At 40.8% G+C, this 242,218-nt stretch overlaps 7 protein-coding genes and 1 long non-coding RNA gene across 21 annotated transcripts; 5 read left to right on the forward strand and 3 right to left on the reverse strand.

Annotated features, from left to right (window-relative positions):
- Window positions 1-1,997: 1,997 nt before the first annotated feature.
- On the forward strand, window positions 1,998-4,216 carry her8.2 (hairy-related 8.2). The gene is made up of 4 exons (XM_047392274.1): window positions 1,998-2,327; window positions 2,405-2,500; window positions 2,597-2,675; window positions 3,472-4,216. The coding sequence occupies exons 1-4, from the start codon at window positions 2,265-2,267 to the stop codon at window positions 3,831-3,833; spliced, it is 600 nt and encodes a 199-aa protein (XP_047248230.1). The 5' UTR covers window positions 1,998-2,264; the 3' UTR covers window positions 3,834-4,216.
- A 4,495-nt stretch (window positions 4,217-8,711) lies between these two features.
- On the forward strand, window positions 8,712-12,215 carry her13 (hairy-related 13). Its single transcript, XM_047390809.1, has 4 exons — window positions 8,712-9,135; window positions 9,218-9,304; window positions 9,408-9,489; window positions 10,945-12,215. The coding sequence occupies exons 1-4, from the start codon at window positions 9,052-9,054 to the stop codon at window positions 11,355-11,357; spliced, it is 666 nt and encodes a 221-aa protein (XP_047246765.1). The 5' UTR covers window positions 8,712-9,051; the 3' UTR covers window positions 11,358-12,215.
- A 10,517-nt stretch (window positions 12,216-22,732) lies between these two features.
- On the reverse strand, window positions 22,733-45,745 carry spef2 (sperm flagellar 2). Of its 7 annotated transcripts, none has more exons than XM_047390749.1 (40): window positions 45,545-45,583; window positions 45,153-45,255; window positions 44,907-45,042; window positions 40,583-40,826; window positions 40,225-40,395; window positions 39,959-40,081; window positions 39,774-39,841; window positions 39,444-39,663; window positions 39,052-39,240; window positions 38,701-38,888; window positions 36,028-36,199; window positions 35,683-35,905; window positions 35,480-35,553; window positions 35,277-35,340; window positions 33,373-33,413; window positions 33,043-33,149; window positions 32,620-32,867; window positions 32,455-32,527; window positions 32,221-32,375; window positions 31,912-32,016; window positions 31,681-31,814; window positions 30,116-30,243; window positions 29,624-29,762; window positions 29,370-29,507; window positions 29,105-29,250; window positions 28,356-28,421; window positions 28,179-28,242; window positions 28,045-28,104; window positions 27,789-27,924; window positions 27,601-27,702; window positions 27,269-27,407; window positions 26,350-26,422; window positions 26,094-26,250; window positions 25,891-25,997; window positions 25,562-25,744; window positions 25,336-25,428; window positions 24,369-24,539; window positions 24,002-24,217; window positions 23,027-23,149; window positions 22,733-22,832 (listed from the first exon to the last, which is right to left on the reverse strand). In XM_047390749.1, the coding sequence occupies exons 4-40, from the start codon at window positions 40,730-40,732 to the stop codon at window positions 22,800-22,802; spliced, it is 4,779 nt and encodes a 1,592-aa protein (XP_047246705.1). In that variant the 5' UTR covers window positions 40,733-40,826; window positions 44,907-45,042; window positions 45,153-45,255; window positions 45,545-45,583; the 3' UTR covers window positions 22,733-22,799. The 7 variants fall into 7 exon arrangements, with proteins under 7 accessions (XP_047246705.1, XP_047246704.1, XP_047246702.1 ...); XM_047390748.1 differs by having other exon boundaries at window positions 44,888-45,042; XM_047390746.1 differs by lacking the exon at window positions 44,907-45,042 and having other exon boundaries at window positions 31,702-31,814; window positions 45,545-45,745.
- Window positions 45,746-47,760: 2,015 nt separating this feature from the next.
- Window positions 47,761-66,939, forward strand: farsb (phenylalanyl-tRNA synthetase subunit beta). The gene is made up of 18 exons (XM_047392439.1): window positions 47,761-47,887; window positions 48,305-48,360; window positions 49,829-49,983; window positions 50,696-50,768; window positions 50,869-50,984; window positions 51,448-51,598; window positions 51,682-51,790; window positions 51,903-51,973; window positions 52,064-52,125; window positions 54,163-54,214; window positions 54,308-54,369; window positions 54,657-54,864; window positions 54,964-55,044; window positions 55,137-55,229; window positions 57,337-57,454; window positions 57,667-57,819; window positions 65,496-65,643; window positions 65,987-66,939. Exons 1-18 carry the CDS (start codon window positions 47,830-47,832, stop codon window positions 66,762-66,764), a joined length of 2,544 nt encoding a protein of 847 aa, XP_047248395.1. The 5' UTR covers window positions 47,761-47,829; the 3' UTR covers window positions 66,765-66,939.
- Window positions 66,940-69,802: 2,863 nt separating this feature from the next.
- sgpp2 (sphingosine-1-phosphate phosphatase 2) lies at window positions 69,803-86,962 on the reverse strand. 2 transcript variants are annotated; one of them, XM_047392417.1, is made up of 5 exons: window positions 86,673-86,962; window positions 84,435-84,596; window positions 76,264-76,443; window positions 73,520-73,609; window positions 69,803-70,480 (listed from the first exon to the last, which is right to left on the reverse strand). In XM_047392417.1, exons 1-5 carry the CDS (start codon window positions 86,898-86,900, stop codon window positions 69,935-69,937), a joined length of 1,206 nt encoding a protein of 401 aa, XP_047248373.1. In that variant the 5' UTR covers window positions 86,901-86,962; the 3' UTR covers window positions 69,803-69,934. The 2 variants fall into 2 exon arrangements, with proteins under 2 accessions (XP_047248373.1, XP_047248374.1); XM_047392418.1 differs by lacking the exon at window positions 84,435-84,596.
- Window positions 86,963-94,318: 7,356 nt separating this feature from the next.
- Window positions 94,319-98,995, forward strand: LOC124884653 (E3 ubiquitin-protein ligase rnf152-B). The gene has a single exon (XM_047392691.1). The coding sequence runs from the start codon at window positions 94,705-94,707 to the stop codon at window positions 95,473-95,475; it is 771 nt and encodes a 256-aa protein (XP_047248647.1). The 5' UTR covers window positions 94,319-94,704; the 3' UTR covers window positions 95,476-98,995.
- A 7,561-nt stretch (window positions 98,996-106,556) lies between these two features.
- On the forward strand, window positions 106,557-136,363 carry pax3b (paired box 3b). Of its 7 annotated transcripts, none has more exons than XM_047392520.1 (9): window positions 106,557-106,987; window positions 107,429-107,664; window positions 107,805-107,934; window positions 108,259-108,402; window positions 121,578-121,777; window positions 122,433-122,598; window positions 123,752-123,978; window positions 126,577-126,861; window positions 136,300-136,363. In XM_047392520.1, the coding sequence occupies exons 1-9, from the start codon at window positions 106,903-106,905 to the stop codon at window positions 136,348-136,350; spliced, it is 1,524 nt and encodes a 507-aa protein (XP_047248476.1). In that variant the 5' UTR covers window positions 106,557-106,902; the 3' UTR covers window positions 136,351-136,363. The 7 variants fall into 7 exon arrangements, with proteins under 7 accessions (XP_047248476.1, XP_047248480.1, XP_047248477.1 ...); XM_047392524.1 differs by lacking the exon at window positions 136,300-136,363 and adding an exon at window positions 130,886-133,522; XM_047392521.1 differs by lacking the exon at window positions 136,300-136,363 and adding an exon at window positions 130,886-133,522 and having other exon boundaries at window positions 126,577-126,856.
- Window positions 136,364-204,203: 67,840 nt separating this feature from the next.
- On the reverse strand, window positions 204,204-209,845 carry LOC124884516. Its single transcript, XR_007042454.1, has 3 exons — window positions 209,713-209,845; window positions 206,542-206,613; window positions 204,204-204,499 (listed from the first exon to the last, which is right to left on the reverse strand). It is a non-coding gene; the product is annotated as an uncharacterized LOC124884516 (long non-coding RNA).
- Window positions 209,846-242,218: the final 32,373 nt, after the last annotated feature.

The following is a 242,218-nucleotide window of genomic DNA, read 5'->3' on the forward strand; positions in this document are numbered from 1 at the left end:
GTGAATGGACATAAGAATGATGTAGATACTTTTGTAAAGGAGTCTCAGCTGAATATCTGGACATAGTGTGTGTCAGTCTCAGAGTTAGTCAGCTACAAGTGTGTTATTGTTGCTAAAGAGGCCAAGGGGACCCTAAGGCTTAAGAGGTTAAAGAATATGTTCACATTCAGAACAGTTTATGCTGTTCAATAAAGTTATGATCCTTTTCATACAGTATGTTTAAATGTGTGAATGATGATGGATGTGTAACCACCACACATAAGGACTCTGCTCTTCTGACTGGTCAGCAGCCAAACCTTCAACCTCCTCCTCCTCCTCCTCCTGGACTGTCCACCCACTCTGAAGGTCATTACTCTCTTCATGCTGACTAGGTTTAGCTGAATAGCGGCTTTTGTTTGGCCTTGTTTCCCACGACCGGGCGTTCGCCTGGCAGTCGCGTGGCTCTGAAACAGGGGCTCCAAGCTTTGAGGTGGGGTGAGGTTGTGAGGGAGTAGAGGAGCGGGGAGGGGAGAGGACATCTGGTCACTCTGACATCTGTTGGTAGTGAATGTTATTTGGAAATATTTTGTTACATTATATCCATAATTGGCAATGTATTTACAGTATGTGGTAGTTTATGATAGACCAAAAGAAAGTAGCATGTATTTGTAAAGTACAATGATACGTTGTATTTTTTGTCCAAATAAAAATCAAAAAAATGCAAGATGCATGTTTTTATCCTTCTGAGTTCTTAGTTTATAGAAGCATTTCTGAAATATTTGTTCTTTCTTCTTTGCAAAATACCTCAAGCTTGTTCAGCCTGGATGGAGACTTTCTGTGAACATCAGTTCCCACGTCTTGCCAGAAATTTTCAAATTTAGGTCTGGAGTTTGACTAGGCCATTTGAACACATGAGCATGATTTGATTTAAACCACTGACCTTGCAGCTCTGACTCTGTAGGGTTTATGTCCTGCTGTACATGTCAACCTCCACCAAAGTCTCAAAGCTTTTGCAGCCTCTAGCAGGGTTTCTTCCAGTATTGTCCTTTATGTAGCTCCATCCATCTTCACAACTACCATAACCATCTTCCCTCATTGTAATACATTCTATGTCTCTTAATTTAGAAACAAAAGTTCCAAAGTTGCCTTAAAACTATGAGTCAAATTTCAGATTTGCATGGTCTCAACTGTGACACGCTTAAAAACAGTCTGGCTAATTAACTAAGTTAAACATTGGAAAACATAAACCTATGTTCTGTGCAAAAAACTCATTATAACAAGTGAGGTTTAAGAGATTAAATAGGGGGATTTAACAAAGACAGGCTGTCACTTTTTACAGTGCTGTCACTGCTGAATAAAAATATCCCCAAAGCATGATGCTGCCACTATCCTGTTTCACCATACGAAGTGTGTGTTCAGGGTTATTTTCTGTCACAAATAGCTTGTTACTTGTCGGCAGTTTAGGTCTCATCTGACTGGAGCATCTTCCTCCACTTTCACATGTTGTGACACTTCAAGGCTAGTGGCAAACTGCAAACAGAACATTGTTTGGCTTCTTTAAACAAAGACTTTCTTCTTGCCACTCTTCCATAAACGTAGGATTTGCAGAGTGCATTAATTATGGTAGTCATGTCCCAAGACTCCATGAGCTGTGGATCTCTGTAGCTCGTCCGGAGTTACCTCTTGGCTGTTCCAGATTTTTATTTGTAACATAAAATTTAAACACTGTAAAAATGGAATTTGACACCATATGGTGTAAAGATATCACCAGGTTATAGTCAGATAGACGTGTTCAGGTGATTTGTCGCTCTGGTGTGTGGCTGTGAACCTTGAGGAAGCAGATTTTGGCTTTTCTCCATAGACCAGTGTAGTGTTGCTTTCCCCGTGTGAATGGGCCCGCGGCTCCCCGCGGCTCCCCGGGGTGAAGCACGGTAATTGCACCTTCTTGTTCAACGCAGAGAGAAAAGGGAAACTGCAGCTTTTTTCCGCTGTTGGGCGGAGGGAAGCAGTCCTTGGTTTCAGGCTGGACATCTGTCGCTGGTGAGTTTTTTTTTTTTTTTTTTTTTTTTTTCTAGGCTCTACAGGTCATTGAATGAAATCAGTGACCTGTCAGTCTTGACTGATGGGGACCCCATGTGTGGGAAAATCCAGCAGGCAAAGAACTGCTTCATTCACATGCTAATCGCGTCCTATAAATAAGAGGCTTGTGGCGCGCCGAGGACCCTAGAGACGCGCTAAGATCCGGGGAAGAAGGGACAGAAGCACAGAAACGCACCGGGTGAAACATGACTGCATCATCTGCGGCGCACAACGCGAAGAAACACCCCAGAGCCAAGGAGGAGAGAAAGGTATCATTCTGTTTACGCTATTAACGCGTTTTTCTTATCGGTGTGGTGCTTGGCTTCATGGGATGTTGTTGTTGCAGCTGAGGAAGCCGCTCATTGAGAGGAAACGACGCGAGAGGATAAACAACTGTCTGGATCAGCTGAAAGAAACTGTGATCGGAGCCTTTAGGCTGGATGTAAGTGCCACCGTCTCTCCCATCTCCTCTACAAAGAAACCAAAGCAGATCAAAGCAACGTCCTTCATAACTTCAGAATTTCTTTCTTTTCAACAGCAATCCAAACTGGAGAAAGCAGACATCCTGGAGATGACGGTGAAACATCTGCGGAACATCCAGAATAATAAACTTAATGGTTAGGGACTTTAGGGTTGTTTTTGACACATGGATAAATTTATTGTTATTCCTTTTATAGTAAATTTTCCGTTGCCCCTTTTAACTATATCTGCTGTCTAAATCTTTTGTTGTGATAGCTGATTAGAAGATGTCCGAATGAAGACAAGTTAGAGTCACACTACCAACATTAGGCAGCAGAGGGCAGCATCTGCACATTATGGATGAACCCCTTTTGGTACTTCAGGTTTAAACGAAATAAATAGATTTTTTAAAGGAACGATTAATGGGATGCTTTCAACAAAACCAACAACAACAAAAAATCACATTTTTGATATTACCTGGATTTCTTTTATTTTCTGCTGTCTTCCAAGGCCTATTTTCTATCTATCAAATTACATGTACAAAATATATAAACTCCATACAATAGGCATAAAAGTAAAATCATAATAAAAATATATTTTAATAAATCTGGCACTTGCGAGCTTTAGTGCATAGATCCTCCACCAGAGGGCAGAAAACAAGCACAGGATATGATGCAGCAGGGTACTGCGGAAAGTAAAAACTTAGTCAAAGAAGCTAGTGGTACATGAACTATGGCTCAAACTATATGTTTGGCGTTACAGGGTTGAAGCAATGGTTGTGTTGGATCTAAATGCTGTATGAATAACATAAGAAATATTCGTAAAAAGAAATTTGTTTTATTCGACCAATTGTGCCTTGATATAAATCAATAATTATAATAAAATTTCCCTCTCACCACCAGGAGTTCTTTGCAGCACTGACTCCATCTCTTATTTAATCTTTTTCTCATCCAGATCAAACTTTAGGCCTGGAGGCCCAGCAGAGATTCAGCACAGGCTATATCCAGTGCATGCACGAGGTCCACAACATGCTCCTCACCTGCGACTGGATGGACAAAACGCTTGGCTCCCGGCTCCTCAACCACCTCCTCAAGTCCCTTCCTAGGTCCAACAATGAGCTAAGCCGCCCCATACAGAAGCACGACGTGCCACTCTTGACCAGCAAAGGCATCCTCGCCTTACCCCTTCGCAGGGATCCTCTGATTGGGAGTCAGCACCAGAAGGAAGAGCCAGCTGACCAGGTTCCTGAACGTCAGGAGAATCCAACACTCCATAGCTCCCACCTGGGGATGCTGGAGATGTGGAGGCCCTGGTGAACTGGTGGATCAATGATCTAAGTTGTCCATTTTGTTAGACCATCCTCTGTTATGTATCTTATAGATATGTTGCTCAGAAGACAAAGAAGTGGGACGGTTTTGTTCCAGTGGTTTCTGTTTTTAGGTGTGCTATACTGACTCTATACAGACCTTCTCTCAGTACTTCCCTAAAGAAGTTGACTTCTTGTAGCCTGCATTATAGAAGGCCCTTATTAATATTTCCTTTATTTATTGTATTAACATCTATTTATTTCATAACATATGAAATGACTTTGCTTCTTTGACCCCTTGCTCAGTGTTGAATACATTTCTGTCTTCGTTTCTTTACTATTTAACCTAAACATTAATAACAATAAAGTATTACTTAATTATTAAAAGCTTAATGGACTGTTTTGTTCATCTAGAATTGTTCTTATAAGTTGTATGTTGACAATGTTTTTCAATAACACAGTGGATATATCATTGAAAGTGAAGTCTTTAGACAGTAAAATGTTTGATGTTTATAGGGTATACCTTTGCTAGCCGGTTCATTCACGTTCTATTATATTTTTGTGGCTATCTCTTTTAGAACTTAGCAAAATGGGTAATATCATAATTCAATTTATTTGACCAAATTTTAAATCGCAGAAGTGAAGAAACAAATCAACTGCAGAGACCCCTAACCATTGGCATTTCTTTTTTAGCCCCTTTGGCCTCACTGTTTCCAGTTAGAAAAACTCAAAGACATTAGCCAAAGTAGGTATCTAACAAGCCCTTTTTCTTCCACTGCACTTAGTAACGCTGGGTAGTGGAATAGAAACAAATGTTTTTTTGCTACAAGTTAATGTTTGTAGGGTTATCTTTAACAAAGGCTAAACAAAAACAGTAATATGATTTACTTTAAATTCATTAAAAAATCTGATGAAAAATTAAACAAACAGTGACACAAAACCGGTTCATTTTCTTTTTTTTAGCCTATTTGATCTCTTTATCCGCTAATAAAACTCTGCCAGACATCAGCTAACAAGCACATCTTTGTGCAACTAGCTGGTGCTGGACAGCTGGGCTTACTCTTTATTAAGCAGTTCTACTTTTTGAAGGGAAACAAATCTTTCTAAAGGTTTTATGGTACCCCGAGGTCCAACATGTGTCCTTAGAGGGAGCAAACATGCATTGTTACGTGGAGGACAGAAATGTACTCTTCCTGTATTCCCATTTTTTACAGTGCAGGTTTAAATAAGAAATTGCAAGAATTTGAAAATATGCTGTATAAAAATGTAAATGACCTCATTTCACACCAGGGAATGAAGTTGTTCACTTAAAATAAAATTAGCATCTTACCTGTAGTTAGCACAAGCACGTGCTGTGTTTAAAATTCTACACTTTGACCAAAGAACTGTTTATTAGGTCAATGTAAACAGGCAATATTTAATGTGGTGTTATATACCTAGTCTAGATTTTGTTGTCCAAATTCACTTGTTTTCCAGTAAATCTTATGAGACATTGAGAGGTTGTCTTTATTTTCCATCTTGCATTCTAGGCTACACTGTGGTGTAGTTGTTAGCACCGTTGCCTTGCAGCAGGATGGTCCAGGGTTAAAAACCCAGAGGGACCCTTTTCTCTGAGGCATTTGTATCTACATCCTGTGGATGTGTGGGTTATCAAGCTTCCTCCCAACATCATGAAACATGTATGTTGTTAGGTCACTCAATTGCTCTTAGAGTGGGTGCATGCTGGTCTGTCCTTTATGTCACTGTGTTTGACAGGTTACCAGTCCTGGGTTTACCCTTCCTGCCATCGCTCGAGAGTAAAGAGGCACAGAAAATGGACTGACCTTTTGTTTTAATCCAAGCATTATTGGTTTTGTTATGACTTGGGGGCGTTTGGTTTTTGATTTGGGTTTTTCTCTTATTCTGATTATGTTCTCCAAGTTGTTGTGTTTTTGATTCTGCTTCTGATCAATGTTTTCCAGGTGGTGCTTTATTTCGTTGCTTAGGTTTAGTTTCTCATGATTATTGTATTCTGTTCATAGTGCTTTCTAGTTTATTTCTGTAAGATTTTTCCATTGGTTAGATTGTGTCAAGCCCATATATACACCGTTATTCTGTTTACTCCGCGGATACTCCATCATAGTTCACGTCAAGCCTGTTTTGCCTACCTGTCCATGCCTGCTTCTGCCACCACCTGTGAGTGATATTGTGATAAATAAAGCCTTTTACTCACTGCCACTCAGCCAGTCCATCTGCATTCTGCACCACACACCACATTGTGACATGTTTAGTCATTTTAGTCATTTTTACCTGCACTTTTTTAGCCTTAGTCACTCTAACTGATTTTTTTGGATTGAAAACCTAACCGAATATGTTGAGTGAAATCCATAACCATACCCTGTTATGTTAAATCAACCCAGGTCAGGACAGGCCCGCATTTGACCCCAGACGGTGTTAGCAAAATACCCTAAACTGGAATGTATCAGAATGTGTAGTGTAGATTATCAGCAGAATGATGTTGTATCTTGCAGTTCCTGTTTCAGATCTTCCATGAATATTGTTTCCTATTTCTTAAAGTCGTCCCATTCTGTTCATATCTGATGGACAGCATTTTTAATTAAGGTCAAACACTTCTGCTTTCTTCATCTACTTGTTCATTTTATCTATAGAATTTACAGCTTTTGCCGATACCGTGTTCTGGCAAAAAGTTTGGAAAATGAGCCACTACAAGTCCTAATTTTATCTGCACTTTAAAATATGATCTTACAGATATCAGACGCTTATGTAATGGTTAATTTCTGCAAGGTCGTCTTAGTTTGGAAAACGGTAATATTAAATCTGTTTGTAATCTATCAGTGTTTTTGGTTTGTTTTTTAGAATATTGGCTGTGCATATGACCAGTCCATCCTCCTGTTGTTGTTAAAATTGTCCAACACATGCAGTCAGACGGATGGTCCAAAGTAAGAGGGAGGAAGGCAGAGAGGGGGACGTCTGGTCGCTCAGTGTAGTTCCCCAACAAAAGCAAGCAGAGACAGCTGCTCTCTCTCCCCTCTGCTCGCACCATTACTGCTCGAAAACAGTAATGTGAAGGTGGCGAGGTGCCAAAAAACACAACTCAAAGGTCTGCAGCGCTTCCTTGAGTTGTTTTCGTACATTTTGTGCAATCTGGGCAAATACTGTGCGCGTAAGAAAACGCAACTGAAAGATCCATCAGTGCATTTACCTGCACGACTGCACAGTTGCATGCTTTCTTTTTTCCGAACAGACGGATCTGCTCCATTATAAGGGCGATTAGCATGATAATAGTGTGTACCGAACACGTATAATAAGTAGGGCAGAGGGCTGTTAGACAGAAACAAATAGACACTGTGCGTGAGGACAATCCAGACGCAGACACACACACACATTTTATAATAACAACCATATGCTATAAATAATCTGCAGGATGCAAGGTGGTTAATCTTAACACGCCATCCTCATATTTGTCATGTTTCCACTGTGTGACACTGCAGAGTGGTGGTCAGCTCTGCAGGTTATCGATAAAAATCATCTCTCACACAGCGGGGGGGGGTGACTACGTGAGAAAGCCGCTGCGCACCAATAAGAAGACACCAAACAACAGAGAGAACAAATGAGGCGCAGGACAACACCTGTCGCTTTCTCTTTTTGGAGAAGGGCCCTTAATTCCCCAGGCTGATTCAGCTCAGACCGAGGGGCCGCCAGCAGCAGCTGCCAACTGAAGGCATCGCGTTACATCCGCCAAACAGCCCGATGGATCTGCTGAGGCTCGGGCAACAAGGGCCAGCAGAAACAGAGGCGGTAGGGCAGGGAAAATACTGCACACAAATACAGATTTACATGCTTGAAAAAAACTAAAATCTCAAGTGTGGCGTGCGTTTCTATAACCTTAAAACTAATTGCAACCAAATGCCATCAGAAATCATATTAAGCTTTAAACATCTCACTGAGCACTTTCAAACATTGATCCAAAAATGAATGGAGCTAACAACTAACCTACCAAGAGATGGTGGTCCCCCTAAGCTAGCAGCCAGGGCAAAAAGAACTTTATTCACCCTCCCCGTCTCCCACGAGCCATGTAACGGGCACAGCAAACATGTGGAAGAAGATGCTCTGATCAGATGAGACCTAACTTGAACCTTCTGGTTCATGCAAAACTCCATGTGCATCAGAAACCTAATAATTCACATTACCCTAAACACCATCCCCACTATGAAACATAGTGGTGGCAGCATCATGCTGTGGGGAAGAAGCTAATGTGAAGATGGTTGGAGCTACATACAGGACAATGCTACAAATAATCCTGCTGGAGGCTGTAAAAGCTTTGAGACTTTTGTGGAGGTTCATCTTCCAGCAGGACAACAACCCTAAACATGCAGCCTGCTGCAGTGGAATGGTTTAGATCAAAGTATATTAACGTGTTAGAACGACCCAATAAAGTCCTGACTTAAATCAAGTTGAGAAGCTATGGCAACATTTGAAAGGTTGTTCATCATCTCCATCTACAAAGTGTGAGCATATTGTTGTCTTAATGTGTGGAGTAGGTGGACCAAAGGGCAAACAGGAACTCAGGCGCCACATGGTGAGTAGAAGGTTTAAGAATAGGAATCATAAAACTTACAGGGAAAACTTGCGCATCCAAACATAAAATACCATTTAAATATTCGGAAAACAGTATAAGAGGTCTCACTGTAAGTTCAATAGGATCACATCAAACACTATTTAACATCCAGCATATAAAAAATAGCAATGGAATAACTGTTAAGAAATTAAAACGTCGGTCATTCTGCGAGCTGCATTTTGTGCAGCGGATTTGAAGTGCCTCCCAGCAGCTCATTATGGGGGAATAAGCGTGCGGCCGTTCCCTTAACCCAACATATTGTGTGGTTAAAGCCGGTCCAGCTCCTCGGGCAGCACACCGCGGCTGGCCGCAGACAAAGGACCTGAGCGCTCATTGGCTCCGGCCGTGTGCGCTCTGTTGGCCCCCAGCGCCTGCAGCTCCAGCCTCTATTCACATGTTAATAGGCCCCTATAAATACTAACAACAGCCAACCAGCGCCAGCAGCACGACACACAAGGGTGGCACAAGAAACACACGGCGCATCGCCTGCTTTTTTTTTCCTCTCGGTCTGCTTGTAACCGGTTCCGTTTTCCAGCTGCCCCCTTCAACTACGACACAGGAGGCGAAAAGCAGCAGTGAGACAAACCCCATACGCGGCGTTCCGACCAACATGGCCCCCGCTGCCCGGCCCGGTAACGCCGGACTTTACATGGAGGACGAGTCCTGCTACGGGGTTCAGAAGGCGGACAGGAAGGTCCGGTGATGATGATGTGGCGTACATTTATAAATGAGATGAAAGAGGGAGACTTTAATGATGTTTTTCTTTGTTACTTTAGATCAGGAAACCTCTGGTGGAGAAGAAGAGGAGAGCTCGCATCAATGAAAGTCTACAGGAGCTGCGGACTCTGCTGCCGGACACAGACGTGAGTTTACAGCAGCGCACATGCTGGACCGCAGGGTTTTACTGTGGACGTTCATTTGGACCAGTGTTTGTTTGGTGGAGCTGACCTTAACCGTTTTTCACAGATGCATTCCAAGATGGAGAACGCAGAGGTCCTGGAGATGACAGTAAAGAAGGTGGAGGACGTCCTGAAGAACCGGTCTCAAGGTCAGAACCGAATTGTGTTCCACTTTTAGTAGGGTCAGAGTTAGGATAACCCGTATCTTCATACTGACGTGGTGCTGAAAAATGAACTAATGCTTTTCACATGTGACAGATGCTCCTTATCTCATTATCAATATTTTAACCACCTTTTGGCTTTTCAACGATTATAAGGCAACACTGTGTGAGCACTGATGACAGATTTATTGGAAAAAAAAATCTTTATAAATGGTCTTAAGGAGTAAGCATGATATTCTAAATGAGATATGATAAACTTGAGTTATATGACAGTTTCCCTGTATCTGCTTAAAAAAAACCAGAATATTTTATAACGTCCTTTTTTGCTTTATATGGTGATTGGTATGTCAAATATTGGGAAAAAACCCCAGATCCTTTCCTTATTAAATGAATTCATCAACGAAGAACTTCCATTGTCTTTGTTCCATAAACACCCCAACCGCCAGTATTAAATTTGATGTACTGCTTTCGTTTAATATAAATCAGATTTGGTTCAGGGACATATGATTTGATGGATGTGTGGTATAGTCTTGCATTGCCTTCATATTCTGATGAATTCTAAACTACCACTTTTATAGAAACACCTGCAGCAGATTCTTTTCTCTTATGTTCTAGGTCTTAAAAAAGTAACAAGCGGCAGCCAGACCTCAAAGAAAACTGGAAATCAAAAAGTCTGATCGGTGCATCTTTCAAATAATGACATTCATTTATTGTTGTTTTACTTTTGATACACAGAGATAAACAAAAAACATAGAATAAATTCAGTCATAGTGTGAGTGACACAGGTATAAGAAGCTGATATTAGTTGAATAATTAATGTCTACTTTATGTAAATCTGTAACCATATAAAGAACAGGTACCCTAATAACAGTGATTGGTGGTTCCCCTTAATTGTTTTGATTGGAAACATTTTCAATCAGATGAAACTGTCTTTATTGTAAGCCAAGGACAATTGCAATCGTCTTCTTTCAGTCAGCTGACCAGCAGTGCACAGCAGCAGGTAGGGGAGGGGCAGCAGTAATACTTTATTTATCAACGACTGGAGAAAACTCCAGTCACTGGTAATTTTGCATATCTTTATTTCTGTAAATGGACTGAACTTATATAGCGCTGTTCCAGTCATGTAGACAACTTTACACTAGAGTCACATTCACCCAATCGCACTCACTAACTCTCACACATTCATACACTGATACGCAGATCGGTAGGCAACTTGAGGTTAAGTGCCTTGCCCAGGGGCACATCGACATATGGCAGGAGGAAGCTGGAATTGAACCCACAACCTTCTGATTGCAAGATGACTACTCTTCCTACTGAGCTACAGTCGCCTCAAATTATGTCATATATAGTGGTATGATGGAGTATGGGAATACCTTGATCAGTTTATTGCCTGCAGAGAGAGGGTGCAGCAGTTAATCATTTCCTTTGGCTTTCATCCCACAGAGTCCGACGCACTCAGCCGAGAAGCCAGCGAGAGGTTTGCAGCCGGCTACATCCAGTGCATGCACGAGGTCCACATGTTCGTGTCCAACTGCCCAGGCATAGACGCCACAGTGGCGGCCGAGCTCCTAAACCACCTGCTGGAGTGCATGCCCCTGAACGAGGACCACCTCCAGGACGTGCTGATGGACCTGATCACGGACACTCCGGGGACCAACGGTAGCACTTGGCTTGGGGCCACCGAGGGGCTCTGCTCGAACCCGGCCATCTCCACCTCATCTGCCGACGAATTGTGCTCAGACCCGGACGAGACAGACAGCGAGCACAACCGGAGCTCGACGGAAGGAGCGGAAAGCAGGGAGGCTCTGAGCATGCCCACCATCACATACGCTCAGTGTATGTGGAGACCTTGGTAGGAAGGTCTGCAGCTGCAGCAGGGATTGGCTGGAAACAAAGTGCGGGATTTCATTAATGTGAAACGCCAGTGCGTCTCCTTCAGAAAGAGAAAACTCCACCCTACCTCAGCACCATTAGCTGCTGAAGCCTTTCTGGACTTATTTAACCCATTCAAGAACTGCCAACTGACATGCACTGAAAGTCTTAAGAACTCATGATCGCCATGTGCTGATTTCCATTTCTGTTAAAGGGACCAAACCTAGTTTCTGAGGACCTGGATCTTCTATTTGCTCTTACTGAGGTGCAGCAGCTTTCTTCTGCATTCTGGGAAGTGTAGCAGTTCACTAAATAAATTACAAGTTCAAGCAGATGGAGCAACATTTGACCCATAAACACGCCCAGAGTTCTTTTGGATATCACAAAAAAACTTTATAAGTGCACTAAAGGGTGGAGTTTTTCCTTTCTTATCAACAGGGCCCCAACTCTTGTGGGCCTCTGCAGCTTGGGACCTCCTGAAAGGACTCCCCTCTTCCCTCCTCAGTGCTGACACCCTGGCTTTTGAGTACTCTCTTAAGACTTCTCTTCGCACCTGGAAGATAAAAGAACATCCCCTCTCAACACTTAGAACCCAACAAAGGACAGAAAAGGACCAGTTGAAGGTGCTCACACTTATTCTGTGTGTAACTGTGTATATGAAGTTTGGTTGAGGAGAAAAGCTCTTTTTAGCACCTGAGAGGTCTGGCAATGCCTCTGATTAATATAAATAATCTATGGTCTTTCGTGTATTGCTGTAGTTTATTAGACACAGAGCCTAATTATGTTGTAATGTTTAATAAAACGTCTGAATTTGCTGAATAAAATAAAGTAGATGAAATATGTCTGGCTGATGTGATTCAGTGTAGCATAATTTAAACTAAACCAACACACACTGCCTTGCAAAAGAATCTACATCCCAATAGCTTTTTCACATTTTGTCACATTACAAACAAAATTTGATGCATTTTATTGGTCATCACATTTTAAGTCATCACAAAGTAGTTCATTATTAAGAAAATGAAGTAAAATATATATTATTTAATGTTGGCAAATAAAAATCTGAAAGTGTAATTGTATTATTCAGCCCTCGTGAGTCAGCACTTTGTAGAGACATCCTTCAGTTACAGCGACAGTTCTCAGCAATGTCTCTATCACCATGTCGTATCTAGAGACTGAAATGTTTGCTTGGTACGTCTTTGCAAGCTGAGTCAGACTGAATGGACAGCATCTGCAAATATCTACGGTATATGGTCAGGATGTCCTGTTGGATGCTGAAATTCTGCTTCAGTCTCAAGTCTTTTGCAGCTTCTATCAAGTTTTTTTTTTTTCCAGGATAGCCCCATATTTAGATCCATCCATCCTCCCATCTCACCAGCTTCCATGTCCCTGTTGGACAAAAGTATCCCCATAGCATAGTGCTGCCTACACCTTGTTTTACCATGAAATTTTGTTCATCTTATTCTGCAAATAGATTTTTGCCACGTGTAGCATTGTGCATAGGCCAAAAAGAAACATTTTGACCTCATCAAACCAGAGCAACTTCTTCCTCATCTTTCTTTTATGTCCCTTGCATGACTTGTGGCAAACGTTCAACTGGACTTTCTACGGGTTTCTTTCAACACTGGCTGTTTTTGTAAAGTGTTTTATGAAAACCCAGATTTGTGGAGTACATTGGTAATAGTTGTACTGTCAACAGATGTCCCACCTGAGCTGTGGGTCTTTGCAGCTCCTCCAGAGATAGCATGGGCCTCTTGACTGCTTCTCTTATTAATGCTCTCATTGGCCTCTCAGTGTAGGAGCACACCCATGTCTTGGTCAGTTTGGAGTTGTGCCTATGACTTTTCAGATGGTGGACTGAACAGAGCTCTGTGGGATTTTTAAAGCTTTGGATTTTGTTTCATAACCTAACCCTACTTTAAATGTCTCCACAGGTTTTTTTCCTGACCTGCCTGCTGCCTTCCTTGGTCATCATGATCCTGTTTTCCACTAATGTTTTCTAACAAACCTCTGAGGCCTTCACAGAACAGCTGGATCCATCGATCCGTTCATTGTCCATTCTTGCTTGGGGAGCCTGGTGCCTCTCTCCAGCGGTCCTTCGGGGAGAGGCGGGGTAGACCTATACACTCTATAGCTGCAGAGCAGCTGGATTTAAACTGAACTTCAAATACACACAGCTGGACTCTGTTAACTGATTAGTGACACTTAAAGGCAACTGGTTGCATTGAGTTTTATTTAGCACTATCAGAATAAAAGGGGGTCATATAAATGTTTGAAAATCATGTATCTTTTCCCTTAAACTACCCCATTTTTGCACCAGTTTTGTGTTGGTCTATCACATAAAAACCCATTAACATACATTGAAGTTGGTGGTTGTAACGTCATCAAATGGGAACAGGTTCACTCAAATGATTGAAACGTTGCTTCTTTTTAACACATCAATACACTTTAGTTGTTAAATCAAAGTGCGCTCCCCAGCATGATGCATGCAGACACAGTCACACCTCCTCACACGTGTCATTAATCTCACCTCTGTTACATTGAATGTTAACAAATTCCTGTTAAATCCTGTCTGAACCAGTGGTGGTCCTGACAGCAGTGTGGCCCTTCACTCCTGATGTCCAAATAAGGGACAGTCCAGTAAATAACCAGCCAGGTTTCACTTCTTAAAAACTTTCAGGTTCCATTTATTTTACAATTTACTCATGATCATTATTAGGTGAGAATTGGACATCAGCCGCTTTGCTTAATATCTGATGGCCTTGTGAAGGGGACAGGCTAATTAGCAAACACTGAGAGGGTGGGGGCCGAGGTAGGAGGATCCGGGTGTGAAAGTGGAAGGAAACATTCATGATTGGGATCAAAGTCAGAGGTTATGTGTGACAGAATAGCTTCAAAGTCAGTGAAGGACAGTAAAACATTAGAGTTCCTCTTCAAAGGGATAAAGTTCTCTTCCTTTCTTTCTCACGCCTGTATACAAACCTTCCTTATGACCTTCATACTAAATAATTAGGCTAGTAAAAACATAAGAGGATAGATGAAGTAAAAGTGGACATGTAGAGGAAAGTTCCAGTGATGTAAGAAGGGTTTTCTTCTCAGAAGGTTGCATTTGTATTTGAAACACAAGTTTTGGGCCTGTTTATGATATGCTTTTTCTGTCAAAATGCAAGTCACAGTTAAATTCATTTACATGGAACCTGCAGTTTAGTAAACTACCTGGCTTGCGTTCATCCAAACTGCTAAAGCTACGATGGTGCATATATAATAACATAATCAGAAAACTACACAAAGACACCTGGATTGATGACTGTGGGAAACGTTGCTTCACCAAAACCCAGCGCATCACCACAATCTGCTGACCCCAAGTGACGGATGAATGAAAATCAGAGCGGTGGGGAGGACTCCTGATCCAAACCATCAGCTGTAAGTTTGTGAGTGAGCATCTGAAGGGTGAGGTTGAAGGTCAGCGCAGTGCAACAGTTGGTGGGAGGAGGGGTTCAACGGCAGAGGTGAGCATATGGTGCTGAAATAGATCCCTGGGGGCATCCAGCTATCCTTGGGTGCTTCTCAACTGCCTTTGAAAGAATAATCACCTCCTCCAGGGCCGCAGCACCGCAGCTTTAGACAGTTATCTGGCTTATCGATAGTTAAAAAAGAAAAAAAAAAAACGGTTGCTTTCTCTGCTTTGTATTTTCTACCAAGTCGTTGAACATGTCTTCTATGCACCAGTTCAACATTGTCTTCTTATTCTTTTGTAATAACTCTGTGTATGTACATATTTACTTTGAAGCAACATATTTATCATCAAATGTATATAGTTATATTTGAAATATAAGTAGATTGAGAGCAAAGTGGATCTGAAGTCAGATTTCTTGTTTGTGTGTATAAAACTGATTGTGATTCTGCTAGAGAATATTATAAGGAATACTTTTCTGTCACTTGTTATTGGGGATTGAGAAAAGCCACGAATCCTTGTTTTTAAATCAGAATGACAACGGAGAAACCAACCGACCCTGATCTGTATCTGTGATTCTGTTGAAACCAAGCGAAGGACAGGTAGGCTTACAAAAATGTATGCAAATAACTTCAGCTGACATACAGGACTCCCCAATGTGGCTTTCTAAAAATGCAAAATAATATCATATAATAATAAAACTTCTAGAAAAATGAGTGGCATGGTCAAGCCTTAACTATGCCAATGCCACACAACAGCTGGTGTGCAATCCATCAAAGAGCACAGAGACCATTCTCAAAACTTGAAACCAAATTTGGACTTTATAGGCACAACCATCAACATTACATTTAGAGAGGAGACAACAAGGCCTATGATTCCTACTGTGAAACACAAAGGTGGATCACTGATGGCTTGGGGATGTTGGAGCTACAAAGGTACAATTGCTAGAAAAATGAACGCAGCATGTTAAAGAGCCACTGAGATTTAAATTGTCATTTACAAGGATGACAGCACGGTGCACGATGGCGCAGTTGGTGGCACTGTTGCCTAGCAGCAAGAAGGTCCTTGGTTCAATTCTTTCTGCATGGAGTTTGCATGTTCTCCCCGTGCATGCGTGGGTTCTCTCCAGGTACTCTGGCTTCCTCCCACTGTCCAAAAACATGACTGTTACGTAAATTGGTCTCTCTAAATTGCCCTTAGGTGTGAATGAGTGTGTGCGTGGTTGTTTGTCCTGCATGTGTCTGTGTTGCCCTGCGATGGACTGGTGACCTGTCCAGGGTGTCCCCGACCTCTCGCCCGTAGACTGCTGGAGATAGGCACCAGCTTCCCCACAAACCACTATAAAAGAAGCGGTAGAAAACGACTGACTGATTGACATGGACAAGCACTAAACAGCACTAAAAGACATCATACATCAAATCTAACAAATTATGAAATATCAGTGATTCCCAAAATATAAATGAATAGAAAAAAAAGTCCAATAACATATTCAACAGTGTAGTGAAACAATTCCTTAGTCACTTGAAATCAGATCTTTAACAGTTTAAAAGCTTTTATTGAAAGCCACACAGAGAAACAAGTTCCTTCAAATGTAGCTCACACAGGAGCTGATTCCATGCTTAAGGGGCGAAATACTCAAAAGCTTTTTTCCCCAAATCAGTGCGAGCTCATGTCATCATCAATGGGAACAGATTTAGTGAATGACTGTAGGAAGATCCCACACTTTTCTGGATAATGTAAGATGTTAGATATAAGTTGAGAAGGCCTAGGATAGCGTTATAACGGAGGATATGTCAATAGTCTAATGTTCGCACCGACAATGCAGACAGTAGAGTACAATGATGAGTTAAACTGCTGAGGTTTGTGATGAATCTTAAGGCTTTGTGGCAGACGGTGTCAAGAGAATTTAAGCACTTTGACGAAGCATTCATATGAATTACAGCTCTGTAGTCAAGCAAAGACATAAATGTGGCACAAGTCTTTTCTTAGATTCAAAAGAAAGACATTTTCATGCAAGATGGATCAAGAAGTTAAAGGAACTGGTGGCTTTTTGTCAATAAGATCTGGCAGCTTTACGTTCTGAGAAAATCAAGTAAGATTTAAAAAGGGTAAACACAACTCTTTCATAATAACAAACAGCTTCACCCAACTACTACCAATAGTGGAATAAAAAGGTTTTTTGTTATGTTCACATTCACTGGAAAATGGCCAAAATAAACATCAATGCTGCCAGAGTGCTACACGGTGGTGCAGTTGGTAGCACTGTTGCCTTGCAGCAAGAAGGTCCTGGGTTCGATTCCTGGCCTGGGGTCTTTCTGCATGGAGTTTGCATGTTCTCCCTGTGCATGCGTGGGTTCTCACCGGGTACTCCGGCTTCCTCCCACAGTCCAAAGACATGTCTGTTAGGTTAATTGGTCACTCTAAATTTCCCTCAGGTGTGTGAATGAGTGTGTGCTTGGTTGTTTGTGTGTTGCCCTGTGATGGACTGGCGACCTGTCCAGGGTGTACCCCACCTCTCGCCCATAGACTGCTGGAGATAGGCACCAGCTCCCCCACGACCCACTATGGAATAAGTGGTAGAAAATGACTGACTGACTGCTGCCAGAGTATGGAAACTAATGATCCACAGTCTGCATGTTCTGCTGATTAATGGTAGAGATAGAATAAAAACTTCTAACCAGGTAAGGAGTTCAGTGCTACTTTAACAACTTGTTAGACAAAATGTTTCACTTTGTCTAGATGAAGCCTCTGTTAAAAAGATGTGCAATAAAACAAGGTCTAACAAAAAGATGTTTCTTAGGTAACCCAATAAGTAAATAGAGTCCACCTGTGTTGTAATCTCAGGAAAAATAACGTTTTTTTCTGAAGACCAAGGAACCCAGCAGACAGGTCAGGGAGAAAGTTGAGGAGAAGTTTAAAGCAGGGTTGGGTTAGAAAACAATATCCCAAGCTTCAACACATGGCTCTCCACCTAAACTGACAGGTTCAGCAAAGAAAGCACCAATCAATAAGTAGGAGTGGGAATCTGTTGAACAGCTATTAGATGTGCACTCCATATATCTGCTTTTTCTGGACAATAATTGTTTATAGAAAGTCACAAGAAGTTAAGCTTGTAGTTTGCAACAAGACACATGGGATGCAGCCAACATGTGAAAGAAGGTGCTGTGGTCAGAGGAGACATTCAAACTGTGTGTATTTTTTGTGACAAAATACCTAGATCTGCACATCTGGCTGAAAATGTCAGCCCATGGAGAAACATGATGGTGGCAGCATCATGCTGTGGAGGTGCTTGTCTTCAGCAGTGAGAGGGATGCCGGTCCAGGTTGATAGGAAGTTGACTGTTAAGTTAAATTCTGACGTGAGAAGTTGACATCTATGGCAATAACTTGAAAGCTGCTGTTCACTGATGCTTTAAATTTGGCTGAGCGGCTTGAGCTCTTTTGCAAAGAAGAATGAGGAAAACCTTCCATCTCTAGATGAGCAAAACTGGTGGAGATCAAGTTTATGATTGCTATATGGCAAAACGTGAAAAAGTTCATAGGGCATACATGCTTCTATAAAGCACTGTCAACGAGATAACAATGGGATCTGATGAGTCATGTCTCTTGTCTTGCTCCTATTTTTAAAATTTAATGTTAAAATTTCCAACCACTTGAAAGTTACGTTTGATAGACTTTAGATGACCGCGCTGGTAAAAGCAAATCGCTAAAACCCAATTAATGAGTTGTAACAACTTACACTTAAAACAATTTGTTTTTAGCTCTTTATAGGAATAGGATCTGTAGAAATGTCCATTAATAAAGGCCTTCTCAGCATCAAGTAAAGTGACGAGGATTGCAGGAGAAAAACATTTCTGTGTAACATATTTTTGGAACATTATTTCAGATTATGCTTTCATTGTTAGTAGCTGGCAGGTTGTGTCTGACCTTTATAATGTTTGGCTTTAGCTGCTTTATGTATTTGGAATGCTTCCTGTCACAAGTTCATTAAATGTTGGTCATGTGCTTTAACAATGTTATGAAAATGTAGCAGGTAAACAGAGTTGAAATGCATTTTCAAAAATGGTCTTCAATCTGTAAGATATGAAGCGCTTAGGCGCCACCTAGTGGAGATCTTAGTGTGAATTACAGTTCATCCATCCATCCTTCCAGAGTGAAGAGTTCTCTGCAAACGTAAAGGTAGAACTGATCCTCACCAAAAACTAACGAGTTCTCTTATGGAGATCTTATTTAAGTCAAACCTATATACGCATGCATACACGTCTATACACAGAGTCATTGTGTGGTAAGACTATACGTTTGCTGAAGGAGACAACTGTGACATTCACCTTTCACAAATGTATTCTAAATAAAAATACTGAAGTTAAAGACTGTTTTAGAATGGGTGCTACTGTCTGAATTCAATAGGTTCAGTCTCCAGAAAGTTTGAGTAAAGCGGCTACAACATCGGAGATTAAAGTTTTGAGTAGGATACATTTATTAGGAAGCGTTTCAGAGTTTATGGTCAAGTGATCATCACTGTTGTTATCAAAGAGCAGGAAGGGCTTAATGTTTCATGAACATTAATGACACTTTTAAAGGCCATGACTGTTGTCATTAAGTGTCATTTGGTTTTTGTAAAATCTGCATCCCAAACAGTTCCACCTTTTACCCTTTGTTTTTCCTTCTTCGTCATGAAATCAGACCAGTACATTTAAAATTCTATCCAAAAGTGGGGTGGTTTTTGATCCCTTCATCTGGAGAGGGGGAGCAGGGGTGCTGCCAGGTCTTGCCTCAGAGGCAGAACCCCAGAGCTCAGAGTGACAGCAGGAGAATGAGTTGGGAAAATAGCAATGGTGTGTTGTAGTCCATCTTTTTCATCTGTGCCAGGCTTTAAGCTCATTTTTACACATGTGATTTCTGAGCAGGATAGAACATGGTTTTACACTGAGCCTGTTTGCGTTGGCTCAGGTGTCTTTTCTTTTAAACAGAGTTTAAAGAAAGTTTTTTATTGACTGTGTTTACAATCAGTTTGCTGTTACGTATGCAAAATGCACCTTTCTTTAGATCAGAGTTTAAAATAACAAGTTAGTCAAAGAATTTAAGAATTTAATTTTTATGGCTAAATTGTTTAGCAATTTTGCTGTGTATAATTTTCCTTATGTATAATACCATAATAAATGTATACATTTATATGATTTACAAACAGCCTCTGTTTTACACAGTGCAGTGTGTTGCCTGTTGGGCTTGTTTTCATAGAGCTGGTTGCTTGTTTCTCTCGCGAGATCTGGCAACACTGATACGAAATAGAACAGAAGAACATGAAACTGAAACACCTGTCATTTTAGTGTGGGAGGTTTCATGGCTAAATTGGACCAGCCTGGTAGCCAGTCTTCATTGATTGCACATTGCACCAGTAAGAGCAGAGTGTGAAGGTTCAATTAGCAGGGTAAGAGCACAGTTTTGTTCAAAATATTGAAATGCACACAACATTATGGGTGACATACCATAGTTCAAAAGAAGACAAATTGTTGGTGCACGTCTTGCTGGCGCATCTGTGACCAAGACAGCAAGTCTTTGTGATGTATCAAGAGCCACGGTATCCAGGGTAATGTCAGCATACCACCAAGAAGGATGAACCACATCCAACAGGATTAACTGTGGACGCAAGAGGAAGCTGTCTGAAAGGGATGTTCGGGTGCTAACCTGGATTGTATCCAAAAAACATAAAACCACGGCTGCCCAAATCACGGCAGAATTAAATGTGCACCTCAACTCTCCTGTTTCCACCAGAACTGTCCGTCAGGAGCTCCACAGGGTCAATATACACGGCCGGGCTGCTATAGCCAAACCTTTGGTCACTCATACCAATGCCAAACGTCGGTTTTAATGGTGCAAGGAGCTCAAATCTTGGGCTGTGGACAATGTGAAACATGTATTGTTCTCTGATGAGTCCACCTTTAGTGTTTTCCCCACATCCGGGAGAGTTACGGTGTGGAGAAGCCCCAAAGAAGCGTACCACCCAGACTGTTGCATGCCCAGAGTGAAGCATGGGGGTGGATCAGTGATGGTTTGGGCTGCCATATCATGACATTCCCTTGGCCCAATACTTGTGCTAGATGGTCGCGTCACTGCCAAGGACTACCGAACCATTCTTGAGGACCATGTGCATCCAATGGTTCAAACATTGTATCCTGAAGGTGGTGCCGTGTATCAGGATGACAATGCACCAATACACACAGCAAGACTGGTGAAAGATTGGTTTGATGAACATGAAAGTGAAGTTGAACATCTCCCATGGCCTGCACAGTCACCAGATCTAAATATTATTGAGCCATTTTGGGGTGTTTTGGAGGAGCGAGACAGGAAACGTTTTCCTCCACCAGTATCACGTAGTGATCTGGCCACTATCCTGCAAGAAGAATGGCTTAAAATCCCTCTGACCACTGTGCAGGACTTGTATATGTCATTCCCAAGACGAATTGACGCTGTATTGGCCGCAAAAGGAGGCCCTACACCATACTAATAAATTATTGTGGTCTAAAACCAGGTGTTTCAGTTTCATTTTCCAACCTCTGTACATTTTCACAGCACTGTATGCAACAGCACACTGTGTGTCACAGCTTTTGCAGGCATATAAATGCTGTGAACCCATTAAAAGAGAACAGGAAAGAAAAACAAAGAGCGTGACGGATCCCGTACTGTTAAAGTTATAGTGAATGGTAAGAAATAAACAGAGACCAGCTGGTGTTTTGTGTCTGAAAGCATAAAGCTAAATAGATGTAATAAAATAGGGTGAAACATTAAACTCCATGTAAGGCATGCATTTCCTTTTAGACAATGGTGGCTATGGCAAAAGGGAAAATTACAAAAAACATTCTCAGCTGTTCACCAATGAAAGAACAGGATATTTCTGCTAAAGCACTGTACTTGCTTCCAATGTAGTCAATAAAACAAAACATTTAACTAGTAAGTAATAAGTTTTAATAAGACATATTTTGAGTTTCTGTTCTCAAATTAATATTATGAATTTTAAAACGCAACAGAAACCGCTTTACTCTTCTACTTACGTAGAAGTAAGGGCAAATGGAGGAGTCAATTTTATTGTGTTGTTGGACATTTCAAATTCCTGGAAAATTCTTATTTCTTTATGTAAAAAGAAAACATTCAGTGCCACAACTTGCACACAAAAAAAAATACAATTTTGTATTACTAAACTTTCTGATCTTTGTTCATTTTTATTGGTTTAACTAAAGAAATTGGAACAAGTGGTGGAACAACTTATTGGTGAACAAAATGGAAAAGATCAATTTAAAGGAGTTCTTTGCCATGTTCTCTGTTGATTTAACACAGGCTCATCACTTGGATTTTACTTTTTATGCTGGAATGACTGATCAATCAGATTAAAGAAATTTAATTACAAAAAGATATACTGCTCTAAAATGGCTCAAAATTGGACTCAAAATCAATGAAAAAGTTGCCAAAGTTTAAATAAACATGACAAAAATATTCTTTTCTACCTTCTTAAAAAGTCCAGGCCAGAGAAGGAAACAAGATTGAAAACTTCTTGAACAAGATTGAAGCATTTTCGTTTAATGCTGTACAGTATATGCAGTATATCTGTCATACTTTTCTAAAGCAGTAAAACACGGTGCAGAATGGACTCTGTTAGCGGCTGCATGTAGTCTGGTCGGTTGTGACTGGCAGATCAGCTTGACATGCAGGTTATCCTGGACAATGTTCTCATTGTGAGCCCTAATAAGGCTGTTTGTTTTAGGCAGGCAAGTCACTAAGAAAAACTGCAGGAGTGCGTGATGAAGAAAAAAGGCAAGTTAGGGAGGTCATTTCTCCCATTACTGATGTGTAACTGTTTCAAACATGATGTAACCCCAAATTTCAGTTCAGTTTAAATCACTTTACTCAGGCCAGGTATGTTTGCAATTTCTGTTTATTTAATAACAATGTAAAGACTAAACAAAAACTGTTAAGCTTCCTTTTCACCCTGATGGACCAGTAGCATTCAGGATGTTCTGAAGGACAAAGAGAAACAGACCGTTAACGTATTAATATTGATCATTTTGGTTAAAATAAGACAACAAATTTGCAAGGCAGGTGCGACAGGATTAATGCATGTGCTGCTGAACCATGTAACTAAATGTTGGGTAAGATGGTTCAGGAGAAGAACAGGAGAAATAAAAATACAGAAATATTCGCAGAAGCTTACAACAAGCTGGAAGTGTGTTGAAGTCTCCATCAGCATTTGGGTGTAAGGATGCTTGGAAAGAACAGAGAACGGGACTGATTCATCCGACTTATATCCCAGCTCACTGTACACGTTCTCAAGATTCTAGAGGGATGGCAAAGATGAAACATATTAGTAGGAGAGACAACTTCAACGATAAAGATAATAAACAATTCCTAGTGAGCATTTTTAGATTGAAAACTTGCCAGATTGACCTCTAAAAGCCACCAAATAAATCAGTAACTATTGCCTCAATAGAATCTTAATAGGAACCTATACACACTGTGTCTCCTCCTGTCCAAAGACTCAAGTCTACAGGATGAACATTTTACAGGACATGGAAAGAAACTTGGGGTATCCCTGAAATTGAACACTTTATCTCTGCTATTGGGACATGGAAGTCAGGACATTATTGCTGAAGCTAACCTGAACAGACACTATGACATCATCACACGTATTCCAGGGCAAAACATTTTTATGTTCTGGACAAACCTGCTTAAACAGCCAGGCACAAAATCCTGATGGAGCATTTGGACTTCACATCTCTGCTTCATTAACGCTTCAGTCTCCTCAGCACGCTCCCCCTCTTTATCCTCTAAATTGTGGCGAGGGTTTGTTTTATATGCATTCAACCACAATATTTATAGTCTGTGATAAAATCCCAACTGTTGCTCTCTGGTGTGTCTGCAGTATTTACAGAACTGTGATTTCTGCATGTTTTACATGCTGGTTTGTTCTGAAACCGCTCTGTAGAGTTTGGGTTAAATTTAGTCTTCAATCAAACTGGAGATGCTAAATGAGGTCTACCATTGCTCTCTGGGTAATTCCCAATACATTTGATTTAAATGAATGTAAAATGAATTGTGATAAAAAATGCTGCTGTGATTAAATACATTTTTTCTAGACTTAAATATTAGTAACTTGGTAAATGCACTTCTTAATTCCAAAAGGAAATACCTGTTTGTGTTCTTCCTGACTCAAGCAGCCTGGAGGAAGGGGGGTGCTGCCTTCCATCTTGCTGACTTTGTGGCAGACAACATTAAGGAGAGCAGAAATCGAAACTTCCTGATCCTTAAAAACATCGCTAGATGAAAACGGGGCTTCCTCTTCTGTGTAGTCTTCAGGAAACCTGAAGGATGTGAGCTCTGTGGCTTCTTCTATGCTAGGCAGAGACTATACACCATACATGTCAGTTTATGAAAATAGCTTGTTTTTAAAATTATTATGGCACATAGCAAATAATGTTTGAGAACAACAACGCACTATACAGAAACCAAGCACAACTGGGTTGGATTTTATTCACTTTTCTTTTTTATATGCTCACCTTTACGAGGAGGCTCTGTGAAGACTCCTGGAGATGTTGTCCCAACTCCACACTAAGTGCTCTGATAAAACCCTGTCTGGGGTCAGGATCGGCTGCAAAGTACTGGAGCATGGACACATAATCCAGCTGAGGAGGAGAGGAGGAAGGGTCTGCAAACAGCTGGAAGAAGAACTACAAGAGAAAAGAAAATATCAGTTATAATTGTTTCAGTCTTTAGGTCTTTTAGTCTGAAATTTAAACGTAAGACAAAAGTTCCACCAGGTTTGTGTAATAGGCAATAATAAATTAGTAAAACAAGTGTCGTTACTTTAAAAAAAGTAGGAGATAATTTCATACATTTAGGGAATGTACATTTCCACTTCCTGCAAATGTATTCACAACCTTTTCAATTCTCAGTCAGACTGGATGGAGAACACCAGTGAAAATCAATAAGTGTTGCCAGGACAGGGGAAAGTATCCCCACGTCATGATGCTGCTGCCGCCGCCATGTTTCACTATGAGGATGGTGATTTCAAGACATTTTCATGTTTCTGCCACACACTGTGTTTGACATGTAGGCTAAAAGTTTCCATTCTGGTCTCATCAGACCAGAGCACCTTCTCCCACGTTTTCTGTGTCCTTGACATGGATTGTAACAAACATCTCATGGCTTTCATTGAACAATGGCATCCTTCTTACCAATCTTTCATGAAGCTGCATTTATAGTGAGGTTAGGTTACACACAGGTGGAATAGATCTACTGACTGAGGGACTCCTGAGAGAAATTAGATTTTTCACACGCCACTTTTTTGACTGATTGATTGATTCTCATTTTTAAATTTAAATCATGCATCTTTTCTTTCCACTTCAAAATTCTATGTTGGTCTGTCACATAAAATCCCGATGAAAAAACAGTCAAGTTTTGTCTGTATGTAGTTTAAAGGTAACAAAATGTGAAGAAGTTCAAGGGTTTGAATATTTCTGTTACCTTCCGCAGGTTGGCTAGACGGTTGTAGGGCAGAGGCTCTGAGGGGTCCTCAGGAACATTCTGGACACTTTCACTAGAAAACCACAACTCTATCTGTCGTCAATGGAAAAGAAAAGGTGAGCAAACATATAAAACTCATTTGTGCAACAACTTTTAACTATATATCACGTTTTAAATCACACAAGGTTCTTGAAAAATAAAATCTAAATCCAGGATAGATCCTAACCTGTAGATACTGTCCTGCGTTTATATATCCTGTGTCATCAGCATCTGCCTCCTTAAACTGTTGCAACAAATCCAAAAGCTGTGTTAGAGAGGGAAGTGGCCACGGGAGCGCAGCACTGAGCAGAAAGCGGCGCCAGTCTACCAGCTCAAATTCATCAGTTAGCAAAGACACCACCTCTAACAGCTGAGGACAGAAGATAAGACATCCAATTTATTTCTTATTCAAAAGGAAATCTGCTCTATAGTCCCCGCTACACTTTGAAATGAAAAATCTAAATGAAACATAAAATAATCAAATATTATTTCAAATATCTTTAACCGGCTAAATACCCGCGTTTCATTCAGATCCATCCAGACCTCAGGCCCAATGTTTCTGCCCAGGCTGTTAGAAACCATATGTTCGAGAAAAACAAAGAAACCAGTACTGGACATGAGGCCTACAAGACAGAAAGAAGCAAAAAGGATTTATGAGTGGACTGATAAGAAGAATGAATTCAGTAACAGCTCAGTTTGTCTCTGGTGCACACATGCACCTGATGGAGCAATGTTAGACAGCTGACACTGGAGTGATTCCAACTGAGTGACTGTCAGTATGGACCGATTTGGTATCTCCACAGGAGGGGGACGGGGGGCAGGAGAAGCATCCGGAACCAGTTGACAGTCTCCATTCAAATAGAAGTCACAGTTATCCTGTAGTAAAGAAATGAAAACTCAAATATGACACAAACTCAAATGTTGCAGTGCAGCACCCGAGAATTTTAAACAGATTCCCTGAAAGGCTTTACTAACCAACACCAGCTCGTACTGCAGCTTAGCGCCAGCCTCTATGTGGTGGTGAGCCACTTCTGATAGCTGATCAATACTGAACAAAGAAAAGTCAAAACATGTAGAATCTCTTCTGTGCACAATGCATGTATAAAAAGTCTTATATCGCATTCATAACCCCTAAACGTTTTATTTTATTACAACCAGAAACCTCATTGCACTTTGATGAGATTTTATGGGATAGTCCAGGACAAAGTAGCGAATAATTGTATGGTGGAGGGAAAATGGGAAAGGTGTGGTGTACCTTTATGTTCAGTCCCCCTCTCTCAGTATTCTTGAACCGATTGTTGTTGCAGTTACAGCTGCAGGTCTTTTTAGCTATTTCACCAGCTCTGCACAGGTAGGGAGGGAAATGTTGGCCCATTCTTCACTGCACAATAGTTACGGCTGAGTCTGATTGGATGGAGAGCATCTGTGATATTTTTAATTGTATTTTGATCTGGTCTTTGACTGGACCTTTCCTGGACCAGGTTTTCTTACAGGATCACCCGGAATTTAGCTCCATCTTTGTATGGACAGAACATGTACGGTTTAGATAGTTATCATGAAACTAGTTATAAGACTGCAGTCCCTCCAGAGTTACCATGGGCATCTTGGCTGCTTCTCTGATTAATGCTCTCCTGTACAGTCTGCCTTTTAGGTCTGCAGCTGTGCAATTTTACTTTTATTTTCAGATAATGGATTGATCTGCTGCTTTTATTTTGGTATATCCAAATCCCCCCGAAATAAATTGGAGTTTGTGGTTGTAATCTAACAAAATAAGGATAATTTCAAGCAGTATAAATGCATTTGCAAGGCACTTGATCTAAAAGGCTGCAGTACATTTACACATATGGTCTAACTACACCACAGCATATAGGAACAGATATTTATATAATCATACCACTTCATTTTTGATAGATAACATGCTTGAAACTCCTTCCCCATGTTGGTAAAGGTCTCTTGCGCTCTGCTTTGCAGGGAGTTGACCATCATCAAACCGTGACCTTTCACGAGCTCAAGGCGAACCTTTGCTGAATTTTCTACATGAAAACAGGAAATTACCCAGCCAAACACCGACTAATAAAAACACACGATACAATGTTATCTTGGTGCATAAGAGCGACGGCACACATGAACAGATACGAAAACGTAAAGCTCACCACTTGACTATTTGTTAGTAGGACATGTAGAGTAGATGTGTTTTAGGATCAGTGTGTGTATTTATGTACATACCCTCATGAGTCAGAGCAGCTGTATATTCTACATGTATTTTCGGTTTAATTTTCTGATCATGAGTGTTCTCTGTAGGTTTCTGAGTCTTCTCTGAGGCGTTATCTGGTTGAGGGGGGAGAACAATATGGAAAGTTAAAGACCATCATACAGAAGGAAAAATACAATTAGACGGCTATTAAATATCATGCCTGCATGCTTTGTGGGTGGTTGATTTTCCTTCATAGCCTTTTTTGCACTTTCTGAGACCTTCTCTGTTGCTTTCTGTTTTTCTTGTAAACTCTCATTCTGCTGCTTTGTCTCCATCTGCTGGACCTCTGCTGACATCTACACAATTGAAAGGCCAGCAAAAGTCACCAATGAAAAAAAGATAGACACTGCATTGTATACAGAACATTTCTAAGACTCTTCAAGATAACTCTTACACCATCACAAAAAGATCATTACCATGTCTCTGATGGCTTGAAAAGCCTGTTCATAGTCAGCTAGAAGTTTATCCTGCGATGACTTGAAGAAACAACAAAAACAATCACTAACTACTGTGAACATGGGTCAGAATAAAGTGTAACAGTAAAACTGACCTTGGTAGGTTCTGACGGAGACTGGTCCACCGTCTTAGAGGTTGACTTTGTTGAGTCGGGATGCCTAAAAATGTAGAAAACAACTCAAGCGTACATCATGTTGTACTTCAGAGTATTTATCACAATATGTTTAGATTACTTCAGAGGACTCTTGGTGTCTTTGTGGGCCTTGCTTACTGTTTTCGTTCTTTGTCCTTTCTATCACTCATCTGGTCCTGCAACCCTCTGCTCAATGGATCCTTACTAACGAAACACATTTTTAATCAGTTTTCATAAACCTTTAATAAGAAATGAGGCTTGTCTTCATTTCTATAACTAGGTTAATATTAATGCAGTACAAAAGTATTGATATGATTTAAACCTTTTTAAGCTTTGTCTTGCTGCAGCTACGTTATTCAATGCATTTTCCCCAGCAGATATACCATGGACATCTTGAATGTTTCTCTGGTCAGTACTGTTGTTACTCAGCCTGTCATTATAGGCAAACAGCCATATTTAATTTTTTTTTACCATACTATGCATATGGATGGTGGACTTAACAGTGCTCTGTCAGATGTTCAAAGCTTGGGAGATTATTTCATAACCTAAGCCCTCTTTAAACTTCAACTACTATGCATGACCCCTCTGCTGGGTCCATTGGTCTTCCTGATGCTATTTGTTCACTAATAGTTGCACTGGATTTTATTTAGGGGTGTAAGTGTAAAGGGGGCTGAATACCAATGCATACCACACTTCTCCGATTTTTATTAAGCCATTTATCATTTTGCCTTCACTTGACAATTCTAAAAATACAATACCTTGTGCTGGTCTATCACATAAAATCCAAATAAAATACGGTGAAGTTTCTGGTAATAATTTGAGAAAATGTGGAAAGGTTCCAGAGGTATGAATACTTTTGCAAGGCGTTGCATTATCAAGGTTCTTACGCGTCTTCCTGATCTTCAGCTCCAGTTGTTTTCTGCAGAGAGATTTTAAAAGTTTTGGAGACTGACTCAAGCGGTCCTTGTCTGTGCATGCTCCAGTAGTAGACCCTCAGGGTACTGAGTGTTTCACGGAAACGGCTCAGCTCTACCTGTACGTGACAACCAAGCCAACGCTTAGTTTTTAACGCTTTGTAATGTCACACTGTAAACTATCAATGGGCAACAAAAATCACTCAGCCAAACATCGACACAGATTTTGGCTAGTTACCTGTATTATCATAGAGTGGTGGTTGATGAGCATAGCTGCCTGCTCCTCCAGCCATCCATCACACATGAGAGCTGTCCTCTCTTGCTCATCTTCCTCTCTACGCTTGTCGGTAATGCCCCACAGGCGTTCCTGCAATTCCTGAAAACACGTCAGAGCCACTCAGTCTTTTTATTTATTTTTTAAAGACAGAAACATAATACATTTTTTTTACTTTCATAGTATACATGGTACAGTGTACAACAAAGTACTCTTACATCCAGCCTCAGATGAAGCTCTGCTTTGGTCTCCTCATCTTCTCTCATATCGTCTGGTATGCTGTTGAAGGTCTTCTGCCACTGAGAAACTAACTCCTGCTTCAAGTCAGGGCGACCCAGATAATGGCCGAATCTTTCCCTGAACAGGTATCACAGTTTTACAATAAAATTATAGGAATTTATATTAACGGCAAATATTAATATACACTTCAACAATCCTTCTGTACCCCAGCATTAGAAAACAGATAATCTGTAACCCTATTCTGACATTAAACAAGCAGGAGATCAACTTTTATGTTCAATCTCAAAAGCAAATAACAAAATCTAGAAACAAGAGAGGTAAAAACGTGCCATAAGCTGCTCCTGGTGGGAAGTGTAGCCAAAGGTTTAACCGAACAATCTCTTTTTGTTAGCTTTCAACATTGAAAAAAACAGAGATGGGCACCTGGTGTTAGTGGTAAAACCTAGTAACCAAAAGGCTAAACTTAATACCTGATGTTGAAAAGGTGGCGATCAACAAGAGTGCGCTGAAAACGCATCTGTTGCATTACTTGCTTTATGTTGTTTACGTAAGACTGACAGATATTGTCCCAGTGTGAACACAGGTACTCTGGTACCTGCTGGAGAAAGATAAGAAGAGGAACAATGAACTGAAAAGTCAAGGGCAGGGAAAGACAAACTGGTACTAATAGCAAAATGGGGCAAAGATCAAAGTTAACTCTGACATAAAATACAGGTAGGAGACTCCAGCATTATTGTCTTTAAAAAATACTCACATCTGTCTTTTACATTTTGTCACATTAAAACTATGAACGTCAGTGTATTTTATTAGGGTTTTATGTGAATGGCATGTAACAAAAAAAGTTTTCAGTATTATTTTTGACAAATAAATACCATAAAATTGTGGTGTCTTGGTGCCTTCATTCTAATACCCCCCTGAATTAAATCCAGTGGAACCAAATACCTTCAGAAGTTACCTTATTCAAAACAAGCGTCCACCTGCATGTAAATTAATCTCAGAATAAATCAACTTGCCCTTTAGAAGCCTCAGAGGTTTGTTGGAGAACAAACAGAACCATGAAGACCAAGGAACACAGCAGACAGGTCATAGATAAAGTTGTGGACCAGTCCAAAGCAGGATTAGGTTATAAATAATGTCCAAAGCTTTAAAAATCTCACAAAGCTCTGTTTAATTAATTCATTGAAAATGAAAAGACTATGCCACCCCTGCAAACCTACCAACCTACGTGCCATGATGAAAGAAAGTTATAAGAAGTGTTACAGATGCAGGCAGATACAGGAAGCTGGACCTGTGTGGTGGCAAAATAACAATGTAGATCACCCTTTTGACAAAACACGATGGTGGCAGCATGATGCTGTGGGGATCTTTTCCTCAGCAGGCACAGCAATCTGGTCAAAGCTGATGTGAAGGCGGATAGAGCTAAATACAGGTCTGAAAGAAAACGTGTTATAGGCTGCAAGAGACCTGAGACTGGGGCAGAGGTCCACCTTCCAGCAGGACAATGTCCCTAAGCATACAGCCAGGGGTATAATGGAATTGTTTAGATCAAAGCATATTTATGTGTTAAAATGGCCCAGTCAAAGTCCAAACCTAAATGCAAATAGGTATCGGTAGCAAGACTTGAAAACTGATGCTCACAGACACTCTGAATCAAATCTGGCCAAGCTTGAACGTTTCCGTAAAAAGATAAGACAAAAAACTCAGTCTATAGATGAAGCGTAAAGTTGGTGAAGACATAGAATGAAAGACATGCAGCTAAAATCACAGCTTTCCCTCAACTTCAAAATTCAGCACAAGTTTGTGTGAGTCATCCCAACACAATACACAGACGTTTGTGGCTGTAACATGACAAAATGTAAAAGAAACTCTATAATTAGCTTTGCAAGGCACAGTAGATGTTACAAGTTAATTTAATAGTTGCCATTTATGCAAGAGACACAACTAAATCTTGTAGAGAAAACACAGTTTAAGAGGTGTTCTAAACCCTCATAAAACAAAGAAAACGTGAAAATATAGAAGAGGCACTCTGTCCTACTTGAGGCAGGGGTTTATTTACGTAGAGCTGACTGACTGAGCTTGAGCTTGAGAAAGCAGACTCAGGTAGGACCATGTTGCCTCCATTGGACCCCTCAACAGATATAGAGGAAGGTGACACATTTGCAGAATGTCCTATTCATCACACAAAACATTCACAAAGCAACTTTAAAACAGCTGATCAAATCGTGTCTTAATATTTGTGTTAAGATCAATAAAACTAAAATCTCACTTAGGTCTTTCCCCTTCTCATCGCTGTTGCAGGATTCTACAGAACTCATGTCCTGAGCATTTGAGCTGTCTAACGACACATCTTCAACAAGAGGATTGGCAGGAGCTAATGACAGAACGTATAGCAAAATTCAGAGTAAATACTGTTTCTTCTCAGTGAAACATGTTAGCAAATACAGACATACATATATATTTTTGTGCTTACACAGCCTAGCGAGGTTTTGTCGAATTAAATCCTTTTAATTGTTCTATTGTTATCAGGAAGTTTAACTGTTACACATGAATACTAAAAAGGCAAAAGAAAAGCCACCTTCATGCTTTTGTTGAATAACTTGCTGCAGGACAGACTCCACTGCGTTATAAAGCCTCTCCTCTTCCATATCAGCGTTGAGACGAACCAAAATGTTTTGCTTTTCACCAAACCACGTTTCTAGCTCTGGCCAAGAATCGTGAAAAGCTGCAATCCTTTAAGAAGAAATCAAGTAAAAACCTTGAGATTGCGGTCATGTAGGATCTGGATTCCTGCCTGATTACATTGTATTACCTGGGTGTAATCTGTCCAGAATACATGGTGTTGTCTGCATGTTGAGAGGCTGTAGCAGCAGCAGCAGCAGTATCTTTAGATGGTTTGGGAAGAAAATGACTACATGAGTACCAAAAAACAACTTTATTCTCCTCTTAATACAAAGCGTGAATCACAGCATCATACCCCCATGGCTGTATGCCCGTCTAACCACGCACTCATCGGGTATATCCAGCAGGAGAGCCAAGTCCAGCACAGGTGGAGGAGGTAGTGGACGAATGGGAAGATCTGGATCAGCAGCATGTTCTAACGTGTTGCTTACAAAGTCATTTCCTTCATCCACAGACCCACCCAAAGCTTTCTCCAGCATATGGGCCTGAGTGATGTTATATGGAAAGCCATCCAGGATCCAACCTGCCTGAGCTGGAACATGACTTGTGAGAAGAAATCAGCTGTTTCAGTGTTTTCAGTGTTTATGAGGCTGATGTTTATCTGTATCAGTAGGATTCTGCCATCTAGTTCAGTTCTATGTGAAACAATAAAAGGGCCAGATAACATATGGTACAATGAGGAAAGTTTAGTCAAATGGTATTTGCTATACACCATTACCTGATTGCTTCTACTAAAATGTCCACTATCATCTCATTTGGAACGACATTTCCTTTCCTCAACTCTTTTTCTGCTGCTGCTCCTAGCATTGCCCGTGTGGACAGCCGCTTAAACAAAAAACACAAAGTGAACATTACTATGTTTCAATACAAACAGATGTCAGGCTAGCAACAAATTTGTTTACAATTTATTTCTCAGAATCTTGGCAAAGTCTCTGTCATGTTATTAGTAAAAGAAAAATCCTCAGAATGCCAACGAGTTCAATACAAAGTGTCTCATGTATAAAGGAGCAGAATTACAAGTTTATTATCAGCACCCCTCAGTACTCACCTTGATAACACATTTGCTTTTTTCTTCTTGCTTGTTAAGATCTGAGAAAGAAATATCAACATAGAGTAAAATATGAAGGTAAATAGGCAGCTTCACTACCAAGAACACAATTTTTACTACAGTCCCAGGCAAAAGCATGTATACCCCCTGAATTATTTAACACGTCTCGAAAGAGAAAGTATGTTAGACAGGGGTCAGACCCACAGTGGTAGATGGTTGGAGACGGTGGAACTAAGGCTAAGCTGGAGGTGGCAGAGTTGAAGATACTGAGATTTTCATCAGGAGGGACCAGGATGGACAGGATTAGAAAAGAGCAGATCAGAGGATCAGCTGAGGTTGGGTGGTTTGGAGATAGAGTTGGAGAGGCAAGGTTGAGGGGGGTTGGACATGTTCTGACAAGAGATAGTGGATACATTGGAAAGAGGGTGTGGGAGATGGAGCTGCCGCGCGGGAGGAAAAAAGGAAGACCCCGGAGAAAAGTAATGGACATAGTGAAGGAGGACATGGAGATGGTTAGTGTAACATTTGGACAGAGTGAGATGGAGGCTGGAGATGCACTATGGTGACCCCTGAGGAGCAGCCGAAAGAAGAAGAACTTTAATAAATGTCACAGTGCAATCACAAAACGTCAATGTATTTTATTGGGATTTTATGAGAAAGCCAAACACAATGTAGTGTAATATTATGGAAGGCTCCTTATAGCATGATTCTGCCTCCACCATGTTTTACAGTAGGGATGGTGTGTTTTCAACCCCACAGAGTGTTTGATATGTCCAAAATGTTTTGTTTTAGCCTCACCTGACCAACAGACCTCCTTCCACATGTTTCCTATATCGCCTCTGGCAAATAATGATCAACAGTTGTTTTTCTCTAAGTACTCTAACAAACTTCTGAGGCCTTCACAGACTGCATTCACACAACATTAAATTGCACACAGGTGATTTCTGAAGAGATTTCTGATGGCAATTATGCCTGTTCACACGGTAGGATTTTAAAATGATCAGTTGACTCCGGCTTCCTCCCACAGTCCAAAGACATGCCTGTTAGGTTAAATGGTCACTCTAAATTGCCCTTAGGTGTATGAATGAGTGTGTGTGTGGTTGTCTGTGTGTTGCTCTGCGATGGACTGGCGACCTGTCCATGGTGTACCCCGCCTCTCGCCCATAGACTGCTGGAGATAGGCACCAGCTCCCCCGTGACTCAGTATGGAATAAGCGATAGAAAATGACTGACTGACATTCAGATGTTAGACGGGAAATCTCGCAAACCTTCTCGAGATGAAACATAAGAGTAATTCCCTTCTGAGTTTCCTTCACCTTGCTTTCTGACTGGCTACACATCACATTCAACAGGCTGTGTGCTTGTTTGACCTCTGGGAACACCCAACACGGTAGGATATCGGGCCAAGACAATCCAACATGTTGAATATCCCTGATTTGAGGCCGGAGCGGTCCCGACGTCCTTCCGAGCAGACTAGATAACTCTTAACACACCAAACACAGCAGGAATATCTCATAATAATATCTGTAGAGACGTTACAATGATCGGGGCATGTCGGAAGAGGAAGACTGGGTCGAAAATCGGTTTAAAAATCCTGTCGTGTGAACCAAGCATTAGTTGCACTGGATTTAATTTAGAGGAAATAGAATAAATGGGGGGTTGAAAACAGCGCAGACTACACTTTACAGATTTTTATTTGTAAAAATAAAACAGAAAACCTATTTTCCTTCCACTTTACAACTATACACTACATGTTGATCTCTCACATAAATGCCAATAAAATACATTTAAGTTTGTGGTTGTAACGTGACAAAATTGTGAAAACGTTCCAAGGGTAGGAAACCTTTGGCAAGGCACTGCACATAATAAAATAAAACTGAACCATGACAGCTTCAGTAAACCACCTGACTGCACAGATGTGGAGGATGCATGCAGCTGTACATTGTCCTCCTCCTGCTGATCTATAACCTATATTTTTGGTAAACAAACAAACAAACAAAAAAACTGTGTTTTAAGCTTTGAACTTGGATCAAGAAAGACATCTAGCGGTAAATCAGTTTCAGGTTAAAAAGACGTATGAGAGTAAAGTTCCAAAACTATAGTTTACCTGCTCTGCATCTTTAAAAGCCCTCAGGGCCTCGCCAACCAGTGTGTCAGTCAATAACACACAGACGCCGAGTGCTGAAGAACAAAAACAAGCATATGAAACATCAACTATATGTGTTTCAGTGATTTAAGTAAAGTAGAAATCAAAAAGGGCCATACACTTTTATTGCACAAACTTCTTTATTTATAACTCTGATTTTATACCTTCACCAATCTTGGACAGGCAGCTGGTCTTGCCTGAGCCAAACATACCCAGGACGCAGGCCTTGATACGAAATCGAGGAACTGAAGGTGCAGACGATTCCACAATGGATGGATGAGCCATTTTTCTAAGGCGTTGGACAACATATGCAAGAATGTCATTGGTGCTCGGTGGTAATTTTGTGTCCTCTGCATCCTCTGGCCACGCCCACTCACCAACCATATTCTGAAAAATAAAGCAGATTTGAAAAAAAGCTTTACATTGATAAAAAAACAAGCCGTGCACCACCTTCTGCAGAACACACACCGCCTGCGTTTAAAGCTAGTTCAGTAAAGTTTCAGACTCACAGTGTATTCATCATAGTCCAGGTTGTTGAGTATCTCCTGTTTCTGAAACTCTGAGGGGGTTAATGGAGTGAAGAATGCAGGCTCTGGCTGAAAGTTTCTTATTGGCTCATAAAGGGGAACACCTTTCAGGAACAATTCCTTCCATTCTTTATTCTTCTTCTCTGGAGCGAGACTGGAAACGACAGCATAACAAACTTCAAGAGGCACATTTATACTTTAAATTGTGAGTGAAATTAGATCATAGACTTGAAACAAAATTCATTAACTACAGAGCAACATCAAAACATGATTTCTATATTGTACAGTGCCTGGCGAAAGTACTCGGCCCCCTCTAACTGGTCAACATCTTGCCACATTTCAGGCTTCAAACATAAAGATATAAAATTCTAATTTTTTGTGAAGAATCAACAAGAAGAAGTTGGACACAATCGTGAAGTGGAATGAAATTTATTGGATGTGTCAAACTTACTTAACAAATAAAAAACTGAAAAGTGGGGCGTGCAATATTATTTGGCCCTCTTGTGTTAATACTTTGTAGCGCCACCCTTTGCTGCAATTACAGCTGCACGTCGCTTGGGGTTTGTCTCTATCAGTTTTGCACATTGAGAGACTGAAATTCTTGCCCATTCTTCCTTGCAAAACAGCTGGAGCTCAGTGAGGTTGGATGGAGAGCGTTCATGAACAGCAGTCTTCAGCTCTTTCCACAGATTCTTGATTGGATTCAGGTCTGGACTTTGACTAGGCCATTCCAACACTTGGATACGTTTATTTGTGAACCATTCCATTGTAGATTTGGCTTTATGTTTTGGATCATTGTCTTGTTGAAAGATAAATCTCCGTCCCAGTCTCAGTCCTCTTGCAGACTCCAACAGGTTTTCTTCCAGAATGGTCCTGTATTTGGCCCCATCCATCTTCCCATCAATTTTGACCATCTTACCTGTCCCTGCTGATGAAAAGCAGGCCCAAACCATGATGCTGCCACCACCATATTTGACGGGGATGGTGTGTTCAGGGTGATGAGCTGTGTTGCTATTACACCAAACATATCGTTTTGCATTGTGGCCAAACAGTTCGATTTTGGTTTCATCTGACCAGAGCAACTTCTTCCACATGTTTGGTGTCTCCCAGGTGGCTTGTGGCAAACTTTAAACGAGACTTTTTATGGATATCTTTGAGAAATGGCTTTCTTCTTGCCACTCTTCCATAAAGGCCAGATTTGTGCAGTGTAAGACTGATTGTTGTCCTATGGACAGACTCTCCCACCTCAGCTGTAGATCTCTGCAGTTCATCCAGAGTGATCATGGGCCTCTTGGCTGCATCTCTGATCAGTCTTCTCCTTGTTCGAGATGAAAGTTTAGAGGGACGGCCGAGTCTTGGTAGATTTGCAGTGGTCTGATACTCCTTCCATTTCAATATGATTGCTTGCACAGTGCTCCTTGGGATGTTTAAAGCTTGGGAAATCTTTTTGTATCCAAATCCAGCTTTAAACTTCTCCATAACAGTATCTCCTGCCTGGTGTGTTCCTTGATCTTCATGATGCTCTCTGTGCTTTGAACAGAACCCTGAGACTATCACAGAGCAGGTGCATTTATACGGAGACTTGATTACACACAGGTGGATTCTATTTATCATCATCAGTCATTTGGGACAACATTGGATCATTCAGAGATCCTCACTGAACTTCTGGAGTGAGTTTGCTGCACTGAAAGTAAAGGGGTTGAATAATATTGCACGCCCCACTTTTCAGTTTTTTATTTGTTAAAAAGGTTTGACACATCCAATAAATTTCATTCCACTTCACGATTGTGTCCCACTTGTTGATTCTTCACAAAAAATTTGAATTTTATATCTTTATGTTTGAAGCCTGAAATGTGGCAAGAGGTTGACCAGTTAGAGAGGGCCGAGTACTTTTGCAAGGCACTGTACCATCTGAATGGATTCCTTTATTATACAGGTTAAAAAGTCTAAAAACTTAATAATTAAGAGAAAAATGTATAATTAATAGAATTCTATTTGTTCATGTTTTAAAGAGGTGAACATCTAAGCTAGATAACAGCAGATAAATGTTGCATGCTGTAGACAAAGTGAATTTTGAGCTGGTCTGTGTGGTGCTGTGTAAGCATGGACTGCTATCAGATTCTCATAGTAAACTACACTCAAGTAAAACCACAGTGGTTTTACAGTATTATAGAATTTATATGGAAATTTAAAAGACAAATCATAAAATGGCAGTGCTGCATTACTCTATGCTTGATATAGCTGGAGAAAACTCTGTTCCTTCAGACACTTTCTCTGGCGACTCATTAAAAGGACGGTAGTAACTGGCCTATGCCTGGTGCAGTTTATGCTCATTTTCCAAACATCCTGTGTTTTATGAAACGAACAAACACCACCAAGGTCATCAACCTGCCTCACACTGAATTAGGAATTTGGGTGAGCATGACTAACAAGGATACATGTAAGATTTGAAATTGAGTGCAAAGTTAAGATCATAAATATTTATTCAACTTCAGGTCAGGTAAATTTGAAAATAGAATAGAATAGAACAGAACAAAATTGTCTTTATTGTCATTGTATTGTACTGGGGGTTACAAAGAAATTTGTAAAAAAATGTGTAGTCCACTGGCAATACTAGGTATCTTGTTCACTTCTAAAAGCGAGCCTGTTACGTACTTCCCTGTGAGCAGGCGATATTCTCCGACTTTGGTTGCCAAGTCCACTATCTGTCCCAAAACATCCAACCAGTTGTCAAAGTGCTCTCTGTGTCTGCTCTGAGCATGCTCTGCAGCTATCCTGTTGCATAATTCAAGCTCCTTTTTCATCTCTTCATCTCGGGCCAATTTAGCACGCTGAGCCAGAACCTGCGTCATGCAAAGGGAGAAGCAAGGATTTAGCAGAGAAAGCATGGCAAACTCTTCCTGCTGTTGCTGGGACTAATTTAGATGATAATGAGTTCTTACTTTAGTATTGTAATCTATAAATCCCAATGAAACCACCCATAGAATGACTAAATGCTGTTCTCACCGCCTCCCTGTCCAGGGCTTGCTGAAAGTCCCTTTCTGTCTGCTCCTGGTACTGCTGCTCTCTGAACAGGCGGTTCTCCAGAATCACCTCTTTCTGCCGACTTATCTGCATCAGCTGTTCAGCCAAACGCTGCTCTTGCTGTGTCTGACGCATCAGACGACGGACCATTTGGTCCTCGAGCTGCGCCTCCTGAAGAAGAGGGAGGAAATTACTTAACTGATCCAGGTTTAAAATCATAGACAGTATATGACAAGGTAAGTGAGGATATCAAAGTTTTGTTGAAACAAATTCACTATAAGACCAGATAGGAAGTTTGAAATTCTTACGACAAAGAAACAGACTTCATAGTAAGTATGTGTTCCTGTTAGGAACACAACTTGACAAAGATTTACCTGCTGAGCTTCAAGAGCTTTGACCTGCTCCATCAGAAATCTGTCTACTCTTCTTTGTCTCTCCTCCTGTGCCACAGCGTTCTCCTTCAGTCGCTGTCGGATGCCCTGTATATACTTACTATTGGACTGTAATATCAGCTTGTTTTGACTTCCAGGGACTCCACTACCTTTTTTGATGCCACCAAGAGAAGAATCTGCAGGGACGGGTTGATCCCTGGAGCTGAAAGCAATAAACATAAAAGTGTATAACTCTACAAACATAACTATTTAAATAAAATAACATCAAATAAATACAATATTGTTTTTGTGAAAAGTTCCATTTTCTCTTACCTTGACAAGGAAACCAAACAAGAAGAAGCAAGTTTATGCTCTTTCTCCTCAAATTTAGCTATTTCAGTCTGGACCATATGAACAAGCAAAGCAGTTGAATGCAGAACAATTATATCAGAAATCTATTCACATTCCTTTTGCAGAATAAAAACAACAATCATGGAAATGCTTGTATTTGATCAAACCTGCAGTTGTTTTTCTTTCAGTTCTTCCTGCCTCTTCTTTCTCCTGAGATTTAAACTGCAGGGAGGTTGCTTCAGCAGCTCCGTATGGTTACCAGTTGAGTCATCGTGCTTCTGACGACAGACCTGGATACATATTTCCCCACATGATTATGGCATTATCAAGCATCTAGGGTCTGTGTGCATTTTCTCCACAAATACTGGCATATTTGGGCTAAACTGAATAGAAGTGTGCTAATATTGTACTTTGTGTTCCATAGTTTTTGTACCTCCTCACACTTCTGCATTCTTTTCTCATCTCGGACTTTAAGTGTCTTCTTTTGCTGCATGGGTTGGGCCACCTCAGACAAATCCTTTAGTTGGTGGCCTTTATCTGCATAGTGCTGAGTCATTTTCCGAAAGTTCTGGTTTGCATTGGGTTTTACCAACTGAGGAAGGTGCTGTATAAAAGGAAGGATACTTTTAAAAGGTTTATTTCACAATTTTCATTGTCAGTCTTATTATTTTAAGTTGAAATGAAATATTAAAAGGCATACAAACAACAGACCTTTAAGCATATTAGCCACAGACACTAGCCTCTAACCACTGAAATTGCAAATAGTACACACATCTCTTTATTTTTCTTACATAGGAGTAGATTTCATGCTCCTTTTTGTGCAGCTTAGCCTTCACTGTGGGCTGCATCGCTGTGCGACTGGTTCCTGTATTGTTCTTCTCTTCAAGTGCAACATAGAGCTGGTGAAGAAGGCTTGTGGCAACACCATGCACCTCCCGCATCAGGTCTCCAGCTGTCTTCTTATCGAAGAAGATTCCTAGTAGATTAAGACTCGGCTCAAGCCGTGAAAGGTTGTTCTCTTTGGCGATGGACGAACTAAAACAAAAGATAAGTTAATCTTTACTAATTGCAGGACACTTGCTGGAAAACCTAAAATATATAGAATGGTCAGACTTGGGCTGAATAATTCTACAGGGCTTTCTTTTTTTTTTTAAACTAAGTTTTTGAGTTGTGCAGCCATCTTAGAAGAGATCCTACAAACACAAACTGTATTTTTGAAGAATCTTCAAGCAGGGAAAAATAATTTAGTCCAAGTCTGACATGACATTTTTTTCCAAGCTGGGCTCCAAGGTGTAAGTCATTAAAAAAAACAATAATGTCCAACTTTTTTTTACTTTTCACAAAGCTGTAACCTGTCTAAGGCATATTTTGTAATGAATTAAATATTTCAGATCACAGACTGTGTTCTAAAGACTTTCGAAATGGGTGGAACAATCTGCTGCTAGTTTGACCATTCTGGGTGTTTGCCATGCCAAGCCAACTTTATATATAAGCACTTTAAAAACAGCACATCTGACCAAAGTACTAAACAAATATGTACAGCATACATGATAAACACATAAAATAAGTTACAAGCAACTAGAGTAAAATACTATTTAAAACACGTAAATATCGTATAAGCAACTTGAGTAAAACATACTCAGGATGTTATAAGAAACTTGAATAAAATAAATAAAGTGAGCTCAGCCATGCTACGTCAAAAGCTAATGAGAAAAGGTGGGTTTTCAGAGCTAATTTAAAGATAGACAGTGGAGAGGCCTGTCTGATGTAATGGCAGCAAGTTCCAAAGCCTTGGAGCTGCCACAGGAAAAGCTCTGTCCCCTCTGAGTTTCCGCCGCATCCTTGGCACGTCCAGGAGATGCTGGTCCGCTGACCTGAGTGAGCGGGAGGGGAAATGTACTTGAAGAAGCTCAGAGAGGTAGGGCATGGCCAGACCATTTAAAGATTTAAAAACAGATAAAAGAATCTTAAAACAAGCCCTAAATTGAACAGGCAACCAATGCAATGAGGCTAAAACAGGAGTTATGTGTTCTCTCTTTCGTGTACCAGTTAAAAGGCGGGCAGCTGCATTCTGCACCAGCTGGTCTTTTTCACATTTCCTTTCAGCTTCATACACTCCAGCTGGCAGGACAGTTGCTGGTAGCCATCAGCTCCACATACAGGTCCTTCTCAAAATATTAGCATATTGTGATAAAGTTCATTATTTTCCATGATGTAATGATGAAAATTTAACATTCATATATTTTAGATTCATTGCACACTAACTGAAATATTTCAGGTCTTTTATTGTCTTAATACGGATGATTTTGGCATACAGCTCATGAAAACCCAAAATTCCTATCTCACAAAATTAGCATATTTCATCCGACCAATAAAAGAAAAGTGTTTTTAATACAAAAAACGTCAACCTTCAAATAATCATGTACAGTTATGCACTCAATACTTGGTCGGGAATCCTTTGGCAGAAATGACTGCTTCAATGCGGCGTGGCATGGAGGCAATCAGCCTGTGGCACTGCTGAGGTCTTATGGAGGCCCAGGATGCTTCGATAGCGGCCTTTAGCTCATCCAGAGTGTTGGGTCTTGAGTCTCTCAACGTTCTCTTCACAATATCCCACAGATTCTCTATGGGGTTCAGGTCAGGAGAGTTGGCAGGCCAATTGAGCACAGTGATACCATGGTCAGTAAACCATTTACCAGTGGTTTTGGCACTGTGAGCAGGTGCCAGGTTGTGCTGAAAAATGAAATCTTCATCTCCATAAAGCTTTTCAGCAGATGGAAGCATGAAGTGCTCCAAAATCTCCTGATAGCTAGCTGCATTGACCCTGCCCTTGATAAAACACAGTGGACCAACACCAGCAGCTGACACGGCACCCCAGACCATCACTGACTGTGGGTACTTGACACTGGACTTCTGGCATTTTGGCATTTCCTTCTCCCCAGTCTTCCTCCAGACTCTGGCACCTTGATTTCCAAATGACATGCAGAATTTGCTTTCATCTGAAAAACGTACTTTGGACCACTGAGCAACAGTCCAGTACTGCTTCTCTGTAGCCTAGGTCTGGGGAATGCGGCACCTGTAGCCCATTTCCTGCACACGCCTGTGCACGGTGGCTCTGGATGTTTCTACTCCAGACTCAGTCCACTGCTTCCGCAGGTCCCCCAAGGTCTGGAATCGGCCCTTCTCCACAATCTTCCTCAGGGTTCGGTCACCTCTTCTCGTTGTGCAGCGTTTTCTGCCACACTTTTTCCTTCCCACAGACGTCCCACTGAGGTGCCTTGATACAGCACTCTGGGAACAGCCTATTCGTTCAGAAATGTCTTTCTGTGTCTTACCCTCTTGCTTGAGGGTGTCAATAGTGGCCTTCTGGACAGCAGTCAGGTCGGCAGTCTTACCCATGATTGGGGTTTTCAGTGATGAACCAGGCTGGGAGTTTTAAAAGCCTCAGGAATCTTTTGCAGGTGTTTAGAGTTAACTCGTTGATTCAGATGATTAGGTTCATAGCTCGTTTAGAGACCCTTTTAATGATATGCTAATTTTGTGAGATAGGAATTTTGGGTTTTCATGAGCTGTATGCCAAAATCATCCGTATTAAGAAAATAAAAGACCTGAAATATTTCAGTTAGTGTGCAATGGATCTAACATATATGAATGTTAAATTTTCCTCATGACATTATGGAAAATAATGAACTTCATCACAATATGCTAATATTTTGAGAAGGACCTGTAGTATCCTCACTGCTGTGTGTTGTTACATAGGCTATCCCCAGAAAAACGAATAAAAAGTCAAATAATAAAAGCAGCGACATATTTGATAGTTTTAGTAGGTGTTAACATCTTCTATCTGTCTTGTCGGTCACAGCAGACTTCAGATAATCCTGGACAAGAGAATGCAGATAAAGTGACAGCATCTCAACAGACTGTTCCAGCAAAAAGGACTGGCTGCAAAGGATTACCTCTCACTGTGGTTAAGAAGAGGGTTTGGTTTTATTATGATGGCGACAGTAGATGAGAAGCTGAGCTTAACAAAGAAAACTAAAATAAACCGTCTAACTGATAATCTTGATGAAGCTGAAGTTCAAAACATGAGAAGGGCTGAATGCTTCATTCTTAGCTATTAATTATAAAGTGTGTGCATTATGCACTGGAATCCCTAAACCTTCTGTTTCTGCTACTCTGTGGCGGAAACATTTTGTAAGTGAACATTTCCCTAGGAATATTTTCCAGCAATACGGTACTCGCAGGACAATATGTCTTAAAAATACATTTATTGAACATGTAGAACAGGCTCAATGGCTATGTTGAATATGTAATTAAAAAAGCAGATCACTTTAGTTTAATAATTGAGTTTATTTAGCGTCTTGTTTAGGGTGTTTGTTTTTATTGTTGAAAATTTATTGAAAGAGCAAATCCAAATAAAGTTATCCAAAAAAACAAAAGTTAATCTACCAGTGCAAAATACAGCAATATCTCCATTCCACCCTAGAATAAATTATTTGTATGTATGTGTAAAGGAAGGATTTTCCTTTAAGATGTAAGAGGTCCTCAAAAAGCATTTCTCTGGGATATATTAGTTAATAATAAGTAAATTTAAAGTGAAAATAGTTGATTAAATGTAGTAAGATTGAGTCAACTTAACCTATGTGGATTACACAGCAAACAGGTGGAGGAAGGTACTCTGGTCAAATGAGTACTCAAACTGTACAAAGTGATCTATGAACAAAATGCGTGGTGAGGCAGAAAACGAACAGTGCACATCACCCTGAACACACCATACCCACGATGAAATATCTGGTGGCAGCATCATGCTGTAGGATGCTTCCATTCTATAGGGACAACAAGCTGGTCAGAGGTGATGGAAAAATGGATGGAGCTAAAGACAGGGCAATCTTGGGAGAACACCTGTTAGAAGCTGCAAGACATGAGACTAAGGCGGAGGTTCAGCTTCCAACTCGTCAATGACATGAAACGTACAGCCTGAGCTACAATGGCATATAATAGATTAAATCGTGTCTATGTGTATTGGCCCAGTCAAAGTCCAGAACTAACTCCAATTGAGAATCCTTGACAGGACTGAAATAAATATGTTCACAAACCCTTTCCAACTGATCTGACTTAGCTTGAGCAATTTGTGGAAAGGATGGAGAGAAATTCCAGCCTCTAGATGTGCCAAGCTGGTAGAGACAAACTTTATTGTACCGAGTCAGGGAGTCTGAACACAGCGAACAGGGAAGTGCTATTTCGTGTTGGTCTATCACAGAAAATTACAATAAAATAGATTAGTTTGTGGCTCTAATGTGATCAAATGTGAAAACATTCAAAGGACAAAGGCACTGTATAATCACATGTATCACAACTTACTCGTTTTTCAAAAACATATTAAAATCCTCCTGCATCTGATATTTATGAAGAATCTCTCCAAATAGGTAGCCATTAGAAAAATCCCTGGCAAAGTTCCTGGGGTCTGAGAATGTAGACCAGAAATCAGACATAAACGTTTTTAATGATGATAAATTTTGAGCACAGACATACCTATATAGATCAACTTAGCGTCAAACCTAATGACATTCAAACCAAAAATCAAGAGCAAACTCTTGATTTTTGAGCAAACTCTGTACAGTTGTTAATGTCACATTTTTTTTTAAACATAAAAAAGTATGACATGCTTTAACCCCACAACTTGTTTGAGGTAATCAAGTTAGCGTTAGCCTAATTAAGCTAGCTCGATGAGGAAGACTTGCAGTTCCACCTACCTACAGTTTCAGAGAGTCTGAGTTTGTGGTTCAGCCACCTGCACAAAATAGCCGACATGGTCTTTAACGAATAAATCTCACTTCAAAATGAATTAAGTGACAAGTATCTATTTGTTTTAGATGAATCGTCGGTGCAAAAAGGAGCAACGCCGAAGTAAACTTAGATTGTCCCTTGTTGCCATGGTGATGTACACAAGGCAACTCATCTACCTATAGATAATATTGTCGTTTTTTTGTTTTTTTTTGTAATACAGTTCAGGTTTGACCAGTTGCCATAAAGATATTCTTACGTTTGTGAAAATCTAGGTTGGTTTTAACAAAAAATAAATAAATAAAAATTCTCCCTGTTTTCACAGAATTAAGGAAACTGTATTTTATACATTCTCTGAGATAGAATAAGATATCCCTGTTCAGGCTTGGCCAGTCTAAAGACTTTACATTTTGAACTAGAAGCTATTAAATGCAGTGCAGCCAAAACACAGATGCCACAAATATATTTGTTAGTGTGTGTTTCTACACGGTGCATAGTCCTATTAGACAGTGGTAGGATGCTCACTCAGAAGCAATGTCTACACTGCTCACGTCATTAATAAAATAATCTGCAAAATACATTTTACCGAAAGTCCAGGGAAAACATATTTTTTACAGATTACATTTAAGTCATGTTATCATGCAAATGTGTTAGTTAGTGTTCAAAGCCAAAGACAACAAAAGTAAGAATTTTTAAGGCTTACAAAGCCACGGAAATTTACTTTACAGCCTTATCTGCACCATCTTACATAAAATGAGTGTGTCATGTTAGAAGGTCGAGTTATACAGTTTTTATTCTGTTTACTTGATTTTTGTTTTTTGAAAAACTTCTTACGTTTCATCATGCGAAACAAAATAAGAAAAATTGAACTCGAATACATATGAAACAATATAACATGTTACAAGAAAACAAAAATGTTGAGCAATTACTTGTATATAAACTGTGAAAAGAAATCAAAAGTCGCCATTTACATTAAATGAAATCTGGAACACCATCTTCAATGACTTTAAAGAACATCATTAGCCATTTTTAAACACTCATAACTATGTGCACTCTTCGCATCAGTTTTACAAGCCAAGAAAAAAAAAGGCAAGGCTTCTTAGTTATAAAAGAAAGCTGAGCTGATTGCCCATTAATGTTTGGCCACCTGTAATAAACATCCATTAATGGTATTTTTATGCCACAGTCATCTTTACTAAAGCTTGTTCGCTGGAGGTACTACTAATATACAACGATTTTAAAAGACGATTAATTGAGCAACGAATTTGAGTGTCAGCTAAACTTTCCATACAGATACTTTTGCAAGGCTTTCTTTTTTTACTTTTGCATTGGTGCATCTTGTATTGCTGCCTGTCTGTCAGGAAGTCTATGATCCACCTGCAGACGGAGTCAAGCACGCTCAACTAGGAGAGCTTGTCCTGCAGCGGAGCCCAGGATCATGGTATTGAAAGCAGAGCTGAAGTCCACAAACAGGATCCTGGCGTAGGTTCCTGGGCTGACCAGGTGCTGCAGGGTGTAGTGAAGGACCATGTTTATTGCATAATCCATAGACCTGTTGGCTCCATAGGCAAACTGCAGGGGATCCAGAAATGGGTCTGAGATGGATTTCAGATGGGTCAACACAAGGCGCTCAAAGGACTTCAGTGCCACAGAGGTCATGGTGATGGGTGTGAAGTCATTTAGTCCTGTGGTCTCTGGGTTTTTGGGGACAGGAATGATGGTGGATGATTTGAAGCAGGCCTGAACTTGTATTTCAGTTATTCCCTGCCTGCCCCTACTTCTCTTCTGTTAGAGATAATCAGTGACATTCACCTCTCACTCAGTGGTTATAATGTTATGCCTGATGAGAGTACGTGAGTGTTTTCTCGTATGTTAGTAATCTGCATTATGTTGAAGCTCCAATTAAAACATTTTGTTGTTTTTAAATATGAAAACATTTATTGCCGTTATTTTCAACAACTGATTTGATGTTTTATTAAGTTCTTGATACTTTTTACAGCAAAGTATCTCCATAATTTTATGTTTTTTTTACTATTTTGTCTCCTTTAAGAATGTGATATGTCAACATATTTTAAACAATTTAGAAAATTCTGAAACTTCCTTATTGTTTTGCCTCAATGTCTAAACCCGTCGATTTTTGCTGTTGTTTTTCCAACTTTTCCCTTCTTGGTTTTCCATCAGGCACTGTGGCAGACAGCTACACTCGACTTTCAGGGTCCTTTCTTCGCTGACCTGGTTGGGATTATCAACCAACATGCCGACTGTCGGAGTGAAACGAGACTTTCTCTTTAAAGCTTTGGGCAGAACATACAGTGAGTCATATCGGTTTCTTTTACAGTTAATCTACAAATATTCCCTCTTTGTTTCAACGTTTCATTTAGACTTTGAAAGAAAGAAGAAGTCGTAGCAGTGGCTGAACTTGCTCCCTGACCACTCATTGATTGTATGCTAACGGCTAATCACAGCTCACTATCAGGCTTTATTTCAGATCCTTAATCGCCTGTAAAAAGATACATCTACTTGAGGGCAGATTCATACTTATTTAAACATGAGTCAGTTTCTGCTGGTATTTGTGTTGGATTAATAAAATGAACGTCTGACATCCTTTCAGTTTATGTCGCGATGGTTGCATCATTTCCGCTGCCTCTAAATAGGCAGCTGTAGACGAATCATTTGATGATTGATGAGCTGAATATATATTATTACTCACCGTTTTTCTCTTTTTGTAGCTGATGAAGAGTTTGACGAATTGTGCTTCGAGTTTGGGCTGGAGCTGGATGAAATTGTAAGTTATTTACTTCTATTAACACCTAAATTAATGTTTATATTTGATAAGTGTAACTTTTCGGGTTACATTACTGTAACCTGTTACTGTTCAGACACCGATATTTATCAATATTTTTCTTGCAAGGAGTCAGAATTGTATTCTCTGTAATCTTTCAGTGGCATCTGAATGACCAGACTTTCTGAATATGTATGTGAACCAAAGAATTGTTTTCAAAAGAAACAATTAATTTCATTTGGAAAAGTATTAAAATTTCTTTCAAAAGACACCAAGATCATACGTTTAGCTTGAAAGGAGGATAGTTACAGCATTTGCAAGTAGCCACAGCCTCTTAAAGATCAATACACTTAAATTTTTAAGGGACATTTAACACTGGAAGACATTTTAAATATCCCAAATAAATAAAGAACAAGGAAATGCACCGGACTGAAACCTTTTGTCATCGAGTCTCTGTACTAGAGAGGGAAACACAAGGATAACAAACAAGAATTCAAGCAAAACTTATGGAGCTCATTTTAATTGATCATTTATTAAACTTTTTTTTTTCTTTTCCCATTTATCAAATCTAAGATTTTCATTGTATCTCAGTTACTTAAAACACGATCCCCATGGGAGTGAGCTTTAAGATACTGTTCTTAAAGAAGGCGTGCAATTCAAATAAACGGAGGTATTCCAAATACACAAGAGTTTGGCTGAAACTCAAAGGGAGCAGGTCTTGTTGACGGATTTATTTGCATCGTCTATCTAACAAGGACCCCTTGGGATAAAGACCTCTCTTTTCAGGGTAGACCTGGCCAAGACGGCACACCATTTCAAGTTACAAGCTTACTGTTTGATCTTGAAATCAAAATACCTGACCAAACTAATACAAGTGTATTTATCACAAGGTCCAAGCATTGTGCATGGTGTCTTGTTAACGATAAACTCTGATAATGTTTGCAAACCCCAAAATCTGACAATAAATATTAATATATTTGTATTTGAAATATTTGATTGAACGCATTTGATTATGTGCTACTTAATGTAAAAATGTCACAGCATAATGTGACGATTTTACTGAAGTTGCAGGTTATTTAATAGATAAGTGTTTATTTTTAAAACAGAGTTTGTTGGGCTGTGACTGTTTCTACTGATTTATATGTTGCCAAAAAGACATTATACAGCGTTAGCATTATACTACAAAATGCTGTGATAAATGTTAGGTCCGTCTTTAAGTTCACTCCGTAAAGATTAGGAACGGCCAAGAAAACTTTGAAATCCCCGTAAGGAACCAAGAGAGGTTGTCCATTCAAGTGTGTTTTCTTTCAGAACATAGTGAAAAAATTGAGTTAGAGACGGACTTGTGGACAGGAGCACATTTAGCAACCATAGAAAAATTGTAAAATATCACCAATCTGTTACTCCGATCTCTTATTCTTGAATATGATTAGTGAAATATGGAAATCTCTTTGCTCTGTCCCTATCCCAGACCTCAGAGAAGGAGATCATCAGCAGGGAACAGGGCGACTCCAAGGCTTCGGGAGCATCTGATGTTATTCTGTACAAGATTGACGTGCCTGCTAACCGCTACGACCTGCTGTGTCTGGAGGGGCTCGTCCGTGGTCTGCAGGTCTTCAAGAATAAGTGAGTCACGTCCTGCTTCATAGAACTGGGATTTTATTCCACATAATCCAAGCTGATCGATGTAAATATTTACACGATGTTTGTAGAAGAAACATGGAGGGGTTTCTGATTTAAATCAAACACCTCCAGGACCCTGAAGCGGGCAGGGAAGATTCTGGCTGATCCCTCCCACCCCGGTCACAGACTCTTTGAGACTCTCCCCTCTGGCAGGAGGCTGCGGTCCATCCGGACCAAAACCTCACGCCACAAGAACAGTTTTTTCCCATCTGCCACCAGCCTGGTTAACAAAGCCCAGAAACCACACTGACACTCTCCCTTTCACCCACACCCCCCTGTTTTTGCTGACAGGACACCTGTAACCTGTAACTCTATGCGTTACATTAACGCTCAGCTTGGACTCCTGCTTTACTTGCACTGCTTTACTTGCACAATGATCACCTGCACTGTTGTATTGCTCTTGCATCTTATACTGCTCTATATTTACTCTCACTCACTTAAAACTGTGCACATATATTTATATTATATTGTAGATATGTTTGTACTGTTTAATTTGTATTGTATTGCACCGACTATGCCAAAACAAATTCCTTGTATGTCCAAAAACGTACTTGGCAATAAAGCTTTTCTGATTCTGATTCTGATTCTGATTAAAACATATTTTTTTGTTCTGAAAGTGCCTGACTTTTGATCCAGATAAAATGTTGTGTTTCAGGCTCGAGCCTCCTCGATACAGACGTGTGAGCCCTGACAGTGGGGGGCCTCAGAGGTTGATCATCACTAAAGAGGTGTGTTTTGTAGCCCGGAGTTCCCATTTAAAAATTAAAACCTTTGTTTTTGCAAGAGAACAAAATGTTTTTGATGCGTTTTTATTAATTTTTTATGCAGACGGCAGCAGTGCGACCCCATGCCGTGGCAGCAGTGCTAAGGAACATCACTTTCACTCAGGAGCGCTATGATAGTTTCATCGAGCTGCAGGAGAAGCTACATCAGAACATCTGCAGGTCAGTGCAGAGGAATCGTAACCCCTGAGTACCTCCTGTGTTCCTCCTAGCAGGTCCACTCATTAGTGGGACTGTTGGACAACACTCAGGGTCTGCGTAAACACCTAGAAGCACTTAAGTTACAGTTAGAATTTTGGAGGGTTGTTTTGGTCCTGTGTTTTTATTGTTGTTTTTTTAATATTTAGAAGAACAGTTCTCATCTCATACTTTATACTAATAATAAAGAAAATGTTCAACACAATAACAGTTTAAGAAACAGGACTCTAAAACAAACAAAAATAAAAGAAATACTTTGTTGTAACGTTATATGAAAATTCCCTAAAAATGATTATTATTATAAGAATAATACTGATTGACAGAAACAGAAAAACATACAGCAGTCACATGTGATGTTTTAACAGCTAGATTATTGATTCCTTTTCATTTATTATAACTGAGTCGAGTATTAACTGTGTTCGTACAGGAAGAGGAGCCTGGTGGCCATCGGCACCCATGACCTGGACACCATCTCCGGCCCTTTCACCTACACAGCCAAAGCTCCTGGAGACATCTGCTTCAGACCGCTAAACCAGACCAAAGAGTACACTGCAACCCAGCTCATGAGCCTCTACAGGGTAAGCAGCTGATTTAGCTGCCTGAACCTTCTAAGCAGAGCTAACCCAATCTTGATGATGTTGGGATGGTTTTGTTCACACAGACAGACAGTCACTTGAGGCATTATCTTCCTATTATTGAAGACAAACCCGTGTATCCACTCATCCAAGACAGCAACGGTACTGTCCTGTCTATGCCTCCTATAATCAACGGTGAGTTCGTTTTCTGTTTTCTCTCTGTGGCCTTTGGTCACTTAAACTTGAAAATGAGCAGAACTGCCGAACTGTTCAGAGAACAGATTTATTGAGTTTCCTTTGGCTCCAGGGGACCATTCAAGAATCCGTTTACAGACGAAGAACATCTTTATCGAGTGCACGGCGACCGATCTTACTAAGGTACCACTGAGAGAAGACGAACATAAACCCGTCACCTCTTACTGTTGCCAGGACAACCTGGCTCCAACCTGACCATGTTCCTCCCTGCAGGCAAAGATCGTGTTGGACATTATTGTGACCACGTTCAGTGAGTACTGTGCACAGCCTTTCACGTAAGTCCCCTGTTCCTTCAGCCATCCCTGTCTACTGAAATGTTTTTGCTTTGCAGAAGTATTCATACCCTTGAATTTGTTTTAGATTTGGTCGCAGTGCAACCATACACTTTAATGCACTTTACTGAGGTTTCATGTGAATGAGACCAACAAAGCATAATGATGACATGGAAAGAAAAGGGTTGAAGATTTCATTTTGTCTTTTACAAATAAAAGCTTAAAAAGTCTTGATTTCTATTTAGGTCCTTTGGGTCAAAACCATCTTTGCTGCAATTACAGCAGCAACTCTTTCGGGGTGTGTTTCTATCAGCGATGCACATTCAAAGACTCAAACCTTTACCTGTTTTCTTATCAAAATAGTTTGAGCTCAGTCACACTTGATGACGAGCGTCTTTCAACATCAATTTTCAAGACTTGCTACAGATTCTCATTAACATTGGAATTTTTTTTCCTACCGTGTCCTGTCCGGCAGAGTATCAATCAGAATTGTTGTCCAAGTGCCAAGAAAAAGCCCAATAGATTTACTTTCACATTACAGCTAATGCTTTAGAGCTCTGCTTGATATTTATAAAAGAAACTTTATTAGAAACTGATTTCGGATTATTTCAATTGTTAGGGACATGGAGACAGAAATGAAAAAAAAAAGAAGAAGAACGTAAGAGAGAGATGTGGCAAGAAGGAAAAGGGGAGAGAAGGAGAAAAGAATGGAGGAAAGAAAGAAGGATGAAGAAAATACAAGATAACACCCTGCTTGCTTCTACACCTGCAGAAACGTTCATATTACCAGCTTTTTTACCAAAAAGTGCCCGGTACTTATGAATGCAAGATTTAGTGGAAATGCGGCTCATTATAGAACATTTGTGTATCTGTTAACACCTGAATCTAAACACCAGTGGGTATGAACGCACTTTTGTATACAAGGTTTCTCCATAAAAATGTCCAATGTCCAATAGCGTGTGAGGAGACACAGACCTGCCCCCCTGGACCCGGGCCCCGGTACCAATGATGTACCTGCACCCCAAGCCCTACATGAGTGGTAGTGTGATGGAGTGGGTGGAGGGAGGTGTCCCGGGGATGGGGAGGGAAGGACTGGGGGGCAAAATGCTTTCCCACGGAGCCAACTCACCAGCTGACCCCTATAGGCACCCCCGTTCGCCAAGTTCCAACAAAGGATGGAGACGTAGGCACATCCATCGGGCCAAAGGCTAGGGACAGGCACCAGGCCCCAAGAACCGACCGAAAACCAGGACCAACATTACAGGATCACCCTTCAGCATGATGCTGCCACCACCATGTTTTATCATGGGGAGTTAGTTTTCTGCCACACAGAATTTGGCTTGTAGACCAAAAAGTTAAAATTTGGTTTTCATATGACCAGAGAACATACATCCACATTCGCTGTGCTTCGTGGCTTGTGACAAATTGCAAATGGGACTTCTTATGGTTTCCTTTCAACAATGGATTTGTTCTTGCCAGATTTGAGAAGATCTTGATAGGTCCTGTTGTGCCTGTTTCCATTTTAAGATGATAAATTCATGAGTGTTCAGTGAGATGTCTCAAAGCGTGATCATTGTTTTATAATCTAGCCTTAAACGTCTCCACACCTTCCTCCCTGACCTGTCTGGGGTTTTCCTTGGTCTTCATGATGCTGTTTGTTCTCCGATGTTCTCTAACAAACCCAGCTGGAGTTATAATGGGATTAAACTAAACACAGGCAGACAATTTACTCCAAATAACTAGTTGCACAGAATTTTATTTATGGCTATCAGGGTAAAGGGGGCTGAATATAAAGGCACATTATACTTGTCTACCCTGAAAACCATGCATCGTTTGCCTTCCACTGCACAACTATTCACTACTTTGTGTTGGTTCATCACACAGATACCCAGTAAAGTCAAACACCCTACTTTATGTTGTATTTCCGCTTCCTTTGTTCTGCTACGTTATCGCTCGCTGGCATCACAACAAAGGCTCATTATTACACCAGTGTGTTCAACAAGTGTTGAATTTCTCTCATGGATTTTGTCTGTTCTGCAGGGTGGAGCAGGCTGAAGTGGTGTACCCGGATGGGAAGACCTGCATATATCCTGTAGTGATTGACCTCTAGTCTTCTTTTGAGCCATTTTCACTTTTCTTTCCATGGTTTTTAAATCTCTTTGTCATTTCCTGGTTTATGTTGCAGGAACTGGCTTACAGGAAGGAGAAGCTGTCTGCTGAGTTCATTAACAAAAAAGTTGGCATAAGGTAACTCCATTGGATCTGCTCAGTGTTTAAAATCTGCAAGAAAAATGCATCAAAACCAGATTTTATGCAGTTTTAACGTTTTTAAGTAAATGTTTAGCTGGACTCAGTTTTCAAACTAAATAGATGTTTGTTTCTGGAAAGGATTAAGGAGGGTCAGAACTCGCTCAATGTTTGTACAAAAATAATTATGCACCGTCTCCGATTGTTTCCACGGACATCCAAGGAGACATAATAGGTTTTTTTTTTTAATGAAGGCTGACCTTTTCCCTTTTTCCTCTTCCTGTCAGTGAGTCAACAGAGAGAATTGCTCAGCTCCTAACCCGAATGTGCCTCCTCTCCCAGCCAACCGGTGTCCGCGATGAGATCGAGGTGGAGATCCCACCCACCCGTCCTGATGTCATCCACGCCTGCGACATCATGGAGGACGCCGCCATCGCCTACGGTTTTAACAACATCACCCGCACAACGCCACCTACCTACACTGTAGCTAACCAGGTGCCATGCTTTGTCTCCCTTATAAGGCCTCGTCTTTGAAAGTACCTTTTAAATGTTACATCCCGTTAGACTTTGTTTCTTTTTTGTGTCTGTTCATAGTTCCCTCTCAATAAACTGACAGAGCTGCTGAGACAAGACATGGCAGCTGCTGGCTTCACGGAGGCTCTCAACTTTGCTTTGGTGAGAAAACCCAATATAACATAAATATGAACTTTGGCTTGCTGTTTCTGTTTCTGTACAAGCTATAACTTTCCTCGTTTCACTTGTCGTAGTGTTCTCAAGAAGATATAGCTGACAAGCTTGGCAAAAAGATCTCACAGACCCGTGCTATTCATATTTCCAACCCTAAGACTGCAGAGTTCCAGGTGAGCAAAGCATGTAGTAACTACACTCACCGGCCACTTTATTAGGTACACTTGTCCAACAGCTCGTTAACACAAATTTCTAATCAGTCAATCACATGGTAGCAACTCAGTGCATTTAGGCATGTAGACATGGTCAAGACGATCTGCTGCAGTTCAAACCGAGCATCAGAATGGTGAAGAAAGGTGATTTAAGTGACTTTGAACGTGGCGTGGTTGTTGGAGCCAGACGGGCTGCTCTGAGTATTTCAGAAACTGCTGATCTACTGGGATTTTCATTCATTACCATCTCTAGGATTTACAGAGGATAGTCCAAAGAAGAGAAAATATCCAGGTAGCGGCAGTTCAGTTTTGCACAAATGCCTTGTTGATGCCAGAGGTTAGAGGAGAATGGCCAGACTGGTTTGAGCTGGTAGAAAGGCAACAGTAACTCAAATAACCACTCGTTACAAACAAGGCATGCAGAAGAGCATCTCTGAACACACAACACGTCGAACCTTGAGGTGGATGGGCTACAGCAGCAGAAGACCACACCGGGTGCCACTCCTGTCTGCTAAGAACAGGAAACTGAGGCTACAATTCGCACAGGATCACCAAAATTGGACAATAGAAGATTGGAAAACGTTGCCTGGTCTGATGAGTCTCGATTTCTGCTGCAACATTCAGATGGTAGGGTCAGAATATGTCAACAACATGAAAGCACGGATCCATCCTGCCTTGTATCAACGGTTCAGGCTGGTGGTGGTGTAATGGTGTGGGGGATATTTTCTTGGCACACTTTGGGCCCCTTAGTACCAATTGAGCATCGTGTCAACGCCACAGCCTACCTGAATATTGTTGCTGACCATGTCCATCCCTTTATGACCACAGTGAACCCATCTTCTGATGGTTCCTTCCAGCAGGATAATGCGCCATGTCATAAAGCACCAATCATCTCAGACTGGTTTCTTGAATATGACAATGAGTTCACTGGACTCAAATGACCTCCACAGTCACCAGATCTCAATCCAATAGAGCAGCTTTGGAATGTGGTGGAACGGGAGATTCTCATCATGGATGCAGCCGACAAATCTGCAGCATCTGTATGATGCTATCATGTCAATATGGACCAAACTCTCTAAAAAATGTTTCCAGTACCTTATTGAATCTATGCCACGAAGGATTAAGGCCGTTCTGAAGGCAAAAGGGGGTCCAACCCGGTACCAGCAAGGTGTACCTAATAAAGTGGCCGGTGAGTGTAGATTACATACCTTGAACTGCCAACATGTTACTGTTGTCATCTTGTGCTGTTGCTAAGAGCCTATACTTCATATCTGACAACATACCACCTAGCATGGGTCTCTTAACAGTTAGCTGGTTAGTGGCTTAACGAAGATCAGTGAGGAGGTTTTTGTGTAAAACAAGTGCCTTTGGAGACGGGGTTGGTGCACGAGCTGTCATCGGGTCAGTCAAATATTTCACCCAGTTCAATTAGATGAAAAAATAACGAAACTCAAGTAGCTGTCAATTAGTACCTGGCGTTTTGTAATAATCTCTCATCTTCATTAAGCCAGAGTCGGCTGAAATCAGTTTCTCCAACTCTGTATGCACTGACTATTCATAGAGCCATGCAATTGTGCATAACCTCTGGAGCATTGTCTATAAATGTTTGCTGCTCCTTTGGGTTGCCTTTTCTTGGTTCTGTTGATCACGATTACTCATACGGCCAAGACATCGGGTTGTGGGGATAACAGGTCCAGGAGGGAAATCCATACATCCCTCACCATGGTGACACCCTGCTTATTCTGGGCAGTCCCAAGGTGTTCTCAGGCCAGAAAGGATATATAGTTCATCCAGTCTAGTTAGGGTTAGGCCAGGAGTCTCCTCCTGTAATTATACACCCAGCAATGCAATAACATACATGGATTCAAACAGAAATGTTAAAAAACATCTTTGCAGAGAATCCCTCCTTTTATCTGACACTATAACTGATCCCATACAGGACTAAACGACCATTACATTTCTAGTCAACCCAACTGCTACTGTTACTGTTCCACTAGGCGGTGCCCTTTTCCTCTTTAACAAACTGAAGCAGCGTTTCCAACTTGATGTTTTCTTTTCTGTCCACCAGGTGGCGCGCACCACTTTACTTCCTGGCCTGCTGAAAACTATAGCTGCCAACAGGAAGATGCCCCTTCCTCTCCAGCTGTTTGAAATATCTGATGTGGTGCTGAAGGATGAGAGCAAAGGTTGGAATCTGCATGTGATCTTAATGCCTGTTTCTGGATGCTGTTGCCTGAACAAAATCTTTAGGCATATATTTGTAATTAATTTATTTCGTGGACATTTGTTACGTTGTATTGAAACACCTTTTAGACACACAGATATACACAAGCAGCAAATGTGAGTTAATGTAAATTAATTTTGAACAGCTATTTTCTTCACACTTGCCTCCACCCAGATGTTGGGGCGAGAAACTGTCGCCGTTTCTGTGCCATTTATTACAACAAAACTCCCGGCTTCGAGGTGATCCACGGCCTGCTGGACCGAACCATGCAGCTGCTGGAGGTGAAGGCAGCCCGTGGAGAGGGGTACCACATCCAGGCTGCGGACGGTAAGACATCTGGACTCGACGACGGTAGAACTAATGAGGAGTGGGTTCTGTTGGTTCTGAGTTAATTTGAACAGAAAATCCCAGGAATAGGTGTTTAATAGCGTAACTCTAATGATTTTAAATGTGTTTAATGAGGGATTAAAGGCAGGTTTTGTTGAGATTATGTAAATCTCTAACCAGCATTGGTTGTTGGGAGAGTATGTTTGATCTTGCTGAGGAGAAACTGTTTCCATGGCAGATTTTAGAGCATAGTGTAGGTGAAATCTGATGGGATCTGATGTGCAAGAGAAAACTAATGAGGAGAGTTAACAGAGCATTGCTATGTTCTAAATATGGCCTAAACTCTGGAGTGTTACATAAATTACTAACGCAAGTCATAATGACTCATTTAGTTTGATTTTAGGTTACTTCCTGTCGACTACATTTCGTTTATCACATTCCTAAAAACAGTAGCAGTATGGGGACAGTAGCGTTATTTTGACCAAGCGATGTCATTTGATCGATTTAATCATTTAGGTACAAGAGCAGAGGTCATGACATTTTGTCTTCCAGCTAGTTAAAACCAATAGTAGCTCCAAAGGCGAAGCACCTGGTTTACCTCCTCCTAGGTCCAACACCATGTGGTCACAAAGTGTGGCTCAGGATTGACGAATCAAGATCCTGGATAGAAGGGGCTCAGATGAGTTCCCTGTGTAGGCCAGCAGGCCTGGGAACAGTCTCTGATCTCCCTGGAAGAGTTGAAGAGCGTTTCTAAAGAGAGGCATCACCGAGTTTTCCTCCAGGACCCGTTGCTTTCAGAATCATCTCAGATGAGTAGAAAACAACGGTGGATGGAGGTTTAACTGCTGGTCTTTACTGTAATCTGAGCTCAGCCACATTCAGGACGGAGCTTCCAAAGCTCTTTGTAAAGCTAGCAGGCCGATATGATCCATCACTGTTGCATTTTATTGTTTTTGGAGTTAGTGGCGTTCATTTAGTGACCTCAGCGGGCTCTAAGAGCTACAGAACATCACTTAGATTGAAAATGTTTTTGTGTGGACAGGGTGATTTAACGGCTTCAACCAAAATGTGGAGCTTCACATGGTCATTACACAGGATGGTAAACACAGGGTTCCCACATGGGAAATATTTTCCAGATTAGGATAAGTATGGAATAAAAACAGGCAAAATATCTGTATTTCCAGACTGTATTGTCAGTCTCGTTGTCAACATGGAAACGTTCCACCCAGCCAGCCATCCATGTCCACTTGTCCACCTGTCCATCTGCGTTTTTGTTCTATTCGTCCATCCGTCAATTCTCCTTTCCTTCAGTCCATACATACATTAGTCGGACCATCTGAAAAGACGGGTGTAGGTTTCATATTTAAAGCCTGAACAGTGGAAATATCTGTCCTTCATTGTGGCCTGTGGTATTTACGCATGAGCTAATTTATTAAAAACAGTGGAAAGTTGAGCCTGGAAACGGAGAGAATCTTGACTTGATTCTTGCTGTGATTGTTGTGACACGCCTGATAATTTAAACTGAACAAACCTTTTGGATGAATGTTAAAACATCTTTAAAAAACAAGACACGTCCAATTGTCTTCTGTTAAAGCAGTCAGGATTGTCATGTCTTCCATATCTAGGAACCCAGTAAATAAATGGACCGCGGTGGTGTTCTCATAAAAAAAAAAAAAACAATAATCTTGAGGTCTTATGAAATTCAGCACCTTTTCTGAAAGTATCAGGGATCTAGAGCTAGACGGTCTCATTTTGTTCCCGTCCGGCAGTTAGATCATAGTTCGTCAAATAAACTGGAACAAAACTGTTGAGTGTCCTTCGCAGCAGCGGGGAAATCGAACATTGTTGACTTTAAATATCTGTGCTATCATTTTACTCTAGAACATTCAGTCTTGTCACGTCAGCTTCAGTGTTGATGGGGTTGCGGGTCATAAAACAAACCCTTCACTCTATGATGAAATGTGTCTAAACTTTTCCAAGGACTCTCTGGCATGATAAGAGATGAAGTAGGAAATTCAGAACCACAAGGTTTATGATGACCTTTACTCTGAAGGCCGTTGTTTAGTTTAAACCACGGACCACACCTAGAATTTAGTCAACATGTTCTGTCATCATCCCTGTGAAGTAAAGGGTTGACTTCAGTGTCAGAAACATTTCTCAGATTAAGCTGTGTGCGTCTTGGCTTCTGTTCGCCCACAGAGACTTTCATCCATTTCAGTGCTGGATTTCTCACTCTTTTCCTCCTTCTCTTTGTCTCCACCCACCTCTTATTCCCTTCATCCTTTGGCATCCTGCCTCCAAGGTTAGATTTTTCCTGTCTCTGATGCCCCATTCAGACTAGAAATCAATGGGTTGAAGGGAATGAGTGCGGAGAGTAGTGAGGGAAGGCTGACTGGGAGGTGAGGGAGTATATGAGGGGAGACCAAAGAGCAAAAAAATAAAGAAAATGGAGTGCGCCGCAAGCTGTGTAACACCCGTAGTGTGCAGATTGGGCGTGGGAGTCACGTCAGCCGCTGCAGTGCTGCGCAGTGGGACAGATGTGCAGCACACTATTTTTCCACACACACTCTGCACCTTCAGCTCACCCCCCACATATGTCAGCGTGTCCTCAACCCCATTACTAGGTCATGACCCAGTCTGAAAGCTCACCGGACTCATGCGTCCTCAGGACATGTCCATCAGAAGGGCGAGGCAGAACCATTTCATGTCCTGGATAGCGTCCGTCTCCAAACATGGAAAAAGGGATGACGAGCCGGGGGACCCCGGTGGAGCCAGAATCACTTAGGAGACAGATGTCCGTGTTTCACTTAACAACCGTGTCCAATGCAAAGGCTCGGCCCTCTTCTCAGGGCAGGCACCTTGCATCTTGTGTAACTCGTATTTGTTCAGGTATTGATTTGATGCTGCCAGTCTGTTCGTATGATTTAAAATGTTGCTTACTGAATATTCTTCATAGAAAATCGATGAGCGAGATTGTTTGAAATATATCCGGACCATAGCGGATCTGCTTTTGAGCTCAATGAGAACTGAAGACTAGAGAACTAATTAAAACATACCAAAAGTGTTGCTTTTAAACTCACCAAAAAAACAAACACAAAACAGATCCTACGTGTACATCCGAGCCTAAGACATCTTCAGGTCCATGATTCTCAAGTGGTAAATGTACCACTGTTGGTACTTTGGCTGCTTTGAGTTGTTTACTTAGCAAATTAGCATTTATTTAGGGAACAAAACAGTGATTGGCTCCTAATGATCTGTTTCTCTCCTTGTTGAAGCAGAATCTGGATCGGGGAATGGCCTCAAACAGACTCATAAGAGTGTGTTTCGCTGCATTTCTTGCTTTCAAATGCTCGAGCAGCATGTTTACTAAAGTAAGTTGTATAGTAAAGATTTAACCAGACACAACTATACAAGTCATCGGATGTTTTTATGTATCCAAGGCAGCCATATTGGATTTGATGGGTGGGAAAGACTTTTTGAATCTGAATTTCAACTTCAGGTGAGTTTCCTGCTGCTCCAACTTTAATATCGGAAATTTTAACTTCCTTCATAAAAACCGGGAACCTTAGACCAGTATTACAATCCCAATGGAAAAGATTTTTGTTTGTTTTTATGATTTTTATGCAACAAACTGAGAACATTCTGCTTTGTGCTATCGTTTTAAAATGTCTATCATGATTATGGAACTAAAGGCCTTTTTTACCATAGTGGCTACAGTGTTTAACTGGTAGTGCTTACTAAGAACCAGGGCCCATATTGACAAAGGATCCTAAGACCAGAAAAAGAAAGAAATTAAAATGATGTCACATTTTCTTTTACTGCATTAAGATAAAAGTTGATCACAAAGCACCTGAGGCCTTAAGAGAGCCTTAAGTGAACAAATGTTAATGGAAAGGAAGGAGGACTTTTAGTGAGCCTGAGAGTGTGTTAAGCAGAGAAGGTGGAAAGACAGAGAGAAGAAGAGATATTCTCTGTACAATGAATAAAAGTTGATTGAGTTTATAAACGTCTATGACAATCATTAATATAGAGATAAGATAAATCTTATCATCCCCTAGGGGAAACTGTAATTGTTTTAGCAGCAGGAGAGGGTAAAGGTGAACCTCTAGTAATATTAGGATGAAATATTTTGTATTTAGTTAAATGAAACAACTAGATTTCAGAAAACATCTACTCAAGTTGACCTCTTACGTGTCCCAGATTCACAGTTTTCCTTCCTTGTTGCTGTGTGTTTATAGTACACATTCTCTCTGTTGGGCTGTTGGCCAGTTTTTCCATCTGAGGCATTTCATCAACAACTTGCGATTTTCGAGAACTGGTTGGTTTGCCTGGTTCAGTTTCTGGTTATAGCTCTGTTATAAGCTAACGTTAGGACGTCGTTTATCTTTTTTGTCTACTTGTTCATCTGAACAGTAACAATATAAAGCATTGAAACATCTTGAGGCACATTATGGTCCATATTCTGTTTATTTCTCTCTGTTTTCCTGAAAACGTTGTCTTTGAATGAGTCCAGGTTGTGACTGCTAGATGTTCACTATTTTCCCCTACATAGAAATTCTTGGCTGACTGCTACTGAAGAAATATTTCAAGTAATAACAAACACCTAATTAATACAAGTTACGTGTCTTCAGAATGAAGCGCTTGTTGTTCTAACCTCTAAAAAAGTAACAATATGATTTTTGTTTAATAGTCTCAAATCCAGCACCATCAGCCAGGAAATATTGGATCTGACTTCCTTTTCTGCTCTGCAGAAAGTTGGAGAAGAGTGGGTGGAACGTTTCCAGGCTCAAGTGGAGGATTTTCATTGACTGATTGGTTATTTAGGCTATACCCAGAGCTATTTATATAGTTGCCATGGCTTCCCGTTTATGGTGCAAGCCGATGACGCGTGAACCGACACAAACAACCTCACTGATTCGGTTGGACACGATTTGGACACGGTGCTACATTGAGAGGTAGAATTTCCCCGCCAGTGTCGTCCCCTCTCGCTCTGGTCCTGTTATTATTCCTCCTCGGTGATGAGTGAACGTCCAGGCTGTGTGCTCTGGAACCCATTAGCAAGACAGCGTGGGAAGAAGCAATGCATTATGGGAGCGTGCCACGACAGTGTATCTGTGTGTGTGGGAAGGGGGGATGGTTGCTGTAGTAACCACTGCTTCCTGTCATCTCTTGACAAGTCTGTCTGCCAGTCTGTTTGGGGAAAAAAGTGAGCGGTCAGATTGGAATATGACAAGTCTGAGGATTCACGGAGTATTCAGATTTCACCTGGGAGTTCTGTGGTGCACAGGAAGTGGTGCCTTGTTTTAGGCTTTGGATTTGTTTGGAAGAGCGGAAAAAGAAATGGGTTGCCCATAAGAAACGTGGGCAAACAAATGATCATTAAAAGACAGAACAAAGACCCAACAGTCTCACCCACGCTGTCCGATTTTCACAGTATCTGTGATGTGGAAAAGCATCTTAGGGAGACAAATGGCTGCAGTAAAAAGTGTCTGAACGCGGATAATGGAAACCACAGATGGAGGATTAGATAAGAAGTACACGGACACTCATCAGCAGCATGAAACGAATCAGGGTGACCTGATATCCTTCAGGCATTCTTATAAACACGATCTGATTGCACAAGTTGGAATTTATTGTGCATTTTCTCTAATCTCCAATGGGTCAGAATTATACAGGTCCTTCTCAAAATATTAGCATATTGTGATGAAGTTCATTATTTTCCATAATGTCATGATGAAAATTTAACATTCATATATTTTAGATTCATTGCACACTAACTGAAATATTTTAGGTCTTTTATTGTCTTAATACGGATGATTGTGGCATACAGCTCATGAAAACCCAAAATTCCTATCTCACAAAATTAGCATATCATTAAAAGGGTCTCTAAACGAGCTATGAACCTAATCATCTGAATCAACGAGTTAACTCTAAACACCTGCAAAAGATTCCTGAGGTCTTTAAAACTCCCAGCCTGGTTCATCACTCAAAACCCCAATCATGGGTAAGACTGCCGACCTGACTGCTGTCCAGAAGGCCACTATTGACACCCTCAAGCAAGAGGGTAAGACACAGAAAGACATTTCTGAACGAATAGGCTGTTCCCAGAGTGCTGTATCAAGGCACCTCAGTGGGAAGTCTGTGGGAAGGAAAAAGTGTGGCAGAAAACACTGCACAACAAGAAGAGGTGACCGAACCCTGAGGAAGATTGTGGAGAAGGGCCGATTCCAGACCTTGGGGGACCTGCGGAAGCAGTGGACTGAGTCTGGAGTAGAAACATCCAGAACCATCGTGCACAGGCGTGTGCAGGAAATGGGCTACAGGTGCCGCATTCCCCAGGTCAAGCCACTTTTGAACCAGAAACAGCGGCAGAAGCGCCTGACCTGGGCTACAGAGAAGCAGCGCTGGACTGTTGCTCAGTGGTCCAAAGTACTTTTTTCGGATGAAAGCAAATTCTGCATGTCATTCGGAAATCAAGGTACCAGAGTCTGGAGGAAGACTGGGGAGAAGGAAATGCCAAAATGCCAGAAGTCCAGTGTCAAGTACCCACAGTCAGTGATGGTCTGGGGTGCCGTGTCAGCTGCTGGTGTTGGTCCACTGTGTTTTATCAAGGGCAGGTCAATGCAGCTAGCTATCAGGAGATTTTGGAGCACTTCATGCTTCCATCTGCTGAAAAACTTTATGGAGATGAAGATTTCATTTTTCAGCACGACTTGGCACCTGCTCACAGTGCCAAAACCACTGGTAAATGGTTTACTGACCATGGTATCACTGTGCTCAATTGGCCTGCCAACTCTCCTGACCTGAACCCCATAGAGAATCTGTGGGATATTGTGAAGAGAACGTTGAGAGACTCAAGACCCAACACTCTGGATGAGCTAAAGGCCGCTATCGAAGCATCCTGGGCCTCCATAAGACCTCAGCAGTGCCACAGGCTGATTGCCTCCATGCCACGCCGCATTGAAGCAGTCATTTCTGCCAAAGGATTCCCGACCAAGTATTGAGTGCATAACTGTACATGATTATTTGAAGGTTGACGTTTTTTGTATTAAAAACATTTTTCTTTTATTGGTCGGATGAAATATGCTAATTTTTGTGAGATAGGAATTTTGGGTTTTCATGAGCTGTATGCCAAAATCATCCGTATTAAGACAATAAAAGACCTGAAATATTTCAGTTAGTGTGCAATGAATCTAAAATATATGAATGTTACATTTTCATCATGACATTATGGAAAATAATGAACTTCATCACAATATGCTAATATTTTGAGAAGGACCTGTACATACATGCATTGACTCCCACTAATATTTGGTTAAATGCCCCATAGTGAGTTGCAGTGGAACCACATGCTTTCTGCAGCCATCAGCTAGCTTCTAGAATAATTCTGGTAGGATAGTTGACTGTTCTTCTCGTCTAAATGAAGCCAGCTGACCGAGTTACTGGACTGGCTCTGACTCAGCCCTACTGAATGCTTGACGACTATGCTCAAAAGCAGGCACTGTGGCAGGAAACCAGCTAATTTTAATAAATTCCTCCAAGTCTGTCAGGAAGAGCAGATACCCCCAAATACCCAGCTGGGTTTATGAAAGAGGCTTGATGAGAGTTTCTAAAATAAAGCTTTGAAAGCTTTTGACTTTTTCCCCTGTTGTAATTTCTCCGAACTTCTCTTCCAGATTCAACCTTTTTCCCGGGTCGCTGTGCTGAGATCTTTGTCCGCGGGAAGAGCGTGGGACGCTTAGGAGTCCTTCACCCAGATGTCATCAACCGCTTCGAGCTGACCATGCCCTGCTCTGCCCTGGAGATGGACATCGAGCCATTCCTGTGATTTCCCCTTCCTAAACCTCTACCAAACCTTTCTAAGGACATGATTTGCTAAATGAATCAGACATGTAGTTTGGTTTTGTGTTTATGGGATGTCATGTAGACTGTCTGCATAGCTGGAGCATGAATCAACTGACCTGCCCGTGTTTACAGCTTCATTATGTTGATCCAGTGTTTTATATATAATGAGGCTGTTTGTACTAAATTAAAATTAAGAGCTTATTGTGTTTGTGAGTCTGTGTGGGTTTGTGCATGCATGCTTGTCATTCAGGTCTCTCATGCCTTGGTTAGTGCATGGTGGTGAAAGTCAGTGACTTATTATGTGTTGCTTTGATTCTTTCAGTGGCCACACTGCTGAAACCCTCCTGACACATGACGTTCCCATGCAGGAAACCATCAAGCACCAGTTTCCAGCACACAGCCAATCCCAGGCAGCTCTGCCATCCCGCACGCCCACAACTAAAACGGTGTTTGGCGACATGAGCTCGCAGGCTGGCCTCAAGGCGCTCAATGATTTCCTGGCCGACAGAAGCTATATAGAGGGTTTTGCGGCGACCCAAGCTGACGCCGCAGTGTTTGATGCCATCCCCTCTCCTCCCTCGCAGGCCTTCTGCCACGTCCGGCGCTGGTACAGCCACATCAAGTCCTTCCAGACGGAGAGAGTGCGTCTTCCATCAGCCAAGAGTCAGTTTGTTCTCCCACCCACTCCCCCCGCCTCCACAAACAACACCAGTGAAGACGACATCGACCTTTTCGCTTCTGATGACGAGGAGGAGAGCACAGAGGCAGCTAGAATCCGAGAGCAGCGCCTCGCCGAGTACGTCGCCAAGAAATCTAAGAAGCCAGCGCTCGTCGCCAAGTCCTCCATCCTGCTGGATGTCAAGCCTTGGGACGATGACACAGACATGGCCAAGCTGGAGGAGTGTGTCCGCAGCATCGCCATGGAGGGCCTGCTGTGGGGGCAGTCCAAGCTGGTGCCAGTGGGCTACGGGATCAAGAAGCTGCAGATAGGGTGCGTGGTGGAGGATGATAAAGTGGGCACGGATCTGCTGGAGGGAGCCATCACTGCCTTCGAGGAATATGTTCAATCTGTGGACGTGGCTGCCTTCAATAAGATCTGAATCATGACAGAATAAACCCGCTGAATGGTATTACGTAATGTAATCTGGTCTTGGCTGAAGTCAGCTCTCAACAGAAACTCAGGTGCTTCACTCAACAAAGACTCATTATTCTATGATAGAAACAAAAGATCCATTTTTTCAAACGGTAAATAAAACCTTTCTGATGTTTGGCTGAGCTTTCCTCTGAGTGCATCTTTTCATTCAGTCTAATTTAGCATTTCCACTGAATCTGTTCATGCATTATTGGCTGTTCAAAGGGAACCTCTTGAAGTCAGTGAAGCGTCATATTAAAGTAACCTGTGCAGAAAACAATTCATCTTGTAAATGAAGTCTGACGGGTGTGTCGGCATTCCTTCTAACTCTACTGTAGCAAAGCTTAAAACTCTGCGCCGAACATAGAGCTAAACAAATGCTCTGTTCCAACCTGCTGATGGATGAGTCTTTAAGTATTCATATAGTATTCACGCACCTTGAACCTTTTTGCATTTCTATCTTATTCTTTCTAAAATTGATGCTCCTTTTTTAGAGTTTTATCCTTTCACAGATGCCCATCTCATTTCCTATCAGATAAAAACTTCTTGGCTGAATGAAACTAATTTTAAATCTAATTCTTCAGAAGTATGAATAATTTTAGGCTTTACTAAGTGGATAACTAAAAGCCTCAGTGAAGTCATTTTTCGATTTTCTCTTCATGCCTTGCAGCGAGAAGGCTTTGGGTTCGAATCCCAGCCTGGGGTTTGCATGTTCTCCCAGTGCATGCGTGGTCCTCTCCAGGTACTCTGGCTTCCTCCCACTGTCCAAAAACTAGACTGTTAGGTTAACAGTTCTCTAACTTGCCCTTAGGTGTGAGCGTGTGCATGGTTGCTTGTCCTTTGTGTCTGTGTGTAGTCCTGTGACAGACTGGCGACCTGTCCAGGGTGTCCCCCAATGACCGCTTGAGAGGCACCAGCCCCCTACAACCCTGTAGGAAACAGTGGGTATAGAGGATGGATGGATTTTCTCTTTTTTTCTATTGCATTTTACATAATATCTGAAGGTAAATCATAGCCTTTCTAACATTTTACTTTGGATGCAGTTTAGCTAAATTACATTAGCAGGCGGTTTGTGTTGTCAGTGTGAGCTGTACTGGATTTTATTTAGTGGTGTTGTCGGAGTAAAAGTGCATCGTTTTTTTTTTTGTTTTTTTTTTTTCACATAAAGATACAATACTTTGTGTTGCTCTATTGAATTATAAAACACATTGAAATTTTGTGGGTAGGTGGCAAAATGTGACGAAGTTCAAGAGTACGAATACGTTTTTGAACATGAATAGATGCAGGGTTCCGCACACCTCCAGCCTCGGATTCAAACAATCAAACTTGGAACCTGTAAAAGCTTTATTTTGTTTTAGACACTTGTCATTTCCAGCTCAGCTCTAGGTCAGTCACAAGCTCTCTTATGTGAATCATTCCCACTGAGGAGTCTCACATTCAGTTCGTTTTCAGTGTAAAACAACCAATGTACATACAGGTCCTTCTCAAAATATTAGCATATTGTGATAAAGTTCATTATTTTCTATAATGTAATGATGAAAATTTAACATTCATATATTTTAGATTCATTGCACACTAACTGAAATATTTCAGGTCCTTTATTGTCTTAATACGGATGATTTTGGCATACAGCTCATGAAAACCCAAAATTCCTATCTCACAAAATTAGCATATTTCATCCGACCAATAAAAGAAAAGTGTTTTTAATACAAAAAACGTCAACCTTCAAATAATCATGTACAGTTATGCACTCAATACTTGGTAAGGGAATCCTTTTGCAGAAATGACTGCTTCAATGCGGCGTGGCATGGAGGCAATCAGCCTGTGGCACTGCTGAGGTCTTATGGAGGCCCAGGATGCTTCGATAGCGGCCTTTAGCTCATCCAGAGTGTTGGGTCTTGAGTCTCTCAACGTTCTCTTCACAATATCCCACAGATTCTCTATGGGGTTCAGGTCAGGAGAGTTGGCAGGCCAATTGAGCACAGTGATACCATGGTCAGTAAACCATTTACCAGTGGTTTTGGCACTGTGAGCAGGTGTCAGGTCCTGCTGAAAAATGAAATCTTCATCTCCATAAAGCTTTTCAGCAGATGGAAGCATGAAGTGCTCCAAAATCTCCTGATAGCTAGCTGCATTGACCCTGCCCTTGATAAAACACAGTGGACCAACACCAGCAGCTGACACGGCACCCCAGACCATCACTGACTGTGGGTACTTGACACTGGACTTCTGGCATTTTGGCATTTCCTTCTCCCCAGTCTTCCTCCAGACTCTGGCACCTTGATTTCCGAATGACATGCAGAATTTGCTTTCATCCGAAAAAAGTACTTTGGACCACTGAGCAACAGTCCAGTGCTGCTTCTCTGTAGCCCAGGTCAGGCGCTTCTGCCGCTGTTTCTGGTTCAGAAGTGACTTGACCTGGGGAATGCGGCACCTGTAGCCCATTTCCTGCACACGCCTGTGCACGGTGGCTCTGGATGTTTCTACTCCAGACTCAGTCCACTGCTTCCAGCAGGTCCCCCAAGGTCTGGAATCGGCCCTTCTCCACAATCTTCCTCAGGGTCCGGTCACCTCTTCTCGTTGTGCAGCGTTTTCTGCCACACTTTTTCCTTCCCACAGACTTCCCACTGAGGTGCCTTGATACAGCACTCTGGGAACAGCCTATTCGTTCAGAAATGTCTGTCTGACCCTCTTGCTTGAGGGTGTCAATAGTGGCCTTCTGGACAGCAGTCAGGTCGGCAGTCTTACCCATGATTGGGGTTTTGAGTGATGAACCAGGCTGGGAGTTTTAAAGGCCTCAGGAATCTTTTGCAGGTGTTTAGAGTTAACTCGTTGATTCAGATGATTAGGTTCATAGCTCGTTTAGAGACCCTTTTAATGATATGCTAATTATGTGAGATAGGAATTTTGGGTTTTCATGAGCTGTATGCCAAAATCATCCGTATTAAGACAATAAAAGACCTGAAATATTTCAGTTAGTGTGCAATGAATCTAAAATATATGAATGTTACATTTTCATCATGACATTATGGAAAATAATGAACTTTATCACAATATGCTAATGTTTTGAGAAGGACCTGTAAATATGAGGTTCATTGTTGAGATAGTTACACATCAGTCTCACTGGATGCCAAATGGTCATAGAAGCCCAAGTAGAACAAATAATCTGTTGACCAATATAGAGTTAACCAGTCCAACAGCTGTGTATGTGACAAACTTGGATGGTACTTCTATCTCCTTTCTCCTCCTGGCATTTGGATCTGTTTTCAGAACATTGTACCAAGAATATAACAGATCCAAACTCAGTTTTTTCACTATCTGCCGAGTCCCCACCAGGGTGGCAACTCCAACCAAGCTGCGTCCAGCACTTCTTGCCACAGACAGCGCTGTCAGTGTGGGCAGAGGAACAGGTAACAACCCCTGAGGCTCAAAGGTGTGGCCCAGCTGCGCGTTGACCCAGTATCCCACCGAGCAACCAGCGCACACCCCGAGAATGGTGGTGGTGTCTCCCCGTGTGGTGCTGTAGTAGTCCAGCTCTGGGTACGTGTAGCTTAGGAAGAGCAGCAGTGACAGTGCAATGATGGGGGACAGGGGGCTGGTCAGCTGGAAGCTGTCAAAGGATTCCCAGTAAGGGTAGGTGAGCAGAATCAGGACTGCAGTGATCAAAACACCACAAACCACATCCTGAAAGCACAACACAGAGCATTTAGTCAGTATGTGAGATGATGTGGTGTCATTGGTTAGATGCTTATTAATTAGAATCATTGGCTCTAACATTTCTGCAAACTCAAGACGTGCTGATGTGCACAATGCTTGTAATTTTAGCTATTTCAAAATCAAAGGTTACACGTGGATGCTCCCTTTTCACCTACAGTAGAAGACAGCTGAGTTACTGTTGGTAAAGATAAGGAAGAGTGGATCTATAAAAAGCCAGGACCTGTATTCTCAGAGAGCTCCTATCTTAGCCTAAGAATGCCTGACAAGGAGTCTTAGCTTAAGAGTGATTCGGTTCCCTGCTGAGAGTGATCCTGAGTGAGGAGACGACAGAAATTATGGTATGGTTGAACCTGTTGCTAGGTGTGACACTGTCTTCTAAGAGCTGTAATTGGCTGTTTCAAAAGACAAGAAACCTGTGCTCCTAGTAATCAGAGGAGAGAAATCAACCAATCATTGAATTTAGAAAGGATTAGGAAATGTGTAAGCCATGATTTTAAAGCTTATCAAAATGTTATCAATTGTCACACAGCATCAAAATGTTTGAACCTTATTTACATGCTCATCATTATTATGATTTGCTTATTATTTACTCGCCATGCTGGTTGTTTTCTCTCTTCATCTATTTAATATTAATGTGGACACTCACCTGTCAGCTTTTTACAGTGATTGGTTTTGTGTAAAAAGAGCTTTGATTTGGTCAAAAGACCAAAACAAAGTGTTGAAAGGTAGATTTGGCCCCAGGATCACAAAGAGGGAACCATGAGGCAGACTTGGGAGCGCATTGTCAAGCAGATTAATGCATTGTTCCCCCTGCTTACAGCACCAGCCTGGACTGTGAGCAGCTTTGGTACCTGCTGGTGCCTCCTGCGATCACAAGTTAGAGAGGAGATTGCAGCACACCAGCAAACTTCTCCCCAGACAGGTGTGTGAGACTGACCATTTAGGCTATGGCTGCTAACATCATTGTACAATACAGCAAATACAGGGGTTGGACAATGAAACTGAAACACCTGGTTTTAGACCACAATAATTTATTAGTATGGTGTAGGGCCTCCTTTTGCGGCCAATACAGCGTCAATTCGTCTTGGGACTGACATATACAAGTCCTGCACAGTGGTCAGAGGGATTTTAAGCCATTCTTCTTGCTGGATAGTGGCCGGGTCACTACGTGATACTGGTGGAGGAAAACGTTTACTGACTCGCTCCTCCAAAACACCCCAAAATGGCTCAATAATATTTAGATCTGGTGACTGTGCAGGCCATGGGAGATGTTCAACTTCACTTTCATGTTCATCAAACCAATCTTTCACCAGTCTTGCTGTGTGTATTGGTGCATTGTCATCCTGATACTCGGCACCGCCTTCAGGATACAATGTTTGAACCATTGGATGCACATGGTCCTCAAGAATGGTTCGGTAGTCCTTGGCAGTGATGTGCCCATCTAGCACAAGTATTGGGCCAAGGGAATGCCATGATATGGCAGCCCAAACCATCACTGATCCACCCCCATGCTTCACTCTGGGCATGCAACAGTCTGGGTGGTACGCTTCTTTGGGGCTTCTCCACACAGTAACTCTCTCGGATGTGGGAAAAACAGTAAAGGTGGACTCCTCAGAGAACAATACATGTTTCACATTGTCCACAGCCCAAGATTTGTGCTCCTTGCACCATTGAAACCGACGTTTGGCATTGGTATGAATGACCAAAGGTTTGGCTATATCAGCCCGGCCGTGTATATTGACCCTGTGGAGCTCCCAACGGACAGTTCTGGTGGAAACAGGAGAGTTGAGGTGCACATTTAATTCTGCCTTGATTTGGGCAGCCGTGGTTTTATGTTTTTTGGATACAATCCGGGTTAGCACCCGAACATCCCTTTCAGACAGCTTCCTCTTGCGTCCACAGTTAATCCTGTTGGATGTGGTTCGTCCTTCTTGGTGGTATGCTGACATTACCCTGGATACCGTGGCTCTTGATACATCACAAAGACTTGCTGTCTTGGTCACAGATGCGCCAGCAAGACGTGCACCAACAATTTGTCCTCTTTTGAACTCTGGTATGTCACCCATAATGTTGTGTGCATTTCAATATTTTGAGCAAAACTGTGCTCTTATCCTGCTAATTGAACCTTCACACTCTGCTCTTACTGGTGCAATGTGCAATCAATGAAGACTGGCTACCAGGCTGGTCCAATTTAGCCATGAAACCTCCCACACTAAAATGACAGGTGTTTGAGTTTCATTGTCCAACCCCTGTACTTCTATACCCCACATCTTCCTTCTGTGTGTTTGGTGTTTAGATTATTGTACTTTATCTTGTCTAAAGTGTGTATTTAGGTATGAATTTCTTTTTCAACATTTTTAAATTTATTTTTGTAAATAATATTTAAATAATTCTTTACTATATTTTTTGTACATTTTTACACTCTTTATTCATGGTTATTTTATTGTCTTACTAGAGATGGACCTTTATCCTCTCCTGCTGCTGTTAATATTTATCTTATCTCCATATAAATAATTGTATGATTGCTATAGAAGTTTATGTGCTGATTTACTCAACTATTTAGGGTGTGGATCCCTGCGCGATTGGGCTGGTAGCGTTTTATTAATTCACTGTTCATTGTACGGAGTATATCTCTCCTCTCCGCCTTCTTCTCTGCTTAAAACATTCTCAGGCTCACTAAAAGACCTCCTCACTACTCATAACATTTATTCACTTTAGGAGCTCTTTTAAGGCCTAAGGTGGTTTGTGAATAACTTTTATCTTACCAAGATAAAAGTCCAAGATTTTCCTTAAAATTACATCAATAGGAGCTACTTTTAGTCTTAGAATGTTTTGCCAATATGGGCCCAAGTTTTTGAGATGGAACACAATAGACCCTAGTTAATCTTTTGAAACTATTTTCCCTTTTAGCACATTTGTCCCTCGTGTGTGTTACTGTTACTGCCAGGTCCTCAAAATATGTAGTGAGACAAGTGTGTGTGTGTGTGTGTGTGGTGACTGGCTCACCAGAACTGAGTGCATGCCTGTATAGAGCCGGCTCAGAGACACCAAAGATGAAGTCGTCGCAGCAATCAGCAGGCCGATCTGGAAGCAGAACTGCAGCACAAAAACACACATTTACCCCTAACCATCCCCGTGACACAATCAGACATACTTATTTCTCAGGAAATAAACACCAATTTTTTCATTTAATTATGTTTTTATCAATCCTTTTCATTTTTGGCGTGTAACTCCTCTCCCTGCCAGTCTGGCTGCCTGACATCACCTCACTGCTCCGTTATCTCACTGCTGTCTCTTCGTCTTCTCCCCCTCCCACTTTTACCTATGGCAGTAGCTTTCATTCCCCCCTCCATTTAAATAACAGTGAGAAGAGAGGCGTTGTATATTCATCCACTTCGGCCGCCCTCGTCCTTCACCCCACTCCTCCTCCATGCCTTCTTTTTCTTGCCTTTTCCTGTCCTTTGCAGCTGGAAGTCTATTCAGTGATAGTTCATGAAGAGAGGTTTTTTTTTTTTTTTTCCTGAATGGCCACAAAGGATGCCAGGGACAGGGGGGGCCAGTCAGTGATTGACTGCCGTGACCTTTGACCTGCTACGAGAAAAGACTGAGTTGCCCTGAGGACTATTCAAGATCCTCTGTAGCAGCCTGCTTCTCATCTATATCTGTGTGTGCTCTTCTCTGTCAGGGGATTCCTGGAGGAATTTTGGGGCACAGTTAAGTGCTCTACAGTACTTTGATGTCTCAGTTGTTGATCCAATTTCTCTGACCCTCAGAACAGAGATCAAGTGGAAATGATCTGACCACAAATAAGTTTGACAGCTCCACAGCCCGCATAAACTTCCAACTGAAGCGATGTCTCATTCGTCCTGTTCTTCACAACATAGAGCTTGATTAAGACAGCTAATGATTGAGCCTTTGAGTGGTTTATTGACTTGGCCGATGAGTTGGAGACATAAAGAGAGGACGTGTGAAGAGGAGGAAGAGGGAGGGAGGCGGAGAAGTGGTCTGACAGTCATTGACTCATTGCAGTCTATCAGAGGATGAAGCAGCAGCTCAATGGGTGTGGCTGAAATGTGACTGATGGTGACTGCTGCTGCTGCCTTTCACAGCTTATTGTCCAACAGGCAGGACAGCACATGATGGACAGGAGGACTATAAGTGCCTCAAATCAAACGTCTGTCTGGGAAGATGCTGATTTAACACTATTCTCTGCCTTGCTAATTCTAGAAGGTAGTTCAGCTTAATCTCAGTAGCTCAAACTATTAGAAATAAGACAGCTTCAATAAAAGACGTGGACTCATCACTTGCATCATGTTAATTTGGGGCCTTTGAATTTATTTTCATTGTACTTTTTTTCTGTGTAGAGTAATTGAGGAACAAACAAGTTGCAACTCACCAAGCAACTTAATGCGCATGATGAGTGACATACAGAAGATGTTTCTAATTGGCACTTCTCAGTCATACAGACAGATCCAACCAATTATGTACATTCCAATTCAATTAGAGATATAAAACAGTTCAATCAGGCTCAAGTGTATTGTCTTCACTGGTAAAAACATTTTCTATCGAAGGAAACCCTGTGGGGTTGCATTGAAGATAAATGATAATAAAAACCTATGTAAAAGGAGAACCAATTTTTAAAAAATTATCTGTTTTGATTTACTGTTTTTAATGTCATTTTTAAATAATTTTTGCTCTTCTTAATAATAAATGAAAAAATCTTTATTGGCATTGCAGCAATCAATCCCATGCTGGTACTTTGGTGATGTGCTCCAAGTCCTTGGGGTTGGAAGGCCCTCATGCCATCACCCTAATCTCAAGTAAAATAAAGGTTTCGTTAAAATCAAACTGCGTTTAGAAGAGATCTTGGCTTAGTGTAGAACATCCGTGTTTAGGTTTGAGGAGAAGCTCAAATACATTTCAGGGCCATTCCAAAACTATGAAGCAGCCTTTTTAGCATCGCTAGCAGTTAGCCAGTCATGGTATACTGACAGAGTTCATAATGCAGCTACACCAATGATCAAAAGTTGGTGGGCGCTTCTTTAAAGGTTTTGTAACTGTGTGTTGTCAACCTGCTGGGCCATTAGTCAACCCCATTAACACAATGGCACAGCTTAAGAACTACTTCCTCTCTTACTTAAAAAAAACATTTATTTATTTTTGTTTTTTATATTTAAATTGAGTTTTTATCATATTTTATGGAATGTCTGGCTTTAACAGTCAATTATAAAAAGACAATCTGCTTTTACTGCTGAACATTGCAAGCACACACTGATATATCCACTTTATTCCTTCTTTTGCGGTACAAGTGAACCATGGGATTATTAGTGGATTTTTGACAGTTAACTACAAATAAATGAAACCAAACCCAAAATACTTGTTAGAAAATACTCAGCTTACCACAGTCTTTGCTTGCTGAAGAGAACATTGTCTTGAACATTGAAGATTGTCTGAACAACCAACTAAAATGCACCAAGCAGTTGTTCATGCATTTAATTTAAAGCCAAATATGTTTTAAAATATGAAACTGATTAGCATAAATCATTTACAGGTGATGAATGTTTAAACAGGTTTTAAAAGCATCCATCCAGTAGTCATAATAGGTGACACTTGGTATACTAGTATACAAACTGATATTGCTACCATGAAGGCATAAAAGTAGCTGTTTGTAAAAATGTAGCTCATACCAATCCAAGAGTGTTTCTAAGATGGTGCACACTGTTTCATCATAGAGAAACCCTCATGCTCACCTGTACTCTGGAGGGGGCGCTCAGTAAAAGTGTGAAGGAGATGGCAGTGGCGGCCATGGCGTGGGTGGATGGCAGTCCATACTCCGCGTCCACACGTGTCTCAAGCTTGACCACTGGCGGGGAGGGAGGGCGAGGAAGCTTCAGAAGGTCCTTCATCACCTGGCCAATGTACATCACTATCTGCAGCAGAGAGAGATTTTATTAACGTGTTTTATTAACGCTCAATGGCAGCAGTTCACATACTTTTAAGCTTTCAAGTCTCAAAAAAATGTTGGCAGACACTTGTGATCCCATCCATTTCTGGCTGAGGTACAAGCAATCCTAACAACACAAAGCTTCCAAAGCAATTACAGTTTTTATCCTTCTATGCTTACTGTTTACATCTTGTTATCACTTTTGCAATATATAGTTGAAGAAATGGCATTTTAAATGTTCTTTACAAATGTAATAAAAATGCAGTTTCTGGTGAGGAATAAATGAGGACACCCTGTCTTTTACTCCCACTTAATATGGCTAAAATCAAATGCATTATAAACAAAAATAAAAACAAAAACAAAACATCAATGGTTCATATTGCTGCTAAAATATTACATGTTTATTATTATAGTATTGATTATGTTTTCCCAAGAAACTTTTTTTGTTTTTTTGATTTCAATGCATAGACTACAGCATAATTATGGAATAAAAAAACACCACATTTTGCAGTAGTCTTTAAGTAAACATGCTCCCTCCACTGAATTTTACATCCAATCTTTTTGCCTTTCTACTCTTTATCTAGCAGCACTTGTGAGGATAGCTAGCTGATATATTAACTGACTAATACTCAAATCTCTCTGCTTGTGTCGGCCATGCTTCTTTAGTTTCCATGACCTTCAGTGTGGTTTGGACATGAAAATATTTCCAAACACACACTGTCTGTCTAGACCACCACTGCATAGCAAGAAGCAGGGGAGGGGCAGCACTTTGTCACTCTATGGTCAAGCACTTTCTTTGGCATCTCATAAAAAGCTCCTTAAACTGTAAGAACGGCAAGACAAAAACTTTTAAATGGTGTGAAACCATAAGTGTTTAAAACCTTGGTATAGTGTACTTTGATTTCACTTCTCAACCAGTCTCTATTTCACACAGTCCAAATTAGTCACCCAACTCCACATTATCTTACAGTGAAATACAGCTAATGGCCAGAAATGAGTAAAACAAAAGCAGAAAGTACAAATCAAGGAAGAAAAAATAAAAAAGAATTTAAAATCCTGATGATGTGCTTTAAAACTAACCTCAGGCTCTCATAAATTTCTAATCAACATACAGACTCAAGGAGAAAACTATAGCTGCACAAAAGTGCAGATCCCACAAAGTATAAAGTGCTGATGCTGCAAACTTGCAGTAACTAAATCTATTATAAGTAACAGTGTTAAAGACAGCAAGACATTGCTGACACACCATCTTCAGCATCTTTGGATGAGACTTGGCTCTTCACCTGACAAAAGCCAGAGCAAGGTGTATTCATGTGGGGGTGGTTGGCAGTGTCTAGCTCTGTATGTGTCCAGCCAAATCCGGTGCATATTTTCTTTCATGAGATCCCAGCAGAGTGCGGATAGGCCGACATGCTCTGGCTCCAGGTTTATTTAAAGCCAGGCCTTGTATATTTAATGAATGGCTGTCTGAGGAACAGGGAGGCAACGGGCACAGAGGGAGCTGGATACTAATGTAAGTGTTTAAGGAGAAGAGCAGAGAGGTTGTTATCAGGATCATAATTGACATGGCAATCAGCAAGACTTTGTTACCATGGCAAATGAGACATGAAAGTACCTCTACTGATTCACTGTTTCTGCTGTGAACCATAGAGACACAGTTGTAGAGACACACTAATCTTTTTAGGACTTTAGGCAGACACTATTAAACCAGGATGCAGAGATTGACTCTGTTTTAGCCACAAGGGCATTGCTGAGGGTAAGCGATGATGACAGGAAACAAGGCCTGAAAAATAACTCACTCTTCATCTCGGCTCCTCACATGAATACTAGATGGGACTGCAGACAGTTTTTTTCAGACTAATCTGCTTCTTTTATACCTATGAAAACCTTTTCATGCAGGGCCGGAGCTAGAAACTGAATTTTGCATTTTGACCATAGAAATTTACATCAACTAAAAAGTAAATTCTAAAAAAAAAAAAAATTTAACAAAGGAAAAACAACACGTGTTTTACAATTTCCATGAGTTGAACCTGTTTACTCAAACTGTTACCAGTTGGGTTGTCAAAACGTTTTTGTACAGAGATGTGTAAAAAAACATTTTGAAATAATAATGTTGATCTTAGCCAAGTGATGATCTAAATACAACAAACTAGAACTTGGTCCGGACTGGAAGACTGGAAGCAAAGTAAACCAACTACCTGGACTATCTTTGGAGATAAGAAACAGACCAGAGCTCATCTGAATAAGAAATAGCTAGCCTGTTTAATTTAATTAATTGAAATCAAGCACACATATGCTCTTCAGTGTGTGCTGATAGTTCACAAAGCTTTAAGTTGGGGGCTTTTCACTACATCCCATATTTGCACATTATTTACACTGCTGCTTCCCAGACTTTTCACCCTCTGACCTGCAAAATCTAGGCCAGTATAATTGTGGACTGGCTGAATATACAGGTACAGCTAAAAAAAAATTGAATATTGTGAAAAAGATACGTTTTTCTCATTTCATTAAGTTAAACTCATATAGATTCTCTGCACATAGAGTGAAATATCTCAAGCCTTTATTTCTTATAATTTGTCTTACAGATAATGAAACACCCAAAATTCAGTGTTTTAGAAAATTTGAATATTACTTCAGATCAATGAAAGTGATAGTTTTAACAGAAATGCCACTTTTATTTCTATGCACTCGATACTTAGTTGGGGCTCTTTTTGCATGAATTACTGCATCAATGCAGCGTGGAATGGAGGTGATCAGCCTGTAGTTCTGCTCAGGTGTAATCGAAGCCCAGGTTGCTTTGATAGCGGGCTTTAGGCCATCTGTATTGTTGGCTCTGGTGACTCTCATCTTCCTCTTGATAATACTCCATAGATTCTCTGTGAGGTTTAGGTCAGGCCAGTTTGCTGACCAATCAAGAACAGTAACACCATGGTCATTGAACCAGGTTTTGGTACCTTTGGCAGTGTGGGCTGGTACCAAGTCCTGCTGGGAAATGTATAACTACTAATAACTACTGTTAAAATGGCAATGGATGAAGGTTAGCACCTAGTCCATACAGTCATATTAAATAAATTAGAATATTATTGAAAAGTTCATTTATTTCAGCGACTCCATCACAAAGTAAAACACATTATACAGATGAATCATATGCAGATTGATGTTTTCAAGCCCTTACTTCAGTTAATTATGATTTTCTGCTTTCAGATAATGAAAACATGACATTTAATATTAGAATATTACATCTGACCAATAAAGACATTTGTAATTTAGACATTTTAAACATAATTTTTAAGAGATACTATTAATCTGACAAAAGAGCCTCATCAAAACATATATTCTAATTTACTGAATATGACTGTATATCGATAGCCTTCATACCTCATGAACTTTTTCACATTATATCATGTAACAACCACAAACTTGCTCCTTATTGGGGTATTTTGTGAAAGACCAACACACAGCAGTAAAAAAATGTGCAGTGGATGGAAATCAATACATATTTTTCAAAATCTTTACTGATAAACATCGATAAACTGTGGCGTGAACTTTTATTCGGTCCGCCTGAGTGAACGCTCTGTGGAACTACATCTGTTGCAATCAAAGCTGTCATTCTTTATTTCTGCAGCCTCTGTGACTCTGTTACCCCAAAAGATAAATCCACTGCAGAAGTCACCTAATTAGTACTTAAAGCCCATCCAAGTGTAATTTATTCTCAGCATAAATACCTGTTCAGTTAGGTTACTCTGTGAGGCTGAATGTGAAACAGCCAAGAGGGCCATGAAAACTCTGGAGGAGCTGCAGATATCCACAATCTGTTGACAGGGCAACTATTATGTAGTTGTGCAGTTTGGAAGAATGACAAGATGGATGGAGCTAAATATAGGGCAATCCTGGAGGAAAATATTCTGGAGGCTGCAAAAGACGAGACTGGAGCTGGAGGTTCAGCTTCCAGTAGGACAACACCCCACCCATACAGCCAGAGCTGAAGTAAAATGGTCCTGATGAAAGCTAATCTAAAAGTTAAAAACCATGGGTCATCTTTCTTTTAATTTACTGTTATGCACTACTTTGTGTTGGTCTGTCACATAAAATACTTTAAAGTTTGTGGTTGTATTATGACTAAATGTAAAAAGTCTAGAAATATTTAATGCGCGTGGGTGTGCCGTAGGTCCGTGCAGGGCCAGAGCACTCCAACAAATCCCAATCAAATATCAAAACACCTTTGGGGGGAATAGATGGCAGATAGGGTATTTTTTATTTTTAAATATTGATGAATGAAGAAAAGAATTGGGCCCCAGCCCTTTTCTAATCCAGGGCACTAGGGGTCTATCTGTGCCCTTGCCTGAATGTGTTCAAACTCTCCATGTTGACAGCCAGTAGCACACGCAAAATCCTCATTTAAACATGGATCTCCGCACCACCTTTGCACACACCATCAGTAAATCACCCACAAAACGGCCACAAATTGCATTTGCAATTTTATTTTCACAGAAGGTTGTACTTCCTTTCTCTCTCTGCTTCCAGTCTGTGCCACACACCATGTGTAGGATAGGTGTGTGTTGTGATAAATATGTCATGCAGTGCATGATTCAGGGTAATTATTCACAAGAATGTTCAGCCACAAAGGAAATGATGATAGCCATTGTTGCTAGAATCACCAATGTAAACCTCATTTCACTCTAGCTAACACCAACAAGCAAACTTTTTTGTGAAGCCATAACATTAAAGTCATTTTAAGAAAATACAATGACCTTAAGTTTCCAAGTGAAATGGCAACAATTGACAATCCAAACTAAAGGAAAAAAAAAAACAATGTTGCAGTTTTGTTTACTGCATCCTTGTTATGTACAGATGCAGTTTTCCGTGGCCCTTAGGTCATGTCTGAATATAAAATGTCCTATTACTATATTCATCTGTAGTTTACATGCATACATCCTAACAGAAAACATGCAAAAAACAAAGGACAAACAATGGTAAACCGATTCAGCACACGAACCGCCAATATGACTTCATACGATAATCCATACTGTGTGCATATCGTCTCCCACAACCCCACTCTCTGTCCTCACACACTGAATCTGCCAGCCAGCCAGCTCGAGAGCTTCAATGATATGAAACCCATCTTCTACACAAACATCGCATTGAGCTGCCTCATTGGTGGCTCTGTGACATTCACATCAAAAAGCTTGACCCACAGACAGTCTGCTCGCAGTGCAGGAAGAGTCAAATACCCTCCGAACTTGTGAATAAGTGTATTGATCGAGCCAAGAGCAGCTTCAGACTTTGATCATTCCATGCTTTGATAAGGCCATTGGTATGTGTATATTTAGAGAAGATGGACTACTAAACAGGTCATTGTTTGTAAGGCAGGAAGGGGTTTTGGTCCACAATGATATGATAAATAAATGGGGTTGTCAGTTTCTATGTGTTGAAGCATTGCAGCTCAGTAACAATAAATGAGTTTAAAAGTGTTGTGAAGCAAAAAGACTTGGTAAAATTTAAGAACTCTTTTAGTGAACTGAAGTTGACTGACAACATGACGATGGAAAATAACATATGATTATCAGATGAAACAGATTTTGAGTTAAGGCATAGTGCCCAAAGAACAGCAATGTTAGATCATATGATCTAGTTCTGGGTTGTGAATTGTCTACAGGTAGAAAAACATTCCTGCTCAAAATCGATTTGGTACTCACATGTCCTAGTGCATCATAGCTGGATTGTAGGTAGAACTTCCAAATGCAAAAAAGATAACAGACAAAACAAGAAGGGGAAGCACATAATCAAAAACAAAATTTAATCTCAAAGAGACTGTTCGTCAGCTGATCAAAAGTCTAAGACCATAGCCATAAAACTTAAAAATCAGCACATAAATCTGGGCTTCATGTCATTTTTTTTAAGCAACTCTATTTTATTGACCCCCTGATAGAAAAGGCAAAGAGGGTTTCTTTATCTGCCTCTGGCAGAATTGTTCAGCTGCACAAGCAAGGCCTCTCTCAAAGTACCACCTCTGCAGAAGTTGAATGCAGTAGGACAACAATTTAAAATCTATTAAGTTAATCCTGATGAGGTTGGGGCAATCGAGGGGTGACACCCACCCAAAAAAGAATTCACCTGCTCTCATCTGGGTTGGTCACCCATGAAGACACAGACAGGTTTGCGACCCAAATTAAGACCGTTACTAATGGTAAGTACAGCCTGTTAACCAACAATAAGATGTTGGTGGAAGAAGGTTTTAATTACCTATGGTGTTTCAAGTTCCCAGGGATATCAAACCACTGCTGTCTATGCTGAAATGTTGTAGCGGGGATCCCTCTTTACTTATGGTCCAGTTCACAACACCCATCTGACGAAATCCAAGAGAATGACACCCTTTGTGTGAACCATCCTGCCTGTCACCTGATCTAAATCAAATTCAAAACATTTAGGGATGGTTGAAAAGGCACTTTTACAGAAACCCAGGTCAGTTCCTGATCATGTATGCTCTTTATGAAGCAATCTTCACCAAATAGAGCAATGTTCCTACCAGCGACTGGAAACACTCGCATCAGGCATGTCTAAACCACAGGAACGTGGGAGCTATTGTCTCCTGGGTCCATTGTTGACCCTTTTAGTTAGGTTTTAGAAGTTTTGGGAGACTATGGGTTTTGATCAGCCTGTTTGGGTTACAATGTTTTTTTAAATACATTTTCAACTCTCTTTGTTTTATCTGCTGCTCCTGTTTCTTCTTGTTGCATGTTGAAGCTCAACACACAGACAGTTAAAACAATGTAATATCTGCAAAATCATATTTCTCATACCCCACAGATTTTCCTAACACAGTTTTTTTTAGTACACCAGAATCTTAATTAACTTAACATTTCTTAACATACTGGACCTTTAAGTATCCTCTGAAATATTCCACCTTACTGAGTAGGTTTATGATTTGGATTGCATCGTGCTTGAATATTACGACACTGTAATGTAATTCTTGACCCATGGGTTCATGATGACTATTGTTATTTAAGTCAACCAATGTCCACCTGTGATAAAAAGCAAGAAAAAAATGGGAAAGGCCACTAGTTTAGCACATGTGTATGTGTCTCTCTGTCACTCAGCTTTTACCATAGCTAACTCCAGCATCACAATGATTGGGGACAGTAAGAAATGAGAGGCGCAGGGTGATGTGCCCCGAGGTCAGACCGACCAAATGGTTGGTCAAGAGAGAGAAAGCTCAAACGCTGATGAGGCCAATAAAATGGTCTACAGAGTGAAGCTAGTCATGTCTAACTAGAGGGAGGGCAATGAGTGTGTTTAGCAGGCGAAACAGAGATTGCAAGAATGTGTGTTGGATTTTATGTGTTTGTTTCAAAGGAGTTCACACAGGGCCAGGGAGCACCCAGGATGCCAGAAGAATGGTATCTCGTCCCCCTGGGGGGCCTAACAAGGGGTTCAGACACAGGGCACCCACCAAGGGCTTCAGGCAGGGACATAAAGGGCACAAAAACACACACTGAGCGAGCACACTGCCCATCACACACACCGAGTTAGTGAGGGGACATGACTGCCTGTGTGTCACAAAAAATTTCATGTAGGCTGTTTCAGTAGTTGCATTCCACATGTTTTCAGGGTCTCCTGTCATGCAGGGCTCTGTCTGAATAAATATCTAAAAGATAGATCCAAGCAGTCTTTTGGCACTGATTTGTCTTTATATGTGGCCTCTTACTATGTCAGGGGCCCTGGCCAGGCTGGCCCCTGTGTCCTTGCCTATTGGCCTGGGGATATATGGTCCTGGTGGTGTCAGACACAGGTCACTGGAAGGCGGCTGAATGATAAAAGGAGGTCGAAAGGTGAAGAGAAGGAGACTGAGCAACAGCGAGAAGAAAGGCATCATTGTGAAGAAGGGGGACATAATCCTGAATGCTTGTATTTGAGCCCGCTGAGGTGAACGCACAGATACACGTGTTCAGAGGTGATCACTCTTTAGCTGAAACTTACAGTCCACATATTGACGAGGCGGCGGCAGAGGAACGGATCCAGATTCCAGTGTATCCAGGGCAGGCAGGTGATGTAAAACACTTCATGACCTAGACCAGCCGATAACAGGAAGAGGTAATGGAGCAGCCTGTTCCTTACCTCATACCGAGGCTTCCTGCAGTCCTACACAGAGCGAACACACATTAAGGTTTGGGTTGGTTGCCACTATTAACAGGTTATAACAAGCTTTTCAACTGTTGAGGTTTAGAAACCACTAACTACCAGTGGATAATGTCCAATGCTGTGAAAAAGCATTTGCCCCCTCACAAATGTAACATTTTTATGTTTCATATCATCAAAGAAATTTTTATATGAGACAAAGATAACCAGCGTAATCTTGCAAAATGTAGTTTTAAAATAACGATTTCATTTATTTCCATCCCTTTAGAGGACGTTTGGCTCAGACCTCTTTGGAGAATTGAATACCATAGCATCTCGATCAGAATTCCCTCCAGAATTTGAGGCTTGTTGCATAGCTTTTCCCAAATTTACCACTTAAAAACTGCTTTTTGTATTTCCTCTGGTTAATATTGTATAACTTGTTTGATGATTTAAAACATTTAAGTGTGACTGAAAAGCAAAATCTATATGGGGAAATACCTTTTCATATCGCTGTAGCTCTACTAATACTAATACTCCAAACTGCAGCATCGATTCATTTTAAGACTGCAGCAGAATTTAGTAGGCATGAGTTGCCTAATAAAAGCTGATTTTTACAGCATAAGATTCTTACACACCTTCAAAAATTGTAACATTGCTACATTTCTCAATCTCCAAAATCCCCTCCCACACGCAAATGATTCTTGTTGTGCACTGCCTGTCAGCTGGCTGAAATCAGTCAATCAAATTGTATTTGTATAGCATTTTACAACAGTCACTACTCAGCCAAAGTTCTTTCCATTCGTGTAAGAATAAAAAATACTAATTAGAATAGAGACAAATAAAAACAGGACTGCAAGTACATGCCTGTTAGGTTAATTGGTCTCTCTAAATTGCCCTTAGGTCTGAATGAGTGTGTGCATGGTTGTTTGTGTATTGCCCTGCGATGGACTGGCGACCTGTCCAGGGTGTACCCTGCCTCTCGCCTGTAGACTGCTGGAGATAGGCACCAGCTTCCCCGCGACTCAGTATGGAAGAAGCAGGTAAAGATAATAAATGGATGGATGGATGGACAACTACAAAATAATAATAATAATAATAATAATAATTATAATTTGGGGTGTCAAGGAATATTTCTGGAAATTGAAAACACAAAAAAGCTTACTTAAAATCTACAACTAACTGCAGCAGGGGTTTATTTTATGTTTAAGTTTAGGTTTATGTATCCATATTAAAACAGCCAACATCTACATATAAGTGCAGTAGTCAATGTGTTGTATAATTTTAGCATACGAAATAGACTATTGTTTTAAATTGTGTGATTCTTATTGTTGTCGTAGCACAAGAACCTCACACCGTTCCCTGCCTACACTGATTAACACAAAACATGACAGAACTCTGCACCTAAAGCCGGCAGACGGATCATGGGATCCGGTTAGATCCTTTAATCCAGTTTTAACACCAGCCCACTGGTGGCTACACCCTTGTCTTCTGTTTTACAGATTCTACACGTGTACCATAAAAATGACTGATGTAATGAAACAAACAGTGATGGCACTTGTTAGTGATGACTGCACTGCCATGAAGGACCCAGCAGAGTTATCAGAGGCCTGAAAGAAATGCAACAGATGAAAGACTTCTCTGCATACAACCACAAGCTAAAGTCATTGACCTGACAGTGCTCCTGCTGCAGCTATCTAAGCAACATAATTATTACTCTTTGTATTTATTTTTTTAATCTCAGAAATCCATTGATTTCCGATGTTCACTGTCATCTGAAAGAGCAACGAGAGAGGAAAATCCTGCACGCAGCTTGTCTTGCTGGATCTGACAAACACCTGACAAACAAGAAAAACCAGTCAAACTTTGGCTTGCAAAACCTCCGAATAAATCTGACGCTCAGTTTAAGTATGTTCTTCAATCTAGTTGGTGCCAAGCAAACTCTCTGTATGTAATGTAAGGGACAGACACTTTAGATTTATTGCCTTTTATTCTAATTGATCAGATGTAGGATTTACATGCATACAAACTCCTTACAAACCTCAATTCTCTTCTTTTCTAATAGATCAGTTGCATTTGCTGAGAAAATTAGAAACCTACCTCAACAGGAACTGAATCCTGCTTATATCTATAGTTGATGTTTCCGTCCTGATGGTCCCAGCTTCCATCCATGTGCCCAAGTGTTTTCTCCCCGGTGATCGGAGCTCCGTTCGCAGGTCGGGTCTTGTCATGGTCGCGGGTCAACCCTTCTGCCAGGTACAGCCCGCATCGTCTCTGGAACCGGGCCACCAGCTCCGGATCCTGGAGGAAGGCCAGTAGTTCCTGCATGTCAGGTAAGCGGGCCGACGCAGCAGGAAGTGTCGGTGGCGATGCGGATGATCTACAGTATGTAAAGGAGGTCATGGAAAATGAGAGCGTACTCTCTGCGCAAGCGGGGCCGCATCCCAGCCAGGTGAGCTCAGCGGGGCGGGGCTACAGCCAGGATCAGCCAGTGGTTGTGGGTCTGTAGTGGCAGGTCTTTATGCGACCTTTATACCAGGATGGTTGGTCCAGGTGCTGCCATAAAGTATTTATAGCAAATGAAAAGCATGCGTTATTTCCACAACTTTCTCCCTGACCTGTCTACTGTGTTCCTTGGTCTTTAAAATGTTGTTAGTTCTCTAACAATGAACGAATGAATTAATATTTTATTATTTTTGTGTCTTGCATACCTCAGTGTGCCCAGCCCTTAAGGGCTTATAAACACAAACATAAACATAAGGACCAGATACAGTGGGCACAACATACTCATAAATGATTTAAATAAACAAGCCCGCCGCCTCTTCCAGGCTTTACAAACAAAGGTTGCCAGTTTAAATACATTGAAATGAAACAGCATTTTCATCTTATCATCACTGAACCAGAACATTTCAGGCTTTTTAACAAATAAACACAATTCTCAAATCATTGTATAAAGGACAATACAACACAAAATGAATTTCATTTTCCACCTCTTCCAACTCACATAGACCACAAAGTCTGTCCGCTTCTGGAGTTTGAGTAAACCTTCCAATTTCTAGAGCCAGGGGAAGGATACCTGTGCGCAGCTGAGCAATGAGAGATCTTTGGTTCCTCGTCAGATTTGCCCTTGAGGTACTTAGAAAACAGTTGTATATATACTGAGGTTAAATTGGACCGAAATAGACTCTGTTTACTAATCAGGTGACTTCAGAAAGCAAATAAAAGAAAATTGTTATTTAAGGGAAAATAATAAATAAATAATAAATGAAAATTTTGCCAAGACTGCCATACCTCTTTCAATCACTTCCTACTCAATTACCCCAAAGGTTTTTTTTTTTTAATTCGTAATAAAAATATGAGACAATTTATTTGGAGCAATAAGATACCAAGAATATCTTTCGAAAGATTGACATGGTGCTATAAGTCAAGACTGATAACCCAATTTATTACATCTCATTAAACTTTCATATGACGTGCATAAAACCATCGGGGAGGAGATAGGTCTGACACCCAAATCACAGCAAACAACAAGACGTGGAAGCATGCATCATAATGGGATTCACAAGCTGGAGGACTGCTATGAAAATGGGATTTTCCTGACTTGTGAACAATTAAAAGAAAAATTGAGTTAAGCAGTACTTTCTTTTATCTTCACGTACGGATCATTAGAGACACTTTGAACAATACCATGGCCTTACCCAGACTCACTGAAATGGAACAATTGATATATGAGAGGTAGAGGTGGGCGGGTCGATCCAAACATACTGATAATACCGATGCCAAGTCGGGATCAGTTTCTGATCGATGCTGGCATAGTGAGATCAATACTTTAGTTTCAGATTACCCTCTATACAAGTATGTCCGCCAAATTTCTCGAGTTTCTTCACACAGTTCAGCCAAGTGCAGCTTCTCTTCATCTGTGCATACAGCACCTCTCTCTGCTGCTCACTGCCCCAGAGATCACTGATGGCAGCCCGTGATGGTGGAGAGAAAGAGAAGCACTTTGTTGACATTATTCACTGCAGCTGATAAGGACGCTGCACACATGTGATTAGTGCAGAAAGGTCATTACCCCCTGTGGGAACACCACCAGTTTACAGAAACATATAAAGCAGTTCACCCTCAAGATAACCCAAAGCTGCAAAACAGCTGAAGGAGGAGGAGGAGGGGGATCTCCAAACCAGACCCCTGACACAGAGACAGAGGTCTGGCACAGGCCTTTCTGGAAAAAATCGGAAATATCTAGGTAATCTCCAGCAGAAATACATATTTTCCACAGTGTTATTTGTGATCAGAGAAACAATTCTAGCACACTGTTATCAACTATCATATATTCAGTCAATTGGCAAAAAATCGTAATAGTTTTTTTAACTCATAAATGTACACTTATATAAACATATATACCTCAAACCTGAAATATAAATATGGCTGAATATAATAACCCCTATCTGTTACCTGTTGAAGCAAAAATAGTATTCCTATTTAGATTACATGCAGATTACTCTTACAGATTAAATTATTTTAATCAATTTGTTATATCACCAAGATGATTCACAGAGAACCATGGATAAAGGAATTATTTTTATACCGTTACATTCTTTTATTTTGTTGTAGTTAGTTTAGTGCCCAAAACCTTTGTCCCATGTTTCATAATAATATTAATCAACAAACTAAAGGCAAAATCACAAAATTATTATGATCAGAACATTTAAGGTAAAGTATCGTATTGGTATTGGTATTGGTATCGGAGATACTAGCCCTGTATTTACTTGGTATTGGATCAATACCAAAATTTCCTGTGTCGCCCACCTCTAATGAGAGGGGACCACCTAAGTTTATATCTGAATGTCCTAAACCAGCTCTATATGGATTTTAAGAAAGTTGGGAAACAGACTTAAACACGACGATTGAAGATCAACTCTGGTCAGAGTTATGTCAAGACAGTTTATCTGTCACTATCAATGCTTGGTATACAGTAGGCTTGTCTACTGTTATTTTGTTCATCAGCTATGTGACCCAGAGATAGGCACTTAGCCTATCAGATAAGTGCTTTCGATGCGCCGCAGAGGTGGGTTCTTTCCTATGCTGTTCTTGGTTGTGTGTGAAGGTGAGAGATTTCTGGACTGACCTTTGTGATGGTGTGACTAAGATCACTTAACCTGCATTACCTGTTGATCCACAACTTTGCTTGTCGGGGAACCTTATGAAAATTGACCAACCTCTTAACAAATTTCAGGTGAAGTTTTTTGGAAATATCCAGAGCCCAGAAAGTGCATTCCTACTGCATATAGGTTTGATTCTCCTCTATCAATAATTAAATGGTGCTGGATATGAACAAGGTACACAACCTTTGGAATAAGTAACATATAACCGTAGAAACCTTAGAAAGAGATTAACTTTCAATAAAGTCTGGCAACCTTTTTTAAATTATATGGATAATGTGACATTGAACTGTTACTGACTTCAAGACACTGAACATTTTCTTTAAATTAATGAAGCATCATCTTGGGAGGGGGGTCTGATGGTATGTGTTTGTTTATGTATAACATTTTAAATAAAATATATTTAAAAAATTGTCAGCGATCCTACCACAAAGACAAAAACTGGCTCCACAGGAAAGGAGCCATAGAATAAAACTCTGTTATATGGGGATGTGTTCCTTTAGTTCAAACTCTTCCATCACAGGTGAACTATAAAACAGCAGCCACCCTTCATAATATTGAGCTGTTGTAAAATAATAATTGTTTGGTTATTTTGGAATGATTATTAATTGTAATTATTAGCCACTGCGAATAAAAACAATTAATAATCATTCCAAAATCCTTGACAAAGAGTGAATATTTCATTTTAGCCAAACAACTTTTGGTCTGTCAGGTATTGTCTTGCGAATACAATCCCAATGCAGCGGTATTATAGAACAATCAGTGAAAGAGTGAATCCGAGCATTGTCGTTCTCAAACAGCAAGCAATGCACATATATACAGAATAAACACACAACAATGACTTTCCAAACGAACAATTTATTAACAAAATACATCATCTTCATATTAAATTACTTCATTAGCAAACTCCTTAACTAAGCTAGTAACATTCCCTAACGGTTAAGTAAAAATAAAATAATAAGGAAAAGTAACTATAGAAATGGGGAACAAAAGCATAAAACTTGGTTTGGTTAAAAATGTGCATTCTGGGAACTGAGTTACCTCACATTTCTCTTTGAGTGTGTGTAGTTCACTGGTTGTTCCACCCAATGGCTGTCCCAACAAAGCACTGGAATCCCTCTAGGTTGAGTGCTCAGTCCACTGCTGTTCACACTGTTAACACACAAGCGTGCTTTCACATATAAGGAAAACCTGATTGTTAAATCTGCATTTAAGACCGCAGTAGTGGGACTCTTTCATGTGAATGATGAATCAACGTACAGTAAGGAATTTAAACAGCTGGTGGTCTGGTGCAGAGACAACCACCTGGTAAGTAAGGACAAAACGAAGAAGATGATCATCAACTTCTGGAGGTCACACCCTCAAATGCAGCTACCATGCAGTACAGAGTGGAGGCTAGCATTAAATTCCTTGGAGGGCAGATCCCACCTAGTCAAACAACACTACTGGGATTCTGAAATGGGCCAAGCAAAGACAGCACCTTCTAAAGAAATCAAAATAAAACCCTCCATATCAGCATCCTCGCAGCATTCTACAGAGCTGTGGTTGGTAATGTGTTATTGTACTGCATCTCAGCAAGATGCTGCAGTATTTCAGGCAAGAAGACCCTGCAGAGAACATTGAGAGGAGCTGAAAAAGTCATTGGATTGTATCCACCCTCTGTCCAGAATCTGTTTCAGAGCTTCTATCTCTGAAACAGAGAAACAGACAGGGCTCTGAACATTATCAGAGACTCCTCACAGCCTCTCCATAAACTTTGTAAACTACGGCCGTCAACAGTACCGAGACATCAAAAGCAGATCCACCAGACTGCTGCACAGGTTTGTGCTTTAAGGAGCTCACCTGCAGAACCACTTTCAGAATTATGCACTTTTAATTGTTACACATTTTTAAATAAGTTTTGTGTTTTTTATTCATTTCCCAGACAAAAGCTTTCTTTTTGCATGCAATTAAATGCCACTAAATTAATTTGACCTGATATATTTTCATTATCACACATAGAGAATTGGAGAACCTTTCTTTTCCAGAACTGAAAACATACTTTGTGAGGTTGCTTTATTGTTTTAACAAGATGTCAAACCGCAAAATAATCCTCTTCAGCTTTTATATCAGCAAAGAATGTTAACTTCAGTGTGAAGCCTCTTATCAGTAAGTGAGAACTATTTATAACACAGTGTCTTGGCTGTACCCAATGATAGATGTCTAGTATGTACAGCTGGGTAAGCACATGTTATACACAACATTATTTTCGAGAAGGATAGTTTAATTATCGGATCAGACCACAACCTCAATCACTGCAGAATAATCAGCTTCTGTGGCTTCTGAAATGGCTGCAGTGTTCCTTTGAGTCAACATCCGTTTGTCCTTTCTGTTCTGTTTGGCTGTATTTCTCCTGTCCCTAAACAGATCAGGATTCATCTGGCTGCATCTGTGGTTTATCATAGCATCAGTTAACTCCAGGGGTCTAGCAATGTTGTAAGCCCCAGTGCTTCGCAAAAATATTCACACCTTTGAACTTTTACATGATTTTTCATGTTACAACCAAAAACTTCAGTGTATGTTATTGGGATATTATGAGATGGGTAAACATACAGTAAAACATAATGAAGTGGAAGGAAAAGAATAATCCATTTTCTGTTTTTTCAACAAATGAAAATCAGGAAGGTGTGCATATTTATCCAGGCCCTTTGAATCTGATGCCAACTTCATAATATATAGTGCAAACATTAGACAATACTAGTGAGCAAGCAGCATCATGAGGATTAAAGAACACAGCAGACAGGTCAGAGGTCCAGAGACCTGAGACTCTGGTGGAGGTTCAGCACAGGACAACAACCCTGAACAGTGTTACATGTGATAAATAGCCTAGACCAGGGGTCAGCAAGCATTTAAATGCAAAGAGACATATTTTCCCTCACTTCCAGTAAATACATTTCTTTAGAGCTGTAAAACCCTTCAACAAATGATCAAGTTTAATGCAGTCATATTCAATAAATTAGAATATTACTGAAAAGTTAACTTATTTCAGTGACTCAATTCACTGAGTAAAACACATTATATAGACTATTTACGCACAGACTGGTGTTTAAACGCCTGTATTTCGGTTAATTATGATGATTTCTCGCTTAAAGGTAATAAAAACAAGACCTTTAAGATTAGAATATTACATCAGACCAATAAAAAAAAACCTTTTTAATGCAGAAATGTGGACTTAATGAAAAGTAGGTATGATACATGCTTAAAGGCTGTTAGTTTAGAGAGGTAATTTTAATCTGAGAAACGAGCCTCATTGGAGCCTCATATTCGCATTTTTGAGTATGACTGTATATAATTACTATATAAAATGTATGTTTGACTGTTGAATTAGAGAGACAGTGTTATATTTTTATTTTGGGGTTTTAGAAAAATGAAAACTCAATTTTGAAAACAACAATAAGTAGATCCACCATATCTCTACAAAGCAGCTGCCTCAAGCTGTTACAGTGCTGAACTGCAGGAAACTTATTTTATTCTATTTTGTGTTTATGTTCACTTAAATCCAAGACTCAGTTGAAAGAGTGTGGCTTTTGTTGGTTTAGTTCAACATCAAAACTGCCAACCAATTGATTTGATGACTTGAAAATTCCACTTTGTGGGACATTAAGAAAGCCTAATGAAAAAAAATATTTCTTATACTATTAGTCTCATTCTGTTGGGGAGTTTCTGTGCAGATATTGAACTAAATAAAAAAACGGCAATATATCTGCTTTTATTAACATGTTTATGTATAAAAACAGTGTTCAGTTCTACATACATCTTTGACTAAAATTATTAAGAGCCACAGAGGAGGGTCCAAAGGGTCACATGTGGCTCCGGAGGTTGCAGACCCCTGGGCTAGACCTAAATGTAACTAAGAATCTCTGGCAATACCTAAAAATTACTCTTCACAGACGCTCTTCATCCAGTCTTACTGAGCTTGAGCCATTTTGCAAAGACAAATGGGCAAAAGTTTCAGTCTCATTCCTCAAAAGAACCAGACTTAGCTGGAATTTCAGTGAAATGTGGTTCAGCAGTGACTTAGCGGGAGATTATACATGTGCACCACGTTTTTCAGATTTGTATTGATAAAAAAAGAAAGCATTTGAAAACCATGTATTATTATGTGAAAATATTCAGAGATTATTAATATTTTACAAGCCACTGCATATTTTATTTAAGGTTTATGGGACGTTTAATGTATTCAGTGGTATAATTTGCTTTTGAATGGATTCATTCATTGTTTGAACAAAATAAATTAGATTTTGGTGTGACTGATTGTGATTTTCTGTTTCAGTTTGTATTTTTTCTACTCCAGTTTTGCATCAGACCTATACACCACAGTGTTGCGTGAGTTTTCCAAAAAAAAAAAAAAGAAGAAACTTTTGTACTAAACACCCAATTTAGGCCGAATATGAAATCAGCACCACGAGACGATGAAGTGAAGTTGTTTTGCCAACACATTAAATAGTGACACGCTGACTGTCAGAGGTCAAACAGAGTGACAACGTGTTGGAGAAACAGCTGGACCCATCTGACGTCCATGAGCCACACACGTTCTTTGTTCCGGGAAACAATGAAGTGACGCCCACGGTCGTCCAAATGAGCGCATCCCACTGTACGCAGCATCTACGTAATGTGTCTGCTGGAGCGCTGAGAACAACAACAGGCACTCGGGACTGAGGGATGCTGCTGGGACTCAGTGGATGATGCGCCCCACGCCCCACGCTCCGCAGGAATCACCGCCATTACATCAGCCCTACCCACAGAGCCGTTTAATCACCGTCTCTACCGGGGATCCCGGCCGTTTGGACCGAGCGGCGGGGATTATTAAAAAACACCGCGGGAATGATGGCGTTTCAATGAAAGCAGTGGAGGGGAGGGGGGGGAACGGAGACGTGCACCGTCATCAGCATCTGCCCGTCAGCTCCCTTTGTTTTCACCGGAGAACGTGAATGGCGAGAGATGACATGGCAGAGGCAGACGTGCCGTCAAACGGAGCGGAGCCCCCCGGTGAGGCCTCTCCGGCGTTCCCCTATGAGGAGTACGAATGCAAAATCTGTTACAATTACTTCGACCTTGACCGGCGGGCTCCGAAGATCCTGGAGTGTTTGCACACGTTCTGCGAGGAGTGCCTGAACACGCTTCACCTCCGGGAGGAGCGGCCATGGCGCATCAGCTGCCCCGTTTGTCGCCACCGGACGCCCGTCCCGGACTATCGGATCCAGAATCTGCCCAACAACACCAAGGTGACAGAGGATTTCCCTCTCTACATCGACTCAGACCCCCTTCCGCAGGACGCCCTGCCGCCATACCCCCCGCCGCTGCATCCGGCTCTTGTCGCGCTCCGCCGGGAGGAGGCGTCGGGCGCGTCCGGTGCCAGCCAGGCGACCCCTTCCACTACGGTGTCCACAGCCACGACCCTCTCTCAGGACTCCGTGCGCTACGACAGCTGTCAGAGCTGCAAGAGGGTGGCGCTGACCACCGGATGCGTGTGCGTGATTTTTTCGTTCCTGTCCATGCTGGTGCTGCTGTTTATGGGCCTGATCTTTGTGCACAGCCACAGCATCCCCCCATCTCCGGCCGGACCCATCTGCCTGTCGGTCGCCAGCATCCTGGCCATGTTCTCGGTGGTCGTCACGTGGCTCATCTGCTGGCTCAAATACAGACCTGACCACGAGACAGGCCGCGGGTCCGCCACCAGTAACTCCAGGAGGAACGCCTGATTGGCTGCTGGCTCTGATGCAGGGGGGCAGTGTGTGTTATCATGTACATAGAAGCCTCCTGGCAAGTCATTCTCCTGGTCCCTTTACTCGTTTTAGGGACAAATCTTGCCCAAAATGGCCTTTTACCAGTATAGCAACCACCCAAAGGCCTTCATGTTGTTTGGAGCAATATAGGCCAACTTGATCCTTGATAATCCGTTCCTAAACTTATGCACTTGACTTTAAGGTGGTAGCTGACTGGACGTGTTGATGAGTGAACTTCATACTTTGACTCCCTCATTGGGGTGTATTTGGTTGGATAAATGATTATGAAGTGCGTATATTTGGATTTGATATCCCTTTCCTTACTGTCCAGCTATATAATATGCATTTTCCCCACCATGCCACTCACTGTATGAAAACTGTCAACAATGATTCACTCATATCTCAAAAAAGCACCAATGTTAATTGTACAGATGTGTTCACTTTTGAGTTTTTGGATAAAAGGGTTTGGTTCTGATAGAGGATTGCTGTGTGTTTATGTGGTGGATCTTTAAATCGGATCTCAACCAAGCCACGCCCACACCGGAATCATGTAAATAGGTCACAAGTGTGGAGAACTGCTGTGGGATATTTGGTGTGATCAGCCTTTTTTAGAGACCTTCCTTTGTGCTTTACCTTTATCTTGCAGGATTACACTGTTTTTACTGCCCACCTCTTCCAAGCAAAGTTATACATAGAGACAGCTTGTGATTTTGAACCTGTGTTTTGCTACTTTTGTGCATGTGAGGTCATTCTGTTCCTTTCCTCACTTTCTAAAGAAAGAGACAAGTTTGTCTCATGACTTTTGTGCCTCACCGTATTTTTAAATTAAGTAACTTCACTGCTATCAGAATCAGAATCAGGCAGCATCAAACCTGGGTAACAAATGGGGATTCCCTCATCTGCCCTCACCATTTATTCACACTGAATAAAGGGTTTTCCAACGTATAGCACTTTTTTGTATGTAAGAATGATGTAAAAGCTTTTGCATGTTGCTTTGGAGAGGGAGAATGTTAAGCAGGTACAGTCCAGATTCCCACTTCAGCTGCTTCCAAGTTCACCTATTTTCTTCCTTCAAAGCCATAGTTAAGGATTCAATCACCTTAAAAGGCTCAGCTAGTAGGTTTTAAATGGGTTCATTCACTGTCAAACTGGCCCCTTTGAGCTCCTCATGAGTGATGACTTGGTCTGGAACCTAATTAATTAGCTATACTCATAAAGCAGACAGTTACAATAAAACTGGTGTAACAGCATTCATACACTTATTCAAGTACTATCAACATGAAGTGCTTAGATCTGGGTTTGATACCACTTCCCTTACAGTCCAGCTATAAAACAACTAGGTTAGTTAAATTTCAACAAATAATTAAAATCTATTTGATTTATGATTAAGGCAGTGAAACTTTACTGAAATGGAAATAAAGGTTTCAATATTAGAGGCAACCACAGCTAATATGATCAGCTCACAACTTTGACCTTAGCATTAGCGTAGTGACTAATGTAGTTAATCAAGTTCTCAACTTTTAATAAATCAATCTATTTATTCATAATACAAACCACAGAAGCTTATCTGCCTCTTTGTTCTCTACTGAAGACAACCTAATCACCTGCACTGATAAAACAGACTGTTTAACCAGTAACAATGGTTGCACAATTGGCAAATGATGTACCTTAGTAGATTTTAACCAACATTTCTGAAATCATGTGAGCTCAACATGCTAAAAAACATTCCATACATGTTTTAAAATGTACTTACTCTGCTAAATGAGTTAAATTATAACCATTAATCATTTAGATCTTTTTACTTTTCTGGATTAATAAGAATGTTTTTTTTTCCATTAAGGGATTAAATGTTTCCAAAATGGTAATAAACTTTTTTAATCCATTCTTACAAGGTGACATGTAAAACTTTCCCCTAATCCCTAAGGCTAAATTAATTTGTTTACTGGCACCAACAGCCTCAGATTTAAGAAAGCTGGCTTGCTAGTTGCTATATATGCTTGCTGCTAATTTTGATAAATCAGAAACTTCAATTTTTTTTCCAGCACAGAGTCCTTCCCATCCACATGTCTTCATTCATATTAATTTATAATACAACACATTTCAGCCTCACCGTTCTCTGCTTTCAAGAGCCTAGTTAGGGTCAGTGATAAAAAAAAAAAATTTAATTTAACCAATAAAACTTTCAGTAGATGTTAATTAACTAATTGAAAATGTAGATACTCAACTAAATTAATGAAATTCTGACTATTTATTTAAGATCATTTAGCTAATCTCTATTATTCTCCATGTTAAAAAGAAGCTAGCAAGCAAACATCCCAAAATTAATATAAGATTCAGGCAAAAATGATACTCAAACAGGGCCCCATGTAAATCTTTTCACTTTCAAGCACAGCTCATTGTGTCGCTCATTAGCAGCAACTCATTTAAGGCTAAGAAGCTCAGCTTTGCTAGCAAGCTTACCTTTAGCACTAGCGCTTCGGCTAAACTAGTTAAAGCTGAATACAAATTTTAATTCTTGCTCCAACACAAAAGCTTTCTTAACCAAGTGTCTTATAACAGCTCTTAACGTTTGCTAACATGATGTATTCATTAACAATACAACACTTATCTTCTAGATACCGCACCAGAGGAAGAAGAACACCAGTTACCTAAACCAACATCTTCTGTAAAATTCTGTTTAAAATTATCAGGTAGGATTTGTTACCAAAATAAAGTAGCTAATGTTGTTAGCATTTTACCATTACAGAACATTGCATTTACGAACTAATTTACTTGATTACATTTTAAATAATTCTAATGGCTAGTACCCTCCAAGATGATTTTTTTTGTGTATGTGGCTGACTTTATATAGATGCATTAGGATTATGGGTGTTGAAAGCTGGTGCTGTCCAGCAACTATACTGATACGCTGCAGATGTTGAAACGAGAATACTTCCACCTTAAATGCTATCTGGAATACACTTTAGGTCTGAGTGGAATACAACAAAACCAACAAAAATCAGGATCAGGATCAGATGGAAGTGGGCTAAACTGGAGGGTGTATTTTGTCAATGCATAATTCTGTCCCTGCAACCCTAAGTCTTTTGTAAAAGAAATGTCAGCACCTGTTCCGTGGTGACTTGTATTAGTCTCATACCTACAAAAGGTGAGACCAAATTGTTTTTCTCTAGGAAAGCCAGTTTACCAGGATTATTGATGGTTAATGAGCTTGAGCCCTGGCAATCTGATTGTGTGAATCATCCTGCTCGACGTTTTTCCCAACACGTACAATGCACTTTCACCCTCTTATTTGACACAAGTAATGGGGTAAACCTTTGACCAATGTAAGCGTAATGTATTTATTTCCGAGGACCTAAAAAAAGTTGTCGGTTTTTATGAGAATCTGTGGTTGTTGTTCCAAATGTACCAGATGTATTTGCACAGAGAAATGTTCTTTTTGTGCTGTTTTACATTCATAAACACATTTCAGTAATAAAGGAAACATGGATACCAGTCACACTGGTTTGATCTGTGTCTCTACAGGATGAAAACAACAGCTGATGGAGAGGCCTGCTATTTAGGCTGTTTCTTTCCTGGTGTTAGGTCTTACATAATATGGCTCACAATAAACTGAGTATGATCCAATTTGACACATTAAACTATGTGCAGTGCATCAAATGTGCCCCCTACTGGATATGCAAGGATATTACATGCTTGTATACAAAAATAAATAAATGAAATTAAATCCCTTCCCAGTGTCAGGCACCAGGGTGGTTGCATTTCTCACGTAGGCCTTGCAGAGTAAACCTCTGGTGGTACAAGCTTGATGAAAAGTAAATAGATTTTTTTTCTCAGAGCAAGCTAAATGCTGATGTTCTGTTAATGTCTCAGAGATTAGTCATGCCTGTCCATACAAGGCCTCCCTGTTGGCTGAAATAAAACAAGCTTTTCAGGAGCAGGACTGATAAAAGCCAGAGTGATCCATTCAGCAGCTAACTGCGGATGCATGCATGCGTCACATCACATGCTTAACCAAAAAGTTCCATAACCAACATGACGCATTTATTAAAGATGTCGCATAGCTCATAAGCTTTTAGGCCACACTGCCTTCATGATTTATCAACAGTTTATAAACAAGTCTGTATTTACTGGAACTGAGGGCTGTTGAATCCAGGTATGTTTCCTATAAAACAGCGTATGATCAGGTTCTCAAACTGTTTTCAGATATATGCAAAAGAAAATGTTGTTACAGGCTAATTGCCAGCAATACAGAAAACAAATTAGCAATTACTTGAAGTTAATATTCCAAATGACACAAAATGATCAGTAGTTATTTGCTACAGACAGACAGATAATAATAATAAGTCCAGTTAAGAACCAGACAAGAACTCCAAGCATTAACTAAAACAGACAGCAGTGAATTTAGAAAAAAAATGTGTGTTGCTACTTTTACTGCTTTCTGTTTACCGTTAAAGTTGAAACATGGATCTCAAGAAGCCATTAAACCCAACGTAATGTCCTGGTTATAAGTCAGAAAACCAGTGAGATTAACCAATTCTTCACAATGAACTGTTCAGCAATACAAGCCAATAATGGTGTACCTCTACACTCCTTACATTCAAATAGAAAAAGGGACAGATTCATAGAAGTTCTATATGCGTATACCGTCAGGTAAAACATTGTGGAGAACGTATTCATAGAACGATATATGTAGAGATTTACACTGTCGGAACTGCAAATAAACTGTGTTGCTGCACATCTTATATCTTTAAACTCACAGAAGCCACACTTGAGTTTAGGGTTGGTGAGAAACTGAGACTTGAAATTTTGTCTTTAAGGGACCTTCCTTTTCTGCTCAGACCAAATTTGAAAATATTTACTTTAAATATGAAGTGTAAATAGATACAATTGTTTATTTTCTTTTTACATAATGAAACAACTTGTTTTGTGGTACTGTTTTTGAATGACAGCATAGTGGTACTTAGTCATTTGTAAGGTGAAACTTGCTATAAAAAAGGACCCCTGTTTAATAATATAAACTACAACTAACTAGTCAAAAGACAAAAGAAAGAAAAAAAAGAAACCCAGGTTGGGATATTGTCAGACCTACCTCCAAGTTTTCAAATGTGGGACCACTTTGGTATATCCTGCGAGATATACCAAAGACAAAAGCCATAATGAACTCACTGGTCTCTTCCTGCTGGATCTAAATGCTACTTTTGGCAATGTCTATCTATCTATCTATCTATCTATCTATCTATCTATCTATCTATCTATCTATCTATCTATCTATCTATCTATCTATCTATCTATCTATCTATCTATCTATCTATCTATCTATCTATCTATCTATCTATCTATCTATCTATCTATCTATCTATCTATCTATCTATCTATCTATCTATCTATCTATCTATCTATCTATCTATCTATCTATCTATCTATCTATCTATCTATCTATCTATCTATCTATCTATCTATCTATCTATCTATCTATCTATCTATCTATCTATCTATCTATCTATCTATCTATCTATCTATCTATCTATCTATCTATCTATCTATCTATCTATCTATCTATCTATCTATCTATCTATCTATCTATCTATCTATCTATCTATCTATCTATCTATCTATCTATCTATCTATCTATCTATCTATCTATCTATCTATCTATCTATCTATCTATCTATCTATCTATCTATCTATCTATCTATCTATCTATCTATCTATCTATCTATCTATCTATCTATCTATCTATCTATCTATCTATCTATCTATCTATCTATCTATCTATCTATCTATCTATCTATCTGTTACAGATATGCTTAAAGACATCAACACATGAATAAGTAGTAGTTTATAAAGACAAAACTGAAAATGTTCTTAGAAATGAGATGCAAAAGAAAGATTCTGTAATGTATTAGGAAGAAAGTATAAGAAAATTGGTATAAATTTAAATGGTTCCTTTTAATTTTGCTCCAAGTCATTTATTGTTTAATTTATTAATAACAAATTAAACGATCTGTTTTCATGATATGTTGCTTAAATTTGTTAAAAAAAAACTTGGTGATACAACTCTTAGCAAGCAAAAGGCAAATTTATGACATTCGCTTAGCTGCGTCACACGCAACAAAACTTCACACAAAGTTGCGTTTCTTCACACAAAATGGTTGCAGCTGGTCCGTGTGTGTTTTCGTAGTTGGATATTCTTGTCTGACACAGTAATTAAAACAAAACAACAACAAAAAAACATTTTGAAAATAAAATATTAAATTGATATGTGAGCATTTGTTCTTTTTATTGGTCATACATGGATGAGCAGAATTTCTTTTAATAAAAAGCAATAAAAGTATAAAATCACTAGTATAAAAAAGTGCGTCCGTCTCTCCATATTCGCACACCTTCCACATCTTAACTTGAGCTACCAAACTATATGCTTCCGCATGTGACATCACAAGCCATATATGGTAGTGGTGAGGGTTTTTGACATTAAATGTCAAATGTGGCCATTTTTATAAAGCAAATATTTATTTTCTTCCAATCTCAACATTTCATATAAGTGTTTATTTTGTATGTTCTTGATCATCTGGTTTCTTTTGTGAGCCAAAAACACATTGGGAAACACCTTTGAGGTATATATAGGAAACAGCGCCTCCTACAGTCACAGTATGAGGTAGTTGCAGAATTAGGTGCCTGTAGGAATGCGAAAAATGGGCCAACTGTTTGTTATTCGTTGCCATTGTTTTTATGTTTTAATTATTTTTAAAAATAAAATGAAAATCAAACTAATTGGAATTTCTACGTATCTGTTTTTGATCCTACAAAAAAGGAAATCAAATAACCAATCAATTTTTGCTTTTCATGGGTTTCTGATGATTTAATTACCAAAACCTGAAAAGATTGTAAATAAAGCAGATGTTATTAATGCAGCTAAGTACTTTACACTAAGCGAGTAAGATTCACACTTAATGATAATAAAATATGAATAACATTACAACAATTATAATTCATCATTTTAAGGTTATAACGTTTTAGTATACTTCTATTACATGACTTGAACCAAATCTTATCCACTTTACAGCTGACTCATGCGTAGAAAATATATCAAATAATCCTACGCCTATACATATATCCTGTAGGATTAAAGTTGGTAAAAGGTGCTCTGCCATTGGTCCCACCGTGTATAAGCAATGGCAAGTCTCAAAGGTTCAAGCCTTTTAATACTCAGAATTATTTGAATGTCAATTTATTTCAATAATTACATTTTGTCATCAAAAACCAATAAAAACACATAAACAAACAAGTTATTAAAACTTGAAAAAAAGGTTAAAATACAAGTTGATTATTTGTTTTCTGGTCAAAAATGGATAAACAGCAATTCCAGTTTTGTTTGACTTTTTTTTTTATATTTAACAAATCTGTCCCCAAAAAGGAATAAAAAATTTGCCTTTTTCTTACACCCTCCAAATCTCACCTGGGCTATCAATGAATATGTAACTCATATACGTCACTGTCCATATATGGCAGGGGTGAGTGTTGTCAACATCTGGCTCACAATGCAACAAATAAACTCGATAGTTTCGTTAAACACTTACCTTTGTCAAAATCGTCACAATTATACATTTTTTTTTTTTTTTCACATGTTCTTTTTCAACTATTTTTATTTTGTGGTAGAACAAATGTGTGAAAACACGTGTAGGACGCACAGAAGAAACACCTAACGTTAAAGATTTGATCTAAATGCATCATGCATTTCAATATACCCTATGTGTTCTGCTTTGTTTGTTGATGCCAATATTTGGGCTTCTGTTTTGATGTCCTCGTTTGTTTGTTTTTTTACCTACAAAATAAAAGCCTTATGCATGGCCACTATTCACAGGCCATAGAATATTAAAAAAAGTCCACATGAACAGTTCACAAATATTGTGCTCAAAGAAAGAGGAAAATACTATTTTTAGCCAAATTGTGAGAAGTTATATTTTTACGTAAACGACATCCGTTTCCTGGCTTTTCTGATAATTGTTATTAGCATGAGTAAAAGAAATGAATTTATCCAATAAGCGCTCTTTGAATGTCCTCCTCCGCGCAGAGCATGTGATGCAACTCATTTATTTCTCATCAGGAGAGATTTCTGACTTTGAGTTTCGTCCCCCGGTAATGGATTCGACACGGGGATTCAGTGTCGCCTTTTAAAAGAAAAGGGGTCGAGGTTTGAGCATCAAGCCTCTTTCTCTGTTTTCTATTTGCCCCCTGTGTGTGTGCATGTTTGTGTGTTTCAGTTTGAATAATATCTAGTTTCACTAAGATCACTCTCAGATTGTCACGTTCGTCAGCCAGAGTCACGGTTCCCTCTTTTGTAACGTTATATAATATCGAAAAATTCTCTTTGATATTGTTTCAGAAATCCTTGTTAATATTTGAACTTCAATCGCGTTAAATCGTTTGTCTAAAAGCCTACAGTGAAATGCACTGGCGCCATAATATTTTCTTCTTAAATGTGAAATTAAAAACAAGCTCACACTCCTTGCATGATAATAAAAAGCACTGAGACCCTCTATTGCAGGTAAAAGGCCCCCGTTAGTCCGGCTTATCCCACCTTCAAATCATTATCAGCGCAGGTTTTTGACAGCGAACATATCATCTAAAGTTGCCCTCCATCCATCGCCAGTAACGAGGAGCCTGTGTGAACTGAAACCCTATGAACCTGTGGAGGATACCTTCCCTGGGTATCTAAATGATGGTGAATGGCAGAGGCCTTCCGCTTTCCTCCACACACCCCACAGGTGAGTGGAGACGCGATCAGGTGCCCGAGGTTCTGCTTTTGCAGAAAGTCACGATGCGCATGACTATTAAAGGAATATATTTCCACGCCAATACAAATCTACTGACTGATACAAAAGATCCTATAAAGATTTTTTTTTTCAGTCAGAATGCATAAAAAACCATCCTTTCTGCCACAAAAGTAGCTGATCTCTTGCTATCTAATTAGAACCGACTAAACGCATAAGCGAACCAAGCAGCTAGGGCCCCCAATGTAACAAGGAGCTCCCGCATTTTTACATAAGTTTACAAAAGGAATTTTCCTGTACAGGCATTAGCGACAATCATGCAAAATCAAAACTTGCCATCCTTCATTTGGATAATGATCAAATATTGCCTTTAAACTGGGTAAGGGCTATTTTCTATCAAATGCAATGACCCAAAGTTAAGCAGTGGCGTCACCAAGTGTGAAAGGAGAGGGGGCCAAGAGGTAATAGCCCCTCTGCACCCCTCTTAGCAAGAATGTCTTTGAGGTATAATATGAATTTAAGATAGAATAGTACATGTTTCATTGAATATTATTATTATTTTTTTTATTGCTCATTTATTTATTATTTTTTTATGTCCTTTTACATTACTAAGTTCTGGCTCTGGCCCAAACACTCCCTCTCCCAAGGTCCTGACAGAACTCCTGAAAATTGGATTCCAGCTCTTGGTTTTGCTGTGCGGCTCCACGTTTATCTGGAAATCCCTTCCAAAAATCAGAAAAATCCCAATATTGGCATTTCCTGAAAATATCAGCTTTAACACCCGAGCTATAGGTACAGACCCTAACAGAATTTTCAGAGGAATTCAATACGATATTACTTAGTTGTAAACTATATTAATACCTATGTTAGACGTATAATGTAGAAATGTCTGAATATTCATGGAATGAAGGAATATTCGTTGAACGTCGGCGCGGGGAAAGAGCTGGAATCCAATTCTGTTTAGGGTCAACCTTGGATCGGCTCTTCTAAACATTTAAAACAAGCTTTTTCGGCAAATTAGCTTCAAATTGTTTTATTTTTATTTTTTTATTAGTGTTCATAAACTTGCATTTTGTGATTTAAAGCGAGCCTTTGTGCTGATTCAGAGCTCAGGAGCGCACATCATTGCATTAGTATCAGATCCTGCGGGGGATGCAGGATGCTGTGACCCGTGACCCCACAAAAAGCAAGACAACTTCTTTGTTTGTGACGACAATGATTATTAGACATCTTTCAGTTGCAAGTTGGGAGGGTGTAAAAATAAATCCTCCATCCAAAGTGGCACTGCACCAGACTGGCTTTACGGCCGCCCTGGCGTCGTATCCTGCTGAGGCGCACGGCCCACATCAGACTGTTCTCGGCTGGCTGGTGCTGCACTCTGAAGAACCACAATAAATTCCTTGAAGTGCACACTCTTTATAGCCATTTGTGTCATATGTGAGGCCGCAGGGTGGAAACAAATTAGAGGCCGTGGGCAACAGCACGCGTTAAACACTTTGGAGATGATATTACGCACAGGTTGGCGCAGAGGATTCTGATCGGATTCTTACTTTTTATGGTGTTTGTAAATCACACCAGCGCAAAAAGCTGCATGGTGTTCAATAATAAAATCCTGCAACTGGCGCAAATGTAAAAGTAGGTTACACAACATATTGTGAAATAAGTTGCGCCAGTAATGGTTGGTCTAAATGTTAACTCTAGCAATTAAACATTCCTTTAAACATTGTTAACTTTGTTTTAAACTCTTTTTAGTAGCCTTAAATTCCTCACTTTGACCATATATAAAGTATCAATAGCTCGGAAGCAAAATATAAATATATATATATATTTGTAAAGGACCACGCTCTGTCAATGTTTGTTTATATATTTTACTACATTTAACCAGCATACAATAGAAATTCACAACAGCTAAACTGGATGGGAAATGACGCCAATGATATTTAAAAATATGATTTTCATTGAATATATTTACGTCAATCATTTCTGAATCTGTTCACCCAACATTTTACTTAATCCAAGCCTAACGTTTTTAGTGCTTTAATAAGTGAACTTTATTCAGTGGTTCCATCACAGATTTGTGCTCTGAGAATTTTCGCCCCTGTCCTGTTCAAGCGCAACTATGACTGCGTTTTTGACAGGACAAAAAAGTTTTAGACCTCAGCCAATCATCGCGTCCCACTGCCTATCGTTGGTACCCGCTCAGCCAATCACAGCTGTGAGCGCTGAAAAGGCAGGAGACAACCTCCGCTACTTTTGACTGTCCGCTCTCACTTCGAACCGGCGTCAGCAAACAACAACAAGATCCCCGCTGCCGGTACCTCGCCTTGATTATCGTGTTCTTTAAAAACACAAAGCGAAGCGCAAAGAAACATACGCCCTTCAAATCCCTTAAAACCCGTTTCCTCCTCTTTTTTGACGTCAGCTTTTGACTCACCAGGGTGCTGTGGATGTCCCGGGATACTCCAGTGCTTAGCTGTAGCCCGGAGCGCGGCTAAACCCTACCGAGGCTTACCGGTGCTATCTTTCTCACAAGGACGGAGACTTTTTTCCGTTTACCAACCAGGTCTTCGCCCCGGGTGGACCCTCTCCGGGAAAGGAGAAGGTTGGTGCTGTCGGTGGGGGTGGTGGAGGTATGACTGCGTTGGCGGGGCCAGTACCCAGGATGATGCGACCCACGCTGGCCCAGAACTACCCCCGCAGCGGCTTCCCACTGGAAGGTAAAGCACGTCAAAATGTCGGTTTTTGTCGTCTGAAGAAACTGGACTTTCAGAACTCTCTAGTGAAAAGTCACAGACCTGAACCTTGTGCCTAAGTGGTTACATAAAGACTAAAACAATGACTTCAATTCACAGAAACGTGTCTGTTTAAGTGGATTGTTTACTTCTTAGTTCATCCTTTTTTATTTGTTATAACTCTGGTAACCTTTTGTGTCCCGCACGCTGAAGCCTGTTTACCTTGTCTAACAGTTGGCTTTACTCAGGGCTTACATAACAGACATTTCTACAGGCTAGTGAAACATATTTATGGTTCTTACTGCAGGTGCTACATATGGAAGCAGTTTCCTATTCTAAATAAATGCCGTTTTATTAATGATCCCGTAGATCCAGACTCTTTGCTGATAGGTTTTCCCCCCATGTTTTTTGTACTAAAATCCACAGTGTCTACCCCGCTGGGTCAAGGCCGAGTCAATCAGCTCGGAGGGGTTTTCATCAACGGCAGACCTTTGCCCAACCACATCCGACACAAGATCGTGGAGATGGCCCACCACGGGGTCAGGCCATGCGTCATCTCCCGACAGCTCCGGGTCTCCCACGGCTGCGTGTCCAAAATCTTGTGCCGGTACCAGGAGACGGGCTCTATCAGACCCGGAGCCATCGGAGGCAGCAAACCCAAGGTAATTTGAATTTACATCCAATCCAACGAGGCCAAACCTGGCATGTTGTTATGCGTTCATGCATAATAATGACCTGTTGATTGAGTCCAACGGATTGCTTGTTCGATAAGTAAATAAAACAACTTTTCCTTTGTTAAAAGCAGGGAACAACGCCGGACGTCGAGAGGAGAATAGAGGAATACAAGCGGGAAAACCCGGGTATGTTTAGCTGGGAGATTCGGGATAAATTACTGAAGGATGGGATATGTGACCGCAACAACGTTCCTTCAGGTAAAAAAGGAAAGAAAGGATTTGACGTAATTTTTGGCAGATTTTTAAAAGTGATAGTTTACATTTTTTCTTTAGTTTTTTTTGAGTTTTTTTTTTTTTTTTTTTTTACAATTTGAAACTTTTTCCATTTGTTTCAAAACAATGACCAAAATAAAACAATATAAAATAAAATTATTTTATTTACATAAATATATTCACATTTAAGATAATCCTGCAGCAGAATAAATCATCTTGTCAGCACGATTATAAGCTTTTACATATTTTAGAATAATGTTTGTCTTCATGGTGACAGCATCCATTTGTTTGAACCCTCCACTTTCGCAGTGAGCTCCATCAGTCGCATCATGAGGACGAAGTTCGGGGGGAAAGGCGTGGAAGAGGAAGATGAAGATGAGATCGAGAAGAAGGAGCTGGAGGACAACGACAGAAGGGCCAAACACAGCATTGAGGGCATCTTAGGAGACAGATGTGAGTTTACTCCTTGAGTTTATATTTGCTGCAGGGTGGGACTTCAGCCTGCCTACGGTTGTGCTCAGTTGGGTTGTGATGATGTGAAAGTACATTTTAAAATGACAAACATTTGTTTACATTTGTTTTGCAATTTGATCTCTGGAGAGAAGTTTTTCTGCAAAATGTTAATGAATTTGTTTCATTCTTCTTTACAAGTTCACCACATTTAGCAGTAAGGTTAAAAGAGAAAACCTAACTAGTAAAAACTGTACTTTAACGCCGCTGGATGTTGGTGGAGAGTCTGGGTCGTCCTTTGTTGCGAATTCTTTATCGACCATTTTTCTCCGCTAATGTTTTTCCCATGAGGCCCTATACCGTAAATCAACCAGCAGGTGATGGCTCTGTGCGGGAAGGAGAAGAGTGTGTGTGACTGTCTCTGTCTATGTGTGTGTGTGTGAGAGAGTGTGTTGAGCAGTGGTTTAAAAGCAGTAAATGAATGGCCTTTACAGTAAGCCCGCATAGCCTTTCAGCCTGTGTTCTATAATATTCTAGTAAACCCATCAAACATTTAATTCCTTCATTCATTATTAAAACGCATCACACTGCTCTGGATTGCTGTGCTTATATAGTTTGAGCCGTATATTACAGTTCAAATCGATTTATATGAGGGCTGAAAACTGCTGCAAGTAGTGGAAAAAATCTTAAAGGCAGAACGTTTTGCACAACAGGACATTTTTGCTGGATTTTTAGCCAATCTAAGTTTTCATGAGGGGTAAAAATGAAAAAGGTAAGTCATCAGAGATTCTGCACACAGAACGTTTTGTTGAAAACTACCATAATTTCTCGATATCCATCAAATCTCACAGAGAGAATGGTCGTTACAGATGTGTTAGAGCTTATGATATTTTGGACTCACTTAAAGTTAGCTACATTAGGCCAAATTAGGCTGTTTGAAATGTCATCACCTTTTTCATGCTTGGAGTACTTGAGTGTAAATATGGGTTGCACGACGGCTCCTGCAACTTCCATATTATTTTACAGTCCTGCAAACATACATCTTTTACCATGTAGACCTGAGTGTGACTGGCAGGGGGAGGAACGCTGTTAGGGTAATGAGTCTGTCGTTGAAAGTAATTTAACTCGGTTTAACCCGCTGCAACTAATGTAACGTTCAGCCCTGCCAAATGTAAACGAAGTCGCGACAATATAAAATGACTTTGGAGGGTATCAACTATTAGCAATTATAATTATTGAAATAGTAATGTTCAATAATGGTTAAAGTTTGGTCATATAGTGTGTGCAGAACAGTCAAGCTGCTATGTTTATGTGGGTTTTGTTATGAATATATCCACTTAGTACAAGTTAACTATCATCAGTCTTGTTGTTGAAAACGTTTTTATGTTGCTAAATGCGCTAAAGTTAGCATGAAGTGCAAAGAATTATATTTTATAATCTATTTAAATAGTTTATTTTTTTTTTTACCGATAATTGTGTGTTTATTGCACAAACAATCGTCCGTTTTAAAAAAAACTAAATTATGCTAATTAATTAGAATTCAGTTAGTTTATTGTGTAACTAGATTTTGTAAATTTTCACTCAGAAATATTGCTGGAAATGTTTCCAAATAACATAAGTGCAATGATCTCACAAGTTTGTCGGTTAAAGAAAACATGATTGCTTATACAACAAACTTTTGACATTTAAGCTGAGAGGTTTCTGGCGCAGTTAGCCATCCCTGCCAACGACACGGTGTCTATCGTCCCCCAAAATATTGATCTGTTGGTGCATATTGATGTGTTCAAGGCGCCAAATGTCAACATTTAACCCGCTATTTCCCCGCGAGCCGCCGCCCGCTCCAGCGTCAGTAGGGGAGGAGAGATAAAGGTCCTCGGTTCGAAGAGACAAAATGTCCCCCAGATGAGTTGATCAAACATTTGTTCAACGGTCTCCATATCCCCACAAAGACACGCCTCGCGCGCACAACAGGACGCTCGCGGATGAACTTGGGAGACAAAGGCTCGCGAGTCCATTTGAGGCTCACGCTTGGGCTGCGCGCGGACAAAAGGCCAGCTTGGAAACAGCTTTGGCTAAAGAAGAAGAAGAAGGCGACCTGTTTAAAATTCAGCCAGAGGAATAGAAAGGGAAAAGAAGAGTTTCACAGAGAGAGAGAGAGAGGTGGAGGAAAAAAAAAAAAAAAAAACAACCGACGAAAGACATTATGAGGCCGGAATGAAGGATGAATTATTCAGGGAGCGCCCCGGCGGCCCCGCACGACTCGGAGGGCCTGATCACCGGCTATTTTCACTAACAAAATGTTTTTTTTCTTGGTTCGCTTCAAGAAGCCCAATGCCATTCAGTTAGACAGTCTTCTCAAAGTCACCTACTGCTTGAGGATGCGCGTTCACTCCCTAAAACAGGGCCGCGCATGAAAATCCCAGCTGGTGCCATTGGTCACAAAGCCTGGACAAGAATCAGGCTGTTCTGTCCAGCTGGCAAATAAACTAACTTTAAGTGTAGTTCATTCATTTTCTGACGTCAATAAAACCGTATGAAATAAAGTCATTGCAGTGCTATACAATTGAAAAAAACAATATTGCTCTGGCTTTTCATAAAGCCTGTAATTGCAGTTTTAGCCATTTTAAAACTTTAACTGGTCCTCCAGACAAAGAGGACTTCTCCGCCTTGAAAGAGCAGCCCGATGTAACTCGTGATCTATCATTGATCCTTTGATGATGCCCCGGCCGTGCCCTCTCAAACATTAATAATGTCCTCTAAATGATGTCGATATTGTGCCATGTCTCGTTTTAATGACGGGGAGGGGAGGGAGGGTAGGGGTATTACCGAGTGTTTTCGGTGAATAGGGACCAATGTTCTCCCGGGAAGAACCCCAGTCTGGCCCGCAGCGCAGTATCACAATGGGGGCCCCGGGCAGTCCGTCCTGCACTGCATGCGCACAGCTCCGAAAACTCAGCCATTTGCCCTCCCCTCTCCTCCCCACCGCTCATTTCGCCCTCCACCCCCACTTGCTCTCCTAAATCTCTTCAAGCAGATTAAATCAACGCTTTTATTTCATTGCACTTTCATCTGGAGAGCAACACCGCCTTTCTCCCTAAGTTTCCTACGCTCTCCGTGTGTCTCTCGCAGCCTGCGGCGCAAAGCTACGTCCTCCACGGCGCACAAAGCAAAGTCACTCTAGTTCGTAAAGCAAGCTTATTAGGGCGTGTATTGTCAATTTTGCGGGTTAATTATGCATATGTTTTGTTTCACTGGGCCTGATTTTACATCGGGAGCTGAAACTGTTTACTTTGGAACAAGTAGCCTATTATCTCCTCAGTTGATAACCACCATCTTCTCCGCTTAGGGCAATGGAAATACCAGCTGTCTGTATTTAAGGATACACAGTGGCCTAAATAGTCATAAGAATGTGTAAACATGACGTCTGAAAGTCACTTGTTGATTTTTTTTTTTAAATTATGAACAGTACTTTTCTGTACAAAGTTTTTGTTAATTAAATTCAAAAATGTCTAAATAATAAAAAAGTGCCAAACGTTTGCTTTTAAACTCAAATAATAAAAATGTATTCAATTTCAACGTCTTACAGATTTGTTTCCAAAGTCAAACAGAAAGACTTTAGTGCTCAAAAACCTGTACACTGCTTCATTTTTAGCTTTATTTGACAGCAATGTAGGCCCTTTTCTGGGCCCTGGCAAACTGCTACCATGGTAATTAACCCTAAAGACAAAGTTAATGATTAAAACAGACATGGTGTACTTGCCTCCACCCTCCTCCTGCCTCACATATTCACAGTGTGCTTTAAGAGTCCATACTTAGGTGAAATTAGCCAGATAATACAGAGGAGCCTTGTTGAGGGCCAATACATTTACATTTAGCCTGGGCATTTGTGCACACACACATGTCCACACATTCCACTCTGCAATGCAAACAGTCAAATGGATAACTTTATTTTGGTGAAAGAGGATCCTGGAAAGGGCTAATTGAATAAGCCAAGGATCTTTGAAAAACCTCTACCATGGTGAGCGCAGTCATCATGTCATAATTAGGTTTATTGAGGCGCATTCCTTCAATCTGCCTCCATTCTGCTGGGCTCATTGTATCCACAACCCCAGGCCAATAGCTCAGGGACAAAAGGGAACCATGCACAGACAATACATGAAAGAGCCATAAAGATTTAGCCAGCTTTGTCAAAGAAACAGAGCAAGACTTTGTTTGTGTAAATAATGCGACTGAATGAGGAACTTAGGTTCCTCTGCCACTTGGGGTGTGGGACCTTGAGCTGCAAGTGGTACAAGGGGGGCAAAGCCCACATTGGTGCCATAGCAGAGGGGATGAAATAATATGAAGAACCAGTGGATAAAGAGGAGGAAGGAGCGGACAAGGAAGCAAAAGGGTTTAGAGCCAAGTGAGGGGATTTAGTTTAGGGATGAAAAAGTTTGCAGTAGAAATTTATGCATCAACTCAGTCTGATGTTTATTATTTAAAATGTTGTTCTCAGAAGATCCAAATAGATTTTGTTATATATTGCAAATTAATTATATGCTTACTTTTTTTTAACATATATTGTGACACAGAAATTATCTAAGAAAAAGGGTTTTAGACCCAGCCACAGTGATCAAATTTGAACATAAGAACTGTTGCTAAGCGTTCAGGTGAATTGCTTATGGTTAACACTAACAGGTAAATAGCAAGACTGAAAACAAAATGCATTACATGATCTAACTTTTTATTTAAAATGATAAGGCAATATATTTTTACTGCTGCTGCTAAAATAATAGACCAAACTGAGTATTATAAGGGTATCTATAACATTTATTTATTTCTTACTTTGATTTTGATACAGAAACTAGAACAAATGTAGTACACCTGCTAAATTTTGCACAGAATGTTTTACCTTTTTTTCATTCTGCTCTGTTTAGCAGACATTCAACTCATAGCTTGCCAACCGTAGTCTTAAAACAGTGCTTTTCTTGACTGATGGGCGGCAGTTCTTTAGTTTTGCACATTGTTTTTTGCAAGCAGAAATATTTCTATGAATCTTTATGAATTTGTCATTCTGCTAAATGAAGAAAAGTTGTAGCAGCCTGTCAACAGCCATTTGAACGCCAGTACTCAGCAACAGGTGAAGGAGGGGCGGCATAGCATTACACATTGTTCCGTACAGCCACAGAAAACTGGACCCTCCAACCCCTTCTCTGTCATCTCATTAAAAAGGCTTTAATGGTAATTTTACATATAACTGTATGTAACCATTTGCAAAGAAAAATTTGTACCTTGGAGGTTTTTGGGGACTGAAAAATGTAGTAATGTGATACATTTTAAAGGTTTTTAGGAGTCATGTGGCCATGTTGGAGTTCAGAGAATGTAGTCCTTTTGTTTTTGAACATTTGTCCAGGGGTGCAGGTCAGTGTAGCTGTACTCCAAGTTCCTAAAAAAATTTACTATTTTAAAATGGAATTTGTCAATCAGTCTGCCAACATGTTTGCAATTTTCTGCCTTTAGCTTCTCTACTGTAAAGAATTTTCATTAACTCAAAGTTCATATGTTTGGATTTCAGATTTAAATACTGATGTTACACAAAGTTTATTTGACATTTTTAACCACTTTTCAGATCAAACATTTGTGTAATTGACACAGTTGTCATCCAACGAACTTATATTAAAAATAATGGCCCTGCTTTCTTCGGTGTTGCTGTTTTTGTCAATCAAACGTGACAAAGACAAAAAAATAAATAAGATCTTGATGGATCCTAGAATAGCTATTGACTATTACTGGTCTCAGCTAAATGTCTCGTGAAGAGGGCTCTGTCTGTCCATGGAGCAGATGAATGTGTCACTCAGTGAGTCCCTGGGCACAAGGGCAAAGGGGGGCATGGGGGCCAAGTGGCGAGCACCAAATCACTCTCCTCTACCCTGGGGCTTTCTCTGTCTCGCTGGCCCTCTGCACTCCTCCTTCTCTCGTGAGCTCTTTCTAATAAGGCCTTGCATGATGACTATCCAAGCATGAAAACATAGTTATCTGCAAATGAATGGCTGCTCTATGCTTCATTAAAGCCTCTTTTTGCTTTCACACTCTTATTGTGACCCTCAGATATCAATTCAAAGGGCAATTAATGAATGCACACCAACTTTGAAGTCGGGACGATTTTCTGAAAGGGCGGGGCCCATAGGTTGTGTGTGTGTGTGTGTGTGTAAGCGCGTGTGCGTCTGTAAGGGGGTATTTGAGGGTAAAATTCACAGTAGCGCCCCAGCCTTCACCCGTGATGGACTGATCCACATTGCGTGGCGAGCGAGCCCCAAAGATGGTTTGAAGGGAGCGAAAGAGTGAAAAGGCTCAGCGAAGGTCAAGTAGAATAGCTGGCTTTCGAATAAGGCCCCTCTTTATCTGCTGCAAGTATGCACTATATCCCCAACAGTTGAAGTAAGAGGGGGGTGGGCTGGGGAGAGAGGATGTTGTTAAATCTGGGTGAGTGTGTGTTTGTGTATGTTTCGGAGGAAGTAAAGAAGAATCTCAGTGCATGTGTGTGTTTTGCTCCCATGTATCAGTCTGCCTGTTTGTGAGCTCGATTGTTTTTAACGTGGATCTGCGTGCACGCTAGCTCACCGGGGTCAGGGTTGAGTGTCAGAGTTTGCAGAGGCCAGGGGGCAGTAAACGCAGCATCTACACAGCTGATGGGGGGGACAGGCAGCTGTCAATCATCTGACTGATGAAGCCTGACTTTCTTTCAGAGCTTTGTTAACTAATTAGACTAAAGCCTTCTGTGGGTTTGGTAGAAGGGGGGCTTAAAAAGCATATTTATAAAGTACTCCTCCCATGTGGGAATATCATCTGTGGTAACCCATGTGTGTTGTCTGAAAGAATCATATCTGCATTATTTCTATCTTAACCTGAGTACAAGATGCTGTAAAGAAGAACCTAATCAGTTGGATGTAGTGTTTACAATGACTGTACCACTCTGTGAAACTTGAGTCAGGTGCTTCCTTGTTCAAACAGGGATTTGTTGCCAAACCAGGAGTTTCTTGGTTATGTTTACCATCTGAGACCTGAAGTAAAAACAGTAGGAAAATCCGATTTCCCCTCACCCATGTGAAATGAAAGCGCCATTATGCAGTGCATTGCTCTATTCCAAATATGTTGCTATTCAAGCAAATGCCTGTGCAAGATAGCCCTGCTGTACTAAAGAGGAGCACATGGTCTGTGGAATAAAGAAAAAAAAGGCAAACATCCTTCATGTCAACAAAAAAACAATAAAATGGCAGTCATGGCAAACCTGATTTGTAACATGTTCCCCACTGACTGCTGCTAAAGAACTGCAGGGTCAGCGGGTCCCATTAAGGTCATTCTCCCCCAGTGCTGCACAGGAAACAGGGTTAGAAACACATTTAGCTACAGATGACAGGTAACCACTACCCTCATCGCCAAGCATGTCCTCGCTGACAGCATCGGAGTCTTTAGGACTGTCGTCATGTCAGAACTCCCAGCATAACAAGGCTTTGATTGATGACAGTTTGCCTTTGTGTGAAAGGACATGTACAATGCATTGCAAGTATTCGTACTGAATGAACTTTTTCACGTTTTGTCAGTTTACAACCACAAACTTCAATGTGTTTTATTGAGATTTTATGTTACAAGTCCACGCATCATAGTGAGTAATTATGAAAACGAAGGAAAATGATTGATGGTTTTCAACAGTTTTTACAAGGGAATATCTGAAAAGTGTGGGCTTACTTCAAACGTCTCCACAACTTTCATCCTTGACTGGTCTGCTGTCTTCCTTGGTCTTCATGCCTAATTATTTGCCTTCTGAGGAGGATTTTATTTAAGAGTTTCAAACTTAAGGGGGTGGAATATAAATGCATATCACACTTTTCAGATTTATTTGAGAAACATTTTGAAAACCACAAATCATTTACCTTCTGCTTTACGATTATGGACATTATTTGTGTTGGTCTGGCACATAAAATCCCAAAGTGTTAAAATGTTCGAGAGGTATGGAAACTGTGTTTTCTGCATATTCATCTTCCATGTACAAATCATACAGTCATTAACAGGGCAGCTGTCAATGTAGGAACTTCTTAGCAAGTCAAGTAAGTTAGCCATCCTGCCACCCCTCCTCCCACACACCCACTCACACACAACAATTCTCGTAGACCCACACGCACCATGTTTTTCTTTACCCAGCAGAAAGCGTCACAGATGGGTTCATAAGCTGTCAGCAAAGCCATTATCCAGGCCAGCATCTGCCTGCCTTGACTTCTATGTACTGTTTAATGCAGTCGACCAGTCACTTAGTCCCACAGCTCCTGAATGGAAGCAGCATGGTCGTCTCCGCCCAAATAAATGCTGCGTTTGTCTCTTCTGCCTTTTGTTTTGTGTGTTTTTTGAGAGGAGTAGGTGGAGAGAAGGGAGGGAGATCTGTCAGAAGCTTGATTTACCCTCACTATTAACCAAGACACCCCCCACCACCCCTAACCCCGCTTCCGATAAGTTACCGGTACGTCCAAACCGCGGTGTAAATAAACACACATATGGTCAGTCAATTTCCCCACGGCCCCACAATCATGGGCATGTGTGTACATGCTTGGTGTGTCCTGTCCCAGTCTCAGTGGACATATTTAAGCCTTTGTGTCCCTATTCGACCACCCCCCTTGCCTCTCAGAAATGTGTCAATGCTGAAAGTCTTTCCAATAGATTGTTGCAGCTAAACCCTCGCCTCTGCTTTCTCCTCCTTGTTTTCCTCTCCTCTGGGATGGAGTTGCATGGTGGGAGCCATTTTGGGCTTCCTTGGCTCAGGAGGGGTTGTTTTGGCTCGGAGCCCCTCATACTGTTTGCCTCTCAGGGACTCAGTTTGGTTAAATTAAACAGTTTTCTTTTCTCCTCCAACCCCCACCACCAACCTCCCTTCCACTGCTCCTCTCTTGTTTTGCTGCTCAATGCTCCACAGCTCACCGGGGCCACCTCTCCAGGCCCCCTCGTGCTCAGATAATTTGACCCTTTTAAGGCTCACATTTTCTCATACTTGGATGAGCTGACATGCTCCTTCTCGCTGAGCTGGAGCAGAAATATGTATATATTTACATATAGAGAGAGAAATCAAGTGTTTACAGGCCTGTAAATACAGCATTTAAAGATGTAGGTAGTATATACATGCAGGAAGCCATATAAATAGTAGAGTGGATAATTTGATTGGCCGTGGCTATGTGACCGTGCCAAAGTGATACCATCAGATTTTAAGGATAGCGAGGCAATGATGGCAAACAGACCCATCTAAAACCAATGGTTAGAAAAGCTTTTACCACGGTCTATTTAACTAAACTTCATCCTTTCATTCCCTCTATGCTGGAGTAAGAGGGGTAATGTACTGCTGCTGATTCAACAGTGCATTCCATCATCAATGTGGTTAAAGATCACTCTCACAGCGATATAAGTAGGGAGAGTTAATTGACGGCAGACGCCTCAGGGCTGATAAGATTGTTGTAGCCCTGAAGTGCGTGCAGAATGAGTTGAAAGCTGTTGCGTTGTGTAAGACATGTTTGGAGTACTGCACTCGTTGTGTCTTTGTCCCTTTAAACCTAGTTGTAAAGAAGCTTTTGGGTTGATTAGGTAGCCTCCTCACAACCTGCAACTCTTCATTACACCTTGTTTTGATGTGTGCTGTATTTTAAGCAAAACAGATGCATACAGAGGTAATCATACCTCATGAATGTTTTATATTTTTGTACGCTATAGCCACCATTTTTATTGTACTTCAAAATGAATTTATGTGAGATACCAATACAACATGATGCATAATTGTGAAGTGAAAGAAAAAGTAATGCATGGTTTTTATTTTATTTTTTTAACAAATTAAAATCTGAAGTGTGCTGAGCATTTGTATTCAGCCCAATGTGTGATGGAAAACTAGTCATTCACAGCACCCTGAAGGCACCACCTCTTCAGTGAAACATGATGGTGGCAGCATCATTCTGTGGGGATACTTCTCTACAGCAGGGGCAGGGAAGCTGGTCAGAGTTCATGGGAAAATGGATGGAGGTGAATACACTGCAATCCTAGGAAAAAACGGCAAAAGACTTGAAACCTCCAAGCAGGACAATGACCCTTAATATACATCCAGAGCTACAATGGAAAAGTTTAGATAAATGCATATTTATGTGGCAGATTGGATCAGCCAAAGTATAGATCTAATTTCTTCCTATTTGAGAATTTGTGACAAAACTTGAACGCAGATGTTGACAGTTGCACAAAATTCTAGTCTTCATAGCTGGTACAGACATACCCCAAAAAACATTATTTTTATTTTTGCATATTATTTTTCACTGTGTTTGTGGAAACAGCATAAACCTTGCGTCAGGTTCTGTGTATTTGGTGTTTTTTTGGAAAACACAAAATTTTGGTCTTTTGCGTATTTTTGTTTGGTAAAAAAAAAAAAAAATGTGAAAAGTTATTGTTTGTTCTGTATGGACTTAAGTTTTTTTATGGCATTTATGAAAAAAAAGGAAAAAATATGTAAATTTTATTTCTATTTCAGGGTTATAGCTGCAATTGAAGCAAAAGTTGTTCCTAGGGAACAAAATCTCATTAAAAAGCATTGGAGTTTGTGGGCATAATGTGACAAAACAAGGAAAACTCAAGGGGCATTAATACACATTTAAGTAAACAAATACTGATTTTTTTTAAAACCCTGTAAATATTTGAAACTTTTAAAGAAAATACACAAAGTATAGCTTCTCCCTGTTTGGTGTCTAAATTCTGAGAAGAACCTAGAAGCTGTGGGAGTGCAACCTCGACTAAAAGCAACACAGATGCCCTAACAGACTATCCTCATGGGTACATTTACAACCATAACAACAGCCTGTCTTACTCCCACTTCCCAACTCCCCCCTTCAGGTGCTCTTACAGTTCCCTTTGCAAGCAGAGCATTTTCTTTTTTTTTTTTGTCTTTTAGGGCAGTAAGGCGGGGGTTTCAATGCTCCCGGCTATGCCCCCATCTACCCCACCCCATTCCCCAAGCCCTCTTTTCGAAGCCTCTTTATGTCCCCCCCCCCACCCCCCCAACACCCCACCCCCCCCACCAACACCTCCCAAGCTCCCCCATGGGGCAGGTGACAGGCCTCCACTGTGAAGGGCTGAGGGAGCCATGACGGATTCCACAGATGGAGCGTGGAAATCGGCGGCAAAGACCTCAGCCCTGTGGAGCAACAAAGAGCCCGAGAGTCGGAGAGAGAAATATGGGTGGAAAAGAGGGAGATTGGGTGGGGTGGGGGGGTACAAAGACAGGGTGACATGGAGGGGGAGAAAAAGGGAGGAGAAGGTGGTGCCTGTTTAAGGAGGTTTGTGCGCCAAAGCACATAAAGTGTTTCTTTGGCGAATGTGCCACCGTTCCGAGTGAATGCATGAGTAATCTGTTTTCTGTTCGTTTCGCTGTATTTGTTGCGTCTGGTGCTCGGCTTCCTGTTGGAGATTGTTATAAATTCATCTCAGTCTTTGGATTATGTAGTATCTTTACCTGATGTAGCACTCCAAAGTCAAGTTACATGAAACTAATGAGCCTGCTTTGGTTCTCTGTGAAGGACTTTATCACTTCTTGTCTCCTAAGACTTGAGAGGTGCCACTCTGTCGCTTCTTTTGAAAAGTTCTTGAAACCCCGGTAGCAGTCATAACCAATGGGTAATTCCAAAGTGATTAAGGATTTTCCTGGGCCGCCTCAGCTTTCCCAAGACCCAAATCCCTGTGAAATGCTGAGGAACGTGCATGCTGGGGTGGGATTCGGGGGGAGGAGGAGGAGTAGGACAGGGTGGACATTCCTTGCGGCCTTCCTCTATGCAAGAGCTGGAGGGGGAGGCTACAAAAGGCCTCATCTCTTGTTTTTTAGTCGTCCTGTCCAAAACTCCACACCCCAAATTCCTTCCTCACCATCTAAAGCACAAAGCTCAGTCACTCAGAAGTCAGAGAAAATGTGGCCCCACACATCTGAGGTTTTACAGGCGCTCTGTGATGACCACATCTGAAAAAGTCTCAGAAACAGCTGATGCCATGGAGGTGAAACTCTAAACCACAGCGGCGATTTTAAACTGTCTTTTCTTTGCACCTGTTGCTCATTTGTTCCTCCTGTTAAAATGCCAAGATGTACATGCAGCACAACAAACCTAAAACCACAACAACAACATCCAGCAGGAGGCCTAAGTCAATGTCTCAATTTTGCACCACAGCCCCACCCTCTGAAAATATTTTACTTATTGCCTGCTCACGCTTGAAAGTTTCTTTACCAATTTGCTCCTAATGCAAGTTAAGTTGACTCCCACAGCTTTTGGTGTTGTGAGGAGAAAATCGCCGAAGAGAGGATCAGTTTCACATGAGGGGCCCTGAGCTATTTGGATTCTCTTGTATTTTATTGTTGCTTCCAAGGGGGGAACTAATACAGTGTTGCACACAAAACTTCCCCTGTGCTGAGGGGGAGTTAATTAAGTGTAACACAAAAAGTAGGCGCTTTGGCCACGGTGTGCTAAGAACGAAGCCTCTGGAGTGTTTGAAGTAGTTAAAAACCAAGCTTCTGGATTATGGAGAAGAGTTCACAATAGTGTTAATATAGATCTGAGGCAGAAATGAAAAGAAATAAAACACAAAAGCTGCCAAGATTGATTACATCACCAAGCCTCAGTTAGTATGAAGGTAAAACTGCATCTGATAAAACGTTATTAACCAAAACTTCCTATTGCGGTTTAGAAGTTGAAAACGTTTTTAGTTTGGTCAAAAAAAGTATAAACTGTTATTCTGGGAAGTCTGGGAAGATAGAGTGGATAATCATCCATCCATCCATCCATCCATCCATCCATGAGCTGCGAGAAAAAAAGAGCATAGAAAACAGGCATGGTACAAGCAGGCAAACAGTACAACCCAGCAGAGAACAACAACAGAGAGCTTTAAATGGGTAATGAAAGAGTTACAGGCTGTGGACTAATGAGACAGGGCAGGTTAGCACAAATTGGATTACACTTTCCTAACTGCAAAAAAGAACAATGTTAAAGCACACCTAGGTTTTAGAGTTGTTATTTTTAGAGAATGTTTGATGAACCTGCAGAGGAACACTAAATGTGACACTACTTCAGAAACCACTGCCTTCTGCTTGTTGAACATCTGATACTTGTAAAATAACCCCTCCTTTCTTCGCTCCTGAGCAGCGAGTCACTCAGACGAAGGTTCGGATGTGGAGTCGGAGCCCGATCTGCCCCTGAAGAGGAAACAGCGCCGCAGTCGGACCACCTTCACAGCTGAGCAGCTGGAGGAGCTTGAGAGGGCCTTCGAGAGAACCCACTATCCAGACATCTACACCAGGGAGGAGCTCGCTCAGAGGGCCAAGCTCACTGAAGCCAGGGTGCAGGTAGGAGCTTTTTCCAACTGTTCCTTAGCAAAAAATACATTTGTATGACACATTTAAACTCAAATGTCATTTAAATCATATGAATAATTCTAGTATAATCCCGATGGTTGCTAATATACTGTTTCTCCACCTTAAAACACCAGCATACACTTGATACAGTTGATGGCAGGCACCCCTCCTACACACACATTCAGACATAGTCAGTGTGGCTTTATTCACTCTGTCAGCAGTTAAGGACAACCTGCTTCATTCAGTCACATTAAATCATATCCAGGTTCTTGTCTTGTCAGGGGCCCAGGTCTCAATCTGGGGTCCAATCTGGACCTTCCTATTTATGATCTAGGGTCCAGCAAATTCTCCTCCATGGACTCCATATGGGAAATATAAACTGACCCAGCAGGATCCATGTCCATATGGGCTCAGCATGTCAGTCAGTGCAACCAGCCATGATACACACATAGGGGCACTTTCTCTTTCACACAATCTACCACTTTCTCTTTCAACTACTCACTCTCAGACCAACAAGAAAGCATTACACACTCTCCTATCTGTGTGTATATGTGCAATAATACATATAGAGAACACAACATTAGGATTTCTACCTTCCAGCAAATAAAACTCTTATAGAACTGAAATAACTGCCTATCCTTTGCAGGTGTGGTTCAGCAACAGGCGAGCAAGGTGGAGGAAGCAAGCTGGAGCCAATCAGCTGATGGCATTTAACCACCTGATCCCGGGCGGATTCCCCCCCACAGCCATGTCCAGCATCCCAGCGTACCAGCTCTCTGACAGCACCTACTCCCCGTCATCTATAGCACAAGGTAGTGGACAGATATCAACAGTCACAGTGCTTTTTCATTTTTGTGAAAATATTCATACTCCTTGAACTTTTCTCACAATTTGTGATTGTGATAGACCAGTACAAGAGTAAAGAAATGGTTACATGGTTTTTACATTTTATTTTTTTTTTTACAAATGAAAACTAGAACTTATTAGAATCACATTTTGCTTCAGTTGCAGCTGCAGGTCCTTTGAGGAAAGTCTCTCTGTTGCACATTTAGAGATGGAAACCTTTTACCTCTTCTTTTTTGCGAGATTGCAAAAGCTCAGGCAGGTGAAGATGAAGAGCATTTGTGAACATCAATATTAAATTATTACCACAGATTCACTTGGGTTTAGGTCTGGGCTTTGACTATGCCGTTCTATCAAATAAACATGCATTGTTCTAAAAACATTTCATTTTAACCAAAGTTGTATGTTTGGAGTCAATGTCCTGCTAGAAGCTGAACGTTTTGAGATTTTACCAGATGTTCCTGCAAGATTCCTCTGTATTTCTCTGCATCCATCTTCCCACGAACTCTGTCCCTGCTGAAGGAAAGCATCAACGCAGCATGATGCTGCCTTTTCAGTGTAGGAATGGTGTGTTTTCACAGCACATTATTTTATATATGATGTACCAGCTGAAATAAACTGAAATGATTGTTTATTAAAACATTTGAAATACAAATCTCTCAGCACGCTAGGTCGCACTGACTGGTTTGGTTAAGATTTTGCTCTAGCAGCTCTTAAGCAGAAACATCTACACGTCTCTCTGAAAAGTATCTTTAGGTTCTGGTTCCAGCAGAATTTCCTGTAGCAGCGTCAACATTGCTATGTCCATCAATGTGACAGAGACATGGGGAAACAGGAAAGTCCCTCAGATGTGTCTGCTGTGTGGTGGTACCAGACGGCAGCACAGCTGGGGAGAACTTTTCCTTTTTAATATCCTTTAGGCTCCTGACTAATCTCACAGACCCTGTGGCAGTCTGGGTAACTACAAACTATTCTGAAGAGCGGCTGCAGCTTCATCACATTGCATCAGCTTTATTTGATTTTAAAGTTATGGAATTTTTTTATTTCATCTGCTCTGTTTTAATTGGCGAGACAGACAAGAAGGCTTTTAGTGTTCTAACTTCATCCGTTTACTTTTTGTAGTGTCGGAGGCTCCCAGCACGGTGCACCGTCCCCAGCCCCTGCCTCCTTCCTCAGGCCATCAGGCCTCCGGTGGCGGAGGGCAAGGAGACGGAGGCTCTGCCTACTGCCTCGCCTCCGGACGCCACTCATTCTCAGGCTACTCGGACAGCTTTGTGAGCCCTGGAGGGCCGACAAATCCTATGAGCTCCGCAATAGGAAATGGGCTCTCTCCACAGGTGAGACAACAGGTACAAACATATGTGTGAGCTGCTTCATGTCTCCACACAAAACTGTTGTGCTCCATAGTTTCAAAGCAGGATCTGAAGGTGAAAGGTGCCTTGTAGCTTCCTTCTAATGGGGAGATGTACAAATAATCCACACACCAACATACAAGTTAGCAGAATAAGACCTGAACTCAGTGAAGCATCAGCACTTCCCTGTGGAGGACAAATGTGCGATGACTCTAGCAGGACAGAGGACAAATCACTGTGTGACAAATGAGAAGTGAAAAGACAATTACAGTCAATTATCCAGCCATGAAGTCTGAAGGTCTCTGCACCTAAACGACGGGTGCAGCAGAGGAGGCAGAGGGGCTGGGACCATAACAGGCAGAAAATGAGATTTCAGCTCGGCGCGGTCTGACTCCATACAGTCCGAGGACAGAGACACACTCGTGCAGTTTGGCTCAGTTACAGGGTCACGCGTACACATTGTGGGGATAATTGATCATCTCCATTATATTCCAAGGATCAGTTAAGGATTTTGCAACATCTTGAACACAAATATTACACGACATGGTTGAGCGGCATAGCTTAGAAAGCTTTTCCGCAACAGACTACCATTATTTTTGTTATTTTATTTTTAATACAGGCGAAAAGACAAACAAATTCTGTTCAAACATGAGGCCATCCTATTTTTTTCCATTGTCTTATGATGATGTGAGCGCTCCTGTATGCTTAGAAAATAATCTACTCTGCCTTGGAAAAGTATTTATACCCCTTGACCTTTGCTATATGTTCTCACATTACAACTTTAATGTATTTTTTGGGGGATTTTATGTGACAGACCTAAACAAAGTAGTGCTTAACTGTGAAGTGGAAAGAAAAATAATACGGGTTAAATTCTGCAAAGTGTGACTTGTATTTATATTCAGCCCCATCAGAGCTATTACACTGTAGAACCATATTTCGCTGCCATTACATACCTTAAGTGTTTTAGGGTTTGTAATTGGTGCGGGGGATGCTTTTTTTCAGTAGAATGGAAGCGGGGAAAAATGGATTGAGGTAAATTGGAAGAAAAGCTATTAGAGACTGCAAAAACAAAGATGTGTTGAGCTGATTGAGACAACTGCAGCTGTAGTTGCAGCAAAAGGATCATTTTCCTTCCACTTCACAGTTATACTCTATTTTGTTGAGGTCTATTACACAAAATAAAATGGATCAAGTATGTGGTTGTAACGTGATAAAAGTTCAAGGGGTATGAATACTTTAGGAGGGCACCGTAAGAGCTGGAACAACACTGTTGTAAAGGGACAAACAGCTGAACACATTTTGCAGCCCCAAGGGAACTTTCTCCTGATTGCGTTCTTGGAATGTTTGCCTCGGTATTCTTCCTCGTGAAAGCAGAAGTTCTAATTTATTTGTATATGTTTTGTACAGCAAAGAAGGAATATCCTGTCTCAGATAATCCCCCTACCATCCCGACATTCTTCCCTGCTAAGCTGTGCCGATTTAGGCCGCCGGCAACGGCAGCGCTCCAGAATGAAACACCCTGAAAACTGGAAGAGAGAGGCTCCCGTGTAGAGAGGCATGATGGGTAGGGATTCAGTTAAAAATAGATAACGGGAAGGGCACCACAAATGGACCCATCCTTTCAAATGGCACTTATTCCTGCTGGCTTTCTGTTTAGACCAATCCCTCAAACTTGGTTAATTTTTAAGGAAAATGTTACCAGGCATGAGGAGGAAACACAACTCCGCTCTCAAAATCAACATAGACTCCTCAACTCACCTCCCCTGCTAGGGAAATGATTTAAGCAGGACCATGTGTGTGTGTGGATGTTGAATAATGTGTCACTTAGAGGGCTGAGAGGACGCAAAAAGCAGCGTACCTGCTTCTCATTAGATCAGCCACAAAAGCCTGGAGGCCTTTGCTCCGTTAGGGAAAGGTGGGATATTTTACATTTAGAGGTAGCAGAGTCAGTTAGAGACACTTGCAACAAGACAGGGTTGGTCTCTTGTCCTTAATCATGGTACACCAAGCACCCTAATGAGGGACAGGTAGATTCAATATGTGACTGGATTATTGGGGGTGTTCCCGGTCTGTTTTGAAGCAGCTGAAATGCTTTGACCCACGGCTATTTTCCGTCCTTTGCCGGCCAAGGACTGTTCCCTCAAATTTGATTATCTGCTTGCTAATAAAGACCAGGTCAAGAGCTAAAGGATTTCTTCAAACTGCAAATCTATTCATTGTTTAACCGAGCCCGGCTCACACAGAGCCTTTCTTTGCTTTATCTCTCCTAGCATAAGTCACTATCGTGCGCCATTGCATTTTGGAGCAGCGTCAAAAAGGAATTTCAGAATAAGTGGAGCCATGGATCACAGACAAATTGTTTAATTCCTCCTCTCTGGTGCTATCTCTGTCTGGAACCGGCTCACTACGAGTCTTTTGATGTCCGTGGCAAGCAGGGGGATTTCCTTTGTGTCTGAGTGCTTTGATAAGTACACACTGTCCCATGCTTGGACACAGCAAATAGATATAGTTAGTGTATCATAAACATTAAAACAGAAAAAACACAAAGACATGTTTTTTACATCTCACTGTCATAATTTTTTCTCCTTGAATCAGGTGATGGGTCTGCTGAACCCAGGCGGTGTGCCACACCAGCCCCAAAGCGACTATGCCATCTCCCCCCTGACAGGCGGCCTCGAGCCCCCTGCCGGCATGGCCGCCAGCTGCAGCCAGCGCATGGACCACATCAAGGGCCTGGAGGGTCTCTCCAGTGTTCCCTCCATGTCAGCACTGCCCTCCCTACCCAGCTCCCAGTCTTACTGCACCCCGTCCTACAGCTCACCAGGCTACACAGTTGACCATGTCGCGTCCTACCAGTACGGCCAGTACGGACAAAGTAAGGTCAATAAACATCCCTTTTTTTTATTTTCTCCTTCGATTTATAAACCTTGAAATCTACACTTCAAAATTCAAATAAACAGTACACAGAGCCATTAAAATGTTTTCTTCTACATTTATATGTTCAAAAATCGTCAAGTGAAAAACAGACGCAAACAAACTTTCAAAGATTTTTACATTTCTGATCATAAATCATCTCACCGCCTTGCTAAAGTACTGATCCCCCTTTAACTTTTTCACATTTTCTTATGTTACAAACACAAACTTTATTGTATTTTATTAAGACTTTATGTGATAAACCAACACAAAGTAGTGCATACTTGCAAAGAAGAAAAATGAAACATGGTTTTAAAAATCTCTTAACTTGAAAATCTGAAATTATTCATTTAGTAATTAGTAAATAATGATTACTAATTGACTTATTTGGTAGCACTGGTGACTTTAATTGCATATTTTATCTAAAGCTTATATTACCACATAGTGCTGCACAATATATTGAATTGCAATTGTCATCACAATATCAATGTTTGTAATATTGCAATTACAAAGGACTGTCTGGATGCAATATTTGGTAGGATATCATATATGAAGTGCCATGCATTCACGTTCTGCATGCCAGTAATAAATGAGGCCAGTTGGTTGGTCTCTAAGTGACCTTGATGCCCACACCAGATGCATAACTTTAGTGGCTACAATGCTAAAGCTCACAGGAAGTGGCAGGGAAATTGTAATGATAGAAAAGTAAGACAATTCAGGAACATATGGGCTAATTATATTTCTCTGTTGCAATATTTAGAAACAGAAACAGTTCTAAAAAATCACAAATTCTAATATCCTAAATCTTAAATCTGCAGATTGTAAACACAGAAGCACTTTTTTTTCATTTTGGCCCTGTAGGTACCTAGACTATAGAAACTGTGTAAAAAGATCAATGAGAAATAACTGCTGCTTCAAGCTACACCTTTTCAGTCACTCTTAGTCTGTGTTTGATGATTGGATTGTTTCGTCTTTCTTATTTTTGTGGCAATTGACTGAAATAAATGAAATCAAATATTTAGGGGTATCAGTAAAAGTGGGATGAGTAAAAATGGAAATTTAACAACTAAATTTAAATTCACTCAGATTGACCTCAGCGTTCTTTCTGTCCATATTGACTGCATACTGTATATATAGTGTAACCTAGTGTTGTGGAGATGTAGTTACTGTTGAGACAGAAGCTAAATAGGACTAAAGATAAAGTGTAAGCAATGTTAAATTGCTAGATGTATGGATTAACGTTTAATCTGACCTGGTATTTTAGACCACTGAGAGCTGCAATGAACAGCAGGTTTTATAATGACGTCTTATGGTTGTGGAGCCAACATAAATCGATAAACTTGTGACATTATACTTATCTCAGTGGTCAGGAAACAGAACCATTTAGTAAGTTATTTGTGTTTTTAATCAGCGCTGCTCTTTACTTGTTTTCTGCTGGAAGCTGCAGACCAGCTTCAGTCATTTCCAGAGTGTGATCATCAGCCTCTCAGGTCTAATGTCTCCAACCTATGCGCTGGTTGAAAGAGGCACCGTCCCCCTTCTTCCACCTTGTCATGTGCTCTCAAGTGTTGGGGTTAATTGTGCAGAGCTGATTCAATCTACGCTGTAAATGTCCCAGCGCCAATACTGAGCTCCACACTCGGTTACACGGCAGCGTCAGCTCCCATCAGGGTGAAAGCGGGGCTGCAGCCTGTCTGCTGGCCCCCCTCAGAGTGTTTGCCCTCAGAGAGTACCTGCAGCCAGAGGCTCCCTCACATCACATTACGCATATGTTTAAGGACTCAAATCAACTTCAAACAAGTCTCCGTCTAACTTCGGAGGACAACGTCACTCTCCGTCATAGCATGATTACAGCGACCGGCGTTTCTAATTGTGGTCCACAGGGGGTTGGCCAATCAGGTTCATCCACTGACCCCACAGCAACCTCAAGAGAACTGAGACCATCAAAGAGAGTGGATGTGGCTCAGAGAGCTTGCCTCCGCCTGCCTCCATGTGGCTGCAGGTATCAAATGAATATCTAACTTAATATCCAAGAGCAGCAAATGTCTAATGAAATATCTCGGTCAGATATCTTAATGTGGACAGAAGAAAGAGAGCGAGAGTGTGGCACTGTGTGCATATAGGACAGCACATGCACTCACACACTTCTCAACAGCGTTACAAGGCTGAACGGTCCATCTTGATGTGATTAATCAGTGCGGCTGGATAGCTGGTGTACGGTTGGGTTTGGAGCTGCAAAGGAAAAGGTTCTTTCTGGGCGTGGACAGATCCTAATAGCCTCTGGCAGGACAACTATTGGAAACAGGTGCTGTTACTGAGGTCAGCTGGGGAAGCAGTGCTGCACAGCGCTGCTCCGGGTTCCAATACTGCGTAAGAAACTGGACCATAACTTAGCTCTCACCGGACTGCCTCATGGAAAGTGCAACAGCGATCCATGAAACATTCATTTGTTTTTATTCAGGGAATGTCGCTGTTTGCGAAGAGATGCTGCCAGGCTTTGCTCCACAGACTTTGCAAAGGTTACCTTCCTGCAAGGGCAGCTTGAAGGAAATGTTCTGCTCTTAATCTGTGAAGCTGTGAGGGCAGGTGAAATTTTCACAAAGCCCTGACCATTATTTAGCCCTTCCCTACCTCAGAGAATCAATATAGTGAAGGATTTTGAATTAGAGGCGATGAATTGAGACGTTTGACTGTCTAGCTTGTCCATCATATTTTATGAATTTTAATAAATCAATCAATTTGTGCCCCCTAAAATCTTAATACATATCTTAGCAATTAGACAAAGCTCAATGAAAGTAGATTAAGTTATTTTTGAACATAACTGTTCAATTCTTGCCACATGACCTCAACAGTATTTAGGTCTGGACTTTGACTGGGCCATTTTAACACACATCTTTAGCTCCATGATCTTTCCATCTGAACTGCTTCCCTGTCCTAGCTGAAGAAAAAACATCCCCATAGCATGATGCTGCCGCTGCATGTTCCACCAGGTGTTGTTCAGGCTGATGTACAGGGTTACTTTTCTGCCATTAATGCATGCAGGCCGAAAGATACAGTTTTGGTATCAAATGACCAGAGCACCATTTTCCACATGTTTTACTGTTTCCCCTTCAAGGCTTTAGATCAACAGCAACAGGACTTCTTCTAGTGTTCTTTTAACAGTGACTTTCTTCTTTCCACTAATTCATGAAGGCCAGATTTTTGAAATGCATGACTAATAGTTGTCTTGTCAACAGATTTTTCCACCTGAACTGTGAATCTCTGCAGCTCATCTAGAGTTACCACAAACTTCTCGGCTGCTTCTCTGATTAATAATCTTCTTGCCCTACCTGTGAGTTTAGCTGCACGGCATTTTCCTTGATAGGTCTGCAGTTGAGCCATACTTGTTCCGTTCTAGGTGATGGATTTAAAGAGCGCGCTGGGAAAAATGTTTCAAGCTGCTTTAAAGTTCACTAGTATTTTACTCCTGACCCATCTGCTTTGTTTCTTGATCTTCATGATGCTGTCAGTTGTTTAAAGTCTAGTATGACTGCATGTATCACTGTTTTTAATAATTAGGTGAGCTCTGGAGACCATTTTCACTGGATTTTATCTATTTATATTATCATAATGGATACAAAGACAGGCCTCTCTTTTCACTTTTCCTATAGAGTCCTATTAAAATACGTTGAAGTTTGTGGTTGTAACATGACAAAACATGGAGAAGTCTAAACGGTGTGAATACTTTCCGCAAGGCACTGTAGGACCAGCCTTAGTCCTGTGTGTTGTCTATTTTTCCCACTTCTTCACACTTCTTCCATCCCCCTGCCCTGACCTTCCTCTCCAGATCACAGTTGTCAGACGCTATGCTAACAACAGCCATATGTCAGCAGAACTGAAACACATGCCCACAATTTATAGCAGCCATATATCTCTTTTATCATCTTTCCACCTAATAGTTCCTTCGCACAGGGAATACTTTAACATTTGTTTTGTCCATTCTCTTTCACAGGTGCCCTTCCTTATTTGAGGCCTGAGATCACCTAATCAGCAGCTTCGCAGAGGGACACGCAGATGTCTGTGTACAGTGACTGAAAAGCCTTAATGTTTGGACCAAAAACTGCTTCCCTTTATTAGGACACATTCCCTGCTGCAGGAGCTCCTATGTGGAGGGACACACTAATTTAAAAAAAAAACATAAAAGAAGGGATTATAAAATGGGTTATTAGAGCAAAGACTACAAACTGATAGTAGACATTCCTGCATCTGCCACAGAGAGGCACTTTCCACTGACATTAGCAGTGATCCCAAACTCTCTGCCTGTGGCGTCTTTGGAAAGACCCCAAACCTGACTCTGTATGGCAGGGTACTTTTACTGCCAACCTCCGATGGGAAACGTTTACATACCTGAGCGTCGCATAATCACATGTAAAATTCCACATATATCCAAATTAACCCCTCCCCCCAGTTGTAGTAGAAAAAGAAAGGCGCTTGGTTGATTTTTGTTACATTCACTCATTTGAGATGTCCACACCCCACACGGTGAGAAATTCCAGAGAGACAGAAAACAAACACAAGCTAATGAATCTGGGTCTTTTTTTTTTTTTTACTGTATCAGACACCTTAATGTACGCTCCAGCTGTGCTACAGGCAAAGTTCATTCAAACATTCCTCCTCCCCCAACTCTGTCTCTCCACGTCTCCGCTTCCCTCCGTCCCTCTGTCTTCCTGGTGTTTTTGGACGCCAAGGCGAAGATCCCGGCCTTTTGTAGTTTTTCTGAGCAACTCAGAGGAGGTCAAAGGTTGACTTTGGAGAAAGTGACAGATGAGAGGGCTGGTAGTGGAGGGTGGCAGAAAAGTAGCTTTAAAGAAGTGTGGGGAGGGATGGGGGGGGGACAAGCAAGATCGATCACAGTGTGAAAGAAAACCTTTAAGGATCCCTTCTTGCCTAGAGAAAGCCAACGGGTCACAAGTCACGACTGAAGGACATTTGAGAAACAGAAAGAGTTTAAGACCGAATGCAGCCATTTGCCCATCTGACTGAAAGTGCAATATCACATATCTTAGAGCCAACCTCCCACTAAAAACTGTTTGAAAACAAATACATACATAAGATATGTGTCTGGAAATATTAGGAAACACTTTGGATTCAATCCCTGGATCAGATTTTGGACACATTTTTGGGTCCTAAACAAATAGGAAACACTGCTAACACTGAGGGAAACATTTCAAAAAGGACAAAGGGATAAAATGGAAGAAAGACAAAGCCAAACCTCTACATTTTAGTACTTTGTGTTGCTTGGGTCCTTTTTGTTCCCTTTCAGTTTGCAAAAGCAAGACATGCTGATGAGGTTTCTGATGCATAAAGTACAAAGTTTCAATTCACTCGTCATGGGTGTTATGTAGGATTCATTTTGGGCAGTAAAACTCTTCACAAGAACCAGGTTCACAACTTATTTGAATTATTTGAATTATAACAACATACTGACCTGTCCAGGGTGTACCCTGCCTCTCGCCCATAGACTGCTGGAGAAAGGCACCAGCTTCCCCGCGACCAACTATGGAATAAGTGGTAGAAAATGACTGACTGACTGATAACAACATACTTACCAGCCATTAGCTAGTTCCAGCCATTATCCTGGCTGGTTTTTGAAGGCTCTTCTAATCAGAAATGGTAGAACTCATTTAAGATGGCTGGTTTTAAGCTCTCAAGCACACTACGTACATACTCCATTAGGTTAAGGTCAGGACAATTCCACAAGGATTATATTTGCTACCTTTATTCTAAACCAGATGGGATGTTTTTAAGATTGTCGCCTTGTTGGAACACCCATCTGTTTCCAACTATCAACCATTTAGCTGTTCAGGTGAAGGACAGCTGAATAATTCTCGGGTAGCTGTCTTTAATCATTATTCCACCCAATTTGTGCAATTCACTAGTAACAGTCCCTCAGCATGATCACACCACCACCATGCTTTATATGTGAAATGGTTTTCTTGAAGACTGAAAGCCTCACCTTTACTCCTCCAAAAATATCACCTGTCGTTGTGATCTAATAGCTACCTACCAAGTGAAGCTACACAGCTAAATGTTCCAATAGGACGATGATCCCAAACACACATCAAAATGGGTTTTGTAATAGATGATGCAGGTTAGCATGACATTTCTATTGAATATCCTGTTGAAAATGACAGGACAATAGAGCAATAGAGCATGCCCCTGAAAAGCAACCAAGTTAAATGAAATCTACCATTCCTTCTAAGGAGAGTGGCCAAATGTTCAGCCACATGTATGCAAGGAGCTTGCTGATGGATACAAATAGCGTGTGGTTTCAAAACCAGAAAAAATTCAAACTTTACGAGCCCAATTCTTGTTTTAAACATGATTTGAAGTTTTTTGATTATTCCTCCCCGAGAAAGTATGACTCAGCTGCATCATTGTCCGACGGAGTGACGGCTACAAAAGAACTTCACCCATAAATCCTCCAGAAGCGTTCTTGTTTTTGTCCATCAGTCTGCACAGACTACAGCAGCCCTTTCAGTCCCTTCATATATATTTTTTTGTATTACTTGACAAAGCGATGTGATGTCAAGTCATGTGTACAAGCGCATTATCATTGCTATTTATAATAAAAGAAAACCCCTGGAAATAGCTGGTGTTTTGGTCGTTTTTGCCATCTGCTCAGCCATTGCTGCTAAATGGGCTCTTTGTGTTTATTCTTTGGCTGCAGCTTGAGAAGAAAAAAGGAGAGCGAGTGATTCTCCTGTAAAGCACACTCTGTGTACTTTTGAAGGAGGCTCTTGAGAAGCCTCCAAACCAAAATAGGTGCAGAATCACCAGACATTAGATTTGACACTGAACACAGCAGGCTTCTCATCTGCTGACATCTGCATTTGTGTTTATTAATAACCCTCCCCCCCCCCCCCCCCCCCCCCTCCCCCATGCTTACTGTAACAAACTAACTTTTGTTTAACAGCCTCTTGATGCAGAAAGTGAGCCTTGAAGCGTATTGTACAAACAGCCAGCACGCTCTGAAAGCCTCCAAAACCCATGCACGATGCTTACATCCACAGGGCCCCCTCTGTGTGTGTGTGTTTGTGCTTCACATGTTTTCATACATTCTTTTCACTTATAGTGTTGTTTCTGTGAGTGCATGTGTTCATGCAGCCTGAGGGTGTTGAGCCTAATTATAACATTCTTCTGATTAATCGTGTCTGCTCGCCGACCGGCCGGCCTCAGAGGGGTGGCACCGCCGTGTACAGCTCGTGCAGCACGACCACACACTCTATAAATAAGGTCTGAGTCAATAACAACGCCGAGGATCACTCATAGTCTTGTCAGCTCTGTTTGCTGAGCCTGAGTAATTCAGCCAATGTGAGAACACTAAGGCACACAAACACACACTGGAAAAGCACAAGCAGCGGCGGTCAAATCAGTGTACTCAAACACTCCACAAGACACACACACACACACACACACACACACACACACACACACACACACACACTGTTTGCTTTCTTAATCAGTCCATACCATTAAAGATGAAGACAAATCGCACCTGTAGGGTTCCTAAACTGAGCCATTATTTTTATTAATGAACACTTCCCTGCACTGAGAAGCCCATTATTTCATTAATACACCCCCAGGTGTAGTTCTAAGGAACTATTTTAACGACATCTTAAACTGCCACGTAATGATAAACATTTTAGACAGAAATCCAAATTAAACAAGCTAATTTTCCCTTTAATCATATTTTCATAATATTTTTAAACAACATGCCTTATGTCCCAACTGCTGTTTAGTACATTGCTGTCTGTTTTTTAGGCTTTGTTATAATAAAAAATAATTTAAAAAAAGTCAAAGTTGGCAAACTCTATGAGCTGTTTTCTGTTTCCAGTGTATTAAAAAGTTGATTGATTTAATTTGTCCCAGTCTGAGTCTGTACTGAGACAAACAAACACAGACACATATGTAGGCACCTGTTCTAACCATGTGTTAGAAGCCTCTCAATAAATTGTTCTCAGAACCATAATCTCATAATGACAAAACACTGAAAAACACAACCTTTTATTTGAGTTCATTTTATTCAGTTGGGAAGCAACCCCAGGTTGAGAATAATAGTTTATGCTAAAGGCACAGTTATTGGTACCCCTGCTGCAGAGTAATTTTGTGACTGAAGCATACAAAGAAAGTGATCTTTGACTATTTTTTTTTGGAACATCTCTGTAGATCACCCAGACTCCTGGGTTGTTTCGTTATCCTGTTGAAATACCCGGAGGAAAATACATTTTGCGTTTACTGGTAGATCCCACCAGGTTACTTAATGTCACCAGGTATTTGAAAGAGTTTAAGCACTGGAACAGAAACAAGCCCAAAGTATAATAGATCCTCCACCATGCTTAACAGTGGACATGAGGGGATTTTTCATATATCTTTTGGTTCACAGCAAACCCAGCTGGAGTATTTATTGCCTGAAAATGTAATCTTACAGCAAAGAGAGTTCTAGTTAAAATTCCAGCAGAGTTTAACAAACTCCACATGTTTAAATTTGTGATAGTAGGACACAGAAGACCCCAAGATGCCATGCTCTGCTGCAGTTCTCCAGCAGTGAACTTTGGAGATTTTTCCCCTCCCCCAACCATTGTTCTCAAACCCTGATATACTTAGAAAATACAGTAGAAATTAAAACAAAAAATGCTTCAAAACACAACTGTTTTTGCCACTCATTAACTGTACTAAATAAAAGACAAATACTTTTTCTTTAACTAACAGATTTTTGGCATCTTGGGAACCCTGAAACAATTATTTAGAGTAAATTATCATTATATTTGAAACGAGAAATCTAATACACTCTTTATTGTTTTTGTTCTCACCCAGCCAGATAGTCTGGAAAACTCTCTCTGCCCCATTGGATCGTGTGATCCAGTATTTCACATCACAGACAGCCCCGGGTTAAAGAATTTGTTTTTTCCCTCTGTGTTGTGATCCGACATGACCTGCTAGTTGACCTGCTAGTTGAGGTTAGCAGCTGCTTCTGTCATTCTGTCCATGTTGGATGTGTGTGAAGACTACATCTGATGGTCCATGTTTCTCCACCATACATTTCTGACCAGCTGGTGTTTGCGCGGTCCCTCTCTGTATGCGTGGATTTGGCCCAGATGTTCTGGTCTCCTTTATGAGTTCAAAGACATGCTGGGTACTATAAACTTCTGATAGCAATTCTCACATTTATATGGGGAGTTCATAACCATGCACCCTCCTCTTAAAGTGACAATATGATTAAAATATAATTATAACATACATAATTAATTTATTTTCATGTTCTGCATTTGTTATACATAAGCTTAATGGACCTTTTCCTATCCTTATTTAATTGTTACCCTTGTCCCTTGTTGAACCATCCTTCCTGTTCTTTCTATGCACCAGGTGGAAGGAAATATGGAGGTACGTACCCAAGCTTTACTCCTACAACCCTGACACCCCCCTGCGTTCACACACTCTGTCATCACAGGTCCTGGCTGCTGTTGACCTGAGCACTAACACATGCTGGGGACAACTTAACCCCTGGACCTCCAGACAGAAAAACAGATTGACAGAGAAGAGGGAAGGCATCCGAGGAGGAGGAGGAGAAGGAGGAGGAGGAGGAGGAGGAGGAGGAGGGAACAGGCGGAGTACATGATGCTTGGGCAGAATCTGTGAACTGGTATCCATATTATTTTGTGATTTCTTTAAAATGTCTAATTTCTTGTCTTGCACCCATATAAATCCTCTATTTGTATTGTCGTCTAAATATTGTACAAGCCAAATATTTTAGTTTTCCTAAATTGGCTTTTCAATATCCGATCAGAAGTTTTTTTTTCTGGTTTGTACACTTCCATAAATGTTTATGATTATTATTTGATTGAAAGTATCCTATAATTTTTTGCTTTTTTTAAGCGTGTCCTGTCTGGCAGAGTAGCACTCAGAATTGTTGTCTGGGTGCCAAGAAAAAGCCCAACAGATTTACTTTCACAAGTGGAGCGTTACAGCAAATGCTTTAGAGCTCTGCTTGATATTTATAAAAAAACAAACTTTATTAGAAACTGCTTAGGAACTATTTCAATTGTTACAGACAAGGAGACAGAAATGAAAAGGAAAAAAATAAGAAGCGCAAAAGAGAGAGAGGTGGGAAAAAAAGGAAAAGGGGAGAGAAGGAGAAAAGACTGGAGGAAAGAAGGAAGGATGAAGAGAATACAAGATAACACCCTGCTTGCTTCTACACCTACATAAACGTTCATATTAACAGCTTTTTTACCAAAAAGTGCACGGTACTTATGAATGCAAGATGCATTTAGTGGTAAATGCAGCTCAGTATAGAACATTTGTGTATCTGTTAACACCTGAATCTAAACACCTGTGGGCCTGAGTGTGGGCATGCTTGTGTATACAAGGTTTCCCCATAAAAATATGCAATAGCGGATGTGAGGAGCCACAGACCTGCCCCTCTGGACCTGGGACAGATACGGAGGAGATCCGAGACACAGACGTCCAAAGGCCCTCCACAGCACAGGATCCCCAGAAGAACCACCGCCGGGACTCTGCAACCCCCCCAGAGAAGAGGAGGGGAACCACTCAGCAGCCACGGTGCAGAAACCCCATGGAGCTTGCAGTGACAAGCCCACAGGTCCTGCCGGCAGCCGTCTATGCCCGAGCAGATCCAGCCATGGACCCAGAGACCTGAGACCCCAAAGGGGCAACCAGCCCCCGGATCCAGGAGGTGGTACCCTTCCCTCCGGGGGTGGAGACAGGCAGACTCCCCAGCACCTGAACCTGGTCTGGGCTAGCCCAGGCTCGTGCCTGATCCTGAGCAACTCAGGCCCAGACCCTGACCCCCCGCCCCGCCCCGAACCCAGTCCCCAACGACCCCCATCCTCATCCGGAGAGGGGGCCATTTACAAAAGAGAGGTCTACATGATCCAAACTAGCTCGCCAACCAGAGCCGCCAGAGAATGAAATAGTCCCAACCCCCCCAATGAATTCTGATCCTAATCCCATGAGCCCCCCACCCCCAATGAACCCCAATATGAACCCCAACCAGGACACAGATATCAAACACAGGCCCCTGAACCCAAATGCCATGAATCCCCCTCACAGCACATGGGCACACCCCCACAGGTGAGCTGACGAAGCGTTACCCACACAGCGCAAGCTCCACACACAGCCCCGCTCCAAGCACCCCAGCCGCGTCCTGCCCCCACCACACAGCGCGCCGCAACGGCACAATAAGGGCCCCGTGCAACGCTACCCCAGGCCCTGCCAACAAGCGCAACAGGGCAGACACCATCGAGCACCGCGCCCACAACAGAACCCCCGACCCCACATCAAGACAGGACAAACTCACCCGGCAAGAAGTCCCTGGTCAGCAGCAAGCACTCGGGGCCGGCGTCTCCCACTACGTCCCCACAACCACACAGACACACCACATCATTGCCACTAGCCCAGGGAGAAACATTATACAGCTCAGCCGATCCAAATGCCAGTGACCCCACATCTAAGAAGAGGACACAATCCTCCCCACCCCACACGCGGCCACCCCCCCACACCATCATCTAGCCCGCCACCTTGATCTCCCCCGGACACAACAGCCAGCAGAGCAGCACACCGCCAAGCCCGCCTAACCATTTGGTCAGTGCCAGAGTGTCTTAGTTGTACAATAAAATTGGGGCACAGGCTGCCATGGGACCGGAGAGATGAAAAACCCATGCAGGACTCAAATGATGCACCTGCACCCCAAGGCCCTACATGAGTGGTAGTGTGATGGAGTGTGTGGAGGGAGATGTCCGGGGATTGGGAGGAAAGGACTGGGGGGCAAAATGGTCTCCCAGGGAGCCAGCTCCCCAGCTGACCCCAGTAGACACCACCGTTCGCCTAGTTCCAACAAATGATGGAGGCACAGGCACGTCCATCAGGCAAACCCCCAGGGCCAGCCAGGCAGTCAAGCAGACCTCGCAATGCACCACCACGCCCACCACTGTCCCAGGGGAAAGATGCCAGCCCAGCAAGCCAAATGGCACCATAGAAAGGCCACAGCATGCAAAGGAAAGAGGCTGCACTCCCCCCCGATACACAGAACCACCAACATCCATGCCAGCCAAGCAAAAATGACAGAGCCAAGCCCAGCCACGGTTCCCACCTGAGCCAACGCTACAGCAACACCACACATCCTTCCATACATCGGTAAGGGCACGGTGAAGACCACCAACCCCAAGCACACGCCACCTACCAGGAACCACCCTATAGACAAGCAAACCCCACCTCAGTATAAGGCCGAGGAGCCCGATGCAACCGCCAAGCCCAGCGACGCCTGCCTTGCAGCACCCACACTTGGAGGCCATAGTCACAGCGCACAGGACCACCGCCCCAACACCCCAGCACGCCATACAGTGGAGGACAGAACACAGCAAATAGCACACAAAGCAAATGCCATGCACAAAGCCCACACCGTGCAAATGTGCCCCCACCAACCATCCAAGAACAAATCCCCCACAAAAGTGCACCCCCGCAAATAGATGACACACAGCATCCAGGTCCAAGAACATGCCCGACACCCATACCCTTGCCAGAGGTAGCCCCACGAGAAAACCCACACCGAAGCCCACGAAAGGCAAAGAACCCACAGAGCCAAAACCAAAAAACCAAGAGACCAGTCGACACTGAGATCAACCCAGGCCAGCCCGCCCGCCCGCCCAAACTATGCAGACCCCTCCGACCCCTCTCCCCCAGACAGAACCGGGACTGGCATCAGGAACCGGAACCCAGAAAAGGAACCAGAATCCGAACCAGAACCACCCAGGTCCAAACGATGCCCATCCACACCGAAGGCCAACCACCCACCTTCACCCCAGAAGAAAACCTACACCCACCACAACATTCAAACAACTCCTAGAACACATAAGACATTAGACATCCAGGTTGACTCCGCCCCACCCCCTCCCACAGAACTTTCGCCCCACCAGCAGAATGCACTCCTTGAAGGAGAGAGCACCTGCCATGAGATGGTACCTACCCACCAGTTTAGGAGGCCCCTATGCCGACCGAAGGCCCCCGCGTCGATGCCGGGTGCCAGAGAATGCGCCAACCAAAAACCCCGGTGACATACCTGCCCGGACCCAAGCCCCCCTGGCCCAGGACCCCAGCCCGGGGGCGACACGCCCCAGGTACCCAGAGTGCCCAAGACCACCCCAGACCCAACAAGAGCAGCACAGCCACCGGGCCAGTAACCTATGTCCGTCGGCACAGGCTCCCCAAAAGCATCGCATGCAGCCACCAGATGCCACGCCTCGAGAGCCACCAATAACCACGTACTATGAAGCAGAACAACAGACATGGAGGAGGGAGGAAAACGGAGAAACCAGCAAAGAAAAATGAAAACCAAACAGCTCATATATACAGGGAGAGAGTGAAGAGAAAGGCAGGGCAAGCAAGTGAATATGAGAAACAGCTGAGACCAATGAAGGCCGAGGGAATTGAGGGAGAGAAGAGTAATGAGTAGAATGAGAGCAGAGAAAGAGAAACAAGAAAGGATATCTAACAAAATAATACTACCAAAATGTACATAAACACTAAAGTAAACCAGGAGGTAAAACATAAAAGAATGAACTGTGTTTTTAGACATCTATACAAGGATTGGAGGACGCAGTACTGTTTTAATATGGCTGCACACGAAGTGAAGCTGCATGTAAGCTAACTTGGTGTTAGCTTGCAGTTCGATGACAAAATGACCATTCTGTGCGCACACTGCAGACAACCAAGAAAAAAACATCACAACTGACTTCTATGTGAATTGTTGTTTGTTGAGTGTAGAGCAGCTATTCAACCCGTACTCGTACTCGTACTCGTCATCTTCCGCTTATCCGGGACCGGGTCGCGGGGGCAGCAGACTCAGCAGAGACGCCCAGACGTCCTTCTCTCCAGACACCTCCTCCAGTTCCTCCAGGGGGAGCCCAAGGCATTCCCAGGCCAGCCGAGAGACATAGTCCCTCCAGCGTGTCCTGGGCTGTCCCCTGGGCCTCCTCCCGGTGGGACGTGCCTGGAACACCTCCCGAGGAAGGCACCCAGGAGGCATCCGGTATAGATGCCCGAGCCACCTCAACTGGCTCCTCTCGATGTGGAGGAGCAGCGGCTCTACTCCGAGCCCCTCCCGGATGGCCGAGCTCCTCACCCTATCTCTAAGGCAGTGTCCGGCCACCCTACGGAGGAAGCTCATTTCAGCGGCTTGTATCCGGGATCTCGTTCTTTCTGTCATGACCCAAAGTTTGTGGCCATAGGTGAGGGTAGGAACGTAGACCAACTGGTAAATTGAGAGCTTTGCTTTTCGGCTCAGCTCTCTCTTCACCACAACGGACCGGCACAGCGCCCCCATTACTGTGGCAGCCGCACCGATCCGTCTGTCGATCTCCCGCTCCATTCTTCCCTCACTCGTGAACAAGACCCCAAGATACTTAAACTCCTCCACTTGAGGCAGGAACTCCCCTCCAACCTGAAGAGGACAAGCCACCCTTTTCCGGTCGAGTACCATGGCCTCGGACTTGGAGGAGCTGATCTTCATCCCAGCCGCTTCACACTCGGCTGCGAACCGTCACAGCGCATGCTGTAGGTCTTGGCTAGAGGGGGCCAGCAGGACCACGTCATCCGCAAAAAGAAGAGACGAAATCCACTGGTCCTCAAACCAGACCCCCTCCGGCCCTTGGCTGCATCTAGAAATCCTGTCCATAAAAGTTATGAACAGGACCGGTGACAAAGGGCAGCCCTGCCGGAGTCCAACATGCACCGGGAACAGGTCCGACTTAGTGCCGGCAATACGGACCAAACTCCTGTTCCGCTCGTACAGGGACCGGATGGCCCCTAATAAAGGGCCCCCGATTCCATACTCCTGGAGCACCCCCCACAGGGCATCACAAGGGACACAGTCGAATGCCTTCTCCAGGTCCACAAAACACATGTGAACCGGTTGGGCAAACTCCCATGAACCCTCGAGCACCCTGTAGAGGGTATAGAGCTGGTCCAGTGTTCCACGGCCGGGACGAAAACCACACCGCTCCTCCTGAAGCCGAGGTTCGACTATCGGTCGGACTCTACTCTCCAATACCCTGGCGTAGGCCTTACCAGGGAGGCTGAGGAGTGTGATCCCCCTGTAGTTGGAACACACCCTCCGGTCACCCTTCTTATGAAGGGGGACCACCACCCCAGTCTGCCAGTCCAGAGGCACTGTCCCCGACCGCCACGCAATGTTGAAGAGGTGTGTCAACCATGACAGCCCTACAACATCCAGAGACTTGAGGTACTCAGGGCGGATCTCATCCACCCCCGAAGCCTTGCCACCGCGGAGCTTTTTAACCACCTCGGTGACTTCAGCCTGGGTGATGAAAGAGTCCAACCCCGAGTCCCCTGCCTCTGTTTCCACCAGGGAATGTGTGATGGCAGGATTGAGGAGATCCTCGAAGTACTCCTTCCACCGGCCGATAATGTCCCCAGTCGAGGTCAGCAGCTCCCCACCCCCACTGTAAACAGTGTTGGCGAAGCACTGCTTCCCCCTCCTGAGGCGCCGGACGGTTTTGCCATGGCCTCACCGAACTCCTCCCAGGCCCGGGTTTTTGCCTCTGCCACAGCGCGGGCCACAGCACGCTTGGCCTCACAGTACCCGTCAGCCGCCTTAAGAGTCCCACAAGCCAACCACAGCCGATAGGACTCCTTCTTCAGCTTGACAGCATCCCTTACTGTCCACCACCGGGTTCTGGGATTGCCGCCGCGACAGGCACCGCAGACCTTACGGCCGCAGCTACGGGCAGCAGCATCGACAATAGATGCGGAGAACATGGTCCACTCGGACTCTATGTCTCCAACATCCCCCGGGATCTGGTTGAAGCTCTCCCGGAGGTGGGAGTTGAATACATCCCTGGCCGAGGGCTCCGCCAGGTGTTCCCAGCAGACCCTCACTATGCGCTTGGGCCTGCCAAGTCTGTCTGGCTTTCTCCTCCTCCAGCGGATCCAACTCACCACCAGGTAGTGATCAGTGGACAGCTCAGCCCCTCTCTTCACCCGAGTGTCCAAAACATGCGGCCGAAGGTCTGATGATACGACAACAAAGTCGATCATCGACCTCCTGCCTAGGGTGTCCTGGTGCCAAGTGCACTGATTGACACCCTTATGTTTGAACAGGGTGTTCGTTATGGACAATCCGTGACTAGCACAGAAGTCCAATAACAAAACACCACTTGGATTCAGATCGGGGAGGCCATTCCTCCCGATCACGGCTCTCCAGGTGTCATTGTCGTTCCCCACGTGGGCGTTGAAGTCCCCCAGCAGAATAATGGAGTCCCCGGGAGGGGCACTATCCAGCACCCCCGACAGGGACGCCAAGAGCTATTCAACCGCCTCAATTAAAAAAACAGCCTTGTTTGGCCCAAACGTAATAGATAATATGACTGCAGTTAATAAATGTGCTCATTTCAAAACAAACTGAAACATTTAATTTTGTCATTACACTTTGTATAGATCATGGTCTACGAGGTCAGTGAAATCCTCTTAAACTGGCGTCACTAGTACAAGTCATGGTTGTAGCCCAGTCAGCGTGGGTTAACAAGTTAAGTTTATGTAGGCGTCGTCTCAGGTCCACATGGGCTGCCTGGTCCAAACGTTTCAAACCAACACCAAAAGTCGAAAACATAAAACACCTTCGGGTCTTATACTGTCTGCAAAGATATAATAATACTTGTAGGAATTCCTTTGTTTTTAGCAGTTGGTGTTGTGGTGTTTAAATTGTGTGTAAAAAACGGGAATGCAGGAAGCAGAAAGTTTGCATAGCCAATACTTAGATATCAGTCAACAGCCAACAGAGGAATCTCAGTTTCCTGCTTAAATAAAGACATTTACAGACGTTAGGTCACACAGTTTTTGCATATTGACTGACAGCAGCCAGCATTAAAAGCACTTTACTTATTGTAACATCAAACACAAGCAACTTTAATGTTTTCTGGCTTAGGTATTATACAAAAAAGTTCATTTCAATTTTTGTTATTATTTAATTATTGAAAATAGAAAATTCTTTTAAACTGGCATATCCGGTACACAAATCTAATTACCAGACTGCTGTCAAATTTTATGATCCAACAGATGTTTGATTATCCCTTTCTGCTTTAGAAAAACAAAAAATATTTTTTTACTAAATACTTTCTTTAAAATCTCACTGCCTTTCCTTGAGGGAGGAAGACAGAATTTAGTAACTGACCAGTTTTTTATTTTTTAAACTTTTCTTTAATGATGTATTATCTCAAAGCACCACTGAGCTTCACAGTTCTGCTTTATTCTTATTATTCCTTCTTCTGGAAAGTTTTAGCTTATTTGGTGCTGTTGTTTCCCTCCTGGGCTTAAGCAAAGTTTCAGCATGAATTATGTCTAATTAAACAAAGGAGGCTCTTTACAGGGATGACCAGAGTTGAGACAGTGGACTAATTTGGACTCTTCCACGGTGCCTTTAAGTCCTCAGTGTCCTGCAGGAGTAAAAGTTCTATGAGTCCTTATTTGACCTTACTGTTGTTTTCTGACCTCTCTGGTGAAAGGCACTGCAAAAGTAATCACCCACACATTCAGACAAATCACAAAACAACATCTCACCGAGCAAATGAATTCAGATTAGGTTAGATTTATGCATGCATCAATTAAATAACAACAAAGTCCACTAATTAATGTTGTTTTTTGCATGAAGAATTTAATGAATTACTTGATGCATTTGTGCCGCCAGCATTAGTACAGCAACCAAACAGTGCTTATGGCCTTGAAAAAGCAGCTCCAGCCAGTCGTGTCTGTTAACTAATGAGGTGTCTCTCCTCTGACAGGTAAACAATGTGCATCAAAGAAAATAGCAGAAGCTATGATTTCTTAGTGGCTATTGAATGTGACGCTAATGCTCAACTCAATTCTCCTGGTGGGGGTGATCAGCACCCGATAACATCACAGTGGGCAACATTCCTGAGCACTCTAATGCTAATTCAGAGAGAGTGGTCTACTGATGAGACAGAGACACCCTTAGCATCATCAAAGTAGTTCTGCCTCAGCTAAATTTTATCTGGGCCTGATCAACCTGCTGATTCTCTTGCAATGTTTTAATTACTTTTTGTTTTTGGGTTTCTGCCTGATCTTGTCCTCATTTGGCCTTATACACCTGCAGTGGAGAGGAAACCCGGCCCTTCTTGCTTCTAAATTCTTCCTATTTTTTCAGATATTTTAGATATGTCAGATATTTAGAACTGTGGATTATATATGACATTAGAGAGACTCACCTTAAACCTTTAATAAGCTGGAAGTATTCTGGACATTCATTCTTCGGTTCCTTTTGGAGATTTTGATTTTATATTTACATCTCATTATTTTCTGTAAAGTAAACAATTAAAGCTCGATGATTTAAATAATAATTTATTTTTAGATAGATTTTTAATGATCACAAGACTAAACAGTTTCATGAATGCAGCTAAAATGATTTTGTTTGTTCTGTTATCTTTCTGCCTACTTCGTCACGACTAATTAGGACATTGGGACATAAAATGTAAATAAAACCAAAATACAATGATTTGCAAATCTGGTTCAACCTATGTACAACTGAATACATTACAACGACAACATATTCAATGTTCAAATAGATTTTTTAATTGTTTTATTCCAAATATTCACTCCTTTTGAATTTGATGCTTGCAACACGTTCCAACAAAGTTGGGACAGGGGCAACAAAAGACAGGGGAAGTTGAGGAATGCTCCAAAAACACCTGTTTGGAACATTTTACAGGTGATCAGATTAACTGGAAACACGTGTGTCATGAGTGTCCTGATTGGGTATAAAAGCACAAGCAAGGATGGGGTGAGGTTCACCACTCTGTGAACAACTGCGTGACTAAAGAGTTTAACAGTTTAAGAACAATGTTTCTTTATATACAAATGCAAGGAATGTAGGGATGTCATCATCTGCAGTACATAATATAATCAAAAGATTCAGAGAATCTGGAGAAATCTCTGCATGCCACCAGCAAAGTCAAAAATCAACGTTGAATATCCATGACCTTTAACCCCTCAGGAGGCTCTGCATTAAAAACCGACATCATTCTGTAACAGATATTACCGCATGGGCTCAGGAACACTTCAGAGAACCATTGTCTATTAATACAGTTTGTTGCTACATCTACAGTACAAGAGAAAGTTAAAACTCTACCATGCAAAGAAAAAGGCCATATAATAACAACACCCAGAAACGATGCCGGCTTCTCCGGGCCCGAACTCATTTGAGAAGGACTGAGGTAAAGTGGAAAAGTGTGCTGTGTTCTGACAAGTCCACCTTTCAAATTATTTTTGGAAGTCATGGCATGGCTAACCTGTACATCTGTGAAGGCACCATTAATGCTGAAAGGAACATACAGGTTTTAGAGCAACACCTGCTGCCATCCAAGCAACATCTTTATCAGGGACGTCCCTGCTTACTTCAGCAAGACAATGCCAAGACCTACTCTGCACGTGTTACAACAGACTGGCTTGGTAGTAAAAGTGTACAGATATTAGACTGGCCTGCCTGCAGTTCAGACCTGTCTCCCACTGAAAATGTGTGATGCATCATGAAGCGCAAAATATGACAACAGAGACCACAGACTGTTGAACAACTGAAGCTATAGATCGATCAAGGACAGAAAAGATTTCCACCTGCAAAGCTTTAATAATTAGTCCTCAGTTCACAAATACGTATTGAGTGTTGTTTAGGAAAGGTGATGTAACACAGTGGTAAACATGGCCCTGTCCCAAATTCAATGAGTGAACATTTGCAAAAAACAACAAAGTTTATCAGTTTGAATATTAAATGTCTTGTCTTTGTAGAGTATTTTATTGCATGTAGGTTAAACAGGATTTTCAAATCATAGTGTTCTGTCTTTATTTCTGTTTTGCACAATGTCTCAACTTCATTGAATATGGGGTTGTACCAGCATCAAATGTGATATTTAAAGAGTTACAGGATATCCACTTTCTATACTCCTATACATATACTACTATATGTTCCAGGCTGCAGGGGGGCGGAGCCTATCCCGGCAGTCACTGCCGGGATATGGGGAGGACCCCTGCGAGTTCATCGGCCTCCAAGACAGGGACAAAAGGGGCAGACAACCATGCATTCAAAGCCATCAGCAATTTAGAGCCAAAATGCACGTATTTGGACCAAAGGAAGAAACCAGTATACATCAAAATAACCAACACATGATCACCACACGTTCAAACTCTACAACCAGGGTTCTTTAAATATTTCCATTTCAAAATTCCATTCGTTTTCAGGCTCAATTCTATAGATTTTAGTTTTACATTTTTGTCATTTTGGTAAAACGTTGCCATAACTGGGCTTTATTATCTGCTTGTTTTCATAAACAACACATTGCTGAAGCTTCAGGATTGCAGTAAAGGACCATTTCACATCTTTTGGGCATCTGGACAAACTTAAATCAACTTAAAATCTACAACACATATTATGTAAGCTGGACTGCTTTATCTTCTTTTTTAAAATAAATTCCAAAATATTGTGAAATGGGAATTTAAATGATTTCATTGGTTACAAAACCAAAATCAAGTTCTAGATTGTAGCCTCCATATAATGCATTAAAAAACAACCTTACTTATTTTTAAGTGAATGTGGATTTTTTTGTTAGCAGGTAAAAAACCAACGTGATTTGAACAAGAAAAAAGCTGAAATTGTGATGTGGCAAACAAAGAAATATATATATAAATCAATGTATAAAGTCCTTTTACGCATGCTCAATTGTTTTTATTCTTATCCAGACTAAACTCAAATCTGATTATTTGCCTTATCTGAGGCAGCGTCATGGTGGCAGGTATGAGATATTAAACATATATTTTCATAAGAAAATGAAAAGCAAATAAATAGACAATTATAGATCAATTTGCTATGTTATGTTAGCAAACCTTAACTGCTGGAACACTGATTCTTTAAAACGTGCCTCCGTTGTTTACCCTGAACTTGTTTGTAGCCCAACATTTATGTAAAGGAAGTAACTGGTCTAAGCACACATGCTTAGACCACACTATGCTTTCTGACATTATTCCTGCAGCACCAACATCAGGTAAACGTTGAAAGAGTAAATCCTGATGCCCAAAAAACCTTTCCCTGTATAATGAAAGGAAGACTGCCTTGATTCACATTTTATGGTCTCACATGATGATGTGAGCGAATGAGAAAGTGGGAGAAGAGGTTTGTGGACAATGTGCACAGTGTTTTGTAACTGTCTCAGCGGAAGGCCAAAATACAACTTGCACGTGTTTCTCTGTAGGGGAAGAAAGCAATTTGGGGATGGTGACGCATATCGACAGAAAGAGTAGGAGGAATTAAGTCAGCTCGGAAATACATAAAAATTCTGGTTGGCAAAGCAAGAGCCACGAGACTCAATGAACACGAACACTGAGCCGCTTTTCACTGAGCCGGAACAGCTCTCCTGTAAAACGTACCCCGCTTGGATGAAATATTGTCAGGAGCTGGACAGTAACTTCAGAGCTACCTTCTGCAACATGACTTCCAGTTTTCAGAGCGTTATTATTACAATGCAATAACATGCCACAAGGTACCTCAGACAAAGAGGTGACCTAACAGAGCTCTGCCTGCAGGCCTGGACATTAAAGCACTGAAAACGTTACAACAGACCTCCTTGAAGTGCTTATTCATGTCTAATGTCTCCTGACAGTCATCTGGACCAACATGGAGGCATCTGTCGGCAGACCCGGCTCATGTGGACGATCTCATTCCAGATTTCTACTCAGCTTAAGCAAATATTGGCAATGATATTATTTCCCGCCTGTTTTTTCTTTTAGAGAAAAAAAACATCCAGTATAAATGTTGCTCACTTTTGGAGAAAAAGGCTGTTCAGGTTATACAACAGAGCCTGACCCAAATAATGGAGAAACATTTCATTTGAAAATTTGATATTGTTCCAAAAAATAACACATATTAGAAAATGAGTCAAACTCTCCCTGGAAAATAAAAAGTTAAAGCAATAAAAGTTAAATTGAATGAATGCAATAAACAAAAAGCCAAGAAGTTCTAATTCTTTTAAAAATGAAATCAACAATAGTCAAATATTTTTCCCCCATAGTGGACAGGCTCACCGCATCCACCATCAGTTATTCCATCAGAAATTATATTCTGAAGGAATAATTGATTCTATTTTTCTGACGGAAATCCTCCACTTAGGAAAATGTTTGTCAAAATGTGGGTTTTCCACAACAATACCGTTTGTACGTATCCGAGGTACATATGGATCAGAACATGCTTCTTTGGAAAAATGTCTGCATGAGTTTATTCTAATGTCACACATAGTGAAGGCAAATACATTTTCATGTGATGATGCAAAGAACAGAGAAAATGCTCCAGCACATAACAGGAGGCTTTGGAGCTGCTATTTTCTTGTTACCAGTTTTCTAACGGCTGAACTCCTTGGCAGCAACGTTCAAGCTTCAAACAGTTCAGATAGAAACAAGATGTGTTTAATGCAGTAGATAAAAGTACCCTTCAGTCATTCTAATGTTTTAGGACAAATCAGTGTGCCTCTTCTGAGACATATGATCTTTACAATCTAAATGTTATATCCTGGAGGAGTTATAGCTGGTTCCAGTAAACAATAGTAACGTTTTCCTGTAGCTGGTCAATGATACTGAAGTTGGTGTCTGATTTGAAGTTTCTGAACTTCCATTAAGGATTATTTCTATCATTTTGTTCAAGGATCTGGACTTCATCTGAAGTTCAAAAATAAAAATACATAGACAGGTCAAAACTAAACTGGATTGTTCACCACTGGATGGAGATTCCCTGAAAACATTTAAAAAGAAGAAGAAGAAGAAGAAATATCCTTTATTGTCCCACCATGTGGAAATTAATTCTACTTGTGAAAACACAAGAAATGAACATTTCAGTGATTGTTTTGTAGAGTAATCTGTAAGAATCTTTTTGTAAAACACAAGATATGCTTTGAACACATCAAAACCTTTTTAGTTCTTCATGTTACAAAATGAGACTGATGTTTGCAGCATGGAATTCATGGTGGGAGGGTGTGTGTGTTTGCTTATATGTGGTGTATAGAAAATATTATCGCCCTGGGCGGCATTCATGCAAGAACCAACACTTCCTGCCTGGAGCAGTAAAGGTAATGCAGCCTTCTGCACTGCCATAGAGGTCATAGGTGACTACACTGCCACAACAGCAGGGGGGATTGATCCATACAATATCTTTTCATAATTCATGCAACGTATTTCCTTTTGTTTTTTTCATAGGTTGTGTGTTGCTGTGTGATTGACAGCGGCGCTCCAATGAGCGCATATCTGAGACTTTATGAGCGCCTCGTGGCTCCAGATTGTGCAACAGAATCGCCTGAGCTCCACATAACCAGCGCTGTGAGGTTTGGCCCGCAGTCTGAGAATAACATTGTGATGCTGCGTTTGCGGTTACATCATGGTGATGAGTGTGAAAGCCAAAGAGACAAGAACAGAAATTGAGTAATGAAGATGCAGGGTAAATTAAAAGAGAGAGAAAGGCAAATCAACACACAGAGGGAAGCTGGTTGTAAGCAGCATGACACTATACCATGGAGGGGTAAATTGGTAATCTCTGAGAGAAAGGAGACAGAGCACAAAAGAGAGAAACCCCAGGATGGAGAACAGATTGACAGAGACAGATGTAAACAACGGCCAAGATTTTTTCTGCAGGATTCTGCCCTCTTAGAGAAATATTGTGTCTCTGCAGAGTCTCTCAGGCTGTGGGAGTTTGGACAGAGCTGGGAGGTATGCCGATTGCTTTTCCTGACAACTATGGGATGTAAAACACTGGAAGTGGGATAGCAGCTGAAGCTGTCCATCGCCCATGAATCAGGCTGAGATACCGTGAAGCGGAGGCCCTCACAGGAGCCAGATGGGCCCTTGGCTTGACTCTTAGCTTAGGGTGAAACTCTACACACACAAGCAAGTCTGGAAACAATGGGCTCTTTAGTGCTGCACAGAAAAACAGGCAAAAGTAAATAAGCAGATTCATCCAAAAAACTTTCATTAGGGTGTAGATAACCAGAGGAATATAGCAGAAATAAATACACGGATAAATCCAAACTTGTTTTAGTTATAAAACACATTTAATAAATGGTAAATTTGCCCAAAACGCAGTACAAAAATAAAATAAATTAAAGATTTAAAACCAAGACATAAAACAGAGGCCGTTAAAAGAACACGTCATCTCACACCATGTCAAAGGCTACTGAAAAAAATAGCATTTAAAAAAAAGCCTCAATAATCCGAGGCGTGGAAACTATATTTTTATATTTTATAATTTTTATACTCAGTTCAAAATGTTTCAGTAAAACAAAGCATGCGACGCGTGTACGGAGGCTGCAGTCCTCAACGAAGCTGTCACAGGTTTGAGTCCCGCCCCGTTGACCTTTGCTGCATGTCTTCTCCACCCCATTTCCTGTTGGAAAACTAACAAAATATAGCCCTCTGGTGCCACCAAAATAAAAAAATAAAACATAGATTTATGTTTAGGTTTCTTTTCAAGATCTTTCTATTAAATTTGAGCATTTCTGTCTCTAAATGCTGGTTACAGTTTTCCATCACAAATGTACCCCTAGCAACAAAATGTTGGAGTCACCTCTCTTGGATGATGTTTAGTGTGTTGTATTAGTTAGTTGGAAAAAAAATAGAAATGACAAAACTTCATTAACTATTTAAACTTATAGCCACATTTTAAACATAGCTACAATTTTGTTGGACTGTGGGAGGAAGTTGGAGTATCAGGAGAGAACCCACGCATACACTGGGAGAACATGCAAACTCCATGCAGAATGACCCCCATGACCTTCTTGCTGCAAGGGAACAGTGCTAACCACTGCGTCACCATGCGGGGCTCTGACAATGCCATTAAGTCAATCTGCCTTTCCTGAAGATAAGTTTTAAAAAGTGATACATAAACAACAGCAAAAAAAAAGTAAAAACAAAAACAAAATTTGAGGGTGAAAAAGTGAAAATATAAAATAAATAAAATTCACACATATACATAGTGAGAATGACATAAAGCCCCAAATCATTGATGAGTGTGGGAATGTGAAGGTTTCTTCAACCAGTCATCTTTACAGGTTTCATTGAAATGACATGAATCAACCAATGCAGGATTATCTCCATTGGCCATCACAGGTTCAACATTCATCCTGCTTTCATCCAGTCATCCTCCACCTGGGTCAAGATGATTGGGAGAAAGAAAAGCAGTCATAACCACCTCTCTTTAACCATAAGAATATTATTTTTTCCTCTTTAGGTGATGGTAGTGGTTCTAGTTTTGCTCCTTTGCACATAAATCCATTTTCCTTCAACTGAATTCTTTCTATGGTTTCCTAGGTCTTTCATTACTTCTGTTGTTCATTTTCTGTTTTTAGGGCATATTGCTTTGAGTTTTTCTGTCCTTACACTGTAGTAACTTTGTATTTATAGTTCCCAAGTAAACATGTAATCCCCCCCCGATGGATCGTCCCTTCACCCTTCACTTTAACAAGGCGATCCACCGAGATCATGAGCCATGGGGACATTTAGATGCCACTGGGACTGCAGGATCAAAGGGGTGTGAGCAAGCCTTCACCTGTGGTGGATTTTGTCAGAATTGAGCTCTGTGTTGTGATCTACATGCATGCTGTTCAAATCCATTTAATGGTTTAAACACAAGCAAAGCAGCTGTGCGCCACCCTCAGCAGTTTATCACCTGCATCAGATTCTGCTATCACCATATTTCTCAGATTCGCCAGACGGTGGAGGATGATGTCTTTGTTATGTACTACATTTTTCTTATTGCTCTTTTCGGACTTGCTCTCACATTTTGACCCAGCTGACAACCAACATCTTTGGCCACACTACATGTTAAATTACAATGAAAGACCTTTACAATCCTTTTCTATTGTTTCGACTGACAGCAATTGTGCTTGGGCCTCGTTTCCTATTTAAAGACATGCAGTAACTTTAAAGAGTTTATGTTGGTAGCCAACGGTAGGCTGTAGACTGATTTAGTAGATTCACAAAAAGTCTAATATTGCAGGTTGTGTACTTTGATGAACAACTGAAAGTTTTAAAGTTTAATTTGTGACCTTACAACAGTTTTTCCTAAAACCATCCTAGTAACCTCAAGAACAGCTAGAAATCTTCTACCTGTAGCATGATGAATTAGCATCAGTTAGCTTGACAATCATTTCTACCTGAATTGTTGCAGTAGGATTACTTTGTCATTGTATTCATAATTTTTTAATTAATTATAATTTAAATGCGTTTCTTGGGATGTAAGAGAAGGTGTTGGACTGACAAGAGTTTTTTCCTCATTGTCTGGGGCATAACGTAACTCAGAGCTGCCCCTCCCGCACCTGTTGCCGGCTTAAAGTAGGCTACTAAATTTTTCCGCAGACTGAATGATTCTGCAATAAGCACTTGAAAGCTATCGCTAAACTTGTTGAGTGCTGCTCGAGTCTTTGTATGAAATGACAAAATAAATGACAAATTTTAAATTTTATAGTAACTATGATGATCAGTGGGTTTGTAATTTTAACAGCAATTTAAATAACCTTTTCTTTTCTGTTAATTGAAAGCAATTAATTTTCTTTTTAAATTTCAGCATAAAGAAAATCAATTATTTAAGTTTTATGAACAACCAGTAGTAGATAAGCAATACCTTTTACCTCCTCAGCATTATGGGATCTCGATGACATAAAAAGATCCCTGAGCTGCTTTACGATGGTGCAGCAAGGTCAGATACTGACCTGCACTACACACGGTGTAAAGGAACACACTCACACATTGTGCTGCATCTAACTTTCTTAACATTTGATCATTACACAAGCAAACACCCAACAGCTCTACACAGTCGCTGTCTTTACTGATGTGGCTGGTGATTTTGACAGATGGCATCATGGCCATAAAACCAAGATATTACCAGGGCTGAGCAGCAGCCTGGAAATATCTCAACAGCGACCACAGATTAACACACAGCTTTTATAGAGAATTTGGCTGTAATGAGATACAGTGGCCTTACATGAGAGAGTCGAAAGTTCAGGAAACAGAAAACTTTTGACACCAATGAATTTCCAGGGTGATAACCTTATCATCCCTACATTTGGGTTCCACTTTTTTTTTTTTTTAACACACACACGCACACACACACACACATGCACATATATATTTCAACCTTTGTTGCAATATAAAAATATAATTTTGAATCTCTTGTTTTATACATGGAATTCTAATTGATCATGTAAGGCCCCAAACTCATATATATAAAACATATATATGCAAAATGTCAAACTTGTTGACATATACTCTTTTTGCAGCATTTTTGGAACTGGTAAGAATTTGCAGCAGCTTTAGAGTTGGTCACAACAGAAATAGTAAAACTTATACAATGGTTTAACAAACTGTCTTTAAACTTAGATAAAAATAAATGTATATTTGGGAAATGTAAAATATATTTAGAAACAAAAACTCACTATTGACAATGGTGATCTGCAAAGAGCTTATGAAGTAACATTTGTACAAAAGAGATCAATTAGAATAATAATAAAAAAAGTAGCATTTGTGGAGCCTACAAACACACTGTTTTTAATATTACATACAGTAAAATTTGGGGATTTTGTCAAATTCATAACTGCACAAAATATGATCAAGAGAAGAAATAGCTTATTCCCAAAAAACAGTCAAAAAATGTTCAGTGACAGAGAAGTGGAGAAGGTTTCTTTTTAAAAAAACAATTACAATTTATCTGAACAACTGCTAAAAGTGTCACTATGTTGGTGTTTGGCGTGGATTTGTGGAATGGGTTGAAAAGTGGGTTGAAACAAATAAATAACACAAATCAGTTTAGAAAATGAGAAGGAAAAACTGGGAGGTATGTGGTAGAAGAGGGCTGAGAGGAGAGACGTTATGCTTTCTGGTTCTGACTGAGAGCAGCGCTGTTGAAATGGCGTCGCATAGCCTAATTTGTTGACTTTAATCTTATTATCTAATGTGTAAATAGTTGTAGATAATTTTTTTGTGTGCAAGAAATGGACATACCTTAGAGATGTAAAAAGTGAAAGGGGCAAGAATCAATAAGTTTTCTTCTGCTTTCGTCTGTTTTATTGTTATTCGTTTTTATTACTATTAACTTTGTTTTATATATTTACAAATGTTCATTTTTTTCTTTTCTTTTGTTTTTTATTTGCTTTTATTATGTTTTTTAATGTTTGAAATGCACAAAATAAATATATTCATTAATTCAAAATTAAATGCATGAATTGATCAATAAATTACTTTATGAAATAGTGCCCAATTTATGTATTGGCCAATTTTTACTCAGATTTGTACACACAACACTGTTTAAGATTAGTTTTATTTATTAATTTTAAAGACACAAATATTCTGAGTTCCATGATGAAACAAAATCATTTCTTCAAGAGACCTAACACATACCCTGTATGATACTGAACAAAGATTGTGCTTATTGAGTCAGTTAAATTATGATCTATTTAAAAGGGTTTGGTTTTGTTTTTCTCCAAAACTCAGGTTGAGAAATTTTTCTCAACCTGAACTAATGCTGAACTTTCTATTTGTAAGAATTATGCTGTAAAAATTAAAACCCAGATGCAGCCTAAGCTATAAACAAGTAACTCCTTATGCATGGAGGCTAAATACCAAGCTATAATCTATCATCATAACCAAGTTGTTCTGCAATGACATAAACGGCGAGTTTAGCAGGATCTTTCTTCTGTTGAGGGATTTGTTGGTATTTAATTTGTCATGTTTTTTATTTCTGCTAGGGTTAATATCCACCAATTTCACAAATGAAGTAAAATTAGTGATTTCACTCACAAATGTACATAATTTCCCTCTGGGATTAATAAACTCTGATTCTGATTCTAATAAATTCTGATTCTAACTGATATTTAAAGTGTGAAATGATGACAAATTGCAACATATAAGGACCAAAAACTAAACTTACTTCCAACATGAAAGCCCGCTTAAAGCGATTCATTGTCAAACACACTGAATTAATACCTACTGATTAATGCTTCTCATAAACATATTGTTACCGCCTTCAGCGCCCTAAAAGATATTTACCGCTCAACACTGACCTCTGCTGGCCAAATGGTGTAAACAGGCAAGGCAAGTTTATGTAGCACATTTCAGTAGCAAGGCAATTCAAAGTGCTGTACATGGAAAAAAAGAAGAAAAAGAGACATATTAGGAAAAGTACTTTGCAGTGGCATAAAGGCAATTCAACAATTAAAGAGAATAAAACTGAATAATTAAAAAGATGATAGTAAAAAATAAATTAAATTAAAAATAATGATAAAATAATTGATAAGAAAATGGTTAACATCTTACTACAGAGACATCCAGTCAACACTGAACAATTGCTTTAAATGGATTCTTGTTTTATTTTACGTCCTCCACTCTCCAGAAAAATCGACAAAATACTAAAAAAAACCTGCTAAATATGATGGTATCGTACAAATACTATAGAAACAGCTGCATTTTTCGAATCATTCTTCTGCAAGTAAATTATTAATTTACAAATTGATTTACAAAACAATGTCAAATGTATTAAAAAACTAAATTTAATACCTGAATGAATAGACAAATAAAGAAGATAATGAATAAACAACCAGTTTGTAAGTTCGTTTCAGTTAAATTGTTCCTTGATAACAGCACCCTCTAGTGTTTGATTAAACACACACTGTTCTATTGGCTGTAATACAATTATTTAATTACAACTACATATACAAGAACACGTTAATGTGAAAAAGAAGAGGTAAAAACAACAGGTAAACCTTCTCCAGAAGGAAAACAGCTTTTCATCCTGATGGCTGAAGGAATTAATGGATTCTTTCGTTTTCAAACTGCCATCTGAAATCTTTTTCATAGTAGAATTGATTAACATGTTTTGCTCCTCTTAAAACATGTTTGCCACAAAGACTGTATTGTGATACACAGTTTTTAATATGTTACAAATAAAAATCTGAAAGGTGCTTGCAAGACTTTAAAATGTGTAATACACAGACGCCCTCTCCAGTCAGCTTATTTTCTATGTATCCCAATAAAAATGAAAAATGATGCTCCACCTCCTGTCATCGATTTAACATAATTAGTCCTTGTCATATTTTAAATTCATTTTTTCACCAGGACCAGGACTGCTACAAAACATCGCCATCAGTGAGGTTTAGATCTGGCTCCGTGGAAATCCCAGATCCTTTGATTTTGCTTCCATTTTCGTTGAATCTCTACTTCTTCCAAAGAGACTTTGATTCCCTGAATAATTCTCACAATAATTTAAAGTCTCTTCGCTTCACCACCTTTCACCGGATACTAGAGCTTTACCCAATAAGCCCACCAGGTGGCAGTGGTACGTTGTAGTTCATCTGAGCTGATGAACCCGTTAACCCATTTGCTACCCCCGCCCCCACTCCCCAGTTTGAAAATCCTCAGCTTCCCATCCCTGCCACAGAAACACGAGCCTTTCTGATGCTGTTTCAACTCTGACATGCTGAGCTGCCAGACTGAGCTGTGAAGTGGTCATGGATGTGTGTGGATGTCTGTATTTAGGTGAATATTGCATGTTCAGATTCCAAGATGCTTTGCTTAGCCCCATCTCCCACCTTAAAGTATGCATAGACTCTTACCTGAATTTCAGCTCACCTCTGCATGGTTGTGTGTTGCTTCTGTGTCGTGGGCCCTGCCATCCTGCCCAGACTGTTAATGCCTCACCTTCACCATATTAGAATATCATGTCTCAGTTCAGCCATCTGCCCCAGCTGGTTGGCAAACCCTCTGATATCAGGGAGGAGCTCCTGAAGGCGTTGGTGACTGTGCCCCAGCATCAAACTTCCAAGCAGAACGACCTTTTTGCTTTGAGGTAAAAAAAAAAAAAGAAACTTAAGCAAAATCTTAGAGATTTTATCTTGTAGGCTGGCAGGGGATCATGATGGGTCAGGACGGGTTGAAGTGAGGGATCTTCTCGAAGGTGAGCTCAACCCGTGCAGCCTGAGACGTGCCTGATTTGTTTTGGCAAAGGCTTAAACAGAAAGTGGAAGCCTTATCAGAGCTTGTGGCAAACAGAGGCAAAACCTGGCTGAATGTGCAGAATGTCTTTCTGTGAAGAACAGACAGCAAAATCAGCATCTCAGAAGCCTGTCTGAGTAATAAGAAGTAATTAGGGTCTTTGGTAACCTGCAGGACGAGCAGAGGTGTTGGCTGAGGTTGGCTGGATCCATAGGCTGACTGATTGTCATGCTAAGGCTTCTTCTAAACTATTTATCTCTTACTCCAAGACCCCCCCACCCAGATTCATTGCCTCATAATTTCCCACAGTCTCAAACAGATCTGCATGAACTGGAGTTTTTTAAGTGAGGACATAGGAGGACGATGAGGAGTGTTGGGATTCAGCTCTTTAAACGTGGTAATGGCTGCTCCTCCATCATGCGGAGCCTCTCAGGGCCCGCAGCAGACCAAGGCAGTGGTCCACAGAAACATCAGAAACATGAAGATAAATTAATCATCCACAGTGTGCATCCATGCACCTCTTTATCCCTCCTTGTCTGTTTCTTCTCACATTCTCTTGCAAAATCACTTTCTTTGCAGCATTCCTTTTTTTTTTGCACCCTCTCCCCATCACCCCCCCCCCCCCACCCCCATCTGTCTATCTGTCTGTCTGTCTGTCTGTCTCAGCTGAAGCCCTGCTCTCCAGCGTGTTTCACTGATGTGTAATGCTGACCCACTTTATCTAAAGACAAGCAAGGATGAAGGAGGCAGCGACTGGGGGAGGATAGAGGGACTTTACGTCTCTCCTCCTCTCCCTGCTGCTCATGTCCCATAGTGCTATGTTTAAGGTAAATATTTTTACAGCACTGCTCATCACAAGGACTTCTGAGATGGGCCCCCACCATCACAAGTTCAAATATTCATCATCTCTTTCCCTCCTCATACTCGGTGTGTTTAACCCCCACGGCTTGTCATTTTCAGTTGTGTTACTCCCACTCTTGCTGCCTTCGTCCCTGCTGCTCACGTTTCACATCTCCATACATCCCCGTGTACATATGTCTGTAGTTCACCATTCTATGCGAAGCTTCGGCGGCATATGTGTGTCACGTACAGGTCTCATTTCACATGCAGTTAACACATCAGGTGGGAGCCATATGCGCAGCAGTGCCACTCTTGTATTTCAGTAGGATTAGAGAATAAAGGAGCAGTGCACCACTTTATCCCCTCCATCATGATTCGAATGTTACAGCACTGAGGCTTCTTGCTGAAAGCTACAAGAAAATTTGTGAAACAGTAAATCCTGTCTTTCACTCAAGAGCATCTCTGAAACTCACTGCTGGTTTTTATTGAGAACTGATTAACACAAAGTGTTTAGCCTCTTTTACTTTGATATCCATAAATAAAATCCAGTGCAGCAATTTACTTCCAGAATTCACCTTTAGTAAAGTGTCCATGAGTGTGCAAATCAATCCTAATATAAATCCAGATGTTCTGTGAAGGCCTCTTTGGTTTATTAGAAAACAATCAACATCATGGAGACACAGCAGAGAGGTCAGGGAGAGCGTTGTGGAGAAGTTAAACATGTGTTTTGCCATTTTGGTTGTTGCCAATTTGACCCACATGCAGAAAACACTCTTTAGTTTAAAGCGTTTATTTTTCCACAGGATCGGAGGGGATGTGAACCGGGACAGGATCTTCTCTGCTGCATGAGGCAAACAGGTAAATGGTGGATCGTTTCAGTAAGAAAGATTTGTCATGCTCGGTTATCTTACGGTTTGCAGTAGTGGATGGTCCGTCGGGAGGAATAACGTTCCGGGTTTGGTAAGCCTTTAGTGAGCCTGGGTTACGTAGATTCTGCTGATCTTCCTTTCTGGAATAAGAACTGAGATCAGGTGCATCTTCTTTAGGACGGAGTCCGGAGGTGCCACTCGTGCGAAGGTGGACAGGGTTCGCTCGGTGGAAGCTGGAGGTAAGGAGTTCAGTTGCTGCCAGCTGGAACTTGACTTGGGATCCAAACGTGAAGTATTGGCATGGAAGGAGTGGTTGGGTAAGTTCTCCAAAAGAGCTTGAGCTTGGTTTGGACAAAAATTGTTAGTCTTGGTTCGTCATAAACATGGCAAAAACTAATCATTTGGCCGGTGGAATGTTATCACGAAGGCAAAACACTCAGGCGATGTGCTGGCAGCATGCCTCTTTTAAACCTTCCAGCTGATGATGGTGATGAGAAACACTTGTCACCTCAACCTGCAGAGCTCAAGCGGCACCTAGGGGTGAAGCACCGTTAATAGCAGGCAAAAACAAAGTCAACAACTCCCAGACCCCGACATCATCCCCCCCTCAACGGCCGTTGCCTGCCGGCCCTGAAGAAGACCCGAGGGAAGAATAATAGTCACTGATCAGAAAAGGGTCGCAGATGAACAACCGGGGCACCCAAGAACCGTAGCCCTCCCAATCGACGAGGTATTGCCAGCCCCTGCCCCGCCGATGGGAATCCACTATTCGGCGGACCGAATAAACTGGGTGCCCCTGAAAGTCCCGGGCGGGTGGAGGGGATTCGGCTGGAGGGCAAAGTATGCTGGTAGACACTGGTCTACCAGCATACTGGGATCCGGGAGACATGGAAAGTGGGATGGATGCGGAAACTGAGCGGGAGACACAGGCGAACAGTAGTGGGACCGATAACTGAGTCTACCTCATAGGGACCAATGAACCTGGGAGAGAGTTTCCTGGAGAGGGACTTGAGCGGGATGTCCCGGGAGGAGAGCCAGACCTTCTGGCTGGGTCGGTACTGGGGCGCCGGCCTGTGCCATCTATCAGCAAAATGCTTGTTTTGAAAGGCAGTTCTTTGAAGGGCTCAGACAGTTGAGTCCCAAATTCACTTACAGCGGTGAATGTGATGTCGGACAGAAGGGACCGCAATTTCCCTTTGGTCAGCGTGGAACAATGGTGGGTGATAGCCCAGCGAGATTTCAAATGGAGAACGACCGGTTGCAGATGAAATGTGAGCATTATGAGAATATTACACCCAAGCTAAAAAACTGCTCCAGTCAATGGGGTTGAAGGAAGTTAAACATCTAAGAATATTTTTGAGCTCCTGATTCATGCGCTGAGTTTGGCCGTTGGACTGTGGGTGGTGTCCTGATGTCAGGGAAACTTTGGTCTCTAAGGCCGCACAAAATTGTCTCCATTCTTGAGAAGTAAATTGGGGACCTTGATCTGAAAGTATCTCTTGTGGTATTCCATGAAGCCGAAACACATGTTTGACTTATAAGTTGGCAGTTTGGAAGGCAGATGGTAATTTCTTTAGAGATATGCGGTGGCAGGCCTTGGAAAAACAATCGATGATAGTGAGGATGGTGGTCATACCGTGAGAGTTAGGCAGACTGGTAACAAAATCGAGGGCGATGTGGGACCAGGCGCGCGCAGGAATACTGAAAGGCTGAAGTAAGCCTGCTGGGGGTTGGTTAGAGGGTTTGTTTTGTGCGCATGTGGTACATGCCTTGACATATTCACTAACTTCTTTATGTAATGACGGCCCCCAGAATCTCCTGATTAAAGCCACTCTCTGACTGGTTCCTGGATGGGCTGAAAACTTGGTGGAATGGAACCAGTGGATAAGTTGTGCACGAACAGAGGTGGGGACATAATCGCGGTTTGATGGCGGTTTGATGGCCCGGTCTTTGGGTCAGGTTCATTAAGCAGGGCTTGTTGAACTACACTCTCAATCTCCCAGGTTTGGGAGCCTACAATGCAACTGGGAGATAAGATGGGAGCTGGTTGTTTCTCAGAGTCGTCGGTGGAGAACTGACGGGACAGGGCATCTGGTTTCTGATTCTTAGTGCCAGGTCTGTAAGAAATGCAAAGGTTAAACCGAGAAAAAAAAAAGTGACCAAAGAGATTGACGAGAATTTAGCCATTTAGCAGACTGAAGGTAGGACACGTTTTTGTGGTCTGTCCATACCAAGACTGGATGCTCGGCGCCCTCCAGTCAATGTTGCCACTCCTCCAGCGCCAGTCTGATGGCCAACAATTCCCTGTCTCCCACATTATAGATCCGTTCAGTGTTTGTTAGCCTACGGGAGAAAAAAGCATATGGATGAAGCCGTTCATCAAGGTCAGAATTTTGTGAAAGTATGGCCCCTACACCCATGTCGGAGGCATCCTCCTCCAACGTGAATTGTTTGGCAGGGTTAGGGTGAACCATAATGGGCGCCTGAGAGAATTTTTGTTTTAATGTGTTGAAGGCTTTATCTGCCTCAGAGTTCCATTTGAACAGGACCTTGGAAGACGTCATTGCAGTCAGGGGGGCAGCAGTTTGCCTGTAGTTGCGAAAAAAATCTCCAGTAGAAATGAGCAAAACCGAGGAAGCGCTGGAGCTGTTTACGTGAATCTGGGAGAGCTCAGTCCAAGACTGCTTTGATATTGTTTGGGTCGTTGCAAACCTGTCCACCCTCTAGAATAAACCCCAGGAAGGTGGGAAGGTGACAGAGGTCTGATGGAATTCGCACTCCTCTGCTTTAACGAAGAGTCGATTGTCCAGCAGACGCTGGAGGACTTGGCGGACATGGTGGCGATGTTCAATGATTTTTTTAGAATAAATCAGAATGTCATCTAAGTACATAAAAACAAATAGATTTAAAAAGTCTCCCAGTACGTCATTAACTAACACCTGGACTACATCAGGCGCATTGCTCAGTCCAAAAGGCATAACTAAATAATCAAAGTGCCCAAGGGGCATCTTAAATGCTGTCTTCCACTTGTCACCTTTGCGGATCCGGATGAGGTGGTAGGCGTTCTGTAGGTCCAATTTAGTGAAAACGGTTTAACCATGAACTGGTTCAAAAGGTGACGAGATTAATGGTAAGGGGTATTTATTCTTGACGGTGATTTGATTTAGTCCGTGGTAGTCAATACATGGACATAAAGTTCCATCCTTCTTGCCGACGAAGAAGAAACCTGCACCAAGTGGAGAAGATGATGGGCGGATAATCCCAGCTGCCAGAGACTCAGAGATGTATTTCTCCATAGTGATCTGTTCAGGGCGAGAGATGTTGAACAGGCGACTTGTAGGTAACGGGGCTCCATGAAGTAAATCAATAGCACAATCATACAGGGGTTGGACAATGAAACTGAAACACCTGTCATTTTAGTGTGGGAGGTTTCATGGCTAAATTGGACCAGCCTGGTAGCCAGTCTTCATTGATTGCACATTGCACCAGTAAGAGCAGAGTGTGAAGGTTCAATTAGCAGGGTAAGAGCACAGTTTTGCTCAAAATATTGAAATGCACACAACATTATGGGTGACATACCAGAGTTCAAAAGAGGACAAGACAGCAAGTCTTTGTGATGTATCAAGAGCCACGGTATCCAGGGTAATGTCAGCATACCACCAAGAAGGACGAACCACATCCAACAGGATTAACTGTGGACGCAAGAGGAAGCTGTCTGAAAGGGATGTTCGGGTGCTAACCCGGATTGTATCCAAAAAACATAAAACCACGGCTGCCCAAATCACGGCAGAATTAAATGTGCACCTCAACTCTCCTGTTTTCACCAGAACTGTCCGTCGAGAGCGCCACAGGGTCAATATACATGGCCGGGCTGCTATAGCCAAACCTTTGGTCAATCATGCCAATGCCAAACATCGAGGACAATGTGAAACATGTATTGTTCTCTGATGAGTCCACCTTTACTGTTTTCCCCACATCCGGGAGAGTTACGGTGTGGAGAATCCCCAAAGAAGCGTACCACTGTTGCATGCCCAGAGTGAAGCATGGGGGTGGATCAGTGATGGTTTGGGCTGCCATATCATGGCATTCCCTTGGCCCAATACTTGTGCTAGATGGGCGCATCACTGCCAAGGATTACGGAACCATTCTTGAGGACCATGTGCATCCAATGGTTCAAACATTGTATCCTGAAGGCAGTGCTGTGTATCAAGATGACAATGCACCAATACACACAGCAAGACTGGTGAAAGATTGGTTTGATGAACATGAAAGTGAAGTTGAACATCTCCCATGGCCTGCACAGTCACCACATCTAAATATTATTGAGCCATTTTGGGGTGTTTTGGGGGAGCGAGTCAGGAAACGTTTTCCTCCACCAGTATCACGTAGTGACCCGGCCACTATCCTGCAAGAAGAATGGCTTAAAATCCCTCTGACCACTGTGCAAGATTTGTATATGTCATTCCCAAGACAAATTGATGCTGTATTGGCCACAAAAGGAGGCCCTACACCATACTAATAAATTATTGTGGTCTAAAACCAGGTGTTTCAGTTTCATTGTCCAACCCCTGTAGGTCTGATGAGGAGGCAATGACAGAGCTTTACATTTGCTGAACACAATTTTCGGATCATGATATTTGGTAGGAACCAGAGTTAGGTCTGGAGGTTCATCCTCCTTTGGGCCCATCACAGGTATGTTAGGTGAAACAGCAAACTGCAGACTGCAAACAAGAAGACGAGCATTTAGTTGACCAGGATTCAACTTGAACTTCAGACCAGTTAAGGTGTGGGTTATGTATCTGCAGCCAGGGAAAACCCAGGACCACAGAACTCTGAGATATGGGAAAAACCAGAAATGTAATGTACTCTTTGTGGTTACCTGATAAAACCAACTCTGGGGGTTTGGTCCGGTGGGTAATGCATTGAAGAGATTTTCCATCCAAAGCCTGGACTTGTTGTACAGGAAGAAGTTCGGTTTCAATCTGGTTCTTGTTAACTAGAGCTTGCAACCTGAGTCGATAAGGGCTGATAGATTGATTTCATGATTGTGCAGGCAAGGTGAATCTAGGAGCCTTGAAATTACAGAGTTGGTCCACCGGCTTCCCCTCTACAGTTGACAGACACCCCCCTTTTGGCCTAACGGGGCATGAAAAAACAAAATGATCAGGTGAGCCACAATAAAGCGTTGATTTGTTTCCCTGCGACGCTGTCGCTCGTCGGGAGTGAGCCTGGTCCTCCCTACCTGAGTGGGTTCAGGTTCTGATGGGCTGGAAAACTGAAGTGCCGTGGAAGTGGACTGAGGACCTGAGGATAATTGTAGTTTTGCAACATTTCGTCCAGCGCGGATCCTTCTTCTTTCTCTAATACGAGTATCTATTCGTATTGCTAGGGCAATAAAGTCATTTAATTCCTTGGGTTCGTCTAACAAGGCTAACTTGTCTTTTAAAGCTTCATCTAATGACTGAAAAAAATGCAACTTTAAGAGCCTGCTGATCCCAACCTGAGGGTGCTGCCAATGTGTGGAAATCTACTGAAAACTCAGTTAATGGCTTGTTTTGTTGCTGTAGCGCCCACGAGCGGCGTGCAATATGAGTTTGATCTGTTTCTTGAGCAAATGTCAGTTTAAACTCCTTGACAAACTCCTCATAGGAGCATCTAAACTGATTACAGTCAGTAAACCTGGATTCAGCCCATTGTAGTGATTTTCCTGTCAATAACCCTAAAATATAAGAAATCTTGACATCGTCATGAGGAAAAATTGTGGAGACCGGTTGAACACCAGCTTACATTGTAATAAGAACCCACCACAGTTTCCTATCTCCCCAGAAAACTTCTCTGGGTTAGGGGAAGTTACATCACGTCCCGGAAGTAACTGTTGAAACACCGGGAACTCAGTAGTGCCACCTGGAGAAGAGGGGTCCTTGGTACTCAGAATATGCTGCAAGAGAGAGGATATCTGTTCAAGCTGCTGGTTAGTTTGTTTTTATTGTTCATGGAGAGCCCGGAGAGATGAACTTTGAGCCTGAATTTGGTGACTATGTTCGGAAAGGGTTCTTTTAAGTGCCTCTGCTGTGTTGGCTTGGCCTGAGTGTTCTGTCATTTTGGTTGCTGCCGATTTGACCCACATGCAGAAAACACTCAGAAAGAAGTAGAAGTTTAAAGCGTTTATTTTGCCACAGGATCGGTGGGGGTGTGAACCGGGACAGGAACTTCTCTGCTGCATGGAGAGGCAAACAGGTAAGTGGTGAATCGTTTCAGTAAGAAAGATTTGTCATGCTTGGTTATCTTACAGTTTGCAGTAGTGGATGGTCCGTCGGGAGGAATAACGCTCCGGGTCTGGTAAGCCTTTAGTGAGCCTGGGTTACGTAGATTCTGCTGATCTTCCTTTCTGGAATCAGAACTTAGATCTGGTGCTTCTTCTTTAGGACGGAGTCCGGAGGTGCCACTTGCGGGAGGGTGGACAGGGTTCGCTCGGTGGAAGCTGGAGGTAAGGAGTTCAGTTGCTGCCATCTGGAACTTGACTTGGGATCCAAACTTGAAGTATTGGCGTGGAAGGCGTGGTCGAGTAAATTCTCCAAAGGAGCTTGAGCTTGGTCTAGAAACTGAACCTGGAAATAAGTGAGGACAAAACTTGTTAGAGTCTTGGTTCATCATAAACATGGAGAAAACCAATAATTTGGCTGGTGGAATGTTACCATGAAGGCAAAACACTCAGGCGTCGAACTGCTGGCAGCATGTCCCTTTTAAACCTCCAAGCTGATGAGAAACACCTGTCACCTCAACCTGCAGAGCTCAAGCGGCACCTAGGGGTGAAGCACCGTTAATAGCAGGCAAAAACAAAGTCAACAACTCCCAGACCCCAACATGTTTGGGGGAATAAAACAATATCCTAAGCTGTGAACATCGCACAGAGTTCTATTTAATCCATCATCTGAAAATCGAAAGAGTATTGAAGTTCTTTAAATCTGCCAAGACATAGATATCCACCTATACCAGCAGGCTGAGCAAAGACATCATTAATCAGCCAAGAGGCCTATGGCATCTCTGGAGGAGCTACAGATGTCTGCAGCTCAGGTAGGAGAATCTGTTGACAGGACAGGTATGTTGTGCGTTCTACAAATCTGTTCTTCATGGAAGAGTGGCAAGAACAAAAGCCAGCTTTGAAAGAAAGCCATAAGAAGTCTTGTTTGCAGTTTACCCCAAAGTGATACACCAAATACATGGAAGACGGTGCACTGATCAGATGGATGCAAAACGTAACTTTCAGGCCTACATGTAAACTTTCTGTTTGATGGCGAACTAACACTGTTAAAAACCTGAAGACATCATCCTTAGAGTGAAACATGGTGGTGGCAGCATCATACTGTGGAGATTATTCTTTGTGGTTTTCAATGAGAATTTGTTTCTGCTCTGCCATGTACAACAATGTTGTTTATGGGCTTTTCTGACGATGCACTTATGAATATTATGGCCATTACCCAGTACTGCATAACAGCTGCTATATGGTAGAGAAGATGTTCCGGCAGATGATAGTGAGTGGAGCTAAGAAGGTCGTTGAGGCGACCCTACACTGTGTCCAGGATCTGCTCCACCTCAGTGTCCAAACAGGGGTTTGGACATTTTCAGAAACTCTTCACATCCTCTTCATAAAAATATTGAACTGCAACCATTAGGTAAGCAGTACCAGAACACCAAAAGCTGAACAGCACAGCTTTAGACTTCAAGCTAGTAAAATGTTGAGCTTCTGCTAAAATTAGATCATTTATTTTAATTATAAATTTTATGTGTTTTTTGTGTTTATTATTTGTCTATTTCATGAATAGAGAACATAGACTTAATTGTTTTGTTGTATGCCATTCATTCTTGCAAATCATATGAAAAATCCTGCACGACATCATCTTTCTTTGCACCCTAAACGTCTGAAAGCATTAACTCCCAAAATAAAAAGACGCACCCAGTTAATGACAGTGTGAAATATCACTCATTACATTTCGCTGACATGACTCAGAAACATTAAGTATCACTGTCTGTAGAGCCCTTATACTGTAGGAAGTTCTGCAGGTATGCATTATTGTATTACTCTGATTCAGTCACATTATATTAGTTGACATCCTTTTCAACGGCAGCATGATATTGAGCCATAGCATGAACAGAGTTACAGTCCCATGAAAATGAATTTGCCCGACTAAACCTACTAACTGGTTGTGCCACTGTCAGCAACAACTGCCATCAAGCGTTTTCGACAGAGGAGTCTTTTATATCACTGTGGATAAATTAAGGCCGACCTTTTGTTTTATTTTATTTATTCATCATTTTTCAGCTAAAATGGATGGTTTTTAAGCCCCAACAGTCTATTTAAGATTAAGCCACAACATCTTTATTGGATTTAAGTCCAGACTTTGACTAGCTCTTTTGAAAACCTTCATTTTCTTTTTTGACACATTCGGTCTTGGGTTTGTTGGGGTGTGGAGTTTAACTGTACAACCTATTGGCTGTAAATTCTCCTTCAGGACTTTTTAATAGACAGCAGAATTAATGGTTTCATTGATTAAGTCCAGATTTAGAAGTAGCAAAGCAGCTTCTAAACTGCTACCACCATGTCTGTCCTTTTATTTAATCTTTAAAATGCCCTCTTGGTTTTATGCCAGGATTAGTAGGACCCACAACTTCCAAAATGTTTTATTTTTTTCTCTCCATTCAATATTTCAAAAAATCCTATGGTTTTTTTGGGGGAAATATGCAACAGACATGTGTTCTTTTCAGTCGACAGTGGTTTTCAACTTTCTTATTGTTGAAAATGAACTCTGATCTTAACTGAAGAAAGTGAGTTCTGCAGAGCTTTAGAGGTTCTTGGTTTTTTCGTGACCTCTTGAATGACTTGTTGATGTTATCTTGGAATTACGTTGGTCGGCTGTCCACTGTTGCGTTATTTCTCCATTTCTGGATAATGGCTCTCTCTTTGGTTCACTGGAGTCCTGAAGCAATAGGACACGGCTTTGTAACCATTCACAGACTGACAGATGTAAATAACTTTGTTTCTCAGCTGTTTTTCGGTTTCTTTATATCGGTGCATTATGTGTTGCTCTTTAGAATCTTTGAGCCTACTTCATGTTGTCAAACAGGTTTGATTGAAGTTACTTTATGCTTGCAAGCGTGATACAACAATTAAGGAGCTGGAGAGTCCCTTCAGTAGTTGGTGAGCATAAAATAAGAAGTCATAACATGACTGGGCATATTTTGTTGGTAGCAAGTTCATATATTTGTACCCATGTGTGGAATTAGCTCTAGCATTTCTGTTTAAAAAGAGAAAAACAGGAAGTAAAGCTGTTTTGGATACACCACTGTCAAATATTTGGTGTAAAACTAGACTCTCTTGCTTATGACAAAGCAGAAACACCTGAAATATTACAGTGATGGTATCTTTCCATCTTATAAGGAACAACCCACTCATGACAGATTAAGTCTGATGGTGGACAACAGCAGCAGATGACAGCTAGATGAGAAGAAAAGATTAAAAGAAGCATCTGGAGAGAGGGATGGAATGAAAGTCACATGGGTGGAGGATAGAGGAGCACGTGGCAAACCCACCTCTCTTGTCTCTTACTCGATAAATATTTGATGCAGGTGACTAAAACCAGCGCTGTGAACTCTGAGGAAGTGTGACAGCTGGAAAGGCTCTGAGACGGTGGCTTACAACTGCTATCTAGGAGCAAAATAATGGGAGAGACGCAACGTACAAGAGTTGCTATGGGAGGTGGGAAGGAAGAGAAAGCTTGTGAGTTTGTAAATGCATGGCAGACGAACCTTCTGAGCGTGGACAAGAAGATGGAAACGAATCAGCAGAAGCAGGGTGATAGTTCTCTAGAAAGAAAGACGTCTAACAACACTACTCTTTATATCTGCCAGCAATCCTGATCTCAAAACCAAAATCTCAAGGATTCAAAGATTTGTCACACACATACACACACACACACACACACACACACACACACACACACACACACACACACACACACACACACACACACACACACACACACACACACACACTCAGTTGGCAGGCAGGAGCTCTGAAATATTGATGCAGGCCCTCCTGTTGCCGTAATGAAAAATCGTCCTTCGATAAATGTTTCATCCCTCTAGATGCATCACCTACCCATTTTTAACAGATGAGGCAATTCGCTGCAAAAACACAAAGACTGGGGAAATGGGCCTCGTTGCATTTTGTCGCCCTCAGCATTCAGCTCGGGGGAGAAGGCTGGGGGAGATTTTGCAACTGAAGGAACCTTGTCAGCCTCTGTGACCTCTGACTCATACATGAAGTTTCAGCTGTTTGTTACAGAAACCATATGCGGCCAAATTCCCTAACTAACTCACTCATTACTGTGTTAATGAATAATAGTGTATTAATGGGTGTATTAATGAGTAAACTGACTAGTATCTAGTCACTACTCACCTCTGTATGTATTTCAGGCAAATCTGAGCTGTATTAATGCAAAAGTTGAAACTCAAAGAAAATCTGAGAAGTGAATGGAAGAAGTTTGAAAATTGTAAAGGTTTTTGTACATGTAAACAGATAGTATGGTTTATTCAGAAAGAAAGTGTTATCCTTTTCATAAACAAATAAAAACAAAGTTGGTAGAAAGCCATTCAGTGTAGTCACCAGTTACTATAGCAAAACTGTGGGAGCCTTCAGATCACCATCACATGTGCACCTGTTTTTTACTACAGCCGTACTGTATTTTCAGTTTTTCATTTTAATAACTTTGTTTAATTATGAATAACCATACTGCTACATTACAGCTGCATGGCATAGCTTTTATATCTTTAACTAGGTGAAGAGATGGCTTCACATATTTGTGGCTCAGAGCAATTATTAGTGCTCTGAACCCATCCACCTTAGTTCATTTGAACAGAGACCACAACACCAATAGACAGACATTAAAATTAGACATCAACAGGCACCTTTACTGCATACAATAATTATTTTTTCTTAGAGCTGATTTCTAACTCATTTCCTGGCTTCTGCCAACCTGTACAGTGCTCATGTAAGGAAATTTGAAAAGTAACGGGCCTCTATTAATAATGAACACAAGGAAAAAATAACAAGCACACTATCTTAAATATAAGAAGTCTTAAATGCATTAATGAAATGTTGGTACAACTTACGGTTCAAAATCAAGTACTCAGGAAGGGCCTTGCAGGGGTTTAGCTTCATAATTGCCTTAATTGGGCGCACAGTGAAGATGTGGTAAAACAAATAACTGTTTAGGCTTGTAAAACACTTATCACTGTTGCTGCTGGAACACCCTGTGCTAAAATTAACCGTGGAGGATTTTGAGTTATCCTTGCGTTGCAACCCTTAAGGGAAAAAAAAATCACACAGTGACTGCTTGTTGTGAATGATCATTGATAATTTAGTAACAGCAGAGTGAACTCTCAGGCACAAGGGTGTGATTGGATGCGCCATCTAATAGGACGCCCGTGTTTACAAGGCGCTAAAACAATGTTGGTTACTTTTATCATAATAGAATAACAGTGAGAGTAAGCACCACAGTCTTTTTAAAACTCTAAACGCTCTAACCAATTTGGTCTCACCACATTAGATTTTTTTATGCTCCTGTGGATATCCTGTCGAACTTTAGAATTCATACGAGGACTTATAATTTTTCTCTTAGTGAAAGTGCAACAACAAAAAACTTTTTCTTATGTTAGTTATTAGAAACATAAAAAAAAAATCATACATACTGTTAATTTGTTTAAATAGATAGATTTCACCAGCATGTTTGATAAAATTAATAATATTCTTTGAGGTTTTACAAATGACAAAATAGTTTAGAAAGCATCTGTAATCAGTGTAGAATAATTCAGTTCAGGTTTGACTATGAACTCTTATTCTGGGCTTAACTATGAAGTTAAGCCCAGAATTAATTATTAATATTCTTTTTTATTTAATAATGTTTCCTCTGAACATTGACTGTTAGGCGTGGCCCAGCCAGAGTCCTGGCTTGAATTTAATTGAGCATGTTTGGAGGGAGGTAAAAATTAGGTTGATGGTAAGGAGGCCTTCCAGCCTCAAAGATTTTGAACTTAATAGGATGAAAAGTCAAAAATACCAGTGCAAATATGAAATGCTTGTTAGCATTAATAAGATAGGTTTGATTGCTGTGATGCCATTAAAGATTTGTCAACTGATTATTATGATGGTTGTAAATAATTCGCAGTATGCAATTTGTTTGATTAAAATGGAAATAAAACCCTATTTTTTATTGAAACTCCTTTCACATTTTCTATTACCTTTTGAGAGACACCTGTTGTGTTTCTTATTAGAAATTTGAAACCTGCCAGGGGTAAGAATAATGTTGGGCTTAACAGTATATAGTTCTTCTCAGGATGCTTTTTGTGTTTCATAAATCTCAAAATGAGTTTTAAATATGATATGGTCAGTGTAGAACAATCCAGTTAGGGTCTAATCATACAAGATTTTGAACTGTTGATGATCAAGTGCTGGCTCCTTAGAAAAGCCTGAAACAGGGCTTTTAATAAACACCGAAGCATAAACTACAAAGACACCAACTTCAGTCTCCACAGCCACCTATTTTTACAGTGCTTACTCTCTGCACAACACAGGCGGACACTCCGTCTCAGTAACTTGGCACCCCAATAAGTGATAGAGAGCCTGTTTAGGACACAACCAAATATCTCTTTTCCTGCTTTGTGGCCCCCTCCCCACAGTGCTGCCCTAACGGAAAACAATATGACCCAAATCAAAACTGCATGAAGGTTGTTATGTAATGACACAACTTCAACTTATGTGTTTTAAATTTAATTTTTTTTAATTCATATAACATTTGCAGCAAGTGTACAGTTTTATGTTTTGCGAATGCTTATAGTATCAAAGCCATCTTTCTTGCAGACAAAGGTTCGTCCTGTTTCGCAACACACCAATCAAGCAGCGTTTGATGGGTCGCGACTCTTGGGGGTTGCACAGCTAGCTAAAATGACACAAATGTGGTGGATACAATGATGTTAGCTTTAGAGGGGTACCTTATTCGCAAATCCAAAATAGCAAGCATAAACCTTATGATCTGGTCCTTGGAATTTTTCACTGACTCAGCATCAAAGCCCTCCAGCTGCTTAATGATAGCACGAAAGAGAGACAGTAATGTGTGTAAAACGTTTCTTTTCCAACTCACAAACCCAGAGTTAACAGCTGGTAACATACCAGACTAACAGGCCTCCTATGCTAGCATGCTCCATGTTCTACATCTCTGTGTATCTTGGATGCCACATGCCTTGACTGCTAAAGTGCTCACTTAAGGTTTACACACACAAATGTTCAACCAGGGAGACATTAAAAATAAAGAGGTTGATGGGGGAAAATAAACTGAACAACATGAATAAGTTTAGTGGCACGCTGTCTTGTTTAAACAGGGATGTTATATGGCAATGGTTGATTGTCCCAAACTTGTAATGCCATCCAAAGCATGAAAAACAACATGAGTGTTTTGATTGTTTGCTGGGTGGGGCAGCTCTGACTCAGATTACTGCAGACATGTGTTTGGAGCATATTTTCCTCCTCAGTGACCATAATTAGGCAAGCCTTTATGCTCCCTCACTCGTACAAGCCAATGCACCCTGTAACTGGAACTCCACTGGGCTGTTTACCCTAAACTTTTTCCAGGCTGTGAATGATTTGGAACCAGTTTGATTGACTGTGCATGAAAGCTGAAATGCAAACACAGTCTCACATGCACAACTTCTCGTATGAAAATGCACCTGATCTTATTAAGATTCAGAAAGGAATGTCGGATTCTGTCTTTATGGTGTTCTCTTCCTCTTCATTGTTATTGAGTAAAAACCCATTAAAGCTGGGCTAAGACTTGGCAAGCTTACAGGATGATGCCAATAGAACTCAGCTGACATTGTCTGTACCCTTGGTACCTCTGCTATTTGTGAGTCCTAAAGGGCTGGAATATTGGAATTCAGTTAATTTCCTCTGGCAAAGACACCATGCTCTTCCAGCTGCAGTTCAACACATCGCGGGGGTGAAACAGCTAAACTGAAATGATAAAATTAATTCAGCTGGCATTCTGGGAAACAATAGTGCTAATCAGGATGGTCTGAAAGTCACGGATGGCAGAAAAAACATCATTGGATTTAATCCTGAGAGGCTGGGAGCAGCAACATGTCCTTACAGAGCCATTTTTACAACATGGTTAGCATAATAATCTGTCACCGCTGAAAGGTCAATATGACAAGCACTCCAGGGAAGATCACATGGGCCTCGAGCCTCAAACAGGCTCAAAGGGCTATGCTATGGTGCATTAGTGCTATTCTTGCACATCTGTTTCTTTTTTCATAGTTAGCTGAATGAACTGCTCTTTGGCTGATCTTTGTAGTTCTGTAGCTCATTTAGATCCCGGTTAGCAGCAGGCAAGCTGAACCAAACAACTTCTGGGACCTCCTTGAAGGTGGGGATGGAGAACCCTTCTGAGGGTGACACAAGATGTTTCACTGTTTCTTTCCAGTGGAAACACTTGAGCCAATGAAGAGCCAGAGGGGGGATTAGTACACAAGTCAAAATTACACATTTCATCCTTTGAACTGTGCCTTGCTAAAGCATTCATACATTTTCACATAATGTCACACAACACACTCAAACTTCTAATGTATTTTAGGGGAATTTTAAAATGATTACACCATCCAGGATTAAATTATACTAAACATCTGTGATGTGTGCATTTGTATTCAGCTCCCCTGAGTCATTACTATGTAGAACCACCTTGCACTGCAATTACAACTACAACTCTTTTGGTATAAGTCTCTTCCTGCACATCTGCTGGAAAGGAACCTCAGCAGGACAGCCTCCCAGTGCCATGTCTTTTGTTGCCTCTAATTGGTTTTCTTCCAAGTTTTCCCTCGTTTTCCCATCTCCTATTAACCTGGGGATGTATGTTTATATCGAGGTTATACAGTAGGGATAACAAGTTTTTGACATGCTGCCAATTTTGCAGGTTTTTCCACTTCCAAAGCATATAGAAGGCTTTAATTTTGATCAAAGGTACTCTTCAACTGTGAGTGATGGAATCTAAAACAAAAATCCAGACAATCAAATTGTGTGATTTTTAAGTAATTGATTTACATGTTATTTCATGACATAAGTATTTGATACATTAGAAAAACAAAACTTAATATTTGGTACAGAAACCTTTGTTTGTAATTATAGATATCAGACGTTTCTTGTAGTTCTTGATGAGGTTTGCACACACTGCAGCAGGGATTTTGGACCACTCCTCTATACAGATCTTCTCCAGATCCTTCAGGTTTCGGGGCTGTCCCTGAGCAAGGAGGACTTTCAGCTCCCTCCAAAGATTTTTAATTGGGTTCAGGTCTGGAGACTAGCTAGGCCAGGACTTTGAAATGCTTCTTATGGAGCCACTCCTTGTTGCCCTGGCTGTGTACTTCAGGTCATTGTCATGCTGGTAGACCCATCTTCAATGCCCTTACTGAGGGATGGAGGTTGTTGGCTAAGATCTCCTGATACATGGCCCAATCCATTCTCCCCTCAATACGATGCAGTCGTCCTGTCCCCTTTGCAGAAAAGCATCCCCAAAGAATGATGTTTCCACCTCCATGTTTCATGGTAGGGATGGTGTTCTTGGGGTTGTACTCATCATTCTTCTTCCCCCAAACAAGGTGAGAGGAGTTTAGACCAAAAAGCTCTATTTTTGTCTCATCAGACCACATGACCTTCTCCCATTCTTCCTCTGGATCATCCAGATGGCAAACTTCAGATGGGCTTGGACATGCGCTGGCTTGAGCAGGGGGACCTTGCATGTGCTGCAGGATTTTAATCCATGGTGGCATATTGTGTTACTGATGGTCTTCTTTGAGACTGTGGTTCCAGTTCTCTTCAGGTCATTGACTAGGTCCTGCCATGTAGTTCTGGGCTGATCCTTCACCTTCCTCATGATCATTGATGCCCCACGAGGTGAGATCTTGCATGGAGCCCCAGACCAAGGGAGTTTGGGCGTCATCTTAAACTTCTTAAATTTTCTTATAATTGTGCCAACAGTTGCTGCCTTCTCACCAAGCTGCTTGGCTATCTTCCTGTAGCCCATCCAAGCCTTGTGCAGGTCTACTATTTTATCCTTGATGTTCTAACACAGCTCTCTGGTCTTGGCCATTGTGGAGAGGTTGGAGTTTGTTTGACTAAGTGTGTGGACAGGTGTCTTTTATACAGATAATGAGTTCAAACAGGTGCAGTTAATATAGGTAATGAGTGGAGAACAGGAGGGCTTCTTAATGAAGAACTAACAGGCCTGTGAGAGCCGGGATTCTTACTGGTTGGTAGGTGATCAAATACTTATGCAATAAAATGCTACGTAATTACTTAAAAATCTGCAGTGTATCAAATACTTGTTCTCCCCACTGTATGTAGGCTCTGTTGACTAATTAGGAGACTTTTGAAGGCAGTTGGTTGCACTGGAATATAGGTTACGGAGGTATTGGACAGAGGAGGGATCAACACAAAGACATGCAAGATTTTGGAGATTTTTATTTGCAAAAAAAGTAAAAAAAAAAGTTTTAAGATTTTTCTTCCACTTCAGTTATACTCACCTTTGTGTTGACCACACAAAGCTGATCACACAAAGTCTCAATCATATACATAGAGGTTTGTGGTTGTATGAAAGATCCGAATACTTTTCAGGGCTGTGAATACTTTTGCGAGACCCGTTGTACTCTAATGTTAGACCGAATTGTAGAACATGCTTAAAACAGATTCAGTGATAGAAAAATAGTTTTGTTTTCAACACATCCAATTTTCTTTACAAAACCTGGAGCCCTCAGTTGACAGTACAAACTGGCCAGTGCTTTGCAGAACCCTATTTTGACTGTTGAATCTTAAATTAATCATTCAGATTTTAATTTAGTCATTTATTTAAAACAATGCTTATTACTGAACAAATATACAGTGTTTGTAAATATGCCAGATTATAGCCCAAGGATAATTTCCACCTTCTTGTCCCTCGGCAGGCTGATATAAACATAAAACACTAGAAACACATAAACACAGCTGATATGATAGGTAACATCCAAAACAACATTAAAAGTCCTCATTTTGAATATAATTAATGATTTTATGTTCATACCTAATGTGCATTTTAATTATGAAAAACTTACACCCAAAGAGCTATTGCACATGTTCAACAGGTTGAGAGTCCTCTATCCCTACCTATGCCACATGTTAAACATGATGACAAGACTGATAATCTCTGAGCTACACATGCAGAAAATGCAGTGGTGTCCCTTGCAGTGGGAGAATGATAAGTTCTAACTCAGAAACACTAGTGCAATAGGAAGTCAGAATTCCAAGCAGGAAATTTAACCAACCCCTACTTCAAAATTCAACATATGAAACCATATGAAATATTGTGATAGCTGCAGTGATAAACTTTATTGTACTTTTGATGTTTGGATTTCATTAGGTCACTCACACACATTAATACTACTCAGCCTTTGCAAGTGAAAATTGAGCCAGTCTCTAAATACAGAAAATGCAGATAAATACTTTATTGGCTGCTATTTCTAATATTGTTAGCCTATCCCTTACAAATAGCAAATCTCCCTGGTTTTCTCATTTGCGTCTGAAACACAGGTAAGTTGGATGTGATGTCATTCCCAGATCTGAGTTTTGACTTTTGAGGTCAAAACAGCAGAACTAATGTTTTATGTCCCTTTCTAGAGGCAAATTGTTTCATGCTTCTTTAAGATAGGATGGGTCTTTTGCTGAAAAAGATTGACTTAGTATTATGCTGCCATCACCATGCTTTACAGTGAGTGGATGTATTGTGGTGACAAACCTTGTTCCTTAATCCTGAAATATTCTACCTAACCAGATTTTATTCCTCCTATTTTTTTTTGAGTCTGTTAGATATTTGACTCGTTGCAGCTTTAGAGAGTATGTTGGGCCCTCCCAGTGTTAGCTGTGGAGCACCTTCTTCATGAGTACATGTAGCCTCTTCATTACCACCCTGATATATGCTCTTCATTACTATGTTTTTAAATTCCAGTGGACTGACTTATTTAGGCCAGCTTGTTATTTAATACTCTTTTATTTTGAATTTTTATATTTAGAGGTTTTAGAAATCTTCTATGGTTGAATGTTTCTGGTTTAATTTCCAGTATATTCCCTCTGATCTGCTTTGAAAGTTTACTGGTCATCATTGTGCTAGTCACCACTCAGTCATTAGTGTTGCACACTGAAGGGTCCATCATTCAAACTGTAAATATAATGAGTACATGAAATGGCTATACTTCAGTGTGAAACACAGCCATTACATGACTCCTTTAGGGTATGGCAGAACTTTAAAAAAAGGATAATGCACACAAATGGTAACATTTCTAAAAGCAATTTTAATTTAATTTAGCAAAAATATTTTGATCTATTACATAAGGTCATAGCAAACCCATGTGATGTTATAAGCTGTAAATGCAAAACAAATCAGGAAAAACATCAAAGTGTTCAAAACCCCTTAAGGTCTGACTGGACAAGATACCTGTCCTGTGACAGGAGTGATTAATGTAGCGTTGAGTTTCAAGCTGCCCTCAAGCAGGGATAAGGAGAGAGCTACCGAGACTAAATAGATCTGCGTAGCCCAACTATTTCTAACTATTCATCTGAAAACCTCTTTCATTTCTAATTTAGCCCTTAGCCCAGGCCAGCGCTAGCAAGTGAAATTACATGAGGCAAATAAATAAAAAAAGATTTTTCTCTCAGTGAAAGAACTGACATCAAAAAGAAAAGGAAAGTAATCCAAAGAGGTGTTAAAGTCATGAAGTTCTACATTTTAAAACATTCCATTTCCAATTGAACTAGAAGCATTTAAGGCAGTGGTCAAATGTTAAGACAGATATGTACAGGTCCTTCTCAAAATATTAGCATATTGTGATAAAGTTCATTATTTTCCATAATGTCATGATGAAAATTTAACATTCATATATTTTAGATTCATTGCACACTAACTGAAATATTTCAGGTCTTTTATTGTCTAATACGGATGATTGTAGCATACAGCTCATGAAAACCCAAAATTCCTATCTCACAAAATTAGCATATTTCATCCGACCAATAAAAGAAAAGTGTTTTTAATACAAAAAACGTCAACCTTCAAATAATCATGTACAGTTATGCACTCAATACTTGGTCAGGAATCCTTTTGCAGAAATGACTGCTTCAATGCGGCGTGGCATGGAGGCAATCAGCCTGTGGCACTGCTGAGGTCTTATGGAGGCCCAGGATACTTCGATAGCGGCCTTTAGCTCATCCAGAGTGTTGGGTCTTGAGTCTCTCAACGTTCTCTTCACAATATCCCACAGATTCTCTATGGGGTTCAGGTCAGGAGAGTTGGCAGGCCAATTGAGCACAGTGATACCATGGTCAGTAAACCATTTACCAGTGGTTTTGGCACTGTGAGCAGGTGCCAGGTCGTGCTGAAAAATGAAATCTTCATCTCCATAAAGCTTTTCAGCAGATGGAAGCATGAAGTGCTCCAAAATCTCTTGATAGCTAGCTGCATTGACCCTGCCCTTGATAAAACACAGTGGACCAACACCAGCAGCTGACACGGCACCCCAGACCATCACTGACTGTGGGTACTTGACACTGGACTTCTGGCATTTTGGCATTTCCTTCTCCCCAGTCTTCCTCCAGACTCTGGCACCTTGATTTCCGAATGACATGCAGAATTTGCTTTCATCCGAAAAAAGTACTTTGGACCACCGAGCAACAGTCCAGTGCTGCTTCTCTGTAGCCCAGGTCAGGCGCTTCTGCCGGTGTTTCTGGTTCAAAAGTGGCTGGACCTGGGAATGCGGCACCTGTAGCCCATTTCCTGCACACGCCTGTGCACGGTGGCTCTGGATGTTTCTACTCCAGACTCAGTCCACTGCTTCCGCAGGTCCCCCAAGGTCTGGAATCGGCCCTTCTCCACAATCTTCCTCAGGGTCCGGTCACCTCTTCTCGTTGTGCAGCGTTTTCTGCCACACTTTTTCCTTCCCACAGACTTCCCACTGAGGTGCCTTGATAAAGCATTCTGGGAAGAGCCTATTCGTTCATAAATTTCTTTCTGTGTCTTACCCTCTTGCTTGAGGGTGTCAATAGTGGCCTTCTGGACAGCAGTCAGGTCAGCAGTCTTACCCATGATTGGGGTTTTGAGTGATGAACCAGGCTGGGAGTTTTAAAGACCTCAGGAATCTTTTGCAGGTGTTTAGAGTTAACTCGTTGATTCAGATGATTAGGTTCATAGCTCGTTTAGAGACCCTTTTAATGATATGCTAATTTTGTGAGATAGGAATTTTGGGTTTTCATGAGCTGTATGCCAAAATCATCCGTATTAAGACAACAAAAGACCTGAAATATTTCAGTTAGTGTGCAATGAATCTAAAATATATGAATGTTAAATTTTCATCATGACATTATGGAAAATAATGAACTTTATCACAATATGCTAATATTTTGAGAAGGACCTGTATAATATCAGACTACTAAAATCTGAATTTTGCAGCTTAAAACTCTCTGGCAGTTAAACAAGTCTCTTTAGTAATTATTGAGTTTAAGACTCAATAATTACAATAATCTTTACAGACTTATTTTGTTTATTGTCCAAACTGATGATTTCCAGTTAACCAATCAGTGTGTGAGCTGAGCAAACAGGCCTCCAGAGGGTGACAGGTGACCAGAACTGAGAGGGAATTGAGGACTAGGCTGGGCTTCAAAACTGAATGTGAACTTGCTTTAAAACTCATTTCACAGTGAAATGGGAAAAGGGTGGAAATCTCAGTAAAGTTATTGTGTTCTTATGTTTTCATGGACTGAATGTGGTAATTTTTTATTTAAAAAAAGTTTTACATTTTTGGTTCCTGAAACTGACTTTCAGCTCCTGAATAAACTGCCATGCTATTATCTTACACTGCTAGTCCACTGCATTATACGCAAAACCTGTTGCTGCCTCTAACGGCGCCAAATTTTAAGTTGTTAGATGAGAAGGTCTTCCTTTCAAGTTCTCTTATGTGCTGAAAATTATCCTTGGTGGATGAGAGTTTTTATTTATTTCATGTGAAAGACGGAATACATCTATACCTTCATCTGTCTCATGTAATGTTCAGGTCACTGGTCTTTATAGGGAACCATCAGTGGCAGCTGTAGCTGCTAAAGCTAACCATCTCATCCCTAACGCGTTTTGGTTTGATAAACCAATGCGTTCTGCGTCACAGTCATGCATACATCAAAAATCATCAGGAATTTAAAAAGAAGCTTGTGGATAAGGGAAGTCCTTTCAGTCTGCTTGATTAAAATGAAAATAAATAAATAAAATAAATGTGGGATGCTGACAAAGAAGACCCAATGCTTAAATGGAATCAAAAGTTATTTCAACAAGGTATTAATTAAAGGGTGAGCAAACTTATTTAATCAAGTTGTTGCACCTTTTATTATTTGTTTTATTTAATTTGTTTGTTTTCCAGCAAACTTGTACAGGATAACTGTCATATCAAAAATGGAAAAAATCAAAAGCAATCAAAGCAAAGGGTGGCTATTTTGAAGAATCTAAAATATAAAATTTTTTAGAGCTATTTCACACTTTTTGTTTACTATATAATTCCATGTGTGTTAATTCATAGCTCTGTTGCCTTTGGTGAGAATCTACAACGCAAATAGTCATGAAAATAAAGCCACCCATTAAGTGAGAAAGTGTATCGGAATTTTTTGACTGGTAGTGTATTCTTCTACCAAAAGCAAGATTGTAACAAATATGCTGGGACAGAAAAGATGATACATTTTATGGTTCCTAACTGTGACTCTGCAACTCTGCCATAAAACAAAGTTAGCCTTATAAAAGTAAACATGTCACTGGCAGATTAAGTGACTTGTAGCCATTTAGCATATTTATTGTCATTGTGAGTCTGATTTTAGCTCTGTAAGATGATTCTTTAATTACATTAATATGCAATTCTTCCTGTTTAAAGTAAGCTGCCTCTTCATCTTATCATAGAAACTGTAGACGTTTATTGGTCTTGGCCTCCAAGTATTGTGATAAATAATGTAAGTTCACAATGGTCTAATAACTCACTACAGAAAACCTCACTATACAAAAACACATCTCTTTTCTATAGCTTAAATTTGTTCAAATTTAACCCAGCTCAGGGTAGAAAGATCGTCGAACATTATAATTAAGAAAGGTGAAGTAATGTTGGCCCAAACCTTTTGTTTTAAGATTTCTTCTATTAGAGCAATAAAAACACAACCCATGTCATTGTTAGGCAGTCATGTCCTAATGTTTAAACCAGCAAGAGAGCCTTTGTTTACGAGGATCAGATGAAATGAGGTATGGGCAGTTATAAATCTGAGACAAAGCTCAGCACATTAGTTGTTTAAGCTCAAATGTGAAGGTAACACTAAAGAAAATTAGCCCGTAAAGTGCTGCAACAAGACTTTGTCGCAAATGAATAAGTAAAAATGAAATCAAATAACCACAAAGAAATGTAGTTTTTGTAGGCAGTAACTTTTTGGGAGGGTTGGTTTTAACAGCTTCATCGGTTGTTCTAAAATCTCTGCTACTCTTCATTTTTCTGGCAGACCCTTGGATAGTTTGGCCCTAAACTGACAGGAGCTGTTCACAATTACATTGATCTTGACAAAAAGCCCAGATCTATCTGAAGAAAAGCAACCCCAAATCATGATGCTGCCACCCCAATGTCTTACTGTTCTATTTGGTAATGTGTGGTAATGTTTTTGTGTCAGAAACATTACCACACATTACCATTACATGCACATGTCTTAGGTTTTGGAATTATGGGTCAAAGTTTAACTTTCATCAGACCATTACTCTTTCTCCCAAAAGGTTTTAGATGATTCTATCCAGGCCTAGATGTTTTCTTCAAATGAAAGGGTGCTGTTTTTTTGTGCCCTGCTCCTTATTCCAGACATATGCACTGTAATGTTGTCACATGAAGATACATCTAGTACTTGGCAGAAATTTCTGCATCTCTTTCATTGCTATTGGCCTCTTGAGAGCCACCCTGACCAGTTTCTGCCTTGTCATTTAATCAACTTTGAAGGCCAGCATATTTATACAATGACCTCTCTTTGAATTATGGCTTTGACTGAAGTGAGCGACTGTGGCAGAAATAATCTACTTTCAGGCTGCGGTGTTTAAACCATGTCCAAGGTACTAAGGGTCCCAAAGTGTGCCATGGAAATATCCTCTTTACCATCACACCAACAGCAGCAGCCTGAACTGTAGTTACAAGACAGGATTGATCCATGCTTCCATGTTGTTTACAGCCAATTCTGACCCTAACATCTAAAGGTGTGATGAAGTCGTATCGATTTGTGTCTGCTCCTAAAGCAACTGCATCACCCCCAAAACACACTGCTTCCAACCGACTCTACATGCTCTGATCCAGTTTCTTTAAAACATATAGACTCTAGCAATCACGTAAGCAAATAATGATAATGCTAATCTAAATAACAGAGTTTAAATGCAATATTTCATACTCACCATGTCTCATTTCCCATCTGACTCATTACCTTTACCATCAAATTGCAGCCTGAGTCCAACCAAGATAGACCCCTGACCTGTCTTGGTTGGACAGTTGGACGCGCATTTACAGAGAATCCTGAGGTTTGCCCCCACCTCACCCATTAACTTCAACGTGTTGTAATTGCTATGGACATCGAATTACGTGATTTCTTCTCCAATCCTATGCCAGATCAGATCCAGCATGTTTTAGGGCATGCATACCAGAAGGAGTGATTAAGCCGTTGTTTTTGTGAAGTTTCCTTGTAAAACGAATGCTTGTTTGTACCCAACTGTGGAGAATGCCACTCATATCGCTTTTACTTTTGCATAAAGAAAAAAAGGCTTTGGAAACAAGATTGCCAATAATGCAAATCTGACGAAATTTTATCATTCTGTTTTGCATTTTCTTTCTCTTTTATGCAAGCCACTTGCTGGCAAACAAATCAGAATGAATAATCACGAGTGGCTGTAACAGCCACCAGCGTTCCCAGAGGGCTCCTACAGCCTGAAAGCACTGTTGTGTAACAGCATCAGACAGCAGCCATGCATCATAACAATATGGCACTGGCACTCTCTGGACACATTGACACAACAGATAGCTGGGTTGGCAAAAGGGGTAATCATGCACACCCCCTGGTATGCCTGGCAGAAACATGATCTGGAAGAGCAGCAGACTGGGGCTTCGGGCATGGCTGTTGGCTTGCCCTGGCACTTTTAGCGCTGGTGTAATGAGTATGTGATTGATTGAGACCACAATAGAGAATCGTGTACTCGGAGCGGTACACAGCACACACCAGGCGGCTGGCCCTCCTGGATTAGAGACCTCATGGGTTCTCACCCATATTCAAGGGTTACAATAAAAAGCATGAATAAAAGATTGAAATTATTCTCTTCAGAGCACAGCCACAGGAGAAAGGACTGGTGTGTGTCTCCAGTGAGGACTGTTTGGGGGAGTGCTTTATGTGTTCCTGTTTCCTCCTAAAACCCACATGCTTGCACTAATTCCCTTTACTTTAGACAGTTTGTGCATCCCCGCACAAGCAGAATCTAAATATATAATTAACAGCTACAAATTGTACAAATAGGACACCCGGAACATAGTTATGCCAGTGTTAAAGGTTGCCTTAGTCATTTGGATATTTACATTTACATGCCTAGAGCTAGACTCTCCTTGAAGGGGAGAGGGCAGTGCCACCTGAAGCGTTTCAGAGCATCTAGGAGGCCAATGTTACCATGTTTTAATAAGGGTTTTGCAGCCATGGTCACCACAACTTTGCTCAAACCATTAAACAAAGGGTGACCATAGATTGCTTTTATGGTTCTAATCTCTCTAATTGGGCCTAAAGTTCACGAGCTCATAAGGTTTGTGTGTCTTAATCAACGCCACACAAGAATGGTGGGTAAAACTAGCGGGCAGCAGTGGTGCCAGGCAAGATCCACCCCCCTCACTCTCCCCTTGCACCCTCATCTTCATTTTAATCACTTAGCCAAATGAATGAACTACTCACATAGCATGGTAATATTTCACACCTTTTTACCAGCACCATAAATCTTACAGCCATTTTTCCCCACCCCTCCTCTTCCTGTGCTTTACTGTTTTTATTTATCAACATTACAGCTCAAGCAGGGTTTTACAGTTTTCTGTTTTTTAACAGCAATTTGTACCCAGCCTTGCCAGAACCCAGAACGCAAGAAAAAAAAGCCTTCAGCCTATAAACATTTTTATTTATTGCTACATCAAGGAGAATTGGGAATTTAAACAAGCATCCAGTGGTATCCCGACTGGAGATTTATCAAACCACTCCTATTGATCTTTAATTCATTACTCGATCCTGGCTAATAGGCTAACACAAGCGGAACAAGAAGTTGGCTCCAGCCTCAGATGATGACTCGCACATTATCAGTGCCTGACAATCAAGAGGTCTTTCTAAATATTGACAATCACAGCAAAGCTTGCCTCTGGTCCTTTATTTATTTACACAAGGGTCAGTTACAAAGCCGCTCTGCCTCCAACTCAGACTGGTCAGTTGGTTAGAGCAAGCTGTAGTCTCAGGAGACGTAGAGGTGAAAGGGGGACCAGGTCAGGGATTTGGGGGCCCTGAAGGCACAGTGAAACACAGTTGTTCTTTTCTTTACTGCAAGGAATAAGATTTGTAAAAGATTTTCTTATCAATAAGTTCATCAGCCAACCGCCACAGAATCACAGGTGCAGCTTGGTGGGGGATTGGCTCAGAACAAAGCAACAAAATCAACGTACAACCCAAGGCAAGGACACTGTCTCTGTCTACATCTACCCTCTGTTTCATTTACTGTTTGGATTCTTGTGTGTGTGTGAAATGTACAAAATAGTAAACCTGGAGAAACAAAGGCATGCAAGGCAGTTTGTGGGGAAGGGAGGACTTATTACTTTGCTGTCATGACTGGCATTCAAGACATTTCTTCGTCTCATTGCTGAAAAACAACAGCAAAGTGAAAAACACAAACACACATGGTCAGCTTAGTTTGTTTCTCTCTTGCACACACAGGGTGTACAGGACTATAGGGTGCTGGAGATGCTTTTAAGGGCTATCCAGTCACCCACGACTTAAGGGTCCAGCACTATCTACTTGAGTTTTTTTGTTTTATTTTATTTTTTTACATTTTTAATACATAAATGTCAATCACACCATTACATAACATGGCTAATGTCTTTAATAACACTGTGATATATGTGGTCTGGTTTAACAGGCTCAGAAAAGTCAGTGAACATTAGTGGTGGGATGATACAGCCCTAAGGTGCACCTGTGGTGAAAGACTAATGGCAGCAGCTGAGTACCAGCTGAGCAGGAGGGAGACAGGTCCTTTAGTATAGTATAGTATAGTATAGTATAGTATAGTATAGTATAGTATAGTATAGTATAGTATAGTATAGTATAGTATAGTATAGTATAGTATAGCATAGCATAGTATAGTATAGTATAGTATAGTATAGTATAGTATAGTATAGTATAGTATAGTATAGTATAAGCATATCATAGTATAGTATAGTACGGAATGGGATGGTATAGTATAGTATAGCGTAATATAGTATAGTATAGCATAGTGTATTGTAGTGTAGTATAGTATAGCATAGTATAACGTACCATAATATAATATAGTATAGTATAGTATAGCATAGTATAACATACCATAATATAGTATAGTATAGTATAATATAGTATAGTATAGTATAGTATAGTATAGTATAGTATAGTATAGTATAGTATAGTATAGTATAGTAAAAAAAACAGCAACCGTGGCGTTATTTTTGACCAGGACATGTCATTTAAATCCCATATTAAACAGGTTTCTAGGATTTCCTTCTTTCATCTCCGGAACATTGCCAAAATTAGAAATATCCTATCTAGGAGTGACGCTGAAAAACTAGTCCATACATTTGTTACTTCAAGGCTGGACTATTGTAATTCGTTACTATCAGGATGTCCACAAAATGCAGTTAAAAGCCTTCAGCTGATTCAAAATGCTGCAGCAAGAGTTCTGATGAAAATTAAAAAGAGAGATCATATTTCTCCTATTTTAGCTTCCCTTCATTGGCTCCCTGTTAAATCCAGAATAGAATTTAAATTTCTCCTCCTCACATATAAAGCCCTTAATGATCTAGCTCCATCATACATCAGAGATCTGATTGTTCCATATGTTCCTAACAGAGCACTTCGTTCTCAGACTGCAGGTTTACTGGTGGTTCCTAGAGTCTCTAGAAGTAGAATGGGAGGCAGATCCTTTAGTTATCAGGCTCCTCTCCTGTGGAACCAGCTCCCAGCTTTAGTCCGTGAGGCAGACACCCAGTCTACTTTTAAGGCTAGGCTTAAAACTTTCCTTTTTGATAAAGCTTATAGTTAGAGTGGCTTAGTTTATCCTGAGCTATCTTCCTTATTTTTTACCTCCGTCTTCTTCCCTCCCTGTTGGTTGGAGTAAGGGGGAGTCAAGTTTAGCCTAAACCGGCTCAGTTATGGTTGAGGTGCAAACACACCCTCCATTTCTGCTACCTCTATGACCCCTTCTCTTTTCCAATGGTTATAATCAGTCTGACAGAGGAAGGTATCCCAATCATTGTGGTTTTTAGTATAACAATGACCATCAGTGGGACCCTTTGTGAGGTGCCTTGAGACGACATTGTTGTAAATAAGCGCCGTTTAACAAAATAATCTGAACTGAAACTATCTGTGTAGTTATGCTGCTATAGGCTTAGGCTGTTGGAGGACATAATGACCACTTTCACCGTCTTCGCTACATTCTCGCACTACTCTCCAATTCTGCATTATTTGCTGTTATTTCAGCTTCTAACCTTGCTCTCTCTTTTCTCTTCCTAAAAGCTACATCTGGCCTGGGTCTGTGTCTGCCTATGACACCTTTCTGGAGAGGGGAATCGTCCGAGTTTCTGCTGGCAACAACTTAATGCTCACCCTCTACCGATGATCCACATAGCCTTGTCTTTTAGTGTTTAACCCTTTCTCTCTCCTAGACATGGAAATTGACTGAGCTTTTACTGTAACTAATTATATGTGCTCTCTTTCAGACTCTAACCTTGAAAACTGGCTCAGAGTTTATCTGTTCTTTCTTTCTAGGTGAAACGACTAAAGGAGCTACATCCATTAACATTTACTTTTCCTTCCCATACAAAGTACTTCTGGATCAGTGCTTCTGTGTTCTTTTTGTGTCTCTGCTCGGTTCTCTCAAACCCCCAGTCGGTCGTGGCACACGGCCGCTCACACTGAGCCTGGTTCTGCTGGAGGTTTCTTCCTGTTAAAAGGCAGTTTTTCCTCTCCACTGTCGCTACATGCATGCTCAGTATGAGGGATTGCTGCAAAGTCAACGCCAGTGACTGTCCACTGTCTCTACATGCTCATCCGGGAGGAGTGAATGCTGCAAGTCACTGACTGGATGCAATCTGCTGGGTTTCCTTAGATAGAAAAACTTTTATCCAATTTGAATAAAAAGCTAACTCAGACTGCACTGTTCAATTGTTAGGATTACTTGGAGTGTATGTACCTGACTGTTGTGAAGTGCCTTGAGACAACATGTGTTGTGAATTGACGCTATATAAATAAAACTGAATTTAATTGAATTATAGTATAGTATGGTATAGTATAGTATAGTATAGTATAGTATAGCATAGTATAGTATAGTATAGTATAGTATAGTATAGTATAGTATAGTATAGTATAGTATAGTATAGTATAGTATAGTATAGCATAGCATAGCATAGCATAGCATAGCATGGTATAGTATAGCATAGCATAGCATGGTATAGTATAATATAGTATAGTATAGTATAGTATAGTATAGTATAGTATAGTATAGCATAGCATAGCATAGCATAGTATAGTATAGTATAGTATAGTATAGTATAGTATAGTATAGTATAGTATAGTATAGTATAGTATAGTATAGTATAGTATAGCATGGTATAGCATAGCATGGTATAGTATAGCATAGCATAGCATGGTATAGTATAATATAGTATAGTATAGTATAGTATAGTATAGTATAGTATAGTATAGTATAGTATAGTATAGTATAGTATAGTATAGTAAAGTAAAGTACAGTATAGTATAGTATAGTATAGTAGAGTATAGTATAACGTAGTATAGTATAGCTATTGGCTGTTCTAAAAGTTATTAGTTGATGTCATCACCCTATTTGCATATTTGGTCACGTAATTGTGATCCAAATTTGTGGAGAGTGAAATTTCACAGTTGGAAAGATAGAAAGAAAGTGAGTAAAAAACACTAAATATGTTTAGAACTACAAATGATCTTTATGAAATAATTTCATAACCTTAACACTTTGCCTGAATCCACACTACATAAATCAGTTTTATTAGAATATCAAATTGCGCTGGCTCACAGGAAGAGTGTGTCATCTTCAGTTTGGTCAAGGCTTTCTATGGCAGGTTCATATGAGGAAGCTGACTTAAATGACTAAGCAGCTGATGTCCCAAAAAGCTGCAAAACATTATTAGGCAACTTGTGCTCAAAGCAAGCCTCATCAGACAACTTTAAACCATATCTGACATAAAGGAAGGAGTTAACAATCAGCAAAGACATAAGATTTCTAAGTTTGTTTTTTACCACTCTTATCTGTCTGAATAATCTATCACCTTCAGCATTTGAGTGTGTCAAGGACAACACAGACACAGCAGCCAAGGCTCTTTTCTGAAATGGGTTGATATCAGCTGCATTCCTGAATTTCCAAATCTCGCTCCAGAAGCCCACTGTGTTTTTGTTTCAGTCCACTTACTAAGATGGATGACACGCCACTGCTGAACAATCTTGACTATGTCTAAAGGAGACTAACCAAGGAGCTAGGGTATTTTTTCTGTTTCTCCCAGACCTGTGTGCTTTAGAGTTTCCTTGAATTCGAAAACTGACATGTTCTTAAATGCTTCAGTGTTGTCTGATAGTCGCACCTGCTGGTATGATTTGGGACTAATATATCCATCAGTTCGCTCTTTGAGTACATTAAAATTTGCCAGTGGATTTAATACCCTGCTACTCACAGACTGTAGGCTAATTAAACTTTCAAGAAGTTTAAGACAATCTTCCTGCTTACAGTTTACTTCCAATCTTCTAAAGTCTTGTTGGTCAACTGTAGCTCACCCAGCACTGACTTCAAAGATCAGCCGGTGGTGTGTGTTTCTTTTAGTTTTAATTGTTTTGTCCCGATCTAGAATATGTAACATGATTAATTATATTAGCATTTGATGTTAAATATTATGATAAAACTCCAGTGGAGGAAGGTGAACTGATGTCAAACTGATATCGGCTGGGTGTTTCTTTCGTGGTACTGAACTATTTTATTCCATTCTGTGCAGAATAAACATGCCATCAGTTAGGCTGACCCAGAACTCCTGAGCTGTTGTCATTACACAACGCATTGTCTTATTGATGATTTGAATGGTGTGACATGCCTCAGCAAAGCAGGTTACACATGGAACAATGTTCAGCCATACCTAATGTCATGGTGGTTTCAGTCTTTACGGCAGTGTCGACTTTTTTAATTATTAATGGCAGTTTGCTTTGGGTGGAGCTGTTATCAGGTTTTGCTTTTTGATTTTGTTTTTGACTTCCAATGTGATTTTTATTGTCACTGTTTAGCATAAAAATCAGTCTTACAATACAGGCTGTGTGCCCTTGTATGATCCCCAATAAACGGCTTCAACCAGCCTTTGAACTCAGGGATTGATTCCTACTCCTTTCTGTATCTTTGACTGTCCATCTTAGATTGAGACATGATGAGCTAACAGCTAGCTAGATTTAACAGAGGCACACACAGCGGACGAGGTGAATAAGTGACTGAGACTGTGTGAGTCAAATACTAAGATTTATTTTAGTGTAACAGTGTCAGCAAAAACAAAACATCACATTAAAAATTATATTTAAATTATATTTACATCCTGATTTTTATCCAGGGTGGGACCACATGTGTGATTCATTTGCAACGTGGACACGGAGTGGAGTGGGATCTCCTCTCTGCTCTGATTGCAGGCGGGGTTTGCTGCACGAGAAGGCTACTCTGAGATTGATCACCTGTCAGAAGTGAGAGGGGCTCATGGTAGCACTCGCTGCTCGCTGAGGACAGTAACTGCAGAACGTTTGGTGCGTTCACCTATAGTCGCCGAAGTCTCCAATAACACAGAAAAACATTGCTAGATTTGTCGCTAATTGCTTTTTTGAAAAAAATTGCTAGAGGGGTCTGAATACTCACCAAATATGGTGACAAAGTCGTTAAGTTTGCTACACTGTAAAGGATGCATCAAAAAACAAAAAAATCTCAAAATGCTAAGCCCTTTCTGGTTGACTCTACATCAATACAGTGGTCAATCAACAAAAGAAAGTGCATAAAATGTCCCATGCTAATTGCATTCTGGATTTTTAAAGAGATTTTTTTAACGTAAAAAAGCATGTTATCCAGATTGAACCCTTGTAGTGTACTTAAGTGTTACTGTTTTTTAGTCCAAAAACAGAGAAGAAATAAAAAAAAATAATTAAACATCACCAATCAAAAAGGTAAACAACCAATTTAAATGAAAGAATAATAAACATTCATTGTTAAATCGATTAACTGGGATTCAATTCCCTTTTGCCTATGGGATGCATTTCTGTCCCATTTCAATGATTTATCCCAGCCAAAGCAATAATGTTACCTTTCACATTCGACCTGTTAACCTCTAATTGTCTCTCTGTGATAAAAGTCGCGGGGTGCAGAAAGAAAAGCAGCAATCAATCGCGCCTCTGTAGTCACATGTGTAAATGTTTAGATGTTCAGCCGTGTTACTTCTCATGTTAACTCACGCATCCATTAGAGAAAGCCAGCATGTCATCTATACTCCTCCTGACCCGATGGGCCTTTAACGGTGGGAGGCTCTGCACCTGGACGCTGGATTCTTGAGAGCGTAGGTGCATGTGGGGATGGATCAATTGTTGGTGTGAACATTTACAGGTTTTAGAGACATCGTGGATGTCTGTGCACAAGTGTGACTTCCTAAGGGTGGGTTTGTGATTTTTTACATGCAACAGGTCGGAAAGGGAGAAACTGGATGGCTGATGGGATCATGACATAACACCCACATGTTCCCCAAAAAAACACACACTCCTGTCGCCATGGAATGCCATTTTTCAGCCAGTGTGACTCCTGTTTGAATTAGAGATGCAAACATTAGCCTGCCTTGATAAATGGTGTTGATCCAGGGCCAAAGGATCAAGGCGGCTGTAATATGGTGTAAACTGATGAAGAAACAAAGATGGACACAACAAAAGAGACTGAGAAAAAAATCCAGATGAACCCAGATGAAGTTGGCAGCAAAGTCACAATGAAGTGGGGGGTGGAGGTAAAGGACAAAGAGGCTGCATGTGAAGCAGAAGTAAAGGGATAGATAGATTTTAAGATGGGTTAAAAAAGAACAAGGCAGGAGGGGGAATCAAGAATGTCTGGAGGCCACACTTATCTCTTTGAATGAAAGGAATGCACACACACGCACACACACACACACACACACACACACACACACACACACACACACACACACACACACACAAACACACACACACACACACACACACACACACACACACACACACACACACACACACACACACAACCAGCTAAATTAAGATGTGCAGTGGGGGAGAGGCAGCAGAAAATCAATGAGCAGTTTAACACCAATCTTCCAGGAGATGGTAGAACACCTTCAGGGTATGACACAAGCATGTGTCTGTGTCCATGTCGATTGTTGCGCTCATGTACATGCATGGGGACTCCCATGTGCTTTTGGCTCCTGGGGAACGTGTGTTGGGACATACAATAACACACATCCTCAATCAGTGTCCCCCCTTCCTCCTACTACTCCTGCACCCTAGCAGGCATGTCCGCCCAACTGCCTGGAACGTCCATTATTTAGAAAAAACCCAAATGTTTTCGTTCAAGGATCATCAATGATTGAACAGTGGGGTATCCATAATCCTTGAGTGCGTGTACCCAAAAGAGCATCAACCCCAACATGGGCTGATGGTGCAATGGTTGGGTGAGATTGGGGACGGGTGGGGTCATCTGAGATGTCTGTTGTTTTATACCAAAAATAACTTTTTAAGTACTTTTTATAAACTTCCGTGTATATTTACATTATAACTGACTTTAGCTCTGTTTTCATTATTTGCAGATGTGGCTGCATAAAGTAGAAAGTAGCAGTGTGAAAAATATAATTAATTGGAGGCATTAATAAATTTATCCCAATTGATTCAATTTTTATTAAACAGCAATATTTAACATAAAGTTTTTAATTCAAATAGACATCTTGGTAGCCGACTTAACCAATGAATAGACATTCAACTGAAATAGACATTCAGCCCCACGTCAGATGAAGAACTACTTATTTTGGCTCTAAACTCTGTTTCCAGCAGCCTGTTATGGGCTGGGTACGCCCTCACCACCTGTATCAAGACCGCTGTCGCTAACATCCTAAACTCCATGCTTGATGCAGCATGTGTTGCATCCAGGTGATATTGAAAGCTTAATGTGCTGCTGTACTCAAAGCATTCTATGCATCTTCCTCACAGATAATAAACATATTTCATTACCACCACCTAGGGCAGGGTTTGAGCAAAACTACAATACTTCTGCTGGTCAGACCTGGACTGAATTATTCTACAATGCCTAGAGACTATTTAAAACACAGTTTATGATTCATGAAACATTTAAATATTATTAAATCCCTTTTTCCTCGAGCTGGCTTTTGGTAGACCAACCCTTAAACTGTAGTCAAATACTGACATTGACAAGCTGTGCCCATTTAAGATTGTCCACAACCCCCAACAAATTAAAATTCAACATCTCAATTAATTCTTGTTTCATGATAGATATGACTATGTTGGGATCTATGTGGTTAAGGGTATTCTTTATTTTGGTAGCAATAAAATAATATACAATCGGTTACCAGTGTGTGAACCTTTTTTTCTTTCTCTCAGAGTTTATAAAGTGAGTTGTACAGGCTTTGTGCTGATAAAAAGAAGCTTTTTGGATATTATCTGGAACAAACTTGAGATTGGTTTTAAAATACAAAATGTCACTTATTCAACATGACTCATCATTTACAACCAGAACTATTACACCATCATACATCAGCAGCAACTTTGAACCTTTGAAGTTAGGGCGTTAACTCTCCCACGTAACAACGAGATAACTCAGAGCTGAGGTCTACAAGGCAAAATTTATTTTCATTTGTGCAAAGCAGTCAGAAAATATATAAGCCATACTTAAAAATTCCTACACTTCACTATTTTGCAAACTGACAGATGTGTGGTTGTGCACCTCAACTAGTGAACACAGTCTATTTATAACAAAAACTTCACAGCGTAAGTCTTCGACTATGTTTATCAATTTTGTCTAAAACATTCAGAATAATAAATGTCAGAAAACTTGATTTTAAGTCCAAATAGATCCCAGTTTAGGCCAGCTGGCAAATTAGATATTGTTCAGATGTATTTTCAGCCGTATAGCTCAATGGATAGAATCTACCAGTGAGAACTTACCTAACTTTAGATGTTTTTCGCCTCATCCACATACACAGCCAAATAGTTTCTTAAACCTTGCATTATTGTATTAATCAATAAAGTTAATCAAAAAGTAGATGACTTAAATGGAAAACTATCCATCATACATTAGAAGAAACTCAATTGTAAAAGATGCTGCAGAGCGCCTGGAATTTTACATCTGGTTTTCTTAGATCATTATTGTAGAACCAAACACATCTTAGGTGTTTTTAAATACTTACACTGAAAGCATGCTGAAATTTTGTGGAAATTATTTGTTAAATTAGACAAGTAAACATTTGTTCCCTGCGTTTGCCCCCACCCCTCTCTCCTCCCCACACACACACCCTGGCTGACCTCAGTGTTTAATCATCATCCATTAGTAATTAGGAGCTGTTTCCTGAGTGTGCATCTAGAGGCTTGCTGAATAAAGACTTTTGAGGAAATAATAATAAATAATAATCAGACTGAACCAATTAAGACTGATTACATTCTGCGTGATGTTGGGTGCTACATACTGCTCTTGTCTCACACACAAATACTGCACTTGGAACAGTTTGTGCTGAGATGTGAATATTTATATACACAGTTTTTTTGCAGTACACACACACACAAATCTGTGTACTGCTGCGATTGGTCGTAAATATAGTAAATACCATGCTCAGTAAAAAGTGTAACATTAATTGGGATCCTGCGGAAAACTTTACTCCTCATCGGGGCTCAGTCTGACTCCAACAAACCAGGCCTCTGTCTCTTAGGATAACCTTAAGCCCTTTTGAGTCTCAGTCTTACCTGGAGACAATGGCAATGTGGCTTGGGATGGATTAGTGAAATGGGTGGAGAGGGCCGACATCCCAAAACGTGATTAAGTATTTGGTAAGTGACTCTGAGAAGGACTCAGGAGATTTAAAGGTACGCACTGAGGACGCCGGCTCCTTTCTGATGTTAAATAAGGCAGAGAGATGCAGCTCTAGGGGTGAGGGGACGACAGTGGAAAGGAAGACACACAAGATGTCAATAAGAAAGATGTGGCTGCTTTTGTTTCAGAGATATTCTCAGGCAGGTATCAATGCACAGACTAATTGTTCAACACTTTCCCCATGCAGAGTTCTCAATTAATGAATAACTCAGCTTTTTTGCACATTAACACATTTTCTGTGCAATTGAAGAGTACCTCAAACAGAACTATGGGCACATTTCTCCCTATTTGGCAAATAAAATAAAAATAAAAATCAGTGTGTTAGCACCTCTCCCATGCAATCTGCCTGTTTCAATGGCTTTTCAATGGTGTGGCAATTGTCATCTGTCAGTAGCCTGTGGGTTCGTCCCCAACGGCAGATTTTGCTCTGACAGTCACAACCAGTCCTCTAGGAAGCACCATATGGCGACAGTTAGCACTGACATATAGAAATGTAACACATCCTCTTGGGAGGAGGGTGGCAGTTCCTGTGGATACAGTGTGAAGTGTGTTTTGTGAGTGAAAGTGAATGAGAGCAATCTCAGAGTAACAGATTGCCTTGTGGAGATATCAGTCTCTGCATTAGATGAGATGATTAGATGAGTGGAACTGATTTGTCAAGATAAAACCCTTGTAAATTAGAGCAGGGCCGTGTAGATTTAAAGTGTTATGGTAATATGTTTGAAATTAGAGTGGAGTGGGGCTGGATGCGGTTGATGAGAGCCATAAAGAGCCGGTAAAATTAAAAATTCTTGATTGAAAAAACAAATCTCACAGTTGGTGCATTAAATTTAAGTCAGACTTATTTGCTTTAACTGAAAAATAAAATTTGTTCCACCGCCAAACTCCTGAATATAATACGTTTTTTACTTTAATAGAGGTCATGAATTAATAAAACTTTAGATTTTAAAGTACTTCTGTCGGGGGATCTGCGAGAGGACAAAGACAAAACACCTTTTGAACCTGTTTCATTGGTTTCATGCTGCATATTCATGGTAGATCACATCTACTGAAGTGTTAAATAGTCCAAAGTCCCTCCGGGCTTTAATGCTCAACACTTTCTCTGTTCTTTAGGTTTTTTAAGCAAACTTAGATGACAAGCTCATCTGAAGAACTGTTAGTTGGTCAACATTTTACTCAACCCAGGTTTCTGATTTTGGGCATTGATGGATTTTGATTATTCACCCAATACTTTAGATATTGTACATTTAGACCAATGTTCAACATTTTAGTCAAAATGTTTGCAACAAACTAGAAAAGCTCCAACAAATGGTTCATGGTTCCTACTCATTAAGTATATGACAAGTGTAGAGGCTGGTCTGCAGGACAGGGGTCCAGCTGGGAACTGTTCTGGCATTGTTTCTGTCCTCCCACTACACTGCACTGATGAACATCCAGGGAACTGATATGGAGATAGTGGACTCTTATAAGTACCTCTCTTTTCAGCTGATCGATAAACTGGAATGAAGTCGCATCACTGATGCTCTTAACAGGAAGGGTCAGACCAGACTCTATCTGCTGAGGAGACTGAGGCCTTTTGGAAAGCCAGGGATGCTCTTGAAGACATCTTCTGACTCTGTGGTGGCATCAACCATCTTCTATGGTGGAGTTTGTCGGTGACTATATAACCATTACTACTCCCAACAAACTCTGTAAGTGTTGTTATTTGCAGTTTTTCCATTTCTTGTAATTAGTGTGTTGTTTTGTTATGCACAAATATACATTCACATTTTGTATATCTTTTAAATCTCCCTACTCAGTTGCACGTTTCTTTTAATCTGAATATGCTATTTTTAATAACTGTATAGTATTGCTTCCTATGTTGTAAATTCTCTGTTACTGTACAGTCTCTTATTCTTATTTTCTGCTTTCATATTTTGTGCATTTGTGTGTATCTATGTAAGGTAAGGTAAGGTAAGGTAAGGTAAGGTAAGGTAAGGTAAGGTTATTTATATACTGCTTTTCAGTAACGAGACACACCTTAATTTGTATTCTATTCTATTCTATTCTATTCTATTCTATTCTATTCAGTTAAACTGATAATTTTAATGAAAACACATACCTTAACTACCTTTATACTGAGCGCACAGATATATTAAAATGAACAAACTGTACAACATCAAGTAATACATCAAATTATTAATTATGAACTAAACCAGCGATGGGCAATATTTTTCCCAAAGGGCCACATAAGCAACTATGCCACATAAGCTAAACACATCCTTTTCATTATCTGTAAGCCAAAATTATCCAAACCACAAGAAATAAATGCTCTACTTTTTTTCCTCTATGTGTAACTAATCAAGTTGCATTGTGGTGCAGTTGGTAGCACTGTTGCCTTTCAGCAAGAAGGTCCTGGGTTCTTTCTGCATGGAATTTGAATGTTCTCCCTGTGCATGCGTGGATTCTCTCCTGGTACTCCGGCTTCCTTCCACAGTCCAAAAACATGACTGTTGGGTAAACTGAACTATCTAAATTGCCCTTAGGTATGAATGGGTGAGTGCCTGGTTGTTTGTCTGGTGTATCTCTGCGTTGCCCTGCGATGGACTGGTGACCTGTTCAGGGTGTACCCTGCCTCTCGCCCATAGACCCTGTATAGAAGAAGTTGGTATAGAAAATGGATGGATGGATGGTGTAACTAATCTATGAGTTTCACTTTATGAAATATTTCAAATATTCATATTCTAATTTTGTGAGATGTAACCATATTTACAGTTCATACAGTCCCTGCATATATTTTTTTCTTATATTTCCAACTTAGTTAAGCTCTGTTTAAGTTACATCTTATTTGAAGCATGAAAATAGGAACCTGAATATATGGGATATTCCTGATTTTGTCTTCAAATAAAATAAAGAAAACAGATAATCAGTCATATTTATGAATGAACTGCTATGTAAATATTTTGTATCCCTTAACTAAATGTCTTCTTCCAGTTATTACTGCTTCAGAGTGAATGTCTTCAAGGAGTAATTTTATGGTTTTTATTTTGGAAAACAATTTACTTTTTAAATTTAAGTCTCAAAAGATGCTTCTTCTTTTATATGGAGATACCCTACCTGTTGTTATTCCACTCAAGCCTCTGTCATCACAGCTGCCTTTCATCTCTTCCCATGCCAGTCTCTCTGTCCTCTTCCCCATCAGTTTCTCTGGCCTGTCAGTTTTTTAAATAGGCTGAGGCAGTGTAGCATTGATGTTGATTTTATACATGTCACGCGACACAATTACTTTAATAGTGCCATGAATAGTTTTCATGGAGAGACGGTTGGATTTGTTTGAGAGGCAGTTTAAAGACAAAAAGGGGCTGTCATCTTTGTCTGGCCTTCTGCTCCACTGCTCCTATTAGCAGATGAGGCATTTGACAGTCCTGCTATCAATCACCAAAAAATAAAGTGATGACTTCTTTACAATTTGTTTTTTCCAAAATCTTTTCTACCTTCTCTTTTTTATGTTAGTTCGTGTTTCATTATATAAATACATTTTCACAAATTTTATTTAGGCCCTATTTAGGTGCTGTAGCTTGTCAAAAATCGAAAGAATGACCATGAATGAAAGAAGATGAACTACAAAAGGCAAGATGAGAGCAGAGGGAGTCGCTGCAATGTGATTGAGAGAAAGTGGGAGAAATCATAACAGGATGATAAAAAAAAAAACACCTTGTAAAATGGTGCCTGATTTGGTTTGGTGGCGCTAGTGTGTCAACAACGGTTCGTTCAAAGAAAGATACTATTGAATTGATTGCTGACCTTTAGTTTATATTTTCAGAGCTAGTTATAAGTTGTTTTGCTAATTGATTATTGTGATTTGTTAAAATATACATTCAGGCTTTGGTGTGTTTATCTTCTCTGTTTGGACATAACATGAAAGTTCCTAACCAAAAGATAAAGGAATCAGTGACAGGGAAACTGTGAATAAGGCAAGAACTGCATGAATTGAGAATGATGAGGAGAGAGAGATAATCACCTGGTTAAATGTGCATTTCTTCTGTTGTATGAGCTTACAACAGAGTGGAGAGACACATTCCCACTGTCACACTTGATGTTTATTATTTAAAAAAGAATAAATACGTAAAAATAAACAAAACTGTTACTTTCCTAATTTATTCATTTCATCTTGATACCATTTAATTATTATTTTATCTCTGAGCTGGAAATGTCACTGGATTTAATTTTGGAAATCTGGTCACCTTAGCTCAAGAACAGTTCATGAAGAGCTTCATGGAATGGGTTTTCATGGCCAAACAGCTGCATTCCAGTGTCAGATGTAGTGATGTAAAAGATGCCACCACCGCCACCTCTGTTTCAGACAATCCAATACATGAGTCTGGGTTTATATGTTGCCAAGAGAACGCCATTTGCCTCCATCAGTTTTGGTAAAGTGTAAAGTTTGGTGCTGAGGGGATTATGGCGGTCGGCTTGTTTTGAGTTGAGTGCCTGTTTTAAGCCTGGCCCCATAGTTCCAGTAAAAAAAAGCTCTTAATGCATTTTGGACAATTGTATGCTCCCAACTTTGTTTGGAGATGGGCTTTTCACACCAGTGCACAAAGCAAGACCCATTAAGACATGGATGAGAGTCTTGAATTGAACTTTCGAGCCAACCCTGATTGTCCAACATCAGTTCCTGTCCTCACAAATGCTTACCTGGAAGAATGATGAAATATTCCCTTAAACACACTTCTAAAAATGTTGGAGACAACCTTCCTAGAAGAGCCGAAGCTGTTGTAGCTGCAAAGAGTGGACAAACACAGTATTAAAGCCTTTGTATTAAGAATGGGATGTCAGTAAAGTTTAAGTGGGTGTTAAGGCAAGTGACCCCATAGTTTTGGCAACGCATTCATAATACTGAAAATATGGAATAAAAGCAACAATTGGATATGAGTTTTGCACCCAGTTTTCTCCTTTGATGTCACATCATCATCATAAGAACTCTGAGGAGCTGGATTTAGATATGTTTAGCTATCTTCTCAACACCTGGAAGTGTCACAACATCGGTAAAGGAACAAACAACACAGGTAGGTTTCCCACTGTGTAGCATGTAACTTGTATGGGTCCAAGTGTCACAGAACGTTTAGCAGGAGCATAGGCTTGCTGTGCTGCTGCCTGGTTATCAGTCAGGATATTGCTGACAGGGAGCCTGGAGTATTTTTTCTTCTGCTTTCACTGCCCACCGTGCCAACCAAAACTAAGTCCTGGCGCTTTAGGGAGTTTCACAGTGGACTGTTTTTCTTGGACACAGATGCCCACTTCAGTGCCGGAGAAACTCCATTTGACAGAAGAAAAGGAAACAACCTCTGCTGACGGGATTAGAACAGTTAACTCATGTAACCCTATGCTACTACTGCAATCACTCCCTTATTCATCTTGTATTTCTGAAACGGTAAGCAGGGAACAGGTTGTGGTGATTAGAAAGTTATGATTTGTTTCCCTTTGTTCAATATAACAGCTGGAAGCCAAAGGTCTACAGTGTATCTGTACCATTTATTGTAATGTAGTTTTTAATAATATATATTGCAGGCAGGGGAAATTCTCTGAATACTTAAGTGTGTGTTGACGTGGTTATATACTTAATGTGTTAAATAAAGACTAACCAAAGAGACAACCTAATCAGTCACTAAGTATTTTTGTTTGCTCTGAGCCTGAGGTGAAAGATCTCTTTCTTTCATTGGTAAAATATATTCTAATAATTCTTTCATTATCCATGTTTTTAGCATTATACCATAAAACAACTAAATGTGTCTTTTGAATTCATTTGATACCTTTTTGATGTCTCATCTTAGAGAAAGATTTTAAACTAATTAAAGCCATGCTGGTTGTGTGATGGATGACTGTGAATGTATCTGCGGGTGACAAAGGTTAGGGTCTGACCTCCTTTTAGATCCCCTTTAATTACTCTCTTGTCCTTAAAACTAGATGCCCGGAGAGCTTTTCGCCTTTCCACATTAACTCTGTTGGATCCAGCTGGGACAGTAAGCAGGAGGGGGCTGCCCTGAATTAGTTGGACCCCATGTGTGCTAATCTTAGATGCAGCTGAGACCAAAACAAGCGCTTACGATGATTATAAAACAATTTTATTATAGCAATCTGTCATTTATTTAAAGTATATAGTATAGTGTATGTTGAAGTGGTAGTTCAGAATTTCTATAAGTTGGGTTCTGTGGAGAGGTTGTGTCTTACCTGAACCGATAACTCTTAACTTCTTCAGTTTGTGTAAATAAATCAATAAAATAGCTTAATTTCCCAGTCCGATTGGCGCCCTATGATATCTTTCAGAATTAAGCTCTTTTAAAATGATAGAAACCCACTTCTGTCTATCACTACTGATTAGCTTCAGCCTTTGAGAAAAAACAAATCTCTGCAAAATGAAGACATTAATGGAGTTATGACTGCAGGTAAGTTCCCTCCAGCTCATATCCTTTAAAACAGCCCTATGTCAATATGTATAAATTACCAGCTTTGTAATGCTGTGAAGAATTGGAGTCAGGCCCAGCAGTGGCTTGGGAAATGGCAGATCTTTCACCTGTCCACTAAAACATGATCCTGTTGTAACTTTTAATCCCTTACGAACACTATCGTCTCGCTTTCGCTTCCTACTTTGTCCTTTTCACGAAAAGATTAGGTAGGAGTTGGACCTCGTCCCATTATATTGTTTATCAGGGCCAGGTTGGCTGTTGCAGTGCTAATTCAGAGACAAACAACTCACACAAACTCAAACCTTTGGCCAGTTTACAATAGAATCATCAATTAAACTTACATGCATTTTCTTTTCTCTTGTTGGAAACCGGAGAAGACAGTTTTCTCTGGGGAGAATGGAGTCTGAGCCGTAGACTTATAGAGACCAAATAGGAAAGTTCAATGCAGTGTAAAAATAGGTTTAAAACTTTGAACAGTGAAGTGAAAACAGTTTTGCCTACAAATTCGATTGTCATCATACTTGTACTTCTATCAGAGCTAAAAGATAATAGAACAGCATTAAAATTTGTGTTACTCTGTGTTGCTGTTACCATGTGATTGTTCCAGTGTAGTTCTTACATTTCTCTATACCTGATTATCTGCGCAGGAAGGTCTTGTTTATCTCTTGCTGTCTGGGTGAGAAACAGGGTTCACCTGAACAGGTCCATGGTGCATCACAGGGCACAGAGACACACAGGACCAACAACCATGCACACTTACAGTCAGTCAGCCAGTCAGTCAGTCAGTCAGTCATTTTCTACCGCTTATTCCATAGTGGGTTGTGGGAAAGCCAGTGCCTATCTCCAGCAGTCTATGGGTGAGAGGCGGGGTATACTCTGGACAGGTCGCCAGTCCACCGCAGGGCAACACACAAACAACCATGCATGCACTCATTCATACACCTAAAGGCAATTTAGAGTTACCAATTAACATAACAGGCATATTTATGGAGAGTTGGAGGAACACGGAGAACATGCAGAAAAACCCCAGGTCCAACCCAGGACCTTCTTGCTGCAAGGCAACAATGCTAACCGATGCTAACAACTGTGTCACTAAGCATCCCACAATTCTTTTGTCTGTCCTTACAATCTTAAGCTAAAAAAGCTAAGCAACCAATGGTGAGTACTGTTCAGAGCATGTGTGTGTCTGAGATAGTAATGGTTGGAAAATTAATTTCTGTTCAGATTTTTACTTCATGATTAACGGAGAAGCCATCATCATGTTTTTAACCTTTTAAGCCCAAAGGGTTTTAGAAGCCATTTGCGCCTGAAATGACATACCTGGAATAAATCAAGAATAGCTCCACAGGTATAAGGTCTACATGCAAACCTTTGGTACATGTGTAAAGGTAAGAAATAAAAGAATATTTTTCAAGTGGAAGCACTATTGTAACTGTTACTATGTCTAATTCATTTGTGATTAAACAAAAAAAAAAAATCAAACACACCACACACAGCTCTACCTGCCAGCAGGGCTTAACAGGTAGAGGCATGATGACTGCAACACTGTTATTGAAGACACACTATGCTACATTTTGATGTATTAATGGTTTATGTAGTATTGAAGGTGTAATAGTGGGAGGTATTTATTTGCAAAAAGTGTGACAATGAAAAACCTTAGCTCAAGCAGCAGAGTATGTGATGTCATCAGCTTTTGGTAGGAAAATGCAGAATCTGAACAAAAGCAAAATCATACAATTTATACTGCAATTAAAAAAAACAAAAAAAGTTAAAACATTTGGTGATAGACCAATCCTTTGGAACGCATTTAAAGTTTTAAATGGTGTTTTTAGCCGAAAGTAAGAGGAATGTTCCCAAAAACCCCTTTTCCACCAACATGGTTTGGAACCTATTCCCGGTCCCCAAAAGTAATTTTGAACCAGAGCAGTGTGTTTCTACAAAAAAAAAGTGGTTCCAGGGCGTGAACCATAGTTAATCTTGGGCACCGCAGAATACTTTTTCTGAAGCTGAAGCCAAAGAAACAACAAGTATGGTGGCGTTTTATCATTTTCCCCTTTATCCTCATAGGTAATCAAGATCCACCATCTTGCTTACCTTATGCGTTGTGTAACGCCCAGTGTTGATGATGCATGCTTGGTTCCCAAAACTGTTGGAAATCTATATTAAACACCAAAGTTCGAAGGCACTGAAAGAAGAAGAGTTCATTCTGTAGGAACACACCTAAAGAGCACAAATATAACACCCGATGTTTGCAATGCGCCGTTGTGAGCCATACGTATTTGGATGGACACCATGATTTAAATGCTTTGTATTTCATTTCTATGGAAACAAATTTAACAATATATATATTTAGATGGTACATTTTTAAAAATGTATAAAATTACTAAATACCAGGAGTGGTAACTTGCATGTCTAAAATAGAGTTAGTGTTGTTAAAGAATAATAAAGTGTGAGAAAAAAAATGCAACAGGATCACAATACTATTCTCACCTTCAAACAAATATTATTTACAATTTAAAAATCAAAGAAATCCATAAAAAACACATGAGTAGCACAGTAAAATCCTATGCAAATCCAACCAGTTGCAAGGTTGAATGAAATCCTAGAAGGAAGTGGCAGTGCAGTCACAGAATGGGGAGAGTTTGTAATAGGCTGGTGCCGTTGGATAGTATTTGTCTCTCCAGTGACCCCACTCCCATCCGTCATGGTTGGTAAACAGCCCTCTGACACGCGCTGACACTCCACTAGGACCCTGATCATCCCCAACGTGCCGGGGTACGTGTGGGCTTTTCTGGACACACACACAAATTCACACTGTCATGTCATAAACACATGAGCCCAGCTCTAAATGTTAAATAATGTTAAATATAAAAATCTATTTTTGATTTGACTTTAGGCATGTCGTGTTATGCACAGAAACAGAGTACACTGGAGGTGTTAAAGAGAAGCTGCAATTGTCCAAATAACATGCATGCATGAAAGAAAAGATAAACACACACTTCCTCCTCAGTGTGGGGTCAGTGTGGGGTGTGAGGTGGTTGGCAGTTGGTTGTCACAGTCATGACATCAGTAAAGGGGTCTTCCACCACCTGGTTTAAATTAGCATAGATATATACGTCGTGCAAAGCACACACACAAAAACACACAGAGAAAAAAAAACACAGCCAGAGAGCGAGTCTGCATGCCACAGAGCAGTGGCAGCACAGAGGTGGAGCTCGGCAGTCGTGGAGTGGTCCGGCCCGTGACATGCATGATTAAATGAGCAAAGCATCTGTTCCCCTTCTTGGCCTCTTGCAATAACAAAAGCTGATTTGGAAATCCGCTGCCTAAGGCCCTGGTTCACGGCTCATATGTAGCTCAATGCACCGAAGCTCTGTTCCCTGTAAATGCTTCCAGTGCTGGGCCCAAAAAGTGAACAACTCAGTGATGAATATAAGGAAAATTAGGCCTTCTATATGTATCACTGAGGAAATTATCCTAAATCTAACTCCTTTTGGGGTTTTATTTATCTAAAAAAAAATTTCTTCGTGGAAAAAAGATACTTCTTTTGAGTCAGCTGTCTTGGTCTGTTTGGTGCAATGAAGCCTTTAAACACTGCATATTTTTTACTTTGCTATTTTAACTGGGCTTTGGACTTCTTTGGTCATTTTTAATGTCTACATACCAATCATCTGGGATGACGGAAAGCTGAAAGCAGACCAGGAGGTGGGACTGCTTAGTCAGCTGCTGTTTTTACAGTAAAGTTAACTGGAGTCATATTTCTGTACCTTCAGATTAAAAACAATCCCAAAGACTCATTTCTTGGCCCTTGGCTACAATAATGAAGGAACCTTTTTAAAATAAACACAAAAGCACCTCAGTCATTGCTTATCTAACTCTGTCCCACTATAGCCTATTTGTCTTTTGTTTCGATGGCACACAGAGACATGATGCCATAAGAAACAGTACTCTGGCATCGCCTCAGTATGCATTCAACAATGTAGTGTACAAAACTTAATCAGTACATAAGTCAGGCTGCAGTGAATTTCTTTGTAACTCAAAATGTTCTGCCATGAGAGCCACAGCTATAACAGGCATTTATACATGTGCACCACTGGTACAGAATCAACGAAACTGCGACTCAAATATTGCGGCATTGATCTAATACTAACATTACTGAGACTTACTATGCCATGTAGATGCTTAACTCAACAGGCATGCTACATGCTTGAAGCTAAAAGCTAAACTAATGGCTTACATTACTGTTTAAATAAGTCAGCTAATAGTTATCTGATTACCTGTGGACATTTATGGAGAATTGAAATTTCATTCCTAGATGATCAGTTGATCCTTAGAGATGAAAGCAAATAAATGAATAAAATGAAATGCATCACAGCCAGTGTAACGTAGCTAGTCCTGATGCAGTAGAACACACCAATACACACCCACTATTCAGAGTAGGAATGCATCAAAAGTTGCACACGTGTTGAAGATGTGACAGGTCTTGAAATGTTCTTAGACTCGTGTTACACGTGTTTTTCAATATGCCAGCATGCAGTCTATGACAATATAGGCAACAGTGTGACATTAGCTTTAGGTTTAATCATCATCAGGACTTCAAACCGTGACAACAGCACATCTCCCTTCTGTTTTAGAGGGGCAGATTTGTGCATGTTTAAAGCTGTTTGTCACGCAGAGGCGCAGACCAAACAAAGGCAGCTCATGTTTCATGCATATGTCTGCTTCATTTGCATGGAACTTTTTGCTGAGGTTGGACAGTCAAATGATGATAGCAAAGGGACAGAGATTTATAGCCAACCACATGTTTGTATGTGCGTGTTTATGTGTGTTTACTTCATGCAGCCAGCTCCCAGCACAGCAGCCGTGGGTTGCATCAAAACATTTAGTGAATTGCTCCTCTCTGGCCTGACAGATGCGTGAGTAAATATAAAAACAGGGAGAAAAAGAAGTGTTAGTGTGAAGACACAACATTAAACAGCTCATTGGTTTGCCTTCCCGTTTAACCAGTTAGTTTTTACAGTTACAGTACACAACAAAAGTTTGGACACACGTTTTCATTCAAAGAGTTGTCTTTATTTTCATGACTATGAATATTGTAGCTTCACACTGAAGGCATCAAAACTATGAATTAACACATGTGGAATTATATACTGAACAAAAAAGTGTGAAACAACTGAAAATATGTCTTATATTCTAGGTTCTTCAAAGTAGCCACCTTTTGCTTTGAGTACTGCTCCGCACAGTCTTGGCATTCTGTTGATGAGTTTTAAGAGGTAGTCACCTGAAATGGTTTTCACTTCACAGGTGTGCCCTGTCAAGTTTAATAAGTGGGATTTCAAGCCTTATAAATGGGGTTGGGACCATCAGTTGTGTTGTGCAGGAGGTGGATACAGTACACAGCTGATAGTCCTACTGAATAGACTGTTAGAATTTGTATTATGGCAAGAAAAAAGCAGCTAAGTAAAGAAAAACCAGTGGCCATCATTACTTTAAGAAATGAAGGTCAGTCAGTCCGAATAATTGGGAAAACTTTGAAAGTGTCCCCAAGTGCAGTCGCAAAAACCATCAATCGCTACAAAGAAACTGGCTCACATGAGGAAGGGAAGACCAAGAGTCACCTCTGCTGCGGACGATAAATTCATCCGAGTCACCAGCCTCAGAAATCGCAGATTAACAGCAGCTCAGATTAGAGAACAGGTCAATGCCACACAGAGTTCTAGCAGCAGACACATCTCTAGAACAACTGTTAAGAGGAGACTGTGTGAATCAGGCCTTCATGGTAAAATAGCTGCTAGGAAACCACTGCTGAGGACAGGCAACAAGCAGAAGTGATTTCTTTTGGCTAAAGAACACAAGGAATGCACATTAGACCAGTGGAAATCTGTGCTTTGGTCTGATGAGTCCAAGTTTGAGATCTTTGGTTCCAACCACCGTGTCTTTGTGCGTCGCAGAAGAGGTGAACAGATGGACTCTACATGCCTGGTTCCCACTGTGAAGCATGGAGGAGGAGGTGTGATGGCGTGGGGATGCTTTGCTGGTGACACTGTTGGGGATTTATTCAAAATTGAAGGCATAGTGAACCAGCATGGCTACCACAGCATCTTGCAGCGGCATGCTATTCCATCCGGTTTGCGTTTAGTTGGACATAATTTATTTTTCAACAGGACAATGACCCCAAACACACCTCCAGGCTGTGTAAGGGCTATTTGACCAAGAAGGAGAGTGATGGGGTGCTGCGCCAGATGACCTGGCCTCCACAGTCACCGGACCTGAACCCAATCGAGATGGTTTGGGGTGAGCTGGACCGCAGAGTGAAGGCAAAAGGGCCAACAAGTGCTAAGCATCTTTGGGAACTCCTTCAAGACTGTTGGAAAACCATTTCAGGTGACTACCTCTTGAAGCTCATCAACAGAATGCCAAGAGTTTGCGGAGCAGTACTCAAAGCAAAAGGTGGCTACTTTGAAGAACTTAGAATATAAGACATATTTTCAGTTGTTTCACACTTTTTTGCTCAGTATATAATTCTACATGTGTTAATTCATAGTTTTGATGCCTTCAGTGTGAAGCTACAATATTCATAGTCATGAAAATAAAGACAACTCTTTGAATGAGAAGGTGTGTCCAAACGTTTGGTCTATACTGTATGTTTGAATACATTTTAAGTCAGTCTGTTAATCTGGTGTATTTATCTCATTCCAGACTGAAAAAAAAATCCTTTTTTTCACAATGTCCAATTTTGACATTGCAAAATGACTAATACAGAGCTTGTCAAACAGTGTGCTGACTTCATACACTACACAAAAAGTTAGATATATTTGGCTTTTGGTGAAATTTATGGAAAACATAAAAAGTACATGCTAAAGTGATATTATATCATAAAAGTAGGAAATTTAAGTTGAAGCATTGATGCATTGATGATTTCCTCATCTCAAACAATTTATTGAAACAAAAACCAACAGTGGTGGGTATACCACAATGGCACTCAGGTTATTGAGGTTCTGTGGTACAGAGTTACAGGCCACTCCATTCGAGGTACTCCAGTCTTCAGCATAATAATGCGACCTTCATGTGCTGGAGCATTGTCGTCAATGAAGATGACATTAGACGTGTGTTGCTCATGCAGGGGCATAATGACTGGATTGTTCATGTTATTCAGGTTGTATGGGCTTGTCACTGTACCATTCACAAAGTATCAAGCTGTTCTGTACTAGCTAGACACACCTGCCTCCACTGCAACACAACCACGAGAGGCTTGTCTGGTGATATTAGTGGTTGATGCATAGCCCTCTCCTTGACGTCTCCAACATTGTTGGCAGCCATCATTTCTGCTCAACATGAACTAACTTTCATCAGAGAACAGCACCGAGGCCCACTGGTCCCTTGCCCAGTGTAAATGCTCCTTGGCCTATGCAAGACAATGACGCCTGTGCTTGATGGTGTGATCAGGTACCCTTGCAGGTTGTCTAGCTCACAGACAATACTGATGTGATACTGATGTGACACCTGGGTGCCTCTCACCTCCTTTAAATGTGACTGGAGTTGAGTGGCGTTCATCATCCGGTGAAGGGCACTGTTCACAATGAAGAGGGTATTGTTGTTAAGCTCATTGTTAGAAAACAGCAAGTTGTGCAAAAAGTACTGAAACATTTGAAATGTTTCAAAATTTCAAATGTTTAGAGAAGGTCACATTATCCTATCCTGTAAATGTTATAGTGCATTTTAGGTTATTCCTGAAACTTAACCTGAAAGCCAAATAACCCAAACTTTTTGTGAGTAATGTTTTAGTAAAATTAAAATAAAAAGGTTCTCATAAATTTTACACCACCAAATAAACTTTTCCAAATAATTTGAATGATCCCTCAGTGGTGAACATGAACATTGTAGCACAAAGATTACATTGAAAGCCCAAACGTGTGTTTTTTTGATACTTTAAATAGAAATTGATTAAGTGAATTTGAAATTGATACAAATATTGGACAAACCCTGAGGTTGATTTTCTGTTACCTTTCCCTGAGCTCAGTTAGACGTTTGAAGCTTCACAGCAGGATCTGCACCCCAGAGACAGTTTTTGTCAGCAGGTTCCCAATCAGCTTAATGCCCCCCACCTGTGCTTCCACACTCTCTCCTGTGTTTAAATCACGGCTCGTTATTAAGCCGTTAGTCCTCCTATTCCTAATCCACTCTAACAAACACTGGTCTCAATGATTAGTCTGACTCACAATTTATCAATGTGGCTACAGTGCTGTGAAAAGTATTTTCCCCCTACAGACTTCTTCTATTTTTGCCTTTTTCTGACATAAATGTTTCAGTTGATTAAATATATTTTACTGTTTCTAGAGTTTCTAAAAGTCGAATAGGAGGCAGATCTTTTGTCAGGATCCTGCGGAGCAGGCTCACAGTTTTGGTCCATAATGCAGACACTGTCTACTTTCAAGATTAAGCTTAAAACTTTCCATTTTGAAGCTTATACTTAGAGTTGTTTAGCTTATCCTGGTCTATCTCTAGCTATGCTGCTATAGGCTTAGGCTGGTGGTGGACATAAGGACCACTTTTCTCCACTCTTCTACTCATCTCTTCAAAGAAGTTACATTTGGCCCGGTGGTTGTCTTTAGCTCTGACTCCTTTCCAGAGGGCTCAAATGACTGTCTTACTGATTCCCCTAAATGTTGTTCTTTCTTTATGGATGATGCACTACTTTGTCTAGGTATATTTTACCATGTCTGTCTCAAAAAAAAAGTAAACGAAGGACGTATATTTGTCACTAACTACTGAATATGTATTCTGTTTTTCATCCCATAGATTTTACTACTGGCTCAGAGCTGTTTAGCTGGGATTTTATTCAAGATAAAGTTATTAAAAGAGCCACTCCTACCATTTATTCATGATTGTTTCCTTATCATAGAAAATACTTTTGGATCAGTGCTTCTGTGTTTTTGTGTGTATGCTCTGTCTAATCAAACCCCCAGTTGGTAGCTGCAGATGGCCGCTCACACCGAGCCAGGTTCGGCTGGAGGTTTCTAACTGTAAAAATGTAGTTTTCCTTTCCACTGTCACTCCATGCATGCTTAGTGTGAGGCGCTTTGAATTTTTCTAATTGATTTGATTGAAGTTGAGGTTTAATAAAGTTGAGAAGGATACGTTGCATACAATCAGTGTAATACTTGAATTCACTTAATAAACATCCATTAATTAAACACCTGAGAGTAATGCTAATGAGAGACCATTTGTAGCTCAGGAAGACAAAGAATCACCAAACACTGAATGTATAAGATAAAAGGGTTGTCACATAGTGGGAACTAGTAGGATGGACCAGCAGTGTCACTTTCGTCTATAAAACCACTATTTGAATACACTGTCCTGCCTGTCGTTATCTCCACATGAAGAGGGGATGGGTGGTCTGGGAAAGAGAGGAGAGGGTGATAAAGCACAGAGATCTTGTTGACAGGTAGTTGCGTGATGGGCCAGACTCTGTCTGACAGGGCTGCCACAGAAGTGCTGTTGACATGTCTTGTTCTTTGAAGAGACAGCTGGGCTCCCGTGTTGTGGTCGTCACTGTAGGAAGTAAATGAACATCTCTTGAGTTACCATGGAGCCCTACAGGAACTTCTTGACATGTTGTGATGTAGAACATTGTATTCCTTTGGACCAACTCTGGGGACACAGTTGGGGAAATAAAATGTCATGCAATTTTTCCCAACTGTCAAATGAGGACAAATCTGGGATGCCTGTCATGAGAAAACATTAACATACGGAGTCCAATCTCTGATCCTGGATTCGTGTTCAAACATCTGCTGTGAGACCACTGTTTGTTAAGGGACATGTTTTTTATTAGAATTAGCATATTGCATGTTCTCAAGGCTATGAGACTTTTCATGCTGAAGCATTTCTTAATCATGAAGTTTTTTCTGCCCTGCTGCGCACAGTCTCACATTTCTCTAAATGGACTGCCCCATCTGTCTGCCTTGTCTCTGTGCAGGCTGACCTTGATGGCATGGCTGGCCGCCTCCTGCAGCAGTGACAAAGAGTTGGAGGTTTTCTCTGGGCCCTGGCTCTGAAACCCAATAGCGGCTCCATATTAGCAGGCAATGAGTGAAACAGTCATCAGCAGCGTTTCAGGGAAGCAGTGGAGCTTTAACACCTACTGTAACGCCCAGCACCACTTCCTGCCCTGGATTACATCGAGGCCTTGAGCATACAGTAGATGACAACACACATAAATGCTGAGACTTTGTTTTTCCCCCCGATGCTTTCAATTTCCCACCCACTCAAATTCACATAGGGCTTATTTAAATTGAGGAGGAGTTCCTGTTCACACTCACATGTACCTACACATACAATGATGCCCAAGCAATTTCATATCCCACTTAATACAGACTTGTTATAATCTGTTTTTAAGCATTAGCACTCAGTACAAAACATGCACAAACACAAGCACACCGATGGAAAGCCGCTGCTTTGTGCTGTTCTCATTTTAGTAATCACAGTATGGAAGGTGTAATGGTAGCCTACAGATATGCACACACATGCCCAAAGACCTCTCAGTGTATACGGACACATTTAGCCTCACTACTCGCCTGTACATGACTATTACTACAGTGCCTTCAACACATTTGGTCAAGTTACGAACACACACTTTATTGTGCTTATAGGGTTTTTATGTTATATACCAACAGTAGAGAACAATTGTGAAATTGAAGAAAAAAGAGTTTTCTGTTCTTTCTACCAATACAAATCTGAAAAGTGTAGCATGGATCCGTGTTCTCCCTGGTGGTGGCAGCACCATGATGTGGGGTAGCTACGGCCCAGTGAAAGTCTAGACTTAAATATAATTTAAAATCTGTGGCAATATTTAAAAATGTGTCTTTACAGAAACTCTCCATCCAATCTGACTGAGCTTGAGCTAATTTATAAAGAAGAATGGATAAACATTTTAGTCTACATGTGTGCAAAGCTGGTAGAGACTTTCCTAAATATCCATCCGTCCATCTGTCTGTCTGTCCTTCCATCCATCCATCCATCCATCCATCCATCCGTAAATACGTCCGTCCGTCCGTAAATACCTCTATCCGTCCATCCATCCTATCATTCTGTCCTTAGTGAATCCAGCCATTCGGCCATCTATGCATTTCTCTGTCAGTTTATCCGTTCGTTAGTGAATTCATCCAACCAATCAATCCATTTATCCATGCAGTGTCTAAATATCTAAAATTCATTTTAAATTCATGTGCATATACATGAAAAAAATACCAGTTAAAAATATAAAACATATAAAAAATGTGAGTCTGGCAAATAATTTTGCTTTTTTTAAAATATGAAAAAAATCACTTAAAATCTCAGTGAAATACATGATAGTTTGTGGTTTTAAGGTGACAAATGTTTAAGGGGTATGAACACTTTTGCAAGGCCCTGTACATATTGGATTAGTGCAGATGTTTTTTTACTCTCTCTTTTATAAAGCCACTGTGTCAGAAACACACTTATACACATACACATATATTTATCTATACCACCTGTCAAACAGCTAGTCCTATCTGTTAACACCATGTCTTGGCTTGTCATACCATCCTGTCGTCTGCAGCCCGTGTCCTAGAATGCTGACAGATAAGCCTGCGTGTGTATTTCTGTGTGTATGTGGTTGAGTGTGTGCCAGTCAAGCGTCAGTGTGCACTTTATGAAACTCATCCACCTTTAAGGGGTTCCCACGTTCTGCTGGGTTAATCTCAGCCCCTCTCCTTCTGATCCGACCAACCGGACAGCTATCTCTGTGCAAACAACACACACGTAGCCAAACATCCAGCTGTCAGGCGGCTGCAGACACAACCACACGGCTCTGAATCTGATCACGAAGACATGCGATAAGACGACACAGTGTAGAAATAGTTGTAACAGACAGACAAGATGCTGAACCATGACATTGGTTCACTGCAGTGCTTGATGGCAATAACTGAGCATGAAATAAGGCTCTGCAAGTGAAACGATTCTTTATCAAAGGGCATACTGGTTTTATTTTATTATTCCTCCTTTCACAACCTGCTTTTTGATGTTGATTTTGGGTTCATAAAAATACAGAGAACACTCCACTTTTCATAAGGCTAAAAATATATTCATTTCTAACTCCACAGAAGTACTGACAAACTCAAAAAGCCTTTCATGATAAAAAAGAGAAGTGAAAAACTGAAGACGGAGATGGGATGTTTTAAATATGTTTCATCACTCTTTCTCTCAATCTTAAACATTAAAACAAATAGAGGAGATGTTGGATATCACAAATTCAAATCACCACATCATTTCCTTTTGTTTACTTTAGATTATTTATACAAGTTTTTTATTTTTATTTTCAAAAGACAGAAAACAAATTACATATTGGAAATGAGCAACTTTTCATGCATTCACAGAGATCTAGATGCACAGTGTTAAAAAAATAGTACACCCTCTTTCCATTCCATGGATTTAACTATCTGGTCTTTAAAAGTTGTGACAATCTTTAAAACCATCATCTCACCATGTTATTCTTTCATAAACCTAAGCACTTGTTGCTAATCAATCTGGGAAGGGTCATAAGGCATTTTCCAAACAATTCAACGTCTTTCATTTTACAGTGATAAAGATACTATAAAAGGGAAAACATTTATAAAAGGGGAAACATTTAGGAAAGACGGTGGTGCAGTTGGTAGCACTGTTGGTAGCACTGTTGCCTTGCAGCAAGAAGGTCCTGGGTTCAATTCCTGGCCGGGGGTCTTTCTGCATGGAGTTTGCATGTTCTCCCCGTGCATGTGTGGGTTTTCACCGGGTAGTCCAGCTTCCTACTAACAGTCCAAAGACATGCCTATTAGGTTAATTGGTCTCTCTAAATTGCCCTTAGGTGTAAGAATGAGTGTGTGCATGGTTGTATGTGTGTTGCCTGCGATGGGCTGGCAATCTGTCCAGGGTGTACCCTGCCTTTTGCCCATAGACTGCTGGAGATAGGCACCAGCTCCCCCGTGACCCACTATGGAATAAGTGGTAGAAAATGACTGACTGACTGACCATTTAGGAAAGATGCTAAAGCAAATTTGTCTCCTGAATCAGAAAGTGCAATGGTCATAGAAATAACCAAAAAAAGTTATAGAGCTCCAAACTCTGCAGGTGTCATTTAGTTAAAATTCATGAAAGTACAACTAAAAACATGAGTTTCTAATTAACCTCATGACTTTTGAAACAATGTCCTTTGGATACGTGAGACCAAAGAAGAGATGTTTAGTAAAATGTAACACCATGTTTAATCAAAACCAAACACAACATATGAGCCATATAACTCTGTCAACTGTTAGGCTCGGTAGGGAAGGGGTAATGATTTGGGCTTTTTATGCCACAAGAGAACCAACTGTGAGGACATCTGTCTGACATCTGAACTCCAATTCGGGGATCCACAAAGGGCTTGACCTGAGAAACGTGGAACGTGGGGTGAATCCTCATGGAGTTGGGTAATCTCAGTCGTACAGCGACAGGGTTGATGATCTTGGAGATTGGGAAAGGTCCAACAAATCGGGGTGCCAATTTCCGGGATTCTACCCTTAATGGGAGGTCCTTGGCGGAGAACCAAACTTTCTGCCCCACCTGGTACTTATGGGCAGGGATCCGTCTCCGGTTGGCCATTCTTGACTGAACCAGTGACATTCTGATCATCAACCTCCTGGCCTTCCTCCATATTCTTTGGCACCTTAGGGCAGCCACTTGGGCTGACGGGACGGAACATTAGCTTCTCTCTCCTGAACTGAAAACATGGGTGGCTGGAAACCAAACACAACATGAAAAGGAGACAAACCAGTGGCACTTAATTGCATAGAGTTCATGGCGTATTCAACCCAGGGCAAATTTTGTGACCACTTGGTCAGGTCAGACTCACATAATATACGAAGTTTGGTTTCAGCTTCTTGGTTGGCTCTCTCGGTTTGGCCATCAGACTGAGGATGAAACCCTGAGGAAAGACTAACAGAAATTCCCAACAACGAACAAAACGCCTTCCAGAAACGTGACACAAATTGGGTCCTCTATCGGAAACAATGTCATTTGGAATTCCATGGAGCCTGAAAACTTCTCAGGTCAATATCTCACCCATCTCCTTAGCAGACGGAAGCTTCTCCAAGGGGACCAGATGAACCATTTTTGAAAATGTGTCAATTATTGTTAGTAGTACAGAGTGACCATTAGAAACCGGTAGACCTGTCACAAAATCCATCGCAATATGTGACCATGGGCGAGGGGGAATTGGCAAAGGGTGCAACAACCCCGCAGGGGGGCGACGAGAAGGCTTGGCTCGACAACATTGAATGCATTAAGCAACAAAGTTTTTGACACCCTTGACCAGCAATGGCCACCAAAACTGAGTTCGAACTGTCTGAATGGTTCTGCTGATTCCTGGATGACAAACTAAACGAGAGCAATGACAAGAATCCAGTACCTTAGGCACAAGGCGTTCAGGGACAAAACAATGGTCAGGTGGACATGATGGTGGGATAGGCAGATCTCTAATGGCTTCCTGGACCTCCCTTTCCACCTCCACTCGGGACACAGACAACCTGAAGGTTTCAGGAAGGATAAACTCCTCTTCACCCACAGACTGAGATTCTTCTGGCTCTTGAATCCGGGATAGGGCGTCAGGTTTGCCATTTTTACTCCCTGGCCTGTAAGGTAGGGAGAAATTAAAACGACCATAAAACAAAGCCCACCTAGCCTGTCTGGGGTTTAGCCGTTTTGCTGATTTCAGGTACTCCAAGTTCTTATGGTCAGTCCACACCATAAACGGCTCCTTAGTCCCCTCCAGCCAATGTCTCCACTCTGTCAACGCCAACTTGACAGCCAATAACTCTCTGTCTTCCACGTCGTAATTCCGCTCAGCTTGTGACAGAGTACTTGAAAAGAATGCACATGGGTGAACACGATCATCCTCACCTCTTTGGCTTAATACAGCTCTGACCCCAGTACTTGAGGCATCCACCTCCATGATAAACTGTCTCTCTGGGTCAGGAGACCGTAACACTGGAGCTGACGTGAAGAGTTCCTTTAACCTATTTAAGGCCTTCTCTGCATCCTTATTCCACACAAATTTCACCTTGGAAGAGGTAAGAGCGTTTAGGGGAGTAGCAACCAGGCTGTAATTTCTAATAAACCTCCTATAGAAGTTTGCGAAGCCCAGAAATCTTTGAAGCTGCTTGCGATAAGTTGGAACAGGCCATTCCAATGCGGCCTTAACCTTGGAGGGGTCGACAAGCACTTGATCTGGGGAAATGATGAAGCCCAAAAAGGAAGTGGTAGTTATGTGGAACTCACATTTCTCTGCCTTGATGAACAACTGGTTTTGGAGAAGACGCAGGAGAAGACGTAGGACATGTTTTCTGTGGGTTTCCAGATCTTGAGAATAAATCAGTATGTCATCAAGATAAACAAATACAAATTGACCCACCATGTCTCTTAGAACATCATTGACCAATGACTGAAAAACTGCAGGAGCGTTAGTAAGTCCAAATGGCATGACCTTGTATTCATAATGGCCCGTAGGCATGTTGAAAGCCGTTTTCCACTCATCTCCTTCTCTGATTCGGACCAGATGATATGCATTCCTTAGATCCAGCTTAGAAAATATCTCGGCTCCCTGAAACTGATCAAAAGCTGTGTCCATGAGTGGTAAGGGATATCTATTTTAACTGTTATCTCATTAAGGCCTCTATAATCCATGCATGGTCTCAATGAACCATCCTTCTTCCCAACAAAAAAGAAACCAGCACCTGCAGGAGAGGAAGAGGGTTGAATGTGCCCTGCCTTTAATGCCTCATCAACATAACTCTTCGTAGCCCTGTGCTCTGGACCAGACAATGAATAGGTTCTGTCTTTAGGGGGTGATGTGCCAGGAAGCAAATCAATAGCACAATCATAAGGTCTATGGGGTGGCAGAGCTGTGGCCTTGATTTTATTAAAAACCTCATTTAAATCATGGTATTCTTGCGGTTCCTTGGATAAATCCGGATAGGTCTCCTCAACCTCATTCTCCACACTGACCTCCGTAGCAGCAGACAAAAGACAGTCAGCGGAACATGACTCAGACCAACCCAAAACTTCTTTTTTCTTCCAGTCGATGTGAGGGTTGTGTTTCTGCAACCAGGAGGCCCCTAGGACTACAGGAAGTTCAGGTGAATTAATGATCATGAAAGTTACTTTTTCTTGATGATTACCTCCAACTGATAAGGTAATCTCCTCCGTCCTGAGATGTGAATTGTTCATGCTGTGACCATCCAAAGCTAGCACGTTTCTTGTGTCAGCTGACGGAATAAGTTTTATGCCGTTCTTATTTGCAAATGTTTCATCCATGAATTCAGTATCTCCTCCTGAATCAATAAACACGGCCCCCTGGAGAGACAAAGAAGAGGTTTGAAAATGGGCAGGAAACAAGAAGGAGGAGGCAGATAGTTGACTTCAGCTCAGTAGAGACCTCCCTTCCTCTGCTGAGCCTGTCCTTTTAGTGGACACCTGAGTGCTAAATGTCCCTTCTCTCCACAATATAAACAGAGCTTGAATCTTCTCTGACGATCTTTCTCCTCAGGGGTAATCTTGGTTCTGCCCAATTGCATGGGCTCACAATTATCATTTTCCTCAGTGAGAGGTGACCGACTCCTTCTTTCATACCGGTGTGCAGAAACCTGAGTTAATGATGAGCGACCCCTCTCATGGCGCTTCTCCTTCCTTCTCTCTGCCAGCCGAATATCAATGCGAGCAGCCAAATCCTTGAGTTGTTTCAGGGAAGAAGGATAGTCACGGGTCGCTAGCTCATCCTTGATGTCTTCGTTTAATCCTTTCATGAATGCATCCATTTGTGCTGCCTCATTCCAACGGCTCTCTGCAGCCAACAAATGAAAGTCAGTTATATAGATCAATACAGGTTGATCACCCTGTTTGAGGGACAATAATCCTCTTGCGGCCTCACGACTTGGAATGACTGGGTCAAAAAACTCAAATGAGTTCCTTGGAAAAAGTTTCATAAAGATCACAAGATGCAGACCTGTCATGCCATTCAGCAGTTCCCCACTGTTTTGCCTTTCCTGCTAGCAGAGATATAACAAACGCCACCTTGGAACGTTCAGTGGGAAAGGATGACGGCTGAAGCTCAAAATGAATTTCACACTGAGTTAGAAAAGTTCGACATTGGTCTGAGTCTCCCCTGAACATCTCAGGCGGAGAGAGGCATGGCTCCCTTACCTCTGCTGTTGTCCGTGTTACTTGGGCGTGGTTTTTTTGTGACGGTGGGGGCTCGGAGACAAGATTGCCAGAACGTAACATGGAAATTATTTCCTCCATGCCGGAACCCAACCAGGAAAGGGTCTCATCAATGTGGGTATGCCACTGTTGTGCTGGCGATGGGTCCATTGTTGCCAGATTTTTCTGCTATGAATCAGAAAAAGGCGGACCCAAGATTCAGCCAGACACAGTACTGAAAGTTTAAAAGGTTTATTTAGCCACAGGAAAATTTCACACAGGTAACACTCCTCACAGCTTCCAGGAATCACTGAGGCAGAAAGAGGGATTAGTGACTTGTAGTCTCTCCAGATTTTGCAGGGATCAGAAAAGTCACTAACCTGCTTTTGTCTTGAGTGGAACTTGAAACCCAGAGGGGAAACCTCAGTGGGCGGCAGGCGGTGATCTCCACAGCACAGGTAAGAAGTGACTCCAGGCTGAATAATCTGAGGGCTAGGCTGGCTCAATACACTAACAGGGTCAACAATCGGAACAAGAGGCGTCAGGCAAGGGGCAAGCAGAGGCATGAACCAGATGCAGGAAACAAGGTCGACAACCAAAATCCAAATAGTCCGACAGGGAGCAGGCAGAGACATAAATCCAAAAGGCAAGGCAAGGTCAAGAACAATGATCAGACAGGAAGGAACGCTGGATATCTACTCACACAATGGCTTTCAAAAATCTGGCACCGTCTGCTTGTCAGAGTCGGTATATATCAGGGAAGACACAGGTGTATGGCATGCCACAGATTGCACTGCACAGCAGCAGCCACCAGGTGCATCTAATCTGCTGATTGCAACCAGGGAGACAGGGTAGAGCAGACGTGCCAGAATCATAACAGAGGTTTTGCATGTTCGCCAAATATTTTCATTTTCGCTTCTAACCAGTCCTCCATTCTTCTAGAGTGTCTGCTGTGTGTCAGAGATGGCTTGTGGTAAACTACAAATGGGACAACCTAAGGCTTTTTTCTTGACAATGTTCCATAAAGGCACGATTTGCTTATCAAGCTTTGTTCATTCATTGGTCTTCATGATCCTAGTGGTTCAATGATGTTCTCTAACAAACCTCTGGGGCCTTCACAGAACAGCTGTATTGATATTTAGCTTTGATTACACATAAGCTGAGCCTGTTAACTTATTAGGTGACCTCTGAAGGCATTTGGGTGCACAGCATTTTATTTAGGTGTATGAGAGTAAAGGCGACAAAAAACAAGTGAAAGCCACACTTTTCAGACTTTTATTTGTTAAAACATTCAAATCCTTTTTTTATGTTCCACATCACAATTATGCGCTCATTGGTTGGTCTGTCATATAATTTTCCAGTGAAACACAAAGTTTGTAGCTGTCAAATGACAAAATGTGGAAAAGGTCCAGCAGCATGGATACTTTACAAGAGGCTCTCATGTATATTTATATTATATTTATTTATTTGTTTGAGTAGAATCATAATATGAAGAATCCATCATACTGATGATGTAATATTGATGGGTAAAAACATTTGGCACCCCAAGGACAACACATTCTGATTCTTCAGCACACACTGCCACACTTTAACAGAGAGGCAGCAGAAGTGGAAGACTTCATGGTGCTCTGAGGTGGGTGGCACTCCTCAGCGACTCCCAGTAATAAAAGTCCAGCGAGATTTGAATAGACTCCATTGTGGCTTCGTTCTGTTTCTCCACGAGGGTAGCATTCCTTCCAAATTGGACAAAAGAATTTTAATGGGCTGGCTAATGGCCTGTGATTAGATAGGAGAGGGAGAGAGGGAGAGAAATAGGTGGACCTTGCTGGGAGCGAGCAGGGTGGGGTTGTAAATGCAATGACGATGGGGATGGTGTAGGGCTGAGGGGGGATCTTGGGTTTCATCTATCCAGGGAGAGAAGGGGCAGAATTATCCTATTTACCTGCAACCTTTAAGGGGGAACTGGAGAGGAGAACAGGGAGCTTTATTATGGTGTTCAGGTTGTGAGGGGGACACAGGGGACTCCACTCCAAAGGTATATCCTTCCATATTGTGGTGGGATGGATGGTAGCCCACCTGCTTTTAGTTGAGTGGATTCAATGTTATTGAAGTGGCTTAATGCAACACTTACTCTGTTCTGAGCAGGTCTGTGCCACAGGCATTACACACACCGGGAGATGTTGAAAATTGAGTTCCTTTCAGAGTCTTCTTTCTGGTCAATGTTTTAAACAGAAACACGAGCAGCGCTCTATGCAGTTACTGTCACCTCTCTGTAGGAGGTGTATGTTCTTGAACCATCTTTGGTTTTCTTTCTGGGTTCGCCAGATCATCCTGCTTCAAACTCCTTTATGCTCCGGTTCCTCCCACAGTCTAACTACAAGCATGGCAGGATAAAAGGTGACTCTAAACCGGGTTTATGGGAATTTTGCAGTCTGTCACTGAACTAATAATAAATGCAAGCTCTGCCCCAACCAAGGCCTTCAAGGCCTTCATTATGTTGAGGCCTTCAAGTTCTTCAACGCCTTCAACATAATAAAGCAGATCAACTAGTGTCACTTTCTATTAAATCCTGGCTGGAGACATTTTCACTGTGAACACAAAAGTACAAATTGCTTTAGTTTATTAGTTTATTTTACTATCATAAACAAACTACAAAAGCGTGGGAAGTAAGGCTTAAAAATTTGGCGTTTTATGTGGACTAAACAAGTTAAGTTACAAAACACTGTCAGGGCTTCATGGCTGAGCTGTTGACGCTCCCCATCACTTTCTCTTTGTTATAATACAGCAGACTGTAGAATATTTAGTAGTAAGGAAATTTTAAATCTGGACCCATTGCACAGGTGGCATCGTATCATGGTACCACACTGGAATTCACTGAGCTCCTGTGAGCAACCCGTCATTACATTAATATTTGTAGAAACAGTCTGCATGCCTTTCTGTTGGATTTTATACACCTGTAGCCACATAAGTGGTTGGGACATGGGAATTTGGAGGGGTCACCCAAAACCTTTAGCAATATAGTATAAGTGATGACTGTTACTTGGACCACGATTCAGACAGAAAGGTTACTGTGTAGTTGCTGAGGGGAAGGGATGCGGATGAGATCTATAATTATCTGTCAGCTTAAAATGAGGCAAATCAGGGGCTACAAATGATTAGCCATCCACAGTTTACTGTGCGTGATTTCATATTAGGAAAGGAACATGTTGTAAATCATATGTTTTACAACAAGTTCCTTTCCTAATAAGCTTTTGGTCTGCAGTCTGTTATCTTATGAAATAATATCACATTATATTGTTTATTATAGACGGTCCTCGTTGAGATAATGACCAAAAATTAAGTTGAAGGAAAGTGCCATCTGAAGTGGCCAAGAGAACACCTGGATTTAACTGTAATAGAAGCATCCATGATTATGAGCGTTGGTGATATAATGTGTTTTAGCCATAATTATCATTCATATCTACCCCTTATCAATAAGTTGCAAATGCATTTTTACAACAGGTTTTTATTGTTAGGCTATAGGAAAATTGAGGCTGTCTCTTATAATACATATAAAAATAAAGTATTTGCACTTGTTTTCAGTCTTGCAATCAAAACGCTGGAGTAATTTAAGACTAAAATTCAAAGATGGCTGTCAGCCCATATGGCCTTAGAGGTTTCTACCAAGACCCATAGAGGTGTTTCCAAAACTACAGATTTACTAAATCACTGTTTAGGATGTTTGTTACTTTTTCAAATCAAGTTATTGTGGTTTAGCATATTGGAGAATGAATGTTTCCCTCTAATAAACTCTTTTAACAGTAGAAGGTAATTTCCACAATAATATACATTACATTTGGCAGCAAAATGACAGTATGATTTCCCTCTACCGCAGCTTTACAAAACCAGGAGCTAAGAATTTCAAATGCTGTTGCCATAAGCAGGAATGGTAACAACAGTTTTGACCCCCTCATTAGACCCTCTGTTTTTGCAAAGACGGGATTGGATTTATGACATCTTCAAAAAAATTCTAAAATCCTTAAAATGTATTTCTGGTTTAACATTTTAACAAATGAAGGAGCTGAGAATAAAATTATTTAAAGTCATTAACTGTGTATGATTCATTCCTTCACATTATGTCTCTGTTCACCTCTCCTTCATTAAGCTGCATTGTATGTGAATATACTGACTTTCCTTTTTCAGAGTAACAGTTCCTATTCTGTATGCATCTGTTCTTTTTTCCTCAGTTCTCCTGAGTGAAATGACTTAAAATATCCTGCTTTCACAATGGCGCACACAGCACCACAGATGGCAAACACACACTCTGCTCTTACCACCAAGCAGGCAAAGGTCCATGCTTTACCTAAACACACACATATATGCACTGTCATTTCTTTGTAATTGGATAGAGACACTGCCATGCGATATTTACATAAGTAATAACAGGCAGCTGCTTCGGGGGCCAGCGGCTTCTATCTCACGGCACAGAGTCGGTAATTGCTATTTTGGCAAAGAGGCTACTTGTGTGTGTGTGTGTTAAAGCATGACAGTGAATGTGCAGGCAGGCATCAGCAGAATGAGAAGCAAAGTCAGAGTGTTGAATATAGCAGGTCTCTTTACTTATGTGTGCCATCTCACAAAAAACCTCTTCTTCTTCTCCTTGATTTGCAGCACTGGCCTGAATGACTGTGTTATTTTGTGTCCAGTGGGAGACAGTGTGACTCCTCAGCCTGATGTTTGGCGCAGGCTTGGCGCAGCTTGTTATCATCACATGCTGTCCCATGCTGGAAGTGTGCTGCTGTGTGTTTTAGTTGCTGTGACTGGATATTGCCAGCTTCCTCGTTTGTTCTTTTATTTGTGTGTGTTTGAATATGCTTATTTCAAGCAAATATGTGTGCAGCTGTCAGTTGCACGGGATGGCTTTGTCTTCTGGTGAATACACATTTTGAAAGTGTTAAGGGCGTTTTCTGTTTATCAGCAGGAACTGTGCCCTACATAAATCCTCTTTCCAGTAAAAAGAGAAAATTTTTCTGATGCTACAGAAAATTTCTGACACACGTAGTGTTTACATGTAGATATATTATGCAGAAATTCTATCACAGCACAAACACAAACTAGGCTAAAATAAAGTGCTGAAGTGGAAGGCTTTGGATACATAATTTTTAGAAAAAGTTTTGTTATTAAATATCATGTTTGTATTCAGCCTCCTTTACTCTAACACCCCAAAACAACATCCAATGCAACCAAGTGCCTTCGGAAGTAATCTAATTAGTAAATAGTGTTTGCCTGTCTGTAATTTAATCCCAGTAAAATGCCAGCTGTTCTGTGAAGGCTTCAGAGGTTTGTCGGAGAACACTGGTGAACAAAAGGCATCATGAAGACCAAGGAACACAGCAGACAGGTCAGGGAGGAAGTTCTGTAGATGTTTAAAACAGCTTTGAACATCTTAGTGAACTTTTCAGTGTATCCAAAAACTGAAATTTTAGGGCATAACTACAATCTCAACCAAGATATGGCCATCTACCTATATTGACAAGACAGGAAAGGAAGGCCTTAATCAGAGAAGCAGTCAAGAGGCTAATGGTAACTCCAAAAAAGAGCTGCAGAGATCCACAGCTCAGGTGAAGGAAGCTGTCAACAGAAAGACTATTTGTTGCGTACTTTGCAAATTTGGCCTTTATGGAAGAGGGACAAATGGAAATCCATATGAAGTCCCACTGCAGTTTGCTGCTTGTCATAAAGGGGGCAAAGCAAACATGCGGAACAAGGAGCTCTATTCAGGTGAAATCTAAATTATTTTTATCTACATGCAAAACCCTACTGTCCTGAACATGTGATTATGTGTTTCTTGAAACATGTTGGTGGCAGCATCATGCTGAGTGGATGCCTTCTTTCAGCAGGGACCATGAAGATGGTTGTGGCTAAATACATAGTAATACTGGAAGATTACCAATTGGAGACTGCAAAACATTTGAGGTTGGCCCAGACATTCACCTTCCAACACAAGAACAACCCTAAACATACAAACATATGAGCTACACTCAGATCAAAGCATATTAGTTAGCATGGTCCAGTCAATGTCCAGACCTAAATCCAACTGAGAAAGTGAGGGGCCTTGAAAAGTGTCATTTTTTAGATGGAATACAAAGTTCGTAAAGATATACCCCAAAAGACTTGCCGATGTAATTGTGGAAAGGTGGTTTAGGTTGAATACAAATGAACAGTGCACCTTTCAGATTTTTGTTTGCAAAAAAATTGAAAACCATGTGTCGTTTCCCCTTCATAATCACTTGTTATTTTGTATTGGCCTGTCAGATAAAGTCACAATAAAATACATAAAAATTTCTGGTTGAAACATGAGAAAATGTGTATTAATAGTTTGACAGGACAATGGGTGTGTGTAATTCTCCATTCTCTGACAGCATCCCCTCTTTCGTGCAATTCAATAAGCTCTCGGTGTCACTGTGTACCGACAGGACGCCATAGCAACCAGTCCACCTTTCTGTCATTACCATGCTCAGCTCTACTTCACACTCCCCTGCTATCATTGCAAATCATCCAGATACAGCCAGTGCCTTTTTGTAGGAGCAGGAGGCACTGAAAGAGACATATTCAACGCAAGGATCTGTGTATATCTGTGCAGGGTTAGACAAACTCTTGAAGTTTATATATATATATATATATATATATATATATATATATATATAAAGATGCTCAAAGACAGTGTATAGCATTCTCTCTTAACATGCAAGAAGGATATGAGGAGGGCATGAGCAGATAAGGAGACAAACCACTGATGTTGAAATGTTGATCACAAAGCTAACACAGTGATTATTGGCTGTAAAAATCTCTAATATGTTAGGAATGATTAACAACCTTTGTTTTACTAAGCCTGTTTTGGCAAAAATTTCAGATGATGAAGACCTTATGAAAAGTTATGTCTTTAAATACTCATTCATGGGAGTTTCTGCAACTCCTTTGTGGGAAACCATTGACTTCAGAAGAATCTTGAAACCCTCAACTCATACCTCTGTTGCAGAAGCATCACAGTCAGAATTTATGCAGACTTTGTTGCTTGCTCCCTGGATTTCCCTTTATTTACCTAAATTTATTCATAGGATTGCAGCTAAGAGATGAACATTTTTCCACTGGCTTCAAAACAAGGCCAAGTCATGATTGTTACAGTTTGAGTGGTGTTTGTTTTATGATAATCTCCACATTTTCCAAAATGTGCCACAAACACTATTTCAGTCACAACTTTTTCTATTAGAGGTCTGTAGTAGCACATTTGAAAAACTCAGATATTCATTTTTTTCTTTATTTCAATTGCTAGAAAGGTGACTTCGGCTAAAAGTCATATTTATGGAGATGTAGCTGCACCAACCCCCAGTCCAGAGTTTGTCTTTCAAACAATCTTAAGACCAATTTCTTGTTAACTACCCCCTCCCAACTGCATAATAAATAGAGATAAATGATGGCCTGCAAAGTGTTTTGGTGTGTTCTTATAGTCTGATTGTCTCACTGATGGTTGACATCAGTTTTGTTCATCTTCAGAAAGCGAGGCAGCTGTTTGAAGGAGCTCACAGCTGCACATTGTTGAGACAAGTTATTTCTTTTTTACAAAGTTTGCAAAACCTTGTGTAATGAGAGCAGTGATGAACCTATAACAATAAAACACTAACAATTATGGGCTGAGACGTTGTTAGAAGTAAAGGATTTCAGTATCCTTAGTGAGCTCAAACATGTGCATGATGCTTCTTTTGTGAGAGCAGAGTTCAAGTTCATCCTCAACAACAACTTTTTTCCAAGTTCAGTTTACAAATGGTGAAACTGAGTTATTTGATGTTTATAGTGCACCTTCTAAACACCCACAGTCCCAACATTAACTAGTTCTTGATCATTGGTTATTGCTTAATGAAACAAATCAATATACTGTAGGTTTTGACATCATGTGTCAGAAAGAACATTGATTTGTTAACGCCCTGGCTTTTGTCAGCTTATTTACATCTATTTAATTCTCTTTGTTCACACTAACTGCTTTTGTTATTTGCTGCAATCTCAATAAAGATGCTCTCATTTATCTATATTTTTGCTTTAGTTCTCAGAAAGCGAAATGAGACTGAAGGTTAGACTAAAATGCAGCCGAGTAAGACTATGTTTTTAACTGCTGCCACTTACTGCTGCCTCAAAGGACTATGAAGTTACTGTTCGTCTTTGATAAAAATCGAAACCCATCAGCTGACAAAATTGTCACTCATGCAGACAACATCTCCTTTGCTATTCTGGTCATACTTACCAGTGAGATATATGGAGACAAAGGTTAGAAGTGACAGAATGCATTTAGCTATTCCTCTGCTGCACCTGCCAAACCATTTGGTCTTACTCCCTGCCCGCAGCAGACTGCATAGTAACAACAGAACCATGGTGTAAAGACAACTTTACAAAATCAGTCAGTTTTAAAAGGGCACTAATTTTACTCGAAAGGTTCCTTTTGTTACAGCTTTTGTTCACTTCCAAACAGGACACTGTCCAATAACCCTTGGGATTGCTGCTTAGTTCAAGTTTGGTATGTAAAAAGCAGTTACTTCTCTGAAAAGGAACACAATCATTTGAACATACCGTATTTATGCACAGCACTGACTGTGCATTAGTGTTTTAAGATTCTATTACCATTTCAGTATACTTCCCACTACACACACACACACCCACACCCACAGATAGGCAGTAATGTTTGCATTGCAGTTGAAAAACATAGTTTTAATATTCCAAATAGTCTTTCCAAAAAGCATGACAAATACATGTCATACAGCTGCACTTACTGTAGCCAAACAAGTAATTTCTTTCTATTCTCGCATGCCTGTCAGCTTCTTTTACTTATGTACATTTTCCCTTTTAAATGGATCAGTCTGTGTAATAAATATGCAGATTTAGAATTTCAGGCAATTACAGACGTCTTGTATGTGTCACCATGTAACATGAGTTAATCACCAGATTGATTTACTGGCCGGCTGCCAGTTTTACATGTTGCTACAGCACAGAGCTACATTATGGACTACAATATACCTGTTTTACAGCTGAAAACAAAATAAGAAGCCATTCTTTTTCAGCTTTTAACAGAATGTGACTTAAAAACAGTAAACAAATTGTATCTTTTTTTTAACACCTGATATGTGGTTAGGCTGTAATTTATTTGTGAAGATTATATTAAAGCCTGAACCACACTTTTTCACATGCAGCTCTATTTTATTTTCCTATTTCCTATAATTCATTTCACATCTATACTAAGGTCAGATTATGTAGTATTACATCTCCTCCAATATGTTTCCTGATGACACGCAACTTTGTGATTCTGTCACCGCATGAACACAATCCCTTAAATAACTAGAGGATTGGTCCACATTTCCTACAGCCTAATGCAGAAACAATAGAAGTCATTGTTTCTGGTCCCAAGAATTATGGATTAGCACCTAACTAGACCCACTGAGGCTAAAAATCACAGAATATATACGAAACAAAGGTTTCATTAGAATATCAAACCAAGACACTGAAATAAAATAAATCAGCCAAAAACCATCCTAAAAACTTTGCCAGAATAAAACATTTCCGGTCAAATAATAACACTTTAAAACTGGAGCCTGGTGTTATTTTAGGTAGATATATTATTGTAACAGATCTTTTTAAGTGCCTGTAAAATGTCAAAACCTTACTAACACCAGGAAGAGGGATTATATCACATCAGACCATAAATCGCTGCACTAGCTTCCTGTTTTTACAATACATTTCAGAGTTGACGTTTTAATGTTTCTTTTTAAGTGATAATTATATTTTTATGTATGTAATCAGACTTTTTTTCAGTAAAGCACATTCATTTCCTGTGTACATTACTGGGTCTATCCAAGTACACATGCTTTGCCTTGCCTTGTTTTCCCACTAATCCCCACTGCCTGCTCTTCAGTCTGTTAGGAGTTGTCTTTTTTGACACAGGTCTTGAATGTATGCACTGTTAGCATTTTAAATATCACACAGACATTTAGAGTTGCACATTTTTACTTGCATGAATGTTCTTTCACCCTTTCCTAGGTTTCAGCTGCTTGTCTTTCACCAATGGACCCTTTTCATTGATGTCACTGAAGTCCCTGCCTCACTTCCAGTCCGCCATCTTGGGTGGCTCCGTGTTGCTTCACAGCTCTTCACAACACTGCTCCTTGGATAAGTATCTGGAGTCATTGCAGCCTCCTGATAAGTCCATGTACCTCAAGAAAACTGTGGTCATCAACAAGGTGGATCCATATGCATATGGTTTGTTTAACGCAAATGCGGATGACTGGCTGCACATATCACACAATGAAGGAAGGCTGTTTTAAAACACTTAAAAATATGTGACAGTCCGTTAGGGCTCGATATATGTTTCTTTCTTTATGATTATTATTGAAATAATGCCTGCATTTTATATTTATATGGTTCATTTAATCATGTAAAACACATTTCAAATATTACTGGTCTGTTTGAACTACGGTGAACAAACGTCGCTAATGTCTGATTTCAGTCCCCGTTTTAGACTAGCTGTCCTTGGATTAAGCTGTCTCCGGAAATGTCCCTGATTTGATCATTTTATGCATGAGAAAAAATGTTGCATGTGTGGACTGGTATTACTGTAGCTCGGTGTTGAGTACAGATCGAGCTCATAAAGTCCAGCTTACCAGACCCGAGTCAGCGGCCATCAAAGCCCGACCCGATCCAGACCAACACGTGCGAATATAATCTGACATGAATAAATAATTTATGTATTTTATTTGCACTTTCACAACAAATATATAAACATTCGTGATGGGTCACAGTGCTGAGCGCTGCCTGCTCAGAATCAACTGATCAGCTCACGATCTTGGCAGACGACTTTCCGGAATATTATTACAATAAATGTAGACGTATATTATTCATGTACCTGTCACAAAATGTGCACTGCACACTTGGGCGTGAGTGAGGTTCAAGCCGTCCAAATCCTCCCTGGATATCCGATTCAGCCACAGTAGTCGACATTTTATACTCAGTGTTTTTGTTTTCTCACACTGATTGTTTTGTCACAGCTGGCAGACGGTATAATGAACGTTGGTCTTGACCACCAACTGCAGCACAACCCACAATAAAGCAAGTTTTCACCATAGTTATAATAGAAAGGTCCAGGGTTTTGCTTCACCGATCACGCTTAAATAAGGAAAACAAGCTGCAGCTGCCACCCAAGATGGCGATCCCGAGGTGCGGTCACGTGACTCCAACCAACGTCACGTGAAAACCTGCCATTGTGATGCAGAAAAAGCACCTGACTCGAAACCATTGAGTAACTCAGAGCAACCCTAAATTACCCCCTCTACAGTGCTCATTCCCTTTAGCAGCTACCAAATAGAACTTCAAGGCAGTCCTTCACATAGAGTTGAATATGATTTATTGATGATTCTGATGCTTTAAACTCTAAGTGCATTGCCATACACATCTAAATGTATCTAAAGGCAGCAGTATAATGTAACAGAAACAATAGTTTGTTAGATTATCCTCCAGCCCCATAACACCAGAAAGAAACTAAACAGGAAAAATAAATTGCTTTCATGGTATTACAAAGTAAGTGGTGACATTGATACAACTCTGCTACAAAATGTTTCATAAAACAAGACACAGCAAGTTATATAGCACATACCTCAGTTACACCTTGGAAATAAAATGTGCTTTTCAGTTCCACCCTGCATTTATTTAAGCTTTTCTTGAGAAAGAAGTGGGACCCAGACGTGCCCTGATCAGAATTGTTATATTGCAGGAGAAATGCTCTGTAGGAGCACATGTGTCCTGCTGTCACTTCACAAACCACTGGCATTTCTAACAACAAGGATTCAGGACTGGAACATGAAGGGTAGCAAATAACACAGCGGACTCAACAGCGGTCCACTTTAAAAACCCTCAGGTAAATTTGAAATGACACAAAGGATATCCTGCTGTTCGCTTGCTTTTCCACATCCACAAAGAGCGCTTCCACCTGCCGGGCTAGTCTGCCGGACCTGCCGTGTGCTATTGATTGAAACACTGCTGCCAGGGAGTAAAGACCTGGGTTGCAGAGCAACGAATAGGTCACCAAACAGTGAGCCACCTGGTATGAGGCTTAAGGTGGATGCTGTATGCTGGAAGAAAAGATGGATTTCAAAGAAGGCAGAAGAGTTCTTTGTCAGTTGCTGTTTATTTGTTTTAGTCAGAAATGTGCCTGTATGCAAAACACTTTAGTGCTGAATTTACCAACCCTCTCCAACTAATGACAGTCCATGGTCGAGCTCAAGAATTCTTCTAATGCTAATTAAATAACTAGTGAGTTTAACATATACAGCTCAACTATATTTTAAATTCCAACTATTTAGTCTTTCCAAATACAAATCATTTATTTCAGATATTCCGATCACTGCCATAGCCATGGGTGTAAGAAAAACCCAGTCCCCATGCATGCAGACTGCCCCTATAATTGTGAATGTGTGGTACATACAATATGACACCACCTGTACAATGAGTCCAATCGTAAAAGTCGCCATTACACATTCCACAGTCAGCTGTTAGTGGTTTTAAAGATATATTTAAAAAAATTGAAAATCATGGAAAGGTTCAATATTTTTCCACTCATTTCAGAAAATCAAACTCATTTATTATAAAGATTCATTACAAATAGAGTGAAATATTTCAAGCCCTTATTTCTTGCAAGTTTGATGACTATGGCTTAAAGATTTTGAAATCCAAAATTCAGTGTTCAGTGTTTTAATATGACATAAGATCAATAAAAAAGAATTATATTTTAAACAGAAATGTAAAGAATGTTTATTTCTATGCATTCAGTACATGGTTGGGGCTCCTTTTGCACTATTGCATCAATGCGGCAGGGCATGGAGTTGATCAGCCTGTGGTTCTGCTGAGGTGTAATGGAAGCTCAGGGTGCTTTGATAGAGACCTTCAGGTCATCTGCCTTGTTGGGTCTGGTGTCCTTCATCTTCATCTTGACAATAGCGAATAGATTCTCCTTTGTGGTTCTGGTCAGGGCAGATTGCTAGTCAATTAAGCCCAGTTACACCATGGTCATTGAACCAGCTTTTGGTACCTTTGGCAGCGGGAGCAGGTGCCAAGTCCTGCTGGAAAATAAAATCAGCATTCCCATAAAGCTTGTCTGCAGAAGGAAGCATGAAGTGCTCTAAGATTTCCTGGTAGATGGCTGTGTTGAATGTGGACTTCGGAAAACACACTGGTCCAATACCAGCACAAGCAGATGGCATGGCACCCCAAACCATCACTGACTGTGGAAACTTTTAATTGGACTTCAAGCAAGTTGGATTCTGTGCCTCTCCAGTCTTTCTCCAGCCTCTGGGACATGGATTTCCAAATAAAATGAAAACTTTACTGTTAACCGAAAAGTGGACTTTGGTTCATTGAATAATGGTCCAGTCCAGTTTCTCCTTAGACTGGTAAGACACTTCTGACATCTCTGGTTCAGGAGTGGATTGGCAGGAGCAATGCAAAATGTGTAGCCGATGAGTATGGTTCACCTGTGCCTAGTGGTTCTTGATGAACTGAGTCCAGCCTCAGTCCACCCCTTGTGAAGCTTCTTAAATGGATTTTGCTTGACAATCATCTGAAGGCTGCGGTTATCCCTGTTGCTGGTGCACCTCTTCCTACCACAGTTTCATCCTCCATTCAATTTTCCATAAATGTGCTTGGATACAGCACACTGTGAACAACCAGCTTCTTTGGCAATGACCTCTTGTGGCTTACCCTCATTGTGGAGGTGTCAGTGACTGTCGTCTGGGCAGCTGTCAAGTCAGCAGTCTTCCCCATGATTGTATACAACATAATATGAATATTACATAACATTTATTCATTAAACATTCTTTTTTAAAATTGGTGTTTTAATTTTGTTGGTTTTATTATCTGTAAGCCATTGTCAACAAATCTACATGAAATAAAGACTACCTTAGGTGCACAGAGTATATAGAATACATTACTTACACTATCTGAAATGAGGGACAAAATTATTGAACTTCGTCATGATATTCAAATTTTTTTAGATGTACCTGTACAACAAAATGAAAGTGATTGGTAACTACACTAACTCAGCCATGAAGTGGTAAGCCACATACAAATACACAGTCAGCGGATGCTGAGGGGCAGATTGTGCAGAGGGCATCAGCTTTTTGCAAAGTCAGTAGCTGGAAACCTCCAAACTTCATGTGGCCTTTAGATTATCTCAAAGGCAGTGTGTAGAAAGCTTCACGGAATGGATTTTCATTACCAAGCTGCTACATCCAAGCCTCACAGTTGCCAGGAGAATGACACTTGCCTGACTGCATTGTGTCAAATGTTAAGCTTGGTGCAGAGGGGATTATGGTACGAATGTTTGTTGGGTTCGTTTTTTAAGTTGGTTCTTTAGTTGCAAAATAAAACAACAATTCACAACAGATCTACAAGGAAAGAAACAAAATGTGCAGATGGAATAATAACCTCAAAAAGGTTATTATAAATCTCACCACAGCTAATATAAAATTACAACTAGATCCACTCAAAATTACACATAAAGAGGGAAATGGAAATTAACCATGACAAACATTAAAAAGGGGAAACATAAGTAAGATCTATTGAATATATAAAACTAACCATAAAGCTACATGCTAAATAAATAAGAAGCACAGAGATGCAACACAATCAAATTAAACCCAAAATAGAAACAATTCTTATAACTATAATTCATTCAAAATATGTTTTCTGAGTCCATCTTTAAACTTTTCGAGAGTGATGGACAGAGCTGCAATCTGGATATAAGCATTCCATAATTTGACTCCTTTGTAGCAGATAAACAATTGACCACGTTTAGTATAACGATATGGAAGGTGGATTTTATCTACCTGTCTGCATTTTACTGTTTCTTAAGCTTTTTAAAATAGAGACACTGAATGATAAACCTAGAGCTAAACATCTCATTTCTGCAAAAAATAAATTTTCCAAACAAATAGCCTATGAATATAGGAAGAATAGGTAGCTTTCCATAAAGTAGTTAGTTCTTAGTTCAAGTGGAATGACAAATAAATGTTGGACAATCTCATGCTCCAAACTTTGTGGGAACTATTTATGGCTGGCCCCTTCGTGGTCCAATATGACCGGCGCCAGGTCCATGAAGACATGGATGAGAGGGTTTGGTGTGGAATAATGTGACTTACTTGCACAGAGACCTTGCCTCAACCCAAAAGAAGACCTTTGGGATGAATTAGAATGGAGACTGTGAGACTGGCCTTCTCTTCCAACATCAGTGTCTTACCTCACAAATGCGCTTCTGGAAGAATTGTTAAATATTTCTATAAATTAAAAATGGTATGAGTCTCAAGCTCATGTATTTGTGGAGCCAGATGAATGAATGCCTTTGTCAATATGGTGTATATTTGCCTATTACAATATCAGTTAAAATGCATTGTAACTGATTGGTTAAAAACCCTTGTTTCCACCCTGATTTGCTGCTAACACTCAGGTTTACATAGCACGGATAAAACCACAGAGATGCTTTTAAGCATGACAGAAAAATACTTCTGTGAAGCAATGAGCTGTAATAGCCTCTTTCAGAAAACACTCCAAGTGTTTTCACCCTCCCTGTGTGTTTTTGAAAAAAAAAACTGAAAAGGTATGGAGGAGGGGTTGAAGTTGCTATGCCTCTGAGATGCCTCGCTACATACCAAAAGCACTGGCTTTTATTCACATTTAGTGTTTCAACCGTGTAATCACTCTGTTGAGCAAAAACTCAGGGTTCACACACAACGTGCAACACAACCCTTGTTATTTGAAGCAATGGCTAATCACAGATTGTGTTTAAGCTTTCTAAATTTACAGAAACTTAAATATAATGATTCAGGCAAAAGTCAACTTAAGCATAGCAACTGTCAAGATCATGAAAACATTTATATTTTGGAGATTCCAGGACACCACTTGTGTGTGTGTGCAATAAGGGATGTGACTTGGAGACAAGTTGTTGAGGCAGGTTAAAGGTCAAATGAGGGGTTTGCATGGTCTAAAAGTTATATATTTAAGAGTAGGCTAATAGACATAAAACGGTCTAAGATGCCTAACAAATTAGAGAACGTATGCCGTTCTACAGGATAGAGGGTGAGTATGCTCTTGTGAGATACATAACCCTAATCTGCGCAAAATACATTAGTCATGTTGCAAAGAGGGTAGTCAAAAACTAGGTTTGCCAGCAACAATTAAAACAGAGATTTTGAAATGATGTTTTTGTTTCATATAGCTACTATTTTTTTTTTGTTAAAGCATGATGTACTCCCAAGCTAATCATGGTAAGCTAATGCTAGGTACCCGCATTATCTCAAACTCCTTGACAAATAAAAAAGCAAAGGTATAAAACAGCCAATATCAGTGCTACATTTACAAATGTCAGCCTTGTTTGTGCTTTAAAACAACAATCATTAAATATAATGAGAGTTTTCATTGTGCATTGGCAACTGTTATTGAGAGTGTCTAATCAAACAGGAAACAAGACACATCCTTTAAAAACCATCATCATTGAAGCTTAGAAAATTTGTCATTTGACTGCTTTCAGAGATGTTCATACAAAAAATTTCAAGTTTGCACTGTTTAAATAAAACTGGAGACAATGAAACATAATGAGAAAAGAATGACGGCAGCAAAATGGCTGCTGTTGTTAGCCTGGATTTGTTAAATTGTGCATAGGATTATAAGGTCTTACATTCAAATCGACCTGGATTAAAATATAAAGAATAACGATTATTTCAGCAGCGAATTGGAGCAAAAGAAAAACAAACATCACACTAACGCCTCTACTGGCTGGACAATATAGTGGGGTTCTGATCCTTATGAGTGTTATAATTGTAAAACAGTTGGTGCTGGAGTAACACAGAACAGCTGTGCTTATGGGCTATGGATGATGATGTCATGGCTGTATCCATATATCTGTGTAAGCAATAATTTAAGCTCTCTGGATTTTATCTCTCTCCCGACATTTTGGATCACTCCTGCTTCTTCTTTGATCTCTTTATCCCTTTTCACTTGTGGACTCCTGACTCGCACTTACTTGGACCTCTGGGGATTCTCCGTCCCTGATTGCCGAGCCTGAACGAACACTGCATGAGGCTGGGGATTTGAAGGCGTTGGGAAGGGCCAGTAGCCTGGGGGGGTCAGTGACCAGCAGGAGGGACTGAAGAGATCGCAGCTGGAACAAAAGCCCAAACAGTAGTTAGGTAGGTGGAGAAAATAACAAGAGGTGGAGGGCAACAAGTAATGGGTCACTCCTGGATGACGAATGATGGAGAAAGGCTGGCAGTGTGTTATTTCAATAAGCTTGAAGCTGATAATTTAATTTAATTTAATTTCCATCTACAAATTGCACGTACAGTTGCTTAAATTCCAAGGCTTAGTCAAAGGCCACAGAGGCTTCTTATTATTTTTTCAACAACAACAGCGCTGAGAGATAGATTACAAAATACTAATTAGAATATATTGATTAGAAAAAAACATTGTGATACAACTTTGTTGCTCAATATTCTTATATCTCAAACTTCACAGCTTTTGTCTGATCTACTTTTTTGTTGTTGCTATTTGTGGGAATTTAGCTTTCATCTCATTTAGTCTTTTTGTTTACTCCTTCTGATTTATTTTATCATAGCTCCTACAGTGTTCAACAATAGTAACAATAAGACCTCTATTCTAAAGACAGCGTCAAGCAGGCAAGAGAAATAGGAGACAAAGTGTATTAAACCATGAGCTGAGGAAGTAGAACAAGGACGATTGTTTTGAAATAACAAGCTGCGACTAGTCTAAGAGGGGCCAAGGCCTAAGCGGAGATCTACTGTCCTAGAGAAGTCCAATCTCAAAAATGTTAGATGCTATTTTATAAACATTTAAACCTTTGCATTGAGTGGGTAATCACAGAGAAGCCGATGATTATTAACATAAATGGAGGTTGGAGGACATGTGTCACCAGCAGTCTTCCTAAAAAAAACATTTACTGAGAGCGGAACATGTAATGCATTTCCATAACAGAAAAGTAGAGCCATTTGAAAAGAAAGAAATATTATAGCAGATTAAGTGAACAAAACTTGATTTGTTTTTAGACGGCTTTTGTTTCTGTCTGGTAGTTACTCTGACTGAATGGTTTACATGTTCCATTCTCAGTAATGGATTTACACATGGTTGGTTAAAACCATTTCTGTTGTAAGTAATCGTCAGCTTCTGTAGAAATGAGAATAATAATATCTAATGCAAACATGACATGAGTTTAAAGCTTCATAAAATAGCTTTAAAACAGCAACTGTTATGAAATCTTTTGAGATTGGAGTTGTTTTAAGATGCTAGAAGTCTACTAAGGTCGTGGCTCCTCTCAGACTAGCCGCTAACTTTGGCCCCCAACTAATCTGGATTTATACTAAATAAAGACACCAAGAGAGCAGCTAAGATATTACTGCTTACAACCTATTACCTGAACCATACATCAAAACCCAGGAACTGTTCCTTTAGGATTAGTTAACATCTTAGATGTAAATCATTTTTGACAAAGCTGATTACTGCCAAACATTTACTGGCACATGGCTGCCCCTGTATGTGTGTGTTTGTGTGTGTGTGTGTGTGCGTGAGTGCGTGCGGAGTTGGTGTAGATGATTGCCACACAATGCAGATGTGTGGGCAGCAGATGCCATCTGGAAAAAGAGGAGTGGGTTTGTAAAAGGAGGGAAATGGGAGGAGGGAAGAGCCCCTCCAGAAAAAAAGAAAAAGACGGTGGTTTGACAGAAGAATAAAGGAGACGATGGGAGTGTAATCAATCAAAAACACTTTGACTCAAATAACAGGAGACAAGAGACACCACCCTCCCACTGCTGCCCTGTCCCGACCACCATCACCGGCTGTCATCACCAGTTCCAAATCAAAAGCATCCCTTTGGTTGCCCCTTTGGTTGTTCAGGTTGCCAGGCTCATCTTCATGGAGAAACAGAGTGGAATTTTTTATCTGAACATAATAGTTCACAGCTGATGTTTTTGGTCAGTTTTGGCTAATTTTATTGAGGGACCAGATGATTTGCTTGCTTCTTTAAAAAGTCAACAATGGGCAATCTCAGAAGAGCCTTTCACCCAACAAAGGCATTACATCACATCCCAAAAGACACGCATCTCCACAGATTAATCCTCATATTAAAACTAAACACAGTATTTAAGGTGAGTGCACAACTGAAAACCTACCAAGACAAGGTAAAAAAAAAAAGTTTCATTTACAGTTTGCCAAAAGCTTACAAACAATGTCCAGTGTGGTGGAAATCTAACAATGTCCCTGCACACTCCATTACCTTACTGAAACATAGTTGTGGCAGCATCATGTTGTGTGGGGTGCTTTTCCTCAGCAGAGATGGGGAAGCTAGTCAGAGTTCATGGGAAGATTTATGTGGCTGGAAAAAAAAGAAAACTTGTTAGAGGATGCAAAGGACTCAAAAATGGGGTAGAGGTTCACCTTCTAGCAGGACAACAACATGGGCTTGTTCAGAGTCTTACTTTTAAAGTCCTGACCTAATCCAAATTAAGAATCTGTGACAAGACTGATGTTCACAGTTGCTCTTCATTTAATCTGACTGAGCTTGAGCTATTTTGCAAAGAACGATGTCTAAAGATGTGCAAAGCTGGTAACTACTCGCTACTGCAACAGCAGCAAAAGATGAAAGATATTAGCTCAAGGGTAGAGACTGAAAACATCTTTACAATTTACAAAATGTATCCTTGTCTAAAGTCCTGATACAGTATACAGTATACAGAAGTATATGGATGTGATATGTCAAAAGGGGGAAAACGTCAAGCTGTATGAATGAATGCTTTTGCAATGTAAGGTAAATGCTTCTGCCTACAGAAAAATTCCCAACAAAGACACATTCAAAGTTTTATATGACTCTGATCACATGAAAAGAGAAGCATTTAACCTGCTCAGCTTTTGCCGTTAGTGGTTTACTATGACACCCAGGCTGTTGACTCCTAATGAAGCTGCTGGGATTCCAAATGCCTGCAGAACCATTGAAACTAAGGATCTTTGTCTCATCTGAGGGATTAAATTCTGTTTTGACTGTCCATCTTCATCGTGAACAAGCAGCCAAACAACTGATATGGATACAATAAGTTGCCCAAGGATACTTAGGTGTGGTGCATGTTTCTCTGCTGAGTCACCATGTCTGTAATCTATAAAAGGCCACATTCCAATTTACCGAGACACAATAGTCAGAAGGTGCCTGTTGTGGTTTGCAGATCCTTCCTGTGATCGCCGGCAGCTGTGTGTTCTGATGCGGAAGGCCCTGACCTGCCCACACAGAGACAATCTCCTCTGCAGATCATTGGGAGGTTGCCTTCCAACGGCAGCAACACACCCTTCTCATGGGAGCGATGGGCAACCTGTGTGGGAGGACATAAAAGTGAGAGAGCACCCTAAACTAAACCTCAGACCTGGACACAGCTGGCTTCTTCTCAAACATGAACAAAGTGGCCTTTGTTTGAAGGAAAATGTCGTGGTAGCATCAGTGCCCGCACACTATAACACAAAGTCTTATTTCAAAACGTTAATGGGGAGTGAAATTGGTCAACAACATTAAGGAATTAGATCATTGAAAGACACACACCTAAAGTCCTGAGGTCCACAGAAAATGTACTAACCACAGGAGGGTATTTTATGCACAAGATAAAAAAAATCTACAATTCAATATCAATTCAAATTCAAAAACACTAATAATCTCAAAGGAAAATTAAATGTCATTGTAGCTCATTTTGTGCAGGCTTTGTAGGAGCCGTAGTAGATGCTGATGGATGTGGGCAGGAAGGATCTCCTGTAGCGGTCTGTCTTACAGCAGATCTAAAGAAACCTCTGACTAAAGACACTGAAGAGGATGCTCAGGGTTCTCCATAACGTTCTTCATTTTATGAAGAATCCTTCTTTGAGGAATGATCACCAGAGCTTCCAGAGCAGTCTCCAGAACATAGCCAGCCTTCTTTTGTGAGCTTGTTGAGCTTTTGTAGAGCATATCACAATTTCAGTCAGAGAAATCACAATTTTCTGGTGGAATTTTTAAAATATTTTACCTGTTGCTTAAAATTTAAAACAGTTTGTTTGGTCTGACTCCTTACATAGGGCAAGCTCCCAACGTTTTGGTAAAATGAATCAAAAGCTGTTTGTTTGCACATTTTAGTAGTAATACGCTAAAAACTTTCTAATATAACACTGATAAACTACTTTGCGGTTTATTTTTGGCAAATTTAGCCAGGCAGCTAAAAGCTAAAACAATTATTGTAAATCTTTAAAACATAAAAGAATTATTCAGCTAATGTTGTTCAATCCTAATTAATTGCTAAGGTAATTTTGCTCATAATTTGTCCTCCTGTTTTGAATAAAAGAAAGATGAAAATAATTATTAATTTCTGAATAAGACATAAAATGTACCTGAAATACTGAAACTTTTAAAACACATTTGTAAACTTGTTAACCTTTCCCTCAATGACCACTGCTTAGATGTGCCATTAATTAGCTATGACCTTCCCCGCGACCCACTATGGAGTAAGCGTAGAAAATGACTGACTGACTCCTCAGGAGGAAGAATGCTAAATCCTGTTAGCATTAGCGCCTTGGCTAAGCTAGCTAAAGCTGCATACAGACTCATATTCCCGCTGCAAAGCAGAAACGTCCTCAACCAAATGTGTTATGCTAGTTCTTAACTTTAACGAAGATGATACACCTTTTGGGCATAACATTATGACCACCTGCCCAATAAGGCATTGTTCTCCATTTTGCTGCCAGCAGACTGGTTCAGAATTGGATTTCACTCGTGCCCTGAAAATGCACTGTTATATCTGGCAACAAGTAGCAGATCTTATAAGTCCTCTACGTTGTGAGTTTGGGCATCCAAGGAGGACTCTTTTGTTCAGCACATTCAACAGATGCTTGATTTGACTCTTAGGAATTTGGACGACAAGACAAAGCCTTAAACCTTTTCTTGTGATCCACAACCCATTCTTCAAGCTTATTATTCTGCTAAAAAAGACCACAGCCATAGGGAAAACAATGCATGAAAGGGGACTAGTCACTGGATCCTCATCAAGTGTGTTTGAAGAACATTTCAAACACAATGCTTCATGTTGTATGCTATCATAGAAAAATCTGAGGGAATCATACAAGATGTCAGGAAGATGATTGTGGACCTCAATATATTGTGTATGATTTACAGATCTTTGAACAGTGTCAACTGTTCAAAGAATTATGCACAAGTGCAACCACAATGACAAGGTCCAGCCATGATGCTGTCCAGGAAGGGAACAGGTTCTGTGTCTCAGTAATGAAAATGTTTTGTTTTTTACATTTTTCACTTTCTTCAAATTCAGGATTTTGGACTTCGTAATATTTTGGTATGTTAGCAACATTTTATGGAAAACAAATGCTATTATCTGGATTAGCAGTAAAAAAAAGTTATGGAAAGATCATAAGAGAGCGGCATCGCTTTATATGCTGAAATTCTGGGAATATTGTCTCTCAATGAAACCTGAGAAAAGTTGTGACCCTAAATCACAAAAAAATGCTGACTCAGTTTTTTTTAAGACATCTTCAGGTTAATCTAGCACTGTTCTGTTGAACCAAAACTTTAGCTGTAATTCCTGGCTATGTTGTTAACAGCCAAAAAAAAAAAAAAAATAGGCATGATATTCTGGGTATGTTAACTTGACGTTGACGTTAGCTTAGAAATTTCTTAAAACTGTGACCCACAATATTAAATGAAAACTTTTTTCGAGGATATGTGGAACACAGTAGAAATTTGCAGATACTAACATATGTAGTATTGCCTAAAATTGTATGAGCTTTACCAAGTAGAATTTTTTTCTTTTTTTTAACATGAGAAAATATCAGCTGTACATCCCACCTACTAATAGATGCCATCAAAAAAAAAAAAAAAAAAGATAAAAAGATCGACTGCTGATGGTCAAAATGTTATCCTCTATCGGTATATTCATTCATAGCACAACCAATATAAACATATCAGTCTTACTGTTCTCTCATGAGATGTCGGAACGTCTTCTGTCAAATACTAATCCAAATGTTTCGGTAGGATTTGTTGCTAGAATAAAGCAGTTTAAAAAGTTATATTTTTAACTATTTTAAATAATTATATTGCCCAATAATTAACCTCTTTCAGAATTACTTTATTGTAGTGTAAAGACAAAGATACACTAATCCACTCAAGTTTATCACTAATCTCAAAACAGTTCGT

Source organism: Girardinichthys multiradiatus, chromosome 18 (genome assembly GCF_021462225.1).
Source record: "Girardinichthys multiradiatus isolate DD_20200921_A chromosome 18, DD_fGirMul_XY1, whole genome shotgun sequence".
NCBI classification, from domain to species: domain Eukaryota; kingdom Metazoa; phylum Chordata; class Actinopteri; order Cyprinodontiformes; family Goodeidae; genus Girardinichthys; species Girardinichthys multiradiatus.

Coding starts and splice junctions, on each gene's coding strand:
- her8.2 (XM_047392274.1), top strand. CDS start 2,265: ATGACTGCATCATCTGCGGCGCACAACGCGAAGAAACACCCCAGAGCC. Junction 2,328..2,404: donor GAGCCAAGGAGGAGAGAAAG/GTATCATTCTGT, acceptor TTGTTGTTGCAG/CTGAGGAAGCCGCTCATTGA. Junction 2,676..3,471: donor CCAGAATAATAAACTTAATG/GTTAGGGACTTT, acceptor TTTCTCATCCAG/ATCAAACTTTAGGCCTGGAG.
- her13 (XM_047390809.1), top strand. CDS start 9,052: ATGGCCCCCGCTGCCCGGCCCGGTAACGCCGGACTTTACATGGAGGAC. Junction 9,136..9,217: donor TTCAGAAGGCGGACAGGAAG/GTCCGGTGATGA, acceptor TTGTTACTTTAG/ATCAGGAAACCTCTGGTGGA. Junction 9,305..9,407: donor CTCTGCTGCCGGACACAGAC/GTGAGTTTACAG, acceptor CGTTTTTCACAG/ATGCATTCCAAGATGGAGAA.
- spef2 (XM_047390744.1), bottom strand. CDS start 45,602: ATGTCGGCTATTTTGTGCAGGTGGCTGAACCACAAACTCAGACTCTCT. Junction 45,256..45,544: donor CAGACTCTCTGAAACTGTAG/GTAGGTGGAACT, acceptor CTACATTCTCAG/ACCCCAGGAACTTTGCCAGG. Junction 30,244..31,680: donor TAAATAAACCCCTGCCTCAA/GTAGGACAGAGT, acceptor ATCTTTCTCCAG/CAGGTACCAGAGTACCTGTG.
- farsb (XM_047392439.1), top strand. CDS start 47,830: ATGCCGACTGTCGGAGTGAAACGAGACTTTCTCTTTAAAGCTTTGGGC. Junction 55,230..57,336: donor CTAAGACTGCAGAGTTCCAG/GTGAGCAAAGCA, acceptor TCTGTCCACCAG/GTGGCGCGCACCACTTTACT. Junction 65,644..65,986: donor ATGGACATCGAGCCATTCCT/GTGATTTCCCCT, acceptor TGATTCTTTCAG/TGGCCACACTGCTGAAACCC.
- sgpp2 (XM_047392417.1), bottom strand. CDS start 86,900: ATGCAGGAACTACTGGCCTTCCTCCAGGATCCGGAGCTGGTGGCCCGG. Junction 73,610..76,263: donor GCGCCCCCTCCAGAGTACAG/GTGAGCATGAGG, acceptor TTTGTGCTGCAG/TTCTGCTTCCAGATCGGCCT. Junction 70,481..73,519: donor CAGGCATGCACTCAGTTCTG/GTGAGCCAGTCA, acceptor TTGTGCTTTCAG/GATGTGGTTTGTGGTGTTTT.
- LOC124884653 (XM_047392691.1), top strand. CDS start 94,705: ATGGCGAGAGATGACATGGCAGAGGCAGACGTGCCGTCAAACGGAGCG.
- pax3b (XM_047392520.1), top strand. CDS start 106,903: ATGACTGCGTTGGCGGGGCCAGTACCCAGGATGATGCGACCCACGCTG. Junction 106,988..107,428: donor CAGCGGCTTCCCACTGGAAG/GTAAAGCACGTC, acceptor TAAAATCCACAG/TGTCTACCCCGCTGGGTCAA. Junction 107,935..108,258: donor CCGCAACAACGTTCCTTCAG/GTAAAAAAGGAA, acceptor CCACTTTCGCAG/TGAGCTCCATCAGTCGCATC.